Below are 288,358 nucleotides of genomic sequence, written 5' to 3'. Positions count from 1 at the left end.
CCATCCTCCACTCAGCTGCCAAAGCGATTTTCCTAAAACGTGGGTCTAACCATGTCTCCCTTTTACTTCATAAGCTCCAATGGCTCCTTATTCACTCCAAGCTAAAATATAAAATCCTTTGTTTGGTACAGGCATACCTCAGAGATATTTGTGGGTTTAGCTCTAGACCACCACAATAAAGCAAATATCACAATAAAGTGAGTCACACAAATGTTTTGGTTTCTCAGTGCATATAAAAGTTATGTTTATACTATACTATAGTCTATTAAGTATACAAATAATATTATGAATAAAAAAATAGTGTTACATACCTTAATTTAAAAGTACTTTATTGCTAAAAAAAAAATGCTAACCATCATCTATGCCTTCAGCAAGAGAGTGTCTTGCCTCATGTTGATGGCTGCTAACTGATCAGGTTAGTGGCTGCTGAAGTTTGGGGTGGCTGTAGAAATTTCTTAAAACTAGGCAACAATCAAGTTTTCTGCATTGATTGATCTCTTCCTTTCATGAAAAAGTTCTCTGTAGTATGCGATGTTGTTTGACAGCATTTTACCCACAGTAGAACTTCTTTCAAAATTGCAGTCAATCCCTGCTGGTGCTTTACCAATTAAGTTTATCTAATATTCTCAATATTGTTGCATTCAGGAAAAGGGAGGCCCAAAGAGAGAGAGAGATGTAGAATGGCCAAGCCCGTCAATGGAGCAGTCCAAACACACACAGCATTTATTAAGTTCCTTGTCTTATTTGGGCAGGGTAATAGCTCACCAAAACAATTACAATAGTAATATGAAAGCTCACTGATCACAGATCACCATAACAGATACAATATTTCAAATTTTTTCACTATTATTATGAGAATTACCAAAATGTGACACAGAGATATGATGTGAGTACATGCTGTTGCAAAAATGGTACCAATAAATACTTGCTCAACGCAAGGTTGCCACAAACCTTCAATTTGTAAAAAGACACAATATCTATGAAGTGCAATAAAGCAAAGCACAATAAAATGAGTTGTGCCTGTATTTAAAACATTTCATAGCCTGGACCGTTTCTACCTTTCCAGTCTTCTGACACCCTATTCCTTTCCTCCTATTTTATATACTCTACAATCCAGTTATACTGACCTTATTTCTTATTTTCTTACCATGATATCGTACGTTCTTTGTCTCTTTAAGTTGGCTATTCCCTAGGCTTGGAATGCCTGCCCTCCCCACTTCTGCCTAGTTTCTTTCAGGACTTAGCTAAAATCCCACCTGGTACATGAAGCCTTTCTAAGTCCCCTCAGCTACTAGTGCCTTCCCTTCTGAGATTATCTTCCACCCATACTGTCCCAAAACTCTTGGTGCAATTTTTTCAACTTTAACAGCACTAAGACTTTTGGGACACCCTGTATATCTTGTATGTACCCAGATATTTATGTTTTGTCTCCCTTATTGGGATGTGAGCTCCTTGAGGACAGGTACTGTTTTTGCCTCTTTTTATATAACCATTACTTAACACAGTACCTGGAATGTAATAAGTGTTTAATAAAGACATTTGTTGCCCAATTAACTGGTAGCTGATAGTTTGCATTTATTTCTTATTTTGAAAATGATCTCTTCATATTCCTTACCTACTTATGCATTACAGAATGCCCTTGACTTTACATATTTGTATCAATTTCCAATATATCTTGGAAATCAGACCTTTCAGAAGTGTTTGCACCTAAGATATTTCTAAAGAGTGTGTGTGTGTGTGTGTGTGTGTGTGTGTGTGTGTGTGTGTGTGTGTATGTGTATGTGCCTGGGTGGGTGGGTGTACACATACCCAGGTGCATATATTATAAGAGCTGGAAATAACCTTAGAGATCGTGCATTCCAAAGTCCTCATTTTACATGTAATATCACTCCACTTTCCTATCCTTCTTCCATACCTTACTACTCCCCTTCTTCCTAAACCCCCTGAATACAGCATGGCTGGGCATAGGCAAGAGAAAGAGACTGTAGACAGGGAGTGAGAAGGAAGCTGCTTAGTCTGGAGAATGATGTCATCAGACAGCGAGTATGGTGTGGTTTTTTTGAAATATGAAAGAAGACAGAGACAGGATGACCATCAGCATGGAGCCAGCTTCTGTCACACCCTCAAGAAGATTTCCTGATATAACTCTTGGGCACGAGCCAGCCTCAGAGGTTAAGTGATGAAAGCAGGCAGAACCTAACCAAGAGCAGAGGTAGAGACATGCTTACCTGGAGGAAGTAACCAATGTTAGATCGAGATTCCAGATTGATAGCAGAGTTGAATGTAGAAAGACAGACTAACTTAAGAGCCCTTAGTTTCTGAGCCACCTCCGTTGGTCAGACACTCACCTTTTGGGAGTTTTTGCTGTGAGAAAATCACAGAGTAGACACCTGTATGTAATTCCCCATAGAAGTAGCTTGGAGAGCAGACTGATCTTTTAGTTTTTTTGGTTTGCCTGAAGACAAAAAAGGGAGTTTGAACTTAAGACACCTGAATTGTGTTTCTTTGTCCTCCAGCATTTGGTTTGCTTGTAGACAAAGGAGATTTGAGCAGTTTGAGATGTCTAATTTGGAAAAGATTCACATTGGTTGCTTTATAATGGGAGTTCATAAACCTTTGTGTATCATGAATCCCTTCAGCAGTCTGATAAAATCTATAGACCTTTTTACAGAATAAAGTTTTTAAATAAGGAAATGCTAAATTTCAGTTAAAGGTTAATGAAAATAAAGATTTTTTTTCTCCTATGGAAGTTCATGGACCTCTCTAAAATCTATACAGGGATATCTGCCTTACTCTCATCTTTTCTATAATGTTGTTGAGGGAGACAATCATGTCCATTGTATAAATCACTAAGGTCTTTGGTACTATCTCTGTAACTCCAAAATCTAATTCCATGGCATAGATACCAATTCCCAAAATGACCTGCTCTAGAGTTGAGAGTTCGTTGCTTACCCCATAAGTCCCAGTTGATATTGGCAGTGGAAAAGAAAAGGCTGGAGTTAAAGGGGAAGGGGAGTGTAGAGTAAAATTTTCTATCCCATTCTTTCATGTTTCATTTTTAAGCATTTAGCTAAGAGATACATGTAACAAAAACAGCAAATGAACCAATTTTCACTGTACCAAGGATCACAGGTTTTAGAGGTATTAGTGGCACTAAAAAGCACCACATCTAGCTGGCTTAAAAATGATGAACTGAATTGAAAGATGAGGTAAACAAGGACCAGAGAAGGATGGAAATTGTCCAAGGTCAAACAGATAGTAAGTAAAAGAGACGGGATTCAGACACTGATTCTCTAACTCCAAGTCTAGGGCTCTTTTGAGAATTGGTCACCACCAACACTCCCACTCCTACTGCTTTTGCAGGTCACTGACAGCCCCTCATCTAGTAATTTCTCAAGTTGTACCCATAATCCTTGTGCCAAAGAGGTTGATCAATAGTGTCAGACAGCAGAAAGGTCAAGTAGGATGAGGACTAAGAAAACACCCTTATATTTGGCAATTAAAAGATCATCGGTAACTTTAAAAATAGCAGAAAAAGTTTAAAGCAAGATTACAAAGGATTGAGGTGTAAGAGGAGAGAAGAGGAGTTTATGGGTGTAATGAGCTTTTTTTTCTGAGGAAAGATATAGAACAATAGTTTTAGGGTATAGTAGGGTCTAGTCACTCTAGTCAATGTCTTTTCAGGATGGGGGTTGCAGATGTGTTTGAAGGCAGTAGGTCAGGAAGGACTAGATAACAGCCTGAAGATTAAAGGGAGAGAATGTAACCTCAAAATTCTTCATTCTCCCTTACTCCTAGTATCTAATCTATTACCAAATCTTGCCATTTTTATCTCCACAGCACCTCTCTCATCTAATCCCTTCTCTGTATTCACAAAACCATTACCTTAGCTCAGGCCCCTATGACCTCTGACCCATATTAGTGCAACAACTGCCAAATTGGTCTTCTTGCCTCAAGTTTTTTCCCATTCCAGTTTATATCAAAATAATTTTCTTTGGGCTTGTCAAATCTGACCATCATTCCCATACTCAATGAACTCATGTGGCTCTTTATTGCCTCTGTTGCTCATTTCTCAAAGAGGATCAATGACATCACAGGGCAATGTCTTGATTTGAGTATGAACCAGATTTAAGTGTGGCAGAGTTGCATTAAGTCATCAGCCTCATTCTCTCTTTCAGAGACATTAAAGTTCAATGGCAAGGTAAAAGATGGCGCAGGATGCAGTGGATGACCTTCTTGTCTTCAATGTCTGACCAAGCTCTAAGCTCTCCACAGTGCCTATTTCAGCCAACTTCATGGCTGTTGGAATAAATTGGTCTCATTCACTGAGGTGGTGTGGTCATCCACTGGAGGAAGTCTTCACATGCTTGAGGGAGACACCTTCCTAACTCACCAATGAGTTTGAAGCCTGTTGGTTACTCTCAACCTGGTTTACTCCATCTGCTCAGATGGTTTACCAGGGTGTGGCCACTGCCTGTGCTACTACTTCTTAGAGCCACAGGTGAATGCTGAGTGGCAGGTGAACACCAAAGATGGATGAGCAGCCCTGAAAAGAGCTCTTCAAGCACTCACACCAGAGATGTTAGTCTTCCCTGAATATGCATTGCCTATCTAGGTTCAAATATAAACTCCTCTGTTTAGCTTTTAAAAGATTTTTCACAACCTGGTCCCAACCTATCTGTCTAGACTGATTGTATATTACTAACTTTCCTGTACTCCAAGATCCAGCCAAACTACCCTCTCCCTATTCCTCACACATGATACTCCATCTCCCATCTCTGTGTGTTTGTACCTGCTATTCCCCATGCCTCAAATGCAATCCCTCCTCACCTCTGCTTCATAGAATTTTTTTTAAATTTATTTTTAGTTTTCAGCATTCACTTCCACAAGATTTTGAATTCCAAAATTTCCCCTATCTTGTCCCTCCCCCCACCTCTGGATGGCATGCATTCTGAATATCCCTTCCCCTAATTTGTTCTCCTTTCTCTCTCGTCCCCCTCCTCTTATCCCCTTCCTCTTCGATGTTCCTGTAGGGCAGGATAGATTTCTATACCCCATTACCTGTATATCTTATTTCCCAGTTGCATGTAAAAACAATTTTTAACATTTGTTTTTAAAACTTTGGGTTCCAAATTTTCTCCCTTCCTCTCTCCCCACCCTCATTGAGAAGGCAAGCAACTCGATACAGGTTATACATATGTAGGCATGTAAAATACTTCCATAGTAGTCATATTGTGAAAAACTAACTATATTTCCCTTAATCCTATCCCACCCTCCCATTTATTCTATTCTTTCGTTTCACCTTGTCCCTCCTTAGAAGTTTTTGCTTCTATTTACTCCTCCTCTCTATCAACCCCCTGCTCTTTTGTCCCCTTCCCCTTCCCTATTTTCCTGTAGGGTAAGATAGATTTCCATACCCAACTGACTGGGTATGTTATTCCCTCCTTAAGCCAAATCCTATGAGAATAAGATTCACTCATTCCCTCTCATCTTCCCACACTTCCCCTCCACTTTAAAAGCCTTTTCTTGTCTGTTTTACGTGAGATAACTTATGCCATTCTACCTCTCCCTTTCTCCTTCTCCCAGTATAATCCTTTTATCTCTTAATTTTGTTCTCCAGATATCACCCCCTCATCTTCAACTCACCCTGTGCCATCTATCTATCTATCTATATACATACATATAATTTTTTTCCCTCCAGCTACCCTAATACTGACAAAGGTCTCATGAGTTACAAATATCATCTTTCCATCCAGGAATGTAAATAGTTCAACCTTAGTAAGTCCCTTATGATTTCTCTTTCCTGTTTATTTCTTCATGTTTCTCTTGAGTCTTGCATTTGAAAGTCAAATTTTCTATTCAGCTCTAGTCTTTTCATCAAGAATGCTTGAAAGTCCTCTACTTAACTGAATATCCATTTTCCCCCTGAAGGATTGTACTCAGTTTTACTGGGTAGGTGATTCTTGGTTGTAATCCTATCTCCTTTGGCCTCTGGAATATCATATTCCAAGCCCTCCAGCCCCTTAATGTAGAAGCTGCTAAATCTTGTGTTTTCCTGATTGTGTTTCCACAATACTTGAATTGTTTCTTTCTGGCTGCTTGCAATATTTTCTCCTTGACTTGGGAACTCTGGAATTTGGCTATAATATTCCTAGGAGTTTTCCTTTGGGGATGTCTTTCAGGAGGTGATCGGTGGATTCTTTCCATTTCTATTTTGCCCTCTGGTTCTAATATATCAGGGGGAGTTTTCCTTGATAATTTCTTGAAAGATGATGTCTAGGCTCTTTTTTTGATCATGGCTTTCAGATAGTCCAATAATTTTAAAATTCTCTCTCCTGGATCTATTTTCCAGATCAGTTGTTTTTCCAATGAGATATTTCACATTGTTTTCTATTTTTTCATTCTTTTGGTTTTGTTTTATGATGTCTTGATTTTTCATAAAGTCACTAGCTTCCATTTGCTCCATTCTAATTTTTAAGGAAGTATTTTCTTCAGTAATCTTTTGGACTTCCTTTTCCATTTGGCCAATTCTGCTTTTGAAGGCATCCTTCTTGTTGGTTTTTTGGACCTCTTTCGCCATTTGGGTTGGGCTATTTTTTAAGGTGCTATTTTCTTCAGTATTTTTTTGGGTCTCCTTTAGCAACCTGTTGATTTGTTTTTCATGATTTTCTTGCATAAATCTCATTTCTCTTCCCAGTTTTTCCTCTACTTCTCTTACTTGCTTCTCAAAATCCTTTTTGAGCTCTTCCATCGCCTGGGACCAATTCATATTTTTCTTGGAGGCTTTGGATGTAGGAGCTTTGACTTTGTTGTGTTCTTCTGGTTGTATGTTTTGATCTTCTTTGTTACCAAAGAAAGATTCTGTGGTCTGACTCTTTTTGGACCTTTCTATATTCATGATCCCAGCCAATTACTTGAATTGTAAACTCTTTGTTAAAGTAGGGGTCTGCTTCTAGTGTGGAGGGGTTTTGTGTAGCTATTTTCAGAGATACCTCTAGGAACCTGTAAATTTTCACTTCTTCCAGGGTAGCATGATCAAAGGCAAGGTGTTTACTCCTTTCCTGGCCTGTGCTCTGGTCTATGAGTAACCACAAGCCCTCTTTTCTACCTTATAAGCTCTACCACGCCAGTACTCCTCTTTACCCCAGGACCGCTCCCCAGAACTGTGACCCAGATCCAAGCTTGGCCAAAGCAAAAGAATCCTGTCAGCACCAGCAAAGAAATCCCTGCAATTCCCCTCTGATCAGCCACTTGATTTCTCCTCAGTCTGTGGGCCAGAAGCTCTAGCTTCTGTCTCACCACAATCATTGACTTTTCCTACTGACCTTCTAAGTTACCTTTAGCATTTGTGGGTTGAGAAGTCTGGGAAGCACCACAGCTGCCCGTGATTCAGTCCTCTGAGGCCTGTTCCAGGTTCACTGAGGCCTATTTTTCTTTTGCGCCCACACTGAACTGAGTTCCTCTCCCACCTGGGTGCATTAGACCTTTCTGATCAACCATTCAGGTCTTCGGCTGGAAATTTGTTTCACTCTGTCTTTTTGTGGATTCTGCTGCTTTAGAATTTGTTTAGAGCCATTTTTTACAGGTATTTGGAGGGCTTTGGAGGACAGCTCAAGCAAGTCACTGCTTTTACTCTGCCATCTTGGCTCCGCCCCTCCAAGAATTCTTTAAGACACATCTCAAGCACCAATTTCTACATGAAGCGTTTTCTGATCCCCTCAACTGCTATGTCCTCCCTCCTATTGGAAGAGGACTTTGCTTCTTCTCCCCCACCTTTATTGAATTACCTTACATTCATTTACATTTATTTTGTGTGTGTGCATGTGTGTGCATGCATGTGTGTGTGTGTGTGTGTGTGTGTGTGTGGTTTTATTGGACCTCTCTCAGGGTCATTGTGAGGATCAAATGTGTTAAGATATGTGAAACATATTGCAAACTTTAAGGCACTATATGAATACTATTATTATATAGGATATCCCAAAAGTCTTAGTGTCATTTCAAGCTGTTTAAGCTTAAAATGGGACTAAGATTTTTGGGAGGCCCTATGTTCATACTTATTTTCTCCCCCCACTACAACTGGACTTCTAAAGAGTAGAAAATATTTCCTTCTTCATATTTGTATCATCTGTACACAGTGCCTGGCTCATAGTAGGCACTTAATAATTGTTTGTTGAATACTTGATTAATTGGGGAAGAGCATGATACTTGTTCTCAACCATTTGAAGGGCTATCATGTGGAAAAGGGAAGAGATTTGCTGTTTTGTTTCAGAAAAGACAGATCAGGGCCAATGATTGGCAGTTAACATGGTAAATATCTTCTTAATATATGAATTTTCTAACAACTTAAATTGTTCAATAAGGGAATGTTTGCCTTGTGAGAGGTAGCAAATGCCCTGCACTGGAGGTAACCAGGCTGAGCCTACATGATTATCTATCAGGGACTATAGAAAGGATTTCTGCAAAATATTGGAAGCATGAACTATATGACTTCTAAAATCCCTTACAAGACTTAAATTCTTTGATTGGGTGATCCATTAAAATTTGAAGACAAGATTATGTGCCTTCAATCCACACTTATTGTTAGAACTTCTTCATGAAAATAATTTCCAAGTTATCATATGTGACAAAATCAGATACTGAAAATATCTAGGTCTTCATCAATTTGTGATCACCATTGTTTATGTTAGAAATTAAAATGATGACTAATTATATTCTGTATTTTTGATGTGCTGGAAAAAAGTTCCTGAAATACTATTAAAGTTGCCTTGATTCATTAGTCTGCTCCCACTTAACATGTGCATGTTTATCTCCCCACTTAACCCTCTAGATATTAAGGCCTATCTGAAGAAATGGACCCACTTACAAATGAACCAGTCCATGTGCCAATTGGCAGAGATGGCAATTGGCAAAAAACAGAGAAGCACTTGATTTCAGTGTTTGAATTTTTCAAATTTCTTTTAGCTGAAAAAATATTATTTCAAAATTAACTGTGTTGATAAAATGTTTGCTTTTGAACTTAGAATTTTAAAGATTAATTCCTAAGGATTATTCCCTACATGGTATTGCCTGCAAAAATCTGTGCATCACACTGTTAGCCTCTGAATCACAGCATATGAGAATCTGAGTGCTACCTTTGATAATCCAATTACCAGAATAAGGACCCCCAAAGAACCACAGCTTGTTATCACCTGGCATACAATGAAAGATGTGGGTAGTCCTTCTGAAGAACTCTATAACAAATGATGGATGCTACAGCAGATCAGAGAGAGCAGCTAGGTGGCACAGTGGATAGAGTACTGGGCCTGTAGTCAAGAAGACCTGAGTTCAAATCTAGCCTCAGAAATTTACTAGCTGGGTAACCCTGGGCAAGTCACTTAACCCTGTTTGCCTCAGTTTTCTCATCTACAAAATGAGCTGGAGGAGGAAATGACAAACCACTTTGCCAAGAAAACCCAAAATGTGGTCAAGAAGAGTTGGATATGACTGAACAACAACTCCGTGACTCCAGGTCAAGCATTCTATTTACTGCACCATATAAGTGCCTCTATTATTAAAAGAACAGATGATGAGCGAAAGGAAAAATCTGGTCCCAGATACTTCTTAGCTGTGTGACCTTCGGTAAGTCAGTTAACCTCTGTTTGCCTCAGTTTATTTATCTGTAAAATGAGGTGTAATAATAGCACCTACCTCCTAGGGTTGTGAGGATCAAATGAGGTAATAATTATAAAATGCTTAGTGTAGTGCCTGGTTCATTATAAATGCCATATAAATGTTAAAAATAACAACAACAACTTCAATATCTGTGCCTTTGTTCTCATGACTTCCACTTCTAGAATGCTTTTACCTTTACCTCTTGGTTTACTTGACTTCCCTCAAAACTCAGCTCAAATCTGAGCTTTCATGCAAGAGAAAGGCCTTTCCATGATCCCATCCCCTAGCTGTTAGTGCCTTCTCCTCTCAGATTGCTTTATGCCTCCTCTGTGTATATCTTATATATGTAATCTTGTTATTTATAGCAGCTATATAGCACAGTGGATAGAGTGTCAGGCCTGGAGGCAGGAAGACTCATCTTCTTGAGTTCAAATCTGGCCTCATTCACTTACTAGCTGTGTGACCCTGAGCAAGTCACTTAACCCTGTTTGCCTCAGTTTCTTCATGTGGAATAGGAAAGGGCAAACCACTCCAGTATCTTTGCCAAGAAAACCTCAAATGGGGTCACAAAGAGTCAGACAACAAAAAGATATTTACAATGCTATCTCCTCCATTAGAATATAATGGAGAGCAGGTACTCTTTTGCCTTATTTTATATGCCAAGTGCTGAGCAAAGTGGCTGGTACACAGTAGTAGCTTACTAAATACTTATTGACCCTCTGAAAAAAAGAATTTATTAAGTATTTATTATGTGCTAGGCCCTGTGCTAAGCACTAAGGTACAAACACAAACAAAAAGATAGTCCCTGGCCTCAAGGAGCTTAAATTCTAATGGTGAAAGACAACTCATAGAGGGAAGCTACAGTTGGAAAGTAAGCAGGCGTGAGGGGGAGGTCAGCATACTTTTTAAATGCTCTGGAAAGCTTGTCTTATTCTAAATTCAAAAGCATGAAGTTATACTCCTTTTGATTGTTTTCCCCCTCCAGATTGGACTATTTGTTCCCCAAGAGGCAACAGATTAGAAATCAATACACCTGGGTTCTAGGATCAGTTGGACCACTAGTTAGCCCTGTGACCTTGGCCAGGTCACTTAACTCCTCTGAGGTTTTAATTCTTCAATTAGAAAATGAAGAGGATTGACTCAAAGATCTCTGAGTTCCCTTCTAGCTCAAACATTCTATGATTCTGTGGATGGTGAATTATGTGTTTTGAAGTGGTTATCCTATGGGTTCCAACATATGTCCTATGGCTGATCTACAAGTGGATTTGGACTCAAGGACATGGTTTCAAATCTTTTCTCTGGTACTTTATGATTTGTATAACTTAGTCTCTTCTCCTTTCCTGGCCTCAGTTTCCTCATCTGTTAAATAAACTAAATGTTCTCTGAGATCCCTCTCAACTCTGAACCCATGATCCTCTCTATGATCGTATGGTCTTGAAATCATTTAAGACAATGATTCCCAACCTTTAAGTAGTGACAACGTCCTACATAGTTTGGTTGCAGTCGGATCAACAATTCATAGAGTTGTCCATCAGTTCATCTATCTTGGACAGATACTCTATTCATATACCCAACCTTAATCTCTCTCCTGAGCTCCATCCCACCTCCCTGTCTGCTGGACAGCTCCATGAGTATGTCCCATAGGGATCTCAAACTTACATGTCCAAAATAGGAATTCATTATTTTTCCTGCCCCCCCCAATCTGTCCCCTTCTTACCATTTACACAGCCACCACCCTTGTTCAGGCTCTTGCCCTCTGCCCCCTGGGATATAGTGATAGACTGGAATTGTCCTCTCAGCATCCAGCTTCCCCCACTCCCCAATCTATACTCCACACAGCTGCCAGTGTGATATTCCTAAAATATACTTCTGACCATGTGTTAGAGTGCTCTAATACCAACACTCTTGTTGTTCATGATGGATGTTGGCATGAAATGAGGCACTTGCAAGTTACTGAATAGTTAACTAAAGAAGGTTAACTTTGCCCTAGCACATCAAGGATATACAACAAAGACACAGTGGAATTTCAAGTTCTCTGGATGCAGCTTCTCCTCATCTCCATATGGAAACAGATCTGATCATCAGAGCAGGATATGGTGAAAAACATGATAACCTGAGTGATCTTTGGAAATCCACCAAATCCTAGTGGCCTAAATTCCATGTGGCTGAACTTTTTTATGCCTTCAGCTGGAAACAATCAGATCCCTGGGACAGCTTTGCCTCTTTTTAGAGAAGACTAATCCCTGTTGAAGGAGGGGCCTGAGCCTACCCTACCTTGGAAATTGAGGGAAGGATGCTGTGTCAAGAGAAGTATGGGTCAGTCAGGTCCTTGGGGGAAGTTTTGTCTCCTTTTAAGAAAGGTGTCTGGGCCTACACAATATTCTAAGTGAGGAGACAGAAACTGAATCAGGGAAACATTGGTAAATATTAGTCCTACTACACCATCTCACCCTCTATCTTAAAAAGCTGAAGTATATCCTGATTGCCTCTAGGATATAATACAAATTTCTCTGTCATTTAAGGCACTTCACAATCTGACTTCAGCCTATTTTTCTAAGATGATTATACAGAATTCCCTTTCATGTATTCTTTGATCCATACAGGACTATTTGCTGTTTCCCCTACAGTGTGGGTCATTTCCCACCTCCATGCCTTAGCTATCACAAGCTGTGCCCCATGCCTGGGGGCTCTATCTTCTCACTTTTGCCTCTTGGGATCCCTAATTCCCTTCAAGGCTGAGCTCAAATGCTGTCTCCCATAAGAAGTTTTCCTGATCCCCCCTCATCCTCCTTAGATCCTCATCTCCCACAATTACTTTTTGAAAAATATATTATTGTTTATGTTGTACACTTTTCCTGACCTCAGACAAACTGAGACCTAGGAAAGACCTTAGCTTAAAAAGGGTGCCTCCCACCACATCTGAGGTCATCTCCAGCAATCCTGACCTATGTCTTGCTACTAGACTCAGATGACCTTGAAGGAGAGAATAAGGCTAGTGACTTTGCATGGCCCTACCTCAGTTAAATCCAAATCACTTGCAAATCAAGACATTACCCTTCTGATGTCATTGGTCCTCTTTGAAAGACAAACAACAACATATTTCCTACTTACCCATGTACATGGTGCTTCTTTCCAGTATAATGTAAGCTCCTTGAGGGCATGGACAATTTTTGTTTTTTACTTTCTATCTGCAGTATCTGTCATAGTGCCTGGCACATAGAAGGTGCTCAATAAATACTTAATTAATTAAAATCATATCTCTCTTTTTCTCTCTGTCTCTCTCCCTCTCTGTCTCCCTGGTTTTTTTTTTAATCAGTCTTTCTCCGTCTTTCTCTCCCTTTGCTCTCTGTCACTCTCTCCTTCTCCCTCCCTCCTTTTCCTCTTTTTCTTTCCCTCTCTCCTTTTCCCTCCCTTCTTTTCTCTTCTTCTCTCCTTCTCCCTCCCTCCTTTTCCCTCTCCCTTTTCCATTCTCTTTGTCTCTGTCTCTCTCTGTGCTTCTCCCTATCTCTCTCTCTGTCTCTCTTGCTCCCTCCCCTAGAAAAAAGGAATTCAGAGAAATCAGGGAAGAAACATGAGAGAAATATGATGCAGAATGTTTAACAGTTTTTTGTTACAAAGGAAGGTTAAGGGATAGGGGGAGGTTATTTTGGGAAACAACCAGGAGGGAGAGAAAGAGAAAGAAAAATAATAAAACATTTTAAGGGCAGTTCTCTAGAGGTCAAAGCAAAAGCCAGATGACCTCTCAATGACCTAGTCCCTTTAGTCCTAGGATTCAGTTCTACAATTTGATGAACTCCCTACCAATTTCTTTTCTAGGGTTTCATGCTGTCTTATCTGTCTTCTCCTGCCACCTAGTGGGCATAAATTAGAATACAACAGTCTAGTAACATGTTTTTCAAGCTTTTTTAACTGGGTATTTAACAATCCATTCAGAGATTTAAATATATGAAGGTTTCAGAGCTGCAGTCATGTTTCAAAACACTAACCAGGGGATATTTCCAGGAGAAAATAAGGTGCTACTGGTAACATCCTTAAAGAAATCCAAGTCCACACATGAGATTGAAAAGATCTCTTAGGAGCTTAATCTTTCATTGTGATTCTTTTCATTGCAGCAAGGTAAGGCAGTTTCTGCCATAATCTGGGGCCTGTCCAATTCACTCACTGGATCATCTGATGGTTAGATAAGATGACTAAACCCTGGTTATTCTGAGAGCAAGCATACCTTGCTTTATGCAATATGCATGCTTCCAGATGTTTGAGTATAAAGTGAAACTTAGTAAACTGGATTTAAATGCCAAGGGTGAATCCTTTGGTTAAGTGAGTATATCATTACCGCATCCCTAATTTCTCTACTTCTCATCTTTCCAGATGATGTGGAACAAATGGTACCCTATGGATTAAAGAGAATATTAAGGGTTGCTTTTCCAGAACTTTGTTAGGCCCCTCTTGAGATGGGGGCTCATTCTGTAGCTCATCCTGTAACTTGAGGGCATCCTAAAGTGCTTTTCCCCTTATGTTGAAATGCCATAGAACTTGTCCTTATCTTGTAAGACCAAAAGAATTGCTTTTTTCCTTATCCTGTGTCTCTCTGTCCTCCTTATCCTGTCAACCACCTTGCTCATCCTGTCATAAAATTCTTCCTTATCTTGTTCTTAATCTTCAGCCACCATAACACCCTAAAACTACAACATCATCCTGAACATCTGGGCCTATAGCTTTCTGTCTATATAAGCCTAGTTCTCCAAATATTTTCACTCAGCTCTGTGGCCTCTGTGAAAGGACCATGTACGCTTTCACACGATGAAGCTCTCAATGGCTAAAAGACATGATCAGCTTTCTCTCAAAAGTGGTAGGTGGTTTTTTTTTCAAATTAGCTTTCTTCCAACTCAAATGGTTTGCTATTTAAGTTCAAGAAAAAGGCACTTTGAAAATTTATCATTTACAAAAATCCTGCTTTGGGCTTTTCTTTGAACTTGATCAGGCTCAATTACAGGTCAATTTACAGATGTACTGAAGAATAGAGAAAGATGGATAGTATGTATAGGAAGAGTGATGTCGGGTGAGTTGGCCTGAAAGGCTATCTTGGAACTACTTATTTTGGAAACGTCCCTGGCACATCATTGGTACAGGGCTGAATCTGTGATTTCATTGGAATATAGGGAATTCTAAGATGAGGAAACTCATTCTACCAAAACAAGTCAGCACCCTCTCTTCAAGTTGTAGTCTTAGAGAGTTGACTATAGCAAATATATCAGACACCTGGCCACACGTGGCCCACACAACTCCCATATTCTACCCGAACCAGATTACAATGTGAGTGGGAAATTTAAAATACAATAAAACACAGATAATGTTAATATGTGGTTTTCTAAGTCAATAATGCAAACCATTACCTATGGTTCAGTCCTATTTGACTCTTTGTGACCCTGTGGACCATACTGTTCATGGGGTTTTCTTGGCAAAGATGCTAGAGTGGTTTGCCATTTCCTTCTCCAGTGGATTAAGCCAAAAAGAGGTTAAGTGACTTGCCTAGGGTCACATAGCTAATCAGTGTCTGAGACTGGATTTGAACTCAGGTCTATCCTGACTCCAGGCCTTGTGCTCTATCCACTGAGCCACCTAATTGCCTCCTACATATGGTTTAGTAGCCTCCATTTCCCCATGTTACTTATGTACTTATTTAGCAGTGCTGTAAGAAATATTCAGTTAATGAAGACATTTTCCAAAGAATTTTATACAGAGCCAGGTGACATGCTAATGAGTTTTTAAAAAGGACAGTGGAGGTAAAAGAGAAAGAGAAAAAAATAGAAGAAAGGGTTTAGAGGACAAAGGACAGAGAACAAAACCAGAAGGCCAGAGTTTTACAGCAAAGTGGAAAAGAAATAGCAGTTCTTGAAATGCCTATGGAAAGAAATCAAATACATCAAGGAAAGGCAACAGCAAAAATTTTAAAATGGAAAATGACAAGGAAGAAGCCCAGCATGACTGAGCTTGAAGCAACCTTGGAGACCATCTACTTAACCCCTTTATTTCACAGATGCTGAAACTGGGCCTTAAGAGAAATTATTATTTCTTATATTAATAATCAAGTATTAAATTACATTGAACTGAAGGACAATGTTAATGGATGAGATAGCCCAAATCCCCTGGTACAAGCCTTTCCATCCTGGGTGGGAGACCCCACCCAACTAGAGAACCTTATAAAGAATTTAATCTAAGGTGAATTCTAGCCCATTGTGTTCTACTGAGGCTTGGGTGGGGATAGATCTTTTGTCTAGAGTACTAGAGGCTGGAAGTGGCCCCTCATTAGAATGGTTCCACCTCTCATCATAATATTCGTGCTTCTCATTAATTGTTAACCAATCAGAATTCATTGCCACTCTCAGAAATACCCACTCTTCCCAGGGCAAATAAGTGTTGAGTGGGTTTCATGAGAGGTCTTTGGCATTCAAGAGTACCACTGACCTCTTTTATTTGCTAGCATGATTAACAAAATGATTAATTGCCCAGAAGCCATGTTTCTTGAATTTTTTATACATCACAGGCCCAAGAGATCATGAGTCTCCCAAGGTCACATAAGTAGCTAAAAGTTAGAACCTCAACAAGAACTCAGGTTTTTAACTCAGTACAATGCCTTTAAACACTGTAGTCATTTAAATCAATATTTGATTAATTGGATTTTCCACCAACAGTCTTTTTACACAGAAATATTTACTTCTAAAGGTAGAATCACAAATATACAAATTTACTCCCCCAACACGTGGGAGGCATAATTCTCCTTACTTTTACCTTCCAGACCCTGTTACTATCTCAGTCTCCAGGAAGGGGAAGAGGATTAGGTCTATAGCTTAGCTCTCTTCCTATATAACTCAGTCCCAGTTCCAAGAATCTCAGGTACCCTGGCTTCTCTAGGCTTTTATGCTGGGCTAGCTGGCTGCACAGTCCTGCCTATGATACTAGCTCCAAAGTTGTCACCATGGCTCAGATTCCCAAGTACCATAAGGATCACCTCTAGCACCTGAAACTGAGGAGAACAGAAACAAACACCCCCAGATTCATTTCTAGGAGCCAGGGTAAAAGAGAGGGATGGAGAAGGGAGTCCTACACTATGGATGAATGCAAAACAGGAACAGAAGCACAGAAAGAGTGCCTGGGAGTGACTAGCTTGGTCTCTCCAGTTTTAAAGACACAGGAAGCCAGTCAAAGGAAACCATCCCAACCCACATGGTAGGATGCAGGCCTCCAAGTTAGACCATTTAGGCATGCTCCAAATGTCCCTCAGGGTGCTTCCATGTTATGTAGACTGAATCAGACAAGCTTGGGTTACACAAAATTTCTTTTCTTAAAGTGTTTCTTGAATTTCTTCAAATTTAAGAGAAAGGATCTTTGCCCCCCCCCAAAAAAAATCACCAAAAAAACACACAGAGAGAAGTGAACAGAAAAAAGTGCAAGAGAAAATCAAGATAATTTTGAAAGTTATATTTTTGATTTATTATAAACTTAAAAAGAAAAGCAAGCTGGGTATAAGACATTTGTAGTTTCATGTATAATTTTATTTTTCTGTTTTACTTTGTTATGGACATGTTCACTTTGGTTTGATATTTATTGAGCTCAGAATAAAAATAAAATAATAACAGTGGACTTAGGACTATTGAAACATAGCTGGGGCTCTGCGCTGGGGATGAACTCTAGCATTTCAGCCTAGACTTGGGTTAGATCAGAGGGGAAGTGTTTAGGTAGGATCAGTGCTACAAATAGTAAAAGTCTATAGCGGATAGAACATAGGGCCTGCAGTCAGGAAGACATGAGCTCAAATGCGGTTTCAGAAACTTACTAACTATGTGACCTTGGGCAAGTCACTTCATCCTGTTTGCCTTAGTTTCCTCAACTATAAAATGAGCTGGTGAAGGAAACAGCAAACCACTCCAGTGGGTGACTCTACGAATGCACAGTAATTTAAGGATCTGGCAATATTCAGCAACAACCTGGTGGTTGCTCCCCTTCCTATTTGTTACTCTATGTGTGCAGTCCTGGTTGCAATATAACCCTAGAAGAGGCAGTCAGGACTGACTTGGAATCGGGAAGACCTAGACTTTAATCCTCCCTCTGACTCTTACTAAGCTATGTGTCCCTGAGCAAGACATTTTGTGAGACTGAGTTTTTTCATCTGTGCAGGAGAGTTGGACTTGACAATCTCTAAGGTCCTTTCCAGCTCTCATTCCATGACCCTATGAGACTATGATCCTTCATATAGTTTATCCTGTATTATTCTGAAACCCCAGGAGATGGAGCCAGTGATGAGACATGTGTCACCACTAGTAACTGAGGTCAATCCCACATCCTTAGAGATAAGCCTATTTGGCTTTGGAGTGTATCACATTTTTGTAGCAACTTATTTACTCCTTAATGATTTGCTTACACTGATCCTAAAATTAGTTTTTAGTTCCTAAGTGAAAGGGTGGGAAGATAGCCTAAACATAGGCTGGTTAGAAGAAGGTGCTCATTTATGGAATTATATATTTACTGTAGATGATCTGTATATAGGTAATTGAGTTCTTATTTTCACATGTTCCTACCCATGTGTGTATGCTCTTGCCTACAATGACTTTTTCTCTCCCCTTCACTGGTCCAAATGCTAACCACCCATCTAGGCTCAGTTTAAGTCCCATTTCTTCCATGAATCTCTCCTCCATTATTCCAACCCAATTCAATCCAACAATATTTACTAAATGCCTATTCCAACACTTATAGAGTCACTTTGTCCTCTGAAGTTCCATAGAATCAGCCTATACCACCCACTGTATTTTTTTACATAGTCTTTTCTCTCCCAATTAGACTCTTACCTCTATGAAGGCAATGACCAAGTATTTTCTTGTATCCCTCACAGGGCCTTTCACCTAAATACTTGTTGATAAACCAATATAGTTATGGGTGTAGGGAAGGAGGCCAAGAGTATCTGAAATGGGAAAGAGGGAGTCAACAAAATTCAGGGGTAAGAAAGAGGCAGGACTGAGAGTCCCTTATGAACAAAGAAATGTCAGTAAGATGGGGCCAAAGAACAGCATAATATTGCCACTTTTGTGGAAGAAGCAGAGGGAAGAGAAAACCTTGGAAATGATGTGGTCTGGGAGACAAGCTATAGAGAGCTTCGGCCCAACAAATATTAACCAAGTACCCACCATTTGTCACTCTTATTGCAAGCACAATATAGGACAATGTCACTCCTTTCACTCAGCTTGAAGTCTTATTCTTGAGATAAGGTGTTCACATGCATAACAGCTAGATGCAATAATAATACGATAGCAAATAAATCAGTGCCAAACTAAATGGCACAGAATATAAATTCAAGTAAGAATTAGTGTCAGATGATGTTCTCAAGGAAAAAGGCTTCATGGAAGAGGAGATACTTGAGCCAAGTCTTTTCACGTGCTCTCTCCCGCGTCTGTTCATACTCTCTCCTTACCTCTAGCTTACAGAATCCATAAGTTCAATCAAGCAGAGTTCAGTTGCCCCCTTCTTATTGTGGCCCCATGATCCTCACCTCTCACCCCCAAGCATTAGCATTCTTTCCCTTTTGAAATTATTTTGCATTATTTTGTACATCCCTACTCTCAAGAAAGGGTCTGGAATCTATGATCTATACCTTATAATACATTTAAAGTCTTGTATTCTGTCTCCCAAAATGTGTTCTTTTCTTTAGCCCAGCTTCTTATTGTAAAATTAATGATGATGATAGCTATGGTTAAAGAAGAAGACCTCCAGAGTTTGATAGAATTCTTTTTTTTTTCTGTGCTGGTAGGGGATAGAGTGAAATGGTTTGCACTCACAGAACTATCTATGAGTCACTGAAGCTTTTTATATCTATCTGTTCCTTCATCCCTGTGGGAAGACAGGTCTGACCAGACACCATCAACCCTGTGAAAGGCCAAATGAACATGTGGAGGATATTGGAGAATGGAGAAGAAAATCAACATTTGGAAAGAGAGCTAGACTCAATATTGAGGTTAAAGTCTTGTCTCTGATATGTACTGGCTGTGTGACCTAAGGCTGTTAGTCATTTAAACTCTCAGTGCCCCTGCTTACTCTGTAAGACTATAAACTTCAGAGTAACTTCTTATCTGCATTGATAGAGTTGCTTCATTGGGAGTTCCATCTAACAATGAAATCACAAGCCTAGTTTTTTTTGTTTTTGTTTTTGTTTTTTGGGGGGCAATTGGGGTTAAGTGATTTGCCCAGGGTCACACAGCTAGTGTCAAGTGTTTGGTCTGAGGCCGGATTTGAACTCAGGTCCACCTGACTTCAGGGCTGGTGCTCTATCCACTGTGCCACCTAGCTGCCCCACAAGCCTAGTTTAAAAAAAAACATATTTATTTGGTGGTCCTGGTTAGTTAGGTTCCGGTTAATTGAAAATTGGACTTGAATGAAACCCTGGTGATCCCCTCTAAATCTGTAATTCATTCATATGGTTTTTCTATAGTTTTGGAGTTCAAGGTTGATTTTAAAATCAGGCCTAAAATATTTAAGAGATAAAGATTTGATTTGTGGGTTCATTTGTTTAGAGAACTCTCTTTTCTAACACAGATAAGCAACTTCTCTGCAATTCGCAATCTCAGGAAGTTGCCAAGAGTGGTTAAAGGTTAAGTGACTTGCCCAGAGTCAGGCAGCCAGTATGTGTCAGATGTAGACCTTGAATCCAGGTCTTCCTGTTTCTGAGGCCATGTATTATACTCCTCCTAAAATATCTAAACTGTTTCAAAATAATTTCAGATCACATAAGTACTTGTCACTACTATAAAAGAAAAAAGTCTCCCTCTCTTACTGCAAGTCCTTGAGGGACCTTCCCTAGAGTAAAAGAGAATCTGAAAGACAAATGGCAAGAGACCAAGCCTAACCCTGGACTTCAAAAAGATTGGAGTGGGGGGTGTTGACTTATTGGGCTCACTGCCAAGGTGCTGAGGAAGGAAGAAAGCAAATTGGACAGATTTACTATGAGCTAATTCAGAGTAAAAAATAGAGACTTGAGGAATGGGAGAAACAAGTCCCCCCAATAAGGAGGCCCTTTATGTGTTTCTATTTACAGAAAGTGAAAAGAGCCCAGAATCATCTGGTCTAGGAGTCAGCAAAGATCTGGAAGTTGAAACTCTAGCATAACCTTTTCAGGAACCTACTGCTTGAGAACTAGACTCTGGAGGTTACTCACAGCTATTGAAGGAAAGATTGGTGAGAGAACAACATAGCAAAAAGCCGGAGGAGAGAAACCAGCCAAGGAAAACATGGCAAGAAGCAGAGTTCCCAGAGGAGCTTCTGGTGAAAAAAGCAACTCAGTGGCAGAACACTGACATGAAGTAGCCAACTTCAAGTACTTATCTCTTGCTGTAGTCTACCTGGGGTAGTACAGGACATTATAGGGACCATGCAGGTCCATGGAAGGAGGTGCTCTGCTGGCAGATGGGCAAAGGAGGTTTCTTGACTCCCTTGGGCTTAGGTCTGTGTAATAAAATGTCTGTGTTTTGAAGCCTTGTTAGCCCAAATACTTGTTCAAAGAGCTGTTGGCCACATGTGAAGAAATAGCTAATACCAAAAGTCTAGATTCCATTTGGGTGGAAAAAATGAGCCAAATTAGTGAGACTTTGGCCAAAATGTATTCAAGCTTTTTGTGTCAGGAGAGTGCCTCTGACACACTATAATATGTAAAATGTCTTCCTTGCATAATATAGAGAAAACATCTCCCCATGTGACATTATCTTAGAAGAATATGTGTTTCAACTATAACAGTAAGAGATACTTTGTTACCACTAGGAGTATTAGATTTGGAAACAGAAAAACTTGGTTCAAATCCTAATGGCCACATGCTACCTGTTGACCTATGGAAAGTCACTTAAACTCTCAAGACCTGTAGTTTCCTCAGGCTTAAAATGAGGTTAGGCTAAATGTCATTAAAGTCTTCTCTAGCTCTAAATCTAATATGATCCATTAGACTCTAAGCTCTTTGAGGGCAGCAACCATTTTCTTTGTTTTGTCTTTGTAGGAAGAAAAGAGGCTAATTGAGGCATCCTTTTTTCTTTTTTTAATGGAGAGAAAAGAACAGAAAGAAGGTCAGACAAGCAGGCCAGCTTTGAAAGAGACAGGTTTATCTTATAAATTTACTTCTTTAAAAGAAAAAATTATACAGTAATAAAGCACTAAACCTGGAGTCAGGAAGACCTGAGTTCAAATCTTGCATCAGACACTAATTGTGTGATCCTGGATGAATCATTTAACCTCCATCTGCCTCAATTTTTTCATCTGTAAAATGGGGATAATAATAGCATCAATCTCCTAGAACTGTGGTGAGGATAAAATGAGATAATTTTATAAAGGTCTTTGAAATCTTTAAAGCACTATATGAATACTAGCTATCATCATCATCATTATTATAAATAGTTGAGGCCTCCAGAATAAATCCTCTTTTTCTGTTTTATTACATATACGCAGATGCCCAAAACAGCTAGGTGGTTCTATGGATGGAGTGCTGGGCCCGAAATCAGGAAGACTCATCTTCAAATCTGGCCGTAGACACTTCCTAGCTGTGTGACTCTGGGCAAGTCACTTCACCCTGTTTGCCTCAGTCTTCTCATCTGTAAAATGAGCTGGAGAAGGAAATGGCAAACCACTCCAGTATCTTTGCCACGAAAACCCTAAATAGGATCAAGAAGAGTCAGACACTACTGAAATTACTGAACAACAACAACAACAATTCAGAGGCCTGTTCCATTTGTTGTTTGTTAAATTCAGAATAAAAATGAAAACACTTTTAAAAGTTTTGTCATGATATCCCTAGCACCTAAAAGTGCCTTGTACACAGTAGGTACTTGAATAAGTGCCAGTTAAATGCTATTGGTTCTAATATGACCTTTGATCTTAGATTTATTTAAGCACTTGAAATAAGAGTTCCTATTTGGTATTTTCACAAATGCCACCAAGTCAGCAACAACACAAATGTTTCTACTGTTTTATCCTCATTATAAAGGCCCTAAAGGAAGACACTGAAGTTTGTCTCAGTGAATCTGCCCTCCCTCTGGCAAGGATTGTTTGAAAGAAGACTGGAGGCTCTGCTAAAAATGAAAAGCAATCTCGGACTCCTGGGCCATCTGAGCCCTCAAGAATCCCACAGGAAACTATTTTGTTGCTTAAACATAGGCCTCAGGAAAGGCAATTGTCCAAATGTAGAGATTATTTCTCCCTTTGGCCTTTCCTTCTTGTTGGCCCCTGGAGAAAGGCAAGAAAAAGAGACAACATGGTAATGGATTTCCTGCCTATTGCACTGGGCACACTACTCCCTGGACTGTGGATACATTTATCTGTACTACTGTGAATCAGTCAAAGTCTACCTACTGTGGAATGGTGAGAAGTAAACCTGGTCTTGGAGTCAGAAGATCCAGGACTGGAGTGTCAGCTCCCACACTTGCTAGCTGTGTGACCCAGGGAAAATAATTTAAACCAACTTTCCTCATTTGTAAGACTTTCAGTGGGTAGCTAGGTGGCATAGTGGATAGAGTGCTGGGCCTGGAGTCAGAAAGACTCATCTTCTTGAGTTTATATCTGGCCTCAGACACTTACTAGCTTTGTGACCCTGGGGCAAGTCACTTAACCCTGTTTGCTTCAGTTTCTTCATTTATAAAATGAGCTGCAAAAAGAAATGGCAAACCACTCCAGTATCTTTGCCAAAAAAACCCAAATCAGGTCATGTAAAGTTGGACACAACTGAACAACAACAAGACTTTCAATGATTCCCTTTTACCTCTATGATAAAATTATGATCTCAAGGGAACGTTGGCAACTAAAATACCTCCTCCACAAGGGTGTGGCAAGCTAAGAGTGCACCAAACTTGGAGTCATAGAGTTGCAGTTTGAATTCTGCTCATGGGACCCTGGGCAAATCATTTACCTTGTCTGGGCTTCAGTTTCCCCATTTATAAAATGAGGAAGTTGGTCTAGATGAACTTTGCTGTCTCGTCCAGCTCTAGATCTATGATTCTATGATTCTTGATGTATGATCCTTGGATCATACACTTCTAAGAGCTCCTATAAAAGTGAGATATTATTATGGTATGGGAAATCTAAGCAACTCTTTCAGGTTTCTCAGCTAGTTTATCTCAAAAATTATTTAGGGTAAATGAAGATGACACTTGAAGACTGAACAATCTGGCAATAGATTTTCATTCAGATAAATGCAGTAATTGTTGCCTGGTTAGTTAATTGTTTGGATGCTGGAATAACTAAGAAGTCAAAATTCCATGGAGAGAGACATTGACTCTGGTCAGTATCCTTCTCCCATGGGCATCTCATTTACAGGATTGGCCACTAGGGGGAGTGCACATGTAAAGAGAAATCGCTTCAAGCATTACCTCTGACTCCTGGCAATCCAGGTTTAAGAGTACTGGTGTTTTTCCCAGGGGGCATGTTAGTTCTCTCTGTTTCAGAGAACTGAAATCCATTCTTCCCTACTGCGTCCACATTCGCTCTGCTGGTAAATAAACTGAACTTAATTGCAGTTTAATTTCTTTCAAATACCACCAACAATTAAAGGGAAATTGCTTCTTATCCCTTTAGGGTTTTTTTGCACTAGGCTCCTGGTAATTTTGAAGATTTAATGAAGTCCTTGGGGGAGAAGCAATTAGATTTCAATGACTTTCTCCTTGGAACACTTCCCATTTGGATAGGGAGCTGGCTTGACTAGAAATACCCTAGCTCTTGCCTTTGATTTACTGTGAGTCTCTTAGCAAACGCCCAAGGCTTTCTTTGCCTTTTGCTATACAGATGATAAATAACTCTCATCTCTATATCTTAGAACATGTATAATCTGTGGCAAATCATGAATCATAACTCACAATTTTTCCAGTTCTAGTAGACAAAGAATGAAGTCACACAGCCTCAACCAGTCTGGCCCCATTCCCTTCACCACCACACAACGCCCCCACCACCACCACACCCACTTCATTCCTTTAGGTCCTGTAGATTTCTCTGGATGAGCTCCATTAGATGTAGCTTCCTATAAGAGAGGCAGCATTTAGTGGATAGAGAGCTGATCTCATAGCCAGGAAAATCTGGGTTCAAGGCCTGCCCCTGACTCATACTAATAGCTAACAATTATGTATCACTTTGCATATGCTATTTCATTTGATCTTCACATTAACCCTGTGAAATAGGTGCTATTGTTATTGAGATGTATAAGGTGTTCAAGAAGGACTAGAACTTCTGGTATGACAGCTGGCTGAACACTTTTCAGGGCTGTTCATCCATCTGTGGTGTCTACCTGACACTCAACTCTCACTTGTGGCACCAAGAAACTGTAGCATGCACAGTAGCCACATCCCAGTAAACTCTCTTGGCAGACTGGCTAAACCAAATTGAGGGGAATTGACAGGACTCAAACCCATTGATGAATTAGGGGGATGTCTACCTCAAAAGCATGTGAAGACCCACTTCCCCTGCCGAAAGGTCACATGGGAGCAATTTGTTCCAACAGCCATGAAAGTAGCTGAAGCAGGCATACTTAGACTTTGATCAGATATTGAAGATTCGAAGGCCATCTACTGCATCCTGGGCCATTGCCAATCTTCTTGACTTTTGTTTTGTCACTGAACTTTGCTGACTGTGAAAGAGAGAGTAAGGCTGAGGACTTTGTGCAACTTTGCTTCATTTAAATCCAATTCATGGTCAAGTCAAGACATTACCACGTGATGTCATTGATCCTCTGAAAATGAAAGATAAAAACAACTATTGTTATCCCCATTTTTACCGACTGAGGTAATTGAACGTGAGAGAAATAAGTGATTTGTTCATGGTCACATAGCTAGTTAAGTGTCTGAGCAAGATTTTAATTGATTCCAAATCCAGCACTTTATTTACTGTGCCACCTAGCACTTTGTACAGATTGGGCATTCCTGGGTAAATCTCCTAACCTGTCATTGCTCTCTAACGTTATAAAGTGCAGAGAAGGTATTGACCTGTTTTGGTAAAATTTCCTCTTTTGGGAGTTTCCTTTACCATTGAAATCATGTGGTTTAGCTAGATGGCTCAGTAGATAGAGCTCCAGCCCTGGAATCAGGAGGACCAGAGTTCAAGTCCAGCCTCAGACACATGACACCTACTAGCTGTGTGATCCTGGGCAAGTCACTTAATCCTGAGTGCCTCACTAAAAAGCAAAAAAAAAAAAATCATGAGTCCACTTTCTAATCTCATATCGTCCTATATGTAACTTGTGTATTTTATACAAAATGAAAAATTGTGTACATAATGAATAATGTGATTACTTAAGAGAAGCAATTTAAAGGATGTCATCAGGGAGATGTTTGCCTAAAGAAGAAAATAAGCTAGCCAAGTGACTTGAAAGGGGAGGGATAATGATGGAAAGTCTGTCAAGATATGAAGAGGAGGTCCCCTAGGAAGCTGGGTTGACTCCCTGTGAAGGATTTATAGGGAGATGTAGACAAGAATAGCGTGAGATGAAAGAGCATGGATGGATTGCAATCTTCATTGTACATTTATCAACATGTCTAAAACACTATCTCCCCCCTCAATCCATCCATCTTCTTAACTTCCTTATTTTAGTTGAGGGCACCACCATCTGGACGCCCAGATTCCAAATCTGAGTCATCCTCAGCTCCTCTCTCTCCCTCACCCATTCCACATTCAATCAGTTGCCAAATCTTATCAAACTCGATTTGATCTCCTCAATGTCTCTTACCTTCCTAGCAGTGCCCTTCTTTCCACCATCACAGCCCCCATACACACCTTAGTTGAGACCCTTGCCATCTTTTATACAAAGAAACAGGAAAGATAATGTCTTCATTTCTAGACTTGTTGAGTTTGAGATGCCTGTTGTATAACCTGTTTTAAATATGCAATAGGCAATTGGTGTTCAGAAGGGAGACTGGGACTGCTTATACAGTTTTGGACGTCATCTTCATAGAGATGATAAATAAAATACATATGCTGATGGATGAGCTCTATAGGTTGTCTATCCAACTGTATATAATAGGCTGGAAAATGGGCCCTCTTCATTCACCTGATTTTTCTTTTTAGGAAAGGTAGGCCAAATTATTTTTTAGTGATTATTATACCACTGTTCTAAAGCATAATAACAATAATAACTAAAATTTATATAGCTTTTCAAAGCATTTTTCATGTGTTATTTTGTATAATCCTCACAACCTTATGAGGTAAGTGCTCTTCTTAGTCCCATCTTACAGAGGAGAAAATTGAGACTAAGAGAGATTAGGTGATTTGGCCAAGGTTACATAGCTTATAAGTGTCTGAAGCAGGATTCAAATTCAGGCTTGATGCAATCAGCACATTATCTGCAAATAGGAAAGTGCATCTGGAAGACCTCACCACCAGTAGCAAATCCCCCTATAACTTGAACTCTGCACTGAGCTTCCTCCATATCAGTGGCAAATATCTTTGGTGAGTATATGTCTCCCTGTTTTATGCCATCTTTAATATTTAATGATCAATAGGTCAATGAACTGTTAAATCTGTTATATCTGTTGTCAGAGGTTTCAAGAAATCTTATTCAATTTTGGCATGTGCAAGGGAGATACCTTCTTAGAGGAGAGCTTAGCATTTCATTCTTCTTGATCAATAATTCTTTTAATAGTCAATAAACAATAAGCACAATGGGATATTTTATTTTGACATTTTTTAGTCAATTGTGTGATAATAAAGATATGAGTTTTCAACAGTTTGCCTTTTCCTTTCTCATCTCTTTTCAAAGATGCCCATGCAGCTAGGTGGCACAGTGGATAGAGCTCTGGGCCTGGAGTTAGGAAGACCTGAGTTCAAATTTGGTCTTGCACACTTAACTTCTTGTATGACCCTGGGCAAGTCACTTAACCTATTTGCTTCAGTTTCCTCAATTGTAAAATGAAGATAATAATAGCATTTAACTTGTGAGGATAAAATGAGATAATATTTATAAAGTGCTTAGCGCAGTGCCTGGAACATAGTAGGTGCTTAATAAATGCTTGCTTTCTTCCTATGCATGTATAGATTATTCTTATAAACATTTTATCCAGAAAGGAAAGTAGATATATGGATCTGCAATTACTGATATTCTCTTGGTCATGACTTTTAATAATAAGGTACAAGATTTTTTTCCAGGCTTTTGGTATGGAAGACACCTTAAGAACTGATCCCTCAAAGCCACCAAAATTATGTCTCCTCCAGCACTGACGTTTTGTGTAAACATTTCCTCTAATGCAGCTGCTTTTCTTATCCTTTTTCTTCAGGGTCATGTCTACTTCCACTAAACTACTTAGTCCATTCTAGATGAATTATGATTATGTGACTGTGTTCACTCTGTCTTTGATAGTGAAAAGAGTCTTTTTTTAAAAAAAAAAACAAAATTCTTTGCAGAGTCTTTCCATCTTTGTCTGTTGTCCTTTCAGTTTCATATAGGTATCTATGCCCTGGGGATATCTTTGCTTACTTGGTTGTCTAACCAAGCTTTCATTAAACCAGCTTTTCTTTTTATCGCTCCTCTCCCTTTTATGAGATGACATTGTTGACAATCTTCCATCATTCTTTTCCTTAAGATGTCTAAGCGAGTGCTTCCCTAAGCTGCCTTATCCTTCTGCTTGACAAATAATCTAAATGTTTACCAACTAGGCAGTTTTAGTCTCTTTTAGTTGAATCATTATGTCTATTGATTTACATTGATTAAACTTCTGTACAAAATTGCAGTGATCAAAGATCCATCAATTTCTCATTTTTTGACTTTAATATCTTGTTTAAATAGGCCAATTCGGAGTTGTTTTAATTGCAAACCATGTCTTTTTCTCATTTTTTTTTCTTTCTTCCAGCTTTATGCTATGTGAACTTTTCACTAATGACTTGTTGGTTTATCTGTAGACAAGTGGCTGTTACGAGTGTCTCCCACTTCAGTAACAGTAGTTTGCTGACTGTTCAACTATAACAAATTTCTCTTTTTTTGTGCCATTGGTTCACACTATATCTGGGCCTTTAGATTCAATTTATTAGTCATTGAGTGTTCATTAAGCACCTACTGAATGCCAGGAACTATGCTAAGGACTAGGGATAAAAAGATGAAAAAAGAAAATAATCCTTATCTTTAAGGAGCCTATCTTCTTTCAGGGAAGGCAATATTTGCTCATATACATAGGTCAGTCAGTCAAGGTCTTCCTGGAGACACAGTTAAGAAGGAATTGAGAAATGGTAGAAAGGAAGTAGAAAGGGGAATGTTATATGCAAAATAACAACATTAAGGGAAAGAACCAGGGAATGGATTGTAGTCTTGGATACACCATCAACTACCCATGTAACTTTGAGTCAATGACTTTCCTCTCTCCAAACCTGCTTGATTATCTGTAAAATGAGAGTAATACTTGCCCTGCCAAACTCATAGAACTATCAATCAATCAACAAACATTCATTAAGCAGCTACTATGTGTTAGGAACTGTGCTAAGTATAAAGAGGCAATAGAGAGCCACTGGGGTTGACTGAATGAGGTGGGAAGATTACATGTCACGTGCTTTAGGAAGATTAATTTGATAGCTGAACGAAGGATGGGCTAGAGTGGGGAAGGACTTCTACAGGGAGACAAACTATTGCAATGCATGAGATGATGAGGGCTTCCCTCAGGGTGATGGCAGTGCCAGAGAAGAGAAAGGGGTGGATACACAAGAGTTGCAATGAAGGCAAAATGAGTTGAGAGAGAGTGAGGAGGAGAGGATCACACTTAGGTTGCAAGTTTGAATGACTGAGACAAGTCAGAAAGAAGGAAAGCTTTGGGGAGGGTGGAAGATAATGAGTTTAATTTCGAATATGTTGATCTCAAGACGTACAATTTGAAATGTCTAATAGGCAGTTGGAGATGTGAGACAGGAGATCAGGAGAGGGGCTGGGGCTGGAGAAGTAGACCTGAGAGTTATCTGGAGAGAGATAATACTTAAAACTATAGGATCCAATGAGGTCACCAACTGAATTAAGTATAGAGGGAGAAGAAAAGAGGACCCAGGATAGAGTCTTTTGGAACCTCCATGGTTAGCAGATGTGATTTGTATAAAGATCTAGCAAAGGGAACAGGAGTAGTCAGACAGGAAGGAGGAAAACCAGGAGAGAACAATGTCATGAAAACCAAGAGAAAAGAGAATATTAGAAGATAATTGACAGTTTCAGAGGCTGCAGAAAGGTCAAAAAAGGTGAGGATTGAGAAAAGGTTACTAGACTTGATAATCAGAAGATCATTAGTAATTTTGGAGAGAGTAGTTTTGGTTGAATGATGAAGTCAGAAGCCAGACTGTAGAGAGTTAAAAAGAGAGTGAGAGGAAGTGGAAGTATCTGTTATAGACAACCTTCTCAAGGAGTTAACCATGACGGAAATGAAAGTTATAGGACAATAGCTGTAAGGGATGGATGGATGAGGAGAAGGTTTTTTGAGGATAAGGGAAACATGAGCATGTTTGTAGGTAGTATGGAAGTTGCCAATAGACAGAGAACAACTGAAGATTAGGGAGGAAGTAGGGCAACAATATGCTGGCAAAGATGGGATGGAATAGAATCACTGGTGCATATAGAGGGGTTTGCCTTGGCAAGGTAAAGGGACACCTCATTATGTGAGACAAGAGTGAAGGAGGAGTTAGTGGCAGAAGGGGTTTGAGTGATGCGAGAAGAAGAATAAGGGAGAAGATGGAGTTCACAGTGAATGGCATTAATTTTTTGTGAAATGTGAAGCAGAGTTCTCAGCTGAGTGGGTGTGGGGGGAGGAGTAACTGTGGGAGGTTTGAGGAGGATGAAAAAAGGTTTGGAAAAGCTGTTGTGATGAGTAGGGTAGTGAATTCATTGGGAAGGTATAAAAAGATCGCCTTGAAGCAATGAGGTCTGAGTTGAGATTATGTAGCATAAACTTATAGTGAGCCAAGTTACTACAGTTTTATAACTTTCTCCAGCTTTGTTCAGCAGTATATGAGAAAGCACTAAGGCAGCAGATGGTGGGAATAATCCAAGGCTAGGGTTTGGAAAGGAAAGGTCTTAGATAAGATAAAGGGGCAAAGTGGCAGCTAGATGGCACAGTGGATAGAGCACAGGCCTTGGATTCAGGAAGACCTGAGTTCAAATCCGACCTCAGACACTTGACACTTACTAGCTGTGTGGCCCTGGGCAAGTCACTTCACCCCATTGCATCACACACACACACACACACACACACACACACACACACAAAGATAAAGGGGCAAGGTACTGAAGAGACAGTGTTGAACTTGTTCAGCTGTTGAATTTGTTTACCAACGAGTCACAATGCGGAAGAAAGAGAGTGTAGTCAGTGTAGGGTTGACCTGAGAGAGAACTGAGGAGTGGAAGAACTGAAGGTCCCAGTGAGGATGAAGAACAGCACTTGGTGTTGTAAGGAGGAGGGAGAATGGGAGTGACAAAAGATCAGACAAGTGATTTTCAGACATCATGGACATAAAAGTGGAACACTTGTAGGTGATAGCAAGATCAAGGGTATGACAATTTCCTTGTATAACTATGGTGGGATAGAAGAGCAGGTCATAGGAAATGAGTAAGATGAGGAATTGGGGAGCGTCAGCATTTGAGGCAATATCAATACATGTATTGAAGACCCCTAGCATGAGTGCAGGAATTTGGGAGGAGAGAGTGTAAGTCAGGCACTGAACTCTAGGAAAGGAGAGCACCCTGGGGATCAGTATGTATAAAATATATTTTATGCTTATAAAATATATGCAAAATAAATATAAAGTCAGGGAGAGACACTAACTGCTGTGTGGAACAGGAAAAGCTTCATGTAGGGCAATGGCGCTTGAACTGAAATTTGAAAGAAGACAAGAGTTCTGAAGAAGAAGTGGTGAAGAGGGAGTGTATCATAGCCATCAGGGATAATTCGAAGAAGATGGTAAAGAGTACTGACTATGGAATCAGAGGACCTAGGTTCAAATCCTCTTCTAATACTACTCATGTAACCCTAGACAAGTTATTCTATAGATTTCAGTTTCCTCAGCTAAAAAGGTCTCAAAGTTCTCTGGAGACCCTTCCCACTTTAGAGTTATGATCAGTGCTATGTATGAGACTTCTGCATGTCTGTAAGTCTTTGGCCTCTCATTCTTTACTTTTAAACCTTATTTCCCAACATGTTTTATATATTACAGAACACAATTGTTACTAGGTGATGTATTTATTGTAACGATGTAATCAGTGCTGTTCTGGAGCCAGTTTTTACAGCTGGAGAGCCAATTGTTAAATTTTCAGTGTGAACATTTATATTTACATCTTAGAAATCAGCACACGCTAAAAATGAAGGCTTGACTTATTGTTTTATTGATCATCTAGACAAGAAAGTGATGGTGAAAATATTAATATTTGATTAAACTTAAAAGTATGTCATGTATACATTTATTTATTAATTCCTTCATTTATTTATTCATTTTGGAGAGTGGCTGTTAAATATTTCCCAGCACATTCCTGTGATACAATAGAAACATTTGTAATATTGGAGAAAGAAAACCTTTTCTATGAACTTGTTTGATAGCTCTCCTCCTCATAGTTCAAACAGCGTTAGATTTTGTTTATGAGATCTGGTTAGGCTCAGTGATTTAACAGGGACCTGAAGCTATGTTTTACTTCTAAGCAGAGATAAGTCTTATGAGACAAGTTGTCCTCCAGTGACAGGTTCTTCAGCTAGGGCTTGCCCTCCTCCTCATCTCAAATTCTGTCCTTCTCCAGACTTTATCTCTTTAGCAGCTTTCCCCAACCACGATTCTACAATAACTTGTAGTGTAATTAGCTTCAGTGGCAGTTATTTTTCAGTTGCCTCTACATTGCTATCTCTACAGCCTTTTTAGATTGAATACTAGAGGAAAAAGAGGCCAGAAATATATGGAGGCTGGATTGGTGGAGATGGGAATTCAAGCATTTTAAATTTGCCCTTAAAGGCCTGAGGCTGTTTGCTTGGGTCCTTTGTTGAAGCTCTGTACATCCCATGCTTTGGCTTTTTCTTTGTATACCACTACTGTCTCCCCTTTTCTCCCTTAGCACAGTGCCTGGTACATAACAAGCACTTAATATAGTCTTATTAATTCACTGATTAATCCATTTGAATGTCTGAATCAGCTACACCAGGAAGTACTCAATGTTAATGTAGAAATCCATAATTGTGTGCCTGCCACACTTCATTACATTGTACATACAGGGAATTTTTAAAAATAATATTTTATTTTTTCCTCCAATTACATGTAGAAACAGTTCTTAACATTCTTTTTTTTTTAAATTTTGAGTTCTAAATTCTCTGCCTTTCTCCCCTCCCCCTTCCCTGATTTGGTAAGGAATCTAATATAGGTTATACATGTGCAATCATGTGAAATATATTTCTGACATGGTTAGGGGTGCTAGGACCTCCAAAATCTCAGGATACAGGGCAGTGTTGCCTGGAATTATTTCACACACTCAAACCCTCTTCCAGTCAAGTGGCAAAGTTTATTGTAATGCCAATAAGGTAGGCAAGTTCCTTAGGTAACTTGTAACTTAATGGGGTGATGCTAAAGCTTTTATAGAAAAGGTACAGTGAAAAGAAGGCTAAGTATGCTAATTAGGTGCTCTGGGTAGGATTAAGGAGTGGTCAATACACGCAAGTAGTCTAAGGTTGGCCAGGTGCCTTGGGAGGAGGTGCCAGTGGTTTAGGCTTCTGGAATGTATGGGAAAATTCAGGGAGTCAACAAAGATAGCTTTGTTAAAGGGACAAGATAGTTCTGTTTGCACAAAGGCTTGCCAGAGGCATGGTGCTGGAGCTGGAGACAGTCCTTGGGTCAGCACCCTGCACTGATAGCCTTTATCAGAGGAATTGCAGGGTCAGGACTCTCTGCCACTGGGTTGCTTCCAGAGACATGACCTTTTCCTTTAGGGATTCAGGTCCCATCACCCCATCATTTCCATATTGGTCATTTTTTGGAAGAAAACTCAAATAAAAAAAAAAGGGAGAGAGAAAGGGAGAAAGAAGGAAAGAAAGAAAGAAAGAAAGAAAGAAAAGAAAGAAAGAAAGAAAGAAAGAAAGAAAGAAAGAAAGAAAGAAAGAAAAAGAAAGAAAGAAAAGGAAGGAAAGGAAAGAAGGAAGGAAGGAAAGAAAGAAAGGAAGAGAGAAAGAAAAAAGGAAGGAAGGAAGGAAGGAAGGAAGGAAGGAAGGAAGGAAGGAAGGAAGGAAAGAAGGGAGGGAGGAAGAAAAAGAGTATGCCTCAGTTGGTATTCAGACTCCAATAGTTTTTTCTCTGGAGGCAGATAGCATTTTTTATCATGAGTCCTCTGGAATTGTCTTAGATCATTGCTAAGAATAGTTAAGTGTACATTCTTTAATAGTTTATAGCTGATCATCACACAATATTGCTGTTACCGTGTATAATGTTCTCCTGGTCCTGCTCTGCATCAGTTCATGTAAGTCTTTCCAGGTTTTTCTGAAATCATCCTACTCATCATTTCTTATAGCACAATAGTATTCCATTACAATCATATGCCACAACTTGTTCAGCCATTCCCCAACTGATGGACATCCCCTTAATTTCCAAGTCTTAGCCATCGCAAAAAGAGCTGCTATTAATACCCTTGTAACAGATAGGTCCTTTCCCTTTATCTTTTCTTTTCTTTTCATTTCATTATTATTATTATTATTATTATTTTTAGGCAATTGGGGTTAAGTGACTTTCCCAGGGTCACACAGCTAGTAAGTGTCAAGTGTTTGGTCTGAGGCCTGATTTAAACTCAAGTCCTCTTGAGTTCAGGGCCAGTGCTTTATCCACTGTGCCACCTAGATGCCCCCTTTTTAAAAAAAATTTCATTGGAATATAGACCTAGTAGTGATATTGCTGGATCAAAGAGTTTTTTATAGTTTTGTAAACTATAAAACACAGTTTTATAGCCCTTTGGGCATAGTTACAAATTACTCTCCACAAATTGCAACTCCATCAATAGTACATTAGTGTCCCAATTTTCCCACATTTCCAACATTTATCATTTTCCTTTTCTGTCATATTAATCAATCTGATAGGCACGAGGTAGTACCTCAGAGTTGTTTTAATTTGCATTTCTCTAATGATTTCTTTGTTTGAAAACTGCCTATTCATATCCTTTGACCTTTGACCACGTATCAGTTGGGGTATGACTTGCATTCTTATCAATTTGACTAAGTTTGCTATATATTTGAGAACTGAGGCCTTTTAAAAAAATTTTTTATTTATATATTTTTAGTTGTCAACATTCGTTTTTATAAGATTTTGAGTTCTAAATTTCCCCCTCCCTCCACTCCAGCATCCTCAAGACAGTATGCAATCTAATATACATGTATGAGCATGTTAAACACATTTCTACATTAGTTATGTTGTGAAAGGAAAATCAGAATAAAAGGGGAAAACCATGAGAAAGAAAAAACAAAAAACAATAAAAGAAAGAGAAAATGCTATGCTTTGAACTGCATTCAGGCTCCATAGTTCTTTCTCTAGATGTGGATAGCATTTTCCATCATGAGTCTTTTGGAATTGTTTTAGATTGTCAGAAGAGCTAAGTCTAACAAAGCTGGTCATCACACAATATTGCTGTTACTGTGTACAGTATTTCTCCTGGTTCTGCTTAGTTCACTCAGAATCAGTCCTTGCAAGTCTTTCCAGATTTTTCTGAAATCTGTCTGCTCACCAGAGAAATGAAGCTTTTATCAGAGATACTTGCTATAAGATTTGACCCCCCTCCCCAGTTTTCTACTTTCCTTCCAATTTTGGTTGCATTGGTTTTGTTTGTGCAAATCCTTTTTAAATTTAATGTGATCAAAATTATCCGTTTTACATTTTGTTTTTGTTTTGGGGTTTTTTTTTGTTTTTTTTTTAGGCAATTGGGGTTAAGTGACTTGCCCAGGGTCACACAGCTAGTGTCAAGTGTTTGGTCTGAGGCCGGATTTGAACTCAGGTCCTCCCGACTTCAGGGCTGGCGCTCTATCCACTGTGCCACCTAGCTGCCCCTATTTTACATTTTGTAATGCTCTCTATTTTGTTTGGTCCCAAATTCTTCCCTTATCTATAGATCTGACAGGTAAACTATTCCATACCCCCTAATTTGCTTTTGGTGTCACCCTTTATGATGAGATGTTGGTCTATACTTAGTTTCTGCAATACTGTTTTCCAGTTTTGCCGGCAGTTTTTGTCAAATAGTGAATTCTTGTCCCTAAATCTGGGGTCTTTGGATTTATCAAACGCTAGATTACAAAGGTCATTTACTACTGTGTCTTGTGTTCCTAATCAATTCCACTGATCCACCACTCTATTTCTTAGCCAGTACAAGATAATTTTAATGATTACCATGTCATAATACAGTTTGAGATCTGATACTGCTAGGCCACCTTCCTTTGCGCTGTTTTCATTAATTCCCTTGATATTCTTGACCTTTTGTTCTTCCAGATGAATTTTGTTATAATTTTTTCTAGCTCTTTAAAAGAGATTCTTGGCATCTTGATTGTATTAGTTTAGGTAGACTTGTCATTTTTACTATATTGGCTTGACTTAACCATAAGCAATTAACATTTTTCCAATTGTTTAGATCTAACTTATCTGTGAAGTGTCTTGTAATTGTGTCCATATAGGTTTGTCTTTATATTGTTCATATAGATACGACTCCCAAGTATTTTATATTGCCTACAGTCATTTTAAAAGGAATTTCTCTATCTCTTTCTGCTGGACTTTGTTGGTAATATATAGAAATGCTGATGATTTATGTGGGTTTATTTTATATCCTGCAACTTTGCTAAAGTTGTTAATTATTTCAACTATCTTTTTTAATTGATTTTTTAGGAGTCTCTAGGTGTACCACCATATCATCTGCAAAAGAGTAATAGTTTTGTTTCCTCATTGCTTATTCTAATTTCTTTAATTTCTTTTTCTTCTCTTATTACTATAGCTAATATTTCTAGTACCATATTAAATAATAGTAGTGATAATGGTCATCCTTGCTTCACCTCTGATCTTATTGAGAAGGCTTCTAGCTTATCCCAAATGCTTGTTCTTGGTTTTAAATAGATGGTACTTATCATTTTAAGGAAAACTCCATTTATTTCTATGTTCTCTAATGTTTTTAATAGGAATAGTTGTTATATTTTTTCAAAGGCTTTTTCTGCATCTGTTGAGATAATCATATGATTTCTACTGGTTTTGTTATTGACATGGTCAATTCTGCTGATAGTTTTCGTAATATCAGACCAGTTCTACATTCCTGGTATAAATCACGTGTGGTCATAGTATATGATCCTTATGACATATTGCTATAATTTGTTTGCTAGCATTTTATTTAAATTTTTGCATCAATATTTATTAGGGAAATTGGTCTATAGTTTTCTTTCTCTGTTTTGTTTGTCCCTGGTTTAGGTATCAACACCACACTTATGTCATAAGAATAATTTGGGAAGACTCCTCCTTTGTCTAATTTTTCCAAATTTTTTATATAGTATTTGGATTCATTGTTATTTAAGTGTCTGGTAGAATTCACCTGTGAATTTATCTGGCCCTGGGGAGGATTTTTTTTTTAACAAGTAAGCATTTATTGGATCATATAGAACATGACTTTTATTTATCAAAAAAGACAAATGGTAGTTTTCAGACAAAGAAATCAAAGCCATCTATAATCATATGAAAAAAAATGCCCTAAATCACTATTGATTAGAGAAATGCAAATTACAAGAACTCTGAGGTACCACCTAACACCTATCAGGTTGGCTGATATGACAAAAAAGGAAAATGTTGGATGTTGGAAAGGGATGTGGGAAAACTGGGACACTAATGTAGTGTTGGTGCAGTTGTGCACTGACCTAACCATTCTGGAGAGCAATTTGGGACTATGCCCAAAGGGCAATCAAACTGTGCATATCCTTTGATCCAGAGATACCACTGCTATGTCTACATCCCAAAGACATTCAAAAAACGGTGGAAGGACCTATTTGGTTTTTGTTTGTTTTATTTTTTTTAAAGGACCTGTTTGTACAAAAATATTTATAGCAGCTTTTTTTGTGGTGGCTAAGAATTGGACATCCAAAGGATGCCCATCAATTGAGGAATGGCTAAACAAGCTGTGGCATATGATTATGATGGGATGTTATTGTGCTATAAGAAATGACAAGCAGGATGATTTCAGAAAAAAACCTGGAAAGACTTACATGAATTGATGCAGAATGAAGTGAGTAGAGCTAGGAGAATGTCGTACACAGTAACAGCAATACTGTAGGATGAAGAATTGTGAATGACTTAGCTATTCTCAGCAGTACAATGATCCAAGACAATCCCAAAAGACAAATGATAAAGCATATTATCTGCCTGTAGAGAAAGAACTGATATTGTTTGAATACAGATTGAAACATGCTATTTTTCACTTTCATTCATTCTTTTTTTTTATTCAAGTCTTCTTGTACAAAGTGACTAATATGGAAATGTTTTACATTGAAAAAAGATAAAAAAAACCCCTGAAACTTAGCTACATTTTAAAAAATTAACAACTAAACTTTGCTTTTAAAATGAGACAATTTTTATGTGGTCATAACCAGGTCTATACAAAAATACAAAGACTTATTATTTACCAGATAATGAGCTAACACAAATTGACCAAAACGGTTCAAAGTTTCTTCATCTTCCTATCCTAGAGCATGAGATATGGCTCACCAAAAGTTATGGATTTAAATTCCTCAATTGTATCATTGTAATCAACTGAGGAAGTCAATCCTTGTTCATTGCACAAAATTATGAGTGAGTCAAGATTTCAATGGGAGACTGTACTTGCTAGTTGGGGTTTTTACTTGTGCTAGTTTTGAAAAGGCTCTTTCATATCAATGGATTCTAACAGCTAAGGCTTCAAAGCACTGAATAGATTTGTAAAAGGCCTAGAGGCAAAACTGATTCCTTTAGCTCTGCAAGCTACTCTCTGTTGGATATTCATAGTACTACTTTAGGAACAAGCTCTGTCACAACTCCAAGCAATGCAGCTCTAGCATCCAACTCATCCAAAGACACCATAAGTGTATTAGAAATGATTTTAATCTCAACCCTGCTCACAACTCAGCAGTTTTCTCATTGCAGTCCAGATTATACAAGTCTCCCCATTCCAATCAGTGGTCAATGCTGGTAAATGAAGTTATATTCTCCCCTCTTTTGTATCAAAGTAATGCAGGGACTCAAACAACATCATCACCATAACTGGAAATTTCCCTTTTTTTAACTGTGGGAATCAATATGTCCTTCTCTTTACCGAGGCAGTTAGGTTTCCTGAGTATGAAATTATTTGGTAGGGGAGGGGGAAATCTTTCACTAGGGGTAGCTAGGTGTCATATTAGATGTGGCACTGGACTTGGATTCAGGAAGACCTGAGTTCAAATCCTGTCTTAGACGCCGTATAACCTAGGGCAAGTCATTTAACTTCCCTTATCCTCAGTTTCTTTATCTGTAAAATGGGGATAGTAATAGTACCTAAGTCCCAGGGTTATTTCAAGGATTAAAAAAGATAACATGTTAAACTTTTTACAGACCTTAAGTGCTATAGAAATACTAGTTACAATTATTATGCACATCTCCATGTTTCCACTAAAAACAACATGGAAAGTAAAAAATATTTTGGGCCACTTCTTACTGTTGCCAAAGACTTACAGAAGTGATAAATGGAGCTTAAAGAGCCTTCCTCACTTTTCTTGCCACTAATAGAACAGAATTCACCCTATGAAGGACAAAGATGAACTTAGCTCATGGACAAGGGCCTCAGTTTTCATTTAAGCATGAGCAAGGTGAATTCTTTTCATAATCTCTTGTCAAGCTTGAAAATGTGAGAGTAATTTTGTTTTATGGAGGCCCTTGCTTTGGCTCTATATGCCCACCTTGTGTTTGACAATGATTTCAAAGTTTCCAAATGGCATCCTACTTCTTGTGAAATTTCCATTACTGCATGTTACAGAGACCTTCTTCCATAAAGGGATAAAGAATGTAAATCACACATGCGCACACACACACATGCACACACACACACAAACTTATTTTGTTTACTTGGATAACACGCACCTACTAGGGTGAATGTTAGCACTGTGCTAAACTTGTATTACAGGCAGCAAAATAACTGCTTTCAAAGGAATTCACATTCTAATGCGAGAGAAAACAAACTGTATATGGGAAATTTTAACTGCAAGTCAGATAGTCCTTAGAGTGCCACAGCAAAAGAGATGATAATATCTCTTCTTTCATATACTTTCCACCAATAAAATCACATCAGTTTCTGATGTTGAACCATTTGATAGTACCAAGGACTTTGGTGACAAGAACTTTTTTTTCCAGGTCATAATTAGGTATTACTGTAGCATCTAGAATAGCAATGCCCACTGTATCTCTACTGGAGTTGCTTCTGGGGACAATGGCTACAGATAATGTGCTGGAAGCATCATTATTCCCGAGGCTCTTGGGCTCAGAGTCCCAGGCTGTCTCCATCAACATCTGAGGGAACACGATGATCTCAGTGGTGATGATGGTTTGGCTTGTCTGGTATATGCTCCCTGCTGTCTCTCCCCCAGGTACTCTGTTGCCTCAATTAAGCTGGCTTTCCTACACTATAAATGGCCATTGGTTGCAATTGGTCAGGATGGCTGCTCCCTTCACCACAGGCTCTGCCTTCCCAAATGATGGCTGTGAGGACTGGCCTGGAAAGATGGCCAGTTGTCTGAGGTAGGACAGGGAGTGGGGATGGAAGTGTTGCCATTCCCAGGCCTCTTGTGACTATCTTCTTGTTGGTGCCAATTGGCTAATAGTTGTTACTTATGTCAATGAGGAAAGTAGACCCCTTTTCCACAATAATTTCTTCCTTCAGTGATGGCTATGGGGGTTGGGCAGGAAAGAGGTCTGGTAGCTTAGGAGATACTGCTATTCCCAAGGCTCTTGAATTTAAGGTCCTGGGAAATTTCCATCAAGATCCAAGGGGAGATGGTGGCCAAGGTTGTTGCAATGGTAGTTTGATTTTTCTAGCACATGCTGACATCTTCCTCTTGGTTGCCTTGCTTTAGCCACACTAGCTAGCCTGCCCCTTGAGTGACAGTTAGTTGGCATTTGGTGAGGATGGCTAGCCTTCTCTCCAGAAGAGTTATTTTGATGGCTGAGGGGGCTGTGCTGGAAATAGATGAAGTTCAAATAATGTGCATAGGAATGTGCATAAAGCAGTTCACTGTTTCTTTCTTGACATTTCATTTGATCTCCTACAGCATGGCCAGATAGGCAGTATGGTTCAGTGGAAAGAGAACTGGGTCTAGAGTAAGAGTACCTTGGGTCAAATCACCCCCTCTAATGATTAGTAGCTTTGTTAACTTTGGTCAAGTCACAACCTCCTTGAGCCTCAGTTTTCTTATCTATTAAAAGAAAAGGTTAGCTGTATGACCGTGATGTAATTTTTCCACTATAAACTTTCATTTGTGAAAAATTCATCAGTTTAAGATACATATCTTCCCCTCTCATGTGCTTTTCTCAAGGGCGACAAAACAATAATTGCTAATATGTGCTTCCGTCATAAACATATCTTACATAAAGGAACAACTGTGCCATGTTAGAAATATCAGTTGTTTCATTTAACTGAATTGCAAACTTTGGGCTGCCCTTAAGCCTGGTGATAAGCTGCTGGAATTGCTCGTTACTAATTTCAGAAATTCTTTTTGGAAACAGTTTTATTTGATAAAATTTGTTTTTACAAATTTCATCCCTATACTTTTTCCCATTAAATATTTCTGACATTTTAATAGCAGCAAGTAATATGAGATCTTCTCTTATCACATAAGGCTTTTAGTTTTTGCAATTAGATAAGAAGTTTCATAAGCTGCAAGTAAATACTTTTCATTGACAGTAACAAATATATCAAAACTTTATTTTTCTTTATTTGAAGATTTTAAAAGTCATTCAAAATATCCCTTTGGTTTATTGCAGTACATTGCATGTTGGTATTAAGATGTCATTTTAGTTTGGCTGGTTTCATGCTCTCCTCAGCCCAGACTTCATTACAAATTAAGCAGAACAGTTTTTCCAAACTGTTACCATTATTAGAAGTAAATACTGCAAAAATTTTCCAACATATGTTCTTTTTCTTGTTAGTTTAGGTGTACTATAACCTGGTAATGAAGATTCTGCTTCATTGTCATCACTATTTTTACCTTATCTGTCTAAATTTATCCATAACAAAATATTTTTGTCCTAAAATATAAATAAATATTACTAATAATTTCTCAAATAAATACTAGCTTTAGTTTATGAAATTACATTTGTTTGTGCTTAATTTTAAAAATTGATGTTCATACTTTCATACACATACAGCAGTAATGTGTGGAGAAATATTATTAAAGGGCTTTTGTTTTTACTTGCTGCAATTAAACACTTACGTTTCCATAAAAGAAGGAGATGACATTTTTAAAAATCAAACATTTTAAGATAAAACAATCCAAATATAAACTAATTTGATACTTACATGCCGAGGAATGACGGTAGGAAAATACTAAAAGTCTTTGTTTCCCATAATTAAATTATGATGTTTCTATAAGAGCAGAAAACTTTGCATGTATAGTAAAAACACTCCAATTTAATACAATAGTCTTGCATCTGAGCCGAGGTGTTTCTGGCAGCAATGTTTGTTGGTGTTGGGTGATGTGATGGCATGTGCAGTGCAAAGTTGTGTGTTCAGAACCACGGCTGCAGTGAAGTCATATGATGCAACCTATCTTGCAAGCGCTGCCAGAAATACCTCAGATTCATTCTGTGTTGAATTTTGAATAAATTTTTGGTTGTTGAATGTTCAGAAAGCTTTTAATGTTGCCAAATTTTTCACAGCCTCCACATTCAGTTACACAACTCCATAAGGGGTAGCGACTTACAATTTAAGAAGCACTAGATTAGATGACCTTTAAGATAACTTCCAGCTCTAAACCTACAATCTCATGACACAGTAAATGCAAAATCAAAACGAAGAAACATCACTGATACCCAGTCAGATTTAAGAATGGCATGAATATCATTTATCAAATTTGATCTTTACATGAAATGATGCATCAAGTAGTAGAGACAAGAAACAATGTAAACAATGACTACCATCAGGTAAATGGGAAAAACAACAACTGCAAAACAATCAGAGGTGAATGTTGCAAATTTAGAAAGAACAACCCTGACACCAAAGAAGAGATATGAGAAGATACATACTGCATCCCCTAATAGAGCTAGGAGGTCTATGGATGTGAAACTCTGTATATATTTTCAGATTTTTTTCAGATTGTATTGATAGCGTTTCTCACTTTTTCTTTTTTCCCTTTTTTCTTTTATTCTTTAAAAAACTTCTTTGTTATATGACGTACCTCTTCGGAAAATGATACATGTTTGAATTAAGGCAATGCAAAAAAAAAAAAAAAGATTTGTAAAGTTCAACTGAAATATGCTTAGTCCTACCCTTTTTCTCTTTCACTTATTGTTTTCACATACACAAAACTGTTTCATTTCCATGTTCATTAAATCTGAAATTCCTCTTGATCATAATTTTTTATCATTTTATAACTCCCTATGTTTTACGACCCCAAATCTTTTTCTTCGTCTGCAGTGAGACTTCTATTCCCTCCACACTATCTTCTATTTTCAAATCCCTTGCCCTCTCTTTTTCTAATCATGACTTGCCAAACCCTAACCCTTGATTACTCATATGATCCACTTCTTTTGCTATTATTCACATACTGCTGAACCAAGTTAGAGAAAATAATGAAACTGTGCTGTTTGAGTCCACTAAGAATTTGTGCTACTTAATGTCAACTGCAGCAAGGAAATCCTTTCACACATATCTAAATGAATTCATTATCTCCTTAACACAGACACTGTTTCAAACTTTTTTGATCCTCCTCAACATTCTACTACATTCCATCATCTTAGCTGAGGACCTCATCTCATATTTCACCCCCTCAGAATAAGGCCATTCATTAAGACTTCCTTTTACTCCCTTCCTTCTCATTCTATATCATTCAGATATCTTTCTGCACTAGTTTCTCCTTTACTGTACTCTTGGATGAAGAGATACTAAGGCCAGCTCCTTTGCATGTCCCTTGATCCCTCCCCCTCCTGTTTTTTTTTTCTAGCAGATTGCCCACACTACCATTACCACTCTCTTATCTTCAGTCTCTCCCTGTCTACTGCCATCTTCCTTTATCTTTAAAAAAGAAAAACCTGCTCATTGGATCAAACCATTCATGCTAGCTATTGTCTGGTATCTCTTCTCTCCAACTTGGCTAAACTCCTTGAGAAAGATGTCCATACTAGGTGCCTTCACTTCTTCTTCTCTCACTCCCTTCTAGTCCCTATGCAATCTGATTTCTAACCTTATCTTTCAGCTGAAACTTCCCTCTCCAAAATTACCAAGAACCTATTAATTGCCCAATCTAATTATTTTTTTCTCAGATCTCATCCTCATCTTTCTCAGATCTCAGACCTCATTGACACCATTAATCAATCACCTTCCCCTGGATACTCTCTCCTCTTTAGGTTATCTGCTTTTTCCTGGCTCTCTTCTTTAACTATATTATCACTCCTCAGTCCCCTTTGCTGGTTTTTCATCTATGATACTGGGCAAGTAGTTTAACCTCTCTCAGACTCAGTTTCCTCATCAATGAACAGGATTGTTATGAGGATCAAATGAGATAAAGTGCTTTGCAAACCTTAAAACACCATATAAATATAATTTATAATCATTCCATTATATCTTGCTGCTCCTAAAAAAAGTCCTTTGTAGAAGCTTGACTAAAAGAATGCATTGAGGATGGGGTAGGGCAGGGAGAAGAGAACCTAATTGTCACTTTCTACATTCTTCTTCAGCTAAGAAAAATACATCAGAGCTGGGAGTGAAAGCCATCAAAACTGTGGCACGACATTTTGTTAGATTTTAGTGGGATGAAATGTTAAAAGCTCAGTGGCACTTGCTAAGAATTAGATAGACAATGTATTTGATTAAATCTGGTTTAAATGGCAGGTTGAGTTATCTTGGCAACTTTAACATATTAATGAAAATCAAAATGTGTGCAGCTATTCAGTGTTTGAAAATTTCACACCTTACTTCTAGTCTTATTTGCAAAGTGATTAAGTGGCATGGGACTTTCAAGGGTAATTCCAGTGTTGTTCAGAAAGACATATTGACCAACGCCCCTTTGTCTGTCTGGAACTTCTGAAGCCATTCAGAAATAATTCCCACATAAAATAATAATTTTTGCTTTTTGAATTTTTTTCCCAGAAGAGCTAGTTTTATGCTAGATAGCTCTTTACCCACCATGCCATGCAGCCTCTTTTGATCATGTCCTTTGAACTTGGAAATTTTAGGATCTTTTGGATTTCATTTTTCTTACGTACAATATTACTTTTTGTTATTGAATTTTATTTTATTTTTACTTCCAAATTCTCTCCTTCCTCTCTTCTTGTCATGAACTCATTGAAAATGCAAGAAAAACAAATCATGCAAAACAAATTCCCACAATAGCCATGTCAAGAAAGGAAAAAACAGAAAGAGAGAAAGAAAGAAAGAAAGAGAAAAAAGGAAGGAAAGGGAAGGGAAAGGAAAAAAGAAAATATGTTTCTATCATTGCTCTGAGTTCATCAACTCTCTATGTGGATGATGAAAGCTTGTTTCATCAGTTCATATTGTATTTCTCCTTCCTTTATCTTTCCTCATTCCCCATTGGCCCAAATTCTGAGAAGTCTCTTGTTTTCCCCTTACAAGAGCCAGTACTCTGAATGAAAAGGCAGAGTATATGGTGGCATGTTGTTACCAGCATGGAAATTTAGCCCAGAGAAGACATTAGTATTAGGAGGAACATGATGCCTTGTTCTCAATAATTTGAAGGGCTATTATGTAAAAGAAGAAGGAAATTTTTCTGCTTGGTCTCAAAGAGCAGAACTTAGAAATGAATAGAAGGTGTAGGGGAAGTAGACTTCAGTTTAACAGAAGGAAAAACTTCCAATAATCAGAACAGGCTTAAAATGGAACGAGGTATCCTGGATGGAAAGAGAGAAGGGAAAAAAGTTCCTTGTCAGTGGAGGCATTTAAACAGAAGATGGATGACCCTTTATCAGGGATACTTCAGGAAGGATTCCTGTTTTACATAGAGGTTGGTGTAAGTTATCTCTGAGGTCCTTTGCAACTTGAAGATATTACTATCTGCAAGGTCCCTTCAGGCTTTGACATTTTATGGGTCTGTGAAATTATAGAGCACTGGAGACACATTTCAGACTACTTTATAGTTTTCCCAGCATCAGATTCTATGAAAGCACTTTTTCCACTGAGGGTGTGTATAACCACTCTCCTTTATGGCATTCCTGATGCCAGCTTGTTCACCACTCACCAGACGAATGATAGGAAGAGAAGGCATATCTATCATGGGGATATTTTGTTCTGTGGAGTTGAAACTAGGGAGAGCAGCATATGCAAAATGGAGTAAGAGGAAAGTCCGGTTTCTGCTCTCTATAAAGAAAGCCATTGGGAGGTGTTTGATACTCTATCCTCCAGCCCTCTTATCAGAGGGGAGAGGAGGCTGAGGGAGGTGATGTCACTCAGGGTTTGAGTTAGCAGCATAGCTGGTGAATTTAGAAGTGATGAGCTTATCCTGGGACGAACATCTTGTTTCTGTGAAGTTAAAACCAGGCAGAGCAGCAGATGCAAAGTGGAGTGAATCCTACATCATTAATATGGGAGAAATCTTGGGCAGCCACAGGAAAGTTATGAGGACATCAGGGGAGTTACCTTGCCAGCCAGCTGAAGGCCTCCCCAGGAGGTCCGGTAGAGCTTTCCCATTATGGGAAATCTAAGGTTTTCCCCAGTTAGTCAACCCAATGTGACTTAGTGCTGAAGGAACCTTGCAATTTAGAGGTATGAGTATAACACTCCCAATATACCATCTCATCTAAGGCCTTTGACCCTTGAACCTTTGGGAGGGCTCGTGTCCAATCATCAGTAGGCTCTAATTAGATTTCGAGCTATTTCTCAGCAATTTTTTCAATGCCATCCTCTGAAGTTAGTTCACTATCTTAGTGTAATAGGACTTGGTAAATAAGGATAAGGGTTAGACCCAGACATCATCACCATCATCATTACTATTATTGAATATAGCAGCTCACGTTTCTATAACTCTTGAGCATTACCCAGAACTTTCTATGTGTTCTTTATTTTGATCCCTAGTAAAGCCCTGGGAAGCAATTAGTGTATATGTAATCATTCCCATTGTATGGATAAAGAAACTGAAGCCTCAAGAGGGATGAAGTGAACTTGACTTGGGTCACACACAGTTGCTAGGTAAGAGTGAGAATTTAAATCCCTGTCTATAATACCATGTTGCCATATTACTATCATATTCCTCCTGATTTCCTGTAACGCTTTTGTCTGGACAAGTCCTTTGTCACTTCGTCATAGACTGCCTTGTAACTTGTTTTTGCCATGCTGTTTAATATTTTACTTAGTACCAGAGGCAGTGTTAAGTAGTGGAGGGAGCAGGAGAGTTAGGAAGACCTCAATTCAGTTACACACTAGGTATATGACCAGGGTCAAGTCACTTAACCATTTTGGGTATCAGTTTCTTTATCAATAAAATTGAGATTATGATATCTGTACCATCTACCTCACAGGGTTGTTGGGAAGCTTAAATGAAATAAATTATGCAGAGGGTATTTACAAATTCCAAAGTGACTCTTTGACCCAGCAATAGCACTACTAGGTCTGTATTCCAAAGAGATTTTTTAAAAAAGGGAAAATGATCTACATGTACAAAAATATTCATAACAGCTCTTTTTGTGGTGGCAAAGAATTAGAAATTGAGGGGATGCTCATCAACTGGGGAGTGGCTGAACAAGTTATGGTATATGATTGTGATGGAATACTCTTGTGCTATAAGACATGATGAGGAAGATGCTTTCAGAAAAATCTGGAAAGACTTACATGAACTAACGCAAAGTGAAGTGAACATTGTACACAGTAACAGCAATATTGTATGATGATCAACTGTGAATGACAACTATTTTAGCAATACAATGATCTAAGGTAATTCCAAAGGACTCATGATGAAAAATGCTATCTACCTACAAAGAAAAAACTGATAAAAAATGAATGGAGATTGAAGCATTTTTTTTTTACTTTTAAAATTTTTCTTGGGATTTTTTTTGGTCTGTTTTCTTTCACAACATGACTAACATGGAAATATGTTTTATGTGATTGCACATGTATAACCTATATCAAATTGCTTGCCTTCTCAATGATGGAGGATGAGGGGAGAAGGGAGGAGAGAATTGGAACTCAAAATTAAAAAAAAACAAATGTTAAAAAATTTATATGTAATTAGAAAAAATAAAGTATTTTTTCAAATAAGAAAAAAAACAAATTTCAAAGTGCTATGTCAATCACTATTGCTATTATTCAATCATACATTTAGAGCTGGAAAATAAAAATAAGTCATCGACTCCAATCCTTTCATTTTACAGACATGAGGAAACTGAGGCCCAGAAATATTTAATATCTTGCTCAGGATTATATAGCTAATATGTCAGAATTCAGGTCTGGGTTTTCCTGGTTCCAAATCTGCCATTCTGTACAACTAGAATGCAAACCCCACAAAGAGAGGGGCCATTTCTTACTCTTTCATTATCTATCCCTGACATCACTTAGCACAGTACCGTGACAGATAAACGACTTTTGAATTAAATTATCATTGTTACTAATATTATGTTGCATCTGTAATTAGCCTTGGAGACATAATAAAAAATTAGCAATGATTCATATTTAGACAGAATTTAAAATTGAACAAAGTCCTTGCTTTGCCACTACCACGTGATGTAGGTGGTTAAAGTATTATTATCTCCATTTTATAGATGAGGAAACGGAGAGTCTGGCATATAGATAAAGCCTGTTTGTTGTTGGGGGATATTTCTATTTTGATAAGAAAAGGGATAGAGGATAAACCCTTTTGAAAGGACTTTGGAAGCCCCCATTCTTCCTAATTGGCTTTAATTTTGCTGACATACTAAAAAAAAAAATCTACGCAACAGAATATTTAATCAAAGGTAGCATATGGCTACCTTTTTGCTAGAAAAATGCAGCCAACATACGCAAGTTTCAGAACTGAGAAATAACTGAGCATAGCAGCAGTTGGTACAGGTGCTATGTATGTAAAAAAAGAAGCAACAGGCCTCTAGGACTGCAGGGGTGAGCTTCTCAAAAACATGTATTACACAGGGCTGGAGGAACTATACCATTTGACTGGGTCACCCCTCCCCCACCACACAGACTTGTCTTCACCCAGGTTATTTTCCATAGCTGTATGTGTTCTGGGCCCCAACCTTCTACTCTTTCTCTGCCAACCAAAATCAAATCAACTCTAGTATTGTTTCAACTGACTCTATTATCCTTTTTGTTCAGTTGTTTTCAGTCATGCCTGACTGTTTGTGACTCCATTTGGGATTTTCTTGGCAAAGATACTGGAGTAGTTTGCCATTTCCTTCTCCAGCTCATTTTACAGATAAGGAAACTGAGGCAATCAGGGTAAAATGACTTGCTCAGGGTCACACAGCTGGTAAGTGTCTAAGGCCAAATTTGAACTCAGGAAGAGTCTTCTTGATTCCAGGCCCAGCACTCTATCTCTATCCACTGCACCACCTAGCTACTCCTCACTTATAATTTTAACTTCTTACATCCTAACTCCTTTCTTTGACTCTATAACTTCTCTATTTGTGCCAGCTCCCGTGTTAGAAAGTAAGCTTCTTGAGGATGAAGACTTTCTCAATGGTGTATGTTTAACCTCAGTGCCTGGCACCTGCTAAACGCTTAATAAATGTTTATCATTCATTCATACTCCCTTTAGGAGTTAGAATATGAGTGGTTGATAATCACTGTGGTAATAGGAAACTGTGTGAAGAATTGGAACTCATAGAAGATACATGTCTGAAATGGGTCTCTTTGGTAACCGCAGTCAGGAAAACCCAGAATGGAGGTATAGAATCTGAGTATCACCAGTGAGAATAAACCATGCATCACTGATTTCTTGGAAATAAACACAGGCAAGATGAATGTCATATTCTATAGTCAGAACTACCAGAGCCTTTGCTTGTGTTCATTTCATCTGTAAACATTTTTTTAAAATTACTACATGATTGTGTTCAAGTGGCAGTTCTCCCACATGGGGGTGAGAACATCTGCATTAAGAAACTAACCAGGTCCAAAGTCCCCACCTGTTCTTTGTAGATTCTGAGAAAACATATGGGGCAGCTAGGTAGTGTAGTGTACAGAGTGCCAGGCCTGGAATCAGGAAGACTCATCTTCCTGAGTTCAAATTTGACCTCAGACACTTACTAGCTGGGTGACCTTGGGCAAGTCACTTAATGCTGTTTGCCTCAGTTTCCTTGTCTGTAAAATGAGCTGGAGAAGGAAATGGCAAATCACTCCAGTATTTTTGCCAAAAAAACCCCTCCCAAATGGGGTCACGAAGAATTGGACACAACTGAAACAATTCAACAACACTATTACTCTACTAGCTGCCCAATATTGTAATTTTCTGTAGATTTAAGACCAACCAAACTAGAAACCATTGTGGCAAGATTGTTAAAAGATACTAAGCTTTTCCCTACTTAGAAATCTCTCTGCACTATGTCTAGTAAACTCCTACAACATGTGCCTTTATCTCTGTGATTTTACATTTCACCTTGACACAATATTGCCCAAAAAATCCCCTCCAGGTCCATGCAGTCTGAAAAGCCAGTCCAGGAATTGGGGCTCATCCTCCAGCTGGTGAATGTAGAGAGATTAACTACATGGCAGCATAAATAAAACACTGGGCCAGGAGTCAGGAAGGCCTGAAATCAAATCTGTCCTTAGAAACTAACTGGTTGTGTGACCCTGGGTAAGTAATTTAGCTGCTATATGCCTCAGTTTCCTCAACTGTAGAATGGGGTCAAAAATAGCACCTACCCCCTAGGATTGTTGTAAGGCTCAAATGAGATAATCATTTGTTAGTATTTAGTATAGTGCCTGGCATATAGTAGGCACTTAGCAAATATTTGTTTTCTTCTTGAATGAGAAACATTTATGAAATACTGTCTATGTACTAGAATTTGTGCTAGACACTGAATATGGTAATTGGTTGGTTGCTGTCCTTCATTCTTGAAGAAGATCAAAATGACATCGCTATGTTAAAGTCAAGGTACAGTGTGTCCCACTTTGGCTGATCAGAGCAATATGAACTCCAAAGGCTCTTCCACAAGTGGGGCACATTAAATAGTCCCCATGAATATTTGCAGTGGAGATATCTCTAAATTTGTGCATCTCACATTTCTTTTGACTAGTACAATTCTGCTTCACTCCTAGAGCACAGTGCCTCCTTTGATATGTAGGCAGTCCTTTGCCAGTGTCTCCAATGTCTCATAATTGATTCCAAAGTTCTTCAGAGAGACCTTGAGAATGTCCTTGTATTGCTTCTTCTGACCTCCATGAGAGCACTTGCCTTGTGTGAGTTCTCCATAGAACAGTCTTCTAAGCAAATGTACATTTGGCATTTGAACAATGTGGCCAGCCCACCAGAGTTGCACTTTCTGCAGTTGCTAGTATACCAAGTTTCACAGGCATATAACAATGAAGTCAGCACAATGGCTTTGTAGACCTTCAGTTGAGTAGGCAGCTCCCACATTTTCTTTTGGAGCCTCCCAAACACTGTATTAGCTCTGGTAATTTGTGCATCAATCTCATTATCTATGTGGACAGCCCTGGAAAGTATACTGCCAAGGTAAGTGAACATATCCATAGCATTCAATATTTCTTCATTTGCTGTGACCAATGGTTCTATTGTATGGATGACGTGGTGCTGGCTGGTGGTTTTCTTGGTGTTAATTGTCAGACCAAAATTAGCACAAGCAGCAGAGAACTGATCAATACTTTCTTGCATCTCAGCCTCAGAGGCTGCATTGAGTGTACAATCATCTGCAAACAAAAAATCATGCGTCAATTCTCCCTCCACTTCAGTCTTGTCTTGTAGCCCTGTAAGGTTAAATAATTTACCATCAGTGTGGTAGCTGATGCTGTTTTCATCCTCATTAAAGGCATGTGACAAGTTTGCTGGAAACATCATACTAAAAAACAGGGGAACAAACACTCAGCACTACTTCGCTCTATCAGTAACTGGGAAAGTGAAAGAGCATAGCCCATTATCCAGAACCTGGGCAAGCATGCTGTCATTAAACTGTTGCATGATACTGATGGACTTCTCCAAGCAACCAAATTTTGCATAATTTTCCACTAGCCCTCATAACTGTGAGTCTAGCCTTGGTCAGATTGACAAACATTGTGTACAGAACTCTGTTCTGCTCTTGGCATGTCTCCTGGAGTTGTCAGGCAGCAAATACCGTATTGACTGTTCTTCAACCTTTTCTGAAGCCACACTGGCACTCTAACTCTGTATCCAACCCTCTCTCCCACTCAGATGTCCTTACTCCCCAGTTCAGTTTTTCTTTCCATCATTCTATGATGTTCCATTTCTTTACTGGGAAAACACTTTTCTGAATGGCAATGGAAATTTTGTCTTATAAACTGAATTTTTTCCCAGGTTTCAAATATTTCTATGATAGACTAATGCTATGCAGGAAACAAGCAAAACAAAACAATCCAAAGAAATAATATTGGAAATCTGAGAACACCAGCCATTCCTGAAGGGTTTCTGAAAAGATATTCAAATACCGCCTTTTCCTGGTAATCCAAGGCAACCACTGACGTTGGCTTATACATTCTCCTTGATTTTATCTGTGCATTGAGGTCACAGTATTAATAGGATGGAAGGCTGTCATTGGATAACGGTCTCCTACTGCTTGTAAAAGCCCAGGCAAAGCCACACAGATTATTTTCATGGCAGGAACCACTGATCTTATGACAATGGCCAATTGATTTGTATTATACCAAATAACCAGTTTGGAAAGTTTGTGGGAGGGCAACTGGAGAACTGTTTCTACATCCTTTTTTGACCTGCTGGTCACTCAGGGGACATATCTATTTATTGTATTCACTGCTGATCTGGATGTTTGGGTCCAGAGAAGTGGTAACCTCGAAAGTACGCTCAAAATGTCTTGCATGAAGCAAACCCTGTAATATGATGGTAATCTATCATAGTGGAACTTAGGATTGGAAAACCTGACTTCTAGGCCTGGTTCTGTCCTTTATATTAGCAGAAGTGTGGGCCATTCAGCACCTCACTGAGCTTCAATTTCCTCATCTGTAAAATAGTAATAGTAAGCATAATACTTGTAGTACCTGCCTCCAAGAGTTGTGAGGACAATGCTTGGTAAACTATAAAGTTCTATGTAAATGTGAGTTATCGTTGTTATTACTATTATTAAAGACAGTGGAATAGAGCTAGCTGACTCTATGCATTTATTTCCTGTTGTTGTTCTTCTGCCGTGTTCTACTCTTCATGTCCCCATTTGGGGTTTTCTTGGTGAAGATACCAGAGTGGTTTGCCAATTTCTTTTCCAGTTCGTTTTACAGTTGAGGAAATGGAAGCAAAGTTAAATGACTTGCCCAGGATAACACAGCTAGTAAGTGTCTGAGACCATATTTGAACTCAGGTCTTCCTGACCCCAGGTCCAGTGCTCTATCCATTATGCTATCTCACTGCTCATTTTATTTCCTGCATCAAATATCAGAATCGTAAGGAGAGTATTATAGCTGGGCAGATGTTGGCAATTCTGCTAGTTGAGTTCAGGTAATAGTTAAGACATTATAGCCAGAACTTAAGAGAGTCCTTTCGTTCACCCTGTCTTTCTGGATAAAGTCTTGCACAAATTCCCTAGTTTCTACATCATATTAATGATTCCAAGATCCTAGTCATTCCTCTACTCAAAAATTTCCCAGTGGCTCCCTATGCCTCTAGGATAAGATACAAAATATTCTGCCTGGCATTTAAAGCCCTACACAATCAGACTCCCACCTACTTTTCTAGGTCTATTTCTGATTCCTCCTTTTAATGTAGCCTCTCCTCCAGTCAAATTTGCCTGCTGCTATTCCCATCCCTCATCTTGGTGCCTTTGTACAAATAGTCCCCCATGTCTGAAATGCACTCCTTCCCCACTTGGACCTCTTAGAATCCTTAACTTCACTGAAAGCACAGCTCAGATGCCATCTCCGACATGCAGCCTTTCTGAACTCCAAAGTTGTTAATATTGTATCCTTGAAATTATTTTGTTTTACTTGGTCATCTTTGTATTTATTTACCTCTGTAGAGGCTGTATCCTATGTAAGTTCCTCGAGTGCAAGATCTGCTTCTTTTTGTCTTTATAGCCTCAGCGCCTTGTACCCTATATGCACTTGAAAAATGTTTTTCAAATTAATTTCAATCTAGTCCAACTGCCACCCAAAGTTTGAATCTCTGTTTTGAAGACCTCCAGTGACAGTAAACTCATGATTTCCCAGGACAGCCACGCCTATTGGTTAGATCTTTATTTATACATGAGGAGACAGAGTGAAATAGACAGAGAAAGAGACCCACACAGAGAGAGTAAAGAGAGAAAGAAGAGAAAGAGAAAAAAAGAAAAAAGAAGAGAGAGGAGAGAGAAGAATGAGATGACAAGAGGACAGAGAAAGAGAGAGAGAAAGAGAGAGAGAGAAAGCTTAAATTGTCCCTTTATAACTTCCAACCATTGTTTCTAGTTCAGTAGGCATTTAAAAAAATGCTTGTCAAATGAAATTAGAAGATAGCTATCATATTTCATATTCCCCGCATATCCCTTAAAGTCTTCTCCAGGCTAAACATTCCAACTCATTTAAACAGTTCCCTCATCATTTGGGTCGACCTCTTTTGGACATGCTCAGCTTCTTAGTTTGCCTTCTAAAATAAGTTTTTTTCCTTGGAAGGCCTGGGTTCCAGTTGTCAATTCCTACCAGGATGAGCAAATCACAATATGGTAGCAAAAAGAACTTTTATAGAATAGAGACAAGCTCATAGTCAAGCAGCAGGAGAGAAGCCCATAAAGACCCTACTCAATGGTTATCTGTAGGGGACTCTTCAGGCATCACTGGATTGAGGCTTGAATTCACTTAATTAGTGTAGTTCCTTTTGTTCAGGCCATCCCTACATCACCTACAGGGTCATGTGGACCAGTAAGGGTAAGAGAAACAAGGCAGAGCTTTTGATGCTGTCCCTCACTGGCTGATAGTTCTCCTGGCCAGATTCATATAATGATTACCATCACACCTAAAACCAAGAGAAAATACCTTTGTTTGCCATGTCATTCCAACTGTACAGACTATATAAAGTCTCCTTCATATTCCATGTCTCCTGCAACATATTAATACACAGTTGGTAAAGCTGTGAATTTGTCCGACCACTCTGGAAAACCATTTGGAATTCTTCTAAGAAAGAGACTAAAATGTCTCTAAAAATACTTTTAACTCAGAGACCCCACTGCAAGGAATCCTCTAGAATAAGGCTCATTCTTTGGAGCACATGATACTTACTAGCTGTGTGACCCTGGGCAAGTCACTTAACCCCAACTGCCTCACCAAAAAAAAAAAAAAAGACTTTGGACAAATAAGTTATTTTTACTATTATAAATACCCAAATGGAGGACATATGAAGAAAGATGCTATCTACATCCAGACAAAGAACTGATAAATAGAAGTATGTATAGAATAATTTTAGATATACAGATATCTATTTGTATCTAATGGTAGCCTTCTAGGATGGGGGGGAGAAAAAAAGAAATTTGCATGATGATTTTGTTGTATATTCAAAAGGAATAGCAAATTGTGAATAATAGATTTGCAGTTTCATGTTCAATCATCTTTTTTTATTTTACTGTGTTATGGAAATGCTTGTTTTTTTCCATAAATTAAAAATAAAATTTAATAATGAAAAAAACAAATAATGAATATGATGAATACAGAGAAGCAGAAGACATGTAAAGTGAGAAATGAATGAAATAAGCAGAACCAGCAAAAAATATACAAAGAGAACACAACAATGTAAATGGAAAAAACAATGATAACAATAAAACTGAAACTGAATGCTGTGAAATTATAATCACCAAGCCTAGCCTAGGAGAAGAGATATGAGAAAGTACCACCCCATATTTTTCTAGAGGTGAGAGACTACAGATATAGACCACTGCATGTAGTATCAAACTTTTTCAATATTTTGGTTTATTTTGTTGAACTTTTCCTTCTTTATTCCATTATATAAGGGATGACTAGAAAAGAGAGGAGGGTGAGATACATTGATAAATAGAGGCAATATAAAAAAGATGTCAATAAAATTGTTTAAAAAATAAAATGCAGTGCTCAGAATTGGATACAGTTCTCCAGATGTGGTCTAAGTAGAACAGCATAAAACAGTACATCATTCCCTTTGTTGTGGGCACGTTCCTGTGAACATAACCTAAGATCTAATTAGCTGTTTTGTCTGAAACATGATGCTGTTAATTCCTATTAACTTTGTAGTCTCCCTTCACATGAATGGCTTTCTAACCACATCTCTTCAAACCTATAATCCAAGCATAAGACTTACATTAAGCCCTATTGAATTTCATCTTGATCGCAGTCTTTCCTTTCTGGCCTGAGATGGCACTGGATTCCAATTCTTTCATTCAAGTCAGACATCTTTTTCAGTTTTAATAAGCTTTCATCCAAGTCACTGATTAAAAAAAAAAAAAGGTTAACTAGATCTAGGACAGTCTTGTCACTACCCACTAGAATTTTTCTTCCAGGTTGACATCTTAGATTTATGGCTGGAAGGAACCCTACAGTCCATGTAATCCAACCCTCACATTTTAATAAAGAAACTGTGGCAAGTGGGAAGCAAGTAGTATTCTAACTCCATCATGACCATGAGTCCTCAAAGACATCATAACTATATTTAAGTATTTGAAGGGCTGTCTAGTGTAGGAGGGATCAGATTTGTTCTGTTGGGCCCCCAGAGGTCTGCACCAGGAACAACGAATAGAAGTCAAAAAGAGGCAAACTTAGACTTGATATCAAAGAAAAACTTGTAACACTTAGAAATGTCCAAGAGCAGAATGGGCTTCCTTGAGGGGGAATGAGTTCCATGTCCCTTAGAGGTCTTCAAACAGAGGCTGGATGGCCACTTCTCAGACATGCTATAGTGGGGATTCCTTTAGTGTATGTGTTGGACCAGATGGCCACGGAGGTCCCTTCCAACTTTCAAATTCTATGATTCTGTGATTCAAAAGAGTCCCAGCTATAGTCTACCAAGGAGCATATAATTCATAGGCAAATTAGTATAATCAGGAGTGTACATGAGTCAGCTTTAACAGGCTCAACAGAGTTTATTGTTAAATTTTCGGTGTGAGCATTTATACCTCAGAAATTGAAAAACAACACAAATCAGAGCCTGATTTATTATTTTGTCCATTTTCTAGACTAAGAAAAGGATGGAGGGAATGTGTTAACAATGCAGGTGAAACTTGAAAGTGTGTCTGGCATACTTTTTTTCCCCAGAGAGCCTATCATTAAACATATACCAGCATACTCCTGACCATAATTCAAAGTAAGTTTAGAAGAGAAAACAGTAATAGCTGGAGGAAACAAGAAAGACTTCATAGAGTTGAGCCATGACTTGAAGGAAGACAATGATTCTAAAAGGCAGAGATGATGAGACAGTGCATTTTAAGCATGGCAGATGGCTCATATAAATGCATAAATGTGGGAGACAGAGCGTCGGGTTTGAGAAACAGCTGGTAATATAGTTTGAAATGTAGTGTATATACAGGGAAATAGAATAAGTTAAGATTGGAAAGGTAGAAAGGATTCATGTTATGGAGGGCCATAAATGCCAGGCTGAATTTTTAGTTTATAATAAAGGCAATAAGATAGGTGGTGTAGTGGATAGAGTGCCAGACCTAAAGTCGGGAAGAACTGAGTTCAGATTTAGACTCAGACACATTCTAGCTATCTAACTAGCTATGCAGGTCACTTAATCCTGTTTGTCTCAGTTTCCTCATCTGTAAAATGAGCTGGAAAAGGAAATGGCAAACCACTCTAGTATCTTTGTCAAGAAAATCCCAAATGGGATCACAAAGGGCCAGACATGACTGAAAACAACAGAACAACAATAAAAGGCAATAAAGAAAGAGTGAAAACTTTTAGCAGGTTAGTTACATGATCATATTTGTGTCTTAGGAGGATACTTTTTACAGCATCATGGAGGAGGAATTGAAGTAAGGAGTTACTGGAGGAAGACCAGTCTATTATAGTAGTTTGGATGAGAGGTGATGAAAGTCTAAATAAGGGTGGTAGGCATGTAAGCGGAAAGAAGGGGCCACCATAAGATCATTTCTGCCTCTAAGGTCTTATGAATCTTAATTTTCATGTAACACTTTGTGAATCTTTAAGTGTCAGATAAATGTCAGTTATTATTATTATTAATGCTTTAAGTAAGGAGATGGACTAGATGATCCCCAAATTCCCTTTCAGCTCTTGAATTCTGTTATTCTCATTGTATGACCTTTGCATTCATGCAAGTTAAATGGGCCTACTATCGTGGTAAGCTACCAGGCGGACAACATTCCATATCTCAGACATCTTCCTAGTTCTACCCAGCAGGGAAAATTATCTATCCCTATTTTCTGCTTGGTGACAGAACAGGAACTGATGGTGGCAGAAATAATAGTAAACATTTATTAAGCCCTGTTGAGTAAAACAGCTTAAGGAGATGGATCTGGGTTCAAATAACAGCTATGCCATCTGCTGGCTGAGTGACCTATAAAATGATGGGTCCTTCCGTAGAGGAAGGGATATAGTGGAGAGACTGAGTAATACAGTGGGGAAAGTGCTGAGTTTAGAGCCAAAGGGCCTGGGTTCAAATCCCAAATTTCCTATTTATTACCTGTGACTTTGGATAAGTTAATTATCCTTTCTGGGTCTTAGTCTCCTCATCTGTAAAATAATGGTATTGAACTAGATGACTTCTAAGATTTGTTCCTGCTCTCTATCCATGATCCTATGAACTCTTAAGCTCTCTTCCAATTGTAAATGCTATATGAAGGGAACTATGCTAAGGAAGATACATACAAAGCATGATCACTGCCTCAAACACTTTATAATCTAGTAACAGGATAATACACCAGCATAAATAAATGTGATGCATTACTTTACATAATAAGCTCCCTAGAGAGGTAGCACCTCCCACCCTGTAATTCTATATGCCACTGAAATTAAAAGTCTAGTCCCTCTCCTAAGTTTCCTAGAGAGTTGCAACAAGATGGGAAAATCAGAAAACGCTTCTTGAAGGAGATGACCTTTAAAGGGTAGAGCTCAACAGGCAGAGAAAGGGAAGCAGGGTATTTCAAGTATCAAAAAAAATCCTCAATGAAGACAAAGAAGTGTGAGAATGTCCTCTATTATTGGGACTTTGGGGGGTGGAGAGTCATCTAGTATGGCTGGAGAGTGGAAAGTATGGAGGAGATTAATATATAAATTATGGAGAGATGAGTTGGCACATTGTGGAGGGCCTCAAATACTCAGCAGAAGGTTTTTGAACTTTGACAGGAAATAGGGAGCCAAGTGAGGATTTTTTTGCCTTTTTTTTTTTTGGTGAGGCGATCGGGGTTAAGTGACTTGCCTAAGGTCACACAGCTAGTAAGTGTTAAGTGTCTGAGGCTGGATTTCAACTCAGGTCCTCCTGACTCCAAGACCAGAGCTCTATTCACTGCGCCACCTAGCTGCCCAACCAGTGAGGATTTTTGAGCAGAGGAACTTAGCAAAGTGCTAGCTCACTGACTGACTGACTGACTGTCATGACCAAATCTCTACTGAGGAAAGAATATTCTGGCATCAATATAAAGGATGGATTGGAGATAGAAAAAAAAGTGTAAGCAAGAGATGTTATTGCAATAACAGCAAGGTAACAAAAATGGGAAACTAGAGAAGTCCAGTATAATTCAACATTTATTAAGTACCTACTGTGTCAGATGAATGTTTTTTTAAATGACATTCTCTGCCCTTAACAATCTTAATTCTACTGAGAAAGGGTAGCACAAAGATATAATACTTACATAGATAAGTATAATAAAAAATAGCTTGTATTGGAGCCAAATAGTAGTTTGTATTATGGGCAGGTAAGTGGCACGGTACTATGGGTGGCTAGATGGCTCAGTGCCATAGAGTGCCAGGCCTGCAGTAAAATTTATCTTTATGAACTCAAATCTGCCCTCAGACCACATACTAGCTGTGTGAACCTAGGCAAACCACTTAACCCTGTTTGCCTCAGTTGCCTTACCTGGAAAACAAGGTGTTGAAGGAAATGGCAAACCACTCTAGTATCTTTGCCATGAAAACTCCAAAAAAGGTCATGAAGAGTTGGACACAACTGAAATCACTAAACAACAAGAGTGGAGTCAAAGGAGAGATACAAAGTGCTTTAGGACAGCGATCCTTAAACTGTGGGTCTCAACCCCATGTGAGGTTGCAAAACATTTGGCAACAGTAAAAGGTTTCTGAATGCACAACAACCAGAAACTATTTAAAAATCAAATGTGTAATGAATCTGAGGTGTTTCTGGCAGCACTTGCCCATCACTGCAGCCTTGGTTCTAAACAAAAAGCATGTGCATTTTGCACTGTGCATGCCCTCGGGCCATGCAATGCCAAGGAAAGCTGCCCAAATGCAAAAAAGGGTCATGAGTGCAAAAAGTTTAAGAAGCTGTGCTCTAGGAAAACTTGAGAAGGTAGAGAACACTTTCAGGTAGGGGACTCAGAAGGCTACATGAAGGCACCTGAGCTGAGCTGAGCTGAGCTGAGCTGAGCTGAGCTGAAATGAAGACAAAGATTTTGAAAGGAGGGAATTCGTTCTAAGCATGGAGGCCAGCCTGTTTGAATGCATGAAGTCAAGAAACAACACATTGACTTGGGAGAATGGCTAGTAATCTAGTTTGGTTGGAACATTGAATGTATTCAGGGGGATAGAGTAAGGGAAGCCTAGAAAAGTAAAGTGAAAACTGATTGTGGAGAACTTTAAATGCCATGATTAGTATTTTGTCTTAAAGGGAGCCACTGAAAGTTTTTTGAGCAGGAGACTGATGGGATCACACCAGTGCTTCAAAGTGATTATTTTCATAGTTGTGTGAAGGAAGGCACAAAGAGGACAATCTCCAGGGAAATCAGTCATGAGGCTACTATGATAGCCCAGGTAAGAGGAAAAGAGAGACTTGATTAAGGTTGTGGACATGTAAGTAGAAAGAAGGCAACCAATATGAGGTATTATGGAGATAGCTGAGTAGGCTCGAGTGAAGGAGAAGGAAGAGTTGACGGTAACACTGAGGGTTTGAAGGTAGGTGAAAGGAAAATGGTGATGTCATAAACAGAAATAGGAAAACAGTAAGAAAAGAAAGATTTAGTGGGAAGATCATGAATATTTGAATATGTTGGGTTTGAGGTACTTATAAATCTTCTACAGCAGACTGTTGGATGTATGGGACTGGGCATGTAGAAAATCATGTGTGAGACAGTGCAGAGAAGCCAGGAAACTGCCTGAGCCCTCCCCAGCTTCCCTTGGAAACAATGTCAAATTAAGCCTCTAAAAGAATTCTTCAGCAAGGGAATCCACAAAAAGATGGAGTCATACAATTTTCCAGCCCAAGATAACTTAGAAGGACTTCAGGAGAGGTCTGTTTTACTTGGCTAAAAGGAAAGTGGAGCCCAGTGCAGGTGGTGTCTGGGCAAGGCAGTGGGAGCCTCTTAACCACAGCACAGATCAGCAACCAAGGCTTCATGGTCCTGGCTCAACAGGCCAGTGGCACAGCAGGCCAGCTGTGAGGCCTCCAGCCCTAGCACAGCAGGAGTAACTAGACCAGACTACCTTAGCACAGTGGGAAAGCCACCAGCCCCAGAGGCCCTGGCACAAAAAGCCAGTCACCAGGACCCTGGCCCCCAGTGCAAGAAGCATGGGTCCCCTGTACCCCAGAAGCAAAGCTCAACTTCAAAAAAATGAGCAAAAAACAAAAAAGAGCCACGACCATAGAAAGCTACTGTGGTGACAGGGAAGATCAAAAAACACTCAGAAAAGGACAACAATGTCAAAATACTTACACTGCAAAGCCTCAGTGGGGAATATGAGTTGGTCTCAAGCCGAAAAAAAATAGAATTGGCCAAATGGAAAAAAAATCCACTGAAGAAAAAAACTCCTTTTAAAGTATAATTAGCCAAATGGAAAAGCCAAAAGAAAAATTAAAGTATAATTAGCCAAAATGGAAAAACTAACTGAAGAAAATAATTTCTTAAAAATTAGATTGGGCAAGTGGAAGCTAATGACTTTATGAGACATCAAGAATCAAACAAAATCAAAAGAATGAACAAATAGAAGAAAATGTAAAATCACTAGAAAAAAAACTGACCTGGAAAATAGATCCAGGAGAAATAATTTAAGAATTATTGGACTACCTGAAAACCATAATTAAAAAAAAGAGCCTGGACAGCATCTGCCAAGAAATTATCAAGGAAAATTGCTGTAATATCCTAGAAGCAGGGGGTAAAATAGCCATTGAAAGAATTCACTAATCACCTCCTGAAAGAGATCCCAAAATGAAAATGCCAAGGAATATTGTAGTCAAATTCCAGAATTATCAGGTCAAGGAGAAAGTACTGCAAGCAGCCAAAAAGAAACAATTCAAACATCAAAGAGCCAGTCAGAATTACCCAGCACTTAGCAGATTCTACATTAAAGGATCAAAGGACTTGGAATATGATATTCCAAAAGACAAAGGAGCTTGGATTACAACCAAGGATCAGCCACCCAGCAAAATTGAACATGATCTTTTAGAGGAAAAGATGGACATTCAATGAAATAGAGGACTTTCAAACTTTCTTGATGAAAACACCAGAGTTGAACAGAAAATTAGATCTTCAGATACAAGACTCAAGAGAAGAGTAAAAAGGTAAACAGGAAAGAAAAAACCCACCATGACATTCAGTAAAGTTGAATGGTTTACTTCCCTACATGCGAAGATAATACTTGTAACTCTTAAGAACTATATCTCTATTAGGGTGGTTAGAAGGAATATACTTTAAGGATATGAGCATAAGTTGACTTTGATGTGATGATAAAAATAAGGGATGGAAAAAAAAAGAATTGTTCTGGGAGAAGAGGAAAGGGGGAGGTGGAATTGAAGTAAATTATATTTCATGAAGAGGTGCAAAAGACCTAATTCAGTGGAGAGAAAGAAGGGAAGGGGTGAGCATTGTTTAAACCTTCTCATCGGATTTGGCTCAGAAAGGCAAATAACATACACACTCAGTCTTACACTATAGTCTTACACTATAGGGAAGTAGGAGGGGCAGGGGGAAGAAAGAGGGGAGGGACTGATAGAAGGGAGGGTAGATTGAGGGAGGTGGTTGTCAGAAGCAAAACACTAGTGAGGAGGGACAAGGTGAAAGGAGAGAGAGAAAAGTATAAATGGGGGGGATAGGGTGGAGGGAAATACACAGTAATCATAACTGTGAATGTGAATGGGATGAGCTCTCCCAAAATAGAAGTAGATAGCAGAGTGGATTAAAAAAACAGAATCCAATAATATGTTGTTTACAAGAAACACATTTGAAGCAGAGAGATACACACAGAGCAAAGGTAAAAGGCTGGAGCAGAATATATTATGCTTCAGCTGAAGTAAAAAAAAAACAAAGGAAGAGTAGCAATCCTGATCTCAGACAAAGCAAAGGCAAAACCAGATCTAATTAAAAGAGATAAAAAAGGAAATTACATCTTGCTAAAAAGTATTAAAAGATGGATAATGAAGTAGTATCCATATTAAACATATATGCAACTATTTGCTATTTTTTTTCTTCTGTTTTGTTTTGTTTCCTCTTCCTGGCAGTTCTTTCTGTTGGTTCTAATTCTTCCTTACAACATCATTAAAGTGAAAATATGTTTAATATAAATGTGTATATATAGCCTATATCAGATTGAATACTGTCTTTGAGAGGGAGGAGGGTTGGAGAAGAAAAATTTAAAGCTCAAAAGCTTATGGAAGTGATTGTTGATAAATCAAAATAAATTAATAAAAAAATTTTAAAAAGAAATATCAATATACTTTAAGTAATATTTGTGTCTATCTCCTATAGGTATTATTTTGGGTCATTTTCCCCTTAAAATATCTTTTTTTAAAAAATTTTATCCCCTCTATTTTCATTGTCAGGCATATAAACATATCCACTATTCTACTTCACTCAGCATTTAAAAAAATAAATTCTATCAAATTCTAAACATATATGCACCAAGTGGTATAGCATCCAAATTCTTAGAGGAGAAGTTAAGTGAGTTATAGGAAGAAACAGAAAGCAAAACTATACTCGTGTGGGACCTCAACCTCACCCTCTCAGAACTAGATAAATCTAATCACAAAATAAACAAGAAAGAGGCTAAGGAGGTAAATAAAATTTTAGACAAGTCGGATAGGATAGACCTTCAGAGAAAACTGAATGAGGACTGAAAAGAATATAACTTTTTTCTCAGTGGTACAGGGCACCTACACAAAAACTGACCATGCATTAAAGCATAAAAATCTCACAATCAAATGCAGAAAGGCAGAAATATTAAATGCATCTTTTTTCAGATCATGATGCAATAAAAATTACATGTAATAAATAGCCATGGAAAGATAGACTAAAAATTAGTTGGAAACTAAATTATCTAATCCTAAAAAATGAGTGGGTCAAACAACAAATCATAGAAACAATCAATAATTTCATCAAAGGGAATGACAATAACGAGACAAGATACCAAAATTTATGGGATGCAGCCAAAGGAGTACTTAGGGGAAATTTTATATCTCTAAATGTTTACATGAATAAAGTAGAAAAAGAGAAGATCAATGAATCAGGCAAGCAATTAAAAAAGCCAGAAAAAGAACAAATTGAAAATTCTCAAACACCAAATTAGACATTCTGAAGATCAAAGAAGAGATTAATAAAATAGAAATTAAGAAAACTATTGAACTAATAAATAAAACTAAGATCTGATTTTATGAAAAATCAATAAAATAAAAAACCTTTGGTTAGTTTGATTTAAAAAAAAAAAGAAAACCCAGTGACCAGTGTCAAGAATGAAAAGGGCAAATGCATCACCAATAAAGAGGAAATTAAAGCAATAATTAGGGAATATTTTGCCCAACTGTATGACAAAAAAAATCTGACAATCTAAATGAAATGGATGAACATTTACAAAAATATGAATTGCCCAAATTAATAGAAGAGGAAATAAAATACTTAAATCACCCTATTTTAGAAAAGGAAACTGAACAAGCCAGCAATGAACTCCCTACGAAATATCTCCAGAGGGGCAGCTAGGTGGCACAGTGGATAGCGCACTGGCCCTGAAGTCAGGAGGACCTGAGTGCAAATAGGGTGTTAGACCAAACACTTGACACATACTAGCTATGTGACCCTGGGCAAGTAATTTAACTCCAATTGCCAAAAAAAAAATCTATATCTATATCTATATCTATATCTATATCTATATCTATATCTATATCTATCTATCTATCTATCTATCTATCTATCTATCTATCTATCTATATCCAGGGTGAGATGGATTTACAAGTGAATTCTACCAAACATATAAAGAACAATTAACTCCAATACTGTATAAACTATTTGGAAAAATAGTCAAAGAAGGACACAAATGACACAAATGTGGTGCTGATACCTAAACCAGGAAAAGCCAAAACAGAGAAAGAAAATTATAGAACAATTTCCCTAATGAATATTAATGGAAAATTTTTAAAATAAAATATTAGCAAAGAGATTATAGCAATTTATCACCAGAATAATACATTGTGACCAGGGGGGATTTATACCAGAAATGCAGAGCTGGTTCAATATTAGGAAAATTAGCATAATGGACCACGAGAGTTGGAAGGGGACTCAGAAACCAATTGAAATAGTCCAACCCTTAGATAAAATGAATCTCCACTATAAGATTCTTGACAAGCAGTCATCTATCCTCTTCTTGAAGATCTATAATGAGAGGGAATACACCATTTCTCTAAAAAACTCATTCCATTTTTGAACAGCTCCAGTTGTTATGAAGCTTTTGTCTATACCATGCTTAAATTTACCTCTTTTCAACTTTTGCCAATTATTTCATCACCAGGCCCAGATCCAATCATTGGTTCTTAGATTTTTTTTTCTCCTTTTAGTCCTCGTTTTATAATCTACTCACCAAAGTTGAAGTTTATTTTGTTATTGACTAATCTTGCCTGTGCTCCAGCCTTCCCTTTAAACCTCTTTCCCCTTTCTCTTTCCTTCCTGTTTCCCTGTCTAATTAATGTATTTCTATGCCAGACTCTTTGCATAGAAGTGTTCAACCCTCCTTTGTCTTGCTCGTACAAGAATAAGTTCATGAACTGTCTATATCCCCAACCCCTTCTTCATGTTTATACGCTCTTCTCATGCATTTCAGTTTTGAGAAATGGTAAGTTTCTCCTGCTTCTTCTTTATTTCTTTCCAAGTAGGATTCTGAAGAAACACTTGTTTCTTTTCCTTCTACAGAACATAAGTACTTCATCATTTAACCATTTGTTTGAATGTATTTACCTTTCTGTAGAGGATAGAGTGCTGGGCCTGGAGTCAGAAAGGACTGAGTTCAAATCCAGCCTCCGACAAGTCACTTAACCTCTGTTTGCCTTAATCCACTGGCAAAGGAAATAGCAACTATTCCTGTATCTTCACCAAGAAAACCACTGGACAATATGGTCCACAGGGTCACAGAAAGTCAGACAACAACTGAACAACATTTACTTTTCTAAGTTTTCTCATTTCCTGCATTTGCATTTCAAAGATTCTACCCAGCTCTGGTCTTTTCACCAGAAATACTTTGTAAGTCCTCTGTTCCAGCGGTGTTAACTATCTAGGCACCAATGTGAGTGTGAAAGAACCAGATTAAAATGTAATTGGGAAATATTTAACAAAATGCAGAAAAATACAATAGCACATAGATAATGTTAATAGGTGATTTTCTAAGTCAATATACAGCTTGCAAGGATCTTATGTAGTGGCTAGTGATCTTGTTTCTACTTGAGTTGATACCACTATCCTATTATATTAATGATCCATTTCCCCCTGATAGCAATATACTTACTTTTTCAAAGTAAGTTATTATTATTTTTAAGTCTTTCTATTTTGCCTGTATTCCAAGATTTTTTTCTTTCCTTTTTTTTTTTTTTGTGTTTGTAACATAGTCTTGTGTGATTCTGACTGTGGTTCCTTGGTACTTGAACTCTTTGTTTCTAGCCACTTACAATATTTTTGTTTGACCTGAGAACTCTACATTTTGGCTATGATATTCTTGAATGTTCTCAATTTGAGGTTGCTTTTAAGAGGTTACCAGTGGATTCTTTCTATTTTCCCTTTGCCCTCTGGTTGTAATACATGTAGAAAGTTTTATTGTATTATTTCTTGAAACATGGCATTCAGGGTTGTTTTTTTTTTAGTTTGTTTGACAGGCTTTTCAAGGATTCTGAGAATTCTTAAATTATTTTATCTTGAACTATTTCTTAGGACAGTTGCTTTTGATAGAATATATCTTACACATTCTAATCTTTCTGGGGTTTTTTAAACTTTATTATAATATTTCTTGTTGTCTCATGGAAACACTGAGTTCTATTGACTCCGTCATGGTTTTTCAGGGAATACCCTACTTGGATAATATTTTGTACCTTCTAAGATATTTATTATCCTTCTAGTTTTTTACTCAAAAGCTTTAATTTCATTATTTTCCTCTTACTTCACTCTTCCTAGCCACTCTTAGAGTCATTGTGACCAAGTCATTTTTTCTTCTAAGGATCACTTGTATTTGTTGTGGAGTTGCTCTCTCAGGTTACCTCTTTTGCTTCTCAATCCATAGTATTTCTTCAATGTTTAGATTTTTCTTCTATTTACTCATTTCTCCAGCCTCAGTTCTTATATTGGGACTTTGTACCTGGGCAAGCCTCTGCTCCAGCCTCTGCTCCCTCCCCACTGTCTTGCTTTTCCATTATCTCATTTGATCCTTAAGACAACTCTGGGAAGTTGGCATTACAGTTATTATTATCCACATTTTATAGATGAGGAAAATTTTATATATAAAGTATATAAAAGTAAATCAAGCACTATCTCAATAATTATTTAAAAACTGAAAAGGCCCTATGCCCAGGACCCTCATATTAAAATACAAAGTTCTTGTCATAAACCCTTTCAATAAAGATAGACAACATGCTTCACAGCTTGACTCTTCTAATTCCTGACTGTGAACAGAAGCGCGAAGCATTATTTACACATAGCTGACCACAGTAAGTGTCAGCACAGTAGCACCTCCTGCCAATAGACACAGTGGTGTTAAATAAAATCTGATGTCAAAATCAAAGGGCCCACTGCATACCATGCCCTGTGCTAAGCTCCAGTAATATAAAGACAAGTGGGAAACAGTCCTTGCCATCGAGAAATTTATATTCTAACAAAAGAGACAACATGTACAAATACAGGGTGTCTCAAAAGTCTTAGTGCCGTTTTAAGATGGAAAGCTTAAAGCTTAATCTGAGTGTCTAACTGCATTAAAACTTTTGGGACACCCTATATAAGTATTTTCATGATAAATACAGAATGAATACAAGGTAGTTTAAGGAGGAATTACACTAGTATCTGTGGGCATAGGCCAGGAGGGATTGGATAAGCAAAGGTGTTCATGAGCAAGGTTCTTGAGATGACCTTTAAAGGAAGCCAGGAATTCACCAAAAATTGAAGTAAAAGGAGAGATGGGGAGGTATTATGTAAAGGGGCTATGAGGTGACTAGGACAAGAGAAAGACCTCAGGAGTAGGACTATTTGAGTTTGATACAACTATAATAGAATATAAGGGTAGATAGATATGGTGGAGTAAAACTGGGGAGGCTCTTGAAAATCATGATGAATTTGGACTTGATTTGATAGCCAATTGGGAGCCTTTATAAGTTCTTGAGTGGGAAGCAGGGATGGGTATCTGAGACATTATGGTGAAAGTAATGTTTTAGGAAAATAAGTAATAAATTTTGGGGATCATCAGAGTAATTAAATGAACTAACATTAAAAACTTGTTTTTCTCTGAAAGACAGAGTCTGTAGACATTACTCTGCCAAGTTTGAAACATTATGCATTTTTAAAGAAAAGTTTCAAAAACTGAATTTTTTGGTATCTAATTTGAAACATGTCCTACTGAAGGCTAAAAAAAAAAATACTATGGCCAGACCTTTGAAATTGAGCTTGAAAAAAAAAGGAAAAGGGGAAAAAAAGGAATTGAGTTTGATTACTCTTTTTTATTTCCCCTCCTTTCAATGAACATTTAATACTAAGAGGTCAAAGGGTGTGTCTTGTGTTCTATGCTCATCACCTCATTACCAAACTTAGTAGCTTACACTGAGCACTCAGTAAATATTTTTTAATGATGCTCTTTTCCTAAGAAACTAGTTTATTCACATTCATATCTCATTTACACATGAGATGACGGCAATGCTTAGCCATCTGCCTCTCTTCATTCAGAAGTCACTTCAAGATATGATTTTTCTGAGAAGCCTATTCCCAGCCACAGTAGGGAAGATGAGAAGGGAGGTAGGGGTGCATGAGGACATTTTACACAATCCAAATACTGCATTAAAAAAAAACCCTTGACCTTCAAATCACTTCTAGAAGAAAAATAAAGCAAAAAGAGAATATGCCTGACCGTTTCCCTATGGTACTCAAAATAAATTATTGTTTTTTGCATATTCCATACCCATATGGTACAAAGGAGAGGAAAGGGAATAAGCATTTATATAGTGCCTACTATGTGCCAGGCTTGTGCTAAGCACTTTTTTCTTTTACAAATATTAACTCATTTGATTGGGTACAGATATATTCTGCTTTAAGAAAATGAAACTTTAAAACCAGATAAATTAAAAGAAAATGGTTATTATTGCTTCATAAATTTATCCTATTTTTATTGGTATTTTTTATATTTTTATATCATATTCATTTCTGTATGTATCTGTACCCAATGAGACATACTGTGGAACAAATATTAAAAAAAGAAAAAGGAAAAAAAATAGTTCAGTAAAACTAACCAACACATGTACTATGTCTGACACCTGAAGCATATTCCCCATCCATAGTCCCCTATCTGTACAATGAAAGGAGGGAGACGCGTTTTTCAAAACTCAAAGTTGGTCTTTATTATTACATTACATTCAGTTCCTTTTTTTTTTGTTCTTTGCTCTTACATTGTTATGGTTATCATATTTTTTTTTTCTGATTCTGCTTACTTGTCTCTGTATCAGCTCACATAAATCTCTGCTTCTTTTAATTTTGCATATTCGTTGTTTCTCATAGCACAATAACATTCTATGACATTCATATATAACAGTTTGGTTTGTCAGTCCTTAATTGAAGGACAGTTGGTTTTTATTGTTAGCAGATTAGCTATAGTTAAATATTTCAATCCCCTGATTAGAATGTAGGGATACTTTGGAGATATTATGGGTTCATTTGGTTCCAGATCACCACAATAAAGCAAATATCTCAATAAAGCAAGTCATACACATTTTTTTTTTGGTTTCCCAGTGTATATAAAAGTTCTGTTTACACTATACTTTAATTTATTAAGCATATAATAGTATTGTATCTAAAAAAACCCACAATGTACATACCTTAATTTTAAAATACTTTATTGCCAAAAAATGCTAACCATCATCTGAGCGAAGTCAATCTTTTTACTGGTGGAGGGTCTTGCCTTGATGTTGATGGCTGCTTTGCTGAAGGTTGGGGTGGCTGTGGCATTTTCTTTAAGACAATAATGAAGTTTACTTGACTCTTCCTTTCACTTGAACACTTAGAGTCCGTAGTAGGGTTATTAATTGGCCTAATTTCAATATTGTTGTGTCTCAGGGCATAGGAAGGCCTGAGGAAAAGGGGAGAAATGGGAAACAGCTGGTTGGTAGAGCAATCAGAACACATAAAACATGTATTGATTAAGAGTCTTATATGCATACGGTTTGTAGTACCCCCAAACAATTACAGTAACATCAAAGCTCACTGGTCACATATCACCATAACAGATCTAATAATAATGCAAAAGTTTCAAATATTGCAAGAATTACCAAAATGTGACATAGAGACACAATGTGAACATGTGCTGTTGGAAAATGGTGCCAATACACTTGTTCCACGCAGGGTTGCCACAAACATTCAACTTGTAAAAAGCACAATATCTGCAAAGCACAATAAAGTGAAGCATAATAAAATGAGGTATGCCTATATTGATGAGCTCTGGATTAGGTATTGTATAATGGAAAAAGCCTTGATTTATGAGTTAGGAGGCTTGTAGGCCTAATTTTCAGCCTATTCCCTTAACCTATAAAATTGCAGTCCTAATTTCCAGCTCATTGCTTTCATCTATAAAATGAAGGAATTAGGTTTGTGACCTCTGAAGACTTTTCTAGATATAGAAGTCTATGAGCCTAAACTTGGGGGGGAGAGGGGGTAGGCAGGTAGGTAGTACAGTGGATAGAGTGCCAGGCCTGGCCTGGAGTCAGGAAAACTCAACTTCCTGAGTTCAAATCTGGCCTTGATGGGGTGCTTGGGTGCTTGTACTTGGACCCCACTTCTAAGATCATTTTTCTTTCTAGTCTCAAAACACTATCCCTGACAATTTTCTCCCCAGCCCAAAGACCCAGTCTCTGGCAATAACTCGGGAGTAGGCCCACTGAGGTAAACTATCTCACTATCTCTCCCTGTTATAAGAACAAGCTGACCTCTGTAGAATTTCCTTTGTACTATCTTGTATCAACAAAATTAGCATGTACTGATTCCCACAGTTATCGTGTACATTTCAGAGGTGAAGTTATAGACATCAACTCCCAAAGCCATCTTGTCACAGACAAAACAGACTGAAAATACACCCCTTAAGAAACTCCCTCCCTGGTTTCCAGTAGTGAATGACACCTGTGACCAAGGTTGTACGTTATCACCTAATTAGCATACTTGGTACATAACCCACTACTTTTCCTACATAAGCTTTAGCATCAGTGCTGTTAGGTTGCAGAATTCCCTAAGGAGCTCTGCTCACTTTTGCAAGTTCCCTAAGGAGCTCTGCCCACCAGGGCAGAATACCTTAAGGATTCCGCCCCCCATCTTAGCATTATAATAAACATGTTGCTACCTGACTAGAAGACTGCTTGAGTCCATGAATTCTTTCCAGACAACTTCACCCTGTACCTCAGTATTTTGGGGTCCCTACACCCCTAAACTGCATCAGCCTCAGACACTTTCTAACTGTGTGACCATGGGCAAGTCACTTAACCCTATTTGCTTCAATTTCTTCATCTGTAAAATGAGCTAAAGAAGGAAATGGCAAAACACTCCAACATCTTTGCCAAGAAAACCCCAAATGAGGTCACAAAGAGCTGGACATGACTAAAGAAGAGCCTAAGCTTTAAAAAATATTAACTTCCTTTTAAGAAAAGATAGACTACACTATTTTATAAATGGCATTTGTGAATTTTTTTTAATTGGGGAAAACAGAGATATAGATTGCTTGTCTCCTTTTCTATATCAAAGAACTAATCTGGATGGATGACTTCCAGTAAGAACCTTGGGGGTCCCTCCTTTCCTTACTTTTTGAAATTTACTCCTCTTTCTCTGTGAAGTATTATCTGCAATCTAATTCAGGGAGGATCTTCTTTCATGAAGAACAGGTGTGGCATAGTGGACAACTCACTGGAATTGGAGTCAAGAAGACAGGTTCAAATCCTACTTCCTAGATATGTGCTCCTGAGCAAATCACTTAATCACTCTTCACTTCAGTTTTTCTTCATTTGCAAAATGAAGATACTACCTCATAGGATTATTGTAAAAATCAAATAAGATAATGAGATAATGAATACGAAATCCTTTGAAAACAAACCAATGAATGTAAAATTCTGGGTAAATTTAAAGCCTAAGTAAATGTGAATTATGGTAGTGTGATGAGGGTCACCCCATGGAACAGGCATAGAGTCTCCATTCTTGTCTTCAGATGACAATTTGGGAGCTTTGGGGTCTGTTCCAGGCCATGTGTGTCTCATCGTATTTTGAAAAGAAGACCCCTCATTGGCTGTAGACCTGGAAGAGCTGATGACTCAGTGGAGTCATCCACTCCATTGAGCTCCAAAAAAAGTACCCCCATCCTGTTTCCCTTTTGTGTCAGGACTGCTTTTTCTTTCTTAAAAGAAAGTTATTTATTTGTTTTTTAACATTTTTTTGGAGGCAATCAAGATTAAGTGACTTGCCAGGGTCACACAGCTAGTAAGTGCTAATGGCCAGATTTGAACTTAGGTCCTCCTAACTCCAGGGCCAGTGCTCTATCCACTGTGTCACCTAACATACCCCTAACATTCATTTTTTAAAATTTTTGATTCAAAAAATAAGTAAATAGAAATTTTGAGTTCCAAATTGTCTCTCTCCTTCCAGTCCCTGCCCTACCCATTGTAAAACATCATTGAGATGATACTCATATGTAGTCATACTCATTATATATGTGAAGTCATGCAAAACATGTTTCCATTTTAGCCATAATATAAAAAGGACCATCCCCCCAAAGAAAAAAGCAAAAAATAAAAACAAAAACATAAACAAAACAGGGAAAATTTGTGCTTCAAACTTCACTCAGAGAATTCTCCTTCTGGAGGATGGTTAGCATTTTTCATCACAGTTCCTTTGGAATTGTCTTGGATCACCATTATAATATTGCTATTACTTACAAACAATGTTCTCGTGGTTCTACTCAGTTCACTTTGCATGTGTTCATATAAGTCTTTTCAGGTTTTTCTGAAACCCTCCTGTCAGGACTGTTTCAAGCTACTTCCTGTGAAGAGTAGCTTGATTCAATTCCCAAACAGCACTCAAGCACATGACACCTACAACACCTGTCCTGCTCAGAAAAGCCTGAACCTTGTTGCCTCTTTTGAGTTTGTTCTCTCTTGATATAAGGAACAAATACTTATCTTTCAATGAACATGTCTAGTTTTGGAGGTGATCTTGTGAGTTCCAGAGATCTAAGGCCCTAAGTTTCATTGGTTTGGAAGTAGTTGGAAACAAGAAAAACAGTCACTAACTAGAAGATTGGCCTAATTCTGATCATGTAATAGATATGTACCTGAAGCTGTTTGGACAACATAGAGCGCAGGCCAAATGTAAAATACCTAGTTGGGAATCTTATAAACTATATTCTGACAAAATTTAAATATCAGCCTCTCAGCAGATTGTAGCAGTCATCTGTTATTGAATCCCTTGTTTAAACTGTTGTATTAATGTGTCTTTTATGTTTAGCATCTCTTTTATTGTAGGAATAAATTATCTTCCCATTTGGACTGTATTTTGAATACCTTTCTATTCTCTGTTTTTTAGAGAAACCCCGGATTTCAGTCTAAACCTAAACTTTAAATTTTTTGTCCCTGGAACACCAGGGTAAAAATTTAATAAGCTACAGGCTGTGGGAGAAAAAAGAAAATTAATTCCTTTTATTAAACATACACTTCTCCAAAACTGAACTCAGTCCAACAACATTCCTAGGTCCACAGCAGAAGGGCCTCCTGGTTGAAGAAGGGAATACCCAGTATTCTAACCCCTAGAGGCCTAGCAATAGTTCCAAAAGGTTAGAATTATTGAAAGATACTTTAAAATGTTGTAGAGTTGGGAAATGGGCAGAGAAACTTCATGCAGAATCAGTATAATGCAGTGGAAAGTACCGGATTTGGAGTTAGAGACCTAGATTCAAATCCTGGCTCTTCTACTTAGCACCTTGACTAAGTCATTTAAGATCTCTGACCCTCTCTTTCTTGTTTATAAAATGAGAGGATTGGACTAGCTATCCTATATGGCCAATCAGTCAATCAATAAGCCAGGATTTGTTTGTACTTTATTTGTGCCAAGCACTGAGAGAGTAAAAATGAAATTACCCTAGTTCAAAATGAGCTTACATTCCAATGGGGAAGACAAGAAGTACATATAAAAATTTATATAGCACAAATATAAAGCTAATAAATACATATACATACATATAATATCAACTCACATATAATTAGTTGAATTGTTGTTCCTCCTTCATTTTCTAAGAGGACCAATGACATCAGGAGGGTGATGTCATGACTTGCAAGTGAATTGGATTTAAATGAGGCAGGGAAGTGCAAAGTCATCAGCCTCACTCTCTCCTCCAGGACTATGTGTAGTCCAGTGACAAAACATAGGTCAGAATGACTGGCTATGGCCCCACGTGCAATAAGAGACCTTGGCCCTTTTAAACTAAGTAAGAAGAATGCACTAGAAGTTGGGGGTAAGGGGTGGGGAGGGGAAGGAGCACAGGAAAGGATTAATGCAAAGATGCCCAAGTTGCATCTTAAAGAGAAGGACTTTTAGGCCAAGAAAAGGGGGGAGTGCATTTCAGTTGTGGAAGATAGCCAGCACAAAGGCAAAGAGGTGGGAGATAGTATATCAAGAGTGAGGAATAGAGAGGAAGCTAATTTGGTTTGACCTCAGAGTTCAGAATGGGGAAGGGGAATAATGTCTAGTGAGTCTGGAAAGGTACGTTGTGGCCAGATTGTGTAGGGAATGAAAAGATAAACAGCAGAGTTCCTATTTTATCATAATGGCAATAGGAATCCATTGGAGTTAGAGGAGTAGGGGAAAGAACATGTCATATCTATGCTTAAGAAATATTACTTTGGCACCAATATTTAGGATGGACTGGAGTGGGGAGACACTTAAGGCAGGAAGACCAATTAGGAGGTTTCAGCAATAATGTAGGTGAGAGACAATAAGGGTTTAAACTAAGGTGGTTCTCGTGAGAGTAAATAGAAGAGGTTGGATGTGAGAGATGTTATGTAGATGAAGCATGATTTGGCAATTGATAGGATATGTGAGCAACAGAGAGTAATGCATAGAGGAAAATGCCAAATTGAAGAACCTGGCACCCTGGAAAGATGGTAGTGCCTTTGAAAGAAACAGGGAAGTTTGAAAGAACAAAGGGCTTTGGGGAAAAGATGATGAATTCAGTTTTAGATTTGTTAAATTTTTTTTTCACTGTTTCATTTATTTATTTATTTTTAGTTTTCAATGTTCACTTCTGAGTTCCAAATTTTCTCCCCATCTCATCCCTTCCCCAACCCCAAGACAACGTGCATTCTGAATACCATTTCCCCTAATCTGCCCTCTCTTCTATCTCCCCCTCTTCTCTTATCCCTTCCTCTTCTATTTTCCTGTAGGGCAGGATAGATTTCTATACCCCATTGCCTGTATATCTTATTTCCCAGTTGCACATGAGAACAATTTTTTAACATATGTTTTTAAAACTTTGGGTTCCAAATTTTCTCCCTTCCTCCTTCTCCACCCACCCTCATTGAGAAGGCAAGCAACTCCATACAGGTTATGCATGTGTAGTCATGCAAAACACTTACATAGTAGTCATGCTGTGGAAAACTAATTATATTTCCCTTCATCCTATCCTACCCCCCAATTATTCTGTTCTCTCTCTGGACCCTGTCCCTCCTCAGAGATGTTTGCTTCTGATTACCCCCCCCAATCTGTCCTTCCTTCTATCATCCCCCTGCTCTCTTGTCTCCCCCCCACCACCTATTTTCCTGTAGGGTAAGATATATTTCCATACCCAATTCAGTATGTTATTTCCTCCTTAAGCCAAATCCAATAAGAATAAGATTCACTCATTCCGTCTCACCTTCCCCCACTTCCCCTTCACTGTAAAAGCCTTTTCTTGTCTGTTTCATGTGAGATAATTTACCCCATTCTACCTCTCCCTTTCTCCTTCTCCCAGTATAATCCTCTCTCACCCATTAATTTTATTCTCCAGATATCACCCTTCATCTTCAACTCACTGTGCCCATCTATCTCTCTATCTATCTATCTATCTATCTATCTATCTATCTATCACACACACACATATAATATATATTTTTTCCCTCCAACTACCCTAATACTGACAAAGGTCTCATGAGTTACAAATATCATCTTTCCAGGAATGTAAACAGTTCAACCTTAATAAGTCCTTATGATTTCTCTTTCCTGTTTACCTCTTCATGTTCTCTTGAGTCTTGTATTTGAAAGTCAAATTTTCTATTCAGCTCTGGTCTTTTCATCAAGAATGCTTGAAAGTCCTCTATTTCACTGAATGACCATTTTTTCCCCTGAAGGATTATACTCAGTTTTGCTGGGTAGGTGATTCTTGGTTGTAATCCTATCTCCTTTGCCTCTGGAATATTATATTCCAAGCCCTGCCCTTAATGTAGAAGCTGCTAAATCTTGTGTTATCCTGATTGTGTTTCCACAATACTTGAATTGTTTCTTTCTGGCTTGCAATATTTTCTCCTTGACCTGGGAACTCTGGAATTTGGCTACAATATTCCTAGGAGTTTTCCTTTGGGGATCTCTTTCAGGGCAAGATCAGTGGATTCTTTCAATTTCTATTTTGCCCTCTGGTTCTAAAATATCAGGGCAGTTTTCCTTGATAATTTCTTGAAAGATGATGTCTAGGCTCTTTTTTTGATCATGGCTTTCAGATAGTCCAATAATTTTGAAATTATTTCTCCTGGATCTCTTTTCCAGGTCAGTTGTTTTTCCAGTGAGATATTTTGCATTGTTTTCTATTTTTTCATTCTTTTGGTTTGTTTTACAGTGTCTTGATTTCTCATAAAGTCACTAGCTTCCAATTGCTCCATTCTAATTTTTAAGGAAGTATTTTCTTCAGTGAGCTTTTGGACTTCCTTTTCCATTTGGCCAATTTTGCTTTTTAAGGCATTCTTCTCCTCATTGGCTTTTTGGACCTCTTTTGCCATTTGGGTTAGGCTATTTTTTAAGGTGTTATTTTCTTCAGTATTTTTTTGGGTCTCCTTTAGCAAGCTGTTGACTTGTTTTTCATGATTTTCTTAAATCACTCTCATTTCTCTTCTCAGTTTTTCTTCTACTTCTCCTTGCTTCTCAAAATCCTTTTTGAGCTTTTCCATGGCCTGGAACTGATTCATATTTTTCTTGGAGGCTTTGGATGTAGGAGCTTTGACTTTGTTGTCTTCTTCTGGTTGTATGTTTTGATCTTCTTTGTCACCAAAGATTCTATGGTCTGACTTTTTTGCACAGTTTGCTCATGATCCCAGCCAATTACTTGAGTTATAAATTCTTTGTTAAGGTAGGGGTCTGCTTCCAGTGTGGAGAATGTACTGTCCCAAGCTTCAGGGGTTTTGTGCAGCTGTTTTCAGAGATACTTCTAGGGACCTTTAAATTTTCAGTTCTTCCAAGGTGGTATGATCAAGGGCGAGGTGTTTACTCCTTTCCTGGCCTGTCCTCTAGTGTACGAGTGACCACAAGCACTCTTTTCTGCCTTGGAACTGTGAGGAGGATTCTCTCTACACTGCCAATACAAGCTCCACCATGCCAGCACTCCTCCTCACCCAGGACCACCACCTAGACCTGTGACACAGATCCAAACATTAGCAAAGCAAGAGAATCCTGCCTCAGCACCAGCAAAGAGATCCCTGCAATCCCCCTCTGATTAGCCACTCGATTTTCTCCTCAGTCTGTGGGTTCAGAAGCTCCTGAAGCACCCACCACCCTGGGGCATACTGGTAGTAGGACTGGGACCTACCTTCTCTCTCACCATAGTCACAGATTTTTCTTACTGACCTTCTAAGTTGTCTTTAGCATTTGTGGGTGAGAAGTCTGGAAACCACCACAGCTACCCCTGATTCAGTCCTCTGACGGCTGCTCTAGGTTTGCTGAGGCCTGTTTTGCCTGTGAGCCCATGCTGAACTGCGTTCCTCTCTCTACCCAACTTGATATACCTTTCTGATCAACCATCCAGGTTATCGTGGGCTGGAAATTTGTTTCATTGTCTTTTTGTGGGTTCTGCTGCTCTAGAATTTGTTTAGAGCCATTTTTTACAAGTATTTGGAGGGGTTTGGGGGAAAGCTCAAGGAAGTCACTGCTTTTACTCTGCCATCTTGGCTCCACCCCTCCCAAGAATTCTTTAAGACACACCTCAAACACCAGTTTCTACATGAAGCTTTTTCTGATCCTCTCAACTGCTATGTCCTCCCTCCTATTAGAAGAGGACTTTGTTTCTTCTCCCCTACCTTTATTGAATTACCTTACATTCATTTACATTTAATCCCTGTGCCCTGTGCCTGAATCCCTGTGCCCCAGAAGCAGAGATCAACTTTAAAAGCCAGAAAAAAGGCAAACCACATGAGCAAGAAGCAACATAGAAAAACAATGATCATAGAAAAGTATTGCAGTGACAGGGAATATCAAAACACAAATTCAGGAGAGGATAACATTGTCAGTATACTCACATCTGAAACCTCAGAGGGGAATATGAACTGGTCTCAAGCCCAAAAAGCCTTCTTGGAAGAGCTCAAGAAGGATTTTAAAAATCAAATAAGAGAGGGAGAAGAAAAATTGGCAAAAGAAATGAGAGGTATGCAAGAGAGAGTCAATAGCTTGGAAAAGGAAGGACAAAAATTAACTATAGAAAACAAGTCCTTAAAAAGTAGAATTGGCCAGATGGAAAAGAAGGTACAAAAGCTAACTGAAGAAAACAATTCATTAAAAATTAGAACTGGGCAATTGGAAACTAATTACTCTATTAGAAATCAAGAAATTATAATACAAAACCAAAAGGATGAAAAAATGGAAGACAATATGAAATATCTCACTGGAAAAACAACTGACCTGGAAAATAGATCCAGGAGAGATAACTTAAGAATTCTTGGTCTACTTGAAAGCCATGATGAAAAAAAAAAAAGAGCCTGGATAGCATCTTTCCGGGGATCATCAAGGACAACTGCCCTGAGGCCCTAGAACCAGAGGGTAAAATAGCCATCCAAAGAATCCACCAGGCTGGAATTCTTATAATCTAGCCAATTCTCAGATTCTTAAAATCTAGCCAATAGCTTACTAATGTTCAGACTCCTTAAGAGTCTGCCCAATATGATGGATGTTCTAATAAACCTTGTCTTTGGCTGAAAGAAGGCTTGGGTCAAATTCTTTCAGGCAGAACCCATGTGTTGTGATTTTGGGGTCCCAGCACCCCTGAACCCCTAAACATCATTATTTTGGTAGCCCATGCGGGGAAACTGCCTAACCCCAAGTTCTTCTCCAGCCAAGACTGGAAGGCATGTAAGCCTCCCCCTCCTCCTTTCTTGCTCTGCATTTGGGGTCACTCTCCAAGCACCAAAGCTTGGAGGTGCTTTTCGGGCAGACAGTTACGAGGCTGTCTTGCACTTAGCCTGATGCTCTCAGGCTCTCAGTCCACTGGGTCAGTATGAGGCCATGGACCTGGGTACACCTTCCACAGAATAGAGGACAAGGACGGAAGCCCAATTCTGTCAGTTCTCTTGGCACTAGGGAATTGGGGAAAACTGCAGTTGCTTTGTGGTTCCCTGAGGCTTACTTACTCCCTTCCCTCTGCACCTCTGAATCGTCCTTCATGGAGGTTACAGGGAAAGTTGAACAACTAAAAATATCTTGGCAGATTCTGGAGGTTTTGTGATTGATCATTAAGGAGTTTTGAAACACCTGTACAACCTGGTCACTCCCTTCCCTTGAGTCAAGTGGGTATCTGTTAACCCCTCTCATAGGAGAAGAGAGTTTCACCCTTTACCCCTCACCTTTGATTTTGCTCTCCCCCACCCGGGAAAGGAAGGAGGGGGGAGGGGCAGCAGCTACAGCATGGGCCCACCTGGCAATGGCCTTGGGCTCCAGGGCAACCTTTGCCTCAAAGCATCACCCAGGTTCAGCACATCCTGCTCAAGGTAAGCATGCTCTTTTACATTTGTAGTTTTAACTATTAATAATTAGATGTTGATTCTCTGTGTAAAGTAATTTGGAAGTGCATTTAACAAAACTGAAGTCACCTGATTGGTAATGGTTTTGTTTCAAGTTTCAAATTGGTGAACTTTCTGTATCAGTTATGTCAAGAAACTTTTCATAATTTGGTTACCGATAAAATAATTTAGCTGTTGTTGGTTATTATTTTAATGTGTAAACTAGCCAAAAAGCTTGTTTGGGTTATGTATGGTTTGCTGAGAATTTGCAAATGTATAGAAATCTCTAATGATTGGCTTTTTACATTACGATAAATTTAAGTTTGAGATGTAAATCCTGGAAAAGTTTTTCCTTAGCTGTGATTAGTAAAACTTGCTGTTTGAGGTAAAAGCTCATAGGGTTTTATTTGAGTTGTCTGATGGGTCATAATCTATCAATAATCAATAATCCACTATGTGAGAGAAATGCCACCAGCTACTCAGAAAAGGTGATACTGGTGGGAAGTCAGCATCGGGAAAAGCTGAGAGGACAATTTTAGCCTCAATCTAAGACGGAATCCTCCTGACTCTTTTCCCCATTATGTTCCTTTGAAAGGGAATGTTACCCACCTGGCTATTCCTGAGTCTGGCTATGAGGTAGATTTGATACTGCATGGTTGGAAAACTGAATCCAAACAGAGCTAAGGATGTTTTATCCTCTCAAAGTTGGGCCCTAAATCTAGTCCCTGCTTTATATCTGGGCCCTGAAGTCTTTTCTGTCAGATTTGTGTATTCCAGACTACAGCCCAATCACCTCAGTTGGTAGCAAAAAGCGGGTACCAGTCAATGTCTCCCCATTATTCCCTGGATGCAGCCTGTGCTCGGTTCTAATCAACCTCCTCTTTATGACCCCCTCAAGGCAGGGACAGCTCTATGCCCCTTGCCAGCAGGAAGCAGTTTCAGAAGCCGAGAACTTTGCCCCTTACTCCTAAAGAATTTGGGTCCCATTTGTTTGAGGGGGGAATGATGGGGTTGGGATCTAGACCCCAGAAAGGAAAAACCCTGGACTTTCCCACTTGGCCAAATCTCTGGTATTTGCTTGAGGCTATAATCCCATCAACTGGCCTTTCATTGTGGCTACACCTAATCTCCCAATTCTGTTACCTTTAACTTAGCCTGGCCTACCTTTGTTTTACCTCCCTATGTATGGCTCCTGGCCATTTCCCACCCTGAATCCTAGCTAGGCTCCATTCTTCCTTGGCCATGTGGTCCAGGTCCCAGGAGTTCTATTCACCCTAGCTTACTGGCCACTCCTAGATCCCTCCCAGTCTTTCTGTATATAAGGTCCACCTTGTCTCCATTAAGATGCTGGGATTCTTATAACCTGGCCACTGCTCAGATTCTTAAAATCTAGCCAATAGTTTACTAATGTTCAGACCCCTTAAGAATCTGCCCAATATGATGAATGTTCTAATAAACCTTGTCTTTGACTGGAAAAAAAGAAAGAAAGAAAGAAAGAAAGAAAGAAAGAAAGAAAGAAAGAAAGAAAGAAAGAAAGAAAGAAAGAAAGAAAGAAAGAAAGAAAGAGAGAAAGAGAGAAAGAAAGAGAGAAAGAGAGAAAGAAAGAGAGAAAGAGAGAAAAAAGAGAGAAAGAGAGAAAAAAGAGAGAAAGAGAGAAAGAAAGAAAGAAAGAAAGAAAGAAAGAAAGAAAGAAAGGTAGGAGGGAAGGAAGAAAGAAAGAAAGAAAGAAAGAAAGAAAGAAAGAAAGAAAGAAAGAAAGAAAGAAAGAAAGAAAGAGAAAGAAGGAAGGAAGGAAGGAAAGAAGGAAGGAAGGAAGGAAGGAAGGAAAGAAGGAAGGAAGGAAGGAAGGAAGGAAGGAAGGAAGGAAGGAAGGAAGGAAGGAAGGAAGGAAGGAAGGAAGGAAGAATCCACCAGTCACGTACTGAAAGAGATCCCAAATTGAAAACACCAAAGACTATTATAGCCAAATTACAGAATTATCAGGTCAAGGAGAAAATTCTGCAAGCAGCCACGAAGAAATAATTTAAATATCATGGAACCACAGTCAGGATTATGCAGGACCTTGCAGCTTCTATGTTAAAAGACTGTAGGGCTTGGAATATGATATTCCATAAGGCAAAGGAGCTTGGATTACAACCAAGGATCAACTATCCAGCAAAATTGAGCATAATCTTTCAGGGAAAGGGGATGGACATTCAATGAAGGGGACTTCCAGACTTTCCTGATGAAAAGACCAGAGCTCAGTGGAAAATTTGATCTTCAAATATAAGACTCAAGAGAAGCATAAAAAGGTAAACAGGAAAGGTGAGGGCAAAATCATGTTATTCAATAAGGGTGAACTGTTTACATACCTACATGGGAAGATGATACTTATAACTCTTGAGAACTATATCTTTATTACAATATTTAGAAGGGATATACATAGACAGAGGGAGTGGGTTTGACTTTGATGTGATGATAAAAAACCTAATGAAGTGGTGAAAAGGAACTGTAATGGGAAAAGAGGAAAGGAGGAAGCAGAAAAGGGTAAATTACATCACATGCAGAAGCACAAAGACATATTACAGTAGAGGGAAAGAAGAGAGGAAGATGAACATTGAACTTTATTCTCATCAGATTTGGCTCAAGGAGGGAATAACATACTCAGTTAGGTATAGAAATTTAATTTGCCATATAGGCAGTAGAGGGGAAAGGAGAAAGAAAAGGGAAGGGGGGATAGAAGGGAGGGAAGAAGTAGTAAAGAAAAAAAAGAAAGAAAAGGGAGTGGGCTGATAGAAGGGAGGGCAAATTGAAGGAGGCATTGGTCAAAAGCAAAACTCTAGTGAAGAGGGAAAGGGAGAAAAGGAGAAAGAAAAGGTTAAACAGGGGAGGGAGGAATAGATTAGAGAGAAAGACACAGATAGTAATCATAACTGTGAATATGGATGGAATAAACTGTCCCATAAAACGGAAACAGAGAGCAGAATGGATTAAAAACCATAATCCTACAATAGTTTACAAGAAACACATTTGAAACAGAGGGATACACACAGGTTAAATGTAAAAGGCAGGAGTAGAGTATATTATGCTTCAGCTGAAATAAAAAAAAGCAGGGGTAGCAATTCTGATTTCAGACAAAGCAAAAGCAAAAATAGATCTTATTAAAAGAGATAAGAAAGGAAACTATATCCTGCTAAAAGGCACCATAGACAATGAAGTAATATCATTGCTAAACATCTATGCACCAAGTGGTGTAGCATCCAAATTCTTAGAGGAGAAGTTCAGAGAGTTATAGGAAGAGATAGTAAGCAAAACAGCACTAGTGGGGGACCTCAACCTTCCCCTCTCTGAACTAGATAAATCTAACCACAAAATGAATATAATGGAATACTATTGTGCTATTAGAAATGATGAGTAGTCAGACTTCAGAAAAACCTGGAAAGACTTTCATGGACTGATGCTGAGTGAAGTGAGCAGAAACAGGAGAAAGTTGTACACAGTAACAACCATGTTGTACAATTACTAACTTTGGTAGACTTAGCCCTTCTTAGCAGTGCAAGGATCTTATGATAGAAAATGCTATCCACATCCAGAGAAAGAACTATGGAGTTGGGATGCAGATCGAAGCACAGTATTTGCTCTTTTTTTTCATTCTGTTTTGTTTTGTTTCTTCTTTCTTGTGGTTCCTCCTACTGGTTCTAATTCTTCTTTACAACATGACTAATGTGAAAATATGTTTCATAGGAATGTATATATAGAGCCTATATCAGATTGCACACCATCTTGGGGAGGAAGGTAGGGAGGGAGAAGGAGAAAATTTAAAACTCAAAAGCTTATAGAAGTGATTGTTGAAAACTAAAAATAAATTAATTTAAAAGAAAAAAAAAGATTGTTAGTAAACATCTAGAAAAAGGATTCACAAAGAACTAGCATGACTTCATCAATGAGTCATTAAGTTCAACTTAGTTTGGGAAGGCTAAATTAAACTAATTTTCTTTTTTGACAGTTACTAGACATGTAGGTCTGGTTAATGCTATAGATATGATTTACCTAGATTTTAACAGAACATTTTACTAAAGTCTCTGGGTTAGATAATAGTACAGTTAGGCAAATTCAGAACTAGCTAAATGACTAAACACAAAGAGGAATCATTAATAGTTCCATATTAACTTGGAAGGAGGTCTCCAGAGGAATGTCTGCTTGGTCCTGTGTTATTTGACATTTTAATTAACAACTTGGATAAGAGCACAGATGGTAAGCCCATCAAAGTTGCTGATGACACAAAATTAGAAGGGATAACAAACACATTAGATGATAGGTTCCTAAAATATCTTCACAAGCTAGAATTCTGCCCTGAATCTAATAAAGTTTAATTGGGATCAATGGAAAGTCATATATTTTACATTCAGAAAATCCGCTTTAAAAGTATGAGATAGGAGAGATATGAAAAGACAATAGCTCATTTATGAGAAAAAAAATCAGGGAGCTTTAATGACTACAAATTCATTATAAATCAATAGATTTAGAAAAGAAAGCTGGAGGATAACATACAACTTAATCAATATTGAGTGGGTATGTTCAGTTCTTTTAGTCATATATGACTCATTGTGACCCCATTTGGGGTTTTCTTGGCAAAGGTACTGGAGTGGTTTGGCATTTCCTTCTTCAGCTCATTTTATAGATGAGGAAACTGAGGTAAACTGAGTTCAGTGACTTGCCCAAGGTCACACAGATAGTAAGTGCCTGAGTCCTGATTTGAACTCAGGCCTTCCTGACTCCAGGCCCCACACTCTATCCATTGCACCACCTAGCTGCCCTGGAGGTCCTAGGTTCAAGTGGGTATAGTGTCCAGAAATAAGGCAGTGAGAGTCCTACATTGTACTCTATCCATGTTAGACCACATCTTGAGTATTGTGTTCATATTGGGGTGCCATATTTTAGAAAGGGGTCTTAGAAGCAATCTTGTCCAACCCCTCATATTGTTAATGAGGAAACTGAAATTCACAGTGTAAGTGACTTGAACACAGGCAGACTACATCAAAGCCATGATTTGAACTTATTTATTTTCATTCTGTATACAATGCTCTTTCTACTGGACCATGGAAAAGAGTAGAAGCTACAAAACATAGACCAGTAAGCTTGACTTCCATTACTGGTAATACCATCATATCGTGGCCAATGTTCAGTGGAGGTAAAAGACCTTACAAGTATCAGCTGAAGGAATTGGGAATGTTTAACTTAGGGGAGACATGATAACTATCTTTAAGTACCTGAAGGGGCTTTCAGGTGGAAAAGGAGGTTAGGCAAATTCAGCTTTGGGATTAGAAAGCAAAACTAGGAACAGTGGTTGGAAGTTGTAGGGAGACAGAGTTAGCCATCCAGAAGAGGAACTAACCAACCAGATGCTGCCCAAAAGGGTGGGCTAACCCAAACGGTGGGCCACCCCTCAACTAGAGGTTTTCAGGCAGAGGCTGGACGACTGCTTGCCACTGACATTGATGACTCTGGAAGAATGAGGCTGATGGCTTTGTGTAACCCTGCCTCACATTCAAATTATGCTGGAGTCAAGTCCCATTCCATGACGTCATTGGTCCTCTTTGAAAACTACAGAAGAAAAACAACAACTTTGTAAAAACAGTTTCTTGTTTAGGTATAGGTCAGATCTGACAGCCCCTGAGGTTCCTTCCAACTCAGTAAACTGCCTGTGAGGAGTCACTTTAAATTGTTGAATGATGATACTGCAGGAGAAAAAACAAAACAAAACATCAATACATTGCTACAAAGTACAAAGATGAGCTTCATTTAACTGCAACTGACATGTTTCTTGGAACCAAAACAAAAATAAAGAGCTAGCTCCAACAGGAGAAAGGCAGGCAAATCCAAGGTATAATGCTATTTGTTTGAGTTCTTCCTTTGCTTCTTTAGAACAAAACATCAAGCAGAATCAAATCTTTGGGGACAGAGACAATATGGCAAATTAGAAGCAGCAATTCAATCAAACTCACCTAATATTCCCCTCTAAACAACTTTAAAATAATGCCTAAAATCTAATTTTGGAGAGGCAGAACCAACAGAAGTTCAGAATAAAACACGTTTTCCAACCTAAGACAACTTAGGAGGTCCACAGGAGAGGTCTGGGACACTGGGGTAAGCACTGGCCCAAAGTATACATGGTGACATCCAGCACTAAGCCTGGGAGGCAGCTGGAGTAACAGTAGCAGCAACAGCTTTCAGGAGCTCGCAGCCCAGAGGCATTAACGGGGTCGGACAACTGCTCAGAAGGAGATTACAGGGGACTATTCGGTGGCACTGGGTACAGCTGGCCCTGATGGGCAGCTCTATTGCTCATAGCCAGTTCTGGGTCACAGTTTCAGGAATAAAAGAGTACTTGTGGATAGTCACAGAGGAGCAGGGGCCCTGGTCACAGTTCCAAGGCAAAGAGGAACACTAGTACTTGTGGCTGCAGAGGAACAGAGGCCCTTCCTGGGTAAACGCCAGAGCACAGACCAGGAGAACAGCGGTCACACCACTACCCACATCACACCACCGTGGAAGTACTGAAAACTTGCAGACCTCCAGAACTGGCTCTGAAGACAGGACCATGAAAAAGCCTGAAGCTTGGGATGACGCATCCCTACCTCAAGTGAGCAGAGCCCTGCTTTAACATAAAGCTCAAAGTAAAGAAATATACTGGAAAAATGGGCAAACAACAAAAATAGAATTTGACCATAAAAAGCTACTACAGTAACAGGGAAGACCAAGTCACAAACTCAGCAGAAGACAAAAATGTGAAAACCCCTACAACCAAAGCCTCAGAGAAAACATGCTAATTGGACACAAGCCCAACAAGAATTCCTTGAAGAGTTAAAGAGATAGAGTGGTAGAGGAAAAATTGGGAAAAGAAATGGTAGAAATATAAGAAAATTATGAAAAGAGAATTAACAGCTTGGTATAAGAGTCACCAAAAAATACTATAGAAAATAACTCCTTAGGGGCAGCTAGGTGGCACAGTGGATAGAGCACCGGCCCTTAAGTCAGGAGGACCTGAGTTCAAATCTGGCCTCAGACCAAACACTTGACACTTACTAGCTGTGTGACCTTGGACAAGTCACTTAACCCAATTGCCTAAAAAAAAAAAAGAAAAAAGAAAAAAGAAAATAACTCCTTAAAAAACAGAATTGGGAGGTGGAGCCAAGATGGCAGAGTAAAAGCAGGGACTTGCTTGAGTTCCTCCCCAAACCCCTCCAAATACCTGTAAAAAATGGCTCTAAACAAATTCCAGCCCAAGACAATCTGGATGGTTGATCAGAAAGGTATATCAAGCTGGGTGGGGAGAGGAACGCAGTTCAGCATGGGCTCACAGGCAAAACAGGCCTCAGCAAACCTAGAGCAGCCGTCAGAGGACTGAATCAGGGGTAGCTGTGGTGGTTTCCAGACTTCTCACCCACAAATGCCAAAGACAACTTTAGAAGGTCAGTAGGAAAAAATCTGTGACTGTGGTGAGAGAGAAGGTAGGTCCCAGCCCTAGTCCCAGTATGCCCCAGTGTGGTGGCTGCTTCAGGAGCTTCTGAACCCACAGACTGAGGGGGAATCGAGTGGCTAATCAGAGGGGGATTGCAGGGATCTCTTTGCTGGTGCTGAGGCAGGATTCTCTTGCTTTGCTTATGTTTGGATCTGTGTCACAGGTCTAGGTGGTGGTCCTGGGTGAGGAGGAGTGCTGGCATGGTGGAGCTTGTATTGGCAGTGTAGAGAGAATCCTCCTCACAGTTCCAAGGCAGAAAAGAGTGCTTGTGGTCACTCACAGACCAAGAAAAGAATAAATATCTTTCCCCTTATCATACCATCTTGGAAGAAATGAAAATTTACATCCTAGAAGTATCTCTGAAAATAGCTGCACAAAACCCCTGAAGCTTGGGACAGTACACCCTCCACACTGGAAGCAGACCCCTACGTTAACAAAGAATTTATAACTCAAGTAATTGGCTGGGATCATGAGCAAATTGTGCAAAAAAAAGTCAGACCATAGCATCTTTCTTTGGTGACAAAGAAGATCAAAATATACAATCAGAAGACAACAAAGTCAAAGCTCCTACATCCAAAGCCTCCAAGATATATATATATATATACATATATATATATACATATATATATATATTATATATATGTATATATATATACATATATATGTATATATATATATGTGTGTATATACATATATGTATATATATATGTATATGTATATATATATACATATACATATATATATCCAAAAGGTAAAATAAAAATTGAAACAAGCTACCAATCACCTCATGAAAGAGGTTTCAAAATGAAAACTCCCAGGAATATTATAGACAAATTCCAGAGCTCCCAGGTCAAAGAGAAAATACTTTGAGCAGCCAGAATTAACAGACTTCCACAAGACCCCTACTTGTTGTTATAGACCTCTTCTCCCTACCTCTTCTGTTCTCTTGGGCCAGAAAAATATCTCATGCTTTTTGTTGGCTTGGCTACTTCAAAATTTGATTTGAGGTATAATTTTGAAAGTGTTTAGAGGAAAATGTTGGAAGCAATTCAGCTGGGTGTCTACTCCTAATGTACCATCTTTAAGAGACATACTTGAAGCAGAAAGACACACACAGAGTTAAAATAAGGAGATGGAGCAGAATCTATTATGCTTCAGCTAAAGTAAAAAAAAAAGTGGTAGTAATCATAATCTTAGACAAAACAAAAGCAAAAATAGACCTAATTAAAAGAGATAATCAGGGAAACTACATGTTGCTAAAAGGTAAATAGATCAGCACTTTTTAAACTTTGGGTCACAAGCTCATAGGAGGTCTTGAAAAATTTGGCAACAGTAAAAGGTTTCTGAACACTCAATGACCAAAAATCAATTCAAAATTAAACATATAATGAATCCAAGGTGTTTCTGGCAGTGCTTGCAGGTGTTGCATCACAGCTTCACAGCAGCCTTGGTTCTGAAAACAATGCATTCACAATTTGCACTGCATATGCCCTCAGGCCATACAATGCCAACAAGTGCTGCCAAACTGGGGAAAAGGGTCTAGAGTAGAAAAAGTTTAAGAAGCCCTGCCATAGATAATGAAATAATATTAAAAAAATTTTTATAGCAAGTTTCTCTGATAAAGTCCTCTTTTCTCAAATATGTAGGGAACTGAGTCAAATTTATAAAAATAAGAGCCATTCCCCAATTGATAAATTGGCAAAGGATGTGAACAAGCAACTTTCAGAAGAAGGAAGCAAAGCTATTTATAATCATATGGAAAATGCTCTAAATTACTGTTGATTAAATTAAATTAAAACAACTCTGAGGTATCACCTCACACCTATCAGAAATGACAAATGTTGGAAGAGATGATGGGAAATAGGTACACAAATGAGTTGTTAATGGAGTTGTGAACTGGTCCAACCATTCTGGAAAACAATTTGGAACTATATCCAAAGGGCTATAAAACTGTGCATACCCTTTGATAGAGCAATACCACTAAAAGGTCTGTATTCCAAAAAGATAAAGTAAAAGGACCTCTATGTACAAAAATATTTATAGCAGCTCTTTTAGTGGTGACAAATAAATGGAAATTGAGGGAATGTCCATCAATTGGAGAATGATCAAACAAGTTGTGGTATATGAGTGTAATGGAGTACTATTGTGCTATAAGAAATAATGAGGGGTACCTGGTAAGATCTATGGAGAACAGAAGAATATATAGCCAAAGAAGAGATAGAGAACATTATTATTTTTTTTCAAGGCTCAGCCTTCCTTTATTATTTTTTTACATTAACCCCCAAAATTTATTGCTCCTAATCCAGCTGACTTTTTTCTTTTTTAAAAAATATAAATTTATTTATTTTTATTTTTCAATATTTACTTCCACAAGATTTTGAGTTCCAAATTTTCATCCCAACTCACCCCTCCACCCACCCCAAGATGGCATGCATTCTGAATATCCCTTCCCCTAGTCTGCCCTCTCTTCTATCTCTCCCCCCCTTCTCTTATCCCCTTGCCCTTCTATTTTCCTGTAGGGCAGGATAGGCTTCTGTATCCCATTTCCTGTATTTCTCATTTCCCAGTTGCATGTGAAAACAATTTTTAAAGACATATGTTTTTAAAACTTCGGGTTCCAAACTTTCTCCCTTCCTCCCTCCCCACCCACCCTCATTGAAAAGGCAGGCAACTCAATACGGGTTATACATGTGCAGTTATGCAAAACCCTTCCATAGTAGACACGTTGTGAAAAACTAACTCTATTTCCCTTAATCCTATCCTGCCCTCCCATTTATTCTATTCTTTCTTTTGACCCTGTCCCTCCTCAGAAGTATTTGCTTCTGATTACCCCCCTTTCCCTCTCTGCCCTCCTCTCTATCATCCCCCTGCTGTCTTGTCCCCTTCTCCCCCCTATTTTCCTGTAGGGTAAGACAGATTTCCATACCCAATTGAATGTACATGTTATTCTCTCTGTAAGCCAAATCCTATGAGAATAAGATTCACTCATTCCCTCTCACCTTCCCCCATTTCCCCTCCATTGTAAAAGCCTTTTCTTGTTTGTTTGGTGTGGGATAATTAATCCCATTCTACCTCTCCCTTTCTCCTTCTCCCAGTATAAACCTCTCTCACCCCTTAATATTATTCTCCAGATATGACCCCTTAATCTTCAGCTCACCATGTGCTCTCTATTTATCTATCTATCTACATATATATAATTTTTTTCCCTCCAACTACCTTAATACTGACAAAGGTCTCATGAGTTATAAATATCATCTTTCCATGCAGGAATGTAAACAATTCAACCTTAATAAAAGTCTCTTATGATTTCTCTTTCCTGTTTACCTCTTCATGTTCCACTTGAGTCCTGTATTTGAAAGTCAAATTTTCTATTCAGCTCTGGTCTTTTCATCAAGAATGCTTGAAAGTCCGATAGAGAATATTATTGATTACACTAAGTTAAAACGGTTTTACACAAACAAAGCCAATGCAACCAAGATTAGAAGGGAAGCAGAAAGCTGGGAAACAATTTTTACAGCCAGTGTGTCTGAAATTGGCCTCATTTCTAAAATATATAGAGAACTGAGTCAAATTTATAAGAATAAAAGTCATTCCTGAATTGATAAATGGTCAAAGGATATGAACAGGCAGTTTTCAGAGGAAGAAATTGAAGCTATCTGTAGTCATATGAAAAAAATGCTCTAAATCACTATTGATTAAAGAAATGCAAATTAAAACAAGTCTGAGGTACCACATCACACCTATCAGATTGGCTAACATGACAAAACAGGAAAATGATAAATGTTGGAGAAGATGTGGGAAATTTGGAACAGTATGTGAACTGATCCAACCATTCTGGAGAGCAATTTGGAACTATGCCCAAGGGGCTACAAAACTGTGCATACCCTCTGACAGTTATATCACTACTAGGTCTATATCCCAAAGAGATCATAAAAATTGGAAAAGGACCCACATGTACAAAAATATTTGTAGCAGCTCTTTTTGTGGTGGCAAAGATTGGGAATTGAGGGGATGCTCATCAACTGTGAAATGGCTGAACAAGTTGTGGTATATGAATGTAATGAAATACTATTGTTCCACAAGAAAAGATGTGCAGGCAGATTTCAGAAAAACCTGTAAAGACTTACATGAACTGATGCTGAGTGAAGTGAGCAGAATCAGGAAAACATTGTACACAGTAACGGCAACACTGTGTGATGACCAATTTTGACAGACTTAGCTCTTTTCAGCAATGGAATGACCTAAGACAATTCCAAAAGACTCATGATGGAAAATGTTATCCACATCCAGAGAAAGAACTATGGAGTCTTAATGGAGATTGGAGCATACCATTTTCTTTTTTTTTGTTTGTTTGCTTTTTTCTTTCTCGTGGTTTTACCCTTTTTTTCTGATTCCTCTTTCAATAATCCAATGTTCTGATTCTTCTTTTCGACATGACTAATATGGAAATATGTTTAATATGATTGCACATATATAACCTCTATCAGATTGCATGCTGTCTTGAGGAGAAGGGAGAGAAAGGAGGGGGCAAATTTTAGAACTCAAAATCTAATAAAAGTTAATGTTGAAAACTAAAATAAAATTTGCAAAAAAAAAAATGAGTGGATAGTTTTGGAAAAATGTGGGAAGACCTGTATGAACTGATACAGGACAAAGTGAGCAGAACCAGTACCACATTGTACATAGTAACAGCAATATTGTAATGATGATCAACTGTGAAAGATTTAACAACTCTGATCAATACAATAATTCAAGACAATTCCAAAGGACTCATGATGAAAACTGCTATCTACCTCCAGAGAAAGAACTGAACTCTGAGTGCAAATTGAAGTAGAGTTTTCTCACTTTATTTTTCTTGCTTTTTATTTTGAAATATGGCTAATATGGAAATGTTTTCATGATTGCACATGTGTAATTGTTATCATATCACTTGCCTTCTCAGAGGGTGGGGAAGAGTTGGGAGTGAGAGAATTTGGAACTCAAAAAAAAATTTTTTTAAGAATGCTAAAAATAAATTATAATTAAAAAAAACCAAATCTTTCTTTCTCCTTGTATTTGCCTCCTCCAGCTTCTACCTTTGTTGTAAGAAATGAAAAGCTACAAATCAACTTTTTTGTCCTTTTCTTTTATCCTATAGAAAATGCATGTGGTTTCTCTGGCCCTTGGGCAACACACCATGTACCCCATTTCATAGAAACCTGGGCTAAGACTGAAGCTGTGGCATCCTAAATGGAAATTTCAAATGTGTCACAAAAATCTCTGGGCCAAATTCCCCTTAACAAGATCTGAAACTTCCCATAAAAATAACCTCTATTGAAAGACTCTGAACTGCCCAATGCATTTCCTTGCTGGGAGCTGGAGAAAGAATGGCAGCTTTCATATCTGTCAGAATGTCTCAAGGATGTGAAATTTATTTTATGTGTATGTTTTAAAATTATTTCACATGCCTTAGGATTTTTACAAGGAAATCTCATTTCCTTAAAAAACAGCAACAGTATTTCTCAGTTATTGATTGCTAATAAAGTAAATCTGGGCTAAAATTTCATACTAAAACAAGGAAAAGAGGGAAGAATTTATTTCTATCCACAATAAAGACAAAAGCAAAGTAGAATAAAGAAATCTTCTGCACATTGATGTGTACCTTTTTACACTGATGTACATTGATGTAGATCTGAGAAGAATACTGATAAAATTCAAGATTGTTTGTCCCTTTTCTAAGAGATCTACTGACTGAAGGGAGGTATCCTACTCAAAAGTTCTGCAAACTCAACTACGAATTTTTACAGTGTTTGAAGAGACCAGCAAAGAGGCTTCATAAAATACCAAAACTTTGCACAGCTAGGCAAAACTCTCCAAAATTCCTAAATGAAGTTTTCCTGCTGAACACTGCCACTTAATGTATGACCTTGGACAAATCACTTAACCTCTACAGTGAAAAGAGTACTAGTTCTAGAGTCAGAGGTAGCTGGGTTCAAATGTTACCATTGATGCTTGCTTACATGTCTGACCTTAGGCAAATCATATAGCCTTACTGGACCTCAGTTTACTCATATGTAAAATTAGATGGCTTCAAGGCCTATTCTAGATCTAGCTGTATGGCTCTATGACTGGAATGCTTAGACATTGATGGGGTTCAACTACATGGCCCCTTCCAGTTCTCAGTCTCTGATTGGGGCTTATTTGAGGGCTAATTACTCATCATATTCTGGTCTACACGAAGAAAGTGCAAACAGAAATGCAGAACATGCTACATTAGGGCAGCTAGGTTACTGTTGTCAATTCTTTGTTTTCTGTTTTGTAACTAAAGAAAATAAAGTGATCCTGAGATTTTGGCTTGGGATTCCAAATCTCCAGAACCAGCTGAATCTAGTCACTGCGGTGATATTCTGATGGCCACATATATGAGTTTGTAGTCAAAATTAATAAATACGTCATGAAACAAGGAATTCGTTCGCAAAAGCAAACAAAATCTGCGGGTTCCACAGATGCAAATAATAAAAGGGATCTTCTGGGATTTAAGACTAAAGGTTAGCTGCATCTTATGTGTAAAGAATCTAGCAACACTACCAATGTCGTCAGAGGAAGATAGGTGCTTCAGAAAGGGAATGAAACCACGTTTGCAGTCATAAGATTTAAAGCTGGCAGGAACTTAAGAGATCATTTTGCTCAACCTCCTTATTTTACCAATGAGGAAATCAAAGCCCAGAAAAGTTAAATGTCTTGCTCAAGGTCACAGAGGTAAGTGGAAGAGCTGCAATTCAAATCTAAGATACTCTGGTGAAAAGGGGAAGAACACAAGATGTTGGGTATACAGTTCACAAAAAAGGTAGAAACAGGTCTGACAAACTCGAAAAAAACTGAGGGGGATGGAGTGAAAGAGGAGGTTCTCCTATCCGAGTCACAGGAGTTGGGTGGGGTAGATGAAGGGTACTAGGTGAATTGTAAGGAAAGGTTAGGGTTAGGGTTAGTAAACAGTAGGACCCTGCTTTTCTCTCTTCCAACTGGGACAGATGAGTGGATCAAAGGTGAGCGAGCATCTCAATGGTCCAGAGCAGAGGCAGTAAACGAGGTTACCCTTCATCTTCTCAATGTTTGGAGTCTGTTTTATAGAACAAGGAGACGACTGCACGTGTGACTGGTTATCCCCTCCAGGCGCTGGATTCCCAAGATAAGCTCAGGTGTGCGGGTGCGGCGTGCGTGTTGGAAGAGGGGGGCCAGAGCTTGAGGCGGAGGTGGGGGGGAGAGGAAGGGAATCCCCTTTCCCATGATTCCCTGCGGGCGGGTATGGGGGGGGCAGGGGCAGGGATTGCCCAGAGCTGGGGCAGGCGCAGCAGCAACCCAAGGGGGGGGAGGAGATGGGAGCACAGGAACCCCTGAATTCAGCGGCTGCGACCCCAGCACCCCCACAGCACCCCCATCCAAGAAGGAGGCCGCGCACCTTGGGCTCCTCCCTTCACCCCGCTCCACTCCCCTCCTCCCCTCTCTACAGCCCTGGCGCCAGCGCCGCCCTCCCAGCATGCCGTGCGGCGGGGCGGCGGGCGGAGCCGGAGCGGCACGGGAGGCGGGGAAGCTGTCGCCTTGGGTCGCGCCCTGTGAGTCGCCTCCGCCTCCTTTCTCTCCTTCTCCTAGTGCTCGGCGCGCACGGCTCTGGAAGACGCCGCCCGCCGCCGCCTCCGCCTCCTCATCCTGTGCCTGCCTGCTGAGCTGCGGGCTCTGGCGGAACCCGGAACGGCCGCTGTGCTTCTCCCCCCCCCTTGCTCGCCCTCAGCTGCCGCCTCCTCCTTCACCACCTCTTCCTCCTGCCGCTGCTGCTGCTCCTGCTGCTTCGCCCTCTCCGTGCCGAAGCCGGGGCGCTGGGTCGGCTGCCGGATGGGCGGCCGCTTCGAGAGCCTCTAGATTCGGGCGGCGGCGCTTGGCCATGTTGTGTCGGGGAAGGTAATGAGCCGCAGAGCCTCGGGGTCTCGGCTGAACAGCGGCGGCGGCGGCACCAAGTATCCACGGAGCTGGAATGACTGGCAACCCAGGTGGGTGGCTCGCCGCGGCTCGCCTCTTCGCTGCGGGCCCTGGGCCTGAGGCCTACGGGCGACCGGGCTCTCTCCCTCCCAGGACCCCTGGCCGCGGCGGCGCGGAGCGGGAGCTGGGCAGCCTCGGTGTTGGAAGGCGCGGCCTAAGCCGCTCCACCCCGTTCGCTTCCCTTTCAGGGGTCGGGGCGCGGCTTTTGCAGCCTCCCGGCCTCCCCTACCCGGCCTTCCGGGCTCGGAACAGGCCGAAGGGAGGTGAGGCCTAAACTCTGTCTCTTCTGCTTGGGGCTCGGAGGTTGGCGGGGTGGGCCGAGAGCCTGAGAGGAAGGCGCGTCCCTGGGCCTTGGGCCTTGGGCTCCCGGCAAAGGGTGGGCAGTCAAGTGCGGGTGATGGCGCTGGGAGTTGGGGTGAGGGAGGAGCGTTTGAGTCATTGGGGGTTGAGGAGAGGATGACAATCTGGGGGTACTGCCAGGTCCCTGCCCCCGGGGGTGAGAAGACCTTGTTAACCAGGTACCTTTATCTGGGAAATGGGGTTTAGGGCTTCCCAAGGCAAATTGGGCCCCAGAAATCATCCTCCAGAGGCCTGAGTCAAACCTCACTGGACCCGGGTTTGGATCCCCTTGTTACCTGGGGGTGGGTGTCCGGGAGTTCCTTTAAAGTCACCCTGTTCTGTGACCTGTGGGGGGCTCTCCTGGTGCTGGGGCAGTTGGTTCTGAGGGAAGGCCCACTCCACTCTGCCTGTCTGCATACTTGAAGAACCGGACTCTTTCAGTACTGGTTTAAAATTGAATCTAGAGAAGGAGTCTTTCCCTGTCTTGGTGCAAATGAGGCTGTTTTGGCACATTGAGGTTTAGCCATTAAATTTTGGAAGAAAACGTTTTCTCCATAAGTGTGGTTCCTATGTCATTTGAATCTTAGGGCAGTTGTGAGTAACTTTTTGGCACCTGATATTCCTACAATTTTGAAGGCCTAAGAAATTTTTCTAATAGACAGTGGAATGATTGCAGTTTAAGATCAAGTATAGAGGGACTCGTAGGATCACTCGATTAAGGTAAATCTATATTATGTACTAAAGTTGTCTAGATAGGGGATTTAGTGGATTTTTTATGTGTCCTGCACATTAATACACTAAAGGAAAACAAACTAGAATGATTTCTCAGGAGCTGGCAAAAACAAATGTAAGTGTATATATATCATGTAATGTTTTTCAGCTTGGAAAAAGACTGCATTTAATTTCAGTATTGTTTGGCAACTTAATAAAATGTAAAATTTGTTTTGGTACAAGATTTAAAAAAGAAACACCACCTTGAAATTATCTTTGGGATGATATAGCAGTACAGCCTTTTCTATTTTCTATCATTTATATCATATTTTCTGTATGATTTCATAATTCACATTTCCCTAAGATATTACTTAATGACTATTAAAAAATAATTTTTAAAGGACTGAGATGTGAAGGATATTGATATATTTTTAATAGCTTTATTTGAAATCTGTAGGTTTGTCTTAACTCCTTTGTTTTGTTCGATGATTGCCTTGCAAGTCATCAAGTATTTTAAGTAATTGCCATTGACTTTTTTCTTTTGGTTTTAGATATCATTAAAATGTTAACTATCTGGATTTTAGTTGGGCAGTAGATGAACCTTAATTTAGAAGTCTTATTTATCTCTTGCTGTTTGAGTGTATCATGTACCTTAGGGGAGCTCAGCCTCATTTTAGCAACCAAAGTACAAAGGGTCCTAGAGCTTTTGTAAAAGAAAATAGAGCCTTAATTTGGACTCCAAGTAAATGGAGGAGGCTACAGATTGCAGCCACATGTTGAAGTCACATGACTAATTCTGACAGGTATGAAGCAATGTCATTTATATAGTTATAAAATTTGTCATGGCACATCAGTGTTCATGTGGCATCTTTGGCAGGCAGTGCTTTATTTTCCTGAATGTAAAATATAGCCTTACTCTGGAATGTAAATTTTTCTATAAGATATTGTTAGTTCTTTACAAAACCTTATCTAGATAATCTTGACATTCTACACTATCAGATAAACTGTTACACTGTCAGGAAGTAGAAAATAAATTGATTTATCTTTAATACCTTTTGGATATTGATTGAAGTATGGACTAGTTTTTTTACTTACAAGGTTGCCAAAGTGTTTTTTAAAAACAAAACACTAGTACATTTGTGAGAGTGTTATGTGTTCATATGCTGTTTAAAAGTTATTCTGAGGCAGCAAGTCTTTTTCAGAAGTAATGGCAGAATGTGGTTAGCCAAATGGAATTTGAACTTCATTTCAGTTTAAATGAAGCTTACTGTTTTTATGCTTGTGGAGCTTCTTTCATTCTTTCAGTGCAAGATTCCTTATTGCTCTTCTGAAAGTCTATATGAATTTGATTTTTCTGTCCTTTTCCTTTTCCTTTGGTTTCTTTTCTGTTTGTAACATCCTGTTGGACTTTTCCTTGGCTCAGGCTTTTGAAAAAGCAATTCTAATTAGTTCCTGTTTGCCAGTTAGTCTGTGGTATGGTACTGTTGAGTCAATTGACAGACACATGAGGTACTTCATATTGACAGGAAATGTCCCTTGTAGCTGAGCAGACCTACTGTCATGCTGCAGTGTAAACTAATCTCCATGGGAAGCACATTATCATTAAGCATTTATATAGCCTTGCTTTATTTTCTTTTTTCTTATTCATAGAAACTCTAATAAACTTTTTTTTAACTACTCAAGAGGCCTCCCAAGGTGCCTTTAATATACATGGAACTCTGAGATAACAAGAAAAAATTGTGCCCAAATAAATACACAGTGCGCTTCAAAACACAGTTCTTGTAAATGTGCTTTGTGTTTACCCCAAAGATGTTTTCTCTCTAAATAGCATCTTTAAGGAAAGAAAAGGACAGAAGAACAGAAAATACCAGTTACATCCAATAAACACTGAAGAAGGGTTATCCCCATAAGTTAAATGATTTATTCAGGTCAGATTGAATTAGTGTTGGTATTTATATGTTTGAATTCAGAGGCCAGGATTAGATTTCCCAGAACTTAATTTGGATACCAGAGTTAGACCTTCTCATTATTTTGATGGTAGAACCAGTAGTAGTATCCTTTTTATCAAGGTAATATACCTGGCCCAATTGGTAGAGGTAGTTACATAGCATTGAGAAGTTACATCAAAACGATTCTCCGACCTCAGAGTTCAAGCTCTCTCGATCCCCTTCTCACTTTCTCCCTCTCCTTCCCTTAGGGGCTTCCCCACCACCCCTTTTCCCTTTCCCTTTGCTCTCCTCTGCTCTAGGAAAAAACCTGTAGGAATTCTCTACCAATTAGGGTAGAAATCTGATAATGAAGTGACACCTCCTAAATGCCATTTCTGATAACCCTCAGTTATTAAACTCTGACTCTCTTAAAATTACTTTGTGTTTATTTGTGTGCCTGATTTTATTCTCCAAGGCAAAATAAAAAGCTCCTCGAGGGCAGTATTTTGTTTGTTTCGTTTTGTCTTTTTATTCACTGTGCCTTGCCCTGAGATCCTTAATAAATAATGTTTGTTAAATTGAAGTGTTTTAAAATTGTATTTGAAGTCAGCTTATGTTACAGTTATTAAGTTTGAATTTTGTTGGTTTTTATTTAGAGGCACAGAATTGAGAACTTTCATAATTTGTTTAGAAAAAAATATTTCACTTTTGAATCAGGAGACCTGAAAATTTTTGTTTTGAAAGGAATCTAGCAGTATCTGTACTTAGCCAGTCTGAGCTTTCAGTCCATAGTCAGTAAACCTTATTAAGTGCCTATGGCATGTCAGAAACAAAGGTAAAAAGACAGGCCGTGTAGGGGAGACAGCCTACAACCATGTACAAACAAGTTATATACAGAACAAATTGGAAATAATGAACAGAGGGAAAGTCATTTCTACATTGTTTGACTACCAGGTATGTGATTGAGAGAAAATTATCCTGTTTACAATTTTTATCTATGTGGCATTAGCAGTATATACTTCGGTTAGTATTGCAAATATATTATATGAAATATAGTTCTTGAAACTCTTGGGTAAGGATATTAATCCTCAGAGAAGGCAAACCCACAAATTCTTTTTATATATTAGTGTCTCACAGGACTCTTAAAGGGTTCCTTTCTAATTAAAAATAAATTCCTCCAATATCCTATAGTTGCTTTTTTTAAAATCACATCAGCGGGAACACAGAAATCACTGTCATTTTTACATGATATGTACTTTGATAGAGTTGTAGGCTATTGGCTCATCCCCAGTTTCTTTCTGTATCAAGTGAACTTTTTGATTTTTCTTTAAAAGTTACTTCCCAAGACTTGAATTGTTTTTGTTGCTTTCATTTAGATAGTTTGTAGGTTTTTCATAATTGTATTAATGCTTCTCTTATAATGATTCCCTTAAAACATCCTAACACCAAGTTAAGGAGAAATGGCACTCATAGTTCTCACATCCTTTACAGCCTAGTATTACGTTTTCTTTTTTGTCTATGGCATTACATTGCTAACTTAGGGGCCTTTGCTGATCTCAGAATCTTAATGTTTACAAAGCAAGTCATGTTCCATCCCTTGTTAAGTGGGACACTGAATAGAATGTTGACCCTGGAATTAAGAAAACTAGGGTTCAAATCTTCCCCTAGATACTTAATATCTGGGTAATCCTGGAAATTCACTTCATTTCTATGAGCATCAGTTAATTAATCTATAAAATGAGGATAATCTACCAGACAGAATTGTTGTGAGGATTGGATGAGATGACATGTATTTTGTGAATTGTAAGCCCTGTATTAATTCTAGCTATTATTATCTTAGTACAGTTTTTCTCCTTTTAAGTTGAATTCCTCTTCAGTTGCCCCTTTTGAACATCGTCCACTGACTTTTCAGTTTATTCATGGTGATTAGTTTGAAACATGATGATGTATCACCCAAAATTGATAGGTCATAGGATTCAGTCGGTCATTTTACTGTTGAGGAATGTGGAGGCCTGGGGAAGTAGTGACTGGGTTATAAGTCTTCAGGATCAACAGTATGGGCTTTGTTTTACAAAAGTTTTCTGAAGTGGTTCTTTGTAAGTTGCTTTGTTCCTGACCCCTGTTTTATTTCACTTTTTGGTTCCCACTGAGATTACCTTCCATTTACACTGTATCTATCTTGTGTGTACTCTTTTTTGCCTGCCATTTTCCTCATTAGAATATGAGCTCCTTAAGAGCAGGGATCATATTTTTTTGTTTTTGTTTTTGCCTTTCCTTTTATCCCTAGCACTTAGCACGGGGCTGGTGCATAGTAAATAAATATTTTTTGACTAACTGATTCCTACATGCAACATTCCAAGCCATACCATGTAGTGCCAGGGTTCTTCCCCTATTTCCTCTCTCCCCTACCCCCCCCCATTCAGCTCTACTTTGCTGATTCGTGTTGAGTTAGATGGAAAACCCCATGGGAAAAAATTTTGACTTTAATTAAGATCCTAACTGCTTTTTTCCCTTAAGTTCAGGAATTCTGAGTTCTGAAACCTACTAGTGGGACCCCATTTATAGATTTAATGTGAACTGAGCTTGATGTTCATACTAGTAAAGTACTCCAGAAAGAGGACTCTGCTAATTTGTTTCTGTTTGTAGCAGACAGGAGTGGATTTTTACAAGACAGTGTTATTGTAGTTAAAGTGTTTTTAAGAGAAACTTGGGGGGCTGTGATCATCCCCTTTAGCTATAGAAATAGTTGATTATTGAAAAGTAGTCATAGGATAAGAAATGTAAAGCTGGAAGAGACTTTAGAGGCATCTGGTTGCCCCTTCATTTTATGGATGATGATACATTGTAAATTGCTATTACTTACTGATTTTTTAATGAGATTTTCGCCTCTAAAATATGCAGTGTAGAATGTTTGTATAAAAATATTGTAAACCAGTGTTCAGTATGAAAATGGATTTAATATTCTCTATCTTTTTTGCCCCCATATTTTTTCAGTTCTTCTTGTTTTTTCTAGGACTGTTATAGATGCCTATCCCCTTGCCATTAGCATTTATAAATTTCATCAGTATAGTTCATGCTTCGAATTGTGCTGTGGTCATATTATTTTGGGAAATGCTATCTTAGAGGTTTATGTTGAACTATTTAGGACTTGGGGTGGGGGAAGATCCAGTTGTGTATCTAGTTGTGTACCGAGCAGAAGGTGATCTTGGCTAAACTTAATTTTCCCAAATCAAGATACCCTCTTTTTCAGCCATATTGTCAAGAAAGAAAATTTGATTATTTTATCAGGGATTTTCCTTTTAGAAGTTTAACTTTTTCATAGAATCCCAAGATCTTAAAATCATATGTGTGTGTATGAATAAATATTGGACTTATAATTTCATTGACACGTAAAGACCTCCTAGACAGGGAAATTCCCTCCACCAGTGCAGATCAGCATGTTTTTTTCAGGTTAGTCTTAGAATTTTTCAGGGCACATGACTTTCCCTATGTCTTACAGTCAGTTTTGTCAGGTGGGACTTGAATTCAGGTCTTCCTGACTCTGAGGCTAGCTTTCCTGTCCACTGTGCTGCAATATTTATTTGAATGATCTTTACCAAGTTTTTCTGTATGGGAAATTATACTTTTGGTTCTCTTCCAACATTCCCAAAATAAAAGTCAATAGTACATTTACTCTTTTTCCTATCATCTCAGTCCATCCTAATTTTAGTGTCTTCCCTCTGTTGATTATTTCGTATTTCTCCTGTGTATATAGTTTTTTTTGTGTATATATATTTGTTTGCACATTTTCTCCCCCATTAGACTGTGAGCTCTTGGAGAACAGGAACTGTCTTTTGCCTTTCTTTTTATTCTCAGTGCTTATCACAATGACTGGCCCACAGAAGGGGCTTAATAAATTCTTATAGGCTATAAATTATACAAATTACAATTGACTGCAGTAATTTGAAGTAGATCTTGAGTAACCTTGTTATGCAAGTCTTTGGACCTAGAAATTTGAAAACATTTTATTTTTTTCATACTTGAATGTGACTCCTCAGGTGTTACCCACCTGAGGTGAGGAGGACTCTTAAAACTCTCTGCTCTTTTAGTAGCTTGTTAGGAATTTTTCTTCCATTGCTGTTGAGAGAGCAACGTTTTTCTAAACCGTCGTCTTAAACCTGATGTACTTAAGGTTGCTTTCGTATTTCCTTTTATTTTTCAGACTGTTTACTTAGTTTCCTTCTAGGTGCCATCCTATTTTTTACTGTCTTAATTTCCTGAAATGATCAAACTTCTTGATGTTCAACTTCTTAGGTCATTATACCCAAGCCCCAAGATTTTGCATCCTTAGTTCTTTTCTTAATAAATTTTAGTTTCCAGAGCCTCATTTTTGTTCCTCTGGCAAGAAAATTAAGCAAAACACCTTGTTCTTAGGATTGAGTCCTTGATAATTTTCTAAATAGTAAAATGAGTTGATCCCTTTGTTCTGTCCTCACTTTATAGAATAAGAGGATTTGCTCAGTTGAATGAAGTTGATACCTTTTTCCTGAGAAAAATGTTATCACCATTATAGTATAAATCCAAACAGTATTATTTATATACTCAGGTTAGTATTTAATGAAGCAGTCATAAATTATTAAAATTTGTGTCTTTCATTGCAAATGTAAATATGGAAATGAAATAAATGTGAGATTTTTTTAGAGCAAGAGATTCTTAACCTTTTTTATTGGAATCTGAAAGACTTGAACTCAAATCCTGCCCCTGATTTGCTGGGCACATCGCTTAATCTATCTAAAAGGATTGTTCTCAGGACCAAATGAGATAATATATGAAACGCATTTTACAGACCTTAAAGTACTATACAAATTAATTTAAATAATAAATAACTTTAAAGAAATTTTTAAAAATCTACTTGTATTAAGTTATAACTCGGTATGTTATTGCTCATAATGCAAGATGAATAAAAATGTAGAGATTATGTGGATCTCGTGGTAAAATTAGGGTATTTGAATTGATCATAGAATTATAAACTGAGGCCCTTCACTTTCTTGGTTGCCCTCTGCTGGATGCTCTTCAGTATATCAGTGTCCTTTTTAAAATGTGGTACCCAGAATTGAATACACTATTCCAGGTGATGTCTGATGAGTATGGAGTATTGTGGGATTATTACTTCCTTATTCCTAGAAGCTGTGCCTTTTCCATTGTAGCTCAAGATCACATTAACTTTTTTTGGATATCACGTCATATTATTGACTCAAGGAAGCCACTATGGAGCTTTTAGTCCACAAAAACTTCCAGTTTTTTTCCCCCAACAACTGCTGTCTCTCCATTATCTTACACTTTTGAAATTGTTGGGGGGTTTTTTGTATCCAGGTATAAGACTTTATATTTAATCCTTTTGGAATTTCATCTTACTAAATTCTTCCCACAGTTCTTTGCCAGTCAAGATCTTACTAGATCCTGACTCTGTCATCTTGTTAGTTATCCCGTTTGATGAGCCTATCATCTATTACTTTATCCAAGTCATTGATAAAAATGTTAAAATAGCACAATGCCAGAAGCAGAATCCTGAGGTACTGCTCTGTTGACACTGAATATCCTTACCATTAACAGCTACTCAATTTTGAATCCAACCACTCAACTAAGTTCTAAATTTTGTTTGTATCATCTTGTAGTTTGTAACTTTCCATCTTCTTAACAAACACCATATGAGACAAACCAAAAGTTTGCCGGAATCTAGGTAAACTATATCCGTAGCATTCCTCCATTTGCTTCTATACATTATATACTATAAATCTTTTTGGCATTAGGTATGATTAAATTGAATAGTACGTTTTTGTTTATTATAGTACACTATACTATAATACACTTCTAGTATTGCTGGAAATAAGACCATCGCTTCTCGTGCTTGACCAGTTAAAACCACTAGCTTAGTTATCCTGTCAAAAGAAATGAGGTTGGTCTAGCATGGCTTCATCAGGCCAGGTCAGTTAATTTTTAACTCTAGCAAATGTTAAACACTGTGTGAGGTTTCCTCCTACCTATTGATTATCTTAATTTCTGAAGTTAGAGTAGCAGACTTTGTTTTCTTTTTTGGTTTTGTTTTGTTTTCCAAGTAATTTTGTAGGCAGTAGTCCCTTTAAAAAAAAAAAGCGCACTTGCCAAGAAGGCTGAATTTTCTTGCCAGGAAAAACTTTTGTTTAAAGGTCACCTGTCAAAAAACCCCCAAAAAACACTTCTGTGTGTGAGAGGAATGATGAGTATACAACTTAGGTATGTTTTACCATGGTGGATTTTACTGTGTTTATATTGGTTATAGATTATAGATTATATTTGCTCCATGATTATAGAATATGGAAGTAAACATTTTTTGCATATGTCCTTTAGTATAGCTGTTAAGATGTACAAATTATAGAATGTATAGGTGTTAATATAGCTAGAATATTATGCTTTAGTGCCAATAATCCTTGGTTAGGTTTAAGATTTTTAGTGGTTTGGTCATTTGCTCACAGTACATAACATTGCTACTCTAGATCTCTTAGTTTTATAAATTTGGCTCATTTTCCTTTATATTTGAGAAATAAAACTTGTATCAGAGAAGTTCACCATTAAAAATTCCCCCTGTTTCCTGCTTTCCTTCTGATTTTTGCTGCATAGGCATTTGTACAAACCCTTTTTAATTTAATATAATCAAAATTATTCATTTTTTCTCCTGTGATTGTCTGTATCTCTTGTTTGATAATGAACTCTTCCCCTAGCCATTGAATTGACACATAATTTTTTCCTTGTTCCCCTAATTTGCCTCTATCACCTTTTGTATCTGAATCATGTATCTATTTTGAGCTTATCTTGTATACAGTGTAAGATGCTGGTCTATGCCTTATTTCTGCCAGACTGTGTTCTAGTTTTCCCACCTGTTTTTGTGGAATAGTGAGTTCTTGCCCCAATAACAGGAATCTTTGGGTTTATCAAACACTAATTTACCATGCTCATTTGCTTCTATATATTATGTTCTGTAGATCTCTTCAGCATTAGAGATGGTCAAACTGCATAGTATTTTTTTGTTTCTTATAGTATGCTTTAATAGGATTGTGAGAAATCAGACTATCACTTTTCTTGATCAGTTAAAAAATGAAGCTCATATCTTAGTATCCTTACGTGTTTTAAATGCTGATGTTGTGATTTGGTTCATAAAGACCAGTGTTTTTGCCTCTCTCTCCCTTTATTTTAATGAGTTAATTATTTGTAATTGATTATAATCATTTTGTAATAGATCTAAAGCTGGAAGGACTCTAACAGTCCATCTAGTCCAGGGGTGGGGAACCTGCAGCCTAGAGGCCACAAATGGCCTTTCTAGTCCTTGGGTGCAGCCTTTTGATTGAGTCCAAGTTTTACAGAACAAATCTTTTTTTGTTTTTGTCTTGGTTTTGGTTGGGCAGTGGAGGTTAAGTGACTTGCCCAGGGTCACACAGCTAGCAAGTGTTATGTGTCTGAGGGTGGATTTGTACTCAGGTCCTCCTGAATCCAGGGCCAGTGTTCTATCCACTGCGCCACGTAGCTGCCCCCAAAACAAATCTTTTATTAAGAGAATTTGTTCTGTGAAGTTTGGATTCAGTCAAAGGGCCACACTTGAGGACCTAGAGGGCCACACATGGCCTTGAGGCTGCAGGTTCTCCACCCCTGATCTAGTCGCTCCCTTCCACTCCATTTTACAGATGAGAAAACTGGGGGGGAGGGCCCCAAAGTGGTGAAATATCTTAGCCAAGGTTAAACAGCTAGAGCCAGGATTTGGAACCCAGGCCCCCTTGATGACAAATCTAGCACTCTTTTCAGTATGTCTGTCATACTGCCTTTGTCATCAATTGATTTGTAAGGGTACCTTTTCATGTGCTTTCAACTAGTAAAACATCTCAAAAATATGGCAGTCTGTGGGTTGTTTTGGCCAATGTATTTTCCTATTTAGAAAAATATATACATTTTTCTACAGTGCTATGAAGTGGATTTTGTAGAAAGACGCAAAATAGAAGCAGAAAATTCGACAGGTGCTGAAATAGTGCAATTAATACTGAATAGCTTTTCTTTTCTTTTTTTTTTCTTTTTGGTGAGGCAGTTGGGGTTAAGTGACTTGCCCATGGTCACATAGCTAGTAAGTGTCAAGTGTCTGAGGCTGGATTTGAACTCAAATTCTCCTGACTGCAAGGCCAGAGGTCTATCCACTTGAATAGCATACTTTCCTGGTCATAGTGTATGCTTTTTAAAGAAGATTTTTGGGGCAGCTAGGTGGCACAGTGGATAGAGCACTGGCCCTGAAGTCAGGAGGACCCGAGTTCAAATGCGGCCTCAGATCAATCATTTGACACTTACTAGCTGTGTGACCCTGGGCAAGTCACTTAACCCCAATTGCCTAAAAATTTAAAGACGACTTTTATTTGGAATCCCTTTAAGCATTTAATTGCTTTTAATGATATTTCCCTCAGTTCTGCATTTTGGGATTTTCCTGAAGGTCTGGAGGACAATTTCTTTGGAACGTTTCAGGATTTGTCCTTCTTACTCAACCTGGGAGGTCATGGAATAAGAGATTTCCTTTCAGTCTTGGCCATTTCCCAGGCTTGATGGGATGCTTTTGGAATGCTTCCAGGACCTGCTGACAAAGGGGATAGGAGGATGGGAGATGAGAAATTGTAATAGGAGCTGAATCAGTGTCTCTCGAAGACTGTTGAGCTTGGGTTAAAAATAGCCAACGCAAATTTTTATTTTCCATAGGGGCCAGAAATGACCATTTCGGTGAATGAATATTCAAACTCTCTATAAAGGAAGATTTGATGTTTTAGGTCTCAGGTTAATGTATTATCCACAAGATTGTGTAAATATCAGTTACTATTCTCAGAATTTACACAGAGAAGAAAAATATTAGATATTAACCTTGCAAATACCAACTACTCTACTTATGCCTTTGATCTCATCCCTTCCTGCCCTCTGGGAGCTTGCTTTTTTGATTGACTCTTCACTTTGCCCTTATAACTTTTAGGTTCTCCTTTTCTGTGTGTTCCTTCTGTATCCTTTACAAATATGCCCACATGTCTGTCCCTTCTTTTTCCCCAAAACAAACAGACCTGGAAAAAACCTAGACTTATCTCCATTTTTTTCCCCATCTTAAATAGTTGTGTTCTGCCTTCAGACCTCAGTATTCTTTATTATTCAGATTCTCAGTACTCAAGTTAATAGTGGAATAGCATGGCCTAATGGAAAGAGCATTGGTTCTGGAGTCTGAGAACCTGGTTTTAAATTCTGTCTCTTGCTGCTCCCTGTTTGACCCTGGACAAGTCACTTATGCTCCCTGGGCCTCAGTTTCTTTGTGTAAAATGAGGGTGTTATAATAGATGACCTTTGAGAACTGAGATTATAATACTAAGAGAGCACTTTATGTGATTACCTATCTAATATATGCAAATAACTGATAAAGCAAAGTGATAAATAAATGCAAAACAAAGGTCCAGAACAAGTTCTCTGAGAAGTTAGAGTTCAGAGAAGTCATTTTCACTTGGGGATGAAGGGAAGGCTTCTAAGAAGAGGTAGCACTTGACCCTAGGACTTGAAGGGGGGAACTTGAGTTCCTACTAGTGACTTAGAGCCTTTTCTCAGTTCTTATCTTTCTGGACCTCTCTGCAACATTTGACATCTTGCTTCTAACACAATACTTGGCACATAATAAGTGCTTATTTTAATTGACTATCCTTTCTTCCTAGACCTACTGTCCTCCCCTGATTTCCTTCCTACCTGGCTGGCCTTTCCTCAGTGTCCTTTGTGAGATCATCAGTATTGCCCATTACTTATGTAGGGTGTAACCCAGGGCCTTTTCCTGCACCCTTCTGTAATCTTAGTAATCTTAACAGCTCCCTTGAGTTCATCTATCATTTATGTGTACATGATTTCCATTTCTTCTGAACTCCACTCCCATATTACCAAATGCCCATTGGACATATTTAACTAAATGGGTGTCTTGTAAACATCCTAAACTTAACATGTCCAAAACCAAACTCAACTTTTCCCTCAAAATCTCCCTTCTTCCTAATGCCATATTTCTGTCAAGGGCACTACTATCCCCACAGTCAAACTTGCAGTCTCACAGTCATTCTTTATCCTTCTCTCTGCTCTTCTCTCACATCAAAACGCTTGCCAAATCTTGTTGATTCTACTTTGATAATGATGCACCTCCTCCCCTTTTCTTTATTCACATGTCCACCATCCTAATTTAGACTCTTATGTAGCCCCTTGCCTGTTTTTTTGTTTGTTTTCTGTTTTTACCATTGCTTCCTAATTGCTTTTCCTGCTTCTAGTCTCTTCCTTCCAATTCATCTGCCACCCAGTTGTCAATTTTTGATATTCTTAAAGTGTAAATCTGGCTCTAAATTCTATGACTCAGTGATCTTGCACTTGAACTTGCAGTCCAGATCTTTTTCAGGAGAACTGCTATCCTCTCATATTTGTGAACTTGATTTTTGAAACTTTAGGGATGGTGGTAGAATATTAAATTTCTTAACGAATTCAGACTGATAGTCTGTCAAGATCTTTTTGGATCCTGACTTTCATCCATAGTTTCAACTATCCTTTTGGTCTTTGCATCATTAATAGATTTTATAAGCATTCCATCTATGCTGTTATCCAAGTCATTTAAAATGTGAAGTAGCTCAGGGACAAGTACAGATTCCATGGTACTTTGCTTTATAAAATTTGCTACCAAGAGCTATATTGGAAGCTTGGGTAGGAAGAAGATATTACTACTCATTGATGTGACTATTTCTTAGTTATTAATTCTGAGCAAAATTTTAATTGTGTCAAAAGGTCACGATTTACAGACATAGGTGACAGTTTATCTGTTACTCTTTAAAAGGGGAGGAGGTGGTAGGTGTAACATTTTGTTTCTTTGTGCAACATGGCTAAATTAATTTTCTTTCAATTCTAGCTTAATTTATGCCTATCTATTGATGTCAGATACTCAAAAACTGGTTGCATTGGAAAACAAATTACTTTAAAGGCAGTGCTAAGTGTTCACTTGTTATTTAAAATTGCTAAGTATGGTAAGAGTGAAAAATAGGACATAGTCGTTTACTTAAAAAAAATTATTGATGCCAGTTGACATCAGTCATTTAAACCTTGCCTCTCCATTGAATGCCTTCCACTCCTTTGTGACAAAGAAAAAAGAATTAAGCAGAAATATTTGATTCATTAACAAAATCTAACAATGTATTGTGGCCTTTGTAAGTTTTATGATCTGTTCTAGACTAGATCTTCATTGATTTTTCAGTTACTCTATATACTACTTTCTTTTAGCAATTTTTCAATTTATATTGTGTTTATTTTGTATCTTTCAGTTTTTCTTCAATCCTGCATTAGTTCATATAAATCTTCATATATTTCTCTGAGTTCCTCCTATTTATTTCTTACTTAACAATAATATTCCATTTCATTCATATACCACCCTTTTTCCAACCTAGCCATTTCCAGATTTCTTGTTACCCCTGAAAAATTGCTCTGAATATTTTATTTCTTACTTTGATATTATATATTATATTGGGGTATATTGTACCATTCAGAAGAATTTCTGGGTCAAAGGATTTGAACAGGTAGTCACTTTTCTTGCATAATGCCAAATTGACATACAAAATGATTTGGACTACTTCAGAGCTTCCCCAACAGTCCATCAGTATGCCTATCTTCCTGTAATTCCTCCTGTATGAACTATTCTTCTTTTTTGTCACATTTGCCAATTTGAATGATATGACGTAAAATCTAAGAGTTAGTGGAAAAAACTTTTGAAATGTGTCCCATGTGGGCAAAGGGGTACTTGGAACATATTTTTGTGTGGTCATTCATACTTTGCTGTCTGCAACAGTTGCTTCCACTTTGCTCTTTTCTCACTCCTTACAATTGGGCTTCCAATCTTATCACTCTCAGAAACTGTTCTTTCCAAAATGACCAATATCTCTTAATTGCCAAATCCAGTGGAATTTTCTTAGTCCTCATTCTTGACCTGTCTGCATCCTTTGACACTGTTGATCATTCTTCTTGATGCTGTCTTCTCTTTAGGCTTTTGGGACACCATTTGCTCCTGGTTTTCCAGCTTTATCAGACCATTCTTTCTCAGTCTCCTTTGCCTGGTTCCTCATCTAGGTCATTCTCGCTAACCATGGATGACCCACTGGGTTCTGTATTGGGTCCTTTTTTTTTGCCTTAGTACTGCTTCACTTGATCATCTTATCAGCTCCTTTGGATTTAATTACCATCTCTATGCTGTTGATTCTCAAATCTACCTTTTCTGCCAGCCTCGAGTCTCCAACTGCTTTTGGAAGTCCAGTAGACATCTTAAACTTTACTATGTCCAAAACTAAACTAATTATCTTCCTTCCCTCCCCGCACCCCCACCTTTTTCCTATTACTGTAGAGGGCAACATCATCCTCCCAGTGCCTCAGGCTTACAACCTAGGTGTCATATTCTGCTCGTCACTGTCTTGCACCTCTTATAACCAAGCTGTTGCCAAGGCCTGTCAGTTCACCCTTACAACATACCTTGAATATGCCCCCTTTTTCTCTTCTTCTTTTCTCTATGCCACTACCCTGGTATAGACTCACTCTTGGACTGCTGCAGTACCCTGCTCGGTGAATCTGCCCACGTCCAGTCCCTTTGTCCTGTAATCTACCTGCTATTCAGTCACCAAAGTGATTTTCCTAAAGCTCAGGTCCTCAGGACTCAATAAACTCCCTATCACTTCCAGTATCAAAACCAAAAGTCCTCTGTTTTGTGTTCAGAGCCCATCATAAACTATGCCAACATTTCCCTCACCAGTCTTCTTACACCTAATTCAGTGACACTGGCTTTCTTACTACTTCAGAAACAACATACTCTATCTTTCCAAATGCTCTTGGCATTTTCTCTGACTATCCCCCATGCCTGGAATGCTCTCTTCTGACTCCTGGCTTTCTTTAATTTCCAGCTAAAATCCCATCTTCTACAGAAAGCTTTTCTCAATCCTTCTTAATTCTAATGAGTCCTCCCTTTTAATTATTTCCTATTTAACCTGTGTATAGCTTGTTTATATACATTTATTTGCTTGTTGTCTCCCATGTTAGATTGTGAACTCCTTGAAGGTAGGAACTGTCTTTTGCCTCTTTCTGTATTCCCAGTGTTTAGCATAGTACACGGCGCATAGTAGGTGCTTAATAAATGTTTATTGACTGATTGCATTTCTTTTTAAAACTTTGTTCATACCTATTGGAAAATAGCTCTTAGTGGTATATATTTATGTTAATTCCTTAGCAAACATTTATTGACGATGTTTGATGCAAATATTTTAATACTTCTCTTTTAATTCTGTCTTCATTGATTTTGTTTGTGCAAAAGCTCTTGAAATTTATGTGACAAAAATTATTTCTTTTTAAATAACAACATTATTTACCTATCTTGACTTTCTTTACTTTAAATAAATTGTTAGCACTAAAGATAATTAAAAATCAGTATGCATTCTGCATACTAATGAGTGTGTCATCTGTATTTTAGGTTTCCTTTCCTGTATTCACAAGAATATGTGCAAAATTATATAATGAAAGCTGAACGTAAGATAGAAGATATAAGAATCTAAGATGTGCAAAATTTTGGCCATGACATTTTTAGGTTTAATTAAATTACACATTGATTTATCTTTTTTGGTTTTGTTTTTAACAATCATAACTCATGTGCTAGTCAGTTCCTATTGCACAATCGTGTCTCAATAAGTATTAAGCTCCTATTATGTGCCAGGCCCTATGTTAGTGTAGGAACTGCAGAGACAGTACTGGGTGTTATAGGAGGATGCAGAAGTTGAACAAAGTCTCTTTTAACAAGGAGCATAATATTTAACGTCAGAGGCACTAAAATACATGATAAAACAGTCTATAATTCACTATAAATTGTATGGCACGAAAATGTGGGTATTTAGGAATTCAGAGAAGTTGGAAACTCATTGAAGGATAACATTGCAGGGGGAAAAAAGCCAATGCAGCCTTTTAATTTTGGTAGGGAGACTTTTATTTTTTTTCAATAAACAAGCATTTATTTTCTTTTCTTTCCCCTAAAAAAAAAACACCAAACCAAACACAACAGTTACAATAAATGTAGTTGCTAAGTCTTGTCCTCAGATTTTAGTTATCTTCAACATCTCTTTTTTACAACTCATGGCCAGCATTCTAATTCAGATCCTCATTATGATCTCTTTAGACTCTTAGCTTCCAATCTGGTCTCTCTCCAATCCACCCTTCACACGGCTGCCAAAAGAAATTTCCTTAAAGACTAGCCTGACCACCTCACTGTCTCACTCAGGTGCTTTCAATGGATTCTTACTGTTTCTAGAATAAAGTAAAAACTCCTTACCTTGGCACTTAAAACCCTTTGTAATCTATATCTAGTGTCTGTCTATCTGTCTCTGTCTTTGCCTTACTTCCTTCTTTCCTCCCTGAAGAGGACCTCTCCATATTTTCTGACTCAGCCTTAGGATCAGACAAAAGATACCTGATAGAGCAAATTTTAAAAACACACGCAAAAAAATCCCAACCCCTTAATACCTACATAGTCTGTCAAAACAGATTCACACGTTAGCATATTCAAAAATTTGTTTGTTTATGCATTATAGTTTCACCTCTCCACTAGGAGGGGAATGGAGTGTTTCATCTTCATTCTTTGAACTTCTGGTATATCATTGTGTTGATTAGAGTTCTAGTCTCTCAGAGGTGTTTTTTCTATAATATTATTAATATATAATTATTAATATAAAATTATTCTCCTAGTTATATTCATTTTGCTCCATGTGAGTGCCTAGTGATTCCAGTTCCTCTGAAAATTTCTATCATAATTTCTTTGGGCACAAAAATTAATTCATTATAGTCATATAGTACAATTTGTTTAGCCATTGTTCAATAGGATACCCCCTTTGTTTCCAATTTTTGGCTACCATGAAAAGAACTGCTATAAATTTGTGTGTGTGTGTGTGTGATTTTCCTTTTTCCTTGATTTCTTTGAGATATAGGCCTAGTAGTAGTCATATAATTGGATCAGAGGATATGAAGTGTTTGGTATTTTTCTGGGCATAATTCCAAATTTGGTTGCATTAAAAGGGGCATAACTTCCAGGAAAAGAATTATGATAATTCTGTTGTACTCTTACCTCTTCAGACTTAATATTTTGAGTTTTGTTTTCAGTTCTGGATTCTGCAGTTTGAGAGAGTATCCAGAGTAGGGCACCCAGGATGGTTCAAGATATATGAGGATTGGTTAAAGGAACTGGGAATGTTTACTTGGGCTGTCGCATGGAGGAGTGATTTTTGACCTTAGAGGGCTGAACCAGGTAGAAGTTGCAAAGAGGTGACTTTAAGCTTGATGCCAAGGAAAAACTTCCTAACAATTAGAGCTCTCAGAGTGGAATGGGTCCCCTTGAAAGGTGTTCAATTCCCCCTCCTTGAAGGCCTTTCATAGCAGAGGCTGGGTGACAACTTGTGCAATATGTTATATAATAGGGATTCCTTTTGTGTATAGTTTGGCCTGGGTGGTCACTGAGATCCCTTCTAATTCTCAGAATTTGTATTTGTGTCTACTTCATGAAAGAGATATAGGCATTGAGAAAAGGTACCTTCAGGGACTGGCCCCTTATTACAGATGAAGAAATGAGAGGTTAAGGGACTTGCCATGGTCACACAACTAATTGTCAGGGGTGGGCTTTGAACTTCCAAATCATTCTCTGCTTGATCCACTGTGCCACGCTACTTAATGACATCCTCACCTCTGTCTCTCAGATTGCTTTATTTCCTTTAAGGCAAAGCTCAAGTTTCACTTTCTACGTGAAGCCTTTTTGTTCCCTCCAGCTGCTGGTACCTCCCTCATCATCCCTGCTTCCTGCCCTGCCATTGCATCTGTGTTTTTTATATACCTATGAATATCCATGTATATACACTGGCTAGACTGTAAAACTCCTTGGCTACAAAGGACGATTTCTTTTTTGTCGTTATATCCCCAGAGCCTTACTTAGTACATGGCACATAATATGTACTTAATAAATGTTTGTTTGATTAACTTTAACCAGAGTTCTTGATTGTGCGGCCAGAGGTCTGGGCTATCTATATTTAATTTTTGCAGTTTTTCAACCTATTAAGTTGTCTTATAAATGTGTTATTTCTAAAAAGCATGGATGGATCTGGAAACCTATTGTCATTGTGGGGGTGTGGAGAAAGTAATACAGAAAAGCTTTTATCAAGTTGGGCAGTAGTATTTCATCATTCATTCTAATAATAATAGCTGACATTTATGTAGTTCACTTAAAGTTTATAAAAGTGCCGTATGCATGTGTACATAATCTCCCCTTGCCCCTTGTGAGGTAGCTACTAGCTACTTTTATTATCATTGTCTTAAAAATAGGGAAAATAAGGATGAAAAAGTCTTAAATTATTTGCCTCTGAGGGCCGTGTACTTTGTAAGTGGTAAAGGTGGGATTTGAACTTACATCTTCCTGATTATTTAAGTCCAGCATTCTATCTATACATCTATAGACATATCTACAGATATAATATATCTATAGATATTATATCTATATATAGTATATCTATACCATGTATAGTCTTTGAACACGCACTTTTGAAGCTCCTCCTATTTGCCAAATACTAGGGATACAAAGACTTTCTATCCACTATACCATGCTGCCTTTCTTTTAATATCTTTAGTATTACAGGACTGGTCTAAACTTAGATTTGAGCTCTCAGCATGATGAAGTTTGAGTTTTGTTACACTGAATTGAATTTTGTCATTTTTCATTGACTAAAGAGTTAAATTATACCAGAAGCCCTTTTATATTTTTATATATTCTGAACCTCCCTTTTTAACAGACCATTTAAGTTCTTAATTTGTAGACTAATAATAACTCCAGTAGCAATTCTCTGTAAAGAAAATTCTTTGTAAAGAAAATTTTATTTCCCAATTGATGTCCTTTTAAGAAATGTGTTCCATGGGGGAAAATCTCTCCAAAAGACTGAACTGAAAACTTCAGTTGAGCCTTGTGTCTCATTGGCAGCATTAAGTATTTTGGGAATGCTGCAGAGCTCTTTTGGGACTTTACTAAATCTTTGATCTCTAATTCTTTCTGTTCTTCATTCTAAAGCATAGGAATTTCTTCTCTGGAAAAATCTCCTGTCTTTCTACCCATTAACTTCTAGAAATTAGTTCAGTTCATTTCAACAGGCATTTATTAAATTCCTCTTCCAAATAAAGCACTGTGCTAGATGCTGGGAGATATGTTAATTGAAATGAAGAACAGTCTCTTTTGGAACTTAGATTTTACTTGTTCCCTTTGTCTTTTGGCATTTATGATAATTTAACAGCTAAAGTATATAGTAGCACCATTATTAGATATTGCCTAAAACATCCTTGGGTCTAAGGGTTTAGGCTGTTAAAAATTAATCATATCCCAACCTTATCTAGTCTAATTTGTGTATTAAGTCTGTCTAAAATGCAGTATGTTATAATTGACGTTTATGTTTTCTTAATTTTTATATAAACAGGTTTTTTTGGTGTTTTCTGTTTCTGCTTCACAGCATATGTTAGTCCCCGCAGGTTTAATATTAAGCCAAAACCAATTAACCCCAAAGCCTTATTTGCTGCATATGTGCATTAATTTTTTGAGCAACAAATGTTTTAACCCACTATCTTCACTAATACTGTAACTACTGTCTTACAGATTGACTTGATGCAAAACAACACAAAGGCTCCATATTTTACAGTATGCGATTTTTGAGGTATGAGATTTAGAAACTTACCTCTCACTGTGGCATGTACATCAAGCTTTAATTTCAGTTTGGTTTTTTAGGGGGATACTGAACCTTTCTAACTCCCCTCCATACTGTTTTTAAAGTAATTAAAGGGCCTGGAGTGTTTCTGGATCCCTTCTAGGCTCCATGGCCTCTACCAGCTGACTTTCTTTTCCCAATGGAATGAGGGATGCTCATTCTAGTAGATTTTAGCTTGTTCTGTCTTTTGGACTGTCATAACATTTTGGGACTATCACTTTGAGTCTGCAGCTGTATGTTCTATTTAGCCCTGGTGGTGACGTTATTATTATCACGTAATCATTTTCTTTTCAGTTTCTCTTTGATTGGGGAAGCTTTTGTTGGAAGCATAGCTTGTCCAATTATTTTTTTTAAATAAATAAAGGGCAGTTTAAATATTAGAAGAAAATTCTTAAGAGTTTTGTATGAATGCTAACTCCATAATCAGAACACTGTTTTGTTCTCTTTGGTACACTAGAGTATGCTAATAATCCAAGTCCTGAACTTTAGTCTTGTAAGCAGTATTTTTAAAAATTTATTTCTGCCTTTTTTTTTTTTTAATTTTTGGTGAGGCTAGCTAGTACCTGTCAAATATCTGAGGCTGGATTTGAACTCAAGTCCTCTTGACTCCAAGGCCAGAGCTCTATCCACTGCGCCACCTAGCTGCCCTTTTAAATGTATTTCTGAAGGCCCTCATTCTGAAATTCTAAGTGTTCATTACCTATGGAATTGTTAAGCTTGTATTTCTTAAGTAAGTAGGAACTTGTAGTAAAGTATTTCTTTGGTCAGTTATTAGGGCTATAAGAAAAACGATGATCCAGAATTCCTATTAGAAACAGAGTTAAAGTGAGCAAAAAATAAAAATGGGTTACAAAATTAGTTGCATGAATATTGATTAATTTATGTATACGTATAAAAATGTGCATATGTGTTTATACTTTCACGGAGTTTGAGTTGATTCTTTAGGTGGTTTTGAGATGTCCATTTGTGAACATACTTCTATAGTACATGAGAAACATTTCAGTGTATCAGTTATATATAGTCATAATATTATAAACTTAGAAGGGGCTTTAAACATAATTTGCTCCAACCTGCTGAGTTCATAGATGAGTAAACTGAAGAAGCCCAGAGGTGGCTGACTTGCCCAAGCTTATGTTTGTGATTATTGGTCATGCTAAGCCTGAACTAGAGCAAAATCTCATTACTCCTAGCTTAGTGCTTTTTCCACAATACCTTCTTGTAAATAAAAATATATACTTAACTTATAGAAGCAATTAGGCACCAGTAAATGGAAGTATATTCAAATTAAGTTTCCTTGAAGGCACTTAAATATTCAACAGACATTTTATTAGCTGAGTTACCTATTTTATACTCATTCAGAAAGGAATAATTGGTGGAACATGGTTTGTTACTGTGGGTACAATTTCAAATAAAATGTGTTATTTTCAGTCATATTGTAAATTTTTATGGTAAGTTTTTCAGTGCCCTCATGTTCCATTTAGTGACTTAAGAGAAGTATTATAATGACATAACAGAAGTATTTAAATTAGCATTGGTTTATGACGTATTTGGCAAGTAACCTCACAGTGTCAATTGTTAGAAGGCAAGTAAAGGCAGTTTCTTAACTCTTATTTTTCTGTGACAATTTGGAGGTATTATGATTTATATTTGAAGCTTACTGACAAATTATATTCTAATATCTGAAGGAGGAGGAAAAAAGCTTGTCAAAATGGAGAGTATGGTCTTGCTTAGATCTTAGTCATTACAGTTAATGAATTTTAGATTATTGGGCTTTTGATTTATGTGAGGGCTTTTAGCCCTAATTAGACTCAGCCAATTTTTTTATCATCAAAGTTTGACTGAACCTGTTGGCAGACGTCTTATTTAGTATGTTTAACATTTCATGTATTAACCACAGGAGTAAAATAGCAGCCTTTTAGGAACAAAGTAGAATATGGTAATAGAATTTGTCCCAGATTTCAGGTTTAGTATTCCCCCCCTTCTGAAGGGAAATTAAAATGAATAATATATGCAAAAATATCTATATATGCTTTCCCGCCCTAAGGTTGAAGGATAGGTAAAAGTAGAATTTTATTCCTCCCAATAGCAAACTTAGTCAAAATGATTTTAAGAAGGTATTTTAGCAGTAGTAAGTATAGCAAAATTCAGATTTTTCTATTTATATCTTTAGAAAAGAACTTTGGAGGTTTTTGGTGTTTATGTTATATTTGTGTTATGCTTATATTGTGTTATGTTCTTAAACTATTTAATTGTTTTACATTGACTTATATTTAAGCTGTTTTAATTATAGTTATTTACTAAGGTCTGAGTGTCAAGTTCACTTCTAAAAAGGTTTTTATAGGGTTAAGAATGTAAAAAAATGACTCAACTGAAAGGTAGCAATTATAATTTAAAATTTTTTTCTTACTAAAACCTTTTTTTCTTAACTTTATATGTCAGTTGATTTTTGATTACAAATTTTACAATGAATTCTTGAATATTATATTATATAAATATACTACAGAATTTACACATTTCTTTGTGAACTCCTTTTCCCAAATGTTAATGTTCTGTGCATTCTCCCTTACTTTACAGCATATGATCTTTCAACTTAATGTAGTTTAATTGATGTGACATGAATTCAATAACTTGGAAATACCTTCCCTAAAGGTATTATAGTTCATTAAGAATTGAAGTGGTGGGAGCAGCTAGGTGTCGAAGTGGATAGAGCACCAGCCTTGGATCAGGAGGACCTGAGTTCAAATGTGGCCTCAGACACTTGACATTTACTAGCTGTGTGACCCTGGGCAAGTCACTTAACCCCATTGCCTAGTCAAAAAAAAAATAAAAGGATTAAAGTGGTGATAGCACCTTCCTCTTTTGCTTCTTTGTTGCCAGTTTCTCAATTTGTGACTTGGAAGATTCAAAATATTTCTTTTAGATCTTCCCAATATTTTCTAAGTGGGAAAAATATTAAATCATTCCTTATATCAAAAGACAGGTGAAAAGGCTTCTGGGAGTCACATTCATATTTTGAGTGGATTTTTAAAATAGATAATACAGTATCTCTAATAGAGCTCAAACATTTTTATTAAGAGCTAACTTTGATTGCTTGTTACTACCAATAAGACATTTGGCACTTAGAGGATTCAAAACTTAACCTGGAGATATTAACCTTAAATCTTTTTAATTATTAAGTTTGCCTGGCTATTATATTACTACATGAAACCTTTTTAATTTTGAACATGTGTATATATGTGTGTTTTCTTAACAGAATTGACAGTGCATCAGCCGACCCAGATAATTTAAAATACTCTTCATCCAGAGAGCGAGGCAGTTCTGCCTCATATGGACTGCAACCTTCAAATTCAACTGTGGTGTCTCATCAAAGGCACGATGATATCAGAGTCCATACTGACATACAGAATGATGAAAAAGGTATATACATTTATTAATTATGGTTAAAAAGGAGTATTGTGAGTTCACATTGAGTTATTTGATAAAGTAAACTCACATTCACTATTTATAGGTGGCTACAATGTCAATGGAGGATCTGGGGAAAATACTTATGGTCGGAAGTCGTTGGGGCAAGAGCTGAGAGTTAACAATGTGACCAACCCTGATTTCACCAATATTCAGCATGGAAATCGTGCTTTAGCCACAAAAGACATGAGGAAATCACAGGGTAAGAATCCTGAACACTGGAAAAATAAAATGGTGTGCAGAACTATTTTCCTTTTCTCTTTTTGTTCTTGATTTATCATGTAACCAAAGAGTAAAAAACATGAAAAGTGACATTTTCCTTTATGTGTTAGCATAAAACTACTAAAGAAAGAGGTTTCTGCCTTAGAATAATTAGTTCTTAACAAGGGTAACATTGTTGGAGAGAGAGTACTTCTAAAATTATTAATATATTAAGTTTAGAAAATGTGAATGTTTTTTAAATAAGCTTTTGAGTATTATAAAATGAAACGAATTTTGTTATTTAAAAAAAAACTTCATGAAGGAATACAGACACAATTCCCATCCTCAAGTAATTTATTATATACTCATGGATATATGGCTTAACAAATGTATAAAAAATTTTAAAACCTGTATAAGCAGTGTTATGAGGTAATACATAATTAATTGCTAAAAGAATGGTGTGGACCAGAGGTGTTAAACACAGGCAGCGAACCAAACGTGGCTGAACTAGACTAAGATGTAATTGGGAAATATTTAATGAAATAAAAATTCAGTAGAACATAGGTAATGTTAATATGTGTTTTTCTAAGTCAATATGCAACTGCAGGGATCTGCAAATAAGGTTTATTGGACAGTTTCTGTAGAATTTGATAGCACTGGTATGGACTGGTCCTTTTGGCTCTGGACCCCTAGGAAGGATGGGGGTCTAGAGTTAGTGAAAAGAAGAATGTAAATCTACATGAACAAAGCATCATCAGTTTTGTCATTATTTAACTTAATAGAATGTTCATATAGCATTTCTTTAAAACTAATTTTCATTTTAAGAGTACCTGGCTGTCTGTGGGCCATACAGTCATTTTTGAGTTACTTGTGATTATTTTTATAGTTACAAAGTACTAGATGATTTTTTTTTTGTGAAGGTGAGCTTTCTGCACTTATTGCATTGAAATTCAAATACTAAAACAAGTAGGAAATGGAATTAGATTGAAGTCTGAAGCTAATTGATTGACTGATTTCAGTCAAACTTCTAATCTCTGAAATCTGCAAAGCAGCCATTTCCTTAAATAACTCAGTATGATAGGCGTTTTCTATTGACTGAATAAATTGTATGTCTGTTACTATTTCTTATATAGATGATGTTTTGACTAATACAAATTTCTTTTTAAATAATTATTACTGAAGTTATGACTTGTCGGGTATTTTCTTATTCTGTGCCTATAATGTGGTATGTTTTTGATTAAAAAAGAACCTTCATGCTAATGAAGATCAAGCACCATTTGTGAAATTAGTGAATTCTTATGTCAGGAGAAGAAGAAATTACTATGGGCTAAAATAAACTACAGGTTGTAAAGGAAGGCAAAATTTCAGTTGGGCCTTGAAGTAAAGTGGAATTTGGATAGGTGGAGAGAAATAAGGGCATTCCAGGTAGTAAGAGTAAAGCCTTAGAGTTAAGAATTATTATAATTATCATCATCATCATCATCATCATCATCATCATCATCATTACCTTCATCATTAACATCACCATTATTGTTAATGTAGTACTTTAAAAATTAGTAGAGTGTTTTATTTATATTTTCTTGTTTGACCTTGTTGACTAATCTACAAGGTAGGTAGAATAGCTATTATTCCCCTTTTATAGATGAAGAACCTAGGGCTCAGAGAAGTTGTTGCATGCTGGTAATGGAATAGATTTTGGCTGGAGTGGAGAGATTTTTAGGGGAGTAGTGGGCTCCCCATTACTTATGTGATAAGGTCCAGAAATTCAATTTTATTTTTTATCCAAATGAGGCTCATGAAGCTTGTGAAGTAAACTTTATTGCCTCCCATGTTTATTTAATAGATGAATTTACAATGCACTATTTTATCTTAATCATATAGCAGGTAAACTGGGGTTTAGAGACCACTTCTCAATCTCCATAGTCACAGAACTAACTGAACATAAAGTCCAGATTTTTTATTGCATGTAGTATATTCTTCTGAAATATACTAACTTTTTTGTTCATGTAAATAATGTTTCTTTTCAGTTTTGTTAGAATGGCATGTTGCTGTATTACTCAAAACTTTTTTTTCGATCACAACACAGTATTTGCCATGGGGAATTCTGGAGAGAATTGAGAGACTTGTGCTGCCTCACAACTTTAGAGAGCAATAGTTTAGTTCCATATATTTCATAACTTATTGAAATGGCTACATTTGTAGCCTTTCAGAATCCCTGGTCTAGTGTAATGTAATTAAGCTAGATTTTATTTCCTTTTTTATTTGTTTTTGGTTTTTTTGGGGGGGGTTGGTGGTAGACTTAGAATTATAGAATTTTTGATCCAAAAGGTAATTTTAAGATCATTTTTTAAATAAGGAAAGTTCTTAAGGATCTAGATGCATCAAGAATTTAAGCCATCTCTATCAGCCTTTCTATTTAGGCTTTAGAGAGAAATGAAATTATCTAACTTCTTGATGTTACTAAATAGCATCTATTACCTATTTATGTTTTACTTTAGATAAAATTGAATTCTTTATTTTGCTGGAGGAACTGAAGTGGGTCTCTGGTATAAAATATCAGTGTATATGTGTTTTTAAGTAGTTATACATCGTTATGTTACTAGCATGTGTGCTAGATAACTTATTTTCTTAAAAAAAAAAAAGGAGGAACCTGGTTTGAGGTTTTCTCGATTTTTCTTTCGGATGTTATGATTCATTTTTTAATGGTTGTTAAAAATAGGTAGAAAAACGAGGATTCAGGAGTTATTCTGCTAAGGAATAACAATTATTGGTGAAAATAGTGCTCCCAGTAGCAAACAATAATTGTACTGAGATAAGAAATTGAGAAATATATAAAGAAACATCCCCTTAGCTACTGGGATATTAAGCTTTGCCTGTTATCCCTGATACTTTTGGGGTTTTTTTGCCCTACCTGTGTGCTGAAAAATTTAAGGAAGAAACTGGCAGAAACTTAACAGACCCTTTATCTTAGAAAGGTTTTCTAAAAGGGATTGTGTGCTCACAGCTGTTTTACTCTGTAATTGAAATAACATGTTGGACTAAAGATGCTACTACATACTCTTATGGGAAATACAATTTTATATCTGTAGAGCGATCGTTGTCTTACTCTGATGAGTCTCGACTGTCAAATCTTCTTCGGAGGATTACCCGGGAAGATGACAGAGACCGAAGACTGGCTACTGTAAAGCAATTGAAAGAATTCATTCAGCAACCAGAAAATAAGCTGGTCAGTCTGTTCTAAGATCTTTATTTGTATAATTAAGTCTTTTTTTTTTAAAGTGGGAATGGGTAAAGAGGGCAGAAGAAGGAATTTTCTCTTGGGATATATCAGAGGGCTAATTTCTGATTCATTAGATTTGCTTGATGCAGCACTTTATGTAATGCTAGTATTAGGGCAGGAACATATATGTGTATATATGTAGTGGCTGTGATAGGGCGGGTAAGTCTATGCAGAGGTGTACTATTTTAATTTTGTGTATTTTATTTGAAAAAAATGTATTTTCTTGGGTCAATTTCCATAGACTCTATTCAAGAGCTCTCAAAGATAATAGAAATGGAAAAAAAAAGTAATACAAATATAAAGTTTTTCTGTATTTTCTTCCTTGACTTTTTCAGGTACTAGTTAAGCAGCTAGATAATATCTTGGCGGCTATACATGATGTACTTAATGAGAGGTAAGGTGGAATAAATTGGAAATTACTTTAATCTAGACAGTATTATCTCTAATACTTTTACATGTATATAAATGCTAGCTAAAATAAATTGTTGGGAGCAAGTACCAACCTGTGATATTTTCAGTGAAGAATTGAGGAAGGGCAAGGACTAGGTATTTCTTAATTTATAAGTCTTAACCTAGACTGAGTGAAGCCTTCAGTTCAGTGATAACCCCTCTAGGTATATACTCAAATAACAAATTCAGAAAATTTACCCAGGATGATAATGTTGCTAGGTTCTTTTAATTTAAGCCTCCTTCCTTAAGCTAGATGTTTACCTTGTTTCTCCAAAAGTGGTGAGGGCATTCATTATTATGATTGATCATCATTTACCCATTGCTGCAATCATAGCTACATTCCACAAATTTTTAACAAAAAGTGTTAGACTGGTCACCGTGGACCACTAACTTCACCTCTGCCCTTAAATTTCTTGCTTTATAGAGTAACCCTTAATGGATTTTTGCTTTATACTCTAGCTCATGAGATCATAGTAACATTAGAATGTTAGAACTCCAAGGGACCTTTAGAGGTAATCTAATCCAGCTACCTCCTTTAACAGATGAAGAAACTGAGACTCAGAATGGTGAAGTGACACATCAAGTTAGTGGTAGAGGTGGGACTAAAATTTTGGTCTCCTGATTTGTAGTCTCATGCTTTTTTATACTCGTTACCTCATTAATAGCAGGTTCATTAAATCAGTGCTTTTACCCTTCAATTAAACTTTACTATTTAGCCACTCTCTCTCACTTATTGTTTAGCATTTCACATTATTTTGTTTTCTAGAGTGTTCTGCCATATCTGTCTATCTATCTATCTGTCTATCTATCTCTCTATCTGGCAGGTTTTCTGGTTTAGATGAGTTTTATAGCTCATTTCTGTTTAAAGATGGAATTTGAAGCTTGAAGTCAATCTAAGGCTAGCATTAAATAACTTTTACTCCTTGTTTCAAAAAAAAAAAAAAAAGAAAGTGAAATAGTCAATGCTTTTCCTGTTGCAGAGGGGCTATAGAATGGCTGCCTTTAAAATTGATTAGATTTCAACCCTTTGATTACTTTTGTGTAGAATTTTCTTATTCAGAAGACCATTCAATTTGTAAAATGTCATTAGTTTTCAAAACAGAAGCTAACTTTTTCTTTTGGTATCATTACAGTAGCAAATTACTTCAAGAATTAAGACAGGAAGGAGCTTACTCTCTTGGCCTTCTTTGTGCTTCCCTAAGCTATGAGGCTGAGAAAATCTTCAAATGGATTTTTAGCAAATTTAGCTCATCTACAAAAGATGAAGTTAAACTTCTTTACTTATGTGCCACCTACAAAGCCCTAGAGACTGTAGGAGAAAAGAAGGCTTTTTCATCTGTAATGCAGGTAAGACTGAAAAGTAAATTTTTAAAAATTATCTTTCTATATCAGTGCATTACATATTAGTCAGAATAAATATTTATTAAATGAATGATACTTGAATGGAAAATTGTATTTAACACATACTTGGAAGAAAAGATGAAAAAAAAATTAGAACAGTGTTCACTAAATGTGTCACTTAAATATATCAGCTGTCATACTTGGTATTGAAGGCAGTATTTATATGAAATCAATACTTTTGTTTTTCTCATACTTTTGGTGTTTGAATTTGACTCCTATGCCATTGCTTAGGACCCTGTTCTGATCCCTTTACTATTCAATATGTGGTCAGCCATTTCGATACTATTCTCTTTTTTTTTTTGGGTGAGGCAGTCAGGGTTAAGTGACTTGCCTAGGATCACACAGCTAGTAAGTATCAAGTGTTTGGTCTGAGGCCAGATTTGAACTCAAGTCCTCCTGACTTCAGGGCTGGTGCTCTATCCACTGCGCCACCTAGCTGCCCCCATAATATTCTCTTATCTGCACTTGCACTACTTGATGTTTCCTTGGCTATTCACTCTTCATGTTTTGCTAGCTCTTAATCTAAGCTTGGGCTAACTCCTAGCTTTCATCTCCTTTTCTTATTCCTGAGCAGCCAAATAAGCACTTCAACTAGGCTGTCATTACTATATGGCAATTCTAATATTTACTTCTTTTGCTTGTGTCACATTCTCCACAGTGACTAAAAGCTGCTTATTAAGCCCTCAACTTGTTGAGAAGATTTTTGAGGTCATCTGACCCAAAAGGCAAAATGACTTAATAATTAGAGCTAATTGTATTGGAATATGGTACCTTGGGAGGTAGTAGGTTGTCCCTTATTTTATGTCTTCAAGAAAAGATTGAAATCCTAATTGTTAGATTGTAAAGGGGTTCTTGTTCTGGCAAAAGTTGCGCTGGGTGACCTCTGAGGTTCCTTCCAACTCTTAAAGAGGCTGATTCTGTAACTGACTCAGGTTTTCTCTTGGTTCTGAATCAGTGATTTCAATCAAACTCTTCTTTTTAATCTAGAGAAAGATCGATTTTCTCTTTGTACATGGTGGATTTGCAGTTTCATATGCAATCATCTTTTTTATTGTACTATGTTATGGAAATGCATGTATAAAACCATGTACAAATATAACCTCTCTCTGCCTACACTTTTTATGCCATGCCTTCCCAACTCCTCTAAGACCTCACTCTTCCAGATATCACATTTTTCAGGAACTTACATCCATCCATATTTCATTTACCTTCAATCTTTTCTTTGCTGTCTCCTTTTCTTCATGCTCAGATCTTACCTTCTGTTGAAAGATATCTTTGTTGCGCTTTCAAACTGTCATCTTAAAGGGGCAGCTGGGTGGCACAGTAGATAGAGCACTGGCCCTGAAGTCAGGAGGACCTGAGTTCAAATCCAGCCTCGGACCAAACACTTGACACTTACTAGCATTGTGATTCTGGGCAAGTCACTTAACCCCAATTGCCTAAAAAAACCAAAACAAAACAAACTGTCACCTTATGATTTTCTCCTTCATTGCCAAACTTTTAGAAAGAGTAATCTACATTTGTTGCCTCTACTTAACTTCCTCATTCCCTTCCCACACCTCAGCTCCTTTCACTTGGCTTCTGTATTGCAATACTGCACTGTGATAGTGTTCTTCAAGGTACATATAACTGTGAAACCATAGAATCTCAAGAGTTGGAATGGACCTTAGACTATCTAGTCCAACCTATGTATGAAAAGAAATCCTCTCTACGGCATCCCTGACAGATAGTTAGCTAGCATTTTCTTGAAGATCTTTCCACTGCCTCTTGATTACTTGATAATAATTCTCAGAATCATGTAGTCCAAAACCTGTAGTCATTTAGTCTAACCTGTACCTGAAGAGGCATATTTTGTAGACCTACTCTTAAAAGTGGTCACCTAACCCCTTGTTTGAAGATACATTCTACTTTTCAAAAGTCCTAATTACTAGGAAGTTTCCCCTTAAATTTAAGGGCAGGTGAGTGGTATAGTGGATAAAGTCAGGAAGACTTATCTTCCTGTTCAAATCTGGCCTCAGATGCTTATTAGCTCTGTGACCCTGAGCAAATCACTTAACCCTCTTTCTTCATTTTCTTCATCTGTAAAATGACCTGGAAAAGGAAATGGCAAACCACTCCAGGATCGTTGCCAAGAAAACCCCAAATGGGGTCATAGAGAGTCGGACACTACTGAAAGAACTGAACAAAAAACAGCGATAACAGAATCTCTTAAATTGAGCCAAAATATGTTCTTTCTACAACTGTCTTGTGGGCCACCAGACCGCTCAGTATGCGCCAGGCTAAATATCTAAATATCTCTAAATATCTATCTGGCTCATTTCCAGTTTAAGTTAGTTTTTGGTTGCTCAGGTATTTTTTACAGCTGGAATAGAAAGATGTGAAGTAGAATATCCTTAGTAAGAGCACAGCTGATAAAGTTAACGAGTAATTTATAGTTGGATTTTTTTTAAGTACCAATATAATCTTATTTAATTCCAAGGTTCCTGACTAAAAAACTATTCTAATGCTGTAATCATTTATTGTCTTATATATTTTTAGGCTCCCCTGACATTTTTTTTTGGACTAAGTACAAACAGTTTAGTGGTTTAACTTTCATTTTTATGCAACTTATAGTCAACATATTCTCATGTATATATTACATATTATATATTTATATACTATATATAGCATATACTATATATAGTATATACTATATTGTATATACTATATATGTATATTATATACAGCTTAAATTCAGTATAAAGTTAATGAGTGCTTATTTATATTCAAGATACCAACATGAAAAAATCACTCCCAAAATAGTGATAGATAACATAACCATTAATAAATTGCCACCATTAAACCAGGAACTTTTTACCATTTAACTTGATATGAGAATCTTTTAGGGAATACATGGACCACAAATGGAAGTGTCTGTTTAAAGTCAGAAAGTTAATTATTGCGATCATCAATTGAGAGTCTTTTATGTAGGCTACTTAGAATTGAATGGAAAATTGTTGCTAGTCTTAAAATTTGCTCAATTTACATTTATTAATTCAGCCTTGTCCAAGTGATAAGTACCAGTTTAGAAATATTTGACATTTTCTTTTTTTCTTTTAATTTTTAATATATGGAATAAAACAAGCATTTCTGTAACATAGTACAATAAAAGAAGGATAATTGCATATGAAACTGCAAACCCATCATGTACAATTTGCTGTTCCTTCTAAACATACAACAAAGTTACGTCTTTTTTCCTTTTTTTTCTTCAATTTCCCCTCCACCCACCCATCCTTTGCACTACCCTAGAGATGGCTACCATTATACACAAATATGGGCGTGTGTGCGTAAAATTATTCTAGATTATCAGTTCTTTCTCTGGATGCAGAGAGCTTCTATCTTCATATATCATTTTTAATTTGTGTATTTATAATAATCAAAATGACTTACTTGCTCAGAGTCGTTTTAATACAGTGTTGTCATTGTATACAATTTTTTTTGGGGGGGGGTGTTCTGCTCACCTGTTCTTCACCATTTCATGTAAGTCTTTCCGTGCCTTATTTTTTATAGCACAATAGTATCCCATCACAACCATATGCCACAACCTGTTCAGTCATTACCCAGTTGTTGGGTATCCATGCAACTTCTAGTTCTTTGCCACCGCAACGCTGCTATAAACATTATGTTCACATCAAAAGTTTGTGAATTTCCCATCATCTTATTTTTTCTGCTTTTTTTCTCAGCTTCCCTTTTTATCCTATCATTGTTACCTTATCCTCTCCCCTGACTCTCCCACTACCCATCTCACCCACCCCTCCAAGAGTTCTTCCTATACTCTCCGCACGCCCTCCCAATCCCAAAAGTCCCTCCTCCACCGTCTCCCAGTTTTCTTACTCTGCATGTTCAGAAGGCTTCCAGATGTACACATTGTTTCCTTTTCAACCCAGGTGAGAGTAAGTTTCCAATGTTACCAGCCCTTCACTGTACCTGCTTCCTCTGTATTAGTTCTTCTTTTCATGCCCCATTTTTATAATTGCTCTTTTGCCTTTTTTCTACCCAGTTTTCTGTTTTAGAATCATCCCTCGTACACAACTCAGCCCCAACCTTTCTTTCAAACTACCTTAGTAATGATAGTAGTTTTAAGAATATGGATAACATTTTCATGTATATAATAAGTAAAAACAGTTAAGCATTTTCAAATTTTTTAACCTTTCGCATCTTATGTTAGACATTTATCATCTCTTTATCTCATCTTCTATAGTCAGTCAGTTACCAAACCTGCTGAGTTCTTCATTGAGAATGTGTCTTCCATCCTAATTCTCAACCACCCTAATTCAGGCTTTTGTTACCTTGTACCTGGACATAATAGCCTTCTACTTGGTGTCTTGTTGCCAGGGGCTATAGGCCCTCTCTAATCTATCTTTCATAAAACTTGCAGAAGAGTCTTAGTAATGTTACTCCTGTACTTAGTAACATTCATTGGCTCCCTGTTGCTGACACTTGAGGGCATTAATCTGGATAATATCTAGAAGAAGTCAGTCAGAAGAGCAAGGCATCTTGAAAGTATGCCATTATTTAACCTAGTGGAGAGAAGATTGATAAGGGGACATGATAGATGTCTTAAGTATTTGAGGAGATCTCAGGAGGAAGAAGGAATGGTTCTACATGACCCCACAGGATAAGAGCCAGTGGCAGTGTTTGGGAGGTGGCAAAGAAGCAAATTTAGGTGTAGTGTAATGTTAAAGAACTTCCTGTCAGAGCTATCTGTTTTTGTAATGGACTGCCTGGGGCATTAGTGTCTTCCACTTCACTGTATGTTCTCAGACAAATGTTAAACAAATTACTTGTTGAATTGTTCCTGATTTCAGGTATGGTTTGGGTTAGTCACTTACAACTCCTAAATTCTGTGATACTTTTTATCTTGGCATTCAAGTCCCATGATATAATATGGCTTTTTTCCCCTAATTTTCCATTCTTATTTCTTTTTGGAGATCTTATTTCCTTTTGGGTACTATCAAGCCAAAACTACTACTTTTCAGCTACTTGTAAAAACCCTATACTTTTTTTCATCCCATCTCCTGTGTCTGGAGTTAACCTCGCTATACTAGTCTATTTTTCTTTATTCTTTTAGGGTCTAACTTGAGTGGTACCCTATCCACAGATCTGCTCTTGGTAGTCTCCCTTCTCCAATTCTCCTCTTCTTCCCCTCCTCCAGTCTTTGCCTAGATTTGTTATAGAACTTAATCTGAACCTGCCCTTTGCATTTATCATGCTCCCTTGTTTCTTAGTTGTATGTATAACTCTTCTCCCTTACCTCTATTTAGGTTGTAAGCTTCTGGAGAGGAGTGTCTATTTCATCTCTTTTTTTTGTATTACTCACATTTAACACAATGCCTTGTACTTTTATATTTAACTTTTGTTGACTTACTTGGAATGGGAAATTCATCAGGGGTATGTGAAAGTCAAACATTACATCATTTAACTAGGGATGGTATGGCCTTTTTTAGGTAGTCGGGATAAAATACCTAGACTAGTCAAGTGATATGAAGCAATTTGAACAGGGAATGTGTAATATTTTGTTTTACTTCTGTATGTAAATATTTTAAATGAGCTTGTTCCTGAATGACTTCTGAAAAAAGAATTATGGATTATTTTTAAGGCTAAGGTGAACTATTGCTAAATCCTTCTGAAATGAAATGATGATTAAGGGAAGTTTTTAACCTTCTGGAAGTTCTTAAATACTCTGAATCCCTTTAAAGCAAAATATGACAAATATGAAAAAAAAAACCCCAACTATTATGTGCTTTTAAACTTTGACGAAACTGCTTATGTCCTTCATATATGTTTGGCTGGTAAGTAGTCATTGTGTCAAATGTCATTGAGTAAAAATTTATTATATACAACATATTGTCAAATGTGAGCTTTTCTTTATTTAGTACATCTTCCTAAGCCTCAGTAGTCATGGTACTATATTAGGATATTACTGATGGATTCCAAAGATTAAGTTCAATTTTTTCCCCCCTTCATTTTAATCCTTTAGGGGAAAGATATTTTCAGAATACAGTTCACTTAAGAGGACTGTCATGGAATTTGGTCTGTGTATAGCGACTGACTTTGTTGTACATTTAACTAGTTAAGTACCCATTTCTAATCTTTTTCATTCAATTTTGTTGGGAATTTATACTTTGTTATTTTTTATTTTTAAGCTTGTAATGACCAGTCTACAGTCCATTCTAGAAAATGTGGATACACCAGAATTACTCTGCAAATGTGTGAAGTGCATACTTTTGGTGGCTCGATGTTACCCTCATATTTTCAGTACAAATTTTAGGGTGAGTTTGTGGGTTCCTCTCTTCTCGAAGGATGATTAGTGGTCCATGAAGGTCAGGCGGTCTAGGGCAGCTAGGTGGCATAGTGGATAGAGCGCTGGCCCTGAATTCAGAAGGACCTGAGTTCAAATGTGGCCTCAGACACATAATAACACTTACTAGCTGTGTGACCCTGAGCAAGTCACTTAACCCCATTGCCTAGCCAAAAGAAAAAAAAAAGTCAGGCTGTCTATAGACTGGTTTTTCATAGTACTTCTGTCTTAGTGTGTCTCCTTTTATTTCTGGCATGAATTAACAACTTGATAGTTAATTTAAAAGATAGCATCTCATTGATAGGTAGTGTGGCATAGAGAATATAGAGTTAGAGCTTAGAGTCAGGAAGACCTGAATTAAAATATTGCCTCTGACATATGCTAATCGTGTGATCTTGGTAAAATAATTTAACTTCTTATTGCAGATCAGCATTGCATAAGAGGATTTTTATATTAGGGGAATTCCCTACATATAGGAAATTACAGGTCCAGTTTGCCTTGCTTTCTTATCCCCTGAAATCATCTCACCGATAACTTGTCAAAAACAACAAGAATTTTCCCTCTTGGTTCTTTTTAGTTTTTTAGGCAAGAAAGAATAGGTGGAATAGATGGTCTTTTACTTTGAAGTATACTGAAAATGGGAAAAAAATTAATAAATCCACAGAAATATTATATTGATTAAAACCCTTTTCTCTCCCTCAAGGATACGGTTGATATATTGGTTGGATGGCATATAGATCATACTCAGAAACCTTCTCTGACTCAGCAGGTGTCTGGTAAGTATTTTAGTCTATAAAGATTAAATATTATGGCTTAAGGAGAATGCATGCTCTGTGAAAGTACTTGATTTTCTTGAATATAAGTAATAGTATGCTGTCTATTTTGTAGGAATAATGAGATCATTATAGGGAATCAGTAAATTTTTCAAAGGAAAGTAATTCTTAAGTGTTTTTTTCTATGATGATCTCGTTATCTGACTTAACAATGAATAGCAACACTCCTTTCAGGTAGATGACAATTGGTAACTTAGTAAATTTTAGAAGTGGAGGAAGAAGCCAGTCAGTTGTCATTAGTTAAATTGGTTACCAAGAACACTTCTATCAAGAAATTAGGATACATTTAAGGAGAATAGGGCAGTGCTTAAAAAACAAAACAAACTTTCAAATTGATTACATTGATGAGTAAATACTGTTTGTTGATTTTATTTATATTCATTAAGCCTCCTCTTCAGCATTTTCACTTCCTGCCTTATTTGATTCTCAAAAGAAACCTGTGAAATAGGTAGACAGCTGAATTAGGCCTCAGTTTATAAATATTCAACTTAGGTTTTAATTTCTTTAAGTCATTTTCCCAAGTTCATTTATCAAATTAATGGCCAAATTAAAACTAGAACCAAAGTACTAGATACAGTGAGTTTGTTCATTTTGAATTAATACCATATTTAGAAAAAAACTGTACATGTTAAATTATGGAAGTTTGATTTTATATATACTTTTCTGCAGTGTAATATGATATTTAAAATTATGTATTTTACTTCTTTGATCTAAAGTAAAGTTGAATGCTTTTGAAGGGTGGTCAATTTAAAAATTAGGGTTTGTCAAAGCCAAATAAAATATATTTTCCTTGGTCACTCTCATCTTTTAAAATTTACCTTATACCTTCCCTAGGATGGTTACAGAGTCTAGAGCCATTTTGGGTAGCTGATCTTGCATTTTCTACCACTCTTCTTGGTCAGTTTCTAGAGGATATGGAGGCTTATGCTGAGGTAAGCATGTGAGCAGGAATTTTTTTTTTATTTCAGCACAGATTTTTTAAAATTTAAGAAATATGACTGCACCCCATAAGTTTTGGTATATTGTCTCATTGTCATTCTCTTTGGTGGTATTATTGATTATTTCTATGATTTGTTGTTTGACCCACTCATTTTTTAGGATTAGATTATTTAGTTTCCAATTAATTTTTAGTCTGTCTTTCCATGGCCCTTTATTATACGTAATTTTTATTGCATCATGATCTGAAATGGATGCATTCAATATTTTTGCCTTTCTGCATTTGAGTGTTGGGTTTTTGTGCACCAGTACATTGTCAGTTTTTATGTAGGTGCCATGTACTGCTGAGAAAAACGGTATATTCCTTTCTATCCACATTCAGTTTTCTCCAGAGGTCTATTGTATAGTTCTGAAATTTGGCTACAGTATTCCTTGGAGTTTTCATTTTGGGATCTCTTTCAGGAGGGTAATCAGTGAATTCTTTCAATGACTATTTTACTCTCCCATTCTAGGAAATCAGGACAGTTTTCCTTGATAATTTCTTGAAAGATACTGTCTAGGCTCTTTTTTTTTTTTATCAAGTAGTCTAGTAATTCTTATGTATTTCCTGGATTTGTTTTCCAGGTCAGTTGTTTCTCCAATAAAGTATTTACATTTTCTTCTGTTTTTTCATTCTTTTGATTTTGTTTGACTGATTCTTGATGTCTCATAGAGTCAATAGCTTCCATTTGTCCAATTCTAATTTTTAAGGATTTGTTTTATTCAGTGGTTTTTTTTTTCCATTTGGCCAGTTCTGTTTTTTAAGGAGCTGTTTTCTTCAGGGAATTTTTGTGCTTCATTTCCCAAGCTGTTGACACTTTTTTTTAATAATTCTCCTGCATAACTTTCATTTCTTTTCCCAGTTTTCCTTCTACCTCTCTTACTTGATTTTTAATATCCTTTTTGAGCTCTTCTAAGAGGACTTTTTGGGCTTGAGACAAATTCATATTCCCCTTTGAGGCTTCACCTGCAGGCATATTGACATTGTTGTCCTCTTTGGAGTTTGTTTTTTGATCTTCCATGTCACCATAGTAGCTTTCCATGGTCAGGACTCTTTGTTTTTTGGTCATTTTTTGAAGTTGAACTCTGCTCTGGGGCATAGGGTGCACTGTCCCAAGCTTCTTGCACTGAGGGCCAGGGGCCCAGACGCTATGTGTGCTGGGCTGCACTTCACTTTTACCCAAGTGAGACAGACCTTTCCTGAAGTCCTTTTAAGTTATCTTAAGCTGGAAAAGTGGTTTCACTCTGTCTTTTTGCGACCTCTGTCACTCCAGAATCTGTTTTGAGGCTTTATTTGTTGTTTCCGAGGGAAACTGGGGAGAGCTTAAACAACTTCCAGGCATATCTTCTCCATCTTGGTTCCCCCTCTCTCTCAATTGCCAAATCTTAATGGTTTTTTCCCATTCATAATCCTTCTCCCTCCTACCTGCTGCATTTGACACTGCTGACCATTCTCTTCCTCCTGGAGGCTCTCTGCTCTCTGGGTTTTCATGATACCTCCTTTTTCACACCTTTCAGTATGATCACTCCTCAGCCTCCTTTACTAGCTTATCATCCATATCATGCCCCCAGTTGTAGGTATACGCGAGTGTTGTGTCCTAGGTTCTCTTCTCTCCTTCCTCTACACCCTATCATTTGGTAAATTCTTCAGTTCTTTTGGATTTATCTGTCACCTCTGTGCAGCTGACTCACGTATATATGTATCTATCCCTATATCACCAATTGCTTGTCAGTAATTTCAATCTGGATATTATAGAAACATATCAAACTCAGTATGTCCAAAACTGAACTCATCATTCCTCTCTCCACTCCCACCCCACCCTCCCCTTTTCCAAATTTTCCTAATTCTGTTGAAGTCACTGCCATCTGTCCCATCCCACCTCCCAGGCTGGTGACCTTAGCATTATCCTTGACTTTTTCTTCTTCCCTACCTTTCATATCCAGTCTTGCCTTTTCTACCTCTACAGCTTCTCTTGCATCAATATCTTTCTCTCCACTCAAACAGCCATTTTAGTTCAGGCTCTCATCAAATCTCACCTAGGATTATCACAACAGCTGCTTAGTAGTTCTTCCTGCCTCATGTTTTTCCCCACAAATACCAATGTGATTTTCCTGAAGTATAGATCTAATCATGTGTCCCTCCTACTCAGTCAACTCCAATGACTTCCTACTACCCCAGGTATAAATTAAATTCCTCTGCTTGGAAGTTCTGCTTCTGGGAGCCAAGATGGTGGAGTATGAAGTAAGTTGCTCTCATCTTGACATCTGAAAGCCCTGAAAATAAAACCCTGGAACAGTGGAGCCATCAGAAAGACAGGGCACAGTAGTCTTGTACCCCAGGAAGCTTAGGGGATTAGCGGGAAAGGCCCCTCTCGCTTGGGGGGTGGGGGGGAGCAGTACAGGATGAGAGGTGTCCCAGCTAGCCAGCAGCAAGCTCCATCTCAGTGTACCAGAGCGAGATCCTGAGATCAAGGGTGGTGGAGCAGGCAAGTGCCAATACCAGGACCCCCCAGTAGCCTCAGTACAGGCAGGGGAACAGGTACGCCCTAGCTCAGAAAACTGCCATGGCAACGGCATTCTGCAGCAGCCAAATCACCGGGTGCCTCAGCACAACTCCAGTAGGCAAAACTCCAGGCTGATAGACATCCTTCAGCAGCGAAACATCCCTATGCAAGGCCCAGGTGAGGAGGAGAAGAAGCTTGGGTACTTGCCTCCTGCACTCCAACAGGAGAGCTCAACTTTAAAAAGAAAAAAAAAAGTCAGGAAATGGACAATGACCATAGGTTCTTATTATGGAGACAGGGAAGATGAAGGCACAAATCCAGAAGAGGACAACATTGTCAATATACCCACATCTGAAATTTCAAAGGGGAATATGAACTGATCTTAAGCCGAAAAAGCCTTGGAAGAACTCAAGAGGGATTTTAAAAGTCAAATACGCGAGCTGGAAGAAAAATTGGGGGAAAAAATGAGAGATATGCAAGAGAGAGGCAATTGCTGGAATAAACTCTCCCATAAAACGGAAACAGCAGAATGGATTAAAAACCATAATCCTACAATAGTTTACAAGAAACATTTGAAACACAGGGATACACGCAGGGATAAAAGGCTGGAGCAGAATATATTATGCTTCAGCTGAAGTGAAAAAAGCAGGGGCAGCAATCCTGATCTCAGACAAAGCAAAAGCAAAAATAGATCTAATTGAAAGAGATAAGGAAGGAAACTACATCCTGCTAAAAAGCACCATAGACAATGCAGTAATATCATTACTAAACATATATGCACTAGGTGGTATAGCATCCAAATTCTTAAAGGAGAAGTTAAGGGAGATACAGGAAGAAATGGACAGCAAAACTATACTAGTGGGGGGCTTCAACCTCCCCTTCTCAGAACTAGATAAATCTAACCACAGAATAAACAAGAAAGAAGTTAAGGAGATGAATAGAATTTTAGAAAAGTTAAATATGATTGACCTGGAGAAAACTGAGTGGGGACAGAAAGGAAGTATACCTTTTTTTCATTGGTACATGGCACCTACACAAAAACTGACTATGTACTAGGGCATAAAAACCTTACAATCCAATGCAGAAAGGCAGAAATATTAAATGCATCCTTTCCCGATCATCATGCAATAAAAATTGCATTTAATAAAGGGCCATGGAAAGATAGAGTAAAAATTAATTGGAAACTAATCGAATCCTAAGGAATGAGTAAGTCAAGTAACAAATCATAGAAACAATCAGTAACTTCATCCAAGAGAATGACAATAATGAGACAACATACCGAAACTCATGGGATACAGTGAAAGCAGTTCTTAGGGAAAGTTTTATATCTCTAAATGCTTACATGAATAAAACAGACGAGATCAATGGATTGGACATGCAACTAAAAAAGCTAGAAAAAAGAGCAAATTAAAAGTCCCCAATTAAATATCAAATTAGAAATTCTGAAAACCAAAGGAGAGATTAATAAAATTGAAATAAAAAAATGAACTAATAAATAAAACTAAAAGCTGGTTTTATGAAAAAAATAAAATGAAATAGATAAACTTTTGGTTAATTTGATTTTAAGAAAGAAAGAAGAAAACCAAATTACCAGCATCAAAAATTAAAAGGAATGAAGAGGAAATCAAAACAATAGTTAGGAACTATTTTGCCCAGCTGTATGCCAATGAATTTCACAATCTTAGTGAAACGGATCAGTATGAACAAAAATATAAATTGCCCGAATTAGCAGAAGAGAAAATAAAATACTTAACCCCATTTCAGAAAAAGAAATTAAACAAGCCATCAATGAACTCCATAAGAAAAAATCTACAGGGTCAGGTAGACTTATAAGTGAATTCTAATCAAACATTTAAAGAACAAGTAACTCCAATACTATATAAACTATTTGGGAAAATAGGTAAAGAAGGAGTCTTGCCAAATTCTTTTTATGTTACAAGTATGGTGCTGATACCTAAACCAGAAAGAGCCAAAACAGAGAAAGAAAATTGTACATCGATTTCCCTGATGAATATAGATGCAAAAATTTTAAATAAAATATTAGCAAAGAGATTGCAATAACTTATCTCAAGGGTAATATGCTATGGCTAAGGATTTATGCCAGGAATGCAGGGCTGGTCCAATATTAGGAAAACTATCAGCATAATTCACCATATCAACAACAAAACTAGCATATCATGTGATTATCTCAATAGATGCAGAAAATGCATTTGACAAAATATAACACCCATTCCAATTAAAAACACTAGAAAGCATAGGAATAAATGGAGTCTTCCTTAAAATAAAAAGTAGCATCCACCTAAAACCTTCAGCAAGCATCATATTTAATGGGGACAAGCTAGAAGCATTTCCAATAAGATTGGGAGTGAAACAAGGTTGTCTGTTATCACCACTGTTATTCAGTATTGTACTAAAAATGTTAGCTTTAGCAATTAGAAAAGAAAAAGAAATTGAAGGAATTAGAAAATGCGAAGAAGAAACAAAGCTATTACTCTTTGCAGATGATATGATGGTATACTTAGAGAATCCTAGAGAATTAAATAAAAAATTACTTGAAATAACAAACAAATTTAGGGAAGTTACAGAATGTAAAATAAACCCCCAGAAATCATTGGCATTTCTATATACTACTAACAAAGCCCAACAGCAAGAGAGAGAGAAATTCCATTTAAAATTACTGCAGACATAAAATATTTGAGTCTGCCTGCCAAAACAAACCTAGGATCTATATGAACATAATTACAAAGCACTTCACATGAATGAAGTCAGATCTAAATAATTGGAAAAATATCAGTTGCTCATGGGTAGGCCCAGCTAATATAATAAAAATTCTACCAAAATTGATTTACTTATTCAGTGCCATGTCAATCAAACTACCAAAAAATTATTTCATAGAACTAGAAAAAAATAACAGAATTCATCTGGAAGAACAAAAGGTTCACAATATCAAGTGAACTAATGCAAAGAAATGCTAGGGAAGGTGGCCTAGCTGTTCCAGATCTTAAGTTGTATTATAAAGCAGCAATCATCAAAACTACTTGGTACTGGCTAAGAAATAGAGTGGTGGATCAGTGGAATAGGTTAGGTGTGCAAGACACAACAGTCAGTGACTATACTAAACTACTATTTGATAAATATGAAGACTCTAGCTTCTGAGATAAGAAATCACTGTTTAACCAAAACTACTGGGAAAACTGGAAAATCGTATGGCAGAAACTGGGCATGAACCAACATTTTATACCTTATACCAAGATAAGGTCAAGATGGGTACAAGATTTAGATAAAATGACTGATACTGTAAGCAGACTAGGACAGTGAGGAATACTTTACCTTTCAGATCTATGGAGAAGGAAAGAATTTATGACCAAACAAGAGACAGAGGACATTATGAAATGCAAAATGGATAATTTTGATTACATTAAATTGAAAAGTTTTTGCACAAACAAAGCCAATGCAAGCAAGATTAGAAGGGAAGCAGAAAACTGGGAAAGAATTTTTATAACCAGTGTCCCATTTCTAAAATACATAGAGAACTGGTCAAATTTATAAGAATACAAGTAATTCTACAATTGATAAATGGTCAAAGGATATGAACAGGCAGTTTTCAGATGAAGAAATTAAAGCTATCTGTAGTCATATGAAAAAATATTCTAAATCACTGCTGATTAGAGAAATGCAAATCAAAACAACTCTGAGGTACCACATCACACTTATCAGATCAGCTAACATGACATAACACGAAAATGATAAATGTTGGAGAAGATGTGGGAAAATTGAAACATTAATGCATTGTTGGTGGAACTGTGAACTGACCCAGCAATAGCACTTCTAGGATTGTATCCCAGAGAGACCATAAAATGGGAAAATGACCCACATGTACAAAAATATTTATAGTAGCTTTTTTTGTGGTGGCAAAGAAATGGAAATTGAGGGAATGCCCATCAACTGGGGAGTGGCTGCACAAGTTGTGGTATATGAATGTAATAGAATACTGTTGTGCTATAAGAAATGATGAGCAGGGGGCAGCTAGGTGGCACAGTGGATAGAGCACCGGCCCTGAAGTCAGGAGGACCTGAGTTCAAATCCGGCCTCAGACCAAACACTTGACACTTACTAGCTGTGTGACCCTGGGCAAGTCACTTAATCCCAATTGCCTAAAAATAGAAAAAAAAAGAGAAATGATGAGCAGGCCAACTTTAGAAAAACCTGGAAAGACGTATATGAACTGATGCTGAGTGAAATGAGTTGAACCAGGAGAACATTATACACAGTAACTGCCACATTGTGTGATGACTGACCTTGATAGAGTTGGCTCTTCTCAGCAATGCAAGGATCTAAGACAACTCCAAAAGACTTATGATGGAAAATGATATCCACATCTAGAGGCAGAATTATGGAATTTCAATGCAGATCGAAGCATACTATTTGCTCTTTTATTGTCTTATTGCTTCATTGTTGTGGTTCCTTCCATTAGTTCTAATTCTTCTTTTTATCATGAGTAATGTGAAAATATGCTTAATATGAATGTATAAGTAGAACCTATATCAGATTGCAAGATTGTCTTGGGGAGGGGGGAGGAGAAATTTTAAAACTCAAAATCTTATAGAAGTGAATATTGAAAACAAACTATTTTTTAAAAAAGTAAGTTTTCTACTTGGCTTTTAAAGTACTAGAAAAACCTGGACCCAAATTAACTGTGTAATCTCATTATACATGAATTCCCTCTCACACGTTCTGTGATACAGCCATATTGACCCCCTCAGCTTCTCATGTAACATACTATCTTTATGATACCAGTCTCCATGATTTTAGACTGGCAGCCTCTGCTGCCTAGAATGAACTGTTTTGTTGCCTCTGCTTTATGGAGACCTTCTCTTTAACACACAAGTATCATTTGCTTGAAGCTTTCTTCTTCCTTTACCTCCTCCTGCAATTGTTAATACCCTCCTTTCCAGGCTATCTAGTATTTAACAACTTTGTTTATATTTGCATTTATTTATGCTGCACACATCCATATTTGTATTTTCTTCCTCCTTAGAATGTATGCTTTTTTTGACTTGAGAGTGTTAAATTTTTTTATACTTATACCCTTAGTATCTAGAATATTGGTTGGCGCATCATAGAGATTGAAGTACCTACAGGATAAAATTTTACTCTTTACCTTGGAAGTCAAGATTTTTCACAAAGTTACCATAAGCAGTTTTTTTTCATCCCTATTCCACCAAGAGAACTTTTGGCTCACAGTAGATTGGTCTGTTTGCAGATACATAAAAATCTCATGTACATTCTCACCTCATAGCCTTTACGCAAGACATTTCTCACATTGAATGTAGGCTCCTCAACATTTTCCCCCCTAGATAAAAAGCCTAAAGTTTTCATTAAGACCTAATTTATGTTGCCTTTCCAGATAAGTCCAGTGAAAAAATTTTCTGCTTCAAATTTATAGCATCTGTTATCCATATCGCTTATCCCAATACGAGATGGTATAAAATTTCTTGTCTTATTTTGTAACTTAATGTATTGCCTAATTTTTGAGTGTTTCTCTACCCTAGATAATTGGTAGATTCCTTAAGGACAGAGATTTATTTAGCAAAATGGTGTATAAGAAGTATCAGCAAAAGTATTTGATGAGTAACTTGGAAACCTTTTGAATTCTTAGAGACCTTATGCAACTAGTCTGTTTTAACATTTGTAGATGAGGAAACTGAGGCATAGAGGATTGAAGTTTCTTGGCCAAAGTTGCCAAGTGAATAAGTGGTAGAACTTGGATTCACAGAAAGATTCTTGTCATTCCAAATACAGTGATCTTTCTACTGCACTGCTAGAGTAGAAATTATTTCCTCTGTCAACTGCATGTAATTAACATTAATGTGAAAGAAGAGATCCATTTTCTTTTTCCATTTTTTTTTTGTTTTCTGTACCAAATATTTACTTTTCAGACTAGAATTATTTTTAATCTGTTTTTTTTCTTGATGGGACTTCTTTACTTACATGTATTCATAAATGACTGTTCTGTATCCTATTTAGGACCTCAGCCATGTAGCCTCAGGGGAGTCAGTAGATGAAGATATTCCTCCTCCATCAGTATCATTACCAAAGTTAGCAGCACTTCTTCGGGTATTCAGTACTGTGGTAAGAAGTATTGGGGAGCGCTTCAGCCCAATCAGAGGTCCTCCAATTACTGAAGCATATGTGACAGATGTAAGTTTTTTTAAAGTACCCTTTATGTATCATTAAGAAAAAGAACCTCTCACTTCTTTAAGCCCTAGTAACCTTTAATTTTAACTGCTCTGACAAACTTCATTATTTGTTTTCTCAGTTTCTTAGTAAATGATTAGAGGAAGCAAATCAGGAAGGAGGAAAGGATTGTTTCAAGAGGTAGACATGCTGACAACAAAGGAAGAGACAAGAGTTATAAAAAGATAGGAGAACCTATTAAGTATAGCAAATAAGAGCCCATTTTTATAGAGACAAAACAGCTCTCACATCTCAGCAGCTATTGAGAGTTTCACTGTATTACAGCATAGTATAATAACATGTTTATAATAATAAAGTTAAGATTATATCCTCTGCTTAGAAAGGCAGGGAAATAATGTGATATGTTTTAGAATGATTTATATTGTGAATGGTTTCAAATTATTTGTGGTTAAAACGATATAAACCTTCAGGACAAAAACAACTATTTAATGATTCTATAGTGCTTGGATAAGTCAGATCTTTCTGTATTGATAATCCTTATTTGATGACAAGAATGGGTTAGGTAGTGTTCTCATTTGGATAAATGAGATAAACACATTGATGTGTAAACCAAAACTCTACATTTCATATTCTTATGTCATTGTTCCAGTCTTTCTTAGAGCTATGATTAGTCTTTAAAAGCTCCAAGAAGCTGTGGTATGCGCACTGCCATACCACCATAAAACCATCTTAGTAGATGGACTAAATAAAATTGAGGGTATTGAACAGGCCTCAAGTCCATCTGTGAGTTAGGGGACGTCTGTCCCACGCCTGTGAAGACTTCTGCTGGTGAAATGGGTGGATAAGAACAGTTTGTTCTAGCAGCCATGAAGGCAGTTGAAGTAGGCACTGTAGAGTGAAGCATGCATACAGCTTAATTACACATTGAAGACACTAAGGTCATCCACTGCATCATGAGCTATTGCCAGTCATCTTGATTTTTGTCTTGCCACTGGACTTCAATGGCTCTGGAAGAAAGTCTGATTTACTTTGTGTAACTCTGTCTCACTTAAATCCAATTCATAAACAAGTCAAGGCCCCATGATGTCATTGACCATCTTCAAAAAGGAAGGATGAACAACAACAAAAGCAGATGTGTAGAGACAGTTAAATAGCTCACTGAAACATAAAGAGGGGTAGCTAGGTGGCGCAATGGATAGAGCACTGACTCTGGAGTCAGGAGGACCTAAGTTCAAGTCTGGCCTCAGACACATATAACACTAGCTGTGTGACCCTGGGCAAGTCACTTAACTGCATTGCCTAGGCAAAATGAATGAATGAATGAATAAATAAATAAATAAATAAATAAATGACGCGAATCAATCTGATTACTAACTTTCCAGTTATGTAATTATCACAGATTTTAATTTAGACTTTTAGTGAAAAGCATTTTTAATCCTATTTAGGCTTTTTAATTACTTTCTTATTGTGACCAATGGTTAAAAATTTTGTTATAGATTATCATGTTCTAGCATCAGTCTACTTTCTTTTCCCTGATTTGTATTCATTGGAAATTTAGTATATAAGTAATGATTATCCTACTTGAAAAATTATTTAAAATGTTCTAAAATATACTCATCCTAGCACCTATTACTCAATGTTGGTCAAAATCTTTTCTTAACTTTTGAAAGGTGACAATCCACAGTTTAAAAGGGAAAGTGTATCAGTTTGCAAGAGCAATAATGTTATATTGCATTCATCATGTTTAGGCAATTTGCCATCCTTTTATAAAATCTCTTTTTTTGTTAACTTTATTTACAACAATAAATTTGTATTAATATGAATTCCAGTTAAATCTCTAGAATTTTCTGGTTTAAGGCCATTTTAGTGTGTTAACAACTTACTGAACATCCTCATTATTTAATTAATGTAAAATACTCTTATCATTTGTAAATAAATTCAGACTAGGACAGTGGAAAGACCACTGACTTTAGAGTCAGAGGATCTGGATTCAAATTCTGGATCTGACAGTATTTTGGCAATCTGACACTCACTTTGACAAATCACTTGGTAGGTGACTCCCTGAACCTCAGTTTCCTGACTGTAAGATGATTGGGTTGGAGGTTCGTTCCACCTCTAAATCTCTGATCCTGTCATCCTAACAAAGATTATTTTTTTTAACAATAAAAGATAAGTGTTTTTAGAAAACTAATTATTTTTCCCCCTTTGCAGGTACTGTACAGAGTAATGAGATGTGTTACAGCAGCAAACCAAGTGTTTTTTTCTGAGGCAGTTTTAACAGCTGCCAATGAGTGTGTTGGTGTTTTGCTTGGTAGCCTAGACCCTAGCATGACTATACATTGTGACATGGTTATCACATATGGATTAGATCAGTTGGAGAATTGCCAGACTTGTGGTACAGATTATATCATCTCAGTCTTGAATTTGCTCACATTGGTAAGTACTTCATTCTAGTTTTAATTTATTGAGTTATGGTTTATTCAGGCCTTTGAATTTAAAATGGTAGGTTGGAAACTTTTAAAAATTTACCTTTAGACATTCTGTACATATGTGTGTGTGTGTGTGTGTGTGTGTGTGTGTGTGTATACATATATATATGTAAAAATTTTTTTTCCAGCCAAAGACAAGGTTTATTAAAGATCTGCCATATTGGCCAGACTCTTAAGGAGTCTGAACATTAGTGAGCTATTGGCTAATGGTGAGAATCTGAGAATTTAGCTAGATTATAATAATCTGAGCTTAGATTAAGGGAATTTTTCATACATTTTTTATAGCATAATGTGCTTTACCCGGTGCAATATTTTCCTTCATTTTATTGCTATTCTAGTTCTCAAATATTTTTAAGTTATTTATAATGTCAACGCTTTCCTTACAAATCAGTCTCCAAAGTATTTCTAGGCATTATACAAGATCATAGAAATACTTAAATAGTCATTTTAGGGACTCCCCATTGTGTTTTGCTTCTTTTCCACTTCCACTTTTGTGTAGCATTTTAAAAATGGGTTAGTTTACTTTTCTTCTTTGAACAGATGGCTTTTGTATTAAGTTTACAGAGTTCAGTAGGTTAATCTTATTTAAGGTTATTTTCAATTAAAATGGCATACAAAGTTTTAAAATTAGTTCATGAGGTTTGAGATTTTAAAAATATAGATGAGACTGATATTGTTATCTTATGCTTTTAGATTGTTGAACAGATAAATACAAAATTACCATCATCATTCGTAGAAAAACTGTTTATACCAGCATCTAAACTACTACTTCTGCGTTATCATAAAGAAAAAGAGGTAAGTAATAAATACATACAAAGCTAATTTGTGAGGAAAGGGGGATCTGTAAACATTTTTATCTTATGTCACAGAGGACATAAATACTTCTTAAATGATCTGATTAATGCTTGTTCTGAATTTTAGGACTGAAATCTTTGGAAAAATTATTTTCGGCTATTATAGAACCATACTCATGTAGATTGAAGGAAACTAGATTTTCATGTGGCAGGCAAATTTTTTTAAATTTAATTTGAAATTTTAAATGTCTTTCATTTCATCATCATCATATTTAAGCCAGTTGTTAAAACTTTTGATTGGTCTCTGCACATGAATTTGAGATCTGTAGTTTTATAGTTGTAAAATGAAATTTGTGAATAGGAATCACTTTTCAGTTTTCTAACTCCTTGATATACCCAAATAACAAAAAAAAAACCTCTACAAAACTAAACACAGGAAATGTTCCTTTCACGCATTTTTCTTTAGAAATTTGCTTTTCGTATAGTGTTTTTAGAAAATTTATTGTGATTTCTTCAAATTAATTACTTACTACCTTACATTTATGTGATCCTTGACAGCTTTCAAAGCATATGCTGAAAATTTGGAGTTTGAAAATATGTCATAAATGAGCTGAAATAGAAAAATTACCCTTTTTCTGAGATGTTTCCTTAAATTTTTAAGGTTGTTGCTGTAGCTCATGCCGTATATCAAGCTGTACTCAGCCTGAAGAATATTCCTGTTTTGGAGACTGCCTACAGGTTAATTTTGGGAGAAATGACCTGTGCACTGAACAATCTGCTGCATAACCTACAACTTCCTGAAGCCTGTTCTGAAATCCAACATGATGCTTTTAAGAACCACGTATTCAATGTAGACAATGCAAAATTTGTAGTTATATTTGACCTCAGTGCATTAACCACAATTGGAAATGCCAAAAATTCACTGATTGGGGTAAGTCTTTAGTACTTTTTTTGGTCCATCCTTCCTACTTATTTCTAAAATATCAACCATGTTTGGCTGGAATCACATCTTTGTGACTCCAGAATTACTATTCAGGGAATGTCTAAACGTTCCTTTCAAAGAGTCAGATTGGCATAAATATACTTTCTAATTGTTGCTGAGTAGTATATCTATCTCACTTTTATTAGGAATATATTTTTAATGACAGTTAAATGAGTGTGCACAAGATAAGGTAATTTAATAGTTGCCATTATGGATATTATAGAGCTATTTAAAAATCTTTTTTTAAAAAAAATGTCTGAGGTAGCTAGGTGACTCAGCGCACTGGGCTTGGAGTCAAGAAGACCTGAATTCAAATCCAACTGCAGACACTAGCTGTGTGACCCTAGGCAAGTCACTTAACCTCTATATTCCTTAATCCACTGGAGAAGGAAATGGTAAACTACTCCGGTATCCTTGCCAAGAAAATCCAGCGGACAGTATTGGCCGGCAATGGTCCAAGGGGTCATGAAGAATCAGACACAATTGAACAATAACAAATCCGGGGGGCGGCTAGGTGGTGCAGACTCATCTTCCTGAGCTCACATCTGGCTTCAGACACTTACTAGTTGTGTGACCCTAGGCAAGTCACTTGACCCTGTCTGTTTCAGTTTCCTCGTCTGTAAAATGAACTGGAGAAGGAAATGGCAAACTACCCCAGGATCTCTGCAAAGAATACCCCAAATAGGTTCATGGAGAATCAGACACGACTGAAGCAACTGAACAGCAAAATGATAGAAAATGTCTTTTCAGTTTTTCAACCTCTCTCTCTCTCTCTCTCTCTCTCTCTCTCTCTCTCTCTCTTTCTCTCTCTCTTTAAACATTATGGCATGTGTTTTAGGTGAATGTCTTCCAAACATGTCAGTTATTCAGGAAGTTAATTTCTTATCTCAGATTTATGCTCACTGAGTATCTAAATATGTTTTTTAAAATTCTACTTTTTAAACTTCAAAACAGTGCAAGTATTAACTTTTTTTTTAATGGTTTCATTTTCTTCCCTGAGTAATCCAGTATTCTTTCATTGGTAGGAAAAATTGTATCCTTTTAGGAAAACTTAAATTTATTAGATGTTGGTGGTTTATGGTAGACTTTTTGCCTATGCTTATAATGAACATTTGCAAAGTGAGATGTCCAAGGACTACATGAAATATTATTTCTTGTCTCTGGACTCATGGTGAAATGAATATGTGTAAATATATCTTCTAGTTTAATATATGCTGAGAATAATTATAATGCAGCTATATGCTTCCAGTAGTATGTAAATTTGTTGGTCAGTGGCCAAAAATCTCAAGATTTAGAATGCCAGTATTTAAATGGAGGTTTATGAAAATAGCTTCTATACTAACTTAAACTGCAGAAAAATCAAAATGCAAAAAAGACTTTGCTTCAGGCTTTCAGTTAAGTCAGTGACTTCAATACACTTGTGAAGTAGTCTGCATGGTATAATGGAAGAAGGACTGGATTTGAAATTTGAAGACCTGGGTTCTAAAACTAGTTTACCATTTAATACTTAATGAATTGTGAGCTCCTTGAGGACATAGACTTGTCTTTTGCCTCTTTTTGTATCCTCAGTGCTTAGCAAAGTGCCTGGCACATAGTAGTCACTTAGTAAATGTTTATTGATTATTGATTACTTGTGTGACCCTGGGTGTGTTATTTTAGAGGCAGTTAGGTAGTATACTGGATAAGAGTGCTATACATGGAGTCAGGAAGACTTGAATTCAAATATAGCCTCAAATACTAGCTATATAAATGTGGTCAATTCACTTAAGTTTCTGCAACTAAAAATGAGCATAATAACAGCGTTTATCTCCCAGGTTTGTTGTCAGAATCAAATGAGAGAACATTTATAAAACACTTCAAGTGTTTAAATTTTATTTAAGTAAATAGTACCTGAGACATAATAGACACTATATATATGCTTATTCCTTTCTCTTTAAGAGAAAGTGAATATGGTTCAGGATAAGGAAACAAAGACCAAGGGCTTTGCTTTTTTAGGCTAACTCAGAAACCTAATGTCTCTGTATTGTGAATACTTTATTGAGAGTTATTCTGAAGTACTAGAAAAAGGGAACAATGAACACTGTCAAAAAAATATGAAATTCATTTATATTAATGATAAAGAACCTCGTTACTACATAGGATTTGTTTCTGAATTAATTGTTTGTATGCACTCAGACCATAAATTTGTTGATTTTTGACCCTTACACCAATACCAGATTAAAAGAAATATAAAGATGGGATTATGCAATGTGACATTACAATAGATCCCACCTGACCTATTCAAACAAATTATTTATCTTCAAAAATGGGAAATGGAAAAAGATACAAACATTAAACTGGACTATCGTGATTTCCTATGGAAGTTTTATCAATATAAAGCCATTACTACAATGAGAAGGTGAAAGGGCCAAGCAGTTGCCTCCAATCTTATCACCATTCCTAAACCATACTATCTACATTGATCACCAAAGTGCCTAATATTTCAGTCTCTAATCCTTGTAATATAAGGAAGTAAAAATGGGACTAAAATGAAGATAGCAATTGCAGACCAAGAATACATGGGAAAAAAATCTGAACCTTGCAAGTGACACAATTGTGAGTGCTTTGAGGTATTAATTCTCTAATTCAAAGTGGTAAAGATATTTCACAATTGCAAAGAATCCTAAACAGTATTAATACTGAAAAAGGCTGTCAAGAGAATATTATGTGGTTAGAGCACTGGCCCTGGAGTCAGGAAGACCTGAATTTAAATATGACCTCAGACACTTGACATTTACTAGCTGTGTGATCCTGGGCAAGTCATTTAACCCCATTGCCTAGCCCCCACAAAAAGAAAAGAATATTACTGACCCAAATATCAGTAATATTTGTCTTTATAAAATCTACGCTAATAATCTATATGCATGTCAAGAGTAGTAAAGATATGAGAAGGCAAAAGGCAAGCTTTAATAAATAATATTTTGAAGTATAACACGTGATCACAGTCCCAAAGTTTATGGAAGGTGCACAGAATACAAGGTTCCACTGTTTTATTGCTTATACGGAAACTCTTGGTTCAGTACAGTGCTCCTCTAACAAAATGTTCAACAGTCTTCAGATAATATCAAGGAAGGTGAAAACCAGGGAAATCTGTGTGCAACTATCATGGAAGATATTAGTGCAGTGGCCAAAAAGAGGTAATCCTTATAACTTGATGGTGAGGGCTATCAGATATTCCTGTTTGAGGATATACTAATTGTGAGCACTATCATTAAGGTATATGCCTACTCTTTTGTTAGATCCCACGGTCCACATAGTAGATACCTTATTAATGAAAAATGTCAGTTGTCTTTTTGGATGGACATCCATTGAATTAATCCATCAGTACGTGTATTTTGGATAGAAACCGTTACTGGACAATGATGTCATCAGGGCCCAAAGTTGAAAAAGAAGAGGGTAAGCTAGATTGCCTTTGAGAAATTATGCAGTGCCTTTAAAAGTCCCTTGAAACTAAAACCCCATCTCTTTTTTCTTCGTGATGGTATGTAACTAAATTATGAAATTGTAATTCGCTCATTCTTTCTAAAGAATCAACTCTGTAGGAGACCCCAGAGGCAATGGAATAATGTGTGGTAGTCTTTAATAGGTTGTAACCTCTTATAACCTGTGTGCTAAAATGTAAAAGATACCACCCAGAAAATGTGTCATTATGAAAAGCTCTAGAAGGGGAAAAAAGTTATGAACGGGTCCTATATTAGTCAGTCAACAAGTATTTGTTATGTGTCAGGCACTGTGTTCTAGGTATACTAGAAGTTCATATTCTGACGGGGAGATGTGTACATGTATATAAGTTTATACAAAATAAATACAGAGTAGTAGAGGGGATCAGGGAAGGCCTTATAGGAAAGGAGTTTTTAATTTGGGATGTGTAAACTTTTAAATATTTTGGTTACTATATATATGTATATGTTTTGATATGATTGGTTTCTTTTGTAATCGTGCATGTTTTATTTATGCTTTAAAAATCATTCTTAGCTTTTTCAGCACTTTGAAGGCCAAGTAGAGGAATTTAATTTATACTAGGGGTAGTAGGAAGTCATTGGAGGCGACTGAGTAGGGGAGACACATAGTTAGATCTGTACTTCAGGAAAATCACATTGGCATTTGTGGGGAAAAACATGAGGGAGAGCTACTAAGAAGCTGTTGTGATAATCTAGGTGAGATTTGATGAGAGCCTGAACTAAAATGGCTGAGTGGGGAGAAAAGGATTGATGCAAGAGAAGCTGTGGAGGTAGAAAAGGCAAGATTGGATGTGAAAGGTCGGGGAGAAGGAAGAGTCAAGTATAATGCTAGGGTCACCAGCCTGGGAGGCGGGACAGATGGCAGTGACTTCAACAGAAATAGGAGAATTTGGAAGAAGGGAGGAGTGGGGAGAGGAATCATGAGTTCAGTTTTGGATATACTGAGTTTGAGATGTTTCTATGATATCCAGTTTGAAATTACTGACAAGCAGTTGTTGATGTGGGGATAGATACATAGATTTGTGAGTCATCTGCATAGAGGTGACAGATAAATCCAAAGGAGCTGATGAGTTTACCAAAGGGCAGGGTGTAGGGGAAGAAGAGAAGAGAGCCTAGGACACAACACTGGAGTATACTCATAGTTAGGGGGCATGATGAGGATGATGAGCCAGCAAAAGAGACTAAGGAGTGGTCATAGTAAAAGGTGTGAGAAGGAAAGTGTTTTGAAAACCCAGAGAGGAGAGAGCCTCCAGGAGGAAGAGAAAGGTCGGCAGTGTCAAATGTAGCAGGTAGTCGGGAAGAAGAATTATAACTGAAAAATGACCATTAAGATTTGGCAATTGAGAGATCACTGGGAACTCTGGGAGAGAGTAATATTTTTGAATGATGATATTGAAGGTCAGATTACAGAGGACTGCCAAATTAGTGAGATAAAAGGATATGGAGGCAGTGAGTGTAGGCAGTTTTTTCAAGGAGTTTGTCTTGGAAATGGAAGAGTGATCTAGGACTTCAGCTTCAGGGGGGACAGTCTAGCAAAGGTTTTTTTAAACATGAGAGGACTTGAACATATTTGAAAGCAGGGTAGGAAGAGAATAGATAGGGAGAGATCAAATATTTTGGGGGGCAAGGAGAGTGCAGTCTTCTAGAGAGAGAAGGCATGAAGGGATGGGATCAAGTGTACATATACAAGAGTTATCCTTGGCAAGGGAAAGGACCAAGACTGAGGGAAAAGAGGAATGAGTGGAAGAAAATAGTGTCAGGGGGTTTTGTTGTGAAGAGAATTGAGGAAGAGTGGTCTTAATTTGAATGGCCTCAATTTTCTCATAAAGAATCAAGGGAGCTCCTCAGCTTGGTAATGATGGAAGGTGTAAGAGGCTTGAAGAGATAAAGAGAAGTTTTAGAGTAGCTTCTGTGGGGAATGAGATATGACCACAGAGTGGAATCAACAGACTGTTTTGCTCCAATGAGAGCCCAGTGGAAGTTAGATAGTATGAATTGGTAACTCAGGTTGTGAGACTTCCTTGTTTGTGTTCATTAGTGTGTGAGGAGGAGCAGATGGGAAGAGTACTGCAGGATTGACCTTTTTTCTAAGAGATAAATGAAATAGAAAAAGGGATGAGGATTAAAGAGCATAAAACAATGTAGATTGAAATGGTTAACTATTGGCTTGAGATTGAAGAGGGAAGGAAGGGAAGCTTCTAAAAGTACTGTTGTTTGGATGAGTTTGGAAGAGATGAAATGATTAAAGAAGCTGTGGTCAGATAAGTTCACAGTTTCTAAGTAGAGAAGTGGAACACTTTTGGGTAATGATGAGATCTAATGTGTGGGCAAGTGGAATGAAGCAGTGGGTCTTGAGGTTTAAAAAGGCTGAAGGATTGGGAACTTAGGGAGTTTGAGGAAGCATCTTTGTGGATATTAAAGCCCCTTAGTATGAGGTAAGAGTTTGGGAGGAGAAGACAATGATGAACCAGTTACTATACTCCTTGAGAAAGGAGGGAGACTGGCCTGAAGTTTGTTGTATTGCAGCCAACATAATTTGTGTATTGGGTAGAAAATTTTGATTGAGTAGACTTAAAAGGAGGAAGGTTGCTAAGTGAAGGAGATAATGGGGGAGTCTGGAAGTGACAGTTTTCCAACTCCTTCTCTAGGACAGTTGTATTACAGGATGTGAAAGAAGGTCCAACCAAAGAATAGCCAAGGATGCAGTGTCATTAGAGGGGGAGTTCAGTATCAGTGGAGAGCTAAGAGATGGAAGTAATGTGAGGAAGACATATAGTTTGAAGAAGAGTTTGTGTATGATGAAATGAGAATTTTAAATGAGCAATGGTGGAGGGAGTGCCCTGGGTTAGAGTAAAGCATGCATGGGACGGAATTGGGGATGATGGTGAGGATACTTTTCTCCTAAATAACTGGTTATTGGTTAGTGTAGGAGTTGGGAGAGAAACAAGAGAAATCTCAGGAGTAACAGTTAGTGGCAGAGAGCACTAGTAGGTCAGCCAGTCCTGTATCTGGGTTCAGCAACTTGTATGTAGCTTCTCTTTGGTGGCAGAGATAATGAATTCATTGAAATATCAAAGAAATTCAAGACGTATTTCTTTTACTTTATTGTAAAGTTTTAATTTTAACCCTAAATAATGTATTATTAAAAGTAGAATTAGATTGAAATCCTTGTGGGTTTTATGTTTCTTACACCTTTTGTTCTGAAGACACACACATCTTGCCTTGGTATTGAAAACGTTAGCAGTGCCTTGGTTAGTTATGAGAATTTCTTTTTGAGAAAAGAAGTAGCAGTGATTTGGACTGGGCCTTCAGTGCTTGCCCTTATATTCATGAACAGGTTATCCTGTTTACTCCTTTACTACCAGCCCCTTACCTCATAAAGTCGTAGGACCATAGATCTAGGCCTGGAAGGGATCACCTTAAGGTTATCATTTTAGAGAAGATGAAACTGAGGCCCAGGAAAGTTAAATGACTATCCAAAGGTCACACAGGTAGTAAGCATCAGAACTAGAATTTGAGCATAGGTCCTTTGACTTCTAAGCTAATGTTACTTCCAGCATACTACATTGCCTCTTTTTTCTATTTGACAATGGGACTGTCTTAGGTTAGACTAGTGGTATCAAAGTTACACAGAAATAGTGGCCACTAATTATTACACTAAGATCCTTGCAGGCCTTTTATTGACTTTAATTTAAAATGTGATGCTAACTGTGCTTTATTATATTTTTAACATTTACCAATTACTTTTAATCTGGTTGCAGTGGCACTGGAAACTGCATGTTTGTCTTAGAGACTTAGAAGTAGATTTAGAGACTACGTTTATATTTCCTCAAACTCTTAACCATTCAGACTATCTCAGTATAGAAATTATGAGGAAATTTGGTGTGTGGAATAGCTTAAAAAAATTAAGGCATACAAATGAGTAAATTATATGCTGATAGAAAAGGAATAATACAACAAGATACCTTGCCTGTAGTTAAGGGTATAGTGACATTCATATAACATAAAAGGATAGATCCATCTGTTCTGTGGGATTTCTGAATTACATGTTTAATTCTGTAAATGTATTTATTTTTAGTATTATCAATATGTTTTCATTTGTACTTGGATGGTTTCTAAGGATTTGGTCCTCTTAAAAAATAGCAACCCAACATTTTTTTTGTGTGTGTGCATACTTAGATGTGGGCGTTGTCTCCAACAGTCTTTGCACTACTGAGTAAGAATCTAATGATTGTGCATGGTGACCTAGCTGTCCATTTCCCTGCTATTCAGTATGCAGTTCTTTACACCTTGTATTCACATTGTACCAGGTAAGACTATTGTTTTGAAAACAGATTTGCCAGAGTTTTTTAAATTGATGTTGATTTGGTGTGAGTATTACTAAATAAATTTTTTTAAAGTTATTCAAACTTTTGTATGTTTTCCAGGCATGATCACTTTATATCTAGTAGTCTTAGCTCTTCATCACCATCATTATTTGATGGAGCAGTAATTAGTACTGTAACAACAGCCACAAAGAAGCATTTCTCAATCATACTAAACCTCTTGGGAATATTATTAAAGAAAAATAACCTTAATCAGGATACCAGGTAACTTGGCAAAGTTTAACATTATGGCTTTGTTCCTAAATTTATTCTTTGATCATCATCTTAGAATAAGAACAGTTCTAAACATTATAGTCACTCACATTTTCAAATATTGGGTATATTGAGGCTAGCTGGCATAGTGGATAGAGTAATAGACCTGGAGTCAGGAAGAACTAACTTCAAATCCAGCCTCAGAAGCTTAACTAGTTGTGTGACCCTAGTCATTAACCTTTGCCTCAGTTTCCTCAACTGTAAAAGGGGGACGGGGTTGTTAAAATAGCACTTAAATTTCAGGGTTGTTATAAGGATTCAAATGAGATAATATTGGTACAGCTCTTACCGCAATGGCTAGCACATAATAGGCAGTATATAAATGCTTATTCCCTTCCCCCTTTTTTTTTTTAGTGAGGCTATTGGGGTTAAGTGACTTGTTCAGGGTCACACAGCTAGCAAGTGTTATGTAATGTGTCTGAGGCCATATTTGAACTCAGGTCCTCCTGACTCAAGGGCCAGTGCTCTATCCACTGCGCCACCTAGCTGTCCCATCCCTCCCCTTCCCTTATTTTTAAGCATTTATTATTACTTATTACTTTTCAAAAGAATTGTGTGAAAAATCTAATTCAAGAACATATGTACATGGAGACTTTAGTTATCTTTGGCTAGAATCCAACCCTAATTTTTTAAGGCTTTGTAAGAAATTTTTAACCATTAAGGCAAAATGATTTCTTTTATTAACAAACATTTGACAAGTAGTTGAAATATTTGAAGGTCACTTTTTTAGAAGTTAATCTAATGTAGAAGTGATTGTGTGGGCATTTATTTTTATTTGCTGTGTATAAATTTGTTTTAGGAAACTGCTAATGACTTGGGCTTTGGAAGTTGCTGTTCTAATGAAAAAGTCTGAAACATATGCACCTTTATTCTCTCTTCCATCTTTCCATAAATTTTGCAAAGGACTGCTAGCAAACAGTAAGATTTTTACTTCTACTCAAACTTTACAGAATTGAGCATCCTTCGTAACAGAAGTTAGGCAAAGATAGCTGAACACATTTATGTTTTTATCTTTCATTCTCATCATTTGGAAATTCTTGCATTTAAAGATTTTGAAATTATATTTAAATTTTGTTTATTCATGGTATTCAGGTTCCTTAGGTTTTTTTATTAAAATATTTTTGTAAATAATCTCTTAAGAAGCATTTAGGTTGGTTTTGCTAAATATGTTTGTCTTTTAAAAGTCTGTTTTCCATTAAAGCAGTGATACAGTAGTCTTCTGAATTATATTGGATTGTTCTTTGACCCCAAGAATCTAGAAAATGTGATTTAAAACAGTCTGAAAATTGTCTTAAAAGTATCCTTTTTTATGTTGTTATAGCCCTTCTTGAAGATGTGAATATCTGTCTTCAAGCGTGTAGTAGCCTACATGCCCTATCATCTTCCTTGCCTGATGACCTTTTACAAAGGTATACATATTAAAAAATTACTTATTTTTGCTCCCTTATTCCCACCTCTCCAAAACAAAACCCTTCATCTATGCATAAGTGATAATTGCCTGTTTCCTTTTTAAAAATGTAGGTGTGTTGATGTATGTCGTGTCCAGCTAGTCCATAGTGGAACTCGTATTCGACAAGCCTTTGGAAAGCTGTTGAAATCTATTCCTTTGGATGTTGTCCTGAGGTAAAAAGATTTTGAAATAAATGTAAGAGAGTGGTTTTTGAGGCAACAAAACAAACTCCATTAAAAATTCCCACTATATTATTTCAGTCTTACAATTTTATAGAAAAAGGGGAAAATCCTGTGAATATAGTTCTGTTATGTATTGAGCATTTTGCTTAGTCTGCTCAGTGATGAGAAAGACAGTTGATCTAGTTAAAACTATTGAGATGTGTAGATTTTATGAACTGTTGAATAGTTCTCCAAATAGAGTTTTCATATAGCATCTATTAAATGTAAGATTAATTTTAGAGCCTATTTACAGTTTTCTATTTTATATCTTAATCTCTTTTTTTAAGTTTTATATTTTTGAAGCAGTTTCCATTTACTCTTTGAAACTTAGATATAAATTATGATTTTTAATTAACTGTTATTTAATATAGCACATTTTTTTTCTCCTACAGCAATAGCAACCACACAGAAATACAAGAAATTTCTTTAGCTATAAGAAGTCATATGAGCAAAGCCCCAAGTAATACGTTCCATCCACAAGATTTCTCTGATGTCATTAGTTTTATTTTGTATGGGAATTCTCATAGAACTGGGTAAGAAATTTTATTTACTGACTAACCTGGGAAAAGGAATACAAACTATACTGAAATATTTTTATCCCAATCTCAGTTGTGAAGGGGAACAAAATTACATTCTTTTCTACTTGCAGTAATCAGCAGCCAGAAGTGCTATTCAGATTTAGCATAATTAAAGAACTAAGAAATGTATTTTATCTAAAAGCAGTGCTAGAAGGGTGTTACTTCCTAGAAAAGTGCTTAACTGTTCTGATTCTAGTGTTTTAGAAGTTCTGTTCTGGTGAGGTAAGAATGGTAGAAGATAGAAGTCATTTACCCTGATAATTTAAGCATGCAGTAAAATGAAAATTCTTGAGGGTAGGGACTGTTCTAATTATATCCCTAGTTCTTTGCACAGAGGCTGGCATATATATAAATAATAGGTGTTAAATATGTATTGAATTAAACATAAAAACTCTATTTTTCAGGAAAGACAATTGGTTAGAGAGATTGTTCTACAGTTGCCAGAGGTTAGATAAGCGTGACCAATCAACTATTCCACGAAACCTGCTGAAGACAGATGCTGTTCTTTGGCAGTGGGCTATTTGGGAAGCAGCCCAGTTCACTGTTCTTTCTAAGTTAAGAACCCCCCTAGGTAGAGCACAAGATACATTCCAGACAATTGAAGGTGATTTTTAAAGTTTATCAATTTTTTAAACAAAATTTTATTGTACTATTGCTTTTTTGCCTTTGTTACAGAATTATTGATGTAGATAATGAAATAAAGATAAATTTAATACTTTGTTATTAAAGTGTAGGTATAGTTGTAATCAATTTACTAGACAACTTAAAAGAAATTGTATTGTGTGCTTTAATAGATTAAATGTCAGACTGAAACAATGAGAAGTTATTCTAAGAATATCTGTTTAAATGTTCTAATTTTTTAACGAAAAATTCAGTATGGTGTTGTGTATGTAGTATTCAGTACTCACTTGATGTCAGTATTTTTGGATTTCTGTGACATTTGATTTTATAATCAAAATTAAGTTTATTTATTTGGAATATTGTCACATGTTTATAGGAATCATTAGAAGTCTTGCAGCCCACACTTTAAACCCTGATCAAGATGTTAGCCAATGGACAACTGCAGATAATGATGAAGGACATAGCAGCAACCAACTTAGACTTGTTCTTCTTCTGCAATATTTAGAAAATCTGGAAAAACTAATGTATAATGCATATGAAGGATGTGCTAATGCACTGACTTCACCTCCTAAGGTTAGTGTCTGAGATTATTAATATATGATAATTTACATGGCAGCATGTAGTTAGATTGATTAACAACATTTATATGAAATAAAAGATATTTCAATTGGACTGTATGAGATTTAAATAAATTTTTAATTTTAATAAACTTAAGCCTTTCACCTTTTATTCTGAAGGTCATTAGAACATTTTTCTATACAAATCGCCAAACTTGCCAAGACTGGCTAACTCGAATTAGACTTTCCATCATGAGAGTTGGACTGTTGGCAGGTCAGCCTGCTGTGACTGTAAGACATGGCTTTGATTTGCTTACTGAAATGAAGGCCAATAATATATCTCAGGTAAAGACTTTCCATAAGTAATTATTTAGCTTTTATTTTGAATACCCAGGTCTAGCTCTTTGATAACATGTGATTTGTTTTACTAGTGAAATATGAAAAACTTCTTTCCATTAGTTTTTAAAAGTATTGCTTCAGCATTCCTCTCATGAATATTTAATCTTATTTTTTAAGAAAAAGATTTCTCAAAGATGTTTACTAAGTTTTTTTTAAATTAAAGAGTACTTTAACGGTCCCCTTAATTGTGTATTGTTTTTAAGTTTATCAAAAGCATATTCAAAATCCATATTCTAAGACTTCTAAGAGCTCAGTATAGAATAATCTTAGCATTCTCAAGAATCTATAATATTTCTTTTTTAAGATAAATTTTTATTGACATCTTTTGCTTTTTATGTCACCATAGTTTCTCCCAGAATCCTCTCTCCCCTCCCAGAGGGCCATCCCACATGGCAAAAAAAATTTTTTTAAAAATTAAAAGGGGGAAGAACAGGAAAAAAATCACAAAATCAATCAATTTTCAATTGAAAAAAGTCTGAAAATATATACAATGTACCACACCTGTGGACCTCCTACTTCTGCAAAGGACTGGAGTGGGGGTGTCTTCTTAAATCTTCTCATTGGAGCCATGCTTGTTCTTTTTAATTTCACAACAATTATGTTTATTTTATAGAGTTCTTACATCCTAAATAAGCTTCACATGGTATATGTACTAAACTTTTCTATTCCATATCATCAGCCCTTTTAGTATTTTCTAAAAATTGCCTTTAAATTTAACCAACTTTTTAAAATACAGAATCTTGCTAATAGTTATGCATATTTTACATAACTTTGAAATCTTAATAAAATTTCTTAGTGTGTTATGTATCTTAATGAATGTTGAATTATTTTGAAATAGGTATTCCATTTTAAGTAAACTGATTAATATAGTTGTATGAATTATAATTCTTATAAATATTATCTCTAGGGAAATGAATTAGAAGTAACAATTATGATGGTGGTGGAAGCACTGTGTGAACTCCATTGCCCTGAAGCTATACAAGGACTAGCTGTGTGGTCATCTTCAGTTGTTGGAAAGAATCTTGTCTGGATCAATTCGGTGGCACAACAGGCAGAAGGAAGGTAAGAGACAGAGAGGGAGAGGGAAGCAGAGGAAGAGAGAGAGATGAATAATTTGGTTAACTTGCATTTAAACTTTATGATCTAGCAAAAAGCAACCTGTTTTCAGGTTGGCAAACTGAAATAGTGCCACATTATACTTTTACACAAATAGTATATGTGGCTTCTGAGGGTGTGATTTTTGGGCTGTTCTCAGTGAATATGAGAAAAACAGAGGGAAGAAAACAATTTGTGGTGAACTGAATGAATTTTTCCATACTAGTGGCCAAAGTTAGCAGGGTCTTAAGTTTTAACATCTGGGTTCTTCTCTGGCAAAATGTTCCTCAGCTCTCATTTCCTTCTCTGAGTGTATAAGGTTGCTTAGACCTTATGGATTACTATTGTTTTATAGTATTGCTCTGCTTGTCTGACAGAGTAACTGGAGCTTGGATGCCCCCTAATGCCATAGAAGACAGATTGCCTCCAGTCTCCTTCCTTTTTAATCCATTCTCCGTAATCACTGAAGTGATTTTCCTAAGCCTTGTTACAGGATATGACTCCTCCAGAAGTCTTTTACCTATGGGATCAAATAGAAAATGCTCTGCATGACTTTTGAAGCCATTTACAGCCTGACACCATTCTATTTTTACTGGTGCCCTCTGCTATCCTTCGCTTCCTCAATGGTAAATCCATCGATCAGGAAGTGTTTAGGTGCCTTCTGTGTGTTAGGAAGTAGGGATACAAATCCCATGATGAAAGAATCCCAACTCAGTAAAGATACTTTGATGGGGAGACAAGTCCATACCTAAGAATACACAGGTTAAAATACAAGGCAGTGTGGAATGAGAGCACTAGCAGTTGAAAAAGTCAGGAGAGGCTTTGGAGAGAAATCTATGGCTAAGGTGAAGAGGAAGTTATTGCTGCTTTGGAGAACCGTCAGCACAAAAGTGTGGAGGCCAGAGGATATGATGCATGTGATGAACAGGAGAAGGCTGATTGGATTGGATCCCACAGTATGCCAAAGAAGGAATGGCCAGTAAGCCTAGAAAAATAGGTTGTAAAAGCTGTTTTATCTTGGTGGCAGGAGGTAGCTGCCTGAGTTAATTGAGTAGGAGAATGGTGATGTGGTCAGATTAAAGCTTAAGGAAAATCACCTTGATTCAACCAAACTGGCTTTGCTATCCTTTACTCAAAATGATTCATGTGCTATCTCTCCTTTCTGTGCCTTTTCCCAGGCTGTCTCTCTTGCCTGGAATGCTGTTCCTCTTAGGATACCTAGTTTATTCCAAAGCTCAGCTCAAGTGCTACATTCTACATGGGTATCTTTCTCGGCCCTACAATCTCTAGTGTGACAACTTTGTATAGATTTTGGAAGAGTCAGTGCAGTAGAGTGCCTAACAAGCTGATCTTGGAGTCAGAAAGACCACGGGCAAGTCACTTAACTTCTTAGCGTCCAAGACACCTTTGTAAGACGAAAGTTTTAAACAAAGTGGTGATCTTCATTGGGAGCCCCCTATGCTAATGAAATGATTGGTCTAGTAAAAACACAGACACACACAAATGTGTACATGCTGTTTCTTCCTAATTAAATGTAAGCTCCTTTTGAGGAGGGGAGCCAGGATATCTCCAAAGCATAACACAGTACTTGGGAATTAGTCAGAATTTACTAAATTCTCTTGTTCAGTCATATCCTACTCTTTGTGACCCCATTTGTGTTGTGGGGTTTTTTTTGTTTTGTGTTTTTGCAGAGATATTGGAGTGGTTTGCCATATATATACATATACATATATATATATATATATATATATACACACACATACATATATATATATGTGTATGTATATATATATATATATGTATGTATATATGTGTGTGTATATATATATATATATATATATATATATATATATATGTATGTATATATATATATATAAAAGTTCCAGCTTATTTTACCGATGAGGAAACTGAGGCAGATAGGGTGATGTGACTTGCCAGGGTCACTCAGCTAGGAAGTGTCTGAGGCTGGATTTCAACTCAGAAAGATGAGTCTTCCTGATTTCCAGCCCAGTACTCTGTCTATTGCATGACCTAGCTCCCCACAAATGCCTGTTTATAACTAGAACTAAAAAAAAAAATCTTACTTAGATTCCTCATAGATCTAAAACTGGAAAGGATTTTTAAAAGCCATCAAGTCCAACCCCCTCATTTTACAGATGAGGAAGCCATCCAACAGAGGTTATGGGATTTTCCCAGGGGTCACCCAGCTGTCTCACCAGTGCCTACAGCAGAATTTGTGCTCCAGTATTCGTACTCCACCCCCGGTTCAGCATAGTGTCCACTGTGCCCACAGCTGTGCAGAGATTCTGGGATTCTGGAAAGCTCTGCCAGTGGATCCAGCCTTATGGGAAAGGTTCAGGTGTGAACACACCTTCTGTTAACATGACTGTTCCAAATTTAAGGAGATTTCTTGCATAGCTTGTCCGGGTGATTCTTTGGTTGTAAAGAGCTCAAAAGACATCTCTAAGACAGTAGTCATAGAAATTATCCTCTTTCCTATAGTTATGAAGTAAGACACTTGTAACAATATAATAATACCTTGCACTTCAGTTATACTCCAGAATTGATCCAGAATAGTTCACCCATTACCTCCTGCTGTGAAGTGGGCATGTTTTCAGGCTTTATTGATAAAACCTTTTTGCAGAAAAGGATTGGGCTTTTCCTTCGGTTAGTTGTACATTTTATATATAAAAGTATCATGAGGGTGTCTTAAGTTTTCAAATGTTCTTTTCACTTACAATATGTGAAAGTGAAAATATTGACCTACCATCTATGAATACTACATGAGTTTTGCCTAGTAGTAGGAATTGATTTGTGCCTATTTTTGTTCCCCTTGTGAATAATGATATACATCAGCGCTGTCAGATTCACAGATGAAAAGCAAAGCAGCCCAAACCAGATTAAAATGTAATTGGGAAATACTTAACTGTGTAAGAAATAAATAAAAAATAGAGTAGTACAACAGAGATAATGTTTGTGTGTGATTTTTCTAAGTCAGTGGTCCACCCACAGAGATCTCCTTGTATTTGATTTTGACACCACTGATGTACATTTTCAAGATGTTTATGTGTGGTACTAGGAAGTTCATACACAGAGCAAAATTAACTTGAGTTATGTAGAGAGTAAACATCACACCTTGATTTACAAACATCATTGTACAAAAAGCTTAGCTTGAATAAATTGGCCATGGGCCTCAGTTTCCTCATCTGTACAGTGAAGGAGCTGAACTAAGTGGCCTCTGAAGTCCTTTCTAGTTCTAGGGTGGGATTTTATGACTGTAAGTTTGTTTAATTCCAGAAGTATTAAGTGCCTTATAGGCAAGCTACTGGGAAGATAACATAAATAGTTTATAGATATTCTTCATTGGAATACTGGTACTGCATAAAACTGTTTAAATTTGTATTTAAGGTTTGAAAAGGCAACCATTGAGTACCAGGAGCATTTGTGTGCTATGACAGGTGTAGATTGCAGCATAACTGGATTTGATAAATCTGTCTTGAAGTTGGCCAACTCAAATAGTAATAATGCCAGTCCAAAGCATTCTCTGAATGGTGAGTTACATCAGTTTATTTTGTATTTATGAGATTAAATTTGGCATTGAACATTTATTTTATTCTATGGTTGTTTAACAGATACATAAATTTGAGTTTCAAATTATTAATGTTTTGAAATATTTAGATTTATCCTGAGCTTAACTTTTTTTTTTAATTTTATAATTTATAGGTGAAGCTAGAAAAACTGTCCTGGCTAAACCAAGTGATTCTTCCCCTGAGGTTATAAATTACTTGGGTAATAAAGCCTGTGAGTGCTATATCTCAATTGCTGATTGGGCTGCTGTACAGGAATGGCAGAATGCTGTCCATGACTTGAAAAAAAGCACAAGTAGTACTTCCCTCAACTTAAAAGCTGACTTCAACTATATAAAGTAAGATTTTTTTTCCTAAAATTAATTGTGAAGTTTAGCATAGTACTTAAAAGTGTGTGATAATGACCTGATTTTATGTTTTAAAATACTGCATCTTTGTAAGTAATACTGTTTTCAACAATCTTATTCCTTTGAATGAAATATTACAAAAATATGATTGTTTTTATTTCTGGTTTTAATTGAATACTTTTTGTAAGGAGGGAGAGAGGAAAGGCAGTTGCTGATTTTTTTTTCATTTTCCAGAATATTGATAGCATTTACTTCATGGTTATACTTTTTATGTTGACTTTGTGAACTCCCAAAGAGGGTTGCAGCCATTCAAAGAAAGTGACTCTCAGATGTGAAGAAGTATGTTAGGTCAGACAGACATTCATAGATGGGGAGATGGAAGCACAGAGGAGAGCAGAGAGCAAGGCAACAAAACAGTAACCATATTAATATATACTAATTATCAGAACACACATTATCAGTAATATTCAGTTTGGAAATTATGACCATAAAAGCAGTATTAGAAAATTTTAAAATAAAGAGATAAATATAGAGTGTAAATGTCATTTCTATGAGTAAACTTACAGGCTGTTTTGTGGCTAATAAACAGCTTTTTGCTCACTTTTGAAAACTGCAGTATTTGTTTATGAGACTGTAGGTGCCTTCTCCTTACTAAAGAAGTAAGTCCATGGCAATCTGGAAGTTAAAAACAGTTCCTTTTCTGGGAGTTGTTATTTGTCCATAAGTCACTCAGCTTGATGTACCAAAGGAATGTGCATGAAGGATGGGCTATTGTAATTATCTACAAATATAATCTACTTCTAAATCCTTTCTTTTGACTGTAATAAGGTAGTCATATTCGTCAACATGTCTCCTCCAGCAAATTGTGGATAAGGTTTGAAAATAGCTAACAATTTAATTACAGGTCACTAAGCAGCTTTGAATCTGGAGAATTTATTGAGTGTACAGAACAGTTAGAATTGTTACCAGGAGAAAACATTAACCTGCTTACTGGAGGATCAAAAGAAAAAATAGGTATGTAGGTAAAATTATTTTTATAGACTCCATATCTGTAGATGTATTATTTGAGTGATAACTATGTTAACAAATCCAGAAATTAGGACATAGCTAGATGTGTCCAAACATTTGAGTCAGTACCAGTTTTAAAAAAAATTTTAAGTAATTACTGTATGTAAATTTGATTTAGTCAAATGTAGAGACACTTTTAAAAATAAATATCATCATATAAATTTACATAAAATAGTACTGTTTACTTTTGTAAAATGTCTGACTTTTAAAAAAATACATTTTTATTGACATTTATATCACCTACATTTCCCAGTATATCTCTTTCCCATCCCCTTATAAGAGCACCCCTTTTAAGAAAGAATAAATAAGTGGCTGGATAAAAATAGTTCTGTAAAACTAACCAATATTTCAAAAAAGTCTGACATTATCTGTAGTGCTCCACACCCATAACCTCCCCATCTTCCAAAGAAGGGAAAGAGATATAATTTTTCATATCTCTTTTTTAAGGCCAGGTTTGGTCATGTTAATTTCATAGCAATTCAGTTTCAATTGTTGTTCTTTTCATTGTGTGTGTTGCTGTATATTGTTTCTCTAGTTCTGCTTACTTCACTTGGTATTAGCTTATATAAGTCTTCCTATGCTTCTCTGTATCCATAATCATCATTTCTTACAGTTCAGTAATACTTCATTACATTCATGTACCACAACTTGTTTAGCTTTTCCCCAATTGATAGGAATCTCCTTTGTTTCCAGTTCTTTGCTACTACAAAAAGCGCGACTATAAATATTTTGGTATGTATGGGGATTTTCTCTTTAACATTTACCTCCTTAAAAATTTTTTTTAAAAAATTACCTCCTTAAGGTATATATACCTAGCAATGGAATTTCTGATTATAGACAGTTTAGTCACTTTCTTCACATGATTCCAAATTTCTTTCTGCAATGGTTGTACAATTCACAATTCACCAGCAATGCATCAATCTTTTTACAGCTCCTCCAGCATGATTATTCCAGTGTTATCTTTGCCATTTCCCTAAATGTGAGGTGAAATCTCAGGGTTTTTGTATTTAATTCAGATTTGTATTTCTCTTGATATGAGTCATTTGAAACACTCTCATATTTTTGTAGTTATATTTCTTCTTTTGATATGATTTTTAAAAAAACCTAAAACCAAAAGCTAATATTATATATAAAGGACAGTACTAGAAGTTTCCCTAATAAATGAAAAGGTAAAGCAAAAATTCCTATTTTCCCATATTACATGATGATGATAATAGCAGCTAGAGAGCAAACATAGGTTACATCTGTTGCCCAGGATACCCTGCTAGTAAATGTGCGAAACAGGTTTCGAATTAAGTTCTTCTGGACTCTGAGCCTGGCACTCTTTCTTCTACGCCCCCGGCTGCTCCTAGTTGACATAGTTATAGAAATACTAGTAGTAGCAGTAGGAGAGAGTCTAATGGATTTACTTCAAAAATACCGTGGAATCTACATAGATTCTAATTGAAACTAGCTAGGTGGCTCAGTGGATGGGATGTTGAGCCTGGATCCAGGAACACTTTTTCTCAAATCTTGGATAAAATAAAAACTCATGCCTTTTGCAGCTTGATAACACAAAAATCAGGTAGGTTGGAGCAGTGGCCAGAGTGCTGGACCTGGAATAAGGAAGAACTAAGTTCAAATCTGGCCTCACATACTTAATAAAAGTTGTGTGACCCTGGACAAGCCACTCTATCTCCCTCAGTTACCTCAACTATAAAATGAGGATAATAAATAATAGTATGTACCTCTTGGGGTTGTTGTGAGGCTCAAATGAGACAATATTTGTAAGGCACTTAGTACAGTACCTAGCACATTGTAGGTACTTAATAAAATGCATATGGCTTTCCTTCCTTGAAATAATAGCTTTTAGCAGATTACAAAATAAATAGCATTTCTCTATAGTAATAGCAAAACCCAGAAAGGAATAATAGAAAGATACATCCCATTCACAGTATATGCTATATCTGGGACTCAGTCTACCAAAGCAAACAAAGAACAACTTAATTAATTGAAGGGATATCCAGAGCTTGTGTCTGGGATGTAACAATAGAATAAAAATGGTAATGCTACATAAATTAATTTTCAGATTTAGTGCTGTCCTAGTCACAATTCAGAGCTAGATAGATTTTTTTAAAAATCTAGATTATCAAGGAAAACAATTTTTAAAAGAAAAGATAAAGGGGAATTAGGATTTCCAGAATTCATACTACTCTTAGGGTTCTTATTTTGTTTGATATATTATAACTTAAAACAGTTATGTTATAATCTGTTTCACCTTCCTAAACACAGTAGGGAAGACCAAGATATTTCTATTTAAATAGTGTTTGGGCACAAAGTCTAAATATGCCTCAGATAAAAGACTTTTTCACTTGTACATGTCTTTAACTTACAAAAAGAAATTTAATGAGTATTTTTAGGAAATATTCACAATGTTGTAGTACAATGACTGATTTCTTAGTTCTCAAGAATACATTTCAGTTGTTGGACTGAGAATTTTTATTTTCTAATAACAGTGAAGCAGCATTAATAATATTTTTCTTAGATATAAAAGAAAAAATACACTTGTCAGTAATGATTGCTGTGGTGTGGGTATTTTTTGAACTTGTCTAAATCCAGTGACATTTTATTAGAATATAAAAATGTGAAGTACCATTTTTATGAGATGCATTTCATTTTTATAGATATGAAAAAGCTCCTTCCTAACATGTTAAGTCCAGATCCAAGGGAGCTTCAGAAATCCATTGAAGTTCAGTTGTTGAGAAGTTCAGTTTGTTTGGCAACTGCTGTGACTCATATAGAACAGGAGCAGAAGTGGCAATCTGTAACTGAGTAAGTTTAAGAAACAATTTAGATATATTTGAGTTTATCATTTAGTTGGTAGGACTTTGTTGCTCCTAAATATTCTAATTATATAATTACATTGGCCTTGCTTTTGTCTGTATATAATTCATGTAATCATAGGAATGCTAATGATCAGATGAATTGTGGTTTCAAAGGAGCAAAAGGTTAAAATAATTTAAAAGCACAAATTATGGTATGTCAGTGTCATTTCATAATTGAAAAATAAATTGTTCCTATCTTAATAAGAAATCAGTATAATACAGTGTCATACTTTTAAATAATTTAACTTTGAGTCACAGATTGAAAAGTTACAGTTAATTAATAACAAGCTTTTTTTTTTCAGAAATGTTGTAAAATATTTGAAGCAAACATCACGTATAGCTATTGGACCCCTGAGGCTCTCTACTTTAACTGTTTCACAGTCTTTGCCAGTTTTAAGCACTCTGCAACTGTATTGTTCATCTGCTTTGGAGAATACTGTGTCAAACAGGCTTTCAACAGAGGTATATTTCTATATATATCAATCTATGAAGTTTTTATGAAGTAATATGCATGATTAGACTAGTTTCTTAATCAAGGTCTTATGAAGAAAACATAGATATGCGCACCTTTTTATATCATTAGTGCCTGAATTTTTCACTTACTATCTTATACCTGTTAGCTCAGTATTTTTTGTATCTAATTTCATTTTGGTTGAGAAATTATTGCTATCAGTTATCTATGTTGAGTTTGAACTGGCTGTGTTCATGAATGGAGAGTGAGTCGAAGGAAATCAGCTTTTTTTTAAAATTACCTTTTTAAAAACATTTTATATACAGTTGTTTTGTGTCTTTTATGATAGGTAAATGCTTATATTCTCTTAGCTTTGACCAGAATTAAAGAGTATGACAATGGGCTTTTAATTTAAAATAGTGATTTAAAAAAAAAAAAAAAGCATGTGCACATTAAAAACATTCAGGCTTGAGTTAACTGTATGAGATGAGACTTAATAGTGAATGCATCAAAAGATAGGCTGAACCTCCTTATATAAGGAGAATTTACTTACCAACCTTATTAATGGATCCTTAGCATTCATTTGAGATCACTACCTGGGATATTTTTGTTTAGTCAGTTATGTCATTCTCTGACCACCTGAGTTCATTACCCCAAAATAATCAACTTCTAACAATTTTTTATGGTGCTGTAGTTTATGTAATTTTTTTTTTTGCAGGACTGTTTAATCCCACTTTTTAGTGAAGCTTTGCGTTCGTGTAAGCAACATGATGTAAGACCATGGATGCATGCACTAAGATATACTGTGTATCAGAGTCAGTTACTTGAGAAAATTAAAGGTATGCATACTACTTTCAAAGTAAATATTTAAATGAATACAAAATTAGTATTCATAGACTTTGCTAATTTCTGTGGAACAGCATAGTTTTTTACAGAACTGTTCATGACTAATACCTGTCTGTAGTGAAGAAAAATGATTTTTAAAGTTATTTTTGCCTTTAAATAGTTATGAAAATCACATTTCCAGAATTAAATGCCAGTGCTTCTTTATTGATATTGCAATATAGTTGAGTATTAATGAATTAACCTTTGAAGTATCTATTGGAATGCTGAAGTATAGGCAGAATGTAAGAAAATTAGGTTTAGATTACAACCATTGATAATAACTACGGACTTTTAGCACAAATGAAGTCCTTGGAAAGTTATTCTTTTTCTCTCAGTCTATGTATCTTCCTGTCTTGAACAATAGTTTCTCAAGATGAATGAATGAAAATAGATAGGCCCCGGAGGAAAAGGCAGAAAGAGACTAGAAAATTTTACCTGTTCATTTACTGTCCCCTCTCAATCTTCTGTCTCATAGCCTATCTATGAACCAGATATTCAGCGGTTATCATATTGATCCGACTGCAAGTTGATTCCTAAAATGAAATTTCTTTCAAAGAAAAATAAATACATTAGAAGAGAATTGTGTCTAGTAATCATATGTTGATTGTGCAAAGCTTACTTTCATATTTGCTGAAATACGAATAAGTTTTATTGTTTTTTTTTCTTTCACACAACATATAAAGGAAAGAGTACTGGATGCTGAGTCAAAAGACTTAAATCCCAGCTCTGATACTTAGCTCTGTGGCGTGGGCAAATCGTTATCTGTTTTTTTGGCTAAGAATTATTAAGCCACCTGTTAAGAAAGAGTGATACTTTTACACATATAACCAAATTATGCTGAAATTCCATGCATTTCTAAGGTATGGTTTTAAAACATGACTACTCTGTAAAAGTCAGGTTTTGTGTGAGTCATACAGGAGCGGAAGAGTAGTGAAGGAGTAGGAGAGGGAGTAGCAAAAGTGTGATCTGTGTTTGGGCTAGTGTGATGCTTTTCCATGTGAAAGTTTTCATTGGCAGAGCCCTAGATGTTATAATAATGCAAGTGGATGCAATTTGATCCTATTCCTGGCTGGATGTCATACTGTTTAACATTAACAAATGTTTATTTATTTTCCTCTTTCCAGAACAAACTGTTCCAATTAGAAGTCACCTTATGGAACTGGGTCTAACAGCAGCAAAATTTGCCAGAAAACGGGGAAATGTAGCATTGGCCACAAGATTGCTAGCACAATGTAGTGAAGTCCAATTGGGAAAAACTACTACTGCCCAAGATTTAGTCCAGTATTTTAAAAAATTGTCAACGCAAGGCCAGGTAGATGAAAAATGGGGACCTGAGCTTGATATAGAAAAAACCAAACTGTTATATACAGCAGGTTAGTATAATGTTCATATTAATAGACTTAATGTTAAACTAAAAGAAAAAATTGAGTTAAATGGTTAGCCAGATCTGGAGTTTGTAAGAGGCAGCATCATGTAGTGGATTGAAACCTGGACTTAGATCCAAGAAGTGGGGTCAAGGCGGCCTCCCCCCATACTCTTTAATGACTGGCCAAGTTCTTTCACCTCTTAGTGCTCTAGGTCAGAACAGAAAACTCATGAATAAAATATAATATTTATTTAACAATATATGTTTAACAAAATAAAATAAAATACGACACGGACAATGTTAATTTGTAGGTTTCTAAGTCAATATGCAGCACCTAGGGATCCGTTTCTATCTGATTTTGGCACCACTGCTCCAGTCAACCTTCTGAGACTGTGGATTGTAGAGAGGGTATCAAACTGCCTTGGTAGAGTTTGTTCTTCTGAGAGTTCCCTGTATCAATAAAATAATAAGGTTAGCCCCTATCCCTGTAGAAATTGCATTCTGGTGTTCCATTTAATGTAGTGGTAATTTATCTTATCTTAATTACATTTTTTAGTTTTTCTAGTCTGCCTTACTGTATGGAATAGAAATATTCCTCTGACCCATTATTTGTCACTGAGCATACATATTGTACTGTTTCTTTATAACAAGGAAGTTATAAATTATCTATTAAGACTATAGGTCATTGGAAACATGAAATGTATATCCCATGTAAACACTAGATATCAACCTTATATATTATTAGTAATTATACTGAAGTCTTATGCCCTCTTAAGAGATCCACTTCAAAGTTTTGACTTAGCACTGTGCAATTCCTTTTATTTCTTATTTACTTCATTTTTCTAACATTGTATATTTATATTTCTTAAATTTAACACATAATTTTAAGGAATGGGAGAGAGGAGGAATGTAGGTATGAAGTATTCTGAAGGTAGAAAACTTGCTTAAGATTGCTTGTAGCCATAACACACAACTATTGCCTGAAAAGAAGCAATTTGGGATTTTGTCTGTGTTTTTTTAAAGATAAAATGTTTTCATTGGGATGTTTCATTTTAAGAAATCTTAAGAATTTAAGGGGTTAAGGCAAGATTTTCCCTAATGGCACTTATTTTCTAAGAGAATCCTGCTTCATTGGCTGTGTTAGGGAGTGTATTTTGTGGATGGTGGTAGTCTACCTTAGAATGTGGTGGTTTAGACCAAAAGTAGAATGATTTGTAGTATTTGAAAAATAAGCTGAAAAATTTGTTATTTTTCCCCTCTCTTCTTTTTGGCATCTGGTGATCATTACTATCCTGGTATCTAGTGTTTTTACCCCAAAATAAATGTGGGTGTTTACTTTTAAAGGATTCTTTTAAATTATAGTTTGTTGTCTTACTCAGGTCAGTCAACACATGCGATGGAAATGTTGAGTTCTTGTGCCATAACCTTCTGCAAGTCTGCCAAAGCAGAATATGCAGTAGCTAAATCAATTCTGACCCTGGCTAAATGGATCCAAGCAGAATGGAAAGAAATTTCAGGGCAGTTGAAACAGGTATATAGAGCCCAACAGCAACAGAATTTCATAGGTCTTTCTACTTTGTCTAAAAACGTACATACTTTGATTTCACTGCCATCTGTCAATGCAATAGAAGAGGAATATCCCCGGATTGAGAGTGAATCTACAGGTATAATTCCTTTTTAATTTTTAAAGTTTTTATTTAAAAATAAGTTTAATTTTTCAAATGTTAACCATTGAACTGTTATGATTTCAGATTTTGAAGATTGCTGTGACTACTAACACTAGTAAATATTTTAAGATTGTGTATAGTGATTTATATTATTTTGTGTTGCTAACAAATAGGCACTTTGTATTAAAATGCTTTTATGTAGAATTCATTCTGCTTTTGTTTTATAGAGCTTTACTGTATCCTACTTGTCCAAAACCACATTGTTTTAACATATCTAGCAGCTATTTTATATAAATATTAACAGACGCAGTTTTTATGGTTATTTAACATTTGCTGTTTTTTCTTAATCTTGACAGTAAATATTGGAGTTGGAGAACCTGATTTCATATTGGGGCAGTTGTATCACCTCTCCTCAGTCCAGGCACCTGAAGTTGCCAAATCTTGGGCAGCATTGGCTAGTTGGGCGTACAGATGGGGCAGAAAGGTGGTTGATAATGCCAGGTATGTATACTTTAAATATTTAATTAAGATGAAATTTATTGAAGACGTTAAAGTGTATTACAAGATAAACATTTAGTGTATCATTATTAAATTTAGGGTAGGTGGAATAATGAAGTTTTAATTTTTACAGTCAGGGAGAAGGTGTCCGTCTTCTACCCAGAGAGAAGTCTGAGGTGCAGAATCTGCTTCCAGATAACGTAGCTGAAGAAGATAGAGAAAAAATATATGGTATTCTTGGTCAGGCTGTATGCCGGCCAGCCGGAATTCAGGCAAGTAAAAAAAATTTTTTTAGAGGTCACTTCTTAATACAACTAGAGTGTTATTGTTGCTTTATTTCCTTTTAAGGAAATTTGTTGCAGACTGCTCTTAGTAAAACATTGTTTGGAGTTACATAATTGTTATTTTGACTGAGAACTTTTGATTTTTAAAATAACAGGGCACTGCTTGTTTTAAGAGGCTTCACACAGCAACTGAGAAATCTAAAAGTATTGTTGGCGCCAGGTCATATTCATTAAGATGGAATTAAGTTGGTTTTATGTGACCCTGGGCAAGTCACTTAACCTGGTGTGCCTTAGTTTCCTCAACTGTAAAATGAACTGGAGAAGGAAATGGCAAACCACTCATTATCTTTGCCAGGAAAACCCTAAATGGGGTCATGAAGACTTGGAAATGACTGAAAAACGCCTGAACCACAAAGTTAGGTTTAGAGTATGCAAGTCCCTATTAAACTGCAATAGTGACAAAGTTAGTTTAACTTCTTTTGCATTAAGAGATTTGTTGAGGCCATTCAGTTCATGACAGTTTGGTAGAGGGAAAAGCACTTGAATTTGCTGAGTCAGAAGGCCAGGGTTCTAGTCTTGGTTCTGACCAACTAGTTGTATGACTTATCTCTTTGTTCCTCAGGTTCCTTATTTGCAAAATGAGAAGGGTTAAATTAGATGATCTTTAGGTTGTCTTCTAGCTGTACAGCAGTCTATAATTGGTTTAACTACTATATTATTTGTTTTGAATTATATTTCATGACACATTCTTTTGCCTAAAGAATATACAGTTTTGAAATTAGTTCAGACTTCATGGTATCTGAAGTATTGTACAGTACTAAAGTACTGTAATGGGTTTGAAGTAAATTCATGGTATTATACACAGTCATTACTGCCTTAGCTGCGGTCATTTTTAGTCTGATGAATCCATGGCATCTGGTTTTTCAGTTCTTGCAGGTGGTACTTTAGTGAGTCAGCAGGATTTTCTTGAATTTTTTTTTATTCTTTGCTGCGTGTGTGTGTTGCCATGCCACTGGTTATTAGTGAGTATGTTTTTTGAAAAGCAGAATTTTTATCTTGCTCTGTAATGTTTTACTAAGGGTAGGATTATTTATTATATATTATATTTATAGTGCTTTAAATTCTATAAAGTGTTGTGCTTGCAATTCTTAAAGATAGGATGTACTAACAGAATTTCCTCCATTTTATGAATAATTCTTATGTAATTACAACACGTATAGTATTCATACATAACATTCATTCAGAAAACATTTCTTAACCACCTACTATTTGGTAGGCACTGTGCTAATCACTGGGATTCAAGCACAAAATAAAAAAATACTTGCATTAAGGAATTTATGTTTTATTGGGGAGTCTGCAACAACAGTTAAATGGATAAGTAAATTGAAATTTGAGGAAAGAAAAGGTTCTAATAACCAAGGAGATCAGGTAAGGCTTCCCATAGGAAATGGCCAGGATCTTTTATTTCATTGAAATGGAAGCTTTCTCCACTGACAGAGATTGCAACCCCCTCTATGTTTTAATAAATAATTTCAGTTACTGTGGCTGGGAAAATTTCAGCAACTTTGATTAACATATGAGTCTCTCACGCAGATTCAAATGCATATGTGCATACAAGTACACACACACACTTGCTCACAGATACAAATGCACATTAAAGTTTATTAAGTGATTTCCATACAGTAACAGTCCCATGGTGTAGCCACTTGATAGTTGGCACAGACAGTTGGCACAGAGAAGTTATGTACCTTACCTGACTGTATGTGGCTCAAAAGCGTCAGCAAGAGGATTGGAAACTAAGTTTCCTGACTTAAAACAATTTTGTGAATTATTTATATGTCTGCACAAATATACATGTATATTTTTAAAACACACATTTCAGTTTTCACTTTTTGAGTTGAAAATAGTATTTTTTCCTAATTTTCATTCAGGATGAAGATATAACACTTCAGATGACTGAGAGTGAAGATAATGAAGAAGATGATATGGTTGATGTCATATGGCGCCAGCTATTGGCAAGCTGCCCATGGCTTTCAGATCTCGATGAAAATGCAACAGAGGGACTAATTAAAGTGTGGCGAAAAGTCATAGATAGAATCTTTAGCCTCTACAAACTGTCCTGTAGTGCATATTTTACTTTCCTTAAACTCAATGCTGGACAGGTATGAAATATGATAATGCCTTTTCGAAAAACAAATTTGTCAAAGTTGCTTTCCTAGTGTACATGAATAATATTACTATTATCCCTTCCACATCACAACTTTCCCCATAGCAGTTTTGATATATCTTGAATCAGCATAAAAAAGTTAAATGGGAATTTTAGGGGAATTTTACGGAAGCCATGGATGACACACAAAAGCCAGCAGACAACACAGAAAAAGTTTAGAAATGCATAAATACATACACACACACACACACACACACACACACACACACACACACACACACACACACACACATATATATGAAAATTATATGATATCAATATATTTATCTTTTAATATCATAATAATTCAGACTTCTCTGGTACTAATGGAGGGCCAGAATTTTTTATGTGGATTTTCCAGATCACAGGTGGAAGGGATAATTATATAAGTTTTTCTTTTTTTTAAACTCATTTTCTCTCTGCCTCTTTTCCCCATCCCATTTTGTTGATTTTTAGATTCCTCTAGATGAAGATGATCCCAGATTGCATTTAAGTAAGAGATCTGAACAGAGTACTGATGATGTTATTGTAATGGCAACATTAAGGTTATTGAGATTGCTTGTTAAACATGCTGGAGAACTTAGACAATATCTGGAACATGGCTTGGAAACAACGCCCACTGCTCCATGGCGAGGTAACATTTGAAATGAAGCTTTGTAAAAACCAATACTTTTAGTGGAATATATAGGAAACTAAGGGCAGCTAGGTGATGCAGTGGATAGAGTGTAGGGCCTGGAGTCAGAAAGACTCATCTTCTTGGGTTCCAGTCTGGCCTCAGACACTTACTAGCCATGTGACCCTAAGCAAGTCACTTGCCTGTTTGCCTCAGTTTCTTCATCTGTAAGATGAGCTGAAAACGGAAATGGCAAAGGTATTCCATTATCTTTGCAAAGAAAACTCCAAATGGGGGTCACAAAGAGTTGGACACAACTGAAAAATGACTAAATAACAACAACAGAGTGAAAACCTAATTATATTTAAACATGGGAGTCTACATTATTACATCATCTTTTATACTATAAATAATGTCTGTTTACTAACAGGCTACATGATGTAATGAAAAAAGTACTGGGTGGAGACAGGAAGGACCTGTGTTCTAATCCTGCTTCACCAGGAACCAGCTATGTTGCCATAGGCAAAATCACTTTAACATCTTCCACCTTCCCCAGACTCAGATTCTTCATTTGTAGAATGGAAATACTCACACCTGTAGAATTTATCACAGTTGATGTTTTATCAAATAAAATAATATCTGTAAAGTCCTTTGCACACTTTAAAGAGTTATATACTCAACCTTTTTATAAAGGAGAAATAGGCAGATAGGGAAAAGAATGGGAAGAGAATTTTATGCAAGAGTGGATTTTAGAGTGGATGAAAATAATTAATTTCACAGATCACTTTTATCCAGATCTTCTATTCACATCTTCCTTTGAGGCAATGATAAAAATTATATTCTTCAAAATGGTATTAATTTGCTTTGGATTTCACTTTTACTCAAATTCTTTTACCTGAATAAGGGTTTTTTACATGATTCTGTGCTGTCGTACCAAGGAAATTCTTACGTACTTGTACTAATAGCAGAGTATTGAAGTTTTCCTTTCTTACAATGACGATTCTACCAAGCTAGCAGGATTTTCAGTACAGACAGGCCTAATCATGCTACGCATTAATTAACCATCTGCTATTTGCAAAGGCATTGTGCCTGACGTACAGGGGACACAAAATAATGAAGAACAGTTCCTGCCCAGACGAAGCTTATGTTCTCCTGGAGATATATAAAACCAGAGGAATCAGGGAAGACTTTCCTTAGAGATGGCACATGAGTTTAAATAAATAAGCCTTAATGGAAACTAGGAACTCTTAAGAAGTAGAGCTGAGGACAGAGTGCATTCCAAGCATGAGGAATGTCTTTGTGAAATCTTGAAAGTGGGAGATGAAATTAGATAGTTTGGCTGGGATATTTATTGCATGAAGGATGGTGGTATGCAATAAGCCTGGAAAAGTAGTCTAGAGCCGGATTATGAAGGGCTTTAAATCCCAAACTGTAGAATTTGTATTTTATTATGAAGGCAGTACGGAGCCATTGATGGTTCTTAAGCAGGAGATTTTCATGTTCAAACTTGTGCTTTAGGGAGATTTTTTGGATAACTTTGTAGAGAATGAATTGGAGAGAGGATAGACTCAAAGCATTTATTCTGCTTAGGAGGTTGTTGAAATAATTCAGGTGAGAGTTGGTGAGAATATAAACTAGTCTGTTGGTCTTGCAGTAGTGAAAAGCATACATTGGTGCAACTGAGATTGTGAAGGATAGAATTGGATATAGATGATGAAGGAAAAAGATTAAAGAATACTCAAAGATTGCAAAACTGTGTTAAGAAGGGTGGTATTCTTAAATAGGAAGGTTTGTAGGTAGGTGGGTTTAGGGGGAAGAAAATGAGTTCTATTTTGGAGATGTTGAATTGGGAGATCCTTAATAAAACATTCATTTGGAGGTGTCCAATATGTAGTTAGTGGTATGAGACTGAAGTTCAAGAGAGAGACTAGCAGTGAGTATATAAGCGTAGAAATAATTGAACCCATGGGAGCTGGCGAGAAAGAAAAGAGCTCAGGAAAGAGATTTTGGAGACAAACTTGGTTAAGGGGTAGGACATAAATAATGATCCTGCAAAGGAGTCTGAAGTGAGCAGAGAGGAGGGAGATTCAGGAGAGACAGTAGTATCATTAAAACCTGGGAGAGAGTGAATATCCAGGAGGAAGAAAGCAGTCAAACGTATCTTGCTAGAGAGAAATCAAGAAGCACGCAGAAAGAATAGATTGTTTGATTTCGCAGTTAAGAGGTTGTAGATAGCAAGTTTGGAAGCCAGATTACAAAGGACACAGAATTGACTGGGAAAAGAAGAAATGAAGACAATTGGGGTTATGTGTCTGAGGTCAGATTTGAACTTGGGTCCTCCTGACTCCAGGGTCAGTGCTTTATCCACTGTGCATTTAAACACCAAAAAATGAACATTTCCATACACATAGGCAGGATATGTACAGAGGATTATATATGAGGCCATGAATATTCATTTCTTTCTGCTTGCTTTGTAAAAGAATAAATTCCACATTTTGCTTTTAAAACTATCCTGCTTTTCTATGCTACTTGCTTTCTTGTTTTCTGTATATTTCACCAAATATTTTAATGACCCTCTTATTTTTTGGAGGAAAGGCACATTATTATTGCTAACCTCCCTCCCTCCCCTTTTTATATCACCATTATAACCCTTTTCAATTGCTCTTGTGTTTGTATATCAAAATTTTTGCTCACCTCTGTTTTTTTCATCAGAAATGCTTCAAATACTTGGCTTACCAAGTAGATTATTCCTGATTGTAGATCTCTATCTCTTGCCTTCTTTCTGTGTGCTTCTTGACTTCTCTCTAGCAATATTATGTTCTAACATCTCTTGTTTATAATTAAAATTGTCAGGGGGCAGAGCTAAGATGGTGCAGTAGAAGCAGTGACTTTCTTGAGCTTTCCTCCAAACCCCTCCAAAATACCTATAATTAAAATTGTCAGGTCTTACTGTGGTCCCTTGGTATTTAAACTGCTTCTTTCTGGATGCTTGATTTTTTCTTTGATATAAGAACTCTGAATTTAGGCTGTGACATTCCTAGGATTTTTCCTTTTAGGGGTTTGTTTCTGGTGGTAATAGCTGGATTCCTTTTATCTTTACTCTGGTATCTTTACCTTTGGTTCTAATAGATTGGGGAGTTTTTCATTTATGATTTTTTGATCATGGTTTTCAAGGAGTCCAGTGATTCTTAAATATCCTTGGTTTTTTTTTTTAATAAGCAATATCTTACATTTTCTCCTGTCCAGTCTTTTGATTATGTTCTAATATTTCTTGCTGTCTTGTAGGATCATTGATTTTTGTTTGGTCTACTTTAGATTTTAGGGAGTCCACTATTTATATAAGACTTTATCACATTCTCCTCTGAGCTATTTATTCTTCTCCTGGTTCTTCCCTTAGGAACTTGTATTTAATTTTTTCTCTTGCTTCATTTTTTCTAGTTATTTATTTAGTCCTTATTACGAGTTACTTTTTCTTCCCAGGCTGGAATTTGGGTCATCTCTAAATTTACAGTAATTTTTATTAAGTTTGGTATCTTCAGTTTACTCATCTGTCCAATTTTAATTCCTGAATTAAGGCTTTGTGCAGGGACCAGGCTCTGCCTCTGCTGTGTTTTGGGGTGTGGTGTTCAGCTCTGCTTGTTTTTACCCTAAGTCAACTGGGTTCTTGCACTGTTCTCCAGCTCCCCCAAGTTCAATAAACTGAATCTTTAAGGCCCTTTTTAGAGTTTGGAATCTCTGCATAGTTAGTCTACCCTAATCTTAAGTGTCACACATTGTTGTTTCTGTTGCCTTCCTTGGTCAGTATACCACTCTGGGATTTTGACCAGCTCTTTTGTTGTCTTTGGACACAGAGCCTTGCAGGCTATTATCTTTGGTTCACCCCTGTCACATTTAAAAACTATTATCTTTGATTCAGTCAGTTGCTAAATCTTATTTCTACCTCCACAACTTCTCTTAAATAAGTGCCTTTCTCACTTTACTCTTACAACTGCTGCTCTTAGGACCTTGTTACCTGTTGCCTAGATTATTAGAATACTTTCCTAATCATTCTCCCTACCTCAAGTCTCTTCCTTCTCTAATCCATCTAATATACAGCTAACAAAGCAATTTTCTTAACATGCATATGTGACCATGTCATTCACTTACTCAGCAAACTCCAGTAGTTCCCTGTTGATTCTAGAACCAAATATTTTATTTTTATCTTTATCTTTTTTTTTATTCCTACCTATTATTAGTACAATGGTGCTAGTAATTTTTGAGCACATACATGATCAAAATGTTTTTATTGAAGTTTGGTAGACATTGGTTTGAACATTTCCACGTAGGAATGTTGGCTTAGTTTGGCAATAAATGGCAGTTTCTCATGGCTTAGATTTTGATCAAAAATAGGTCTTTTTTTTTTAATAGGTCATATTAAGATCTTTCCTGACCTTTTAATTTTTTTTTTTTAAAGAAACCTGTGATTTTTTCAGTATAGGAAATTGCCTGTTTTCTTACAGGCAATCCACTTTACCAAAGCAGAGCAATAACTGCAAGCAGTTAAAAGTCTTGGCACCTGAGGGTTACTGAGAGTTTAAGTGACTTGTCCTGGGTTACACAGCAAGTTTGTGTCAGTAGAGACCTTGAACCAACACTTCCTAACTCCAAGGGCAGCTTTCTCCACTACTACATTAAAGGGAAAAGCAAGTGTAATCTTTCCTGACACAGTTCTTATGAGTGTCCAATAAGAAATTGTCATAGAAGTATTACTGACACGTTAACAAAAACTTTTAAAAACTGCACTTGTCTCCTCCTGGCTCACTATTGTGTATTCAGTATTTTGTGTACACTTCAGTGTATAAATAGCTATAATTTATGTAATTATTTGATTAAAATCTTGAGGGGAGAGTTTGCCTTCAAGTTGCTTCCCCCCTGTTTTTTGCCTTATTTTCTTAAAATTTATTATTTATTTTTAGCATTCTTTTCTTTTTACTTTTTGAGTTCAAGATTCTCTCCCTCCCACCCACTGAAAAGGTAAACAGTATATCAGTTATACATGTGAAATTATGGAAAACATTTCCATATTAGCCATACTGCTAAGAAAGAAAGAGAGAAAATTATACTTCAGTTTGTACTCAGTTCTCTCTGTGGGGGTGGATAGCATTTTTTCATCGTGAGTTCTTTGGAATTGTCTTAGTCATTGTATTGGTCAAAGTGGCCAAGTCTGTCACAGTTGATCATCATTACAGCATTGCTATTACTGTGTACAATGATCTTCTGATTCTTCTCACTTCACTTTGCATCGGTTCATCCAGGTATTGCCAAGTTTGTTTGTTTTTTTAATTCTGAAATCACCTCCCTCATCATATCTTATAGCACAGTGGTATTCCATCACACTCACGTGCCACAGCTTGTTTAGCCATTCCCAAACTGATGAGCCTCCCCTGGATTAAAATATTTCAATGGTATGAAATTTTTTTTTCTTGGTTTATTTAATATGTAAATTCACTGAGAGGGTTCAGCAGTGGTTATATGTTCTAATTCTCATAAAATTGAGAATAATTAAAGCCCACCTCCTATTTTCTCCTGCCTTTGAGGCATTTGAATGATCTTTACACCTAGGATTGGGGGATTAGAGGTAAGATAAAAAAAAAAATCTCAGGATGTATCAACTTTAAGAAGTGAGATCATAGAGCTGGAGCTAGGAGGGTCAGTACACAGTATCTACTAAGTCAAAGCCTTCATTTTTTGAAACTTTGAAGATGTAGTGATTTGCCTTAGGTCAGGTGGCAGTGCTGGGATTTGAACTGTGACTCCAAATTCAGCTTTTTTTCTGTTGTTCTGTGCTGCTTCCCAGAAAACTGACCATTTTGCTGATAGTTCTGATGGGTTGGATGTTTCAGGTTCTTTTTTTTCCCCCCAGAGAAAGGTGTGGATTTAATTCAGTTTAAACAATTTATTCAAGCTTCTTTCTTCCTCTTTTTCCAAAGGTATTATTCCACAACTTTTCTCCCGTTTAAACCACCCTGAAGTATATGTTCGCCAAAGTATTTGTAACCTACTCTGTCGAGTGGCTCAAGACTCCCCTCACCTTATATTGTATCCTGCAATAGTGGGTACTATTTCACTTAGTACTGAATCCCAGTCTTCAGGTATGGAATTTTAGAATGCTTTCCCCTTGAGCGAAGCTAGTTACCATGTTGTCCTATTGATAGTAATTTTTGTTTACTATAATTTTGTGTTGTGTGAACATTCCCTTATGCACTGTGGCTTTATTAGAGTTTTCTTTGATGCCATTTTGTCATTTTTCTATTTTTGGTTTTTAATAAAGACTATTCTAGTGTTTGTAGTACATTGATTTTTAAATCCTAGATGATACAAAGAAAAGAAATTGACTTGGAATGAGTTAGCGTGAATCTTATTTTTAATGGTTTGGTTTTAATGGTTCTTTTTCTCAGTTTTGTTTATTATATGCACTTGGGAGAACTGTTTTTATAATCTCTATGTTGTCTTCATTTTAGGGAACAAATTTCCTTCTGCAATTCCTACCTTGCTGGGCAATATTCAAGGTGAAGAATTATTAGGTGCTGAATGTGAGGGAGGAAGTCCCCCAGCTTCTCAAGATAGTAATAAAGAAGAGCCTAAAAATGTCTTAAATGAAGACCAAGCTATGATGCAAGATTGCTACAGCAAAATTGTAGATAAGCTATCTTCAGCAAACCCAACAATGGTGTTACAGGTAAAGGATTTTGTTTTTGTTTTCAAATCAAACTATATTTTTCTCAGGACTAAAATATACTTTTAATAGTATTCTGAAAATCATGTTTGGGAATAAAGTTCATTATATAATTTACTTCATATTTTGTTAAACTATTTGAAATTTCAGATTTAAAGATTAATTTTTAAAATTTTTAAAATTCAAAATTACTCAAATACAGTGTTCAATCATCTTGATATTGTGGAATCACTAATTTGGAATGGTGTAATTTAAAATGAAAGTCAGACTTTAAAAATTATGCCTTACATATTCTAAGAAAAAGCACATTGTGATGTTTATATAGGTCCAAATGCTAGTAGCAGAGCTTCGCAGGGTTACCGTTCTTTGGGATGAGCTATGGTTAGGAGTTCTACTGCAACAGCACATGTATGTCTTGAGACGGATTCAGCAATTAGAGGATGAAGTGAAGAGAGTCCAAAACAACAACACCTTACGCAAGTATGTTTTCACAGATAACATATATAAATACTTCACGTAATTTTTGTCTTAGATCTTATGCTTTCTGACCCAGTAGCATCCATCTAAAACACTTTTATATTAAACTTTTAATAATATTGAAACCAGAATTTTTTTTGAAGTGCACATTGTTTCTACTTTAATTTCTGATGTCTATAGGAGAAATTAATCACGAAAATTTAAGAAGAAATGGATATTCCTCTTCTTTTGCTTTAAAACATCTACATTCCACATTGCAATTTAGCTTATTTTTGATCTGGTAACATTTAAGTAGAGCTCTACTCACTTGACTATATTAGTTTCATTTTTTAGTAGTTCTGTAGCATCAGGTGCTACTAAGTACTTAAGTTCTATGTATGTAAAAGTTATTTAAAGAAATACATGAGATATTTTTGTATATAATCTTTCCATATTAATATATGGTATCTTATTTGAAATTAATTTTTTCAAGACAACGTAGTCCAAAAAATAAATTTGAAGGCAGTTGCTAAAGGCAGAGAGACAGTTGTAAATGAAGAGGCTGACACATCTGGGAGGTGGGCTTGGAAAAAAAGATAAACTAATTGAAAGGCAGTAGTATCCGTTAGTCTATATTGATTACAAAACCATACAGCACCAATTTATACTTAGAAAATACTAGAAGCCAAGCCATTGTGTAATCTCTATGTAGTAGAATTTTTTTCCTCTTATTCTAGAATTTGCTAGGTGTCCATTACATGAATTTATAGATGTGTAGTGTATTTCTAGTTTTTAGTGTTTTATTTCTAAATAAGTTTCATTGCTAGTTATTTATAGTTGTCTCCTGTTTGTGATTCATAAATCTAGAAATTGTGTGTGCGTGTGTGTGTGTGTCTGTACATAATTTCATCGTACTTCAAAGTGCCAAAAATAAAATTTCCTTTTTGTTAGAGAGGAAAAAAATGCTATCATGCGTGAGAAGCACACTGCTTTGATGAAACCCATTGTATTTGCATTGGAACATGTACGGAGCATCACAGCAGCTCCTGCGGAAACCCCTCATGAAAAATGGTTTCAGGACAACTATGGTGATGCAATTGAAAATGCCCTAGAAAAATTGAAGAATCCATCAAATCCTGCAAAGCCAGGAAGCAGCTGGATCCCTTTTAAAGAGGTACTGCCATAAGACTACCTGCAAGGAAGTACAAAAAAAGAAATTTTTCTTCTTTCTTTCTCTCTCTTTGTCTTTCTCTCTGTCTCCCTTCCTCCCTCCCTTCCTTTCTTCCTTCCTTTCTTCCTTCCTTTCTTCCTTTCGCAGTTGGGGGTTAAGTGACTTGCCCAGGGTCACACAGCTAGTGAGTATCATGTGTCTGAGGCTGGATTTGAACTCAGGTCCTCCTGACTCTAAGGCCAGTGCTCTCTCCACTGCGCCACCTAACTGCCCCAAAATTTTTCTTTAAATATTATGGGGGTTTTGTTTTTTGTTTTTCAAAGTTCCTTGACTTTCCCTCCTTTGGAGTTATGATCAGCTTTGGCAAAAGCCGTGTCATTCATTATAGGTTGTTTGGGTTTGCTTTTTGTTTTAACAAACTGAAGTTTCCTTTATTTATGTTAGAACCTGCAACATAAATTATTACTAAGTGTTCACCCTGTGCTACTTTATATACTATCCATTATAGCAGATAACCCAAAGATGGTGAACTAGTACCACTCTCAATTGATTGTTAAATGTAAAGTGCCCAAGCTCAGTATTCTTTGCCTTTTACTAAATTCCCGTCATCTTCTCTTTTGTTACAGGGGAAAAAAATAAAAGGAGAATGTTTGATCCTTTGTCCATATAATTAACTTTCTTTAATGAATGTATTTAATGTTTATAATAACAAAAAGGCGAACAACCTGATAGCACTTTATTAGCATAGAAAATAAAACTAATATTGGACTTTTAAATTACTTTTATAAGTTGTGGAAACAATTCAGAATGACTGAATTAGGAAAGATGGTATATTAAAATAAAATGTACTGATATTTATCTGCAGTTTCCCCCATGTATTTGTCAGCTATGTTTTTAAAAGGAGCAACATTACAAATTAATCATGTAAAATAGATTTTGAACCCTAGCATTTGCTACTTCTTTTTCCCTTATAATTATTAAGGGATTTTTTAAAATGCCAGTTGACAATATTTATTTACCTCTTAGAATTGAAACTTGTTTGCCAAAGTAAATGTGAATAAGTAAGCATTATACTAATACATTGAATTTTGGGAACTTTTGTTCTTGTTGATTTTTAATTTTAAATGTAGGTGATGCTAAGTTTACAGCAGAGAGCACAAAAACGTGCTAGTTACATCTTACGTCTTGAAGAAATTAGTCCTTGGTTGGCTGCCATGACTAATACTGAAATTGCCCTTCCTGGAGAAGTGTCTGCCAGAGATACAGTTACAATTCACAGTGTTGGTGGTACCATCACAATCTTGCCTACTAAAACCAAACCAAAGAAACTTCTCTTTCTAGGTTCAGATGGGAAGAACTACCCTTATCTTTTCAAAGGTAAGATTTTAAATCCTCACTCTCTTCTCCCATTTCAAAAATAAGCATTTTTTTTATAGAGAGCAAATCCCTTCACATTTAAAGCTAGTGCTTAAAATATGTTGGCTAAAAAAAATGCATGTGACTTTTAAAATAAGCTTGAGATGTAGTGCCTTATTATTAATTTCTCTTTGTATAACTTGCAATGACTTATTATTTAATTGTAAAAATTTAGAACATTCATTATTAGCTAGGACTGACTAATATCAAAAGGCAATGGTAAGAGTTATAGTTTATGGCCCCAGGAAATTAAGATGCTGTCATTACTTGGATTCTTTTCCCCAAAAGGTTGTAGATGTAGAAATTTTATAGCATGGTTAATAGTTTGATTATTTTCAATCACTTCATTCGTTGCAGTGGAAGTAGAATTGTCTATCAAAGCCATTCTTCTTATAACTATGGCTCTGGCTCTGTTGCTAAGAATTAATAAAGATACATAAGGTTATCTGTTGAAAATTTTTACATCCCCAGAGCAACCCAGTATCTCCCTTTTTATTTAGCCAGATATTCTGAATGTGCTATATTTTATTTTTAATTGTAGGACTGGAAGATTTGCATCTAGATGAGAGAATTATGCAATTCTTGTCTATTGTGAATACTATGTTTGCTACAATTAATCGTCAAGAGACACCTCGTTTCCATGCTAGACATTATTCTGTGACACCACTAGGAACCAGGTCAGGTCTCATCCAGTGGGTGGATGGAGCCACACCTTTGTTTGGTCTTTACAAACGATGGCAACAACGAGAAGCTGCCTTACAAGCACAGAAAGTAAGTACTTTTATTGTTTATGAGCTCAAAATGCATATTTATGTCTATCGAAATACACAGATACATGTAAGTGCTAGTGACATTTTTTTAGATCATACTTTTTTCTAGTCCAGTAATTTAATAAATGTTTAGGTACTCAATAAGAGGCTGTGTGAGGTGCTGGGAATATACCAGTTGGTAGTATGTGAGAATATATTAAAGGTATAGTTTAATGAAAATGTGATTTTTGGTTAAACTTACCTTAAAACAAAAAAAAAATGAGACTACTTACTATGTAAGTAATACTGAATCATTGATGATTTGATGTTAAAAATATAAAAAGGAATACAAAGATGTTTATGTATTGGTGTTTTAAATATTGTTTGTTTTGAATAGTGTACATTTTGTATTCACTACTCCTTGCTGCTGGGAAGATCTCAGTTTAAACTCACACAGTTAGCCTAGAACCTAGGCAAGTCACTTTCCTCTCAGTGCTCTAGGCCAGTGGTGTCAGTTTCAAATAGAAAAGGGGACCGCTAATCTGTACATAAGGATGCCTGCAGGCTACATGCTGACTTAATTTGCTGGTGTGATATTATATATTGTGTTGTTATTTAGTTTGTTAAATACTTCTTAATTATATTTTTAATCTGATTCAGCTGCACTTGGGAGTATGTTGGGCCAGCTGTTTGACACGTCTGCTCTAGGCAACATTCCAGGACTATAAATCACAGAGAATGTCCCATTGTATTGGTGGAAGGAGCTTCCTCACTTGGGAGTTCCCAATCCCTATCAGTGTTTTCTATTAAATTAAATTCACAGGTTTGATTTATTGATAAAAACTTGACAGAAAACAATATGAAATTATGATAAAGATAATCTTTTTTTAAGAAAAAGAGAGGCAAATAGAAAGAATTCTGACACTTGTGAATTAAAACTGAAAGAAAAAGTAATGGTACATAAATGACATCTCTACTAAAGAAACAGTGCCAGAGTTAAAAGGGATATGGGGTCATAAGGAAGATGATTAAGCTATTTGGTACATTAAAAACTAATCCGGGAGGACTTGGACAAGTAGATAATTTCACTAATGTTGGAAAAAATGAATTGGGTTTTTGGCTTTTTATTTGTTTTTAACAGTTCTTTAGTTTAAACTTGTGGCTCTAAAAGCCATTTCTGTTTCCCCTCTAAGTTCTTAGTTTTTAAGAGTGTTGTAAACTGTCAGCTCAGTGATACTAGCTGACATTTTTAGTTATATAATGTTTTTTAGATTTTTCTTATTTGGCCATCACCTTAATAATGTGAAATAGGCTCTGTAGGCATTATACACATTTTATAGGTGAAGGAAATCAAAATTTGGAGAGTTTTAAGTGATTTTGCCCCAAAGTCACATAGGTAGAGTTGTAAGGTGCAGTTCAAACTCAGGTCTCTTCTGGCCACTGAATCCAGCATTCTTTTGACTATCCCCTGCTGCCTCTCATTTATCGTTTCCTTATTAGTGTTTTTATTCGTGAAAGTATAATGATAAATTTTGATAAAAATGATATTTTAAGTAAGTTTAAATTTTTTTTTGGTGTTCTGTTTTTTAAAAAATAATTAATCCTTTTTTGTTTTTATATCATATTTCTAATCCCTTTCATATCCAGAGAGCACTTGCTTATAACAGAGACTTAAAGGAGAAAAAAAGCATTTTAGGAAAGCTAACAGACTGAACAGCTCTGTCTGACAGTGCCAGCAATTCAAACTTTTGTTGGAAATAAAATATCAGGAATTTTTTGTTTGTTTATTTTTTAACAGGCTCAAGATTCTTACCAAACTCCTCAAAATCCTGGAATAGTGCCCCGGCCAAGTGAACTTTATTACAGTAAAATTGGACCTGCCTTAAAAGCAGTTGGACTTAGTCTCGATGTTTCTCGTCGTGATTGGCCCCTTAACGTGATGAAGGCTGTGTTAGAAGAGTTAATGGAGGCAACACCACCAAATCTTCTGGCTAAGGAGCTGTGGTCATCTTGTACTACCCCTGATGAATGGTGGAGAGTTACACAGGTATGGTTTGTTTAAAATAAAGCTTAGGGCTTTGATGGTTGAGGGTAACACAATAAAGACCTAAATTTAAAATGCATAATGTTTATATCCCTGATTGTAATCTTAAGTAGGGATATAAGGAAGAAACATCAAGTAGTTTTAAGTGAGACCCAGGGTCAGGGAGAAGGTAAGCACACCCAAAAAAAAAAAATAGAAATAGGAAGAAAAGTAAACTAGTTAGAAGGGTGGGCCATCTATGAGAGAGTGGGGTTGTGGTTTTGATATTGGTTTCAAAGCATTGTTTTCATGTTTAAGAAATAATTGTAAGTGATGTATAAAATCTTTTTTATTTTTAAGTCCTATGCGAGATCTACCGCAGTCATGTCTATGGTTGGATACATAATTGGCCTTGGAGATAGACATCTGGATAATGTTCTTATAGACATGACTACAGGAGAAGTTGTTCACATAGATTATAATGTTTGCTTTGAAAAAGGTAAAATAGAATTGATTTTTGTAAATTTATATAAGATCCTTGAATTTATATTTGAGGATCCACTTGAAGTGAGTAGGAGGTCTAAAATAAGAACAAAAATGTCTTGTTGTTTAGGTAAAAGCCTTAGAGTTCCTGAAAAGGTACCCTTCCGCATGACACACAACATTGAAACAGCCCTGGGTGTGACTGGAGTAGAAGGAGTTTTCAGACTTTCTTGTGAGCAGGTATGCTTCCTCCCCTTTTTTGGGTACACTTTAATAAAGTAAGCAAACATATCTATTATTCTTACCTGCAAAATAAGATTTTCTTTTTGTGAGGAAAGTAACCAAAGAGCTAATTAAAATTATTTATTTAAATTTATTTAAACAGGTTCTGCACATCATGCGACGTGGAAGAGAGACTTTGCTTACATTATTGGAAGCTTTTGTATATGATCCCCTGGTGGACTGGACAGCAGGGGGAGAAGCAGGATTTGCTGGAGCTGTCTATGGTGGTGGTGGCCAACAAGCTGAAAACAAACAAAGTAAAAGAGAAATGGAGAGAGACATTACACGAAGCCTTTTCTCATCCAGAGTAGCTGAAATTAAGGTGAAATAAATATGACAATGTATTGTTTGAATATATAGTTAAAAGCTTGTCAGTGACTTGAACCAGCACTACAACTTAAATATAACTGTTCATATAAAGGTTCAGTATTGAAACCATATTATATATTACATGGGAATTTTGTTCAGTTGGGGTCTTAGTTAATACTACTTTTTCTTCTAAAAGCACTATGCTAGTGAATCAAGTCTTTTAATTTACATCATGTCTCTTTGAAAAGAAAAAAATCTCCCAGTATTTTGTCAAGGGGCCATGCATTGTATTTACCTTCGTTTGTTTAATTATTTACATGTCATTTTTCTACTATTGTCTAATAGTACATTTTGCTTTTTGTATTGAGTTAATGATGCTAAACTGTCTGAGTAAAATGGCTGTAAGAAGCCTTCCTAATAAGAAAATTTTTTTTTAGGTAAACTGGTTTAAGAATAGGGATGAAATGCTGGTTGTGCTTCCCAAGCTAGACAGCAGTTTAGAAGAATATCTGAACTTACAAGAACAACTGACAGATGTTGAAAAATTACAAGGCAAGCTCCTTGAGGAGATTGAATTCCTGGAAGGAGCTGAAGGCACTGATCATCCTTCTCACACTCTACAGCACAGGTATAAAAGAATTGTTGAATATTTGTTTTTAAGTGTGCACTTTTTAATACCCATGTGACTTTGGGCAAGGAAATCATTCTCTCTCTCAATTCTCTTATCTGTAAAATGAAAGAATTGGAATAGATATCCTCAAGTGTTTATTTCAGTTCTAAATTTGTCATCTATGCATCTGTGAATTTTTTTTCTTCCATATTTGGTATAGAGGAAAGACTACTAGAATCACTGCCGGAGAACTTGGGTTCAAATCCCTACTCTGCTACTTATTAGTACCTCAAATGAATTAACTTCTGTGGTCCATAATTTACTTAATTATAAAATGAGGAAGTTGGTCTAGATAACTGGGGGTCCCTGAGACCCTTTCATGGGAACCATGAGGGCAAAACTACTTTAATACTACTAAAACATTATTCGCCTATTAAAACACTCCTCCCTTTTTCAACTACATATCTGTGTGAGGCTATATTTTCCTCTTTGCTTCTACTAAAACAACACGTTGCAACAGGTTGAATGCAGAAGCAGATTTGAGGATCCAGCTGACTTCTTAAGCTAGATATTAAAGAGATTTGCCAAAAAATTGTAAAGACAATACCAAAGAATTTATAAATATTCTAATAATTCATCAGTTTTTACATTTAATTTGGCAAATATGAATAGATGTAACCCACATAAACAAAAGCTCTTTGGAGTCTTCGATTTTTAAAAAAGGCCTTCAGACCGAAAAGTTGAGAACTTTTTGTATAGAGGAACATCACACTAGAAAATCTCAAATCCCTTCCAGCTCTAAGTTTTTGATCTTGTGTTTAATACCAGCCTCATTTTAAATGATTAAAACAACTTAAGCACAAATCACAAAACTTTTTTTAAATTGTCGTCTTTTCAGCAATTGACTCTTATTCATCCAGCGTATTAACTCAGAGGAAATATTTTTTCTTTGATTTCTTTAATTCAGATATTCTGAACATACACAACTGCAGACTCAGCAAAGAGCTGTTCAGGAAGCAATCCAGGTGAAACTGAATGAATTTGAACAGTGGATAACACATTACCAGGCTGCATTTAATAATTTAGAAGCAACACAACTTGCAAGTCTTCTTCAAGAGATTAGCACGCAAATGGACCTTGGTATGCCATAATTGTAATATATAGACATTGTTGTATGACAGTGATACATTTTCCTTGATGGTCTGCATTATGCTGTTTCCTAAGTTACTGCTACAATTTCATTCCATTATATTAAGTTTTGCATTTTGTTTTATAGGTCCTCCAAGCTATGTACCAGCAACCGCTTTTCTGCAGAATGCTGGTCAGGCTCATTTGATCAGCCAGTGTGAACAGCTTGAGGGAGAGGTTGGTGCTCTTCTGCAGCAGAGGCGGTCAGTATTAAGAGGATGTCTTGAGCAGCTGCATCACTATGCAACTGTAGCTCTTCAATACCCAAAAGCGATATTTCAGAAACACCGAATTGAACAGTGGAAAACTTGGATGGAAGAACTTATCTGTAACACAACAATTGAGCGGTGTCAGGAATTATACAGAAAGTAAGTTATAGACAACAGGGTAAAGTTGAGGGAAGGAAAAATTCTTGACACATATTCTTAGTTAAAAAAAAAATCAGTTAATCAAAAAACTTTATAGAAGGTTCACATGGAAAATTTTAAGTCACTTGTGCTTTTCTTGTTCTTGTATTTTTTATTTTAATTAAAAATAATAATAGTGCTTTTCATGAACAATTATAATTGTGTCACAGATTCAAATAATCTGTCTTGTTATTGTTTTTTACAGATATGAGATGCAGTATGCTCCCCAACCACCTCCGACAGTATGCCAATTCATAACTGCCACAGAAATGACTCTCCAGCGTTATGCTGCGGATATAAATAGCCGACTTATCAGACAAGTGGAAAGGTTGAAGCAAGAAGCAGTTACTGTGCCAGTCTGTGAAGAACAATTGAAAGAAATTGAACGTTGTATTAAAGTTTTTCTACATGAAAATGGAGAAGAAGGGTCCTTGAGCCTAGCTAGTGTTATTATTTCTGCGCTTTGCACCCTTACGAGGTAAGTTAGATGTGTTTATAGGACCATGCTCTGTGTTAAGAGACTATTAGATTGTAAACACTAAAGGGGCAGGAACTAAATTGTTTTTCATCTTTTTATTCACAATGTTTTGTGCAATATAGGTATTTAATAATGTTTTGTGCTCTATGAACAGAAATTAGTTTATTCTTATATCAGTGCTCAATACATTGGTACCAGGTTGGTTTTATGCCTACTGATTTCATTGTAGTGACTAATATTTTCAATAATATTACCAGAAAAAGGTCTGAAACACTCTGTCACATTTTAATGTGGGCATCAATCAGAATATGTCTTGGGAGCACTCCTGAAGCCTCTTAGCTACCATTTCACCTGTGTGGCTGTAAGTATTGGCTCTGCTGATCTTTCTAGAGCACCATGATGGAATTTACAAGGAGTGGGCCAGTGACCCTCATAGCTTTTCACTCTTCAGTGGTACAGGAGATAACCTCGGCACATGTGTTCTCTCAGCCTTTTCATGAGTTCTGAAATCCTTTTGTAGACTCATTGGTCCTAAATTGGAAGCCTAAAAGAGGACCTGTGCTGATACGTTGCCTTTTTAATGGCCTCCTTTTCCTTTTCATTTCCTGAAAGTTGAAAATTTTGTAGGAGTTTTAGATCTAGAATAATTTATCAAAAAAACTGATGGTGGAAATTTTGTATCTTTAAAAGCTTGTCTAAGATTTGAATAGATCGTCTACTCTAAATGTGGCTTCTTCACATAATGCTTCAAATAGCTGACTTTTGTGACTAATATTGATAATTTGTTAAGTCAATGTACATTTTTTCTCATTATTTTAAATATCTCATTTAGGCGTAATCTAATGATGGAAGGTGCTGCTTCTAGTGCTGGAGAACAGCTTGTTGATCTCACTTCACGGGATGGAGCCTGGTTCTTAGAGGAACTATGTAGTATGAGTGGAAATGTTACATGTCTTGTTCAATTATTGAAGCAGTGCCATCTGGTCCCACAGGACTTAGATATTCCTAACCCAGTGGAAGCATCTGAGGCAGTTCACTTAGCTAATGGAGTATATACTTCACTTCAGGTAAAAAATGTCTTTATTTTACATCACTCTTCAGGATAGGATTAAGGGAAATAGAGTTAGTTTTTCACAGCATGTCTACTATGGAAGTGTTTTGCATAACTGCACATGTATAACCTATATTGAGTTGCTTGCCTTTTCAATGAGGGTGGGTGGGGAGGGAGGAAAGGAGAAAATTTGGAACCCAAAGTTTTAAGAACACATGTTTAAAAAAAAAGTTTTCACATGCAACTGCGAAATAAAAAATACAGGAAATGGGGTACAGAAGTCTGTCCTGCCTTACAGGAAAATAGAAGGGGAAGGGGATAAGAGAAGAGTGGGGGGAGATAGAAGAGAGGACAGACTTAGGGGAAGGGGTATTCAGAATGCATACCATCTTGGGGTGGGGGGAGGGGCAAGATGGGGTGAAAATTTGGAACTCAAAATCTTGTGGAAGTAAATGTTGACAACTAAAAATAAATAAATTTATATTTTAAAAAAATTATTTTACATCACTCTTATCTGCTTTCTTTTTCATGAATTTATGTTTTATTTTCAATTCTTGTAAGAAAGACTATTTCCTAAACAAAAGCATACTTGCTGTTCATATTATAGTCAGCCTCGTTAAAAAAAAAAATTTAAATATGCTGTCAAATGAACTTTTTAGAAAAGGATAATTGTTTATTACAATCATTGATATAATGTTTATTATCAATATAGCAGTAGTTTATAATAGTGTCTTAGAAAATAAAACATACTTTATATATGCTTTCTCCTTTCATCACACACACACACACACACACACACACACACACACACACACACGTACTCACTCACTCTCTCTCTCTCTCTCTCTCTCTCTCTCTCTCTCTCTCTCTCTGCCTGTGGGAACGAAGTACAAATTGTTATTCTTATTTTATAAGAGAAGGTATGAGAGCTGGGCCTAGAACCCAGGTTTCTGACTCTAAACCCAGTATTTTTTCCAGTATACCACAGCTGTGTCTATCTGAACTGCAGTTCAGATCAGTTAAAATTATGTTCTCTTATGTAAATTTTAATTCCATGTTACAATCTGTATGTGTTTCTAGTGAGAGACATTTTTGTTTACCTTAAGTCATATAAACTTACACTTTAAATATTGAATATTAAATATTAAAAAGAAAATTAAATATGTCTTAGCTCAGATTTACATAGCACTTTAAAGTTTTTAGAGCCATTTATCTGTGTCGTCTCATTTCATCTATTATGTATATCATTCAGAAAAGCAATGTAAGAATCCCTATTTGGACATCCATTTATAGTAAAAAGTCAAATAAAAATTTTGTAATCATTGCAGTTTGACAGTAGAATTTAGAAAGATACTGTTTTAAAGTTTTGATCTGGAATTGAAACCAAGCACTGTGAGTTATTGTCCTATTAGTAATTACTGTTGCATTATTGTAGAAAACTAGTTTCTCCTTCATTCTCTGGATAGCTAGTATACTGGTCCCTGAACCTTTTTGATCACACTACCTTTGTCAATAAAAAGTTTTTTTTAATACACCCCTCCCCCCACCAAAAAAAATGTGTATATCTACTTGTTTACAAATTTTATACACAAAGACATTTTAAAAGTATGAGATAAAGATGACATAATTTTGAAAATATTAATGTTTTAATGAGCGGGTTGTAATTGAATATGCTTCTTTATTTTTACAAACCTTAGTTTAGCATTTTGGGGTCCAGCAATTGAAAGATGTAGTTTTAAGTTCAGTTTCTGTACTTGGATTTTTTTGGTTGTCAATACTAAAATAGATACCTCACAAAGATATGTAGTTCCAAATGAAAGAAGTGCATCATTGTACTTATTAAATCATATTCATTTTTTCAGTCCCATCTATCCCATTATGCAAAGATAATCAGAAGGTGTTGTATTTTTGTGTGTTTTTTAACAAATAAGTTCAAAACCCACTAAACTCTTAGCTGGAAAGATTTTTAATAAGTTACAAAAATTCTTTTTCCACCTTTTTTGGAAGTGTGCAGATAAGAGTTTTTAATTGGTGACGTACTTAATGGTGCTTTTGAGAGAGTATCCAGGAGAGGATGCTCATCAGTGTCACATTCTGGAGAAATACCTAGAAGAATGAGGATTGAGAAAAGGCCCTCAGACTTGGCAATTATTGGTGACTTTGAAGAGAGTTTCATTTGTGTGTAGAATCAGGATAACAAGGAAGTTAAGGATATGAGAAATTGATGAAATTTGCATTAGGAACAGGGGAATTTGAGATCTTCATTGTAGATCCTAACCCATTTGTGCCTGCTCAGTCTGGGCTCTTCACTCTTTCCCCTAAAAAAATGAAAAGAGGTTGAGAAGAAGATTCCTCAGTTACTGTCTTCCCACTAAGCTATCGGAAGGTCTGAGTGTGGGGATGCTTCAAGTGGGAGATGGAATTTTGCCCATGCAACAACCATGGGAGACCAACAGTCAAAGTGTAGAGTGGGGAGTGTTCAGCTAGAATGAGTGAAAGTGGAGTTTTGGGATTGTTGAGTTGGAGATAGTTTATTCTGAAGATGGAGGGCCACAACTCATTTTCCTGTCCTCCATTTGGTTGATTATGTACTCCTTGGTATGTATGTCATGGTCGCCATTTTGGAAAGCACTGAGTTAGTAGGATGTGCCTGTTGAAATAATGCAAAGTATTACTAAATGATGTTTGTTGTGTGTTCATAGGAATTGAACTCCAACTTTCGGCAAATAATATTTCCAGAAGCACTTAGATGTTTAATGAAAGGAGAATATACATTAGAAAGTATGCTTCACGAACTGGACAGTCTTATTGAACAAACAACTGATGGAGTTCCTTTACAGACATTAGTTGAGTCTCTTCAAGCCTACTTAAGAAATGCAGCCATGGGATTAGAAGAAGAAACACATGCTCATTATATAGATGTTGCAAGGTAAATGAGACTCTCCAATAATTCCTTCTCTTGTGCTTGAGAGAAAAGGTAGATAGAATAAAAGAATATTCCTTTTAGCTTTCATTATTGATTTATAAGTATAAAAGTTACCTGGAATATTTCAATTTTATATTATGTATAGGTCCTGCTATTTATAATAAATGTAATAAGTATTTTATATAGAGATTTAAGAACATTCAAAACCAAATGCAGGATCAGCTGTTGTATGATTGATCAGAATAAGTAAAACAATTAGTACATTAGAACATTTATATGAGATTGGCTTTAACTTTGAGCTTTGAGATGGCAGAACTAAGTGTCCCTTGTTCTTGCAATTCATTTTTTTATCCCAATTCAGATATAATAGTCTTAATAATTTTTAATTACCTTGAATGTTTCTGTAACTTTAGAGAGGACCTCTTAGGATTTTTATGTATATATTCATAAGCATGTTTTATTGCACATAACATAAAAATGTGTGTGTACACACATGTGAATGGTGCAGCATTTATATGTTGGGGTTTTCGAGACTAGCTCTTTTGAGGCTAATTCATTCATTCCTGGGCATAGTGCCCACAGTATCTGCCATCAGGTGACCAATGAAACTGGGCTTTGTTAGAGAGTTGAAAACTGAAAGAAAGGAAGAAAAGCACACTCTCAGTTAACAAGTATTAAGTACCATCTAGCCAATTAAGTCTCTTTCTGTCTTTCTTTTTATGTGGCCAATTAAGTCTTTTTCTGTCTTTCTTTTTATGTATCACTTTTATTTCCAGATATGTCCATTCTCATTTCCCTATTTAAAGAGCCATTCATTGTAACAATAACAAAGAATAAAAAATAAAGGTGGTGGGAATGGGGATCAGGGATTAAGTGCTCTCGAATGTAAAACTCAATACAGCACTTAAGTTTGACAACATGTGCAATGTTTCATTCCTGTATTCAACTATCTCTGCAAAAAAGAAGGGGGAGGGTGAATTTTCTCATCTCAGAGGTCAATCTTTGTCATAATAATTGAACAGCAGACTTAAAATCCTCAGAACAAAACCAGTTCTTATTTCCCTCAGTCCCCTTGGAAGACATTGAAGTTCTGAAGGAACACTTGTTTCTTCTCCCTCTATTGAATTGTTAGTACTACATCATCATACATCCCTTCCAAATTGCTCTTACGGTTGTATTTCAGAGTTCTTGTTCAGCTTTGGTCTTTTCCTCTGAAATATTTGAAAGTTCTGTATTCCATTAAAGGCCCCCCCCCTTTTTTCCCTTGTAGAATTACACTTAGCTTGATAAGTTAAATTATTTTTTATTGTAAATGCCTGTCTATTGCCTTTTGGAATGTCTTATTCCATTATCTCTTGTTATAGTAGAAACTTTTATGTCTTACGTCATTCTGATTTTGGTGCCTTAGTACTTGGGGCACTTTATGTTTGCAGTGTTTTTTGTTTGTTTTGTTATTTTCCTTTGATGTGAGAGTTCTGGATTTGGGCTATGATATTTATTCCTGGAACTTTTCCTTTTGAGGTTTCTTTCTGGTGATGATAAATAGATATATTTTTTTTTCACTCCAGTTTGCCCTCTGGTTCTAATTGATCCAGGATCTTGCTTCTTTTCTTCTAGGTATTCAGATAGTCCTTGTAGAAAGTCCATTTTTTTCCCCTTTAAGCCTCTGCTTGCAATTGTTGTAGAGTTTCTTTCTTTTCCTGGGCTGAATTTTATGGATCTCTAGATTTGCCATGGTATTTTATACTGGTCAGTGTTTCTTTGACTTACCCTCTACCCCTTGCTGTACTTTTTTGGGTGTGGAGTTCAGCGACCCAGATCTTTAAGTTTCAGAGTGCTGGATCTTCTAGGCCTTCTCTTACCATCTCAGTACATGGGACCTTGGAGACCTGGACTCTGGAGAATCTTGGTCTGAACATGGCCATTGCCATTCCCAAGTTCCCACTTTAGACCTTTCTTCTCCCCCTGGGGCTTTTTTGAGGTAGCTCTCTGCCTTTGTTGCCTCCAAACACAGAACCTTGCAGGCTGTTCGTGTTCTTAGCAGTTCTGGGAGTCTGTCCTACACTAGCAGCCTCCCTTTTCTGTTGCCCTCAGGCTTGTGCTTTCCTTCTTTTGCAGTTTTGGGATGAAGGAAGTCAGTCTAGTTTCTCTTTGGATTGCTTGATCATTATGCAGGTGCAAATTGCAGGGTTTTACTAGAATAGATAGGTGTGATGTGGGCAGTTTCCCTCCCCATTTAGGCAGCTGTCTTGGCCAGACATGGGTCTTATATGTGTGAATGGGAGTAACGGAGAGTGGGGAGAAAGAATTAAAAACCCTAAAAGGTACTGTATACCCTTTTTAAAAAATATTTTTAATTTTAATATTCCAGTTACACATTCATTTTTTAACTTACTGTCATATATGATATGTTAGCCATATTTCTGCCAATTTGCTTTCAAATTCTTGTGGCATAGGGATTTCTTTCGCCAAGTAATTTATTTTCTTGAGTTTATTGAACATTTGGTTATTGAGTTTGTTCCCAATTCTTTTACTGTCCAGTCAGTTCCATTGATCTAATTTTCAGTTTTTTTAAACCAGCACCAAATTGTTTACTGCTTTATATGTCTTCTGAATTCATATTGCTTTTTCCATTATTCCTTTTGAAATTCTAGATCTTTTGTGCACAGCTCTTGTTCTAAGTTTCAGAGTAATCGTCTAATGCCAGCATTGATTGCTTTGGATCTTGCTTGAATTACCAGAGCAAAAGAATATTATTTTTCTATTCATCTTAAAGGGAACTTTAGGCCTCCCTGTCCTAACAACTTTTTAATATCAAAAAATGAAATAAATTGCAATTTTTCCCACTAGCTTTAGCTGGACGAAGAAAAGATTTGAGGGCAGAGTGTGCCCTCAAACTCATGCTTATTAAATCTGGTACTTGTCTCTTATACAAGAATAAACTGGTAGATTTAGGGTAAAATTGAACTTCAAGATCTCCAACAGAAGTCTGCCAACCAAGTAGCATGTATGAAAGACATTCACTGATTAGAGCAATAGTTAATTTTTAAACAGAGGTGCCCTCTCCTTTGTTTTTTTTCCCCCTCACCACTCTCCCAAAATAACCCCATATACATGTACCATATTAAGTGGCAGAAATGTTGTTTTTTTTTTTTAATGTTGACAGTTTACCGATATATATCACTCACTGCTGTAATAGTTGGGTGATTTTTTTTTTCATGTGCCTTGCATATACTAAGGTCTCAGTAGATCATTCTGAAATACATTGATTACAGCAATTTACAGCTCTTCAATTAGGAATTTTAGGCTTAAAATAGGCTTTTTTTAGGTTCTTTTAAAATAGTATCATTTACTTCATTAGCTCTGCTCTCTGTACAAATGAGTTTTCAAATCATTAGTTAGCAAACACCTGAGAAACAGATAGCTATGCTACATAAAAGGTAGTCTGGAGGAAGTAGATTCTTTCTCACTAATAGTTTTCCCATACAGGCAAGATGACTAATAATTAAACTGTTTATTTAGATACAGGCTGAACTACGTATCCTCTAAGGTCCCTTCAGACTTTTGTTTTAGTAAAACTCAAGGCAGTTGGCATACTCCACTCCTGCTTTATCAGTGCAGTCGGTTAGTAAGATAGCAGAATCCAGGCTGTCTTTTTTTATCCTAAAAAAATCATTATCCATAGACCAAAATCTTACACCATATACCAAAATAAAGTCAAAGTGGGTACATGATTTAGATATAAAGGCTGATACTGTAAGCAAACTGGGATAGCAAAGAATAGTTTACCTGTCAGATTTATGGAGAAGAAAAGAATTTATGACCGTAAACAAGAGAGAACATTATGAAATGCAAAATGGATGATTTTGATTACATTTAATTGAAAAGGTTTTGCATAAACAGATCCAATGTAACCAAGATTAGAAGGGAAGTAGAAAACTGGGAAAGAATTTTTACAACCAGTGTCTCTGATAAGGGCCTCATTTCTAAAATATATAGAGAACTAAGTTAAATTTATAAGAATATAAGTCATTCCCTAATTGATAAATGGTCAAAGGATATGAACAGGCAATTTTCAGATGAAGAAATTAAAGCTTTCTATGGTCATATGAAAAAATGCTCTAAATCACTATGGATTAGAGAAATGCAAATCCAAACAACTGAGGTACCAGGTCATCACGCCTATCACATTGGCCAACATGACAAAACAGGAAAATGATAAATATTGGAGACAATGTGGGAAAATAGGAACATTAATGCATTGTTGGTGGAGTTGTGAACTGATCCAACCATTTTGGAGAGCAATTTGGAACTATACTCAAAGGGCTATAAAAACATGTATACCCCTTGACCCAGCAATGGCACTTCTATGGCTGTATCTCAAAGAGACCATAAAAGTGAGAAAAGGACCCACATGTACAAAAATATTTATAGCAGCTCTTTCTGTGGTGGCAAAGAATTGGAAATTGAGAGGATGCCCATCAATTGGGGAATGGCTGAACAAGTTGTGGTATATGAATGTAATAGAATACTATTGTGCTATGAAAAATGATGAACAAGTGGACTTCAGAAAAACCTGGAAAGAATATATGGACTGATGTCCTGAGTGAAGTGAGCAGAACTAGGAGAGTGTTATACACAGTAACAGTCACACTGTGTGATGACTGACTTTGATAGATTTAGCTCTTCTCAGCAATGCAAGGATCTAAGACATCTTCAAAAGTCTCATGATGGAAAATGCTATCCACATCCAGAGAAAAAACTATGGAGTCTAAATACAAATCGAAGCATAGTATTTGCTCTTTTTTTCTTCTGTTTTGTTTTGTTTCTTCTTCCTTGTGATTCCTTCTGTTGGTTCTAATTCTTCTTTACAACATGGTTAATGTGAAAATATGTTTAATAGAAATGTATATGTAGAGCCTATATCAGATTGAATGCCAAGAAATCTTAGGGAAGGAGGCGGGAGGGAGGGAGAGAAAAGTTAAAACTCAAAAGCTTATAGAAGTGGTTGTTGAAAATTAAAAATAAACAAATTTTTCTTATAGATTAATTTTTTTAAAAATTATTATCAAAGAAGCATTTAGTAAGCACCTGATATGTGCCAGGAGCTGTTCTAGGGATTGAGGATATAAACACAAAGATAAAAACAATCTCTACTCTCAAGGAGCTTACATTCTATCCTTTATATACTTAGAGTCAGGTTATATGGTTTCTTTTCTAATTGTTGAGGTGTAGGTGAAATAAGTCCTTTCATGAAATTTTATCAGTTTCTGCTTTGATTAGAGTGAATGTTACAGTAAAGGTCCTTGAGCTGTTTTAATTTCCCTTTCTTTTAATCAGGATACTGCATGCTCAGTATGGTGAATTGATTCAACCAAGAAATGGTTCAGTTGATGAAACCCCCAAAATGTCAGCTGGTCAGATGCTTTTAGTTGCTTTTGATGGAATGTTTGCCCAAGTTGAAACTGCTTTTGGCTTATTAATTGAAAAGGTAAGTGTTAACTTTATTTTAGGAATTAAATATGTGCAGCAAATGTTTGAGTAAATGAATGGGGGAAAATGTAATGAAATATGTATATATTTTTTTAATTGGCAGTTAAATAAAATGGAAATACCTGTAGCTTGGCGTAAGATAGACATTATAAGGGAAGCCAGGAGTACCCAAGTTAATTTTTTTGATGACGATAATCACCGGCAAGTGCTAGAAGAAATTTTCTTTTTAAAACGATTGCAGACAATTAAAGAATTCTTCAGACTCTGTGGCACTTTTTCAAAAACATTGTCAGGTAAATGTTTCGTATTTGCAAAACATTGTTGAACTTGGTTGTGTCCCAAATTACCCCTTTCTGTTGTAGGTAGGTTGTATTGTCGTTCTGTCTGTAGGTAGGTAGGTATGTGGGTTGGTTTTTTGTGAAGTTTCGGTTAGTATTTTATATGACTGGCCATCCTATTTTTTTTCTTTTTATTTTATTTATTTATTTTGCACACTGTTTTATCCTTGACATCCAACTTTCTTAAATTCAGTAGAATATTTTTCTTTTTTAGGGTCAAGTGCACTTGAAGACCAGAATACTGTAAATGGACCTGTACAGATTGTCAATGTAAAAACACTTTTTAGAAACTCTTGCTTTAGTGAAGACCAAATGGCAAAGCCAATAAAGGCATTTACAGCAGACTTTGTGAGACAGTTATTAATTGGACTCCCAAATCAGGCCTTGGGTCTTACCCTTTGCAGTTTCATCAGTGCTTTAGGTGTAGATATAATAGCTCAAGTGGAAGCAAAAGACTTCGGCGCTGAAAGCAAAGTTTCAGTTGATGATTTGTGTAAGAAAGCAGTGGAACATAACATACAAATTGGAAAGTTTTCTCAGCTGGTCATGAACAGGGCAACAGTACTAGCCAGTTCATATGACACTGCTTGGAAGAAACATGACTTGGTTCGAAGACTAGAAACCAGTATTTCGTCTTGTAAGACAAGCCTCCAAAGAGTACAACTGCATATTGCCATGTTTCAGGTAAATCACCTTAGATTTCAAAGGTTCACATAAACTTCTGTCCCTGGTAATTTGGACTAATTTTCCCAAAATATGTGGCACAAAATTTAAGCCAGCAGTTCAAAAGAAAGTGTTATGAATCTTGTCATAGTTTGCTTCATTAAGTCCTATTATTGTACGTTACCAGTGTTCACTTTTGACTCATAAGATGGCTTACTTGTTTTGAAGTTTTAGTTTAGCCAGTCAGACATTGTCAGAACTATGTTTTGAGCCTCATAGACTCAAAACTTATCAAGGATGCTGCCTTATCCTCAGTTTACTTCTGTAGGGATTTGTGTGCCTAAGATACATTGTATCGTTTCACCCAGTACATCATACATGCTTATGCCACCATGAATATTTTTAAACAGTTTTTACAAGGATTGCCAATTAATTTTTAATTCCTTTTTTTCTCTTCCTTGAAATAGTGGCAGCATGAAGATCTTCTTATTAGTCGACCACAGGCCATGTCAGTTACACCTCCACCTCGTTCTGCTATTTTAACCAGCATGAAAAAGAAACTCCATACACTGAGTCAGATTGAAACTTCAATTGCAGCAGTGCAGGTATGTTGTGCCAACCTTCATGTTTTTTCTTCAGGGTATCTAAACATAGTAATTTCACCCATGATTAAATGAGTAGATGCTCTGTGTTGAAGTATATCAGCAAGTATATCCCATTTTACCAAGTAAGTGTAACAGATAATTATATTCTCCATTGTATTGTTGAACTATCTTCATATGTAAATTTTGAGCATGGGAGAGTACCAGATTGTGAATTCTATAAATTGCTATCTTTAAATGGAATCCTTGTGATCTGAAAGACTTCATGTATATTACAAAGTGTGAAATTGCTGGAACAAAATTGTTTTTAATGAAATTTTCTTTGAATTCTAAGCCTTTGTTTTTGTGTGGTTTATTTTCAAATTATACATGAGATTTGAGCACTTATTTCCTGAGTGTTATAGATAAGGAAGTTGAGAGTGGTTAACTCACTATTTTTAAATAGGAATTTTAATGCTGTGGTTTATAAGAGTGAATAAAATACTATCTTCTGAGCTGATGCAGTAACTGTATTGCTTCCTTCACTGTTACTTTCAGCAATACCGTCTTTCCTCGGTTTTTGCATATTTGCAACCATAAGAGGTTATTTTTTTATTCTTCCTCTCCCTCACTTCTCATATCTAATTAATCACCATATCCTTTTGATTTTTCTTTTGAAATATCTATTGCATCTTTTCTCACTGCCACTACTACTCTACTGTAGGTCCTCATTACTACCCACTTAGACTATTGGCAGAATTCTCTTATGAAATCTTATTGATTATGTTCTTTTTCTCCCTCCTCTAATCTACCACTCATTCTCCTATCAGAATTATAATTCTTATGTATATATCTAGTTATGTTACTTATGTATTACAGTAATCTTTGCCTGTCACTTCCTCATAACTGCCTTCCTGAAAGGCCATGAACTCTTTCTGTGGACCAGGGGTTCTTAACCTCTTTTGTGCCATGCATCCCTTTGGTAGTTTGGCAAAGTCTGTAGACCCCTTCTCCGAATAATGTTTTTAATTTTTAAATGCATTAAATAAAATATGTAAGAACACAAAGAAAACCATTATATTGACACAATTATCAGAAATATTTTGATGAGTGTACTAGAGAATTCATAGACTGATTAGGATCTAGACTTTGTATCATCCTAAGCACCTAGCACAATATTCCACAGAGAGGTACATAATAAATGTTTGTTGATAAGTAAATCTTGTTTTGTATGTTCTGTATGGTGCCCAGTATTGGCACTATTGGGATTGCATAGTTGTATTGGTATTTTAAAAAGAAGCTACTTTTTTTTTAATTTCCAGGAGAAACTAGCAGCACTTGAAGCAAGTATTGAACAGCGTTTGAAATGGGCAGGTGGGGCCAATCCTGCATTGGCCCCAGTCTTGCAAGATTTTGAAGCAACAATTGCTGAAAGAAGGAATCTTGTCCTTAAAGAAAGCCAAAGAGCAAGTCAGGTATGTTGAATTGCATTTTGTTTGTATTCCACTGTGATATTGGAGAAGCTCTGTATTTGATATGTATCGCAAAAACCTTTTTGGGTCATTATCCTGTTCTGCCCCTGTTATGTGTCCATCTCTCCCAGTCATCTGAAAGTGGAGCTAGTAAACAGGTTGTAGGAATACACTGTTAAAACTTAATAGTGAAGTACAGCCCCCACCCTGCTGGTAACTCAATAGATTATAGCCATTCTCCTCCTAAGGCTCTTCTTAGGTAAGTACAATTTTAATTAATCCTTTATCGGGTTACAACCAGTAATTGCAAATATAAGGCATATTTAGTAAGTAAATGCAAACTTTTGCAATATTGGGAATATTCTTTCTCTCTAATATGGCCATTTTATTTGTATCATACTATAATGACAGCACCCCAGTCAGCAAGCATTAATTAAGCATCTGCTTTGTGCCAGGCACTATACTAAGCACTGGGATACAGAGAAAGGCCAAAAAAAACCAAAATAAGGTATGTACAGGATAAACATGGGTAATCTCGGAAGGAATGTACTAAAATATTTACTATCTGCTTTCTTTGTTTTGCTTTATTTCACAGATCATTTCATATTTACTTATATTTCCCATATTTGACAGTCTTAAATTTCATTAGTAGGCTTACATCGATATGCCACAGTTTGGCTATTTTCCACCTGTTAGATATTTAAATTGCTATTAAACATCTTTGATCAAAGAACTTTTTTTCTCCTTTATAAACAAAGGGTCTATTTCTAATTACTGAGTCAAAGAGTATGGTTTTTAAAAATAACTCTTTCAGTGTCTTGCCAGCTTGTTCAGCAAAAATTAACCTCTAACATATCAGCGTTCGTTTTTGTCTGAAATCTATTTGTGGCCTGGATTTTCCTTGAATTTGCTGGTTCTCTCTTACCTTGAGTAAACTGCTTGATTATATAGAATGTTTTATTTTATGTAATTAAAGCTGTTTACTTTGTTTCCTACTATAATTTATTTGCATTTGTTCAATAGATGAAAATGTATCATCTTTAAGTTTTATTTTTAAATTTATTTTTAATATTTTATTTTAAAAATGTTTTTTAAACAATTTTTGTTGCAAACACCAAATAAAATAAGCATTTCCATGTACAGAGTAGAATAGAAAAAGGATAGTGCATGAAATTGTGGATCTGTTACATAAAGTTTTTTTGGTTCAGTTTATGGAATCTCTGTTCTCTTCCATTGTGTGCATATTTTTGCACTCAAACGCACTTTTTCTCTGCTATTTTATATAGTACCAGATAATTTTAATGGTTATGGCTATATGTAATACAATTTTTAAAGTCAGGAAGGTCAAGTCTACCTTTTGTCTCAATGTTCTTATTATTCTTTACTCAACAGCAGGCAAAACTGTAGTCCAGTTTAATATAAAGACAGAAATTTTGTTTGATGGTAAATTATAGCTATGTAAATAGCAACCTGCATCAAAAATGTCTATACTTAAAGCAAGTAAGGGGACCTTCCTTCTGCTACACTTCAACTTTTGTGGGCATTTGGAGAAGCAAACTTTATCTCTTCCCTAATTGGCTTTAAAATCCAGTTCTGTCTGACAGGAATTTCATAAACCAAACTGCCCCAGCTAGCATTTGGATGAAGGAGGTCGTAGTGTTGTGGAGTATGGATTGAAGAAGACAAGGCTAAGCAAAAGTATTACAGCATTAAAAATGGAAATAGAAGATTATGTAATTAATGGAAGATCTGAATTCAGATTACCTTGGAACAGGGTGCTTCCTCTTTCTGGCCTCAGTGTGCTCATTTATAAAACAAGGGATTTGGACTAGATGACCTTTAGGGGCCCTTTCTACTTCTAAATCTGTGATTTTGTGAATTTTTGCTCTAAGAAATGGCATTTCATTTTAAAAGATTATTTACAGCCACTAAAAATTTTTACAAAACTCAGGCATAAAATATTTAATTCCTTTGAGCTTATTTGGAATGATCACCAATTCTAAATTTTCCTGTTAAATGGAAATGTTAAAGAAATTGGAGCTGGTGGTTATTGACTGGAATACTTCTCTCAATTTTGTTCAGTTGTTTTCAGTGGTGTCCAGTGTTTTGTAACCCCATTTGGGGTTTTCTTGGCAAAGATAGTGGAGTGGTATGCTGTTTCCTTTTCCAGCTCTTTTTACAGATGAAGAAACTGAGGCAGTTGAGGTTAAGTGACTTGCCCAGAGTCACACAGCTACGAAGTATCTGAGGGCAGATTTGAATTCAGGTCATCTTGACTCCAGGCCTGGTCCTCTGTCTATCTGCTGTGCCACCTAGTTGCCCATACTTCTCTCAATAGCTTCTACCTATGTAGCTAAATATGTCTGTGGTGTTTCTCCTTCAGATGTGAGATTCTTTTAAAAGGTGAAATTGAGACAGTAACTTTTGGCAGGTAATTCAGATTTCTGTTTATAATCTTGTTTATTTATATTCACTCATATCCACTCTTTTTTGCTTCATAGGTAACTTTCCTCTGCAGCAATATTATTCATTTTGAAAGTTTACGAACTAGAACTGCAGAAGCCTTAAACCTGGATGCTTCATTATTTGAACTTATCAAACGCTGTCAGCAAATGTGTTCATTTGCATCACAGTTTAACAGTTCAGTTTCTGAGTTAGAACTTCGTTTACTACAAAGAGTGGTAAGTGTTGAATTTTAAGAAAGAAAAAATGAATTCTTTAGAACTCTATTCCCAAGTTAATTGATTAATTGTTGTAGCCTCAAGTTTTGCTATTTCCCATTAGACCTGTTATAAATTATATATTCCTTTACATAGTTTTTTTTTTAATACGCCAAGTGGTAAATTTGAATATTACAAAGTCTGGCAGTAAGTAATAGGTACAGTGCTGAAATTTGGGCATTCTTTTAGTGGGCTACCTAATGTGTAATTAGATAGTTATAATTTGTGGTAGCGTGTAACCAACATAGTGCAGTCAGACAGTTGTTAAAATTGTGTTTTGATTATGGTGGTCAAAGACATTTTTATTTCAGTTGATTCTTAAAAGAATTTTTTTTAATAGGGTACTAATCTTGAACATGCTATTGGCAGCTCTGAGTGGCTTTTGTCAGCACACAAACAACTGAGTCAGGACATGTCTACTCAGAGAGTAGCTCAGACAGAGAAAGAGCAACAGATAGAAACTGTCTGTGAAGCAATTCAGAACTTGGTTGATAACATTAAGACAGTCCTCACTGGTCACAACAGGCAACTTGGAGATGTCAAGCATCTACTAAAAGCAATGGCCAAGGTAAGACTGAAGACGTGATATTAGAGTTTTGTGGTTTTTAAACAAAATCTGTTCCATCTTTTAAATAAGCTTAAGCATTGCAGAGACATTTCTTTTCACATGAAGTGTTAAACTCACTATTTTTGAAGACTTTAAGGCTTAATATTTTTTTTCTCCTTTTGTGGCATGGAAGAATACTATAATACCAAGAAAGTAAGTACCATAGAACAGATTCTGAAAGACTCATAGGGTCGGAAAGCTTAGAGATGATCCATTTTAACTCTTCCATTCATCAGCTATTTACTGACTACCTGCCAGGTGCGAGAAACCCCTGCCCTTAAGGGCACTCTCATGGGTCAAATCTAGCCTACCTGTTTTTGAGTAGCCAGTGAACTAAGGATAATTTTTGCATTTTTTAAAATGCAGGTTTTTTGGATTTGGGCCCAGACTTGGCCTAGGAGCTGTAATATGTTGACCCTTGCTCTAGTAAAATGAGGAAATTAAATCCCAGAGAAGTTATGACTTCCCCATTTATTAACCTAGGTCACACAGCTAATGACAGACAGAACTAGAAACATTTGGGGGAAAATTTATTTAGAAAAATTTTTTCTTCAATTTAGGATATTGTCCACATTCAGAAAGAGAACTGATGAACTCTGAGTGCAGATTGATGCTTTTTTCTCATTTTGTTTTTTTCTTGCCTTTTTTTAGGGGTGTGTGGGGTGGGGAAGGGGCAGCATGCTATGTTTTGCACTACTTCATATGTATAATAAGTATCATATTGCTTGTCTTCTTGGTGGTGGAGTAGGGGCTAGAGAGAGGGAGAGAATTTGGAACTTAAAATTTTTTAAAAATGAATATCATTTAGGATATTAAAAAAGGTATCTGTTAGATTGCCAGTGGAAATTAAATGGTGTTTGTTGTTGTTCAGTCATTTTCAGTTGCGTGTATGTGATTGATCGTGATGCAATTTGAGGTTTTCTTGGCAAAAATACTCGGGTGGTTTGCCATTTCTTTATCCAACTCATTCTGCAGATGAGGAAACTGAGGTAAACAAGGTTAAGTGACTTGCTTCAGGGTCCCACAGCTAGTAAGTATGTAAGGCTAGATGAGTCTTCCTGACTGCAGGCCCAGCACTTTATCTCCTGTGCCAGGTAGCTGCCCTTGAATGGTGTTTATATTGCATTATATTGCATTTTGTGTTGTATTTTTGAGTAAATTTTTTTTGTTCTTTGATAGAAAAATAAAACTTTAAGAGATCCATTACTTTTTATTAAGATATATAAGAAAAAGAAATAGCAAGATAGAAATATATCTTAATGTTTTCGTTCCAGGATGAAGAAGCTGCACTGGCAGATGGTGACGATGTTCCTTATGAAAACAGTGTCAGGCAGTTCTTAGGGGAATACAAATCATGGCAAGACAACATTCAGACAGTATTGTTTACATTAGTTCAGGCTATGGGTCAAGTGCGCAGTCAGGAGCATGTTGAAATGCTGCAAGAAATAACTCCCACTTTGAAAGATCTGAAAACACAGAGTCAGAGGTAAGAGTGGTTTCTCAGTCTCTGACCAAAGTAAAAATGTAACCAAACCTTAAATAATTTATCTGGTCCTCTTCAAATTCAAATTAAAGCATTTTTTACTGCATCAAAATATCTTCTAAATAATTTTAGAATTTCCATATTTAACTCTTACTCTAAAAATAGATTTTATGAGTGTGCAGTTTTATTTTTATTTTTATCTTTCAGCATCTACAATAATCTAGTGAGTTTTGCATCACCCCTAGTCACAGATGCAGCAAATGAATGTTCAAGTCCAACATCATCTGCTACCTATCAGCCAACCTTCGCTGCAGGTATTCCTCTGTGATTGGGGGGAAAGGGAGAAGAAAAGGGCTGAAATCAGATATTTTAAATTAAGAACTTGTGTAAATATGTTTTGTAGATAGTAATGTGGCAAGTTTGCATAGTATATGTGATACTCCTATTCAGCCACCCTTTGTAGGAAAAGGAATCCTTCCAAAACAGGCAGCCAAGCCAAATTTCAAAATAGTCAATTAAGTGTGAAAATAATTCATGCCAAATAAACTTTTTAAAGTTTAGAATTAAATTATATTAATGATAGGGAGTGGAAGGACATTGAGACCAAATTTCTTAGTTTATATCAGCTGAAGATTTTTGTTCATCCCATTTAAATAATAGTATCAACTCTCATCTTTAAAGCAGTACGAAGCAACACAGGCCAGAAGACTCAGCCTGAAGTTATGTCACAGAATGCAAGAAAGGCAATTCAGAAAAATCTTGCTACATCAGCAGATACTCCACCAAGCACAGTCCCAGGAACAGGCAAGAGTGTTGCTTGTAGTCCTAAAAAGGCAGTCAGAGATCCTAAAACTGGAAAAGGTAATTAGTTACTATGCAGTTCTCTTTTGGTATACTTTAATTCTCTTTATTTTAAAAATAGTGGTTTGAATATTTGCGATGTCGATTCTTTTTTCAGCTGTACAGGAAAGAAACTCATATGCAGTGAGTGTGTGGAAGAGGGTCAAAGCCAAACTAGAGGGCCGAGATGTTGATCCTAACAGAAGGATGTCTGTTGCTGAACAGGTGACTCCTAAAAAAAGCAAAAATGTGGAACTAAAAATTGTTACATTGCTGGGAAAATACAGTTTTGTTTCTCCAGGCCAAGAAATACTTATTGAGCACCTATTTAAGTCACAGAACTAGTATCAAAGGTCAAAAAATGTTTCATTGATACATCTCCTACATTTTGAGGCAGTGGTATCCATTTCACTTGCCACCTAATCCCACTAGACAGAAATTCATATTACTAGCAGATTACTCCTTATACCTATGAAGTGTTTCATCAATAACCTTTCTTTGTTGGTCTTTTAAAAGTAGCAGTATGTCGCGTTAGAAGCTGAGCCCAGTAGCACCATGCTTATTATGTTGCACAGTGGGTTGCTGAATAGGAACTTTTAGCAAAGTTGAAAGTTTGTTTCAACTTGCAACAAACTTGTGATACTCTGTATACTTATTTTTCTCAGATTTATTTTTATTTAAAAAACAATAGTTCTTCAAACATATGGTGAACATATCTGTATGTAGAGGCAGCATGGTACTAAAGAAAGAACAGTGATTTTTCAGTCAGCAGACCTGGATTCTAATTCTGCCTCTGCTCTTAACTATGTAATGTGATTTTAGGCAAGTCGTCTGACCTCCCTGGGACCTTAGGTTCATCATTTGTAAAATGAACGGACTAGATATTCTGAGGTTTACTTCCAGCTCTATATCTAGGATCCTAGAACAGTATTATTAAGGGATTAGTTATTATTTAGTGAAGGTTCTTGGCAGGGTGGTAGGGAGACAACTGTAAGGTGTATTGAAAAGAATGCTGGGATTTGGAGGGAAGACTTAGGGTTGAATTCTGGCTCTGCTACTATTTTCTGCTGCTGTTCCTGAAGTCAAGTCATTGAATGAAGCCCAATTTTGGGCCTCAGTTTCCTCATATGTAAAAGGAGGGGATTGGAAATTGGAAATGATCTCTGAAGTACCTTTTAATGTTTATTTTGAACTTGTTTACTAGATCCGGAGGTCATACTTCCTTCTTTTGTTATTTTTTTTTCCTGTTGATTTATTTGTTATATTCGAGGTCTTTTAAGTTTCCTTCTCCTGAAATCTTTAGTACTTTCAATCTTCTTCCCCCCTTGTTTTCCTTATGACTCACTTTCTGACTTCTTCCCATTGTAGTTTCCTTAGGAATGGATCTGAGAGCATCTTGGTCTTTTCCCACATTGGGCAATTCAGGGTTCACAAACTGGGTCTCTGCCCCTGACTTTTGGATGGTCAGAACTGACCCCCAGTTCAAAACCTGCTTTCCCTGCTATGGGCAGTTCAGAGCTTTGCAGCACTGTTGCTTCAGTGTTTCAGCCCCGTTGAACTTTTGTTTGTGGCCAGGCTGGTTGTCACAAGACCCAAACAAACTTCTAGAGCTGGGGTCTCTACAGCACTGAAAAGTAGGAATGGGGTACAGGAGTGGGTTTTGATGTAAGTCCATGTCATGTCCTTGCATCTCCTAGTGCAGCCTCACTGCCACTAGCGTGGGAAGTGGGGGAGAGTGCTGAGTGACCTCAGGGTCAGTGATTATCACTTCTTGGGTTTTGTCTTTTTTTTTTAACCTTTTCTTTGGATTCTGGTTGTCTTAGATCAGAGATTCAGCTGAAAATGCTTTATCTTTGAAGCATAACTTCTTTTTTTTGAGAGGTTGTAGGGATCAGAGAAAATGTCTAGTGCACCATCTTATTGCTCTTAGAACCTATAAGTCCAAGCATAGTTATCTTGAAATGCTTATCACAAAGCATTATAGGATTATGCTCATTAAAATTTTAAATACAGCATGTTAGGATTCCATTTTTAATTTTAAAAAAGTGGAGAGTAACAGAGAAAATATCACCAATGTTCATTATTTCAAAAATAATTTTTACATTTATTCATTTCTAGAAATCCTTACCCTCTCCTTCCTGAAATTGAGGCCTCAATGCCCCATGCCTCAACAATTCCACTAGCATTCTTGTTGATATCCCTGCCTGAAGTCTTTCCCTTTCTAGTCCATCTTCCACTCAACTGCCAAAGTAGTCTTCCTGAAACACAGATCTGACTGTATCTCTCTGCTACTCAGTAAATTCTGCTAATAAATTCCTATTATCTCCGGTATCAACATAAAATCAAAATCCTCAGTTTAACTTTTAAAGCCCTTCACAATATGGCTTCTTCCAACTTTCCAGTCGTCTTATAATTTATTCCTCTCCACCTTCATTAACACTGGCCTCTTTGATGATCCTTAAACATGACTCTTCATTTCCTGATTCATGCTACTTTCACTGGCTGTCCCTCATGCCTGGAATGTGCATCTCTCCTCATCTCCACCTCCTGGCTTCCCTGAAGTCTCAACAAAAAGCTCACCTTCTAGGAAGACCTTTCCTGGTCTTCATCATTTTCCCTCCCTTCCTCTTCTACCCACCCCCACTCCCAGACTGTCTTGAAATCCACAGCATTTAACATAGTGCCTGATAGATGCTTGATAAGTGCGTCTTGAAAATGTACTGGGAATCATGCTGAACAAATACCTTTATTACTTATTATTATATATCTGGGCTTAAAAATTAGAAATTGAGGGTGTGTTCCTTGGTTCAGAAAGGCAGAATTCTTAAAAATTTTGAAGGGTAATGAATGTTTTCAGCATCAAGAGATCAGTGCTTATTATCAGAAGCCTCCCAGTGTCTTAACAGACTTTGCTTTACACATTGCCTAAGACTTGGAGAATATCTGTCCCAGCTTTTGTCAAACAGAAGGAGGATATTTCCACCTACATACATACATACATACATACATACATACATACATACATACATACATAGATTGCCTACTAGTTGTAATGGAAACTGTGATGTGGATAAGTGGCACATTCCAGTTTTCTTGTAGAATAGTTAATGTATCGTTTTTACAAATGAGAAAAATTAAGTAGCTTGGAGAGGATTGTGTGTACTTAGAAGTAATGCTTTAACATCCCATAATATCATTGATTTATAATGTAAGGTAATTAGAAATTGTAATAAGGAAACTTTTTATACTTTTTACACATTATTCATGTGTGGACCTTACCCTATTTGCTTTACATTCATAAGATCATAAGTTTAAAATTAGAAGGCCCTCAAAGATCATTAGTCTAACCCTCTTGTTATACAGATAAGGAACCTGAGGCACCCAGAGAAGTTAAGGGACTTATCCAATATTGTACAGGTAGTAAGCTGCAGACTTACTAGGTTCTGACTCCAACTGCAGTACTCTTTAGAATGTACCTAAAGCACACTTTTTACAACAAGTATTCAAGATTTTAAACCTGTGTTGCACAGTGTAAGGATTCTTCTTAGAATTCACTCTCCCTAAAAGTTTGCCTTATAATTTTTAAATGTACCAGTTGCTCTTGCAAGTTTTAGTTGAGTCATCTAAACTGCTGCCTCATTTGGGAATCGCAATCTTTTCAGTTCTATTCCCAAACCAGTTTACCTATTTTAAAAATTGTTACAGTTTTAAACATTTTTTGCTTTGCTTGGTTTCAGGTTGACTATGTGATTAAGGAAGCAACTAATCTAGATAACTTGGCTCAGCTGTATGAAGGTTGGACAGCCTGGGTATGAATGGGAAGACCACAGATCAGTCTGGTTAAGTGAGGTCAGACATCTACTAGAATCAACTCGGCCTCAGGCATCCATAGCCACACCACAGTCGGTGGTGATGCATACTGGGGCTTAATCTGAGGAAACCTAGGAAATCTCGGTGCACTAGGAAGTGAATCCTGCAAGATAGCTGCACTCAGGGATACACTAAACACAATGGTCTGCAACCCCAGGGTCAAGGGTGAAAGTTCACTGCCTGAACACCACAATTGTCTTTCTGCTATGGAACAGCTGCAAACGTGTCAGGAGGTTAGCTGCAGAAAGAAATCCGAATGCTACAGAGTGCAGAGTGATTTGGAACTCCATTCCACCTGACCCTGTGTGTACAATCCAGGAAATACCAAAGCCCATTCAAAGAGAAACAGAAAACTGGGGCCATGAAGAAATCACAGCAAAGGAAGATTTGATGCATTCAGATTCTTGTGTTACACTTGTTGTGTGGCAGCAGTACTGGTTGGGTTGACCAGTAAGTTTAAAAAAAAAAGTCTACGCAATATGAACTTCAGAAATGGACTGAAAGCAGAGAGCTGTATAACAGATACACTGCAATGGAAGAACTTCTGAAATGAAGAAAAAGTCTGGGTTTCTCCCTTCCCCCTGCCTTTTCCTTGTTCTTCCTTTCTCTGCCCCCCCTTCTACCCTGCCCATCCTCATTCGTCCCCTTTTGCCTAGTCTAGTAGATTAGCCATATTTCAAATAAACTTTTATTTCAATCCTTGTATTTCACGTAGTTCAGTCTCAATACTATTAACCTGGATACTTTTTAATAAATGGAAATTTCTCCAAAAGCACTGAAAACATTGAAAATTCAAGGATTACTTAAAGGTTGAATGATCACATACAAAATGTAATTCTGGTTATTTAAGTCATTTCTGTGATTCTATCATGTACAGTTTCCCAGATTGTCACTGTGCATTTAAAAGTAATTAATCTAATAGGCATTTGATTTAATGTACACTTCTCTCTGCTGTTGCAGAGTAAGTATAGGGGGTGGGAGGGGCAAGTCATTCAAAATTTTCCCTCAAAGCTCATTCTACCGTGATTGCTGTAGTTTCTTTCATAAAAGAGTAGCCAATCCAATGTAATCTTTTACCTTTTTTAAAAACCAGAATAGAATATCTAGTAAGAGTTTTACATTGTTGATGACAGATAAACAATAAAATGATGTTCTGTTGGAGGTAGAGTGATATGGTTTTTTTTAATTCAGTTTCCTCATTTGATACCTTTAATTTGCAAAATTAAAATTCTTTAGTTCATGTGGTATATTAGTACTTTTACATGTAACATTAGTAAGAAGAACCACCAACATTTTGTTCAGTTAAATTATTAAAGTTGTGTGTGAAGTATTTTAGTTTATAGCATGACTTTGATAGTTTACTGTTCAGTAATACATGACAGTGAACTCATGATCAAAGTTTCCTTAAATTTACCATTGCATTTTAATACTGAAGTAAACTAGAATCCTGGTTCAGAATAGGAATTTTCAAATCATGTATTAACAAAAAGTAAAACAAGATTAAAACCTGACTTTCAGTATAGTTTTCAAACACTTATTAAATTTTTGGACAGAGTTCACATTCCAGTTTTCACAGACTTGAAGTGTTAAGAAAAATTCCATATACTCATTAGCTTTTTGTATTTTCTGATTGTTTCATTATTCTGATTTGATACCTATGAGATAATGCATTTCATTATAGATGCCTTCTAAACATTTTGCCATGTATTGCAAGAAAGATGGCATTTGACTATCCATGTGCCTAAAAAAAGATCCTATCACAATTTTTTACTTTGTTTATAGTGAACCTTATTTTAATGAAACAACTTAAGCTGGAATAGTAATGCCAGAATGCATTTTGCATGCTGCTGTTTTCTAGAAGCTGTGAGAATTTATTTCATCTCAGATGTTACCTCCTAATATCCAAAAATGAAGCTGCTTTTTCTTTATATTATTAGAATGATATGCTTTTTTTTAAAAGCATACTAGCCCAACACACAAATTGGCCCCTATTTGGAAATGGCTTCCTCTTTAGTAAGGAAGGTTAATAGAAAATTCCAAGAAGTATCAGACTTCACAGGTGCCTTGGCACTTTGTCCAAGCTAATACAGTGAAACAACTTTACTATGAAAAATAGCACCCATACACATTAGTAAATTACTCATGCATGACCTTTGACAAAATGGTCCCTTTAACATTTGAGATAACGATATCAAAACAAGAAATGTTTTGTTTTCAGAAACATTAACTTGGGACTCTAAATGTATATTGATATTTACTGCATAGTAGTTTGATTTCCTCATGAAATTTAAATTATAAATGGCCTTGCCATTTTAGATTTCTATAAGAATATTCACCAGTATTTTCAAGACATACATAGGTTAAAAAGATACCGGTGTTGTAGCAGATCAAATGGTAAAATGTCCATAGTAAAATGTAAAGATAAAGCAGCTATGAAATCATAATTGTATTTAGTAATAGACAAAACAGCTATGGAAAACAAGGCAGGTTTTCTTTTTTATGATTTGATTTAGGTTGACATCTACAAGCAGCCATTTTTCTTTTCTCTCAAGACTCAGTTATCCTCAGTGTTATGAATGTTGTCTGAGTCATTGGAATTGCCTGCTCATCTTTGTTTTTTGTTTTGAGAAATGTTTACTTGAAAAAGCTCTGGAGGTATACTAGTTTGTGGAGTACCTGTAGCAATTTCGCTGGTCTATTTAATGTGTTTGTCCCATTGTGTTCATGACCAGTTTTTATGCAGCTTTCTTCATGGTTAGATTATTTGGACGAGTATTAAGCATCTCTAGATTTGATCTTATAGTCTTCGTGCATAGTTTTCCTTTCTGTCTAGGGACTAAGAGTTTAAGTAGAACTGCTGATCCACTATCACAGCCCAAGCTAAATTCTTTATTATTAGGTTTCAGATGCCAAAGTTTAAGGCTGAAATTTAAGATAAAGTCATCTAGCACTCCAATTAATCCTGTCTCTCCACCTTCTTCTAAATGGTTTTCCAGCGTTGTGTTACCTGCATTGTAGGGGTTTTCTCCAGTGTTTGGTTGGTCTAATCTGTAAAATTTTAAGGAAAGAGCCATTTAAAATATCTGAGCAGGGCAGTGTGAATACAGCCAAATATTAGAGTATAAGTGTCATCTAAAGTCCCTTCTCAAGTTATAGGCAGTACTTTAAGCCTGAAAAGTCTTCCCCCTTCCATTCTTCTTAACATTTTTGTAATTACTTTTGAAGGTTGCTTATTTGAGTAGCATGAGAACAAAAGGAGCTGTTTCCTTTTCTGTGCTCCTCTTGGCAGTTTCCCCTCCTTTTGGGACATAAAACTACAATTCAGCCAATTTCTTTAAGCCAAATTGAGCTGCTTATTCAAAAGAAAATGACCAATTATTTACTATTATCACTCTTGATGTTTTTACATGAAATTTGATAAATATTAAAATCAGTGACCTTTCCTTTCTCACTTGGCTTATACCTTATCAATAAAATTGAATTAAGATATTTTATTTTCCTTAGGCTTTAGAGGTAGAATATTGTTAACATAACATTCACTGAAAGAATATGGCTTATGCTTTGATGTCTGTAGTTAGAAAGTACCTCCTTTAGGGAAAAAAACCATGGTAGCTTATCTAGATAAGGTAAATGGTTTTTTGAGAGATAGGATGGAAAAGAAATTTACCATACTATGAAGTTATGTGGGTTTTGTTGTACTTTTCCTGCTCCTTATACCTGTATTGGGAATAGCAATATTTCAGTCTCATTAACAAGAAGTGCAGAACACTTGGCCCTAGCCAAAGAGAATCAATTCTCATTTTAAAGGGTGGATTGTAAAATAAGCAGACTATAGATCAATTGGTTTTCCATACTCAGTTGTGTGGGTTTATTAAGGAAAAACTGTTGTACTAATAATGTAAAAATGTAATGCAGTTATTAGATGTATTTTCAAAAGTGGTAAATAGTAAAGAATTGCATGTTGCTCAGAAATACAGAGTTGTGGAAAGATGCTTTTTTTTTAAAAAAAAAACAGGCTGATTTAAATATAAGCATATTTTTACAAGATTCAAACCTCAAATGTTTTGTTCAGCTCAACAATTTATACCCCTTGTCCATTACTTTTTTTTTTGTCCATTACTTTTTTTCTGGTGTGAAACACCTTTTTCTACCACTTCTAATGGTAATCAATGTGTGACATGAAAAATTTCTCCATTTACCTTTATTGTAAGGGCAAATAATTTAAAATGAATCTTCCTTTTTCCTAACAGAACTGTATAAAAGGAAGTGGCTGCTCTGTACAAAGGTTGTATTGCCTCCCCAATTTTGTGAGTGTATCACACCAGCTTCCTGAAAATGTTAATAATGCATCTTTTGGGGGGGGGAATTTACAAGCAAATTTTGTGCATATATTGCATCAACATGGCAAAGATTGTATAAAATACCTTTTTCAAGAAATAAAGGTTTAAATTCAACTGGGCTAATGTTAAATTCTGAATTTATTGCTCAGAGTACTAAAAATACTTTCTAACCCTAACACTAAATATAAAAAGTCTTACCTTCCTACAGCTCTAGATGTGTACAATTGTTTGTTACCCCCAACCAAGTTTTCATAATTTTTTAAATGTTTAACGGTATATGTTTATCAAATTGGATGAAAGAATTATCACTTCAAAAGAAGTTCAGGTTGCAAAACTGAAAAACCTTAAAAATCATACAGAGAAGTTGTGGTTTCATGGCTCCAATTGAGTTGCTTCATTTTGAGAGTTTGGTGTTTTTTTTTTAAATCCAAACATACTAGTTTCAAAATAAAGACAATTATAAATTTACCCAAAAGTTGGATAGCTTATCAGCTTAATTTGCAAAGTCTGCTAGTAGGTGTGTTTGTCCTGTTATGATTTAGCAGTTTTCAAAGTAAATAAATACAACCTCCCATCTGTGTATATTATAAAATGGAAAGGGGCTGGGGGATTATATAGTATGAAGCATGTATTTTAAGTAAAACATTTAGAGAATTTAGTAAAGATCTAATCCATTTTTTTCTGTGTATAATTTAAACATTAACAATCGGTTAACTCCATAGGGTTTTTTCCCCTTAAAAAAATGCCAGAACTATGCTAATGGGAAACTTCAGTAGTAAAGGGGGCGGGGGGAACTTATTGGAAAACTCAAGAGAACCTTACCCATGTAACTGTTAGGCTGTGAATATGGAATAAAGGCACAAGAAGGCTCTACAATATGGATAATACTTCATATAGCACCTCATTCTGTCTCATTCTGTATTGTCTTACCACAGGTATTTACCACCTGGCCTAAAGCAGCTTCCTTCTTAGGGCAGGATTTTCAAAATAAAAATATATTCCTGCAATTCTGTGAAAGAGACAAAAAGTTTCCACATCAATTATTCCACTTTATTCTCAAGACCTTTTTTGGGGAGCTTAACTTTAGTTGAGCATATCCACCTTACCTATTCAACTTTAATACTCCCCAACAACCTGCCAGCTCTTCCCATCCCTCAAAAAAACGAGGTTTCTCATCTTAACTTTTCCTACCACACTTGACCCTCCACAAAACAAAGGAGCTCTTAAATGTTTCTTCAACACTGAATATTATCTACAACCACTATACTGTATATGCCTTCTCTTGCCTTCAGAAGTACGATCTTCGGGGGAATCTGATACAAAGCATAACTGCAAATTTTGGGGAAAGTCTTACTTTCCCTTCTATAAAAGTTCATGGTTTAGCTGTTATATTTCCTAATGCTAAATCCAAATGTGCACGATAGTTTAAAAGGGACAGAGTTTGCTTCTTACGAACTTGTGGGTAAGCAATTTCTAAAAAAAAATTTCTGCATCTTATCTTGGGGGCAGCTATCTGGCCCAGTGGATACAGCAATGCATATGCAGTCAGGAAAACCAGGGTTCAAAAACGGCCTCGGATGCTTGCTGCGACTGAGCAGTTTCCACTTTTGTAAAATAAGTATACTAGCACCTACCCTATGGTGGTTATGAGGATAAAATACTTATAAAGCCCCTTTCAAACTCTAACGCACTACATAAATGAGCAATCATTACTATGTGATCTTGTCTGTGTCTTGTCTCTCTCTAATTAGGCCTTTGGTACAGCTGGAGACGGGAGTAGTGGCAAAGGTTGGGAGGTGTAGTAACTTGATCAGTCACATGGCACTAAGCCCCAGAAGGGGGGGGGCGGGCCCAGTCACACTAGTCGCCAGGGGTATTACCAAGCAGACCCATTAGACATACCCCAGGAGACGCTCGAAGAAGCTTGTTCATCCATATTTAAAAAAAAAAAATTGGAGGCAATCAGGGTTGTGACTTGCCCAAGGTGTCTGAGGGCCGCATTTTAACTCAGGTCCTCCTGACTTCACGGGCTGGTGCTACTCAGCTGCCCCGGTCATATAAAAATCAAACACCAGCCCCTCCCTTCCCTAAATACGACAATTTTCTGTCTTCATTAGTGGCGTTTTGCAAAATGGGGATGAAATATAATCGGAAAGCTCTCGTCTGGGGTAAAGGGACAAAGAACCACTGCTATGTTGGGCGCTTCGTCATTTTACCAAGACGACAGATGGGAGAAGAGAAAAAAATATCTGTGCCTGCGTCTGATTCTGCGCACACGCGCGCGCTCTCGTATCCTTTCCTTACCTGTGACAGTTGAACCGGTTCCCGAACCTGTGAAGTGGAGGGGAGGGGAGGGGAGGAAGGGTTTTAGAACGGATACGAGGGATGATTGGCCAACCAACTCAGCTCCCCGCCCCTCAACCCAGGGCTTTCTTTACATCTTTCTCTGCTTCGTTTTGAAAATATGCACTGGCTCGTGGTTGGCTGGTATGAGCCTCAGCTTCGCCTGAATTTTACCAATAAAAAGACAGGCTCGCGAGGCCTGTCGGGAAAGGGAGCCGGCCCATAAAAAGGCCTGGGTCGCAAGGCCGTTGTCTGTTAAGGATCTTGCGAAGGGCTGTTGTTGTGGTGTTACTATTTTTTATGTAGGGACCCGGAGGCGCCGGCTGGTTATCCTGAGAGGTGCTACAGTGACCATGGCTGAAGGGGACAATCGCAGCAGCAACGTGTTGGTGAGTGGCCCTGAAACCCGTAGCGGAGACAGGCCCCAGGCCATCCTCCCGTTGGGTTTGTTAGGTACGGCGGCCAGTCTCTTGGCCTGGTCGCCCCAGGTCTAGGTTTACGGGGCGGAGGAGGCTCTTAATTCCCGTCCTCACCCGCTTCCCCAGGCGTTTGACTGTCTAAAGATCCGCTCTTAACTTCCTGAGTGGAGCCTGCGTTGGGCGGGGCAGGCTGAAGGCCTTCTGTTTAGTCGTCCTAAGAAGGTGGGGGTTGGGAGGGAGAGGTGAATGTGTGCAAGAGGAAGTAAATCCAACCTGACCCTCCAGTGCTGGAGCTTGGTCAGGCGTTTCAACCTAATCCTCCGTGTTCTGCGCGGCGCCTCCCCGCGCTTCTGCTACCTTTCGGGGAAAACATCCAAGTTGAGCAGAAATAGAATTTTCCCCAGTTTTCCTATGAGCTCATCTAAGGGTGAAGGCTTCTAGCTGCCCAGAGAAAATGGGGAGGGGGGAAATGAACTGGAGACAGCAGATTACTTTCGGCGTGATTTTTGGAAGACCAGTGGAATGTTTGTCATTTGACTGGGATTGTGGTGTAAGGCAGTCACGGGCTCTGAGCTGGAAAAGGGCCTTCGAGATTATTTAGACATTAGAAAATTCAGATCTGGAGATACACTTTGACAGGGTCAGATCGCTTAGAAAACCTGAGTGTTCTTTCCCCTATTGTGTTCTGGAAGGTCAATTCAATTAATTGAAAAGTGTGGAGGTAGAAAACCTTTGAGTTTGACATAGTAATTTCATGGAGGTCATGAAGTATATTAGGCCTGGTAGAATTTTAGTAAGATAGCAATTTTAAGATTTAGAGTTGGAAGGGAGCTTTTTTACCCCTTCATTTTGCAAATGAGGAAATCTAATTCTAAGTGATTTTTAGAAACAACTGAATTTAACATTAGTTTTCAGATTGCAAGCAATTTTTAGTGATATTACTCATTTTTCTTACATCAGCTATGCTAGTTCTGCTATATTTTGCATGCAAGAGTTTCACTTTGTGACAATTTGAGTTTCTCAGATTCTTCCACAAACTGCAAGGGGAAGTTGTGTTGAGTTTAAGATGAAACATCCCAATTTGATGAAATTAGACTTCATCTGTTTTATGTTACTAATGCAAAATATCTCGATTTCAGTGATGTTAAAAAAAAACTAGTGGTTTCTTGTTACAAAAAAGCTGTTTTGGAAATTGAAGGTTGTCTGGAAAAACTTGGAAAATTGAGACATAGTAGAGACTCTCTTAGTCCAAGAAAGATGTAAATCCCTTTTATTGCCCAAATTGATGGGTTTGCTAAAATGGTGATTTTTGTTTTAGAAACTACTGAGACCTAAACCTAGAATTAATAATCCATTGATAAAGTTACATTAAATAAAAATTTAATATTTCAGCCTAATGACTATTAATTTTTTGGTGTCTTTTATCTTTATATCCCCTACATTTCCCAGTTTATCCCTTTCCCATCTTCCTCCTAGAGAACTATCTTGTACAGCAAAGAAGAAAAATAGTTCAACAAAACTAATCAGTACATCAGAAATGTCTGACATCATGTGCAGTGTACCTCACTCAGGTGTCCTCTGTCTATTTCAGAGTTTTTATTTAGTTTTCATTGTTTTCTTCTTTTTGCCATTTTGCTTACTTCCTTTACTATTAGTTCATAAATCTCATGCTTTTCTTTATTCATATCATTTTCATCATTTCTTTTAGCACAGTATTATTTCATCACATTGATGTGCCACAACTTTTTTAGTTAGTTGCAGTTGATGGAAATCTAATTTATTTTCAGCTCTATGCTTGTACAGAAAAATTCTGCTATAAATATTTTGATATGTAAGGGGGTCTTTCTGTCATTAACATTTGGGTGACCTTTATGACTTTTTAAAAAATTAGAATTATTGGCTGGTTTCAGCTGAGAATAGATATTTTATGAACATTGTAGCACAATAAAGGAATTTACCTTTTAGATAGCCAGAACTACTGTTAAGAATATTGTAATGACTATTTTAAGTATTTCTTGTATACAGGCTGCAGAAACTGCCAGCCTGGAAGAACAGTTACAAGGATGGGGAGAAGTGATGCTAATAGCTGATAAAATCCTTCGATGGGAGAGAGCCTGGTTTCCACCTGCAGTCATGGGTGTTGTTTCTTTGGTATTCCTGTAAGTGAGCTTTGAGGTTGTTGTTTTGATATTGGCCATTAGTATTTACTTGCACCTTTATTAAGCTTCCCATTTGCAGTGCACTAAATCTTTTGTAATGTATAGTCTGTAAAGAATGCATTTTCTTAGGTCAGCTTTCTCACATTTCATTATTTATGTAAGCTTTGCTTTATAATGCTGTAATGCATTTATTATGTAATGTATATTATAACTATATTGCTGCTAAACTCATCTAGACTTTTAAGCTCTTTGAGGTATTAGAATCATGCTTACCTTGTCACAATTTTGTATCTACTCCTTCATCTAGATCAGTGCTTTTTATATTTTTGTTGTTTTTATTGATTTTATGGGATAAAATGTCTACTAATCTGATATTTAAATCTTGGTGTTTTTTTTTCTTTAATAGTTTGATCTACTACTTAGATCCATCTGTTCTTTCTGGTGTTTCCAGTTTCGTTATGTTTTTGTGCCTGGCTGACTACCTTGTACCCATTCTTGCTCCTAGAATATTTGGCTCCAATAAGTGGTAAGTTAAGTAATACTTTAGTAACTCAATATACTTAGCATTGAGGGGAGGGTGAGTTTGTTGTTATATTAGGATGCCTAATTTAATTGCTAGCTTATATGTCTAGGATTCAGAGTTTAACATTCATCAAGAAGGCAGAGTAAAAATGGTTAAGTATCTTTAAGAGGAAAGATACTTCTGGCTGGTGGAAAGAATTGCTTTTGAGAAATACGACTGAATTAACAATATTAAGTAAGGAGTTAGTTGAAACTAACTGAATTAGTCCTTGAAAGAAGTTTAACCTCCACTGAAAATATGTTATTTGTGGTGAATGTGTTCCCTTTTTTTTTTTTAAACCTGGTGGGAAGTGAAGTTACTATGTATTTCCTATGGTACATCTGAAAACAAATCTTGAAAAACAAGCTGATTTTTCACCATGAAATCTTAACTATAAAAAAAAATTTATATTGTGCTATAAGAAATGATGAACAGGCTGACTTCAGAAAAACCTGGAAAGACTTATATGGTCTGATGGCTGAGTGAAGTGAGCAGAACCAGGAGGACTTTGTACACAATAACAGCCACGTTATGCAATGACTAAGATTGTTAAACTGAACCTTTCTCAGCATTATGAGGATTTAAGACATTTCCAGAGGCCTCAGGATGGATAATGCTGTTCGTATCCAAAGAAAGAACTATGGAAGTTGAATCGCTATCACTTATTTTTACCTTCTGTTGAGTTTTGTTTCATCTTTCTGATGGTTCCTCGTATTGGTTTTAATTTTTACTTACAACTTCACTAATGTGAAAATATGTTTAATGGGTATGTAAATGTAAAGCCTATATCAGATTGTGTGCCGTCTTGGGGGGGGGAAGGGAGAAAAATTTTCAACTCAAAAGCATATGGAAAAAATAAAACTTTAAATTTGAAAAAAAAAATTTTTTTAAATTTTACAAATAAATGCCATTCATAAGAACAGGCTACTCAAGTGAGTAGAATGAACTCCAAACTGGGGGGGTCAAGAAACATGGATTCAAGAACCAACTCTGTTACTAACTAGCTGTGTGACTTCAGTCACTTCTCTGGGTTTCTATTTATAGTTTGGACTAGATGGTATTTATGGTTGCAGATCTATGTTTCCTTGACTATTATATGAAATTGTGACCATACTCTTGAAAGTCTATGGGTCTTATTCTTTCATTTTATAAAAAAATCTTCATGTAACCTTTTAACCAAATCCATAACAAATTAATGAACGTGCCAAAAATGAGATGAGGTTTTCAGTGTAATGATTCAGAATAAACCGTATGCATTATAGATTTTCTTCCTTAGCATTTTTCATTTTTCTTTTTCATTTTCAATGCACAAGTCTTTTTTCTTTTCTTTCTGCCTACTCTTGGTAGCATGTTTCATCCTTAGCGCTTTTGCTTCATGGTTGTTCATTGTAGTCTTTTAAGTTTATCTTTATGTTATTGTTGTTTTCTGTACAAATTATTCTCTTGGTTCAGCATCAGTTCTTACAAGTCATCCTTTGGAATTGTCCCCTTCATCATTCCATTATATTTATGTACTATAATTTGTTAAACCATTCCTCAGCTGGTTTCTACTTTCAGTTATAGGTATTGTTTGTAGTTCTTTGCCACCACAAAATGAGCTCCTATAAATATTTTTTGTATTTATGGGTCCTTTTCTTCTTTCTTTGGTCACTTTGGGGGTGTAGACCTAAAAGTGGCATCTGTGGGCCTAAGGGTGTGCCCAGTTCACTTTTTTGGCATACTTCCAAATTGTTTTCCAGAATGGCTGGCATGGCAGTTTCATATAAATGTCCATGTGTATGCAGTACACATATACTGCTTTTTATTATATAACCTAAAGAAAAAATGCTATTTTATATAACCCCCAAATACAAGCTATTTTATATTCTTTTAGTATTTATTTTTACTATGTTGAAATACACTTACATTTTTGTTAAAAAGTGATTAAATAAAATTAGAGTGTACAGATTTTGTAGCCATCATTTGTTCCTAAAATTTGATTACTAAATCCATAAATCTTTTTCTCTAAATAAAAAAAGGGAGGGGGGGGGAAGACTTCTGAAATACAAACCTCCAAAAATACAAATCACTTCATCTCAGAGTTAGAAAAGACCTTAAGGGGTCAGCTAAGTATAAAAATGTCTAACCCATGCTTACTTTGATTAGGGACCTCTAATAAGGGCATCTCACTATATCCTAATACTTCCCAGCCCTTAAGACTTTTAAATGGCTCTTATTGTTAGGAAATGTTATTATCTTGGATTTAAATCTGCATTTTTGTAACCTAGCCATTTTTCTTAGACCTGTTCCTTGAAACTTTCCATAAGGCAGCTCTTCAAATACTGGAAAATTGCTATAATATCTACTCTCAAGTCTTCCGGCTGAATATGCCTATCTTCTTTACCTTCTAATATAGCGCGAGCTTAAGGTTCCTTACCCAATCCTTCTTAAAATGTGATGCCAAAAATTGACCCAGGTAGTCTAGATGTGATCTGACTATAACAAGAGTATAATTAGACTACCTCCTTCCTTATTCGGGGTCCTGTTTCTCTTAAGGCAGCCTAAAGTCATATTATTTGGATGCCATATCATTTGACTTACTTTAAGCTTGCAGTCCACTAAAGCTGTATACTTTGTGTTTGTGAATGCCTACTCAGAATTAAAACAAGAGACTCTTGATTTCTTAGAAGACAAGACAAGACAAAGGCATCACGTAGCAGTGCTTTGAAGGAAGTTAGGGATTCAAGACATAGGTGAGGCACACACACACACACAATTTACAGTTATTTCTAGGAAGCAGCTTAACAGACCAGGTTGAATAAAATAGACTGCTTGAAAAAGGGAATAATAGAATACGGGGAGGGGAGGGAAATGGTGGGAGCCAGATTGTGGAGGGCTTTAAATGCCAGCCTGAAGTTTTTATATTTTATCCTAGCGGCAGTAGGGAATCATTGAAGATTTTGAGTAGATGTATACCATTGTCAGGTCTAAAGGTGACATTGCATTGAATATAGACTTTTTTGCCATTGATTAGAAACTTTGTAACCCTTTCTTGCTTCCATGGGAACTTAGACTGAGGCTGGTAAGGCATATACCCCTCTTATGTGGGCAGCCTCTCAGAACTCTTCAAGGTTTTCTCTGTATTCTTGTATAGTAATGAATTATATTAAATCCTATAGACCATAGAGTAGATAGGTGGCTCTTTAAATTAAATTAATAATTATGCATAATAAATTAAATTAATGAGGTTTACAAAGCATGGTTTTGGAGCCACATGATTTTATGATGCCTTCTACATGTAGAGTATAAAATATCTTGCTTTGTTGTGGTTCTTTGCCAAATTTTGCTTTAGTAGAGAGAATCTTAAAATCTAAGATGGTAAAATTGTGTATATGACTTCTTGTTCTATATAAAATTTGCTCACAGTAAAAGTGGGGTGGTTGGGTGTTGTTATTTCACTAGGACTACTGAGCAACAGCAAAGATTCCATGAAATTTGCAGCAATCTAGTTAAGACACGGCGCAGAGCTGTTGGCTGGTGGAGGCGCCTCTTCACGCTGAAGGAAGAAAAGCCTAAAATGGTACTTGATTTTGACACATTTGTCTAATATGTCTGTTAATCTGACTTCAAAGTAGCATGATATTTGTAGGCTATGAAATATGAGGTTTTTGGTTAGTAATGCTTAGGTCATGCAAGTCAGAAAGTTACATTATCTGTACTTGGTTGTTTTGGGGTAATATTTCCTCTTGTAGATAAGAAGGTTTTGTTCCTTTTTTTCTCTTATCTGTTGTTGAAACAAAAGTAAAATACCTGTACTGTATTTAGAATAAATATCCCCTTGTATTGCTTTATTTTTACATAATACAATTATAGGAAGAGTCTTTTGGGTAGCAGTAGTTAGCTTCCAAACTAATATAGTTGTGGAGGTTAGAACACAATACCCTGAAGTCTGGAAAATCCATGTAAAATTTTTTGGCCCTCCCTTTGTACGAGAAAAGTCTGAATTTTTTTTCTTTTTCTCTTATGGGGTGTTTATAGTACCTTATTGTAAAATTTGGGTTGATATTATACAATTATATACGTATGTTTTATGCATTTCTGAGTTTCTAAACTTTTTCTGTGTTGTGTGCTGGCCTTTGAGTGTCATCTGTGGCGACCACAAAAATCCTAAAAAATTCCCACTTAATGTCTTATGCGCACCTGCAATATATCAAAATTGTGATGGGGAAAGTCACAGTGTGGAAGGGATAGTGATTTGGTTTACATTAGAAGATCTGAGTAAAGAGTAAAAATAGGACATTTAAACATAGATCATTTGTATTTGCTTTGTGGTAATAACAAAGTCCTGAAGAACTTAATTGTTTTATTATCCTACCTTTGTAAACAAGGAATTCTTTTTCATTTTTATTTTTTAGTACTTCATGACCATGATTGCTTCTCTTGCTGCAGTTGCTTGGATTGGACAGCAAGTCCACAATCTGTTCCTCACCTACCTTATTGGTAAGCCTTTTTAGCGACTGAACCAAAGGGATACGCTGTCTATCAAACAATGAGCATTTTTGTAAGTTCTTACTATGTGCCAGGCATTGTGCTGGAGGATAGCAAAGGTGTATGAAAAAGTCCCTGGCCTCAAGGAGCTAATATTCTGTAAGGAGAGAAAAAACCATGAACATATATAATTGAATATAAATGTAAGGGTAAATTTTTTTTTTGGCAGACACTAATAGCTAGGGGGATTGAAATGTTTCAAGCAGAAGTTGGCACTGGAACAGAATTCTGAAGGAAGGAAACAGTTCTTAAGACATGAACGTGAAGAGATATATCATTCTAGGCATACAGGGCAGCCAGTTCCAAGGCATAGAAGTGGGAAATAGAACATCATGTAATGCAGAATGTCTGAAGTACAGAGGGTGTGCAGGGGAATAATGTCACAAGAAAACTGGAAAAGTAGAAAGGGGTCAAGTTGTAAAGAGCTTTAAATGCCAAACAGGGGATTTTATAATATTTGATCCTAGAGGTAATATGGCACCTCTGGAGTTTGAGTAGAGAAGTGACATGGTCAGACCTACACTTTAGGAAATTCACTTTGGCACTTTTATGGGAGATGTGTTGGACAAGAGAGAAACTTGGAGCAGGGAGACCAATTAGAAGTCAGTTACAGAAGTTCAGGTAAGAGGTGATGAGGCCCTGAACCAAAGTAGTGGTAGAGTGAGCATAGATAATGGGTTGTTTGAGAGAGATAGTATGGAAAAAAGAGAGAGAGATAACGTAGAAATAGAAACAGGAATTGGCAACTGATTGGCTATGGAGGGTGAGTGATTATGAGGAATCAGAGTTAATGCCAAGGGTGGGAACCTAAGTGACATGAAGGAGGGTGGACTTCTCGACAGAAAGAGGGAAGTTTGGGAGAGGGGTGCACAACAAGAATGAATTTTGTTTTGAGTATGTCGATTTTGAAATGCTGACTGGATATCCTGGCTGAGTATCCTATAGTCAGCTAGAGATTTACTCGTGGAGCTCAGGAGAAGAGACTAGGGTTAGGGAGAACCAGATTTGAGAGGCAATGTATTAAACCCATGTGAATTTGTGAGTTTACTTAGTTGATAGAGTATAGCGAGAGAATAAAGAGGGCCCAGAACAGAGCATCATAGAATCTCATTTAGGAGTTGTCGTGTATATATGATGAACCAGTAAAGTTATGGTTGGACAGGTGGAAAAAGAATGAAATGAGAACAATCTCATAAAATTCCAAGAGGAAAAGATGGTCAACAGTGTTAAAAGCTGTTCACTTTGGGAGAATATTTTCTGTTGACATATGAGGTCAGAGGTCAGAAGTCAGAAGAGTCAAAGAGATGAGAAGTAAATAAGGAAAGGAAGTGGAGGCAGTAAGTGTGAACAGCTTTTTCAATGGGTTTGTGAAACAGGAGAGAGTAATAGCTTGAGGGATAGTTGGTTCTATTGAGGGTTTTTTTTTTCAGGATGGAGGAGGCTTGGGCATGCTTGCAGGCATCAGAGAAGGAATAAAGAAATTGAAGATTGTAAAGGAGGGTGATTATGGGGGCAAACTGCTGAAGAAGATGGGGAAATGGTGAGGTCAAGGTACATGTAGAGGAGGTTGACTTTAACAAGATAGATCCCCTATTCAGAGGCAGATATAACAGAGGAGTGAATGGGGGTTACGAGATGTAGAAAAGAGATGCTTAAAATGATGTCTTTTTTTTTTCCAGGAAAGTGAAGCAAGATCCTTGGTTGAAAGTCAGAGAGTGTGTGAGAAATTTGAGGGAAGAAAATGGTTTCAAACAGCCTTTGTTGAGGAGTGGCTCAAAGAATCATTTAGGAAGAAGTGGAAAAGATTGTCTTGTTCTTTGAGGGCACAGTTGAGATTAGAAAGCATAAATTCGTAGTGAGACTAGTCAGATTAGTTGTGTGATTTCTTCCAATTGTTCAGCAGCATGAATAGAAGTGGAGGAGGTAAATGATCACAGTTGGTCTAGGTTTGGGGTTTGGTTAAGTTGTTAGCATTGATAGGACAGAGGAATGGGATTCGAGAGTAAAGGACAATGAAGAGTTGAATTGGTTAACTGTAGCTGGAAAGTATGACTATTAGATTCCAACTCAATTGTTAGTTTGAAAAAAAAATGTTTAAAGAATGCTGCCTTCCTTTTGACAGAGGTAATGGAGTCAGGATGCATGCAAAATGAGACATATATTTTCTGTACACGACCAGTATAGGAATTTGTTTTGCTTGATTGACTATGTATGTTTGTCAAAAGAGTTGTTACTTGTTTAACTCCAGGAAAATCAATTTTATAAAAGGAAAAATAAAAATGTTTATGTAATACCTATTATGTGTGCAGTACTTTCAGAGACAAAGAAAAACATGAACTAGTTCTTTTCCTTTAGGAACACTGTAAATACTAGGACAGAGACAAAACAAATGTAATAGCCATAATTTGAAGCACATTATTTGATATATGTTCTGTAACTTAATTTCTTTTTGCTTTTAGTAACTTTCTTACTGCTACTTCCTGGACTAAACCAACATGGAATCATTTCAAAGTACATTGGAATGGCCAAAAGGGAGATAAACAAGCTCCTCAAACAAAAGGAGAAGAAAAATGAATGATGCATCTCTTTCATTCAGTATCATAAATATGGCATAGTGTCCTTGGGAACAGTTTCTGCAAAGTATGTGTACTAAAATGTTGTGGAAGTATGTTTTTACTTTCTCATTTAACTTCTAATTGGCTCTTGATAAAAATGTGAGACTAGCCAGTTGAAAGGCCCTGTGTATAGTGTCTTTGCATAAAGTTCGATAGAATGTGTCTTCACTGATTAATATTGATAACTTCAGAAATAGCAGTCTGTGAGATGGTCCCCTCTGAACTTGTTCTTATTTCATTACCCAAGGTTAACTGAACTGGCATTTTTAGGGAACTAAAACAACCCATCTGGTATAGTAGTTTAGTAATTCACTAATATTGTAATTCACTTTAATCCTTTAGAATGTTAACAGTAACTTGAGTAATACAGTCCATCTTAACAGTGGAAAATCTCAGGTTAAACTTTTCCTCCTAGAGAAATAGTGGTGGTCTGTGGGTGTAGAAAGTAGGTTTCATATCCTGCTTCAAGAAGTTGGCTCCGTGGATGTAACAACCAATTTTGTCACTTCTGACAGAGACCAATTAGCATTAATTTTCCATTCCTATTCATTATCATGGAAATGCCTACAGAATTACTGAAAAGTGGTTCCACGGCCTAGTTGATGATTAACCAACCATTAATGTTTTGCCCCTGTGGAACTCCTTAGCAATGTGCAGAAATTTGATCATTTCTGCCAAGTAGCAATCTGGCACGTTGTTGTCGGTCACACTTGTGCCCTCTCACTTAAAATATGGTAACTTCTATTTAGTAAATTGTTGAGAGAAGTTTCTTTATAGTAACTCCTAACAGAGTCCTACTATTATAATTATCTAAATCCTTGGCCTGGGGGAGAGGGCAGAGGAAGAACTAATGAGTAGAGTCACCATTAGGTAAAAACACTAGAAACAGTTATGGCTAATAGCATTCACTCCTAGCTGTAAGGCCAAACAGTAAAACTTACCCTTAAATTAGTCAAGTCCCACTCTAGTAGATAATAGATCTCATGAGATACTATTTGAAATTCTCAGACCTATAATATGACTCAGGTTAATAGTTATAAGACACTGCTGTCACCATAGGTTTAGTATAAAAATAAGTGATTGCCTGTGTCCTTTTCTTTGACCACTCCATAGAGAACAAAAGGGCTATTGGTAAAAGTGTAGTAGAAAGTCTGCCCCTGTTTGTACGTTTTGAAGTTAACCAGATGTTCAAACTATATTCAGCTTAGTAGCCAGAAATTGAGGTAGCTTTGAATGTGAATAAAGAAATCTCCAAAGCTTGCAGCACTTCTTCTCCACCAACACCCTGCCCCCTGTGAAAAATGTCGAGGAATGTTTGGAAACAATATTTAAAATCTTATTAACTATAATGTAGTTTTGTGAATTTAATGGCACTGAAATTATAAAAACTGGGCTGTGATATTTATGTCCTAACAGTAAACTTTTGTTTTCAGAATACTACTGTAGCCAAGGAGCCCATGTAGTATGATTAGTTTTATGAATGTTGTTTGATATACTAACCACCTGGAAAATATTGCATTTATTTCCTCTTATAAATAAGCCTTTCTTCATAGCCGTTTTTGTGTGTTGTACCTCTGCTGTTTTAACCCTGTATTATTCCTTTTGTTGTCTTTTGTGTAGGAAGAGATGGAGAGAGTATAAAGAGGGATGGGAAAGAATAAAAAAATTAAACTCTTCGCTTACATTCTAACATTTTTTAAAGCTCAACCAAGAAAATTATATCATCAAACTTATAAATCATTGCATTAATGAGTTACCTTGAATTTACTATAACATTACAGGTACTTACTATAAAGGATCTGTCTTAGACCTTATTATACAAGCCAATTTGTATAGCAAAGAGGGTTCTGGGTTTTGAGATAGTCCCCATGACATGGTCTGTGAGGGACAATGTTAGATTGGGGAACCAAGTGGGCCAATTTAGTTGGAGCGTAAGTGTGAAAGGGGAGTAATGTGAAATAAGCCTGAGAAGGTAGGCTGAAATCTGGTGCTGGGCTGTAAATGCCACACTGAGGAGTTTGTATTTTATCCTAGAGGCTCAATTGCTGCTGCTGTTTGTTTTTGTTCTTGAAGAAAACCATGACATCAGGATGGTGATGCCATGACATGCAAGTGAATTAGATTTAAGTGAGGGAGGGCTATGCAAAGTCCCCAGCCTCACTTTCTCCTCTGGAGCCATATGGGTCCAGTGGCCAGGTGAGCATGAGGACAACTGGAAATGGCCCAGGATGCAGTGGGGTACCTTGAGTTTTTCAAGCTAAGGTCTTTAACAGGTCTCAGTTTGATTGAGGCAGCACCTCAGTGATTAAGGCTTAATAAAAATGAGGCAAAGAATGGCCTTTTGGAAAAAAAAAACCAGAAGATCTGAAAGGGGAAGATCCTCAGGGTTTCTGGTGAAAATAGAAACAATTGTTATTTACTTTCATTTTGAGCCAGTCGGGACCCAAACAGTGACCTAGTAGGACTTGTTCTGGGACCAGAGTGATTTGGAGTTAAGGCTGGTCTTTAAGAGAAAAAAATGAAAACAAGAAACAAAAAGTTTCAGAGATTAAAATTTATATTCCCTTTGGGCAGAGAAGAAAGAAGGAAAGATAGAAAAGGAACAAGTGTCACCCAACAGGAAGTTTGGTCCCTAGTGGGCAGCTCCTCTATTCACAGAGGTTGCTGTTTGTCCTTCATTCTCAAAGAGGACCATGACATAAGGGAGGTGATGCCATGATATGCAAGTGAATTGGATTTAAGTGAGGGAGGGCTGTGCAAAGTCACCAGCTTCACTTTCTCCTCCAGAGCCATCTGGGTTCAGTGGCCAAATAAGGATTAAGACAACTGAAGATGGCCAGAATGCACCTTGTCCTTTTCAAGCTCAGTAGGGGAAAAGCCAGAGAAGGTTCCTAGGTAGTAGAGTAACATCGTTAACTTGAGCGATGAGAATACCCTTTGACAACTGTAGAGAATGGAATAGAGAGAGGAGGCAAAGACATTGATTGGGAAGAGTACAAGTTGTCCAGGCGAGAGGTGATTGAGGGATGCCAATGGTTTTGAGAGAGATTTTGAAGAAAGAAAAGAAGGAACTTGGTAACTGATGAATAGAGAGAAGGTTGGGAAATGTCAGTGAGTAGAGTCATGGATGACTTCTGGGTTGTGAGCTTGAGTTATAGGTTCCCAAAGTGGAAGGGGCAGTGGAAGCATAAGGAAAAAGAAGAAAATTTTGAAAAACTTCCATACATGTTTCATCTGTTGTGTAACAGAGTTAAAGTAATGATTACATTATTTTCCAAATAAATACACAAAATGCAAATTATAACTTATTGATCAAGTCCAGTGACAAGTCTTAAGAATCAAGTACAGGGGCAGCTAAGTGGTACAGCACCAGACTTGGAGTCAAGAGGACCTGAGTTCAAATCGGACCTCAGACACTTGATACTTAGTAGCTGTGTGACCGTGGGCAAGTCACATTACCTACGCATCCCCCCCCCAAAACAAGTGTTGGTAGGCAAGCGTGTGACACATTGTTGGGAAGTCCGGCATGCATTGGCAGGAATATGCATGTAGTGACTTCCAATATGATACTATAAGGTTACATGACACAACATTGCATCATCAGAATTTCAGTGCAGGAAAAAACCCACAAATTTACAGTGCATTATTAAATTTAAGGTGCATCTTATTAAAAAAAAATTTTATATTGCTTTAAATGATGCAAATTAAAACAAAAAACTTCAAGAAAGTAAATTTCTAGGAGGGTGCTGGATAATTTTTTTTAAAGGGAGTGGTAGGCCATATAAGTTTGGAAACCTCTGAACTAGAAGAATGATGGTACCTTGCACAGAAAAAGGGAAGGGTAGGTTGAATTCTATTTGGATAAATTGGTTTTAAGCGCTTATGGGACATTCAGGTGAAGATACCTAGCAGACTGGTGATGACAGACCTGGAGCTCAGGAAGAGATGAGGGCTATTCATCTGCATAGAAAGATGAGTGAAACCATGATATCACAATATAGAGGGAAAAGGAGAGGGCCAAGTATAAAGTCCTGGGTTACACACAAGTAATAGGATAAGACGATGATGATCCTTCGAAAGAAACCAAACCACAAAGCAGTGTCACAGAAGCCCGTGGAGGGGAGAATATTCAAGAAAGAATAGTCAGCTGTGTCAGAAGTTGCAGTGGTCAAAAAGGGTGATGCCCAAGAGAAGATGTATCTTTAGTGCCTTGGCGAGAGCAGTTTCATTCAACTAGTAGGAACAGAGAAACAGTTTTCAGGGGGTTGAGAGTTGAGTGAGATGTAAGGTGAAAGCAGAAAAATCAGGTTTTTTACTATAAGTTTGTGAAAAGCTTGAGTGACTGCAGTTTTAAGGAGAGATCTAGGCTTGTAATGAAGGCAGCAGAAGAGGATCTAGTAGATAAGAAGATGAAATTAGGGAGATAAGGGATGGTCAAGCTGGATGATATGGAACTGACACAAGTAAAGGCAACAATTGCCACAATATACCCAGGTAAGCTTGAAACAGATACATGGATATAAAGTCACATCATAAATTAAAGGAACAAGGAACAAATTACCTTTCAGGTCTCTGAACAGGGGAAGGCTTCATGGCCAAACAAGAATGGAGAGGATCACAAAAGATAAAACAATTTTGATTACATATTAACTTAAATTTTTGTACAAACAAAACCAATGCAACTAAGATTAAAAAGGAAACAACTGAGGGAAAATGATTACAGCCAATTTCTCTGATTAAGTTCTCGTTTCTGAGACCTTATGTCAGGTTCCTTTTCTGCCACCCATCTTCCCCCATTAGATCGTAAGCTCCTGGAGGGCAGTGAACTGTCTTTGCTTTCATTTTATTTATATCAGCATTTATATCCTCAGTACCTGGCATATAGTCATCACTTAATAAATATTTATTGAGTAACATTTAAGGAACTGATTAAAATTTATAAGAATAAGCCATTCCTCAATTGACAGGGAAGGGGGATGGGGAGGAGGAGAATAAGCGTTTATAAACCTACAATGTGTTGAGCACTGTGCTAAGTGCTTCATCGCCCCCTCCTCCAACATTTCTGGTAACTTCACAACAGCCCTGTGAGGTAGGTGCTATTATCCCCATTTTCCAATTGAGGAGACTTGCAGTTTGGATGACCTGCCTAAGATCATACAGCTATTAAGTATCTGAAGGCAGAGTTGAACTGGTCTTGAGCTCTATCCATTGCATTACCAGCTGTCACTTAATAAATGACCAGATAAATGGCCAACTAAAAACAAGCAATAAGAAAAATGCTACAAATCACTAATAATTAGAGAAATGCAAATTAAAGCCAATATGCTAAATTTGCCTCTTGACAGTCATTCTCCAGTAGATAAGTGGATAGGAAGAGCTCTCAAAAATGGCATGACAAATTATTAACAACCATATGGAAAGATTTCTCCAAATCACACAAATCAATTCCTCAACATAGAACTGGTCAAAGAATATGAACAAACTTCTCAAAAGAATGGTGAACTGTGAATTACCATATGGAAGAAAGCTCCAAATTACTAGTAATACGAGAAATGCAAATTAAAACAACTCTGAGGTTTCCCTTCACAGCAAGCAATGTGTGCAAAGATGGCAGAAGGTGAGAATAGACAATATTGGAGGCATTGAAGGAAGAGAGGCATGCTCCTGAATTTGGTAGAGCTGTGAATTAGCGCAACCATTTCTGGAAAGCAATTTGGAATTATGCAAATAAAGTAGCTAAAATGTTCATCATACCCTTTTTAACCCAAAGAGTCCACTATTAGTCATATAGCCCAAAGAGGTCATTGACAAAAAGGCACTATATATTTGAGTTTGCGTGCACACACACGTAAATGTAGCTACACACGTATAAATGTAGCAGCACTTTTTATAATAGTAAAGAAATGAAAACATATTCATTGATTGAGTAATAGCAAAACGAAATTGTATCACATGAATGTATGTAATTGTTCTGTCATGTCCAACTCTTTGTGACCCCATTTGGGGTTTTATTGACAAATATACTGGAGTGCTTTGCCAGTTCCTTCTCCAGCTCATTTTACAGATGGGGAAATGAGGCAAACAGTTTAATAACTTGCCCAGGTTCACACAACTAGTAAGTGTCTGAAGCCAGGTTTTAATTCAGAAAGATGAGTGTTCTGATTCCAATCCTAGTGCTCTACACTGTACCACCTACCTGCCCTGTTTACTGTTCTGTAAGAAATAATATGAATACAGAGAAGATTTAGATGAAGTGATGCAGAGTGAATTAAGGAGAACCAAGAAAACTACACAATGATTACAGCAATGTAAATGGAAAGAACAATCACAAAATAAAAGTGAATGTTACAAAATTACAAACAAGAATAAGCCAAAGAAGAGATAGGAGAAGACCCTACTCTTTGCAGAAGTGGGTGGTCATGGATCTTGGAACATTGCCTATATATATTTTTTTTGTTCCCCAAAACTTTATGAATTATTACTTCTTTTTTTTTTATTTTCAGTTCCAAATTTTCTCCCTCACCCATTGTGAAGACAAGAAATATAATATCAGTTATACATATGAAATCATGCAAAACATTTTAAAATTAACTGTTGCAAAAAAAAAACCAAGAAAAATAAAGTGAAAAAATTATGCTTCAAAAAAATCTGCATTCAGATTTCATGAGATATTTCTCTGGAGGTGGATAGAATTTTTCACCATAAGTCCTTCAGAATTGGCTTGGGTCATTGTATAGATCAGAGTAGCTAACTCTTTCATAGCTGATCATTGTTATAATATTGTTCTTACTGTGTGCAATGTTATGGTTCTGCTCACTTCTCTCTGTATCAGTTCATATAGGTCTTCCCATGTTTTTCCAAAACTCCCCCTCATCATTTCTTATAGCACAATAGTACTCCATCATAATTTTGTGCCATGGCTTGTTCATCCATTTCCCAATTAATGAGCATCTTTGATTACTAATTATTTGCCACCACAAAAAGAGTTGCTATAAATATTTTTGTATATAGAAGTCCTTTTTCTTTGATCCCTTTGGTGGTATTGCTCTGTCATGGTTAGATAACACAGAGTAGGTGGCAATGACCTAACCATATATGTGTTGTAAAGGCCATGAAGACTTCTTCCATCTTTATCAAGGAGAGTGATAACTTTTTCTCGTGAATCTGGAGGAGATAGTGAAGCTGGTGACTTTGCACATCCCTGCCTCACTTAAATCTAATTCACTTGCAAGTCATAGTATCACTTTCCTAATGTCATGTCTTTGAGAACAAAGGGCAAATAAAAGCTAATGCTTACTGATGATTTTAGATAGATACTACTTATTTAAAATTTTTGCATTGATATTCATTAGGGAAATTGGTCTGTAGTTTTCTTTCTCTGTTTTTGCTCTTCCTGGTTTATATTGCATATGTTTTCAAGCTTTTTTGGTGTATTGTTCATTTTTTTTCTTAATCATTTTTTAAAAAAATATTCTTTGGTATATAAGAGTGTCTCTGGGAGAGAAGAGAGGGATGAAATTTTAGTGCTATAAAAACATTAGATATCAAAATATATTTTAATGAAAAAATGCAACTCAGAATGACTAAGATTTCACCTCATACCCAGCAAATTGGAAAAGATTACAAAAGATAAGAATAGTCAGTATTAGGAGGGATTGTGTCACACTAAAATACACTTAGTGGAGCCATGAGGGCCTTAATTTTTTCAGTGAGGGAAGGGGAACATGAGAAGTGAGTGAGAAGAGGAGAGAAAGTTTGAGTAGCCACTGTTGTGAAGTTCAATAGTCAGTTCAACAATTTTTTTTTTTTTGGCAAGGCAGTTGGGGTTAAATGACTTGCCCTGAGGCGCACAGCTAATAAGTGTTGTGTGTCTGAGGTCAGATTTGAGCTCAGGTCCTCCTGACTCCAGGCTGGTGCTCTACCCACTGTGCCACCTAGCTGTCCCCCAAGGAAGTTCAACAGTCAGGAAAGAATAAAAGAATAGGTGTACAGTACTGAGGTACTGCTTGAATAACAGACTTCTGTAGTACACCCAGCCAGTACAACAGCAGCAGCAACCTGGGTTTCCAGATTACCCAGAGTGTGTTTTGTGTAGTGCTGTATATGTGATATGACAGTGGAGAGAATGCTTGCCTGACAGAAATAAACATTATTTGAAGAGTAGCAGTGGTTCCAAATTCTTCAAGGGGAGACACAGAAAAGGAGAGCAAGAAATATTTTGAAAGCTGCAGAAGCGCTACTCAACACATCCTTGATTTCCAGGTAGAGATTTTGAAAAGATAATTTCCCTTTGGGTGCAATAAGTATTTCTCTCTAGGTTTGAGCTGAAATCTTATCTTACTCCTATCAGAAGAGCTCATTTGAAGATGGCAGAGTGAAAGCAGCGACTTGCTTGAGCTCTCCCCCAAACCCCTCCAAATACTCATAAAAAATGGCTCTAAACAAATTCTAAAGCAGCAGAACCCATAAAAAGACAGAGTGAAACAAATTTCCAGCCCAAAACAACCTGGATGATTGATCAGAAAGGTATATCACGCCAGGCTGGGAGAGTAGCTCAGTGTGGCGTGGCTGTGCATGCTGTAGCGAACCTGGAGCAGGCCTCAGAGGACTGAATCACAGGCAGCTGTGGCGGTTTCCAGACTCCTCAATCCATGAATGCCAAAGACAACTTAGAAGGTCAGTGGGAAAAGTCTGTTTATGTGGTGCTGAGAGAGGAACGTGGGGTCTCAGTTCCATTTCCCGAGAGCATGGCCCTGGCAGGGCATCTGCCTCCTGAGCTTACTGCCCACAGACTGAGGGGGAATCCAGTGGTTGATCAGAGAGGGACAGTAGGGATCTCTTTGCCAGTGCTGAGGCAGGAATCTTTTGCTTTGCCTATGTGTGGATCTGGGTCACAGTTCTAGGTGGCAGTGCTGGAGTGAGGAGGGGTGCTGGCATGATGGAGCTTATACTGTCTGTGGAGAGGAAATCCTCCTCACAGTTTCAGAACAGAAAGGAGTACCTGTGGTCACAGGCCAGGAAAGGAGTAAACACCCCACCCCTTATCATACCACCTTGGAAGAACTGAAAATTTACAGGTCCCTACAACTATCTCTGAAAACAGCTGTACAAACCCCCGAAGCTTGGACAGTACATTCTCCACATTGGAAGCAGACTCTACCTTAACAAAGAGTTTAAAGCTCAAGTAATTGGCCGGGATCATGAGCAAGCAGCGCAAAAAGAGTCAGACTATATTATCTTACTTTGGTGAAAAGAGAAGATGAAAATATACAACCAGAAGAAGACAACAAAGTCAAAGCTCCTACGTCCAAAGCCTCCAAGAAAAATATGAATCAGTCCCAGGCCTTGGAAGAGCTCAAAAGGGATTTTGAGAAACAAGTAAGGGAAGTAGAGGAAAAACTGGGAAAAGAAATGAGAGTGATGCAGGAAAATCATGAAAAACAAGTCAACAGCTTGCTAAAGGAGACCCAAAAAATACTGAAGAAAATAACACCTTAAAAAATAGCCTAACCCAAATGGCAAAAGAGGTCCAAAAAGCCAATGAGAGAAAAATGCCCTAAAAAGAAAAATTGGCCAAATGGAAAAGGAAGTCCAAAAGATTACTGAAGAAAATACTTCCTTAAAAATTAGAATAGAGCAATTGGAAGCTAGTGACTTTATGAGAAATCAAGACACTGTAAAACAAATCCAAAAGAATGAAAAATTAGAAAACAATGTGAAATATCTCATTGGAAAAACAACTGACCTGGAAAATAGATCCAGGAGAGAAATTTAAAAATTATTGGACTATCTGAAAGCCATGATCAAAAAAAGAGCCTAGACATCATCTTTCAAGAAATTATCAAGGAAAACTGCCCTGATATATTAGAACCAGAGGGCAAAATAGAAATTGAAAGAATCCAGATCTCCTCCTGAAAGAGATCCCCAAAGGAAAACTCCTAGGAATATTAGCCAAATTCCAGAGTTCCCAGGTCAAGGAGAAAATATTACAAGCTGCCAGAAAGAAACAATTCAAGTATGTGGAAACACAATCAGGATAACACAAGATTTAGCAGCTTCTACCTTAAAGGACCAGGGCATGGAATATAATATTCCAGAGGGCAAAGGAGATAGGATTACAACCAAGAATCACCTACCCAGCAAAACTGAGTATAATCCTTCAGAGGAAAAAATGGCCATTGGGTGAAATAGAGGACTTTCAAGCATTCTTGATAAAAAGACCAGAGCTGAATAGAAAATTTGACTTTCAAATGCAAGACTCAAGAGAAACATGAAGAAATAAACAGGAAAGAGAAATCATAAGAGACTTATTAAGGTTGAACTGTTTACATTCCTGCATGGAAAGATGATATTTATAACTCATGAGACTTTTGTCAGTATTAGGGTATTTGGAGGAAAAAAAATTATATGTATGTATGTATAGATAGATAGAAGGCACAGGGTGAGTTGAAGATTAAGGGGTCATATCTGGAGAATAAAATTAAGGGATGAGAGAGGATTATACTCAGAAAAGAATAAAGGGAGAGGTAGAATGGGGTAAATTATCTCACACACACAAAAAAAGAAAAGTCTCTTACAGTGGAGGGAAGATGGGGGAAGGTGAGAGGGAATGAGTGAATCTTATTCTTATAGGATTTGGCTTAAGGAGGGAATAACATACACATTCAGTTGGGTATGGAAATCTGTCTTACGTTACAGGAAAATAGGGGGAAAGGGGACAAGAGAGCAGGGGTATGATAAAGAGGAGGGCAGATTGGGAAAGGGAGTAATCAGAAGCAAATACTTCTGAGGAGGGACAGGGTCAAAAGAAAGGATAGAATAAATGGGAGGGCAGGATAGGATTAAGGGAAGTAGAGTGAGTTTTTTACAACATGTCTGCTATGGAAGTGTTTTGCATAACTGCACATGTATAACCTATATTGAGTTGCTTGCCTTTTCAATGAGGGTGGGTGGGGAGGGAGGAAGGGAGAAAATTTGAAACCTAAAGTTTTAAAAACATATGTTAAAAAAATGTTTTCACATGCTACTGGGAAATAAGAAACACAGGAAATGGGGTACAGAAGTCTATCCTGCCCTACAGGAAAATAGAAGGGGAAGGGGATAAGAGAAGGGGGGAGAGATAGAAGAGAGGACAGACTAGGGGAAGGGATATTCAGAATGCATGCCATCTTGGGATGTGGGGAGGGGTAAGATGGGGTGAAAATTTGGAATTCAAAATCTTGTGGAAGTAAATATTGAAAACTAAAAATAAATAAATTTGTATTTTAAAAAAATGTACTGAGAAAGGAGGAGGCAGACAAGGGTAAATTACATTACAGGAAAAGACAGAAAATCCTATTGCAGAAAGAAGGGAAGGGGGTGAGCATTGTTTGAACCTTACTCTCATCAGATTTGGCTCAAGAAGGGAATAACATAGTCAGTTGGGTATAGAAATCTAACTTGCCCTATGGGCAGTGGGAGGGAAGGGGGGAAGGAAAAGAGTGGGGGGATAGAAGGAAGGAAATAAGCAGTAAGGGCAAAGGGGAAGAAAAGGAAAAGGGATAATAGAAGGGAGGAGAGACTGAATGAGGCGGTGGTCAAAAGCAAAACACTAGTGAGGAGGGAAAAGGAGAAAGGAGAAAGAAAAGCATAAATGGGGAAAAAAGGATGGAGAAAAAGACACAGTAATCATAACTGTGAAAGTTGAATTGCTATCTTTTTTTTCTCTTCTGTTGAGTTTTGTTTCATCTTTCTGATGGTTCCTCCTATTAGTTCTAATTCTTACTTACAACATCACTAATATGAAAATATGTTTAATAGGAATGTAAGTGTATAGCCTATATCAGATTGTGCACTGTCTTGGGGAGGGTGCTGGGGAGGAAGGGGGAGAAAAATTTTAAACTCAAAAGCAGATGGAAGAGATTGTTGATAAATCAAAATAAATTAATTTAAAAAAAGAAAAAGAAAAAAGGAATAAATAAGAAAAAAATTAAAAAAGGAAGAGCTCATTCACTTGGGCATTTTTCTTGTTTATTCAAATCTGTATAACTTCTCTAATTTTTAGTTGCTGTTTTGCTTATTTGGAAAGGGCTGTGTCTCCCTCCTCTCACTCCCCTCCCATGTAACAACACATGGAGGTTTCATTGTGTGGCTCAAAAGGAAGCAAAATAGACACCTCTAGCCTCTTCTTCCCCTACCCTTCTCCAAAGGAGTCTTTATTTCCTGCCAGGAGGAAAAGTAGGAGGTTGGAGCCAGCTGGGGCCATTCTGTTTTCCTTAGAGAAAGAGGAGGTACTGGGCTAGAATTATCTACTGCTTTAAATATTATTGGTCTAGGGGATGTGGTTTTCAGATTCAATCTAATTTTTGATCACTGTTTCATTTTGGGGGGAAGGAGGACCCCAACCTTTATATCCAAGGCTTGACTCATTTCCCACTGAATACCAGTTCCACAATGAACACACTTAGCAGGTAACTAAGAAACCCATTTACCCAAGTCAAAGCAAAATAGAATTTAAAGCAAGTATGTCTAGGAGAATATATACCAGATAATACAGAGTGAAGGAGCTCTTCCACTTTGAAGGAAGTAAATCAGCTTAACTAAAAGAGAGTTCTAATTCTCACCCAAATGGAAGTTCCTTGAAATCTTACATAGCAGGCTAGGGACAGGGACATGATGGAGACTACCAGCAACTCTCATATCTTACTACTGGTGTGATGGAACCTAGACCCCTAAAAGGAAAAGACCACACCTTTGAAAACAATCCAGCCCCTGAATTTTCCTATACATTTCAGCAGTCCAGATCACTGGTACCCAAGGCCAACTGGCCCACCCTAGCCCACCTAGAAAGTCCTTTCACTGCTGTATCTGGCCCACCCCAGACTACTTAATATTCCCTTTACTATTGCACCTGGCCCACCCTGCTGGGGTGCTTGGGCCGCAGCCCTAAGATCATGTCTCTGGAAGCTTCCCAATTTCTTTTTTGACTCTGTCGTATGAGAAAATTTTCCCTTGTTGCAGGCCTGACTCTGTAATGCCCTTATCAGAGCAGACAAAGGGATGTCTGGCCCAAGGAATTTTTTTCCCTGGCTGGCCCAAGGACCCTTCCTCCTGCCTAGGTCCATGCCTCTGACAACTCCCTCAATGTCTGGTATACTCCCTACATCAGACCTGCACAATGTACAACCTGAGGGCCTCTTGTGGCCAACCAAAGGATTTCAGGGCACTCAAAAAATGTAGGGTTGTCACTGTGCACTCTTTTGTCACATTATCCATGGCAATCAACCATCATCAGTCTGTCTCTAGTCTAACTTATATGCCACCTGAAGAAGTTTGGCCTATTTTAATTTTGGCTCCTACCTACTGCCAAGTTGTGCAGGTCTGCCCTATACATTCCCATCCATAGCTCCCAAAGACACCCGGACCCTTAGATTACCTAATTAGTATCCTGTCATTCCTTTCCCATGCTCCTTTTCCATATATTCACCCACAGATTCACCCACATTAGGGTGCAAGTTTCCCAAAAATAGGAACTTCACCTGCTTCTATTTGCATTATAATAAACTGTCTTTTGACTGAAAGGTGGCTTGAGTGTGTGAATTCATTTCAGGTGACTGTGCTTTGGCATTCTTGGGGTCCCAGCACCCCTAATCTCTGCCCCTAATCTCTTCAACCCCAGATTACTTAATACTCTTTTCACTATTGAACCTAGCTCACCCCAGACTACTAACCACTCCTTAATCCCATCCAGATCCTTTTCACTATCCTTTTTGTATATAAACATCAGTCTCACCCCCATTAAATTGCATTTTCACTAGGAACCCTACCTGCTTCTATTGGCATTACAATAAACCTTGTCATTTGACTGGAAGAAGGTTTGAGTGTGTGAATTCATTCCAGGCATAGTGCCAGGGATGGCCCAGGGTCACATGCAAGTGTTCCCATGGGATAGTTGATGTTGCCCGTAACCAGATTGTACACCGAACAGAGAGGCATGAAATAACTTATGACATGGGCCAGGCGGAGCAGAACTACTGACTCAGTTTATTCATCTGAGGGTACAGGATATATAGAGAAAATCTAGCCTAACTTCAAAGAGTCCTCCCCGTGAGATACTCCCCAGAACATCTGTTGAGGATGTGACAACATGAATTTCCTCCTTATCAGGGTTCCTAGATTGGGCTGTAGATTCCAAGGTTTTCCCAGGCGCCTTGGCGCCACCTGCATAGAGGAGTGAAAATGTAAATCTAAGGTTTAAAGAGTGAGAAGGAATGTCTCAGGGACCTCCTAATCAGGAAGGAATTGGACAGCTGTACCACTTAATCAGTGAGCCCTTTTGGGTAAAAGCCTGGGCAGAGGTCAAACTCTGCCTTGGATCTTAAACCCTTATCAGACTCTTAAGATCAGCCCTCAACAAGTTGGAGCTTCTTTTGCTGTTTACATTTATTCCGGGTAGTTTCCATTCTCTGTGAGAGTCATAGGTCACATTCCCATTCTAGCCTACCCGTGTATACTCCACCCTTTGTGACCTGCTCATACAAGTTTTCCAATAATACTTAGGAATAATATTTAGGAAATACAAAATTTCCTAAACAGTGCACAAGTGGTTTCAGTAACATGGAGGAAGCAGAGGCGCCTACCAATGATTTACATTGGATGCACAAACCATCACAGCAATACAAGCATAAGTAGGGAAACAACATGATCAAAAAGAAAATTAGCACAGTTGTTACAATTTTCTTGGTGGTTAGTGGAAGAATTGAATTTATGAACTTAACTCAGTTCAGGTCAGATGAATTTTTTTTAATAATATTTTATTTTTCCCCAATTACATGTAAAAACAATTTTTAGCATTCATTTAAAAAACTTTTGAGTTTCGAATTTTTCCCTCCCTCCCTCACCTTCCCTCTCCCTGAGACAGCAAGCAATTTGATATGGGTTATACATGTTGGATCATGCAAAACATATTATCATATTAGTCATGTAGTAAAAGATGACACAGACCCAAAGGGGAAAAAAGACCTCACAAAAAAATATAGAAAGTGAACAGTAGTATGCTTCAAGCTGAATTCAGACTGCTTTCTCTGGAGGTGGATAGTATTTTTCATCACAAGTCCTTTGGAATTGTCTGGGATCATTGTATTGCTGAGAATAGTTAAGTCATTCACAGTTGATCTTCATACAATATTGCTGTTACTGTGTGCAATGTTCTCTTGGTTCTGTTCACTTCATTTTGCATCAGTTCATATAAATCTGTCCAAGTTTTTCAAAAATCTGCCTGCTTGTCATTTCTTACAGCGTGGTAATATTTCATTACAATAATATACCATAACGTGTTCAGCCATTCCCCAATTGATGGGCATCCCCTCAATTTCCAATTCTTTGCCACCACAAAAAGCGCTGCTATAAATATTTTTGTACAAATAGGTCCTTCTCACTCCCCTCTTTATAAATCTCTTTGGGATATAGATCTAGGAGTGGTATTGCTGGATCAAAAGGTATGCACAGTTTTTTATAACCATTTGGGTATAGATCCAAATTGCTCTCCAGAATGGATGGATCAGTTCAAAACTCCACCGATAATGCATTAGTATCCCAATTTGTCCACATACTCTCCAAAGGCTAGATGAATTTCTGAACTAAGTTCAGAGCCAAAGAAACATGGCTTGGGCAATTTTACAATATATTAGGGGTGATATAGAATAGAATCAGTCAATCAAATGGGATCAAAATTATTTAATTTTTCTCAATTTCCCATTTTTTTTGTCAATGGAAGACCTGTCACAATTTTTCCTGACTGGTCAATGTAAGAGCAAGAAGATTGACCAATCAATGGGGGCAGCTAGGTTGCGCAGTGGATAGAGCGGCTAATTATTTCCCCCTGAATATTAATATTGAAGTGTCAAAAATCAATTATGTATAGCATTTTTTCAATGAAGATAGGCCTAATTTTCTCCATTCACTCAAACTTCTGACTTCTCACTTTATCATGATAGTAATACAGATAATTCAATTCCCCCTAAACCATGGGATTGGATTTAAACTACTCCTTGGCAGAGCAGCTAGGTGGTGCCCAGTGGATAGAGCACCAGGCCCTGGAGTCAGGAGGACCTGAGTTCAAATCCACCCTCAGACACTTGATACTTACCAGCTGTGTGATCCTGGGCAAATGACTTAACCTCATTGCCTAGCAAAAACAAAAAAACAAAAAACAAACAAACAAAAAATTAACCAATCAATCACAGTACAAGCCATAGCAAGAGTGTCTAAAACTGCACCAATTTTAGAGAGGAATTTTACATGACATCAAGATAACTGAGAGAGCTCAGTATTCAGATATTTTGAAGCAAATACAATAATAACCACTGACCCACTCCTAATGTCCATTTAATCAACAAATTTCATCTCAGATCTTAGAAGTCCCATGTAATTGTCTGCTCCCTAGACATGTCTTTTCTTGGACGTTCTGGAAAATGTCTTGTCTTCAGGGACACCTTTTCAGTAGATTTGCTTTTCTAGTTCCAAGTTACTTGTAGAGACTATTCATATGTTCCTGCTAAAATATTTTACAAAACAGATCTCAATAGAAATTGGCATAGCCTCTCAAATTTTACTTCTTCAATAACTAGTCCATGCAGTGAAAACCAGCTCAAAACTTATAGTTCTGATTTTATTAACAATAAAGCTTTAAGGGGAACATCAAATTAGGGACCCATACTTCACTTGAAACTTCAGAGAATTTAAGTCTTTATATGCCCCAATAGAATCATTTATATTTGACTTACAGGATTGTCTCATCTTGTCGCTTTCTCAAAATTTTCCATCTTCATTGATTCCACTTCCTTTAGGAAGATCAGATGCTATTGAGGACCTTTTCTTTTTTTTGAGGATCTAATCCTATACAAGAAAACAGAGGCTTTCCACCCCAAGGTTCAATGATTACACAAATGAATTTTCTTACAATAGTCTGACTTCACTTCAACTATAATAAAAGACTTGAGATAGGATATGTAGATATACTTTAGTAATTCATTCCCAGTTGTACACAGAAAACTGTTTATCATCTGAGTTGCTTGTAGTAGAACATGTTCAACTATTAACCATATTCAAATGGAATAGATATTAGAAAAACTTTATACTAAGATTACGCATGGTACTGAGATTCTGTTCCTTAAAATAAAACAGAAAAAGTAGCTGACTTTAACCTCATAAATTAATAGATTCGTATCTTTGTTTCACAAGATTTTTTACCTTTGTCCAATTATTCCCATAACATTCTGAAAGAATGAGTTATGTCAGGGACTTAATCTTACATAAGATTAGGTAATATTAGCAGACAGATGACAAGCCCTAGCACTAATTTTCTTAGTTTTTGGGATATGGAATGACTACACATTTAGACTGAAAGATTTTACATACCTGCTTGTGCTCATATCTTCTACTGACCACTTACTCTGATTATAGAAATTCACTACAAAAAGAAAAAGCCAAACATGATTATAATAACATCAAAATGGATCCTTAATGACTCAACACACATACAGCAGGATATAGCACCCTTATCTCTCTTTGATTTTAAGTAAGAGTCACAGTTGGCAACCAGTTATGTAGTAACAATTCCACCTCACAGCCAGACTCAGGAACTCAGAACTCAGGAATTCCCCGGGTGAGAAATATTCCTGTTCAAAAGGGAGTGACACAATGGGGAAACTGAGCCAAAAGGTAGGCCTGTGGCCACACCAAGGTTATCTGCTTGTTTTTTCCCCAGATACAGACCTCTCTCTACCTGTAACATTTCAGGATCACATTCCCTCTGAGTAGTTTGTGGCATTTCTCTTGAGTGGTGAATTATTGACTCAATGATTCATCAGACAACTGTAATTGAATTTAAAACTCAAAACAATATCAGTTATAATCCCAAAAGCTTTTACCTTAAATGGCAAGCTTCACTAATCACAACTTAGAGGTAGATACAATTATTTTTACTCTCATAGAATTGCAATAAGCAATAAAATTTTGCCAGGATTCACACACACGAGAGATTTCACTTAGCATCTTTAATTTTTTGTTTTTGTTTTTGTTTTTTCTTCTCCTTAAGCTTAGACTCTTTCTTGTGTAAAGATCAATCATTAGAAATCACCTCTATATTATAAACACTCTTGTAAATTCTCAGCAAGCCAATTTCATTGTTTAGGAGCTCCATAACCCATAACAAACTCTTTTCCTAGGGCTGACAACCTTGCCCAAACAGATAGTTTCAGTTTACAGATAAAAGGGATTGTACAAGGTCCTTTCTTTGTATCATTTTCTCACACAGTAATTACCATTTTTCCCCCATAATTTTTCCAGCCCTTGCCAAGTCTCATTACTCAGTAATGGACCTGACTGGCACTCTTTTTCCCAAGCTATTGCAGCTCATCCATTTGGGAGTTCTCAGGAGGGCTGGGGGCTTGTTCCTCTTGTTCCTTTAAATAAATTCCTTTTGGGGGCAGCTAGGTGGTGCAGTGGATAGAGCACCAGCCCTAACGTCAGGAGGACCTGAGTTTAAATCAGGCCTCAGACCAAACACTTGACACTTACTAGCTGTGTAACCCTGGGCAACTCACTTAACCCCAATTGCCTAAAAACAAACAAAATAAATAAGTTTCTTTTTTTTGTAGGGAGGAAGCAAGACAGTTCTTAAATTCAAATTGAACATAATCTATTACAAAGATGAGCAGGAGTCCTATATAATTTACAGCCAAAATTTCCAATTTCAAGACACACACATCAATTTAAAAAGTCATTTTTAAATTGACAGTATATAACTTTAGTTTGCAAGACTCCTTTAGTATCTATATGTTCCAGTCAAACTCAATTACCTTTTGGTTGTTTCTGGATTCACAAACCTTTTCTCTTTTTTTGTAAGCCAGAAAAGTGTTAATTAATAATATAGGCAGGAAGTTTCTAAGTGCCAGGTCTTAATTTTTTTTTCTTTTAAACTTCACTGGAACCACCCCCAAACTCACCTCTGTAAAACAATAAATCTGTCATTCGGGTGTGTGTGTGGTGGTGGTGGGGGAACCTCTTAATTCCCTCAAAATAAATTCTAAAGAATATTAACCCAATTACTTGCTAGCATTTATTTCAACATTCAGACTACAACAAGATACACAGAGGGAGGTTTGCCAGCAAAGTTTTTCTTTCTAAGCTACATGTACACAATTACAGATTCTGAGAGACACACAAACACGAACACAGAAGAAAACACAGACTGACAACTGTGAGACAGTGGCCCCAATATTAAAAGTTACTTTTCCATGCCTGCCTTACTAGAGCATCCTAAGAAATTCTTACCCTTTTAAAACTACATCTGTCTTGTTTCTTGCATATTCTGATCTGACACTTCTTTTATCAATCATATACCAAATATTCTTCACTTCTCTGAGTCTTTCATCCTCTGCCTCTTTCCTGTCCCTCTGATGTGAATAGTCAGGGAAGGAGAGAGAGAGAAAAGAGAAACTCTCTCCATTCTTTTTCCTATGATACAGAAGGCAATTGCCATCTCAAGGTCTCTCTTAACAATGCTGAAAGTTCTCATCTTTGCCTAGCCAGAGGTTCCCAAAGAGGGCAATACTGCCCCCTGGGGAGTCCTGGAACGATCCATGGGAGTGGTAGTAGCCTCGGGTGCAATTGCAGGGTGTTGAATAAAAATAAAGGGGTGGTGGAAACATAAGGAAAGAAGAGAAGGAAACTTAAAAATTTTTTTGTACATGTTTCATCTGTTGTATAACAGAGTTAAAGTTGTAGTGATTACATTATTTTCCAAGTAAACACACAAAATGGGTTATAAGCATCGGTGGTCAGGTCTTAACAAGCAAATGTTGGAAGGCAAGCACATTGTTGGGAAGTCCAGGATATGCATCAGCAGGAATATGGGTGTGTAATGACTTGTTTCCAAATGATACTATATGGTTATTTGACACAATATTGTGTCATCAAAATTTCAATGCAGGAAAAAACTAACAAATTTACAATGAATTATTAAATTTAAGATGCATAATGTTTTATTAGTTTATCACTTCCATAAGCTTTTGAGTTTAAAATTTTTCTCTCCCTCCCTCCCCAAGATGGCACACAATCTGATATAGGCTATGCATATACATTCCTATTAAACATATTTTCACATTAGTGATGTTGTAAGGAGGAATTAGAACCAATAGGAGGAACCACCAGAAAGAGGAAACAAAACAAAACAGAAGGAAAAAAAATAGCAAATAGTATGCTACCGTCTGCATTCAGACTCCATAGTTCTTCTTTGGATGTGGATAGCATTTTCCATCATGAGGCCTTTGGAGATGTCTTAGATCCTTGCATTGCTGAGGACTAAGTCTGTCAACATTAGTCATCACACAACGAGGCTATTACTGTGTATAACATTCTCCTGGTTCTACTCACTTCACTCAGCATAAGACCGTACAAGCCTTTCCAGGTTTTTCTGAAGTCCACCAGCTCATCATTTCTTATAGAATAATAGTATTCCATTACATTCATATACCACAACCTGTTCAGCTATTCCCCAATTGATGGACATCCCCTCAATTTCCAGTTCTTTGCCACCACAAAAAGAGCTGCTATGAATATTTTTGTACATGTGGGTCCTTTTCCCATTTATACGAAGTGTTATTGCTGTGTCAAAGGGTATGCACATTTTTATAGCCCTTTGGGCATAGTTCCAAATTGTTCTCCAGAATGGTTGGATCATTTCACAACTCCACCAACAATGCATTAGTGTTCCAATTTTCCCAGAAAAGAAAAGGTTAAACAGGGGAGGGGGAAATAGGATAGAGAGAAAGACACAGATAGTAATCATAACATTGAATGTTGTGAGAAATGATCTCTCAGAAGTGAAGCCTCCTCAAAGGGTTAATAATTCTTGTTAAATAGTTCTCACAAAGGGCAGCAATTAGGACATCACTGTTCATTTGGAGAGAGAGCTGTCTCAGTTAAATGATAAGGTCAGAAGCCAGATAGTAAGAGGTTAAGAAGAGAATGAGAAGAAAGAAATTGGAGGCACCTGTTATAGATGGCCTTCTCAAGGAATTTAGTTGTATTGTTGAAACACACTCCCTTCTGACCTTGTCAAACACTGCCCCCTCCTTAGACCTTGTTTTTTTTTTAAGCAGTTTTTTTTTGTAGCAGAAAGAATAGCCCTACCCCCAACCTAAACTGTTTACCCTTGCAGAACTTCCTGCCTTTTTGTTGCTGGGGAAGAGTTCCGTGAATAGATTGTGCCCAGTCAATGGGATAAGGGGAAAGGGATTAGGGAGGAGGAGCTCACATTAGGGTATAAATAAGCCTTGCTTTCTGTAACCAACTTGTACTCCCTGGCCTGCCCCATTAGTGTGACAAGGGGCGGCACCCTTTCTCTTGAGAAAGTAATAAACTCATTTCTGCTTTCAAGGTATCTAAGTCTTTGTCTTGATTTTGAGTAGTGGTCTCTGTCCCACACAATGTGCATGGGATGAACTCTCCCATAAAACAGAAAAGGATAGCAGAATGGATTAAAAACCATAATCCTACAATATGTTGTTTACAGGAAACACATTTGAAACAGAAGGACACACATAGGGTAAAGGTAAAAGGCTGGAGTAGAATATATGATGCTTCAGCTGAAGTTAAAAAAAAGCAGGGGTAGCAATCCTGACAAAGCAAAAGCAAAAATAGATCTTATCAAAAAAGATAAGGAAGGAAACTACATCCTGCTAAAAGGCTCCATAGACAATGAAGTAATATCATTACTAAACATTTATGCACCAAATGGCATAGCGTCCAGATTCTTAGAGGAGAAGTTCAGGGAGTTACAGGAAGAAATAGACAGCAAAACTACACTAGTAGGGGACCTCAATCTCCCTCTCTCTGAACTAGATAAATCTAACCACAAAATAAACAAGAAAGAAGATAAATCGGTAAAAAGAATTTTAGAAAAGTTAGGTATAGTAGACCTCTGGAGAAAAATGAATGGGGATAGAAAGGAATAGACTTTTTCCTCTGCAGTACATGGCACATACACAAAAATTGACCATGTACTAGGGCATAAAAACCTCACAATCCAGTGCAGAAAGGCAGAAATATTAAATGCATCCTTTTCATATCATGATGCAATAAAAATTATATGTAATAAAGGGCCATGGAAAGATAGACCAAAAAATAATTGCAAACTAAATAATCTAATCTTAAGAAATTAATGGGTCAAACAACAAATCATAGAAACAATAATTTCATTCTAGAGAATGACAGTAATGAGACAATATACCAAAACTTATGGGATGCAGAGAAAGCAGTTCTTGGGGGAAGTTTTATATCTCTAAATGCTTACATGAATAAAATAGAGAAAGAGAAGATCAATGAATTGGGCATATGACTAGAAAAAGAACAAATTAAAAATCCTCAATTAAACACCAAATTAGAAATATTGATAAGCAAAGGAGAAATTAAGAAAATTGAAATTAAGAAAATTGAAATTAAGAAAACTATTGAACTTATAAATAAAACTAGCTGGTTTTATGAAAAAGCCAATAGAACAGATAAGCCTTTGGTTAATTTAATTAAAAAAAACAAAAGAAAACCAAATTACCAGTATCAAAAATGAAAAGGGCAAAACCACCACCAAGGAAGATGAAATTAAAACAATAATTAGGAACCGTTTTGCCCAATTGTATGCCAATAAATTTGACAATCTTAGTGAAAATGGATGAATATTTACAAAAATATAAATTGCCCAGATTAGCAGAAGAGGAAGTAAAATACTTAAATAGCCCTATCCCAGAAAAAGGAATTGAACAAGCCATTGATGAATTCCCTAGGAAAAAATCTCCAGGGCCAGAAGGATTTACAAGAGAATTCTATCAAACATTTAAAGAACAATTAATTCCAATACTATATAGACTATTTGGGAAAATAGGTGGAGTCTTACCAAATTCTTTTTATGATACAAATATGATGCTGATACTTAAACCAGGAAGAGTCAAAGCAGAGACAGAAAATTATAGACCAATTTCCCTAATGAATGTAGATGCAAAAATTTTAAATAAAATATTAGCAAATAGATTACAGCCACTTATCACAAGAATAATACACCATTATGATCAGGTAGGATTTATACCAGGAATGCAGGGCTGGTTCAATATTAGGAAAACTATCAGCATAATTGATCATATCAACAACAAAACTAACAGAAACCACCTGATCATCTCAATAGATACAGAAAAAGATTTTGACAAAATACAACACCCATTCCTATAAAAACACTAAAAAGCATAGGTATAAATGGAGTCTCCTTTAAAATAATAAGTAGCATCTACCTAAAACCTTCAGCAAGCATCATATGTAATGGGCACAAGCTAGAAGTATTTCCAATAAGATCAGGGTGAAACAAGGATGTCCATTATCACCACTGTTGTTCAGTATCATACTGGAAACATAGCTTTAGCAATAAGAGAAGAAAAAGAAATTGAAAGTATTAGAATAGGCAGAGAAGAAACAAAGCTATCACTCTTTGCCGATGATATGACGATATACTTAGAGAATCCTAGAGAATCAAGTAAAAAACTACTTGAAATAGTAAACAACTTTAGCAAAGTTGCAGGCTATAAAATAAACCCACATAAATCTTTGGCATTTCTGTACATTACCAAGATGCATCATTTTTTAAAAATATATTTTATATTTTTTTGAAATGACACAAATTTAAAAAAGAACATTAAAAGGTTAAAGAAAGTAGATTTCCAGAGGGGCACTAAATAATTTTTTTTTAAGGGGGCAGTAGGCCAAATTAGTTTGGGAACGTCTGGCCTAGACTATAAATCTTACATTAAGCAACGCAATGCATCATATGAGCTTCCCAAACCTTCCTTCCTGCAGAAGCCTATCAATGTGCATTTTTTAGATGTCTGTGTCCTCATGTGCCTCAGGCCACCTCTCCCACAGGGATGATGATGGTCCTGTAGAAACCTCACTCCCCAAGCCTCTTTCTCTGATATCCTGCCAACTATGCCAGATGTAAGAGAGCAAACTATCTTGTCCTAATTATGCCAGTTGTAGGGTGGCATATACTCTGAGAAAACACTGAGAAGCCAAAGAGGGGCTCATACCAGCTTGGTTATTAATAGGTTTTGTTAGGGTAAACTAGGTTGATTGGGTTTTTTAAGGAAGTTTTCTCACAAGAGTCCAGTCATCCTGGGGGGGTAGCAGGACAAAGTAACATCCAAAGCACCAACCCCAGGCCAGGTCAGGTATTATATAGAAAAAAGAACAAAGAAGGCATAGTGCCAGGGATGGCCCAGGGTCACATGCCAAGTGTTCCCATGGGATAGTTGGAGCTTCTTTTGCTGTTTACATTTATTCAAGGTAGTTTTCATTCTCTGTGAAAGTCATAAGTCACATTCCCATTCTGGCCTACTCTCATATACCATCTTAAGTAGAGAAAGGTAATACTTGGAAATATGACATAACAGAATATGCCCCTACTATAGCCATTCTTTTGATATTTCTAGGTGTAAAGACTGAGCAACTTCCTCAGCAAGCTATGATAATCTGATGACCCAAATTAAATGAATACAATGGCATTTTGCTTTTCCCAAAAACAAACCTTCCAGTACTGTAATATTGGCTGATCTTGATGGGGTACTTGGGTGCTTGTGTTTGGGTGCTGGTGCTTGTACTTGGACCCCAATTTCTCCCTAGCCTCAGAAACACTATCCCTGATAGTTTCTCCTCAGCCCAAGGACACTGTGCCTAGCAATTACTCATGAGTGGGCCCCAGCAAGACCCTTATCTCTTTCCCTGGTGCAGTTACAAATAGCACCTCAAGGAATTATTAGTTTAAACAGGCTTTGCACTGGGCCATAAAGATATTCTTACCCACTGGACTATCTATACTACTGCTCTACCTCATTATTTACATCCTGGACTCCTCATTATCTGTATTCTAGACTTAAGACATATGTATACTCTCTACATCTATCTTGTCAAACAAGACATTGACTGGTGACAGACTGGACAACTCTCAGTTACCCCTGAACTCTAGGTAACTTAGTGACGTAGCAGGCCTAAAACCACACCTCCACATGCCCCTCTCCCCCCCCCCCCCCCCCCCCCCCCGCCCCTTGTGGGCTTTTCCCAGTGAAATCTGGGTAAAACACCTGTGCTGTAAGTACAGGAAGTGCATGTTCTTTTAAGAACACTCCTTAACCACTCCCTAATCCCACCCTGAATCACCTAGTTAGCATATTTGGCACATGTTTTATTGTATTTTATCCTATATAAACTTAAACTGTACCACTCTAAGGTTGAAGGATCCTTAAGAATCCTTGCCTGCTGAAAAGCATAACAATAAACTTTTTGCCACCTTGACTTAAAGAATGCTTGAGTCTGTGAATTCATTCCAGATGACCCTGTTGTATACTTCAGTCTTTGAGGGGTCACAACCTCTCAGACGGAAACATTCTCACTATTGATTACTGCCAATTTTGGTACTTCAGTAGGTCTTTTGATATTTCATCAATGTGATGATGAAAATCCACCAATGTAAGTTCCAATTTCTCTATCCACCCTCATTCTGTGAGATGCTTTGTCTGTCTCCCCAGATCCCTTACTGAGAATCTATCCAATTCATTGAAGACCTTCTTCTTGTTTCCTTTTCTATAGCAATTAGCATAATGCCATCTTCACTTGGGAATATTTGGAGAACCTTTCTAACTATGGGGAATCATTTTGCTTGTGTTGCAGTCTAGGGGTGCCAGGAACCCCAAAATTCAAGGGCAAAAGACACAGGTCCTGCTTCGAAAGAATTCAACTCAAGCCTTCTTTCCTTCAGATACAAGGTTTACTGTTTTGCCAATAGATGTGAGCTGGCTTTTAAGAGCCAGCTCTATTTGTAACACTTGTGTTGACAAGTGGGCCAGACTCTTAAGGAAGCTGAGCAATTTGGTAGACCAGACTGACCTTTTTTATAGGTCAATAATGCCCAATAGTTTGGGATGACAGGGAAGGGGTGTAGATGGAATCAAGGAGTGGCAGTCTAGGGTGAGACTAGGTGCAGACTCTGAGGGCCACAATGAAAGGGCAATTAAAAGGATTAATTGGGAAGGGCCAGGTGCCCTAAGAGAACTCTAGGGACCTGGGCCATGTGGGAAAGTTAGAGGCCTTTTAGAGGTCCATCATTAGTGCCCCATCACTTGGACTACATGCAGAACATCTGTGATACCTGACTTTATACTCAATATCAATACTTCGCTGATTTTTCAACAAAGTCATCTATTCAAATCTGACAGTCATCTAATTTTAATGCATGAATGAAGGAAGGAAACAAACTTTCATTAAGTACCTATGGGTACTGGGTTAAATGCTTTACAAATATCTGATCTCATGCTCATAAGAACCCTGGGAAGTAGGTGCTGTGTGGGATGCCACTCAAATTAAAAAAACACACTTAGAGGTTTTTCAAGGAGAAACAGAAAGTTAATTTATTTACTATTCTCGAGAATAGGGTGTCCCTCCACCAGAATGCTCTGATGAGGGGAGACAGAGTACAGGAGCTAAGAACCAAATTGAATAGCCCTAACAGGCAAATTCCCCCCTCCCTCTAACTGTCCATTACTTGGCTCACAATCTCAATGTACCATAGAAACTGAAAACAAAACAACACAATATATATATCTATATTTCTTAGTTTGCTGTAGTAATGCCAAAGAAGCAATTAAAAATGTGCAGTCAAGCTAGACACTGTACTATGTAGTAAGGTCACCGTGACCGAAATATAGCAACAGGTGTATCAACAAAATACAGAGGGGGTTTCAAGGGTTTAACAATGGCATAAAGGGGGGACGGCACCTGGGGCTGGATTCCCGTAAATCAGGTGGTTTCTAATAAACCAAAACTTAGGCCTGTCAGGCTGCTATGCCTGCCTTGAGTCACAATACAATTTCTATTTATTCTTCTAAGAAATCATCATGGGACCCCTCATCCCACTCAGCCTTATCCCAAACCTTAATTACGCTGAGGAGTCTTCACTGGGACATCCCATTCAGTGCTATATTTGAGGTTGAGGAAATTGAGTCAGATAAAAGTTAAAGTGACTTGCCCAGGGTCACACAGCCATTAAATATCTGGGCCCAGATTTGAACTCAGGTCTTCCTGGTGCAGTGTCCAGTGAGCTAACCAATGAACTACCTAGCTGCCTATTGCCTGATCTTCTATTTTAAGAAAATTCTCAGTTGTGTAACTATAAAGATATGATTATTTGCAAAAGCTTGCATGTTCTCAGAACCAGCAAAATCAACTGATTTGTCCTTTCCCTAGTTTTTCTTACTCCGCCAGTGTTATTGAGAAGTGGAACTGTCTTCAACCCTTAGACACAGAATACTTTAGCTCCTGATTAATTGGGAGATGACTCAATTGATTTACATTTTTTATACTTCCAACTTCCTTGGATCAAATTTGTGTCCTTTTCTTCTTTCCTTAACTGTAGTGGAAAGAGAAAAGTTTCAGAAAATACTGTAGTTGACAGAATTTTTTTGCGTGCTTAAAGCCTGTGGATTAAGTTTTAGCCCTCTAATCGAATGGAGTTTAGGTTTCCATTATTTTTCTAAAATTAGTGAGTGAGGGGCAGCTAGGTGGCGCAGTCAGGAGTACCTGAGCTCAAATTTGGCCTCAGACCAAACACTTGACACTTACTAGCTATGTGACCCTGGGCAAGTCACTTAACCCCAAATTGCCTACAATAAAAAAAATAATAAAATCAAATTAGTGAGTGAATAGGACTAAACTAGTTAAGTCTGAAAGGATCTGTTCAAATTCATAGAGTATATCTACTACATATAAAACAATAAAAATGTTTTGGAGGTATTAGATGCATTGAGTATTTCTTAACTGGTCTCTTTACATCCAATTTCACCCCTTTTCAATTCATTCTCCTCTTTTGTCTGAATTGGTATTCCTAAAGTGAAGTTCTGAAAATGGCACCCTTGGAGATGCTACAAGGGCTGCCCCTTGCCTTTAAAATAAAAAAAAAACTCTCTTGACATTTGAAACTCTTAACATTCTGGCTTTGGTTGTTATTATTTGTTATTATCCTTCAAGCAGCTCTGCATTTTAGCTGAATAGGCCTATTTGCTGTGTACAGAATAGGATGTTCCACTCTCTCTTCTTTGCAACATGTGTTACTGGTAATTTTCAAAGCTTCCAAATTCATCACTCAGTCCACCGTCTCTCCCCTCTTCCATTCATGAATAACTACTGAGTTTACAATCCTAAAGACCAAGTCTGATCATGCCACACCCTTACCCAATCACCCCAGTACCACCTTATTGCATTTGAGATCTGTTATAATCTCCTCTGTCATTTAAAGACCTTTGGAACTGGGTCCTAAATTCCCTTTCCAGGGTTCTTATGCAAGCTCACAGGGAGGGTCCTTGCAAGGGTTTGGTTGGGGTTCTAGTGGTACTAAAAAAGGCCTCCTGGTGTATTGAGGTGGTGCGGTGAACAGACCACCACTGGCCTAGAATCAGGAAGACCTGAGTTCAAATTTGACCTCAGACACTTACCATCTGTGTGACCCTGGGTAAGTTGCTTAACCCCAATTGCCTGATTCGGGGTGGGGGGAGGGAGGAAGGCCTCTTTCAGGCAGTAGAATTTGAGCTGAGTCTTAAAGAAAGATGGGGAGGCTAGGAATTGGAGGTAAGGAGGAAGACTATCCCAGGCGTGAGGATTTTGCTAGTGCAAAAGCAGAGAGATGAGAGATGGAGTATACATTCTGAGAACAGCAAGTAATCTGGTCTAGCTGGATCATGGAATATGTCTAGGGGAGTAAAATGTTGAGAGACTGGCAAAGGCCGGAAGGAATCATTTACAAAAGGCTTTAACAAACAGATGATATTGAATGGGATGTCCCAGTGAAGACTTCTCAGTATAATTAAGGTAATGAGTTTAGAAGGTAGTGTGAGAAATGAACTCTCAGAAGTGAAGGTTCCTCAAAGGGTCAAATAATTCTTGATTACTACTTTCAAAATCCTCCCCCACTCAGACCCTGTTTTTAAGCACTTAACAGAAAGAATAAGCCCTGCCTCACCCCCAACCTGAGTGGTTTGTCCTTGGCTTTGAATTTTGCACCTGGAATGTAAGCCCCACCTCCTGGTTAAGGTGATAGGAAGAAACTTTCAAGCTTAGAATGCAAGCCCACCCCCAGTTAAGGGGGTAAGGGATAGTGGTGGGTGGCGGTCTCTCTCTCTTTCCACGTGTATCGGAGGAGCAGACAGCCATCTCGTGAGATTGTAATAAAGGTAACCTTTGCTTTCCACTTTGAGAAGTCTCTGAGTTTAATTTGGGTTGGGGTCGCTGTCCCACACAATATTATATTTGGTCCTCTAGGGAACTGAGAGCCACTGGTCACACAGCCTGAAAGTGGCAGAGCTGAATCGAAAATGAGAAAACACAGGAAACCCAGGTGTTTCTGTGTTTTTGTTTTAGTCTAATTTTAGTGCTCTTTAAAAAAATTTGTAAAGCCTACTTAGTTCCACTGAATGTTTCAGAAAATGTATATATAACAAATAGTTATTCCTTTTTTTAGGCAATCGGGGTTAAGTGACTTACCCAGGGTCACACAGCTAATAAGTGTCAAATGTTTGGTCTGAGGTCACATTTGAACTCAGGTCCTCCTCCCTTCAGGGCCAGTGCTCTATCCACTGTGCCACCTAGCTACTCCCAAATAGACATTCCTTCCAAATTGTGACTTTCCCCATTGAGGTTGTGCTATATCTGAGGTTGGCACAAGAAAATAAATGGGAATTTTGGAGGGTTTCTTAACCCAAACTTTACAATAAGGTACTGTTGAGGTTTAGAGGTTTAGGGGTGCTAGGACCCCCAAAATCACAACATGTAAGTCCTGCTGGAATGAATTCTATCCAAGCCTTCTTTCAGCCAAAGACAAGTTTTATTAAAGACCAGTCATACTGGCCAGACTCTTAAGGAATCTATGCATTTGTATCACTAATGCAAGGGGGCCAGATCTAAAGAATCTAAGCCCTTGGCTATGTTCTTAAGGAATCTGAGGACCTTAATGGAGGCCAGATGGACCTTACATACAGAAAGACTGTGGGCAGGATCTAGGAGTGGCTAAGTAGCTTGGGGTGACTGGAGGAGAGGTCTAAGGAGGATCTGGATGGGAGTGGCCAGTAAACTGGGCTGAACAGAATAATAGGGACCTGGGGCAGGGGGCCAAGGGAGAATGGAGTACAGATAGGATTAAGGGTAGGAAGTGGCCACGGGCAATACTAGAATTGGAAGATGGGTGTCGCCACAATGAAAGACCTCTAGTGATGATTACAGGGATGATGCCTCAGGCCAATGTAAAAGACTTCTCCAATTGGGAAAAAGAGAAAACTATAAGAGAGTTTGGGGTGGAGGGGGAGAGGTTCTGAAAATCTTGATGTGAATCAGTATTTTTTTGTAATCATTTTACTATATTTTAAATAAACCAATCCTTTGTAAATCAATCAAATCAACAACTTTTTGTTGACCGCCTACTATGTACTAATCACTGGGGATATAAATTAGAATCCCCAGTTTCCAGAGTTTATATCCTAACAGAAATGAATAATCATATATATGTGTATACAAATACTTACACATACTCACACGTGCACAATACATGTATGTATATATGTGAAGGTTTATTATTATCATACTGTTCTGTCATTTAAAGTCCTTCACGGGGCCAGCTAGGTGGCGCAGTGGCTAGAGCACCGGCCCTGGAGTCAGGAGGACCTGAATTCAAAACCGGCCTCAGACACATAACACTTACTAGCTGTGTACCCTGGGTAAGTCACTTAAACCCCCATTGCCCAACCAAAAAAAAAAAGCCCTTCACAACCTGGTCCTAACCTACCTTATTACAGAATTATACATTACTTCTCTTTCTGTACCAAATGATTCAACCATAGCTTTGCGGGGGATGGGGGAGTACTAGGAAGGGAAAATTTTAATATGTATTTATGTATGTACATATGTATAAAATACACACATTCTTTCTGATTTAACTGGAATGTCCTTATTTCAAACTTCTCATAAAACGAGGTACACATGTGATTTTAAAACGAGTGACCCTGGGATGATTTAGTGAGTGAGTCTAAGTAATGAGGGAGAAGCTGATTTGCGGATCAATGTGGAATAACGGAGTAGTTCTTATTCTCTCTTAATGGAGTTTTCTTCTTTTCTTTTGGCGGCATTTGTGGTTTTCTTGCACATTAAGTTGGCAGTTTATTTATCAATGTTTTTAGATTTCTTTGCAATTAATAAATCATGAAACACAAGCAGACAACTTTTAAACATTTCAATTCTTTGAGAAAAGTTTTACAGTATAGAGAGGGTAACGAAAGCAGGAGCTGAAAGGAGTGTAGCCAACAATTAATTCCCGCTCCAGGCAGCCCTCCTTCGTACCCGCCTCTCCCGATTCTCGGTTCGATGTCATCGGCTCTGTTTTGCTCTAGTCCCTGGGTAGCAGGCACGCCCCATCCTGTTCGGCGTTCCTCCAAAGCTTCGCGAGATTTCCCGCGCTTCCCATATCTCTCCGCGTTCACCCTTCCCGTCCTCTTTCCGCCATCTTGCAGCGCTGGTGAGTAACCTTCGCTTTGCTCTCCGTCAGCATCCACGGGACATCGGCTACATCGTGTGGTCAGTCCACGCGCTCATGGGCTCCGCCGGCGCCCCAGACTCTGCCCTTTCAGAGGCTCTCAGTCTGGCTGCGGCTTAGTTCCCAGCTGGAGATCCCAGGGACGCTGAAGGACCGGCGGGGGCGGGAGGGTGGCGCCGATTCCGCTGAAGCCTTCTCTTTTGCTTGCCCGGGCAGGTTCGGCCGCTTCCGCGCTCCTCGAGCCTGGCGACCGAGCCGGCCGGCGCGCGAGTCTGGGGCCCCAGCCCTGTCCCCGGCCCCGGGGGCAGCTGGCGGAACCTGGCGTGCGCTTGGGCGAGCGTGAGTCCCGCTGCAGTCGGGCCGGGGGCGTTTCCGTCGCTCCGTGCGTGCCCAACCACGAGTCCTTCGGTGCGTTGTTGTTGGAGCGCAAGGGCGTGAATGTGGCTTGCTTCCCTTGGAAGAGAACTTGTCCGCGGGGGAGCGCAAGCCCGGGGAGGCCAGGCCGGGTTCGCCCAGAGGCCAGGCGATCAGTGGGGGGGAGGTATATAAAGGAAAACCCGACACTGCCACAGGCCTCAAGGAGCTCAGGATGTTCTTTCTGGTGGGAGAGACCACCCATGCCTAAAGCAATCCATAGAAAGTACGCCCTCATTTGGGTACAAGGTGACTTTGTAGCGGGGAAGGCGTTAGTAACTCGGGGGAGGGGGGACTCTAGGAAAAGTCTGCTGTGCAAGGTGGCCCTTGGAGCTGAAGTTTGGAGGAAAGAAAGCCAGGGATTTAGGAGGCAAGATGAGGAAGGAGAAGTGCATTCTAGGCATGGGAAGGTTGGGTGGGGTGTGCAAGAGGGCTTGAGAGCCAGACTGACAGCGTAGAGGGAAGAGCTTTGTAAGAAGTGAGAAAACAAGGTGTCAGGTTGTAAAGAGCTTTCCGTGGCAAACTGGAGTTTGTTCTGTGTTAATGGTAATGAGGAGTTTTGAGTAAGAAGGGGGACAATTGCAGAGCTGAAACTGCCAGTACCTGAGTTGCTGGTTTGCAGCCTCAGAGAAATTATTTTGGCCCTAACTTCTGCCTCACCACCCTCCTCCCATCTTCCCCATCATTCCCTGGCTAAGTTTTGTCCAGTCTGCCTCTGAAAGTCCAGCATTCACCTCCATCTTTCAAAAAGTCATTTTCCTCTTTTGTTTGCAGTAACCTCCAGCTACCCTTTTTCATTCTACACACTGCTCCCAGCATAGGTCTGACCGCTTTTTTTACCCTGCTTAACAAAGCTCAATGGCTTCCTGTTGCTTGTAGGATAAGATACAATTCACTAGAGGATAAAACACCTCTAAATTTTTTTTGGGATTAACTTGACCGAGCATCCATTCGTCTCCACCCATCATGTTCAGTCAAACTGGGCCTTTTTGCTCAGCATTCATATGTTTACTCAAGTCTCTTAGAATCCCTGCTTCACTAAAGAGTTTGAGCTCAAGTGCCTTATTAGCCTGATTCTCTTCAGCTGTTAGGTCCCTCTTACTTGGTATTTGTTTTGTGTGTGTGTTTTGTGTTTATTTGTGATGTGTATGTGTTATTTCCCATTATAGAATGTAAGCTCCTTGTTGGTACAAGACTTTAATTGGTCTGTGGCCCAATACTTACCAGTACTGTGAGAATGAGGGAATTTTTCTGACTTCAAGTTTAAAATCTTTTTAAGCAATTGATTTATGATAGGTAATATGGGTCAGAGAGCCTGCCTCTCTGGGATATACTGGGATTCAAGTCCTGTTTCTGACATTTGGCTGTATGACCCTGGGCGATTAACTAAATAAATAAAAGTAATAAATAATAAAAAACATACTAAATAAATCACAGGTCCAGTGCCTGGCCCTAATATTGAACCTAGATTGTTGTTCTTATGCCTTATTAAAGATGTTTATGCTTTTGCATCATTGGACGCTTATTTGGCTCCTTGGCATCTTGATTTTGCCAATGGGGAACAAGTTAAAATCATTCCCTTTCAGTGGATGATGGAAGTACTAAGTAAGCTATCTTTTCTCTCCTTAATAGCCACCATGGTGCGCATGAATGTCCTGGCAGATGCTCTCAAAAGCATCAACAATGCGGAAAAGCGAGGAAAACGCCAGGTTCTCATTAGGCCGTGCTCTAAAGTAATTGTCCGGTTCTTAACTGTGATGATGAAGCATGGTAAGTATGATTCGCTCTGTGGTATTCTGTTTTAAAGGAAGTTCAAGATACAATATAGAAGAGATAAAGAGCTTTGTGGTCCGTGGTAATACTTTAGATTTTGAGAAAAATTGTGCTTTTGTAATGGCAGCATTTATAGTATTCTGAAATTTTTTTAAAAATAGATATGTATAGAATTACTCTGAGCCTTCTAAATATAAGAATGAGTAACTTTCATTTGCTGTGTACTTTACATGATGCTAGAATTCTATGGCCCCGTTTCCTCCAGTGTAAAATTAAAAGTAGTTCAAAAGTAGTTGGATCAGACTCTTTCTCTCCTTGGTCACACTGTGGAAATGAATTTATCATGATGTACTGCTTTTGAAGTTTGTACTAGTGAATTGAGTCTATTTTAAGTATTCTAAGTTTCAGAAGTAAGCTTTGTTAAGGGTACATTAGAAATACTAGTTTTAGTACAAAGTCCAGAATATTTTTGCTTGGAACACTGAATTGATATGCCTAAGAGTTGCAAACTTTCTGTTCGTTGCATAACATACACTTATTTTATACCATTTAGGTTACATTGGTGAATTTGAGATCATTGATGATCACAGAGCAGGAAAAATTGTTGTGAATCTCACGGGCAGATTAAACAAGGTAGGAACTTACAGACTAATAAGATTTCTGTGGACATTTTGCATACCTTGATAATTGTAATCTGTAATTAGAGCTTGAGATAAAAAAGGTGAAAAATTAGACCAGTCCTGCATTAAGAAACATTTAATTTTGTGATCTTGGGGGAGATGTGATTCTGGAAAAGATTGGTTATTAAAACTAAAGCTGTCTCTTAAAATGTGAACTTATTGGTCAGCTAAACATTATTAGATGTAAATGTTCATATTTATAGTGACCGAAACACATTTGGATCTTAAAGCATTTTAATAGCCAGGTAAATAATCTTAGCTGTTCCCCTAGTCATAAGATCCTAGAGCCAGAGCTGGAAAGGGGCTTCAGGCCATCTAGTTTAATCCCCTCATTTCATAGATTAGGAAACTGAGGCTCAGGGAGGTTAAAAAACTTCTTATGTTATAGTTCATGGATTATATGTAAACAATGGAGATTATAGAAGAGATGTTAATATAATGTTAGTATTGTACTCTACACTTTAAACACAAGTCTACCAGGAACAATTTATTGATGCAGCATTCTAGAACAAGTCACTACTAAACTACTTCGTCCATTCCCTCAAGGACTGAGGGAGTCTCTTCCCAGTGATCAGTATCATTGAGCCACATAGGAAGGAATTCCCTTGGACAGGTCATTGGTCATATATAATTATATCTAGACTAGAGTTGAGTTTCCTTATTACCTTAATCCATTTCCCTAATGGAAGGGATTTTGTATTCAACTTAACCCACCATAAAAGAGAATGGGTCCAGAGAAGGTTTTTAGACCTGATAATTTCTAGAGAAACTGAAATGGAGGTTATTAATAAACATTCACAGGATGTTCTCTGTAAACTTGATCAGCTTATGTGGTGGCTGGATCTTGGCAGTTTCCAACAAATATGAAGCCAGTGATTACATACATTGAAGGATTTACTTTTGCTGTGACTCGTTAGAGAAACCCAGCTATCTTGTTGCAGGGGTCGATAATTAAAATACTTTTACAAATATAAAGGAGAGTTCAATTGTGTTCTCTTTTTAGTGTGTTGGATTGGTAACTGCAAGATCTGCATAGTTTAGTTTTCCTGAGTGCATTTCTTCTGTGCAGAAACTTTATGCCTATTTAAGGTCCTTAACTCTGCCTAACCTGATCCTGCTTTTTCAGCATTATCTCCATTTATCTTCATCTTCTCTGTACAAATGAAGCTCTCTCAAGTTTGTCTTTTACTCAACTTTTTTTTCCTCCTCTCCAACCCTCATTCCATTCCTTTTCCTTCCTGACTGTTCAGATTCTGCTCCTTTTTCTTTTTTTTTTTTTACCAGCTGAGATTTTATAACTTTATTTAAATGAAGTTCAATTTAGTTTTCATCCACATTGACTGTAAACTTTTGAAAGTGGTGACAGGTACGTAAGTAACCAATGTATATGGCTTGTTTGGTGAATCTTCATCCTCATTGCATTTCCTAGACAAACGCACTCGGATACAGTATGGGACATTCCTTATTCCTTTGGCCCAAACAGCTTTGTTGAGTCTGGTGTCAATGCGTACATCTGGAGTTCCCATTTCTTTCATGGCAAATTTTTGGATTCCCTTTAGAGCCTGAGGAGCTTGCTTTTTGAAGCTTATCCCATGAATCCTCTTGTGAATGTTGATGGTATACTTTCTGGTCACCACCTCATTGATGGCAGAACGTCCCTTTTTTTTCTTTCCACCTTTCTTTGTGGGAGCCATTGCGCCCGGGACCAGGTCGGAAAGGCTCTGCTCCTTTTTCATAAAGGGTATTCTCATACCAACCATTCCAGCCCACAGTGAAAAACTTCTGAGCTATAATTTTTAACACTTTCCACTTTTTTGGCAACTAATCATGTACTTCTTTGTGATGTCTACTATTTTTTGTCTTATTAAACTTTTTGGGTTTTGTGTTCTCTAGGTAGATTGTAAGCTCTTGGAGGACAGCACACTTAACACAGTGACTATTTTAAACATATTAAGCAGTCAGTAAAGTTGTTGCTTTGATAACTGATATGCTTAAACAGGCATTATTTAAAAGTGGTTCTGAATCATTAGAATGCGTATTTTTTTGTTGGAAAACTTTTTGAAAAATATTTTTTTTACAGTGTGGTGTAATCAGCCCCAGATTTGATGTTCAATTGAAAGATCTGGAAAAGTGGCAGAATAATCTGCTACCATCCCGTCAGTTTGGGTAAGCCTCTTTATGCAATCTAAAGTTTATAAATCTGAGAATTTCTGTGAGGTGATCTGATTTATTACATTGTATACATTCAGAAACATTTACTTTGGATTTGTTTTCACATAGTGTCAAAACTATATCTTTTTGAATCTCTAAAAGGTGTTGAATATGAAAGAAAATGAAATGAATGACTCTGCAATTATAGCTCAGAGCACATGCCATATAAAAGTATCATTCATTAATCAGTCATTTTTCTACCCTGAAAAGTAATAAGTTGGCATCTAGGCTTTTCCCCTAACTAATTTGGCCAAGGAATACTTTTTTTTTATTATATATTTTTGGCTAGGCAGTGGGGGTTAAGTGACTTGCCCAGGGTCACACAATGTCAAGTATCTGAGGGTGGATTTGAACTCAGGTCCTCCTGACTCCAGGGCCAGTGCTGTATCCACTAGGCCACCTAGTTGCTACACCAAGGACGACTTTTAAATTCAATCCCATGACATAGGGGGAGTTGAATTATCCTTATTACTACCAGCATAAAGTGAGAAGTCAGAAATTTTGAGTGAGTAGAGGAAATTAAGCCTATCTGCATTTTAAAAATGCTATGCATAATTGATTTTTGACATAAATATTAATGCTCAGGAGGAAATAATTTGCTGTTGTATTTTATTCATTGAACTACCCCCCACCTTTGTTCAACAGCCACCCATGTTCTGTGAAACAATTTAGAAAAACACTGCTAAATCATGGAAACTACAGAGTTTAAGGATATCATGAATATTATCATTATCCTTACAACGTATAATAGGCAGTGAATGTTTAAATCCTAGAATGCCCCACTAGCCATTTAACTTAATGAGCTATCAAAGAAATTATTTTGTGGATTGAGTAAGCAATACTGTTGTGATTAAAGTAACAAGTTCATTTAAAATAAGTTCATAGTAGCTTTTTATCATGTATTTTCACAGTCAATAGAGAAATAGTTGTAACCATTTACAGGAATTTTGTGTTCATCCTAACCCACCATCAAAGAGATTGAGTCCAGAAAGGATTTTTAGACTTGGTATTTCTAGAAATATGAAGTTTCTTTTTGGGGGGGTAGGGGAAATGAAGGGAATTTTTTTTTATCTTGGTCTTCATACCTGTGGTTGGACCTTATTGCCCCAAGCTAATACACAATTGGTTTTGGAACAGTTCTCTGCTGGTATTAGCCCAGTTGGAATTTTATAAATTCAAAATATCTAATACTAGACAACCAGAGCATCTGAATCCTAAGTGTAGGCAAGTTTAATTCCATGACTGCTTAAGGAGGAGGTTTGTGTAATATTTTTACAGTGGACCATATTGCTAAAGGTTATTCTTATACCTAGAAAAATCTTTTCTCTTTTAATAGGTTCATTGTGCTTACAACCTCAGCTGGCATCATGGACCATGAGGAAGCAAGACGAAAACACACAGGAGGAAAAATCCTGGGATTCTTTTTCTAAGGGTGTAAAACATACATACAAATAAAAATGCTCCAATAGACTATGGTGCTTCCGGTCATTGGTTTTAAACCTTGAAAAAAGTTTTAAAAGCATCATACAGATGCTCATATTTTTGGTTCTCATAGGTATGTGGTACTAAGTGCTGAATGTTTATTGTTGACTCAAAAGATCAGAAAGGATTTGGTAAAGTCTTGCCTCACTGTTGGATTATAAAATTGAGCATTGGTCCAACCAGTGTCAAGCTGAAATGACCAAAAGTCTACTTGATACAACAGATCTCTCCACTGAGGCATGGAAAGAAGGCCCTCAATCTTATGTGTTATTTTAACCTGCCCATTGCATACTATTTGGATTATATGAGTATTGAGTGTAGGACTCTATTCTCCAGTCTGTCTCAGGTAACATAGCATTCTTCCCTTATTCAGCTTTTTTAAAACATTTAGTTTTAAAGCCATTAAAGTTATACTGGGAAGACCAAAGGAGCAAGGCACTACTCTTTGATTCTGGTTCATGGCATTTCAGTTTACCATGTAATTGCACATAGTTTGCTTCTGGTTCAGGATGTGTGATGGGGGGAGAGGTGGGAGTAGAGTTTGATCTTAGCCAAGTTTTAAGATAATAAATTTTAAGTATTCCTGGAATGTTTTCCCTTGAGAATTCAATATTCCCAAATCCCAAGATCACAGTAGAAATTCCATTGGAGAATTCTTAAGCTGCTTGATTTTATTTCTCACAACTTCATTTGCATTCACCTAGTTGAAAGTGAAGGTTCAAAATTCTGAAACACAAGGGTGAGGAACTATGTAACGTGTAGTTTACCATTAATGACTTAAGGTCCTTTGGGATTTAAGGAAAAAGCTAAGGTTTAAGAGTAGCTAATTAATCATCTAGACAGAAGGGTGATATTTGTAAATTGGCAGATTCAGAGGAGTCTGAAATATTCTCATCAGGGGGTTCTCAGCCTGAGAAAAGAGAATCAGCAAACTATTTCTTGATTAGGTTTAGCATTGTCTAACGTAGGCTTAACTGGAGTTAAACTGCCAGTAAGCTATGGTAGCTATTTTACAAGTTTCATATGCTGTGTCCTTAGGATATTGAGGGTGGAGAAGTAGAAGCATTTTGTTTGCCAGTTCTGTAAACTAAACTCTTAATTCCCTTCATCTCTGAAACTGGGGATTCTAGATAGTTGGAGTAGGAGAGAGCAGAAATGTAATTCAGGGATATTTTTATACCAAAACTAAGCCTTAAAAGTAGTTAAGGATACTTGGGGGTGGGGAGAGTAGACCTGAGCAAATGTGTGAACAACTAGTTCAGTTAGCTTGAGGTTAAATTTCAAAAGCTTTTGTATGTATGCTATGCTACATTGAGTTACATTTTAGAGGCAATAGAAACCATGGAAGATGTTCAAGCAAGGAGGGCAGTAATCAGACCTGTACCTTAGGAAAATGACTATTCAAGCGGCGTGTAGAGGAAGATTGGATATGATTTGAAAAAGTAGAGATGATGTGAAAGTAAGACTTGTCAGTGATTTCATGTGGGGGAAAGGAGAGTGAGACAAAAGTAAGGTGAATTAGTATAAGATTATGCATTGCTGAGAGGATAGTTCTCTAAAACTTTTAGAGGATGATGAGGTGGGAATGAGTTCTCCTTTGTCCAATTGTTTGGGAGTAATAGGTACTTTGGACCCACTGAAGATTTTTTTTCTTGCATTGATAGTCATTCAACTCATTAAATTCCTATGAAATGAAAGACATTATTTAGGTGCTTTGACAAAAATGAAATTGTTCATACCCTCAAAAAGCTTAAGTTGGACTAGGATGATAGAACTTGTCCAAGTAAAAATAAGTAATTTGAGGAGGGAGAGAACATAAACTGTCACAACCAAGTGTGTAAGGAAGGTTGTTTTAGTATGAAAGACACTGTTGAGTTGGATAGAACAGCCTATCATAATAATTTAGGAAAGTGGTAATGAAGGCTTGTATTGTGGTTGTGAAAATAGGTTGTAGATAGGGAATGAATGGTTGAATAGATAGGTCTTTGGGCAAAAGTAGGAATAGACATAAGGAGAGGGGAAAAAACAATTACCTGTAGTTGCAAATTGGTAGCATTCTAAAGCTTGTAAACACTTGAGATTTTATTTTATTTGTGTCTCAGAACAAACTGGTAAGGTAGGTAGTAGGTACATTGCCCCATTTTATGTAAGTGGAAATGTGACTTGCTCATGGTTACAGCTAGTAAGTGTCTGAAGTGGAATTTGAATATAAGACAGCATTTTACCAAGCTTCCTTTGATGAGGTTGGATGAACAGATTTGGGGAAAGGGATAGGTTTAGCTTTGTATCTGTTGAGTTAAATATTCTAGTGGGACATCCAAATGATGATCTTAAAGCGGAGATTGAGGGTTGGAAATAGAGATTTGAGATTTATCTGAAGGGGGACTGTGATTGAAGCCATTATAGTAAATGCTATTGCCGTACTGAGGCCACAGATTCCCCACCCCTCCAATAGATAGCTTTGGAAAGGGTCCTTAAATTCTCAGGACCAGTAAAGCAAACCAGTTTGCAGGGATGTTCAGAACCAAGAATGATTTCTGAAACCAATGTGGGACATCTGTCACCTGGTGCTCAGACAGACTGGAGTAGAATGAAACCTAAAGGCCATATGATTAGGCAACAGGATTAGTTAGGGGCAGAAGAGAAGGCAAATTGATTGCAAGGAGTTGGGGTGAGATTTTGGGTTGGTTGTTGAAGAGGGGACATATCAGCTTTAAAGAGCATTTTAGAAGTAATGGGTGGAGGGAGATGGAATGCTAGCTAAATTCTTTAAGGGAAAACTACTTTTGAGAGTGGGAAAATCTGGGCATGTTTTTAGGCTGATGGAAAAAAATTAATTGGAATAGCAGAGATCACAGACAAATGAGAGGAGATTCTGGGGCAAAGTCCTAGAGGAGATGGGAGGGCATAGCATCCAAGGATGCTGGTAGCTGAATTTACTTGTGAGAAAGTTATCTCTTCTGTAACCAGAAAGAATGAAGATAATGCTGAGAAAAGTTTGAGAAATAGAATGAAATCAATAAACTTCATTAAAAGCTACGTCCATTATTGTAAATGATGGGAAATGTGCATAGTGTCTGACATTTAATAAATCCTCAGTAGAAAGAACCGATAAAGGCATGGTCCAGGAGTAGTTAGTAGCAAAGGGCCCAAAAGGGCTGCTTCCCTATGTAAATGTAATGCTAATATACGTAGGGAAGCAGTTAAAATAATTTTCAAAAGCTGACTCATCTTTATGGAAGTATCCTTGGGCAGAGCCATCTAAACTGATCTCAATGCTATTTTTCTCTTTTTAAAAAAAAAATTATATACTTCAATCTGTATTCAGTTCTTTATTGGAATGGGTAGCATTTTTTATAAGTCCTTCAGAATTGTTTTGGGTGGTTGTATTGCTAAGAATAGCTAAGTAATTCACAGCTGATCATCTTAACAATATTGCTGTTACTTTTTTTTTTCTTGCATTTTTGGTGAGGCAGTGGGGTTAAGTGACTTGCACAGGGTCACACAGCTAGTGTGAAGTGTCTGAGGTTGGATTTGAACTCAGGTTCTCCTGACTGCAAGGCTGGAGCTCTATCCGCTGAGCCACCTAGCTGACCCCCATTTCTGTTACTTTGTACACAGTACATTTCACTTTGCATCAGCCCATGCAAGATTTTCCTGGTTTTTCTGAGAACATCCTGCTCATCATTAGAATAGTATTCTATCATAATCACATACCACAACTTGTTCAGCGGTTTCCCAGTTGATGGGCTTCCCTTCAGTTTCTAATTCTTTGCTTCCAGAGCTGCTATAAATATTTTTGTACATACATTTTTTTTTAAATCTCTCTTGAGATAAAGACCTAGTGTTACAGTATTTTGGATGTTTGGTAAAACTTGGGAAATACTTTGTTCTCTTGGCCATAACCCCCACTAGGTGGGGATGGTAGGGTGAATCTTAGAGTCTGGAGCGTTACAGAAAAATTTTCTGGAAAAGACATTTAGTGTCTGGTAATAGAAGACTTATCACCCTTCCTTCCCCCTCCTTTCTCACATTGGAAGATTCCAAAGTATCTAGTCTTGGGGAGCTAGTCCTGAAATTTGGTACTTTGTCAGTTCATCTACTTTGTTTAGATTTTCAGAAAAGTAGAGTTATTGTAAAGTCACCTTCTTGGGATATTGCCCCCTTATAAAATGTGGACTATTCTGTCCTATTTACCTCACATGATTGTATCAGTGCTCCAGTGTAGCATCTAAGTCTTCACCTGCTGAGGATGTAATGGTGTGTCTGGCCCAGCACTCGGTGTACCCACCAAGATGAATTTGTCTTCTGGCCAGGAAAAGCAGCCTGAGCTTTTGAAGTGAAATAGTATTAAGAAGCCCTATCACACAGAATTAGAGATTTCCCTCTCCTCCCTTGCCAGGTGGAGTGATAAGTAGAGTTTGCTTAATTATCTGTTCTTTATGTAATTGGGACATTAGGGAAATAGAGGAGAGAAATTGTCTCAAACCTCACTGCCTTAAATTTTTAGGAAAAACTTATTTTTGTTGAAATAGCTTTGGTGTTGGAGAATGAGTGCTCTAAACTCAGCTCTGTTGATCCCAGATCACTTTACCTCTCCAACCCTTCATTTTCTCATCTGTAAAATAGAAGCTTTTTTTTTTTTACATTGCTTTCTCTGCCAGGCACTGCTAAGGGAATTAGGTTGTAATGATTTAAGGTCATTTTCAATTCCACATCTAATCACTGACCCTTGTTTTAACTGAATATAGCTACCTTTATTAAGTTGGCATTGCCTAGTCATTTTAATGTACTGTTTAACTTTGAAAAACCATTCAAGTGCATGGTAGGTTTAAACACCATGGGGTACCAAGTGAGATGGTATCTGCTCTGGAATAGGTCACATCCAAATAGGGGAGACAACACATAAAAGTTTACCTATAGGGTTAGTGGAAAGGGAGAGGAACAGGAGCATTTGAGATGGGTCTAGTGGTCCTTAGGAAGCACTGGCCAGGCAGGTGGGAATTCCCATCAAGTAGCAGTAGCAAAGATTGATTGTAAGGCTGTGGAGCTTAGCCCTTTGCTCACCAGTAAGTGAGTATCAGCACCTCTACTAATGAAGACTAGGACTGTCATCCATCCCATTCTCCCAACCCTTCCCCACATGGGCTCAAAGGGCCACTGGTTGCAGAAGTTGAGTCTGGCTTCTGGGACCTCAGGCTACAGCTGCTATGGAGTAGTTGTAAATCAGGCCTGGTTTATGGTAGAGGATTGTATAATTTAGTGGGGTTTAAAAAACTATTCTCAGTACTTAAGCAATATCGGCTCTTTTTGCACAAAGCTTTTGCCATAGAGTTCTTTTTTGTTTGTTTTTAGTTTTATTAATTTATTTTGATGTATGAACAATCACTTCCATGTGCTTTTGAGTTTAAAATTTTTCTCCCCCTTCCTTCCCACCACCCTGCCCAAGGTGGTGCACAATCTGCTATAGGCTATACATTTACATTCCTATTAAACATATTTTCAAATTAGTGAGGTTGTAAGTAAAAATTAAAAGCAATAGAGGAGCCATCAGAAAGAGGAAACAAAACTCAACAGAAGAGAAAAAAAAAGGTAAGGTGGCGATTCAACCTTCACAGTTATGATTATTATCTGTGTCTTTTTCTCCATCCTTTTTCCCCCTTTTATGCTTTTCTTTCTCCTCTCACCCTTCCCCCTCTTACCAGTACTTTACTTTTGACCACCGCCTCCTTCAGTCTCTCTTCCCTTCTATTATCCCCCTCCCCCCTTCCCCTTCGAGGCCCCCCCCCCACTTCTTCCCTCCCTTCTATCCCCCCTCCCTTTTCTTTCCCCCTTTTCCCTCCTACTGCCCATAGGGCAAGTTAGATTTCCATACCTGATTATGTTATTCCCCTGAGCCAAATCTGATGAGAGCAAGGTTCAAACAATGCTCACCCCACTCCCTTCTTTCCCTTTGCTGTAATAAGATTTTCTGTCTTTTCCTGTAATGTAATTTACCCTTGTCTGCCTCCTCCTTTCTCAGTACATTTTCTAAGATCAGACTAATCCACTTACTTGGATCCATTTAACCCACTTGATTAGATTTTTTTTTATTATTACATCAAAGTCAACTAATATCCACCCCCTTTATGTATACTTTAACATGGTGTAGTAACAATATAGTTCTCAAGAGTTGCAAGTGTCATGCTACTGGGAAATAAAAAGTAAAGGAAATGGGGTACAGAAGTCTATTCTGCCCTACAGGAAAATAGAACAGGAAGGGGATAAGAGAAGGGGAGAGAGATAGAGGACAGGACAGACTAGGGGAAGGGATATTCAGAATGCATGCCATCTTGGGGTGGGGGGAGGGGGAAGATGGGGTGAAAATTTGGAACTCAGACTTGTGGAAGTGAATGTTGGAAACTAAAAATAAATGTATATTAAAAAGAAGTTGCAAGTGTCATCTTCCTTTGTAGGGGATGTAAACAGTCCACCCTTATTAACAACATTTTGTATCTTTCTGTCCCATTTACCTTTTCATGTCTTTCTTGAATCTTGTACTTGATCAAATTTTTTGTTGAGCTCTCATCTTTTTATGAGGAAGGTTTGGAAGTCCCCTATTTCGTTGAATATCCATCTCCTCCCTTGAAAAATCATGCTCATTTTTGTAGAGTAGTTGATCCTTGGCTGCAATCCAACCTCCTTTGCCTTAGGGAATATCATGTTCCATGCCCTGCGGCCATTTAATGTGGAAGCTGCAAAGTCCTGTGTAATCCTGACTGTGGTTCCATGATATTTAAATTGTTTCTTTCTGGCTGCTCGCACCTTCTCTTTCATCTGGTAATTTTGGAATTTGGCTGTTATATTCCTTGGTGTTGTCAATTTGGGATCTCTTTCAGGTGGTGAGGGGTGTATTCTTTCTATAGTTATTTTCCCTTCTGGTTCTAGGACGTCCAGACAGTTTTACTTTGTGATTTCCTGAAAGATACTGTCCAGGCTCTTTTTCATCATGATTTTCAGGTAGTCCAGTGATTTTTAAATTGTCTCTCCGGGATCGATTTTCCAGGTTGGTTGTTTTACTGATGAGGTATTTTATGTTTTCATCCATTTTTTCATTTTTTTGTTTCTGTTTGACTGATTCTTGCTCTCTCATAGTCATTGTTTTCCATTTGTCCAATTACAGTTTTTAACAGATTGTTTTGTTCTGTTAGTTTTTGTACTTCCTTCTTCAATTGGCCAATTGTGTTTTTAAGGGATTTATTTTCTTCAGCGTACTTTTTTTCCAGTTTGCCAATTGTGTTTTTTAGGGACTTGTTTTCTTCAGTGTACTTTTTTTCCAGTTGGCCAATTGTATTTTTTGCCTCTTCTCATTAGACTTCTACCTCTCTCATTAGACTTTTAAAATCCTTCTTGAGCTCTTCTAAGAAGGCTTTTTGGGCTTCAGATCAGTTCATATTCCCTTTTGATGTTGCAGATGTGGGTTTGTTGACAATGTTGTTCTCTTCAGAATTTCTGTCTTGATCTCCACTCTTCTCATAATGTGAATCTATGGTGAGTTTCTTTTTTACTCATGGTTTCCTTATTCCCTGGCCTTTAAAAAGATTGAGCTGTCCAGCTGGGGAACAGAGGGCACTGACCCACATTAGCGATGTAAGGAAGAATTAAAACCGATAGAAGGAACCAAAAGAAAGAGGAAACAAAATGGAAGAACAAAAAGCAAATAGTATGCTTCGATCTGCATTCAGTACTTTCTTTGGATGTGGATAGCATTTTCCATCATGAGACTTTTGGAGAAGTCTTGGATCCTTACGTTGCTGAGAAGGGCTAAGTCTGTCAACGTTAGTCATCACATAACACGGCTGTTTACTTGTACAACCTTCTCTTGGTTCTGCTCACTTCACTCAACATCAGTCCATACAAGTCTTTCCAGCTTTTTCTGCTCATCATTTCTTATAGCACAATAGTATTCTGTTACGTTCATATGCCACAACTTGTTCAGCCATTCCCCAGTTGATGGGCATTCCCTCAATTTCCAATTCTTTGCTACCACGAAAAGAACTGTTAGAAATATAGTACATGTGGGTCCTTTTCTCATTTTTATGATCTCTTTGGGATACAGCCCTAGAAGTGGTATTATTGGGTCAAAGGGTTCATTTTTCTAACTCTTTGGGCATAGTTCCAAATTGTTCTCAAAAATGGTTGGATCATTTCACAACTCAACCAACAATGTAGTAGTGTTCCAATTTTCCCACATCATCTTCAACATTTATAATTTTCCTGTCTTGTCATGTTAGCTAATTTGATAGGTGTGACTGGTACCTCAAAGTTGTTTTGATTTGCATTTCTCTGATCAATAGTGATTTAGAGCATTTTTTCTTATGACTATAGATAGCTTTAGTTTCTTCCTCCGAAAACTGCCTGTTCATATCCTTTGATCATATATCAATTGGGGAATGACTTGTATTCTTCAGACCTAGTATTCTTGGCTGCCTCAACTTGTATCCTTTTGGCAAACAACTACAGAGACTTGGCTAAGGTCATATAACTAGCAAATTGATGAGATAGGCCTAGAACCCAGGTTTCGTGACAACTCATTCCTCATCTTACCCAGTTGATATTTGGCTTCAGTTGTCTACTAGCACTATTGGCTCCTTATTGGGTAAGAGGAACTTAGAGTGCGGTGGTGTTGGGGGTGGAGGGTGGCGATCCTCAAGGATTTGGAACCTAAGACTTTACAAAAATGGTTTTCCCCAAACCAGTTACTCTTTGCCTGGAAAGTTGTCTTTCCAAGTTAGATGACCAGGTATTAACTAGCAGGGCTCAAGTAGAATAATCTGTTCTTTACTGAAATTGGGCTTTTCTTTGTGGGTAATAAAATAAAAGAATGAGCAGCTGTCTAATAACAAAAATACAACCTAGAAAGATGTCATCCTTTCACTCTGATGTGATAATATAATAGTCACATTCATTTGCCATAACTTGGCTCTTGACTGGAATCTTTTTTTTTTTTTTGCTGAGGGCAATTGGGTTTAAGTGACTTGCCCAGTAAGTGTTATGTGTCTGAGGCCGGATTTGAACTCAGGTCCTCCTGACTCCAGGGCCGGTGCTCTATCTACTGTGCCACCTAGCTGCCCCATTGACTGTAATCTTAATCAATGAATTTCTGGTACATGGTTTGCTACTGGTTTAGGATCATATTTTTCAATCTAGGAAGGATGTTAGAGGGCATAAGTCAGACCCTAATTTTACAGATGAGGAAACTGAAACCCAGAATTGTATCCCCCAAAAATGTGTTCTCTAGGGCCCTCTGAGGATTTTTATCTTAATAGATTTGGTGGTGATTGGTTCCCAGTTTTTGAACGTCATAGAATCATGCAAGAGCCTAGGGTCTGGAAAGACTTGTATGGACTGATGCTGAGTGAGGTGAGCAGAACCAGGTGAAAGTTGTACACAGTAACAGCCACCTTGTATGATGACTAACTTTGATAGACTTAGCTCTTCTCAGCAATGCAAGGATCTAAGATATCTCTGAAAATCTCATGATGAAAAATGCTATCCACATCCAGATTAAGAACTATGGAGTCTGAATGCAGATCGAAGCATACTATTTGCTCTTTTTTTTCCTTCTGTTTTGCTTCCTCTTTCTGGTGGTTCCTTCTATTGGTTCTAATTCTTCTTTACAACATGACTAATGTGAAAATATGTTTAATAGGAATGTATATGTAGAGCCTATGTCAGATTGCATGCTGTCTAGGAGAGGGGGGAGGATAGGCAGGGGGAGAAAAAACTCAAAAGCTTATGGAGGTGAATGTTAAAAACCAAAAGTAAATTAATTGGAAAAAAAAAGAGCCTAGGGTCTCAACTCGAGTGAAGAAACTTGCTTCAAGAAAGAATTTCATACTACACCTTTCCCAAGCTCTAGGCCCTGGCCAAATCTTATCCAGAACCTCATACCCATCTGCTTGTGTGTGTTTCACCAGGCTGTCCCCCATATCTATAATGTTACTCCCTCAGTCTTGGAATCCTTGTCTATTTGAAGGCTCAGCTCAGGAGCTGATTCTGCCACAAAGTCTTCCATGGTTTCCCCAGTGTGCCCCCCCCCCCAAACCACTGTTTTATTTGTTGTATCCTCTAGTAAAATGTAAGCTTCTTGAGAGCAGGTTCTTTATCTCAAGATATCTAAGATAATCTGCAATAGAAATTTAATCAGAATGTAGCAGCCCAACAGTAGTAGCTTAACTTGACCAAGATGCTTGAAGCCTGTGGCTTGTCTATGTTCTTGAAACCAGTATCTATCAGAGACAACTTGAGCTCCTGTCTTCTTGATTCTAAACCTTCTTCTTGTCTTTGCCACCACAAAAAGAGCTGCTATAAATATTTTTGTACATGTGGGTCCTTTTGCCATTTTTATGGTCCCTTTGGGATACAGCCCTAGTAGTGGTATTGCTGAGTGATGAAATTATAACCTCAGTGTATCCTATATCTATCTCAAATTTGTCTTGGTACAACTTAATTACATTCATTCTGATGTTGTCTAGAGTGCCTTAGGGCACTTCAGAGTCAGAAAGTCACTGTGGGCTGCGGTTAATTAGGAAGAAGGCTTCTTAGAGGAGGCAGGTCTTGGTTATGTCTGGATGTATGAAGAGAGAAGAAAACCAGTTTTTTTTTGGGAACTGAGACTGATGGGGGAGGATTGAAAGAAGGAGGAGTATGTGGATCATGTCTCTGTTTTATATCTCTTAATGGAATGCTAATTGGGTGGACCTACTAGCACTGAAAAATATCCCATTGAAGATCAGACTGCTGTGTGAATTGGGAGACTGATGCAGTTGAAATGGAAAGCTCAGATCAATGTCGGTAATAACATCCCATTGAAATTCTGTTCTATTCAGGAACCAAACCAATATTCTGTAACAGATGATAGGAATATGCACTAGTGAATGCTAATAATATGCCTCGAAGGCTCCTGATGATTTTCTTAGGCTGCAGAATTGAACAGGGGCAGCTAGGTGGCGCAGCAGATAGAGCGCTGGCCCTAAAGTCAGGAAGACCTGAGTTCAAATCCAGCCTCAGACCAAACATTTGACATTTCCTAGCTGTGTGACCCTGGGCAAGTCACTTAACCCCAATTGCCTAAAAGCAAAAACGAAACAAAACAAAACAAAACCAAAAAAACCAAAAACAAAAAAAGAATTGATTGAACAGTTGACAAAGTCCAGGAATACATTTAGGGTCTCAGTTTCCTGAAAACCACTTTAGCATCATGTATCACTGAGGCCTCCAAGTGGGCTGAACACATAGCAGCTAGAGAAGGTGTGGTGACTTTGGCAGAAAAAAAGATGAGGCTTTTGTGAGCAGTACATGGGGTTCCAGCATTCCAAAGAGTTGCAGATGTTCCCCTGAAGTGAACCAAAGCTAGGAATTAAGGAGTTGGGGGAATAACTATTAACACAGTGTGTGTGCATAGAGAGCAGCCCTTTGTTTGAGTAAAGATAATCTGGGTGAGCTGTTACCACTCTGCACTGAAATCTGGCTTACCCCAATGTGGATGATGTTCTCTCTGCATGGTTTTAAGCTTTAGGGGGAGAAACAGAGCTGTCAGTTCTCCTTTGCAGTCAGTCAGCCAGTTAACACGAATTTAAGCACTTATGTGCCAAGCATGGAGTTAAGTGCTGGGGATGCAAAGAAAGGCAAAAACAAATCAAAACCAAAGCAAAAGTCTCTGTCCTCAGGGAGTTACTATTGCACATTCTTTTGCATCCTGCTCTTCTGATGCAACATTTTTGCCCAGTAATGAGGCCATTCTCAAAAGGGGAAATGATATTTACTTTTTTTTGGTGAGGCAGTCGGGGTTAAGTGACTTGCCCAGGGTCACACAGCTAGTAAGTGTCATGTGTCTAAGGCCAGATTTGAACTCAGGTCCTCCTGACTCCAAGGCTGGAGCTCTATCCACTAAGCCACCTAGCTGCCACAGGGAAGTGATATTTACAATGAAGTCAGGTCAGATGCTGTGATAGGGCTACCTAATAATAATGGCTATCATTTGTAATAGTACTTTAAGGTTTGCAAAGCACCATGCAGGTACTTTGACCTTATTTAATCCTTGTGACAACCTTGGTAGATAAATGCTATTATTATCCCCCCTTCACAGAGGAGAAAGCTGAGGGTCATCTACTGAGTCTCTGAAGTAGGCAGGATTTGAATTCAGATTTTTCTGATTCCTAGTCCAAGCTCTGATAAGAATCGCCTACCTTAAGAATTTCAATGAAGACTTCCTTGATCTGTGCAGGGGAAGAATCAAACCAACCTTCTAGAAATTCTGGTTTAGCAGCTGGTAGATGGACAAGTCCCCTGCTTTCAGAATCATGTAGTGCTAGAGATGGAAGGGTCCTTATGATGGGGTGCTTGGGTGCTTGTGCTTGGACCTCAATTTCTCCCTAGTCTCAGAACACTGTCTCTGACAGTTCCTCACCAGCCCAAGCATACTGTGCCTAGCAATTACTCATGAGTGGGCCCCAGCAAGACCCTTATCTCTCTCCCTGGTTCAGTTACAAACAGCACCTGAAGGAATTATTAATTTGAACTGGCTTTATTCTGGGTCATAAAGATATTCTTACCCACTGGACTATCTATGCTACTGCCCTACCTTATTTTCCACATCCTGGACTCCTCATTATCTGTATTCTAGACCTAACACATGTATACTCCCTACATCTATCTTGTCAAACAAGACTGACTGGTGGCAGGCTGACACCCTCACCTCTAATTAACTTAGTGATGTTGAAGGCCTAAAAACCACACCTCCATGTGGCCTCCCTTGTGGGCTTTTCCTAGTAAACTCTGGGTAGAACGCCTGCACAGTAGATACAAAAAGTGCATGTTCCTTTAAGAATTGACCACTCCTTAACCACGCCCTAATCCCACTCTGAATCACCTAATTAGCATATTTGGCACGTGTTTTATTGCATTTTATCCTATATAAACTTTAACTGTACCCCTCTAAGGTTGCAGGATCCTTAAGAATCCTTGCCCGCTGAAAAGCTGTAACGTTACAATAAACTTTTTGCCAACTTGACTTAAAGAATGCTTGAGTCTATGAATTCATTCCGGACAACCCCATCCTGTACTCCAGCCTTTGAGGGGTCTCAGCCTCTCAGACTGCAACATTTAGAAGTCATTTAGTCCAATCTTTTTATTTTAAAGAAAAGGAAACTGAGAGGTAAAGTGACTTGCCTAAGGTCACACAACTAGTACATGTCAGAGATGGGACTAAAACTGGCTTAGGATTCCAAATCCAGTGATTTTCCTACTGTGCCTTCCGTCTTTGCCAAAGAAATACAGACATGATCTCAAAGTGAATTCTACCACCAAATCTTCTTGCCCACTTTTCTAAACCTAAATATCAATCAATCAACAAGGATTAATTAAGTGTCCACTATGGACCAAACACTCTGAGATGATATAAAAAAAATGAAACAATCTCTGCCTTCAATGAGCTTTCATACTATTAGAAGCTTACCTGTTATCTGCATTCTATGTAGTCAGTCAACAAACATTTATTAAGCACTTGCTATGTTCTAGGCTCTGTGCTAAGCACTTAGGATATAAATATAAAAAAAGAATAAATGAGCTTACATTCTAAAGGGGTAAGCTAAAAAAAGCTGAAAAGCAGGGGCAGGTAGAAGGTAGGGAAGAGGAGTCTGGGATGGAGAGCTAAATCCAGAAAATGTGGGATGGCTGGTAAGGGAGCCTATCATCAAAATGGAAGAACACACTAATTAATCAATAAACATTTATTAAATTCCTGCTACGTGCCAGACTTTGTGTTAAACCCTGAGGATATAAAAAGTGCTGAAAGGCAGTTTCTGCTCTCAGAGAGCTCACAACTTAATCAGAGAGACAATATGGAAACAAATATGTACAAAGCAAGCTATATGCAAGATAAATAAATAACGGAGGTAAGGCACTAAAATTAGGAGGGGTTCAGTAAGGCTTCTTGTAGAAAATGGGATTTTAGTTGGGACTTAAAGGAAACAGCGGGAGAGGAACCTGGAGGAGCAGTCAAGAGGCAAGTGAGACATGGTGGCACAGTCCCAAGAATCCATAGGCTAATCATCATTAGCTTTGGACTACCTATTTCAAAAGCACAATGTGATCTTTTGGGAAGTTCCCCAGGCTGGGAGTTAGGGGACTAAACTTCTGCTCCCAGCTTTACAACCTGTGTCATCTTAAGCAAGTTATTTAACCTCACTGAGTTAAATAAACCTCATTTTTCCCATCTCTTGTATTAGCACAATACCACCAACATCTGCTGTGCCTACTTCAAATATTTATTGTATTCATAGTGACATAATCTATGTAAAAGTAGTTTTGAAGTTAACACCCCTTTGCAAATGCAGAAGCACCTTTGAAATCCCTCCCCCCCCCCTTACAGCAGTAGCAGTCAGCTAGGTGACACAGTGGTAAGTGTGCTGGGCTTGGAGTGAAGAGCTAAATTCAAATCCTGCCTCAGCTATGTGAACCTGAGCAAGTCATTTAACTTTCCTCAGCCTCAGTTTATTGTCTGTAAAATGGGGATAACAAAAGCATCTAGCTAACAGGCTTGTTATGAGGATTGAATGAAATAACATATGTACAAAGCTTTGCAAAGTGCTATATAAATGTTCTCATCATCATTACCCTGTCCAGATCTTGGTTAGGTTTATGTACCAACCTCTATGTACAAAAGGTCATTTCACCTTCCTTTCTCCAGAAGTTTAATATCTTCCTTTTGTCAACTCCCACCATCATGCTTTAATGATGAGATTTCAGCGTGTATGATGATAACTCCTCAAACATCCTCAACTCTACTGAATTCTTCAGCCACATGCTAGGCACAATTCAATTCTGGCCTTAGACGCTTCCTAGCTGTGTGACCCTGGGTAAGTCACTTAACCCTGTTTACCTGTTTCCTCATCTGTAAAATAAACTGGAGAAGGAAATGGTGAACTACTCCAGTATCTTTGCCAAGAAAACCTCAAATTGGGTCACAAAGAGTTGGACACAACTGAAAATGGCTGAACAACAGCAATAATACAGAAGCAGGATAAGGGTCTGATTGAAAACTCATGTCATTGGCACATGCAAGGAGCTGTGGGGGGACCTGAGGTAAGATCCGGACACACCACTTAGAAGCCTTGACTTTGGAGTTAAAGAAATCAAATTCCATCCCACTTCTAAAAAGTATAAACTTTGCTCTGGGACTCAGTTTAGTTGAAAAATGAAGAGGTTGGATTACATTGAATTTAACAAGCATTTATTAAGTGCCTATTAGCTTTGAGGGTCTATATTAGCCAGGATACAAAGACAAAAATGACAGTTCAAACTCTGCCCTTGAGGAGTTTACATTTCTATAGGAGATGCAAAGTGCCCACAGGTAAGTAAATACAAGATAATTCAAGGAGTAGTCCATTAACTACTGGTCAGATCAGGAAAGGCTTTGCATAGAATTGTTAGGAAGCTCTTGATTCTGGGAAACAGAGGTGAGGAGAGGGTTCATACCAGGCTTAGAAGACAGTTTAGGCAAAGGTATAGATAGAGAGACAGGAGGTAGAACATCAGTCATGAGGTATTATTGCACCCATGTTACAGATGAGGAAACTAAGGCCCAGAGAGGTTACTTATTTCACAGAGCTGTTGTAAGGATGAAATGAAGTCATAGGCTGTAGATTTAAAGGTGGAAGAGACCTTAGAGATCATCTGACCCAATCTTTTCATTTTATAGATAAGGACATTGAGGCCTAGGGATGTCAGGTGATTTTGCTCAAGATTACTCAGTTTGTGAAGTAGTTTCACCATTCTGGAGAACAATTTGGAACAATGCTTAAAGGGCTATAAAACTGTGCGTACTCTTTGATACTACTGGGTCTGTGCCACAAAGGGATCAAAGAAAAAGGAAAAGGACGCATGTATACAAAAATATTTATAGCATCACTTTTTGTAGTAGCAAAGAATTGGAAATTGAGGGGATGCCCATCAACTGGGGAATGGCCCAGTTGTGGTATGTGATTTGTGATGGAATACTATTGTGCTGTAAGAAATGGCAAACAGGATGGTTTCAGAAAAACCTGGGGAGAATTATATGAACTGATGCAAAGTGAAGTGAGCAGAACCAGGAGAACATTGTACATAGCAACAGCAATATTGTAATGATGATCAATTGTGAAAGACAGCTACCCTGATTAAGAAAGTTCTAAAGGACTCATGATGAAAAATGCTATCTACCTCTAGAGAGAGAATGGAAGAAATGGAAGTATAATTTCATTTAATTAGTATTTCTTGCCTCTCCCCCCCCCCCAACAAGACTAATGTGGAAGTATGTTTTGCATGGCTTCACATGTATAATGGATATTGCATTTCTTGTTTTCTCATTGGTGGGGGAGGAACTTGAGAGAGGAAGAGAATTTGGAACTGAAAGTAAAAATTAAAAATAAAAAGATTACATAGCTAGTAGCAGCCAGAATTCAAACCCAGGGTCTTTGCTAACTCTAGCACTCTTTTCACTCTACTGTGAGGTGTGAAAGATGAAAAATGCTTTGTCATCACCAACAGCTATGCAAATGCCAGCCAACACTCTCATTAGCTTTAAAATCTCATACCAGTCTTACCTCTTGGAGCTTTGGGAAGGATAAAATGAGATTATAGATGAGAAAAAGAGCTGTTGAGACTACAAAGTAAAGAGGGTTGTTAAGTTGCAAGGTAATTATTGTTATTGCAATTATCACCACTGCTACTACTAATGCTAACATTCACCATAGTCCAGCATACCCTGCTATGCTAAGGATTTCCTCCTCAATCTCTACCCCAGACAAACATCAATCCCTTTACCTGGAAATCCCTGAAAGAAGAATGCAGAGGCCCATGTACTAGAAGCGAGAGTGTAGATGCGATGACATGAAGTCCTTTCCATCCTATATTTCTCCAGTTTCATGATTAGGTGGAAATACAGGCTGAAAGAGCAGTGAGCAATAAACAGGCAATCGGGAAAGAATGGGTAATAAGGGCCATTTGAGAAACCTGAAACAGGAAAATGACATGTCATAAGCAGCCACGAAAGAGCCCAGTTCCTCTGACAAGGAACTGCAGGCTGTCAATCAAAGGGAAGTGACAGTTTCTAGCTGACTAAAGGGAAGAAAAGAGAACAAAATGGACAAGTGTGGGGGGTGAACAGCTGTGCTAGCATTTTGTACCCAGCTGAGGAGATGACAACTGGATGGGGTGACCTTTGCAGCAAGCAATGGAGTGTGTGCTGCAGACCATAAGGAATAGATTCAAGCCTGCTGCCGATGACAGCAAGGATAATCATTGTTATAATACCATTCTCTCTCTCTCCCTCTAATTATTTCACTCTATATCTGTACTTATTTATATACCTACATCTGTATCTGTTTTTCTTTCTACATCTATCTATATCTATCTGTGTATCAGTCTATAGCTTCTGGTGTACCCATTCAAAACTATATTTCATTAACCCTTACCAATGTGTTTATGTTTGTTAGTCAGAAGGAGAATATATTAGTTCAAAACAAAAGACAAAAGATAAAAGCAGTGATAAGAAAATATACCCCCAGGGGCAGCTAGATGGCACAGTGGATAGAGCACTGAAGTCAGGAGGACCTGAGTTCAAATCCGGCCTCAGACCAAACACTGGACACTAGCTGTGCGACCCTGGGCAAGTCACTTAACCCTAATTACCTAAAAAAAAAAAAGAAAAAGAAAATATACCCCCATGCACACATGAAGTATGCTGTCACAGGTTACCATACCCTCAGGAGGGAGGGTATAGGTGCAGAGAACATATGTGATGAGGGAACAAGCATGGAAGCCACACATTTAGGAGCACATGTGACCTGGGTATACACATGGAGAGGACATGGAATGGGGCATAGGCGATGTTCAGGGAGGAGTGGCACCTCGGGTGTGAGGACTTGCCACACCCTTTTCAGGGCTGCTCATCCATCTTAGGTGTCCACCTTTCACCCAACTGTCACTGGTGGCTCCAAGAAGCTGTAACAAGTGCAGTGGCCATAACCTGGTAAACCATCTTGGCAGACAGGCTAAACCAGGTTGAGAGTAACCAAAAGGCTTCAAACCTGTCTGTGAGATAGGGGGATGTCTATCCCAAGCATGTGAAGATTTCCCCTGGAAGAATGGGTAATAAGAGCAATTTGTTCCAATGGCCATGAAAGTGGCTGAAGCAGGCATTATAGAGTGCATAGAGCTTGATCACATATTGAGTACACCAAGGTCATCCACTGCATCCCGGACCATTGCCAACAGTTCTAACTTTTGTCTTGCTACTGGACTTTGATGACTCTGGAAGAGAGAGTGAGTGAGACTTTGTGCAACTCTGTCTCACTTAAATTCAATTCACATATGAAAAACAACACATGGAATAGACATATTCAATCAGGGTATACACATGGCCAGGGTAGCTTCCAGTGACCTTTGATGAAGTTCTAAGCTCCTCTCAGATGGACATGTTATTTTTTCTGAGCACATCATGATTCAGGTAGAGGTTGAACTTAGTGACCCTCCATTATCCCTTCCAACACTAGAACTCTGTGCTGAGAATCTCATTGTCTCTACTATCTATCTTTCTGATCAAGCTGCTTTTTTTTCCTACTGTCTTTTATTCTGATGCTCAAGGATTACCTTCCTTTCCTTTCCATGTTTCCCCAAAATGCAGGGTTCAAGGCAGGGTGGTATGATGTATATAGCACTGGACTTGGGAGTTAGGAGATTTTGATTCAAGTTTGGGATGTGCTATGGGGTGGCCTTGGGCAAGTCATTTCCCATCTGTAGCTGAAGGAATTGGACTAGATGATTTCTAAGGCCTCTTCCAGGCCTGAGTCTATGATTCCTGTTAATTCTCCCACTAGAGTGTTCTCACCACTTCATAGTTTGCACCAGAGCTTCTCCTCAAATACCCTGAAATGTCCCTGTACTGTATCCAAGGGTGTGCCAGTAAATATTTAACAGCTAGCTCTCTGAAAAAAGAAATGCACACAGGACCCACCTCTGTGTTTAATTTGCATTATTATAATGTTCTCCATCGCTTTCTTAAGTCCAGACAGTCATCAAAACAATAGATCAAGCTCTGATTGGTAGAGGCTTTTCTTTTCTTTTTTTCTGATATCCAAGGTGTAAAAGCTCACACTGAAAATTTAATAGTTGGCTCAACGTTTGAGC

General features: G+C 37.3%; 3 protein-coding genes and 2 pseudogenes across 7 annotated transcripts; 3 read left to right on the top strand and 2 right to left on the bottom strand.

Moving 5' to 3' along the window:
- Positions 1 to 95,832: 95,832 nt before the first annotated feature.
- On the top strand, positions 95,833 to 218,437 carry SMG1 (SMG1 nonsense mediated mRNA decay associated PI3K related kinase). Of its 4 annotated transcripts, XM_078152866.1 has the most exons (65): positions 95,952 to 96,041; positions 116,737 to 116,794; positions 120,099 to 120,262; positions 120,354 to 120,509; positions 123,598 to 123,734; positions 124,124 to 124,182; positions 125,372 to 125,585; positions 131,825 to 131,950; positions 132,683 to 132,755; positions 133,647 to 133,744; positions 142,319 to 142,492; positions 144,701 to 144,925; positions 145,672 to 145,773; positions 146,434 to 146,703; positions 154,434 to 154,564; positions 154,682 to 154,843; positions 155,691 to 155,809; positions 156,213 to 156,300; positions 156,413 to 156,514; positions 156,955 to 157,095; positions 157,545 to 157,744; positions 158,138 to 158,334; positions 158,499 to 158,663; positions 159,625 to 159,779; positions 163,221 to 163,363; positions 163,536 to 163,737; positions 164,651 to 164,760; positions 165,508 to 165,546; positions 167,478 to 167,625; positions 167,981 to 168,140; positions 168,848 to 168,968; positions 170,139 to 170,387; positions 171,760 to 172,044; positions 172,404 to 172,548; positions 172,679 to 172,817; positions 174,761 to 174,991; positions 175,492 to 175,669; positions 181,618 to 181,779; positions 182,149 to 182,366; positions 182,689 to 182,843; positions 183,771 to 183,993; positions 185,121 to 185,367; positions 185,948 to 186,177; positions 187,954 to 188,202; positions 188,539 to 188,677; positions 188,792 to 188,901; positions 189,047 to 189,265; positions 189,690 to 189,880; positions 190,830 to 191,002; positions 191,139 to 191,418; positions 191,663 to 191,935; positions 192,768 to 193,002; positions 195,689 to 195,915; positions 201,253 to 201,403; positions 201,509 to 201,698; positions 201,958 to 202,427; positions 202,874 to 203,011; positions 204,310 to 204,462; positions 206,961 to 207,140; positions 207,520 to 207,747; positions 209,061 to 209,272; positions 209,477 to 209,583; positions 209,951 to 210,130; positions 210,228 to 210,334; positions 213,847 to 218,437. In XM_078152866.1, exons 2-65 carry the CDS (start codon positions 116,781 to 116,783, stop codon positions 213,922 to 213,924), a joined length of 10,947 nt encoding a protein of 3,648 aa, XP_078008992.1. In that variant the 5' UTR covers positions 95,952 to 96,041; positions 116,737 to 116,780; the 3' UTR covers positions 213,925 to 218,437. The 4 variants fall into 4 exon arrangements, with proteins under 4 accessions (XP_078008991.1, XP_078008990.1, XP_020820980.1 ...); XM_078152865.1 differs by lacking the exon at positions 116,737 to 116,794 and having other exon boundaries at positions 95,833 to 96,041; positions 209,954 to 210,130; XM_078152864.1 differs by lacking the exon at positions 116,737 to 116,794 and having other exon boundaries at positions 95,838 to 96,041.
- A 2,334-nt stretch (positions 218,438 to 220,771) lies between these two features.
- Positions 220,772 to 232,620, top strand: ARL6IP1 (ARL6 interacting reticulophagy regulator 1). 2 transcript variants are annotated; one of them, XM_020965326.2, is made up of 6 exons: positions 220,772 to 221,051; positions 223,107 to 223,240; positions 223,647 to 223,766; positions 227,244 to 227,361; positions 228,197 to 228,281; positions 230,009 to 230,627. In XM_020965326.2, exons 1-6 carry the CDS (start codon positions 221,016 to 221,018, stop codon positions 230,014 to 230,016), a joined length of 501 nt encoding a protein of 166 aa, XP_020820985.1. In that variant the 5' UTR covers positions 220,772 to 221,015; the 3' UTR covers positions 230,017 to 230,627. The 2 variants fall into 2 exon arrangements, with proteins under 2 accessions (XP_020820985.1, XP_020820983.1); XM_020965324.2 differs by lacking the exon at positions 230,009 to 230,627 and adding an exon at positions 230,789 to 232,620 and having other exon boundaries at positions 220,780 to 221,051.
- Positions 232,621 to 237,988: 5,368 nt separating this feature from the next.
- On the bottom strand, positions 237,989 to 238,104 carry LOC144457353 (U6atac minor spliceosomal RNA; annotated as a pseudogene).
- A 24,359-nt stretch (positions 238,105 to 262,463) lies between these two features.
- RPS15A (ribosomal protein S15a) lies at positions 262,464 to 269,138 on the top strand. Its single transcript, XM_020965378.1, has 5 exons — positions 262,464 to 262,571; positions 264,636 to 264,773; positions 265,330 to 265,409; positions 267,537 to 267,622; positions 269,004 to 269,138. Exons 2-5 carry the CDS (start codon positions 264,641 to 264,643, stop codon positions 269,095 to 269,097), a joined length of 393 nt encoding a protein of 130 aa, XP_020821037.1. The 5' UTR covers positions 262,464 to 262,571; positions 264,636 to 264,640; the 3' UTR covers positions 269,098 to 269,138.
- On the bottom strand, positions 266,717 to 267,150 carry LOC110193511 (large ribosomal subunit protein eL31 pseudogene; annotated as a pseudogene).
- Positions 269,139 to 288,358: the final 19,220 nt, after the last annotated feature.

This window comes from Phascolarctos cinereus, unplaced genomic scaffold, assembly GCF_003287225.1.
Source record: "Phascolarctos cinereus isolate Bilbo 61053 unplaced genomic scaffold, phaCin_HiC Scaffold_4;HRSCAF=312, whole genome shotgun sequence".
NCBI lineage: Eukaryota > Metazoa > Chordata > Mammalia > Diprotodontia > Phascolarctidae > Phascolarctos > Phascolarctos cinereus.
Note: the sequence above shows the minus strand (reverse complement) of the source record. Positions and strands in the feature narration are given on the sequence as shown.

Bases quoted from the DNA above. Each gene is read 5' to 3' on its own strand.
- SMG1 (XM_078152864.1), top strand. From the start codon at position 95,956: ATGAGCCGCAGAGCCTCGGGGTCTCGGCTGAACAGCGGCGGCGGCGGC. The intron at 191,936-192,767 runs GTAAGTTAGATG...TATCTCATTTAG, and splicing joins GCGCTTTGCACCCTTACGAG to GCGTAATCTAATGATGGAAG. The intron at 204,463-206,960 runs GTATGTTGAATT...TTTGCTTCATAG, and splicing joins AAAGCCAAAGAGCAAGTCAG to GTAACTTTCCTCTGCAGCAA.
- ARL6IP1 (XM_020965324.2), top strand. From the start codon at position 221,016: ATGGCTGAAGGGGACAATCGCAGCAGCAACGTGTTG. The intron at 223,241-223,646 runs GTAAGTGAGCTT...TTTCTTTAATAG, and splicing joins GTTGTTTCTTTGGTATTCCT to TTTGATCTACTACTTAGATC. The intron at 227,362-228,196 runs GTACTTGATTTT...TTTATTTTTTAG, and splicing joins AGGAAGAAAAGCCTAAAATG to TACTTCATGACCATGATTGC.
- RPS15A (XM_020965378.1), top strand. From the start codon at position 264,641: ATGGTGCGCATGAATGTCCTGGCAGATGCTCTCAAAAGCATCAACAAT. The intron at 264,774-265,329 runs GTAAGTATGATT...TATACCATTTAG, and splicing joins AACTGTGATGATGAAGCATG to GTTACATTGGTGAATTTGAG. The intron at 267,623-269,003 runs GTAAGCCTCTTT...CTCTTTTAATAG, and splicing joins CTACCATCCCGTCAGTTTGG to GTTCATTGTGCTTACAACCT.